General features: G+C 41.9%; 4 protein-coding genes and 1 long non-coding RNA gene across 11 annotated transcripts; 2 read left to right on the forward strand and 3 right to left on the reverse strand.

Moving 5' to 3' along the window:
• The first annotated feature begins 84,991 nt into the window (after positions 1-84,991).
• On the forward strand, positions 84,992-89,970 carry shha (sonic hedgehog signaling molecule a). The gene is made up of 3 exons (XM_015954627.3): positions 84,992-85,436; positions 87,723-87,984; positions 89,152-89,970. Exons 1-3 carry the CDS (start codon positions 85,137-85,139, stop codon positions 89,820-89,822), a joined length of 1,233 nt encoding a protein of 410 aa, XP_015810113.1. The 5' UTR covers positions 84,992-85,136; the 3' UTR covers positions 89,823-89,970.
• An 8,131-nt stretch (positions 89,971-98,101) lies between these two features.
• Positions 98,102-147,419, reverse strand: rbm33a (RNA binding motif protein 33a). 3 transcript variants are annotated; one of them, XM_015954623.3, is made up of 19 exons: positions 147,248-147,419; positions 135,754-135,832; positions 127,579-127,627; positions 127,029-127,102; positions 126,646-126,937; positions 124,824-124,967; positions 124,537-124,702; positions 124,215-124,426; positions 123,333-123,654; positions 122,406-122,467; positions 107,891-108,020; positions 107,125-107,495; positions 106,564-106,812; positions 106,135-106,437; positions 105,258-105,998; positions 99,578-99,754; positions 98,836-99,021; positions 98,473-98,561; positions 98,102-98,348 (listed from the first exon to the last, which is right to left on the reverse strand). In XM_015954623.3, exons 1-19 carry the CDS (start codon positions 147,264-147,266, stop codon positions 98,300-98,302), a joined length of 3,714 nt encoding a protein of 1,237 aa, XP_015810109.3. In that variant the 5' UTR covers positions 147,267-147,419; the 3' UTR covers positions 98,102-98,299. The 3 variants fall into 3 exon arrangements, with proteins under 3 accessions (XP_015810109.3, XP_015810111.3, XP_015810108.3); XM_015954625.3 differs by having other exon boundaries at positions 107,137-107,495; positions 123,333-123,657; XM_015954622.3 differs by having other exon boundaries at positions 123,333-123,657.
• A 5,069-nt stretch (positions 147,420-152,488) lies between these two features.
• Positions 152,489-182,874, forward strand: LOC107382479 (uncharacterized). Of its 4 annotated transcripts, XR_008566030.2 has the most exons (9): positions 152,489-152,784; positions 153,298-153,351; positions 155,547-155,605; positions 171,812-171,856; positions 176,577-176,655; positions 178,513-178,583; positions 178,698-178,874; positions 179,541-179,594; positions 182,368-182,874. It is a non-coding gene; the product is annotated as an uncharacterized lncRNA (long non-coding RNA). The 4 variants fall into 4 exon arrangements; XR_001572616.3 differs by having other exon boundaries at positions 178,698-179,594; XR_001572617.3 differs by lacking the exon at positions 179,541-179,594.
• en2a (engrailed homeobox 2a) lies at positions 182,735-187,408 on the reverse strand. The gene is made up of 2 exons (XM_015954621.3): positions 186,491-187,408; positions 182,735-184,842 (listed from the first exon to the last, which is right to left on the reverse strand). Exons 1-2 carry the CDS (start codon positions 186,981-186,983, stop codon positions 184,523-184,525), a joined length of 813 nt encoding a protein of 270 aa, XP_015810107.3. The 5' UTR covers positions 186,984-187,408; the 3' UTR covers positions 182,735-184,522.
• Positions 187,409-198,502: 11,094 nt separating this feature from the next.
• Positions 198,503-208,851, reverse strand: insig1 (insulin induced gene 1). Of its 2 annotated transcripts, none has more exons than XM_015954620.3 (8): positions 208,737-208,851; positions 207,110-207,262; positions 206,919-207,011; positions 206,490-206,837; positions 204,805-204,929; positions 204,408-204,574; positions 204,218-204,317; positions 198,503-200,667 (listed from the first exon to the last, which is right to left on the reverse strand). In XM_015954620.3, exons 3-8 carry the CDS (start codon positions 206,977-206,979, stop codon positions 200,638-200,640), a joined length of 831 nt encoding a protein of 276 aa, XP_015810106.3. In that variant the 5' UTR covers positions 206,980-207,011; positions 207,110-207,262; positions 208,737-208,851; the 3' UTR covers positions 198,503-200,637. The 2 variants fall into 2 exon arrangements, with proteins under 2 accessions (XP_015810106.3, XP_015810105.3); XM_015954619.3 differs by having other exon boundaries at positions 206,919-207,014.
• Positions 208,852-257,989: the final 49,138 nt, after the last annotated feature.

Below are 257,989 nucleotides of genomic sequence, written 5' to 3' on the forward strand. Positions count from 1 at the left end.
CGTTTGAAAATAAAAAATTATAAATGTTTCATTTTGAGCATTTGCTTGATGAAAAATGTGAAATTGTTGCATCAAATTTGAAACTTGGACAAGCAAATGATGAATGGGACGAAGAATGCTGCCTCTTCCGCGGAGCGCCGGGGTGTTATGAGAACAGGATAGCCCTCGAGACGCTTGCCTTTCACTCCTGAGGTGGTGCGTAAACAGAGCGGGGGCCGACAGATGGGTCTCAGCAAACTGGTCCCGTTGACCTTTCAACCCCACTGTCCGGCCCTCCTCTCATCTGTATAAGAAACAGCAAGACGAATTCCATGGAGATTATCATCCTTTAAGTTCCTCGGTTTGCTAACCACTGCAGGTGGTGGATATACAGAATGCATCGGTAAACACGACACATTCCCAGGATCCCGGAGAAGCAAGACGGCTCAGTCCTGCTAATGTAATCCCATTAAATCAAAGTTACAAGCACATTCAAACCTCATTTCTCTTGCTTTTGTGTGACTCAAAAAGCATATTTTGATTTTAGCTACCATTCACAGAAAATGTGAGACAGCAAACAAGCCACTTTTATAAAATTATGACATAATGAAGCTTAATTTTGATGCTAATTCCGCTGCTGTTTACCTGTTCACATCATGTGCATGCAGATAATGAGAGAGTGTTCTGTCTGAGTGCAGAGGAAAGAGGAGACTTGCAATTTTGAAAATGATCCCCTCTGATTGCCTGAAGGTAAACTTTTTATTTACTCGCTTTTACTTTCTGCTTATTTCTCAGTCTAAAGTGAACCTGCTTCAGGTTTTGAACAGATTTAGAAGCAAATTTGGACCAATTTTAAACACCTGCATTATTTTTTTGATTTCTAACAAATTGGGTTCAGCTACAATATAATTACTTAATTGGCTTAAATATTAAAAAGTTAGCTAATTAAATTCTCAAATTCAGGTTTTTTTTATGCTGAACAAAATCAGGTTTCTCATTATATAACTTTAAATATCTAAATGTGTCCTCAGCTAAAACAAACAATGGAAGATGGCCTTTCTAAAAAGAAATAAAATGCAAAAACCCTTTTACTGTAGGTTGTTAATTCAACCCATTCTAGGTAATTGTGTATTTAAAGGCTGTTAAGTTAAGCAGATCCCTATTTTAGTCGAGATCACAAAGGGTTGATGCAGACACCTGATCAAGTGCAAAAATCACCTTAAAAAGACTAAAAACAGAACAAAAACAAACCTTTTGTTGTGCATTTGACTCTTAGGGTAGAATAAAGGGCACCACTTTACAATAAGTCTCCCCTATACATGGTTCATAAATGGTTTATAGCTATGTTATTATTGAACCTGTAAGTTTTATAGATATTTTTAAGTGTGTATTAGGCATTAACTAATGTCAAAAAGGGGAGAACAGATTTGGATCACTGTTTCGTTAGAAACCAGTCAGTTAACCCTAACCCTAAATTAATGCATAGTAAACATTTATTAATGATTTATAAAATGTTACAGATTCAATAATAACATATAAACGTATTATTAGCCATTCATAAGGGGAGCCTTTTAGTAAAGTGGTACTGACTCATCGTTAAAATGTGAACTATTTTTCCCTGTAAAGGAACATCTTAGGCATCTTTATTATCTGTTCATTTATTACCAATAAAATGTGAAAAATAATATTAAATCATTAAACTGAGCCTGAGTATCTAGGGACATGTTTTACATTCCTCATTGACATTTAATCTTTTTTGTAATTTTTTTCTTCGTGCAAGCGAAGGAAACCTGTTTTAGCTGGTCAGGTCAGAATTAAGGTTATAGTTGCAAAAAATCTTAAAAATGGACCTTTTTGATGTTTTTGCTTGCAGGAGAAACTAGACCGATGTCCCACCCGTGAGATATCCCACATCCCCAACACTGTTCATATCAGCGCTGTGCGTGTATTCATAATTTTCCATCAGAGCCTCGAGGCGAACAGTTTTGAAGGAATACACGCTTACTTATTTAACAATGCTGATTAACAGAACATTTCCCTTTTGTACACAACCACAAAGGGCAACTCTCAGCATCTGCGTGGCTGAGTCACCACATAGCTTGGGTCCCATTCATGTATTTCCCATGTTGCAATTTACTCACTGAATTAGGTTTCGGCCAGAAAAAAGTGGTTTGGTCCCAATTATTATCTGGCGAGGAAGAAGGGACAGGTCTGACAGGGTTTGGGTGAGGAGGGGTGAGATACTTAAGCCTTTTCACCAGCGCTGCCTTGTTTCCCCTATTGCTCTTCTTGAGAGAGTAATGTGTTTCCTCACACAAAAGGAGGATCTCCAGAGATATGCCAAGAGTCTGGAGAGTGTGTTTGCTGGACCTGTGAAGAGACCTCTTTAGGAGGCTTTGAGGACAATGGAGCATGGGCACTGGCACCGGTTTACTTTGTCCACGGCAAGCATTTCACACGCACCCAGGGCAACAGCCGCTCCGAGCGAAGGCACAACATTAGTCCGAGTTATTGAAAGGCCTTTTTTATCTTTGTCACCCAATCAGTGACATGATTGCTCTGAGGGAGCTTGGTTTGACCAACAGGTTATTTTTATTCCTTTTAGGTTCACATTCCCTAGCAAAAACACACTTCCGCAAAGATCGATTTTAATTCTTTATTCCAACACACCATTAACAGGTTTGCCTCAAAAGCAGACTGCAACCTGCAGGATGCATCCAAATTATTTGACTTGTGTTAATTTAATCATAAATATTGAACAAAAGTGGCAGCACTTTTTTACAGAAAATAATGTGCTCTTTCTTTTAGAGGAAATTAAGGTCATGATTATTTCTGCTCATTTTTCTGTCATAGTTGAAGTTCACTCTAACGTTATGTAAAAATGTTGAATTTGATTTCAATCTGAGAAGTTTACAGGAACAAAAATGAAAGCAAAACATCCACCACTGGAGATTTTCCCCCTTCTTTAACAGCCTCCTTCATTTGACCTGCCGCATTGTTCGTATCTGATGGCTGGGCTATTGTTGCTATAGCGATGTGTGAGCGTGACAACCTTGTTACCTGGTAGTTGATGTTTTACGTGGTAGCTGCAGTGTGCTTCAACAAATACAGCAAACAACGGTGTAAAGAGCCCAGTGTCTTTAAATGTCTAGAAACTGCTCAGTAGGATTAAGATAAATTGGTACAAATCAATTAAAATACACTGACAAAACAAGTAGTTGAGTGAACATTAAAAATGTGAGGAAAATTTCATACATTTTTGTAACTTTTTGCCCCGTTATTCAACATATTACACGAGGTTTAAATTTGTACAAAAGCAGTTTTATTTTTGTTTGTATTTTTTATTTTATTAGGTCAAAACAATTTTTGTCAGTGTCGTTTTTTTTATTTTGTTGTATTTCTTTAATTTAATGTAAGCAAGACATTTACAAGAAATAAGTATGAATAAGTACTCTTGGGCATTCTTATGACATAAAGCTAAACAAATCAGAGATAATACCTAATGGTTAATTCAACAAGAAAAGTAACATGTTGAGAACCAACAAATGTATGTTCATTCAAATAGATATTATTGATTCAAACCACATTTTTCCTTCATAATGTCATAAATGCTAAATTCTAAAGGAAGTTCTACTGTTTAAAATAGTTACATTGTTTTTTACATTTTCACTCAACAAGTAACGTTTTAAAGTCAACACACATCCAATGAAAACCATTAATTTCATAAACGTTTTTGAGACTTTTGAGGCATGCATGAAACAAATGCGGACAAACTCGCTGTTTGTTTGGGTCAGAAAATCGTATTTGAAGAACTGAAATGTGCAACGTCAGTAACAGGTTTCATTTTCTACCTAATCCAATGACACGGTGTTCACAGATTAAGTAAGAGGATGCTTCAAATCTGATTTATGTGTGCCGATTCCCCCTCTGAGCCCTACACCCACCTGCAGGGAAGTCATCTGAGACGAGGCGTAAACACTTTATGAAGCAGCACCTGATAACACTGACAGGTGAGCTCTTATGAAACCACAGCCATTCAGATCACAGCTTTTTAAACCTATGTTGTGTTAAATATTAATCTCACGCACTTCGAGAGCAGCATTCCTCAGACATCACAGTCGAGGCAGCTAGTGGAATGCAACATTAAGCCCTGAAACTATACTTCCTGGGTACGGAGAGAGGCATGCTGGGAAAGCCTGCAGATTCTTTTTACGGTCCATCTCTCAACAGGTGGCTCTACTGTCCTGATCCCTAAATTGCTGCTCTTTTCTGAGACCCTCCACAAGGGATGGGTCTGACAAATATGATTGCCCTCGCTGTGTTCACCCTTTGGTTTAAATCAACAAAAGCGCCGTGACAGCTTGCACTGATGTTTGGACTTTGACTCTTTTTTAAAGACCATTAAGTTCATGAAGTGAAGGTGTGACTGTATCTCAAACTAATAATAGACTAAAGCATCACATGCTGCATGTTTTCAGTAAGCGTGTGCAGGCAGATTTCTTCATTTAAGCCTTACTTAGCAGGCCACATCATTAGCTTTTGACCCACTTTTCTCCAAGCACAAGTTAAAGGTCAGTTTTAGTGGAATTGGAATTTAGCGCTTTGGTAAAATCAACTGGCCAACACTAAAATCAAAATATAGACATTTATTCTGAACGTACTGCTGTTTCTGGTGTTCTTGCCTAAAATTCTGCTAAAAGAGTCATTCTGTGTGACTCAGTCTATTATAAATGCTGAAACATAACTTCCTAGATTGAAAACCCTCCTTTGATGGTGTGATGATGTGGGTGGACAAGTCCTTGAATGCTATTCATCTGAATTCAGTTTAGCTCCTGCAGGAGTATCTGTGAAATAATGTTTTCTGTTTTTTTGTGCATCTAAAATCTCAGAAAAAAAGTGGAGACAAATCTTTCGAAATATGAGATGAGATTAAATGATAACATGGCCCTAAAGTGATCCAAGGATCTAAAAAGGCACAATGTACAGCATAATGTTTCACAAGACTGCATGACTTCTGCATTATAGGTTATATTCAACATGGATGCTGACAAACAGCAATACGTTCCCAATAATGTTAGCTGTGTTTCCACTGAGGGGGAAGGTGACAGGGTAAATACGATGGTTCGATCCGCTCTGTTGTAATATCTCCATAATAACTGTCCCTTTCAGGACTTTGCTAAGACGTCAGCATATCGTCACCATTTTGGCAGTGAGTGACATCACTTATCAGTGACAAAAGGCACCCACTCACATTCAAAATGTTAAAATAAATTTGTGCAGTCAAAGTACTTTGTATATTATACCATTAAGGGGATGGAGAGAGCAGCTGTGTGACGTAAATAGCGGCATTTTTATGGCACACTGTAGAAAACCATGTAAATCACGGTGCTGTGGAGGGATTTCCACTGCATTTTCTGTCGTTGGGAGTTTATGTAACGTCCAGCAGTGGTCAGTTTTTAGGTACAGTTTGACCATTCACCATCTGGTCAAAAAGGAGACACAAGACTGCATGTGTTCCCTTTAAATCAGCCTGCCTTCATTCCATCACCTGGAGCTCAGAGCCTCTCTGCAGCTCTGAACACATGATAACGTATTGTCAACAATAAGGTTCTCTCCTCAAGGTCCAGCTTCCCTTGTTGTCCTACATGATTCTTCATGCCTTTGAATAAGTGAACACTCGCAGCTTGGATCAGTTGCTAAATCAAAGAATGATTTCCTAAATTAAATATGAACTTCTAAGACTTATCAGCTGGATAATCGTTAAATAACCGTTTGTTTATTGCTACTTATAGTAATTATAATATAATGAAATGTTTCATTAATCTGTGCTCAATGATTGAAGTTTGAAATGAATGTTATTCTGTGATTACAGTGATTGAAATATGTTTCAGCATGTTTATATGACAAGGTCATCACCATTTGCACTCACACAAGAACAAAGTAAGGTTAAGTTAAACTCATGACACATAGATAGTCCTTTTCCCCAGATCAGAGCATCCGGTATCAAGGAAGGCATGTTTCTGAGTTGTCTTGGTAACCATTCCTCAACTTGTCAACCTCTGGTTGGCTACACATAACATGAGAACATTAAAACTGTTTCACTCTGGTGATTCATTAGTTCAGTTCAGTTCAGCTCAGTGGTTCAGTTCTTGAGAAAAGCTTCAGACCGGCCATCTGAAGCAACACCTCTTTAACCCATCAAAGCTTTTGACACGTCGTCAAAATCTTTTTGCACCTGCAAAGCTGATACAGCAACAGTTCCAGCAGAACAAGCTGATATTGTTTAGACTTCTTAAGAGTCCCAGACGTGCAGTTCCATCCATCTGTCGTGACCCGAGAAATATCTGAACTGAAGAGTCGGTGCCACAGTATTCTACAGCCCATCGGTGCCAGAGGTCATCCGACCTCTCTGACCTTCGGATCCACCAAGAGGGTCTCCGAGAACGGGTGAAGTTGACGCAAAGATAGTGTCTGATGTGCTTTTGATAATAATCAACTTCATAGCTCAACGCAAACCAAATTCTTTTACATCCAGAACTCAGCTCTCCTAGATACGGAAGTTCTGATAACATCGCATTCACACATAGGTTCATACATCACATCTAGTTCCATCCATCACAGTAAATGTTAGTTAACTTGTCATGTTTTAATTGTTGATAAAATAAATTCTTACTTTTATAAACCTGACTCTTTTCTGAATCAAAACGAAGTGTGTACAATCCCTTAATAAATAAAGAATCCTAGAATCTTCTGAATAACACAATAAAGACCACGAAGGGTTGATATTCTATATGTAGATAGAGTATCACAGCTTATTGGTCATAAGTAGAGGTAATATATATATATATATATATATTTATATATATATATGTATATATATATATATATATATATATATATATATATATATATATATATATATATATATATATATATATATATGGAGAGAGAGAGAGAGAGAGAGAGAGAGAGAGAGAGAGAGAGAGAGCTCTTAAAGCACTCAATTTCCTGAACCCTACATATTGGTGTGCCGGCCAGACTTTATGAAAACTGTCCACTTCTTGTTGGTTCTAATTAATTAATTCTTCAAAAAACTATTATTTTCTGTGTCTGGGTGGAAAACGAGGGCGATCTCGTTATTCGCCACCTGGGGACGCTGTTCCTACCTATTTCACAAACGGGGAGACTCCCATCTCCCACCAGGGGCGCTAATCTCCCTTGTCACTCAAAAGTCTATGTGTCAATAGCAAAGCAACAGCTAAACTGCAAGAGATTAACTGTTTGTTGATTGAAAGATAAATACATTTAGGTGTGTGAGTTTGTCAAGTCCTTTGAGTGATTCTGCTATGTTTATTTGTGTGGTTTTGTCACTGCTGATAAAGCTTGTGTTACATGGGACAGGAAACGCTGATCTCCACTTAGCACTTAGCTACCTTAGCCCTTACCTGATCAACTGGTAATATTACCATTCTAACGCCTCATGACGAACGTTTTTCCGATGAGAATTCCGGACATTAATTCTGTACTTATAACGGAATTAACCAGGGGCGCCTGAACATCCACATTGTCTGCGTCGTCTCTGCAGCAGGACCACTTCACCCTGTGGTGTGAAAACCACCTACCCTAGAGGGATTTGGCGGTTGCTGTGACACACCACCTGAGACACCGCACCCTGCAGTGGGAACACCACCTGCCAATGGGGAACTCCGGCTGAAGTCCAGCACCTTGCGGTGGGGACCCCACCTGCCGAAGGACGTACTGATGACATCACTGACCCTACTACACTACAGCTGGCACTGGTGACCTCTAGCCCTGAGGTTGATCACTCACCTACCAAAGGGGAGGTTGAATGGCGCCCCATACCACTACTGGCTGACCCTGATCTCTCTGACTGCACCTGCGCGTCGACCGAGGGCCCTCCAGAGTGCTCACCTGCGCCAAACCATCGCAAGGCCGCGCCAGTCCACAGTCTAAAACGTTCTTGGTTTCCGTTTCCAGGTCTGACAAAATATGTTTTGTTAGTTGCGTGCATCGGTCTAATTTTGACCGCAGCTGAGATTCATTCTCAGCCTCCTCTAACGTGTTTGTACAAACCTGGGCCCTCTTTAGGTATCACGCTCCGAGACCGCCCAGGTCTGTTAATGACCAACTATCGCCTGTTCACACAAAAGATTTTTGTTAAATTTGACCCCGCTATGGCGTGTACTGATAAGATGATGAATGCCTTCGGCAACCTCTCGAAAACTGGAGCTCACTGGACTAGTACCCTGGCGCTGCACTCAGAAGCTGACGTCCATCACATACTAGTCCAGGCGCTTAAATTCACGGTTTTGAACAGTGATCTTTCCGGTACCAGCATTAGACCGAAGCATTTCCTAGAAGGATTTTTCTCAGTAGCTAATACAATTGGCTCTCTTTTAAATGTCGGATTCTCTTCAGTCAACTCGATCGAGATTAACACAGTTCGTCGACACACTGATGAGCTTAACAGAGAATATCTGGCTCTGCGTAAACAGGTACTGCAGCAACAACGTGCTTTGGGACAGCTGGGCACGTCTGAACAACAGACTATGGTGGTACTCAACACTCATAGTGACGTTTTGCGTAAAACAACTTCCGCTGTGAACGAATTGCATTATTTTGTGAATGCTGATTATGCTCATACACAGATGCTGACTACTTGCCTGTCCGACTATGGTCGGGACGTGAGCGCCTCGATTGACACCCTCCTCATGGGGAGGATCCCTCCATACCTCGTGTCTCTGGCCATGGTCCGCTCTGCAATTGCTCGAGTGACCTCGAAGGACCCAATGGCCCTTCAGACTCACTTGATTTTCTCGTTGGGCAGTGCTATCCCGTTAAGTGTCAATCCAGATGCTAGAGAGCTAGCTTTCATCATTAACGTACCTATTGCATCTCCAGATGACATCTATAGACTAAAAGATGTGGTGAATGTAGGTAACTGGGTTGACGACACTCACGTCAAGTTACATACGCCTCCTATCGTCGTGTTCCATGAGGACACGCCGCACGTCCGGTTGGTTCCGGATCTGCACGTGTATTTGCTCACACGTGGCCAACACTTCTTGTACCCAGGCACACCTTTTCTGCGTGGTGGTGCCACTGGTGTGTGTGGCATTGATGAGTTGTCGGGTGATTCTAAATGTCCTATGACTGTGACTCCATGTTCGCATGTTGTTCAAACTACTGCTGTTGTTGTTGGTGACCGTTGGTTAGTTAATACCCCTGCTCGTGAAGTGGATGTTTTCTATGAGCGTCATGGTGTGTCCACACGTGTTGTGCTTCCGTCTCAAACCCTGTGGGTGACAGTTCCATGTAGTGCTGTGGTCCACGTAGGTGAGGTTTCTCTATATTACTTGGAACCTGGTGAGCATAAGTCTGTGTTGGAGTTTTCTCCTTTTTATGATAACATCTCCTTTGGCCACCTGTCTCAAGCTCTCGTGCCGGTTGTTCGTGAAGCCCCGGCTGCCCAGGTGCCTCCACCTGTGCCGGCCGGTCCTGTACCTCTGCCTGCACCTCCAGCGCCTTCTGTTAGGCCTACAACATCAAAAGGGGGGGAACCTATATTGTCCAGACTCGTCAATCCCATAGTTTTCTGTTTCAGGTTACACAATTTTGTTTGTGTTTGTGTGTGTGCATCCTGTCTATACATGACATGCAGACTTGGGGTGACTTGAGATGTGTCATGAGCCGGGGTGAGTACTCCTATCAACTTTCCACCTTTGAGTTGTGTTTTGCGGGAGAGAGAGTTTCCCAGCTGCACCTGGTCAGCAATTAGCAGGTCCAGTGGCGGTTCTACATTGAATTACTCCCCGGGCGAGGCCCCCTTTGAGCGCCCCCCCCCCCCACCACCACCACCACACCACCCCACCTGCATGAACACACGCATGTTTTCTACAAACAGGCATGTTTTATTAGAACGACTATTGAACATTCATTTTTCTAAGTTGCACATATTTACATTAATTACTATGAAGTTGTCAGAATGTAAAGCACTATACATTATATACTGTATCAAAATATATAGAATCAAATATACAAAAACAAACAATAACTAAATATTAAGAATATATGAACATAATAGATAATAAATATTCTAAATAGCAAAAGTATTTCACACATAACAAACTAAAGATAATCACTACAGCATTGCACTTAGAATAGAAAACACAAACTAAAATTAAAACCTAACCTTGATGCAACGTCATCAATAATGTCATCATATGAAATCTGCTCCCCTACTGAGTGATTGATACTAATCAGAGCCAGGTTAGTGAGCCGCCCCTGAAACACAGGTGACCTCAGGTATGACGATCAAGTTTGAAAAGCCCTCTCAGCTTGAGCCACAGTGACTGGCAGAGCAGTCCAAAAGTTGGGGTAGATCTCCAATAGATCTCATGATCCATGATATTTTAGAATTGCCTCTGAAATTGTAATTTAAACTGACATAAAAAACTGTAGACTAACAAAAATGCCAACTTTTACAGAACAAATCATGTAAAATAATCAGTGCAGCCATCTGCAATAAATAAACAGGATAGTTAGTGGTGACTGGGGAGTTTTCTTCTGCTTGTAGAGTTGTTTTATTTATTATTATGTGAACATGGTCAACATGTGTTTGTTGTTGTTCAGGCAGGCCACAGGCTGCAGCGAGCATTTAACAAATCCTAGTTTGAATCAGTAAAAAACGATTCAAGGACTTTTTTCGAACCATTTGAATATTCGTTTCAATATTTCAGCCCTATTAGCTCTGTTAGCAATTAGTTGACCGCATTTAACCGTTAAAATCCCAGTTAACTGGTTCAAAAAATTGAAAACATGCATCATGAGAGCGAACATACCTTTATTTTTCTCCTCTTTTTTCTTTTTTTTCCCCCCTGAATGGGGGCACCTGGTGGTTTTAGCCTTTTTATGTTCATCTCTTCTGTTTGGCTCTTGACTCAGTAAGTTTCCTTTAGTCAGGACTAAACTATTTGACCTTGATGGGGGGGTGACCACAAAATCGTTTTGTTTTTCCTTTTTTTATTCGGCCATTTCACACAATTCAGAGAAACCTGAAAGAATGATAGGCCTGTGTTTGTGATATTATGAATGAAAAATGGAAGAACGTTAAGATGTGATTGACTTTAGCCATGTTAATACAGTTGATTCAGCCCCTGCACGCTCATTTCATTTGGGAAAGACGCAGAGGTGAATTCCCCCGCCGCACCCCTCCCCTTCCTGTTCTTCATAGACACACGGTGCACGTGAACGTTCTCAGTCAGCAGGAGCGCCTGCAACTGCAGGGGGCGCCAACTTGCTGTTTCCAATCCAGACACTGTCATATGACAGATAATAGAAAACCTCGGTGCGGCGCAGATTTCCTTTTTTTTTTTTTTTTTACTCAGCGCTTGTGCGCCCCTTTTGTGTCATGAAAAAATGCCGCCCCGGGCAACTGCCCTGTCTGCCCGTGCCTAAAACCGCTACTGAGCAGGTCCTTCTACATAAGGTGGATGGAGAACACACCACGACGCCGGATGATTGCTACAACTTGGTAGTTTCCATCCCTCATCGTGTTACTTGGTTTTGAGACTCTAGTGTTTTGTGAACTCTTGTGATTTTTGGATTTTTGTGATTACCTGCCTTCAGGTTTTTTCGACGTCGCAGTATCCTGAGACCCAGGATACTTCACTCGTGCTCCATAGGATTCCCGGACTCCTCTCAGATACGTTCTCCATTCACCCTGACCGACTCGCTCTCCTGCTGACCTCACGCTCCCTCTCCTGGACCCCTCCCACCCACTTGGAAACACCCCAGCTCTCAACCTCCTCCTCACTCCAGTGCTTCCCCTAAATTCCCAGTAAGTCTTTTCTCTGCACCTTCCTAGTTAAGACTTACCTCCCAGGACTCACCTGTGTTTGCTCTCCCCTCTCCAGATGCTACACTCCCGTTCCCAATCCCACTGGACTTCCCAGTGCGCCTTCAGTTCCCCTTTTCAATAAATATATATTATTTTCCCATCATTCTGTGTTCAGGTTGTGATTCTGCATGTCTTGGGTTAGACACATTCCCCATATCATGACAAGATAGTCTTGCTGTGGGTTCCTGGAGTTCTGTAATGGTTAAGTCTTAACAGTTAACAGTGAGTAACTCCACTAACTGTTATGTTTGCTCCAAATTCAATTATCTTTTATTTTTCAATTCCTAGTGATTTTGATCCTTTTTGCAAATTTTAAACATTTTGTGACTGATTTAAGTCCATTTTATGCTTCGTTTTATCTACTAATCTCTGATTCCTACTGTGGTATATTCACATATAGGTTTGATTACTAACACCACTGGTTTACATTTTAGTGTTTCTTCCTCTTTATATTACTAGTAATTATATTATTGATTCTTTTAACGATATATTCATAGATATGCATTTCTGCATTATTTCATTGCAGCTGATTTATTTTTGTCATTTCTATTATAATCCATTTTATTTAGATTTTTACCAGTTATGGGCTACAGATTATTTTGCTCTTTTGTTTTGATAACATTGTTGCTCCAAAGCATTGATTTTCCCTTACATGTATTATAGGGTTATGCTAATTTTGTTCTTTTTGCAACACTTTTCCAGTACACGTAGTTTACTACATTCATTTCTTTCACCTGAACTCCGTTCACATAATTTGCCTCACATAGCACATATAGGTACATATAAAATTAGGTTTATTTTTATTTGACATCAGATGCAATCTATGTGTGTCTACATTCAAGTGCCCTGCATGTGTGCTCTTCTCTTCTCCTGAGTTTCGCCTGTGATTCTTGCTTCCTTGGAGGACCTCGGTTCCAAAACTTATTTAGCCACACCCCCCCTTCTATGTCCCGACCATGTCGATGCACCCCCCAGCCCCACATCAGGGCATGGCTCTATATATATATATATATATATATATATATATATATATATATATATATATATATATATATGTGTGTGTGTGTGTGTGTGTGTGTATATCAGACGTCAAGCTAAAGAGTCACTCGACAGACAGGGTTAAAAAAATATGATCGACCTTTTTCCCCATCACTTTCATTTATTAAATAGTAGGCCCTAAATAATAAACATTCAATACCATTACAGTTTCCTTTGATTTAATTTTAAATAAATACTTAGAGTGCCCAGGTAGCACATAAACAATGCAATTTAACGGTTTTCGCATGGAACGTAACCCGTGGCCAGAGCTCTCTCCTTCCTTCTGCTCTGCATAAACCTGAACTGGTCACCTACTTGTGCGTAATCAAATGTCTATAGGGGAAAAGATGGAAAAGCTATAGCCATGAGGTTCACTTCTTGCCTCAGACCGACTTATCGCTGTTTTATGGTGTGGCTGAATCTGCGATCCGCTGCCACGCGGACTGGAATAACAAATAACATGAGTTGTGTTCAGGTTCATGACTGGCTTCACTGGCTGGAGCGGACTCAAATTTCATTTGTCATCCCAAAATTGAAGCTAATATCTTAATTTGACCTTGAATGAAAAATGTTGTTATAAAACCTCTTAAAAGTTTTTTTTTTATCACAAAGGAGGCAGCGCTCATTTCTGCCTTCAGTCTGACGGTGCGGTGCGTGTGCTTATTGAAACTGTGTGTGTGTGTGTGCGGCACAGCTCCATGAGCCGCTCAAGTCACCGCGTCTCGTTATTGGTACTATTTAAACCAATGTTGTAAAATTACTTATGCCCAGCCCAGATTTGCTCACATGTGCACCCGTGAGCCGTGGATCCGCTGGAACGCGTCTGACCTCTGACAGATGCACTCTGAACTTCAGATCTTCAGCTCGCTGTTAGAATGCTGCCCCACAGTCAGTGTGCTAATATAATAATATAATAATGCTAAAATGCTCAGATGGGAATCATTTCTTGATTTATTTTGTTATATCCACAATGTTCTGTGTGTGAGGTTTACAATGTCAGAACACCTGCATGAGACAGGGCGTTTATTACAATCTGCCAGGCTCACCACCTTCAGATTTCTCCAACATCGTTAAAAATTATACGGAACATATCGGCGTGCGCAGGCCAGAGCGCTGAAGCTCGGCGCATTGTTATTGTGAAGCTAGGGCACATGCGGAGGGGACACACACACACACAAGCAAAATATACTGGTTTTCAATTCCATTTATTGTGCCCACTTACTTTTTCTTTGGCCCACCCACAAATGAGTTTCTGGCTACGCTAATGGTGACATATGACAGACTTCTCTGAGCTCCGCAGCCACTACACTTTTCACCTCGCGCACCCCCAGGGGTGCGCGCACCACACTTAGGGAATCCCTGCTACATCATCGCCTGATTCGGTTGCCTGCTGCCTGGGGGTCCGGTTCGCTTGGGTCTGGCCGTCCTGTGGTTCCTGCCGTGGTTGCTGGAGTTCTACGGTTCACCTGGGGCCTGCCCTGGTCCCTACTCATCTGCTTCCTTCCTGAGGATGGTGTTAAGTGAAATTACCTTTTCAAGTTTGGGAGTTACATTGACTATTCTCTGGTGTGGGGGGTTGCTTTCCTCACTCCTGACGCCTTTGCCTGGGAACTAACCTTTGCTTCCTCGACTGAGTCCTTAGGGCCTCTGGGATTGTTCAACGACCCGTGGTTTCCACCAGGACCAGGTCCAGCAATGGTCAGTTTTTAGGTACTGTTTGACCATTCAACATCTGGTCAAAAAGGAGACACGAGACTGCATGTGTTCCCTTTAAATCAGCCTGCCTTCATTTCATTCAGATCAGAGCATCCGGTATCAAGGAAGGCATGTTTCTGAGGTTGTCTTGATAACCATTCCTCAACTTGTCAACCTCCGGTTGGCTACACAAATCATAACATGAGAACATTAAAACTGGATCACTCTGGTGACTCATCAGCTCAGTTCGGTTCAGCTGAGCGGTACAGTTCTTGAGAAAAGCTTCAGAACGGCCATCTGAAGCAAAACCTCTTTAACCCAACAAAGCTTTTGACACTTTGTCAAAATCTATTTGCACCTGCGAAGCTGATACAGCAACAGTTCCTGCAGAACAAGCTGATATTGTTTAGACTCCTTAAGAGTCCCAGACGCGCGGTTCCATCCATCGGTCATGACCCTAGAAATCTCTGGACTGAAGAGTCGGTGCCACGGTATTCTACAGCCCTTCGGTGCCAGAGGTCATCCGACTTCTCTGGCCTTCGGATCCACCAAGAGGGTCTCCGAGAAAGGGTGAAGTAGACACACAGATAGTGTCTGATGTGCTTTTGATAATAATCAACTTCATAGCTGAACGCAAACCAAATTCTTTTACATCCAGAACTCGGCTCTCCTAGATACGGAAGTTCTGATAACACCGCATTTACACATAGGTTCATACATCACATCTAGTTCCATCCACCACAGTAAATGTTAGTTAACTTGCCATGTTTTAATTGTTGGCACAATAAATTCTTATTTTTATAAACCTGACTCTTTTCTGAATCAAAACGAAGTGTGTACAGTCCCTTCATAAACAAAGAATCCTAGAATCTTCTGATTAACACAGTAAAGACCAAGCAGGGTTGATATTCTATATTTAGATAGAGTATCACAGCTTATTAGTCATAAGTAGAGGTAATATATAAATTGAGCTCTTAAAGCACTCGTCGTCGTTGTCGTCGTCCTCCGGTTATCCGGGTCCGGGTCGCGGGGGCAGCATCCCAGCTAGGGAGCTCCAGACTGTTCTCTCCCCAGCCTTCTCCATCAGCTCTTCTGGCAGGACCCCAAGGCGTTCCGGACCAGATTGGAGATGTAACCTCTTCAACGTGTCCTGGGTCGACCCGGGGGCCTCCTGCCGGCAGGACATGCCCAAAACACCTCCCCGGGGAGGCGTCCAGGAGGCATCCTGACCAGATGCCCAAACCACCTCAACTGGGTCCTTTCGATCCAGAGGAGCAGCGGTTCTACTCCGAGTCCCTCCCAAATGTCCGAGCTCCTCACCCTATCTCTAAGGCTGAGCCTGGCCACCCTATGAAGGAAGGCCGCTTGTATCCGTGATTTTGTTCTTTCGGTCATTACCATAGGTGAGGATTGGGACGTAGATCGACCAGTAATTCGAGAGCCTGGCTTTCTGGCTCAGCTCCCTCTTCACCACGACAGATCGGCTCAGCGTTCGCATCACTGCAGATGCTGAACCAATCTGCCTGTCGATCTCCCGATCCCTCCTACCCTCACTCATGAACAAGACCCCCGAGATACTTAAACTCCTCCACTTGAGGTAGGACTTCTCTCCCGACCCGGAGTTGGCAAGCCCTGCATGTGTGCTACCCTTTTCCGGTCGAGAACCATGGTCTCAGATTTGGAGGTGCTGATCCTCATCCCAGCCGCTTCACACTCAGCTGCGTACCTACCCAGCAAGAGCTGAAGGTCAGAGCTGGATGAAGCTAGGAGGACCACATCATCTGCAAAAAGCAGAGACGAGATTCTCCTGCCACACGACACACTCCACACCACGGCTGCGCCTAGAAATTCTGTCCATAAAGGTAATGAACAGAACCGGTGACAAAGGGCAGCCCTGGCAGAGTCCAACCCTCGCCGGGAACAGGTCCAACTTACTACCGGCTATGCGGACAAAACTCACGCTCCTCTGGTAAAGGGACTGAATGGCCCTTAACAGAAAGCCACCCACCCCATACTCCTGGAGCATCCCCCACAGGGTGTCCCTGGGGACACGGTCATAAGCCTTCTCCAAATCCACAAAACACATGTGGATTGGTTGGGCAAACTCCCATGCCCCCTCCATCACCCTTGCAAGGGTATAGAGCTGGTCCATAGTTCCACGGCCAGGACGACAACCTCATTGCTCCTCCTCAATCTGAGATTCAACTATCGATCGGACCCTCCTCTCCAGTACCTTGATGTAGACCTTTCCAGGGAGGCTGAGGAGTGTGATCCCCCTATAGTTGGAACACACTCTCAGGTCACCCTTCTTAATGTTGGGGACCACCACCCCGGTCTGCCACTCCACAAGAACTGCCCCCGATGACCACGCAATGTTGCAGAGACGTGTCAACCATGACAGCCCTACAACATCCATAGCCTTGAGATACCCAGGACGAACCTCATCCGCCCCTGGGGCTCAGCCGCTGTGTAGTTGATTGACTACCTCAGCAACTTCTGCCCCAGAGATTGGACAGTCCATCCCCAGGTCCCCCGGCTCTGGCTCCTCATCTGAATGCACATAGGTGGGATTGAGGAGCTCCTCAAAGTATTCCTTCCACCGTCCGACTATAGCCCCAGTTGATGTCAGCAGCACCCCATCCCCATTGTAAACAGTGTGTGCGAGTTGCTCCGTTCCTCTCCTGAGGTGCCGGACAGTTTGCCAGAACCTCTTAGGTGTCGATCGATAGTCTTTCTCCATGGCCTCACCAAACTCGTCCCACGCCCAACATTTTGCCTCGGCAACTGCCACTGTTGCACCCCACTTGGCTATCCGGTACCTGTCTGCTGCCTCCGGAGACCCACAGACCAGCCACACCCTGTAGGCCTCCTTCTTCAGCCTGACGGCTCCCCGAACCTCTGGTGTCCACCAGCGGGTACAGGGGTTGCCACCACGACTGGCACTGGCCACCTTGTGACCACAGCTAGCAACAGCCGCCTCAACAATTGCAGAGAGGAACAAGGCCCACTCGGAGTCAATGTCCCCCACTGCTCTCGGGACGTGGTCAAAGCTCTGCAGGAGGTGGGAGTTGAAGACCGTCTTAACAGGTTCTTCTGCCAGGTGTTCCAAGCAGACCCTCACTATGCATTTGGATCTGCCAGGTCTACGCGGCATCTTCCCCTGCCATCTGATCCAACTCACCACCAGGTGGTGATCAGTTGACAGCTCCGCTCCTCTCTTCACTCGGTTGTCCAAAACATACGGCCGCTGGTCAGATGATACGTCTATCATCGACCTGCGACCTAGGCTGCCCTGGTACCAAGTGTACCGATGGGCATCCTTACGTTCGAACATGGTGTTCGTTATGGCCAAACTGCGGCTTGCACAGAAGTCCAATAATGAAACACCTCTCGAGTTCAGATCAGGCGGGCCGTTCCTCCCAATCACACCCCTCCAGGTCAAGCTGTCATTGCCCACGTGAGCATTGAAGTCCCCCAGCAGGACAATGGAGTCCCCTGATGGAGCACTATCTAGCACTCGTCCCAGGGACTCCAAAAAGGGTGGGTACTCTAAACTGAACTGATATTTGGCCCATAAGCACAAACAACAGTCAGGACCCGTTCCCCGACTCGGAGGCGCAGGGAAGCTACCCTCTCGTCCCCCTGGGTAAACCCCAACACACAGGCAGAGAGTCTTGGGGCTAACAAAAAGCCAACTCCAGCCCTCCGCCTCTCACCCGGAGCAACTCCGGCAAAGGGGAGTGTCCAACCCCTCTCAAGGACTTTGGTTCCAGAGCCAATGCTATGTGTCGAGGTGAGTCAGACTATATCTAGCTGGTACCGCTCAACTTCTGCCACAAGCTCATGCTCCTTCCCTGCCAGCGAGGTGATGCTCCAAGACCCAACAACCAGTTTTCTTGTCCGGGGATCGGACCACCAAGGCTCCCGCCTTGGTGTGCCACCCGATCCACATTGCACCGGACCCTTCATGTTCCTCCTGCGGGTGGTGGGTCCACAGTTGGATGAGCCCATGCATCCGGGTTGGGCTAGGCCCAGCCGGGCTAGGCGCTCGCCCACGGGCCCCAACCCCAGGCCTGGCTCCAGGGTGGGACCCCGGTAACCCTCCGGGCCGGGTACTCTGACTCTTTGAATTTACATCCAAGAAAGATCCTGTGAACCGTTCTTTGTCTCACCCTTCACCTAAGACCAATTTGTCATGGGAGACCCTGTTAAAGCACTCAATTTCCTAAACCCTACATTTAGAAACAGTGAATCTAAAACATTGCTGCTTATTTTCGTTTCCTTCTTTTTCACAAATCCCGGTTGTTTGGTGATCTCTGATGATATGTTATGTCTGATCTCTGAATTGTGTGTACTGAAACTCAATTTCATTTCTCTGTATGTCTTGCACATGTGGTAGAACTGACAATAAAATGACTTTGACTTTGACTTTCTGCTAACCACAAGTCCTACTGGACCTTTTCCAAGTACATATCCTAGTTCAGGTACTTGGTTGGTCCCTGAAATGTCGTGTAAGTTTACGGCACCTTAGAGCAATGAGGGTTTGAAGGTGGATTCACTGGTTAATTGAGAGCTTTGCCTTTTGGCTCAGCTCTCTCTTCACCACAACAGACTGGTACAATGCCATCACTGCAGACGCAGCTCCCTAAAGGACCCCCCCAAGGGACGCGGTCGAAGAACTTCTCCAAATCCACTTGTAGATAGGCAAACTCAAAGGATATAGAGCTGGTCCAGTGTTCCACGGCCAAAAGTGAAACCACATTACTCCTCCTGAATTTAAGGTTCGACTATCCGACAGACCCTCCTCTCCAGAACCCCTGAATAGACCTTACCAGGGCGGCTCAAGAGTGTGATCTCCCTGTAGTTAGAACACACCCAGCAGTCCCTCTTTTTAAATAGGGGACCACAACCCCAGTCTGACAATCCAGTGGAACTGCCCCTGATGTCCACGCAATATTGCAGAGCCGTGTTAGCCAACACAGCCCTACAGCATCCAGAGTCTTAAGGAACCATCCAGAGAACACTGTCTTCTTATATTATAATGTTAATTCTGTTCAGTTTAGACTAGTTTTTATTATTTAGGGAGATTGGACTTTAATAGAAGTTTTAAGACAATTGTAATAATAGTTATTCATTTTTAGGTAAATGTAAACTTTTGTACTTTTAACTTTTAACAACTAAATATTTTTTAAAACAATATTGTCCAACAAATCCAAATTAGCAAGAATAAATAATTTAAAAAAAACTAGTTACATTGAAGGATTTGGTCGATTTCACATCATCAAAAATAAAAAATAAACTAAATAAGATGTACTTTTGTCTGTTGATATGGTATGCACTAAGAATACTAGACAAGTTTAATTATAAACTAATATTCTTTAAATTAATATGATAGTCAATGATGTAAAGATGAATTTCATTAGCAATATACATCATTTTAAAGCATTTTTATTCTTTTTTAAAGCTGACTTACATTGTTTATTTTTTCATCACTAAGTCACTTATTTATTCTGCAATATTATCTTAAAGTCACAAAATATATTTTTAAAATTTAAAGAATACTTATCTTTAATATGTCTTTATAGATATTTATATATCTTTAGTATGATTTTGGAGAATTCTAATAATGATTAAGAAGTTCTCGTTGACACTAAAATAAATTCACTGATGCACGGTCTTTTCTTTCAACTCGCAGTCCTTTTCTTGCTGGAGAATGCAGACAGTGTGTGTAATCCCAGTTCATGTCTTTGTGCTGAAGAGAAGATGCAGGCCTTGCATCAGCTTAACGCCATGACGATGTGTTCCGCTGCTGATGAGAGCAGGCTCAACAGTGCCTTTATGGGTGCTGGAAGTGCTGGGGTCCTCCAGCACCCCACACCCTGCTCTGAGGGAGCGCGAGGCCACGGGGTGACGTGCGTTGGAGAAGTTGTACTGTTTTTAATGTTCTCACAGTAAAGAAAAAGGATGTGACAAAAGAAAAGACAAAGTAATTCAGCTCTCTTTGAATGAAAATCCTCCCAAGCGTTACTCAGGCCATGATTTCATTACCAGTTGCACTAATCCTCTCAGAGTGGACTTGTTAGACGTCTATGCGTGGGTCTGAAAAAACCCCTGAAGAAGAAAAGGAGTGTCCAATATTCCTTAAGTTTACGTGTGTGTGACTGTGAGATTGTGTCCGTGAATTGTTAAGTGTGTGTGCGTGTGTGTGCGTGCGTGCATGTGGGGGAATGCTGCATGTTTGACATCCTCCCTAGGCGCTCTAGACTGTTTTGATTTCCCACTTAATGGAGGACGTGAGAGTAATCCCCTCAGGATTCCCCCTTCTAGAGGTCTTTAGCTGCCATAAGCCACCATTCAACAGGCAAAACCCAACACGGGCTCAATGCAGCCTGCTGGTATTACTGGATGATCGGGGAGGGGAGAAGGCTTAATCTGCCCTTGTGGCTAACCTGCTGTTGAAAGGAAACCTGCAGGGAAGCCAGCCAGGAGACTGGATTTAATGACAAAGTATGATGTTCATCTTGGAAATGGAAGAAACTTTGTCAGCTGAAGGATGAATGATCAGAAATGTAACTTATCAATTGATTGAGTCTTGAACTAAAGGAAATTAACCCAGATGTGAGGTGGTTTGACATGCATTTATTTAAATGGCCTGTATTTGATATAGTGCCTTCTAGAGTCCTGGAACCCCTCAAGGCGCTTTACAACACAATCAGTCTTTCACCCATTCACACACATAATTAATTCACAATTAATTCAAGGCTACACCACATTTATATCCATAAAAGCCAACAATATATTCATGGTCTGATTTGTTTTAGAGCAGACTGTGAATAACTCTTTAAAGGTGTGGTTCACTCGTGTAATCAATACATTTGCAGTGGCCTCTAGTAGGGTTGTATGCTTTGTAAGTCCTTCTCGGGGTGGGGTGGGGGTGGGGGTGGGGGGCATTTCCAGAAACTAGAAGTGAGCCACATCCCAGCTGACTTTCAGACAGCAGGGCTTGGAGTCCTCTGATTGGATAAAAGGAACACAACTCTACCACTGACTTGCAACATTGATGTTTCATCTCCACAAATAACACAAGCCTGGAAGACTTTCTGCCTTGCAGTGGAGTTGCTAATGCTAGCATTTAGCTTCTGCAAGTCAAGAAGTTCTCTGCTGTTTCCTGGACGCTAAACCAACAACAGCCTTCCCCGTCGTGAGTCAAAGTGAGTGAGTCCATGACAGTGGACTCACTCACGGAGGTCTGTCAGGATTTTCAAATCCTAGAGTTTCAACGTCTATTTTCTATCAGAAACTAATGCAGGAGATAGATGTAGGAGACTATTTTCATGTTCAGCCTGCATGAAAAACTCTGTGTGACTGATTATAATCAGAAAGTATAGATAAATCTGGGTTTTCAGTGTTCCATACCTATTAACAACCTCAGTATTAAGAAAAAAGGTAACATTTTTTTTTCCAGATTGACAAGCTAACAGCTAGTGTGGGGCAGGACTCTAATCTGACTTTTTTTTTCCACATAATTTTATAAACCCATCTGTCACTGCTGGTTTCACATTGTACGGCTGTTTTCATAGAGTTGTAACATCGATTTTGAGCGCAATATTTGGGATCAGTAGCTAGCATCATGTCCACTGTTTTCCCTCTTTCCTTTTCATTTTCTCTCTCCCTTTTCTTACATTTTTATCACAATTATTGTTCTCATTTTAAACAAATTCTTAATCATTTTTGGAAATTTTTTTATACATTAATTTTTTTGTTTTGCATTTGTGACGTACCTTGTGATTTTTATCTTGAGAGACGCTATAAAGAAGATCATTTTCTTTCTTTCTTTAACCATAGCTTGTCATCTGCAGCTTGGGGGCTCTTCTAGCAGGGTTTTGATAATGCTTCTGCAGAAGTAACGGATTTGACACTGATAGTTTATAAAACTGACTGAAGTTGTGGCCCTGCTCAAATTTTAGCTAATAAATCTGGTTACAAATAATCTTTGTGTCTCAAAAAAAGCAAAAACGTGTCATCTACAACAGGTACGATTAATTGACTATAACCATTTCGCAGATTGTAACACAAACTACTTATTTTGTTAGTTGAAATGACAACAACAGTACTTCCTGCAAGATCATCATAACCCGTGTGATGGAAAAATCATTTATAGGTGTGGAAAACTAAATAAACATTTTAAAAACAATTTATAATCAGTCACTGTGAGTTTTTCATACAGGTTCAACATGAAAACAGTCTCCTACACCTTTCTCCTGCATTAGCTTCTGACAGAAAATGGACGATGAAACTCTAGGATTTGAAAATCCTGACAGATCTACGTCACACCGTCACTGAACATTCATGGACTCACCCATCTTGGCCCGCAACGGGAAAAGCTGTTGTTGGTTTAACATCCAGTAAACAGCAGAGAACGTCTCAGCTGGTAGAAGCTAACGGTAAGCATTAGCAACTTCGCCACATGGCGGAACTTTTCAAACTTTTGTTATATGTGGAGATAAAACATCAACGTTGCAAGTCAGTGGTAGAGTCATAATGCTGCTATCCAGTCTGAGGCGAGATGTCCAAATATCAAGAAATAGGACTTCAAATCCTGCCGTCTGAAGCTCAGCTGTGATGTGACTCACTTCTAGTTCCTTGACATGGTGCACCAGTGTTCTTTCTTCTCAAGAATGACTTACAAGGCATTCATTCCTACTAGAGACCACTGATTAAACGAGTGTTCCTCACCTTTTATGCTGTGCTGAGAGCTACTGAAGCTTGATAAAATAACATTTGTCGTTGTCGTCGTCTTCATCCGCTTATCCGGGTCCGGGTCGCGGGGGCAGCATCCCAACTAGGGAGCTCCAGGCCGTCCTCTCCCCGGCCTTGTCCACCAGCTCCTCCGGCAGGACCCCAAGGCGTTCCCGGACCAGATTGGAGATGTAACCTCTCCAACGTGTCCTGGGTCGACCCGGGGGCCTTCTGCCGGCAGGACATGCCCGAAACACCTCCCCGGGGAGGCGTCCAGGAGGCATCCTGACCAGATGCCCAAACCACCTCAACTGGCTCCTTTCGATCCGGAGGAGCAGCGGTTCTACTCCGAGTCCCTCCCGAATGTCCGAGCTCCTCACCCTATCTCTAAGGCTGAGCCCGGCCACCCTACGGAGGAAACTCATTTCGGCCGCTTGTATCCGCGATCTCGTTCTTTCGGTCATTACCCAAAGCTCATGACCATAGGTGAGGATTGGGACGTAGATCGACCGGTAAATCGAGAGCCTGGCTTTCTGGCTCAGCTCCCTCTTCCCCACGACAGATCGGCTCAGCGTCCGCATCACTGCAGACGCCGAACCAATCCGCCTGTCGATCTCCCGATCCCTCCTACCCTCACTCGTGAACAAGACCCCGAGATACTGAAACTCCTCCACTTGAGGTAGGACCTCTCCCCCGACCCGGAGGTGGCAAGCCACCCTTTTCCAGTCGAGAACCATGGTCTCAGATTTGGAGGTGCTGATCCTCATCCCAGCCGCTTCACATTCGGCCGCGAACCTACCCAGCAAGAGCTGAAGGTCAGAGCTGGATGAAGCTAGGAGGACCACATCATCCGCAAAAAGCAGAGACGAGATTCTCCTGCCACCAAACTCGACACACTCCACACCACGGCTGCGTCTAGAAATTCTGTCCATAAAAGTGATGAACAGAACCGGTGACAAAGGGCAGCCCTGGCGGAGTCCAACCCTCACTGGGAACAGGTCCGACTTACTACCGGCTATCCGGACCAAACTCACGCTCCTCTGGTAAAGGGACTGAATGGCCCTTAACAGAAAGCCACCCACCCCATACTCCTGGAGCGTCCCCCACAGGGTGCCCCTGGGGACACGGTCATAAGCCTTCTCCAAATCCACAAAGCACATGTGGATTGGTTGGGCAAACTCCCATGCCCCCTCCATCACCCTTGCAAGGGTATAGAGCTGGTCCACAGTTCCACGGCCAGGACGAAAACCACATTGCTCCTCCTCTATCTGAGATTCAACTATCGATCGGACCCTCCTCTCCAGTATCTTGGAGTAGACCTTTCCAGGGAGGCTGAGGAGTGTGATCCCCCTATAGTTGGAACACACCCTCAGGTCACCCTTCTTAAAGATGGGGACCACCACCCCGGTCTGCCACTCCCTAGGAACTGCCCCCGATGACCACGCAATGTTGTAGAGACGTGTCAACCATGACAGCCCTACAACATCCATAGCCTTGAGATACCCAGGACGAACCTCATCCGCCCCCGGGGCTCCACCGCTGTGTAGTTGTTTGACTACCTCAGCAACTTCTGCCCCCGAGATCGGACAGTCCATCCCCAGGCCTCCCAGCTCTGGTTCCTCCTCGGAATGCACATTGGTGGGATTGAGGAGCTCCTCAAAGTATTCCTTCCACCGTCCGACTATAGCCTCAGTTGACGTCAGCAGCTCCCCATCCCCACTGTAAACAGTGTGAGCAAGTTGCTGCCTTCCTCTCCTGAGGCGCCGGACAGTTTGCCAGAACCTCTTTGGAGCCGATCGATAGTCTTTCTCCATGGCCTCACCAAACTCCTCCCATGCCCGAGATTTTGCCTTGGCAACTGCCACTGCTGCACCCCGCTTGGCTATCCGGTACCTGTCTGCTGCCTCCGGAGACCCACAGACCAGCCACGCCCTGTAGGCCTCCTTCTTCAGCCTGACGGCTCCCCGAACCTCTGGTGTCCACCAGCGGGTACGGGGGTTGCCACCACGACTGGCACCGGCCACCTTACGACCACAGCTAGCAACAGCCGCCTCGACAATCGCAGAGTGGAACAAGGCCCACTCGGACTCAATGTCCCCCACTGCTCTCGGGACGTGGTCAAAGCTCTGCCGGAGGTGGGAGTTGAAGACCGTCTTGACAGGTTCTTCTGCTAGGCGTTCCCAGCAGACCCTCACTATGCGTTTGGGTCTGCCAGGTCTACGCGGCATGTTCCCTTGCCATCTGATCCAACTCACCACCAGGTGGTGATCAGTTGACAGCTCCGCCCCTCTCTTCACTCGGGTGTCCAAAACATATGGCCGCAGGTCAGATGATACGACTACAAAATCTATCATCGACCTGTGACCTAGGCTGCCCTGGTACCAAGTGTACCGGTGGGCATCCTTATGTTCGAACATGGTGTTCGTTATGGCCAAACTGTGGCTTGCACAGAAGTCCAATAACAAAACACCGCTCGAGTTCAGATTAGGTGGGCCGTTCCTCCCAATCACACCCCTCCAGGTCAAGCCGTCATTGCCCACGTGAGCATTGAAGTCCCCCAGCAGGACAATGGAGTCCCCTGATGGAGCACTATCTAGCACTCGTCCCAGGGACTCCAAAAAGGGTGGGTACTCTGAACTGATATTTGGCCCATAAGCACAAACAACAGTCAGGACCCGTTCCCCGACCCGAAGGCGCAAGGAAGCTACCCTCTTGTCCCCCGGGGTAAACCCCAACACACAGGCAGAGAGTCTCGGGGCTAACAAAAAGCCAACCCCAGCCCTCCGCCTCTCACCCGGAGCAACTCCAGCAAAGTAGAGTGTCCAACCCCTGTCCAGGTCTCGGGTTCCAGAGCCAATGCAATGTGTCGAGGTGAGTCCGACTATATCTAGCCGGTACCGCTCAACCTCTGCCACAAGCTCCGGCTCCTTCCCCGCCAGCGAGGTGACGTTCCATGTCCCAAAAACTAGTTTTCTTGTCCGGGGATTGGACCGCCAAGGCTCCCGCCTTGGTCTGCCACCCGATTCGCATTGCACCGGACCCTTCATGTTCCTCCTGCGGGTGGTGGGTCCACAGTTGGACGAGCCCATGTATCCGGTTCGGGCTGGGCCCGGCCGGGCCCCATGGGCGAAAGCCCGGCCACCAGGCGCTCGCTCACGGGCCCCAACCCCAGGCCTGGCTCCAGGGTGGGACCCCGGTAACCCTCCGGGCCGGGTACTCCGACTCTTCGTTTTAACCGCCATGAAAGATCCTTCGAACCGTTCTTTGTCTCACCCTTCACCTAAGACCAATTTGTCATGGGAGACCCTACCAGGGGCACTAAGTGCCCCAGACAACATAGCTCCTAGGATCATTAGGGCACTCAAACTCCTCCACCACGATAAGGTGACGGTTCAAGGAGGAGTAAAGTGAGAAGAAAGGTCAAGGAAAAACATGGCTGCCCGCAGTGTGCTGAGGTCTGTTTGGGCCTCATTTACAGGCTTAAAACTAGGTGCTGGGGTCACAAACACTAATTCGTTTATGAAGGTTAATGTTCCCCAGCTTTCCGCTTTAACCATCCCGAGCAGAGGACTTCGTCAAGTTGTGGAGAAAAGAGAAGGCAACACCACATCTATCAAGGGACAAATCATAGACTTACCAGCTGCACCTCAACCTCCAAATCCCACAGCAAAGTGTCCCATCTACAGATGGAACCTGCAGCACAAGTACACCTACACTGATGTGTTGCTGCTTAGTCAGTTCATCAGGTCAGATGGGGGAATGCTGCCTAAGAGAATCACTGGTCTTTGTCCGGAGGAGCATCGCAAGATAAAATAACATTTGTATAAAGTGTTCTGATTTCCTTTTAGATTAGAATGGTAAGCAGCCTGTATTTGATATAGCGCCATCTAGGGTTCTACAACCCCCCAAGGCGCTTCACAACACTAACAGTGAGTCACCCATTCAAACACAGTGCATGTTTTGAATGTGGTAGCAACCCACTTTTGACATTGGAACCACTCAAACTAGCCGTTAGCATGTCAATTGTGTCACAAAAACATCTAATTATTATCAAGTACAGTTTCATTGATATTTGTTTTAAATGTGCACATGCTTTTGTCGGTGAAAAGAAGTCAGCTGTTAAACTGTTTCCATCATCTTTGTTATTTGTTAAGATCTCACGAAGAAGGAGAACATCGCTGTTTGACATGCTCTCATGCACGGTTTAAGCTCTTACGATTATTGCAAGCATTTGGTTCTAGATTTAATCCAGAAGTTTATTTACTGTAGATTTCATAAACTCAAAAACAGCTGTTAGAAATGTTTGGTGAACATGTTCACATGACACTTGTGAGATTAAACTCTTAACTGGGGATAAAAGTGTGCTTCATGTGTTTGATATAACATCAGTTAAATTCCACATAGTATACTTTTTATGAATCAACTTGCTTCTTGTGAAAATTGTTGACGTTAAACTCAAATGCAAAACTGTCTGACGTCATGATGCAGGAAAAAAAAAGAAATTTGTCACGTTTAAAGTGTTTTTATCCACATATTGCGTGTTGATGTGTTTGCCAAATTCCCCTGCCATTCAAGTAAATCCAGATGATACACTAACCCCCCCTTAAGTGCTTGATCTGAAAGCAAGTATTGTTAAGAATGATTACATGGATGTGGGATGGATAACACTAACAAGGATTTAGGTGACCTGAATGCAATGCAGTAGCATGCCTAGCAGATTCATGTCACAATGCATGTATTGGTGGATTATTGGCTCGTTTAAAGAGCTTAAGATGAGTTTTGCTGCTGTGTGATCAAGTCTGAGCAACATGCCTGATGCAGTGCTGAGAAGAAAAGGTCCCGTCACACCGGCTCTCGGTCTGTCTCAAGGTCTCTCATCATTTGACTGTCTGAATGGTTTTGTAGCGACGTAGCTCTGATTGCAGTCAAGCCACATGTTGTTACCATGGAAATGGCACTCATGTTATTTCTTTTGTGCTATGGTTGTAACAATCTGTAGCACTCTCATCTGCAATAAACATATTCCTGCAGGGCTGCAGATCTGACACAAAATACAGCTTTTACATCCAGTCACCAAGTGTTCACACTGATTGATTTCACACACACACACACACACACACACACACACACACACACACACACACACACACACACACACACACACACACACACACACACACACACACACACACACACACACACACACACACACACACACACACACACACACACACACACACACACACACACACACACAGGCACACGCACGCACCCACACACTCATGCATTGCCACACCTGTGAAGACCTGTCATTGAGTTCCATTCGTTTTAGTGACTGAACTAACCCTAACCCTAACTAAAGTCAAATTACACCACGCCTCTAAAATCAAGTATTACGCCTCCTTCACACTGGAGGCATCAGCGGTGTGGAACAGCAGCAGAAGTGTTTACTCGCGTGATTCTCTGTGCGCCAATCCACACCAGGGGAGTCGGTCCCTCCTCCATTGTTCTCCTCACAGGACCTGCGAGAATTGCAAAATCCCTTGAGACTTCAAAGGGCACGGTTTGTTTATGCCATCCGCCATTAAACCAAAAAAAAAAAAAGACATTATATCTGACATCACTGTTTGATGTCAGATATAATGTTGCTCCTCTCCACGGTCAGGATCAAAGCCATGAAAAACACACTGTTACACTTCTAGAAAGATTCAGGTAGAAAATAAGCCATTCGGTCACTTGTATTGATGTAATCTACATAGATATGAAATTGCATCGCGCAATAGTCTTTTACTTTGAAAATTGCCTGATGTTTTACGCTGAAACTGTGTGTGATTTCCTGTGTAGCCCTATGTTAACTACAGAAAGTGACATGTCCCAGAAATGCCTCGCAGCAAAAATAAAACCCAATCCTATCGTTTGCGGCGCTGCACGGTGAGCCGCTTCTGGGACGCACCCAATAAAGTCTGCGCCGCGGCCGGTTTGGATCAACCCATAGGAGGATTCTCTTTGAAGCAGCGATGTTCCAGTTACGTTCCGTGTCGCTGATGCCTCCAGTGGGAAGTCAGCTTTAGAGAATTTTCCCTATCTTATCCAACCAGTTTAGAAGTCTGAAGGTTTCCTAAACGCCTATACCCAAACAGTTCAGGCGTATAAACTCAACTAAACGGCAGAAAAAAAAATTCTAAATTTAAAATAAATACTGTAGTTAAAAAAATGTAAATGTGACATTTACGTTGGTTTTCTGGTGAACCATCACGATACAACATAATTATACTTTTAACTATACATGCAAACCATACAGCCTTTGGTTTTAGATTTGTTCTTTCTGAAAATGTGTTTTAGAACAGAAATAACTGGTGGTGGTCAACTATGTTACTTTCAAAACAAACATCAGATTATGAGCAATTTGAAAAACTTGAAACCCCTTTTTAGTTAGTTGATATTCAAATGATTTAAGAAATATAGCAAATTTTGAAAACGGGTTTACACAAATCACTGAGTTTCATTCATTTGCATTCCTGACTACATGAATATTTCATTCATCACATTAAACCCTTGAAAAAAATACCACAAACACGTCATCATCAAGCTCCTCAGAGGTCATCACTGTGGCACACGGTCTGGCATAGGTAATGTTTTGTTTGAAGATATTCTGTGAGAGCAAAAAGGCTGAAGGACAATTATCTTGTGTGTCCTCAAGAAGTCTGGTATTGAGGAGGAAAGGCTGAGTGAAAGAGATCAGAGGAGGGGCGTACACACAGAAGTACATCTGAAGGCTTGCTAGATCCCTGGTATTACCAACTGTCTGAATTAACAGGATACACATACTTCACTAGACAGTCAACATGTCACGTCTTAACAGCGTTTGGCTTCATCTAAGAGCCAAAATTCTTATATGAAGCCCTGTGAGCTCTGTGGCGTTTCGCAAGCTTAGATGAGGTCTTAAGCCTCAACAGAAGATGAATGCCGAGTGCTAAATTAATTTGAGGCATTTTCTTTTGTGCGCTGACAAAAGCGACCAGGTTGTTGCTGCTTTCCATAGCTGATGACAGATCATCGGGCTGCAGTGTTTGCCCAGGTGTCGGGCCTCCCCGCTGCAGACAGCAAAGGGTTTGTCCAGGTCTCCGAACTTCGCATTGCTCAAGCTGCCGTGTCTTGATTGTACACATCGCTTCATTCAATGCAAATATGAAAAGAGGCTCTAAAACATAATCAGGACAGGACAACAGCTGCTTGGACATGTGTTTAAACACATTTCAGGCTGCAGGAAACGGGACAAAAGGGACTTCTAAAGGGGCTTTAACACAAAACAACATTTCTTTAATAGTGAGTCTTAGATTGGGTTCTGCACATTCATCAAAAGTACATTATAATTACCCTGCACTGTATATTGCTGCAATAAGGTATTAATTGCTCAGCAGTGTATAAAAAAATCATGCGCTGAGGTGTTTGGCAGATCGCTGCTGGTCAGGAATCTGAGCTTTTTGAAGCGTAAATAACACAATCTGTGTGTTGTTGAGGTTTGCAGCGTTTGGTTAAAGTTTGAACCGTTAGAGGACCGACCAAAAACGTCAATCCACTCACTCAGAGATGTCTGTAGCACCAGGCAGAGCTGACAGAAAACACATCTGGGTTCATAAATGAGGAGCAGCCACATCTTACTGGGAAAAGGTCCAAATTATTATGTTGCATGGGTGTAATTGTGTTTTTAAATCAGTAGGGGTCTGAATCTGCATTCTCGTGTATCACAGGTGCTCTAAATAAATTTGCCTGATTTAAGGTGTGTTGTTTGCACATCTCCAACTGCCTTCTGTGATGTGATCAGTCTTTTGAAAAAGCCTGAACCCAATCATGTGCTCACATGCTCCTCCTGCAAGTTTATATTTGTTCCTCTTTTCACTTTTTGGGAGTTGATATAAGAAGTGGAGAAGAGGAGGGGAAAAAATGACAGAATTACATGACAAATTAGAAAAGAGGCACAAGTTTCTCTGCATTTCTGCAGCTTATCAGACAAAAGAGCGCGGGCATTGGTTTTTCCACAGATTGAGCAGAGAAGAATTAGAAACCTCTGCCACTTAATTTGGCGGCTGAGACTTACCCTGCAAAGTTTTGTTTTTCTAAGCCTCCAACATAACAGAGTGTGTCTTGCCGTCAGCACCTTAAGCAAGTAAAAGCGCTTCCTTTATGAGCTAAACCCGGCAGATATTTGCTTTGTGAAGCCCAGCGAGAAGAAAAGAGGAGGGTTTGCTGTGAATAACTTTTAAAAGACTGAACGAAACGAAAAAAGAAAGCAAAAGACATGAAAGAGCAGGAGAAATGAATCGAATGTTGTTGTTTTTTCTGTGAAAAAAAAGAGGGTGATGGGATCTAAAGGCTTCTTTTCCAAAAGTCGTAGCCAGGTGATTCATCACGGCGCTCTGTCAAAGGAGCTTTCCACAACATGAGGTGAACAATGACACTGTGATTGCAAGGACAGGAGAGCTCCTGATTGAAAGATATCAGCTATATGTTCAGCAGAAAAAAAATGCAAAAAAAGAGGAGGGTGTACTGCTCGCGGATGGAAATGGAAAAATTGTAACTAGAGGACACGGGTGTGAGGAGAGCTCTGCGTAACGTTAGAAATTTACCAAAACAGTTGAACAGATGCTTAACTTCCCAGAGAGGAGCTGCCAGGTTGATGGATAGGGAATGTGACAAAAAAGAAAGAAACCTCTTGTAGTGGTGAGTGACAGATCTTATGATTAAACATTAATTCATTTATTCAAGTTATAAAATCCATCAATCCACTCATCCACTCATCAACCAACCAATCAATCAATCCATCGTTCTCTGGAACGCTTTGAACTGGCGTTAGAGCTGACGTGGCATAGTATTATACTTCGGATGTTATGGTTTATTGTCGAATGAAAATTACCAAACACCATCAGAACCATGCCTCCATCAGATCTGTAAGATTCTGAATGGATCAGTGAAAGGAATGTGTGATGTCTTTTTAACACTACGTGAAATGAGTCCTGTTGGAACACTTAAAGTCATATTACTTATTGCATCCTATAGGATCATAATAAAGTAATTAATATTTTGATTTCACAGGTCAGTCACATCTTATTTATTGACTAACACTTTGATGGATTAGCTTTATTAAAATAGAGTTCTTTGATTAATTAAAAGAAAAGAGTTCATTCTTCATTCTTCTGTTGAGCTGAAAATAAGCAGGTTAGAAGGAATGCATGAGACCTTGAGACTATCGCTCATGCAGACTAGTCCTGAGCAAAGAAGGGAAAATAAGAGTCATTACGTTCCGTTACACCAGGAGTCGGCAACCCAAAATGTTGAAAGAGCCATACTGAACCAAAAAAAACAAAAAACAAAAAAAAATATATATATATGTCTGGAGCCGCAAAAAATTTAAAGCCTTATATAAGCCTTATAATGAAGGTAACACATGCTGTATGTATCTATATTAGCCTACTATCAAAATGACTAAGTTGGCCACAAATACATAATGAGCCTTCATGATTAAATGTTTATTTTCCCTGTAGCGCATCCTGTAGAGAATGACGCACCACGTGACTACTCTGTTGTACGATGCCACCTCAAGTTGAACTTCATTACAGTATTAATGAATCATGTTTCATTGCTTTGATGAAATTAAAGAAATGCAATAAAGAAATCCGATTTTTGATGTCATTTTTATTTTTAGGATTCGAAAAAACAACAAAATGGAACATGCATAACGTGCCCCTCATCGGGGCAACAAACAGTGCAATAAAACGCAGCCTGCATTTATAAAAACGACTCCTTCATGTAGTCACCATGTAGTCCTTCATGTAGTCTTTGAACAGTCTGTGAACGGTTTTCCACGCTTTATTATCACCCGGGTTGCAACAAAACTTGCAGCAGTAGTGGAGTTTGGAGATGCAATACACTTCTTAAATCTATTTTTGCGCTCCTGTAATTTCTCCAGAAGTAATGCAATCACACTTTTTCTCTCACTCCCAACTGGATACTCGGCTGCAAATGTAGCATGCCTTCCCTGGAAATGTCTTTCCACATTACTCTTTTTGTTATCTGACAACTTCTCGTTACAGAGCAAACATTCAGGCAATCCTTCCGCACTGGCAATTAATGCAAATGATTCGGTCCAAGAAACGTTGAATCCTCTGTTCTCAGTTATTTTTCTCTTTTTCCCTTTGGGATCCATGGCCCATCACACAGCCGCCCATTTGTTTACAACGGCCACCTGCCTGGCATCCCGCCCGGCTGATAGAAACGTGTGTCGCAGGCTATGACGCAAATCTTCGTTGACAGAAATGTTGAAATTTAATATTTTTCTACACACTTTTACAGCACTGAAAAATGTTAAGAATGTTTGTGTCATGTTTGTCCTCCTACAGAAACTATATTAAAACAAAAAATGTATTTCCTTCCGCCATCTTTTTCCATTTTCAAACATTTTTGAAAAAGCTCCAGGGAGCTGCAGGTTGCCAACCCCCCGTGTTACACCATTAACCAACCAACCAGTCAACTAATCCATCTATCCATTAACCAAACAACCAACCCACCCACCCATCCACTCACAAACCAATCAATCCATTGATCCATTAACCAACCAACTAACCAGCCAATCCATTCATCAACCAACCAACCAACCCAAACCAGTTAAACCCATCTATCCATTTATCCATTAACCAACCAAATCAATTCTAGAATTTCTGTTACCACTTCAGTAAATATATATATATACCTATATATATTTTTCTTTTTTTAAATAACCTTTCCCAATGTATACAAATTGAAAATAAATTATTTACCAGCAAATTATTTATTTAAACTTCATAAGAAAAGTGATTTAAATAAATATTTTATTATATATTTTATTTTTGTTTGTAATAATTTTTTTCTTTGCCTTTCTATCAACTAGATCCTTGGGCTGCATGGTGGCGCAGTTGTTAGCACTGTTGCCTCGCAGCACGAAGGTTGCAGGTTCGAAACTCGGCAGCGGCCTTTCTGCGTGGAGTTGCGTGTTCTACCCATGCATGCGTGGGTTTCCTCCGGGTACTCCAGTTTTCCCCCACAGATCACAACATGCCCTATAGGTTATAAATTGTAAGTCGCTTTGGATACAAGCGTTTGCCAAATAAAGAAACATAAACATAAACATAGATCCACTCTGGGATTCTCAATGAGACATTTTTTTTCCAATCCAAACCCGCTCACTGCACGGTTTCTCTTTGTCAGACCATTCTCTAAACTCTAGAGGTGTTTATTGGTAGGAAAACCAGTAGATCCCCTAACCCTAACCCTGACCCCAAAGATATAGTTTATGCTTCTGCGTCAGCTCCACAAGGGAGAGACACCCACCCACTGGCAGAGACGTTTTGCTCTCGAACTTCTTGGTCTCCCGGGGATTGTTGCAAAGCAATTCTCCGCTAGGGCAACGGAGGGCATAGCGCTGGTCTGGGGTATCCTGTCATGTGCCCAGTCCAAGATAGTGCATTACGGGGCAGCAGTAGCTCAGGTGGTAGAGCGGGTTGCCTCATGATCGGAGGGTCATGGGTTTGATTCCAGCTCCCGCCAGGGGTATCCTGCTGCTGCGTCCTTGGGCAAGACACTTCACCCAACTTGCCTGTGTTAGTGGTGGTCAGAGGGGCCGACGGTGCCAAATGGCAGCCTCGCCTCTGTCAGACCTCCCCAGGGCGGCTGTGGCTACAAGTAGCTTACCATCACTAGCAGTGTGTGAATGTGAGAGTGTGTGAAAGCGTCTTTGGGTGTCTAGAAAAGCGCTATATAAGTTTAATGCATTATTATTATTATTTACTCTTTGCATGTGTTTATATTATGTTTTTGGTATTTCAGCGACAATTTAACACAGATAAAATCTGTCCCTCATTCTCCTTCACCTCTTCATGTGCTTGCCACCTCTAAACCTGCGTTTCCCATCATTCCCATTCAAGAATGAAACACTTGCTGCATGTCTTTTTACTCCTCCAGTCACGGGTGAATAAAGCGTTCATTTTTAGTTTTTTCAGGAGGTATTCTTCGTGCTGCTCAGTTTCTGCTGCTTTATCTGCAGCCTTCTTCATGTTTTTGAGGGCGCAATGGCGGTGCTGTTGACAAATGCGACGTCCTGACTAATCACAAGCTTGCGTTCTCAGTATCATTCGACAGATGTTTGGAAAAGTGGGCTCAACTCCGTCCGTCATTGCAACCCTGCTGGAGAGGCCTCACAAGGACGGAAAATAGCGTTGTGTGTCTCTGCACTGACCCAGGCGCGCAAGCATAAACTAGGCATAACCCTAACCCATCCCAAATCCAGTCACTAAAACAAGAAAGCAGATTTCACTTTGCTCACTCATCCTCTAAACCACTAGCTGGTGCCCATCTCCAGCAGGCACCAGGTGAAAGACAGAGAGACATCCTGGACATGTCCCCAGTCTATCGCAGGAACAAATAGAGGCAAACAACCAGTCACTCCATCACACCAAGGCACAATTTACAGTTTCTATTTAAGCCAATTATAAGCTAACATACATGTTTTGGATTGTGCACAGGGAAAACATGATAAATCTGAGCAGGAAGGTCACATGTTGGACTTGAACCTGCAACCTTTTTTCTGCAACCATTTAGCCCCAGATCTTTCATTTCTCCACCAGGCTCTTGCTGGGCTCCGTACAGATGAGCCTTTACAACTAAACCAATGACAACATCAAGCTCATGTGAATTTCATGTGCTTTTATTTTCCTTCAAAATACGTCCCTTCGTTTCACGTCTCACACTGGATCTCTGCTTATTCCCCATGTGTGATACAAGTGCAATCACCTTAGACACTATTTACACTCAGGGCTGAGTTCTAACTTTACCCTTCAATCAATATCAGCACTTAAAGTTCATAAATCTTTGAGCCGGCCCTCCAGCCTGTAATTTTCATAGTCCCTAATTTACAGTGAGAAGGGATAATATTACAGGGTTTTCAGCTAAACTGTGATGACATTCACTCATAATTGTGAGAAAAACTGATTGCTTACAGAAGCAAGAATACATTACATATATCATACATGGAAGTGCATGCATCACAGCAATGTAAATGTGAAATATGCTTTGTGGATGGAGGACAATCCCGGTCTTTTATAAACAATGTGGCATCTTCGTTTGAAGCATCTTCCTGTTTGTGCACAAAGACCTGATCCTGCAGACATCGAGTCAGCATTTAACCTCGATTCTACCAAAACATTAAAATGGGTCCAAACGTGTGATTTGGGCAACTTTGAACAGGAAAATGTTGCTTTCAGTCACGTCGGCATCAGGAGGTGTCTGATATTTAAGTGCAGTGACTCAAAGTGGTCCATTTTGGTTCAACAAACAACCAATTAGTGGCAGGTCTTTGCATTAAAGTAAATGATGAGAACAGAAGATGAAGAATGAAACAGTGATAGACTAAAAACCACATTCTCACACACAAAAATAAGACTGAAACAGCAGATGGGATGCACTGTAAAAATAGTATTCCAGATTATGTTATCCTCTTAGTTTCCTTATTTCTGTCAAAGTTGTCTATCTGCTGCTTGATCAAATGAAAACACAGACTTTTACTGTTAATTTGGATTCTGAAGCTCATTAATGCCAGAAATTCATTGATCTAAGATTAAACCAGGTCTTTTTGCTAGCTCAGGGAAACTACACCTTTGTAATAATTTGAGACAGAGGCAAAAATATCGTTTATAAAAATCAACTTGGTACTATATTTCTACTACTGATGATAACACAGAACAAATTATGATGAATGATGGCTGAAACAAGATTACTGAGACGAGGAATGAAATGATGGAACGTAAGCTTAGATGTTACGTAGCAAAACCTTATTAAGTATCTTAGAAACTTGTGGTGTCTGGGTTGTAAAATCAGTCTGACTGTACGATTTGACAAACTTTCAGGTAATAAAAACCATCCACACCAGTTATGCAGCGTCTACGAACCCTTGTGGTGAAGGTGAAGGTGTGATCCAGGGGTCTGTAGAAGTCTGTATAGAAAGGCTGCCGGTGGAGTTGGACTTCTGTGGTATTTGGACCCCGTAATTCTTACCCAAATACAAACCGTCTGGTCTGAGATACCTTCCAGGTGACTGCTGGAATCTGGCAGAACTGTTTAGCATCTGATGCAGTTACAAAGGCCTTGAGGTCAAAAAGAAGGATGGTTCCTTTTGCTTTGCTTACCCAGTCGGCCGAACCGGGCAGCTTGCTAGAACTTAAGTGTTAAGGGAGTGAACTCGCTTTTATTAACTATTGTTTATCAATTTGGACAAATCAGAATTTGATAAGTTAAAGTTATCAAAAGTCCTCAGATACCGCTCCTTTCCCAAACTCATAAGCCCCCTTCAGACAGGCCATGAAAAACGGAAATGTTCCGGAATCTGTCCGTAAGACCTTTCTGTCTGAATACAAGCATCCGGATAAAGTGTTCCGGAATTTATCTGGACAAAGCCCCTAGTAACAGGTCCGGACTTGTTACGGACAGGGTGGCTGCTTCAGACTGGTGAGGTAAAGTTCCGGACAAGGGGGAGGGGGAGGAGGAGGGGACCGGGGGACGCTGTGCGCACCTATATAACTCGCTCCTGTAGCATGCGGCAAACCACGGCAGCTCGCCTCCTACGGTACTGTCTAGACGCGCGACGGAGCGCTTCACACCGCTTCAGTGATTCCTTTAACCATTGAGCTTCATCATCCAGGTCTCTTATGCGTTTTCGTGTGCGCAGAATTATGCTTAAGCGCCTTGTGATTTTTATCTTGAGAGGCGCTATGGAAATGATATTTTCTTCTTCTTCTTCTTCTTAACATAAGTCCGATTCTCCCCCACCCCCCATCCCACCCCCCGCCGCCATCAGACATCTGGAACTTTTCCCTGCTGTGTGAACGCAGCCGAAAGGACAAGTTCCGGTACAAAAGTGGTGTGTCTGAAAACACAGTTCCGGTTAAAAACCGGATTGAATTGTCCGCAAATGTTCCAGAATGTCTGTCTGAAAAGGGCTCTAGAGAGGTTATTTCACCTAATGAGGAGTAAATCTTATTAAAAACATTAATGTGATGTGAACGTGTTAAACATTCATAATAATATTAATGATAAACAAATCATTATTAAATTAAACAAATATTCTAATCTGGGGTAATTTAAGATCTGAAATAAATTATAGGAATAAACATTCATGTTAACTCATCATTCATACTGTAGATTATTCAACATTATTTAAACACTTTAGATTTAAAAACATTGTAGGTACCACAGAACATGATTGTAACAACTTGTAAAGTTAAGACAGTCATTTATGAGCCAGAAAAGATACAGATTCTGGATAAAAAAAGTCGGCCATTTTTAGACTATTATTTATTAGCTTAAAATTAATATTGTTATAATTGTACATTATATATATATATATATATATATATATATATATATATATATATATATATATATATGTGTGTGTGTGTGTGTGTGTGTGTACACAATTTTTTTGTTATTTGCTCCTAATGAATAAATTATGCCAAAAATAGATTTAAAAAACTTGTTGTTTTTGTTGCTTTTTTCTTACTATGTAGGTAGAAAAATGGGTTAAACGAAATTGTTTACAACATTTTTTTCATGTACAATCAAACCCTGGTATATTTCAAACTGGCACAGCAATTGAGAAACTCTAAATTTTGAATGGCAACAAGGCAGCTGAACACCAATGTGGAATGAAAAGCTATATTTTACTGAGACACATTTTATAGAATATTTCAATTCTTGACAAGATGCCATGTGTGTCTTACGAATGGAGAATTTTCAGCGCGTTAGCCACAATGCTATGCTACAACCGTTTTGCTTTATGAACATCGTGCTAGCATGGAAAGCCTTTCTCACATGCAGCTTCATCCATAAGAAAATTAGAAGAGCTGTGCCATGTGTGGGACCCCATTGTGGTGCAGTCATGGGTGTACATGGCAGGGTTGTGAAGGGATTGTTCTATTTGTTTAAACAAGATTGGGACACAAAGCTAAGAGACCCAGGCAAAAACTTCAAATTTCCGTTTCCAGCAGATCCAAAGCAGTACTGAATGATATAAAGATTTATTTTTTGCGATTCAATGGTGCCGTTAAAGGAATTTGACCAATGAAAACATTTAATATCTTCAGTTTTTATACTATACAATAGTGTTTATGCCCTTCCACATGCCTCTGAGGCTGTTGGTAGCAATTTGTTTGTATCCTCAAGCAATTTTCTTGTTGCATTCAGCTTTCTGCCACCTCCTTAACTGAACCATTATGATGCAAGACAGCGCTCCTCACCTCATCTCCAAGACTGATCCCGACCACTCTACAGATGAAGCTCATTTCAGCCTTTTGCATCCAGAATCTCTTTCTTTTGGTCAAGATGCAAATCTTCTACCCATCTGTGAAGGTTTGTGATGCATACATTACTTTTTTTAATGGCAAAAATGGATCAAATCAAACACTGACAATGAATTAGATTTTTCTCCAAAATATTAAAAGATTTCTGTTGATGACTTTTGTTCAGTCACAGACAATGATGTGGAACGCCTTTACCCTTAAAGAGGTTGTATTTTCATTTTCTTAAACATTGGAAATAATCTAATCACACATTCTGTCTCACAGGTTTTTACTGGGAAGAGATGAAAACACTACGGAACATGCTCTAACGGGAATGTTTGACATATCCCAAATACTAATGTGCTAATTAATGACCCCTCAACTTATGCTGACACTGTTTGCAATATCCAGTGATTTATCCAGGCCTGCTGCACTTCAGCAGTTAATTGGAGTGGAAATTTCTTGGCCAAGAGAACATGGATCCAGGCATTTCACACTGTTAGGAAATGTTGTCTGGTGTTTTAGTGAAAGGACAGGTAAAATCACAACTCTGCACCAACACTTCACTACAGTTAAGACATCAAATGTTCAATCTGTAGTATATGTATTTTTTATGTTTGGGAATTTCAAACAAAAAAATGCCATTACAACTTCATTATGGATGTCCTAGAAAGAGTTTTTGTTTTGGAAACTGTTCTTTGAGGCTCAATAAAGTATATGTCAGGAACCGAGTTCTGAACTCAGAAGACCCGTGAAGACGCCAACACAGTAAAAATATATATATAAAAAAAGTCTTTATTTAAAGCAGAGTTACCAGATGGGCGAGGCTGGAGACAGAGTCGGAGACAGGCTAAGGTCCAAATGGCAGGCAGCGAGCAAGGCAGGGGTCAGGCGAAAAAACAAGGTCTGGAGACAAAGATCAGGCAGGGTGGATGGCTGGAGAACTACGGGCAAGGCTGTAATAATCTGGCCTCTGTTGACTGGATGGCTGGTTCTTTTATAGCAGGGGAAGCAGGTGAATGGGATGAGGCTGATTACAGGAGCAAGTGAAGTGGATGAAGCTGATGAGGTGTAGGTCAGGTTGCTGTGGAAACCAAGGCTTGGCTTGAGCTTGGTGAAGGGACCAGGTGAGCTGAATGAAAGTAGAATGAGGAAGTGGAGGAGAGTGAAGGACGGGAGTCATGACAGTATATGAAACTTTTTTGGGGCACACAGTGGCCCAGGAGCCCTGATTAAAGGCCAATCACAAACTAATAATAACAACCTAATACAAAGAGTGGTTTGCCCTGCCCACTCGGCCAGGACATGAATTAGGGTTGTGGAGGAATGTGGACTTTCTGGTAGGGGTTGTATGAACTAGTAGACTAGTCGACTAGTCGACCTCACTGCTCTGTAGTGACTTTTTATGCCTGTCATCGACTAGTCGCTGTCATGTGATGACAAGATGCAGTCCTCGGAAAAGACAGCAGGTGACGAGCCCCTGCGCGTCTGGATCGAGGCGGAGGCGACGCGCTGTGCCAGAGCGTCGGTACTGACACCCGCCGTAAAACGGACATTTAACCAAATTGTGACCTTTTCCCTCTTGCAATTTAACCTTCCCCTCACCCCATCCTAATCTTAACCAGCTTGCACATGCAAAGCTCTGATCGTTGACTCGCTCCAGACATCTGCGTCCTGAGTACGGCCACAGTAACATTATCAAATCAGGTGTTACCACTCAAAAACAAATGTAACGCGATCGTTCATGTCGGCTCATTTCCTTTTATATTTTTTGTCTTTTATTCTTGCCTGATGCACCCCGCTGCTGTGGAGCGGGGCGCATCATCTGTTTTGTCCTCCGGTGATGCACTGCGGCCGGCGAGCAGCTCGCACTCCGCTGTTTTTGCGGCCGGTAGATCTTTTAGAACTGCAGTTCAAAGTTAACTCATAAGGTGAATATATATGAACCCAGGTAGCAGTTTTTCTTTAGTTTTTCTCCTTGAGAGGAGATGTAGGAAGATAATAAACAGACAGGACAGAAAAATAGTCAAATAAAAACAAGTTTGTTTTTGTACCTGGTGGTTGCAACGAACAGACACCATTGAAGGTAATCAGAAGTGAGGAACAGAAAATGAAATAATTATTTTAATGTTTAGAGCAGCAGGAACTCCGAGAGGTTGCAGGCGCATCAGTGAGTTTGCGGCCGCTGCGCGGGGGGGTGGGGGTGGGGAGGGCTGAAGCAGAAACTACCGTTGTTAAAAGAAATGTGTTTAACTCTGAAAATGTGGGCGCAATTTTAATTGTCAAATTTACACCCCACCCCCCCCCCCCCCCCAGTTTCTGGTGTATGACGTCATCAACGACTAGTTGAAGTCGACTCGATTTTCATTACTTGACTGTCGACTTTAAAAAAATTATGTCATGCAACCCCTAGTATCTGGCATTCATTCAAAATCCGAACGTCCTAGCTGTGCTTTGACTATCTTCTTTGTTGATTTCCTCTTGTACAACAAGGTCATTAGCTGTGGTTCAGACTAGCATTAGTAATTGCTCGGGGTAGTTTTAGTAGTTGCTCAGGCTAGCATTAGCGGTAAATCAGGGTAATATGTTTCTCAGTTATTTTTGATTATGACACCCCCCTCCATCGAACATCACTTGTCTGTGCTTTGACCATTTCATCTGTCACATCTACGCTCCCTTGTGTGTTTATACGCTGTTTCTTCTGCTGTGTTAAACAGGCATCCTGTTGATTAGTCTGAGCACTGCTGCTACCTAAGAAATATGGTAAAAATAATGGATTCTCCTACAAGGATGCACAGTCACCAGTCTGGACAGAGATGGATTGGTTGGATAGGTAGGAGCGGAACCATTTACAGTATGTGCCACCACCGTCACCCCAACCCAAGACCCAAGCCGGTCCAGTAAAATATGGTGATCAACCATATCAAAAGCCACTGAAAGGTCCAGCTGGAGCAGCAGTACCCTAGACCCAGAATGTCATTTAGGACCCTAATCAAAACAGACTCAGTGCTATGGTGTGGTCTGAAGGCGGACTGAAACACATCCAACAATGAGTTGCTGTCCATATGAGCAGAAATCTGTCCATGAACAATTTTCTCAAGGACTCCTTGAAGGACTGCTTGAATTCTGTAAAAGCCTGGTTTTAAGGAAGAACATGGTACACCTTCTGGTCGTAGATCTAATTAGGACCAATTTCTTGGAAGTTATAGAGAGTAATTGTACTTTGGCAGGTGTGTTAGCATAGAGGTAAATATTTGCTGTCCTGGACACTGCTATCTGGAAATGCATCCTTATCACTTGTGTAACTAAATTACGTGTGGCAGTGCTCAGGTGCCTCACTTCTTTCTGGTCCAGGAAAGATAAGCGCTATGGAAGAAAATTTGTAATTTGAGAAGTCAGGAGATAAAACTTGACATCAAATAAGCTGTAATTGCAGTCCTGCACTGGCAAGCCTTAACTTAATGCAATGTTTTTAATAGGTTTTGTTTGCAGCTGCAAAATTTCACAGTTAATCTAAGGAATCTTATCACTGACTGATCTTGTCCTGCTGGCTGTCAGGATCGTAAAATAGATGTAAAGGCGTCTGGGTACAAAACCAAAAGTTGATAATCATTTACATGCAACAATTCTTCAGGTCAGTCTGTGAACAGTGGCCAGTGGTTTATTCAGTGATTTTCCAAAGCATGCCATCAATTATTGAAATCTATTTTAGAGAAACTAAAGACACCCCCACTCTCCTTAGATGTCGATATGGAGGATAGACAAAATAGATGTTAGACTATAAAACTGTCAAACAACCCTTCAGAGGATGCAATTAGTTCTTCCTGCACTCTGGTCTTGTCATTCCCACTCTGAGTGGAGACACATTGAAAGCTTCCTGATCCAACCCCACTTTTCCCAAAATCCACCAACTTACCAAACTCCCAGACTATCCTGACACACTCATCCCTCCCCCCAAAGCATTTCACGAGATTGAAAAGCATCTGCTAAATGATAAAAAGCAGCATCGTTGCCAAATTAGCACCACATTCAAAGGCTCTGAAAGGCTGCTGAATGTCAACAATGGAAGCTAAGCAGCAAAACTTAATTATCCAAGATGTGTGTGTGGGTGTATGAATGTGTAGATCATACATGTCTGTGCTCTCTTCCCAGGTTTAATACCGATGATGTAATATCATGTCTCTGGATGAGCATTACATCATTAATACTGACAGCTAGATGAAGACACTCAGGCTATGCTGACATTAGAGGCATGTTTCTTTGCAGTGTGCCACCATTTTTTAAGCATTTTACTGAGGTGTGATCTAAGAAAAACAGAGATAAATGTGTACTTTAAAAAAATATGAGCAGTTTTTTAGGTGTTGTGATGTTTAAAAGTAGAAAATGCAGCTCCACAGCTTTCTGTTTTCCAGGCTTTCAGAAAGGGTGCTGACAATTTATGGGTAGCACAACAAAACCAAAAGCCATGAAGAATGTTTGAAACGGCCTGTGTGCATAGCGCCTTCTAAGTGTTCTACGACCCCCCAAGGCGCTTCATAACACACTCAGTCATTCACCCATTCACACACAATGTAGCCGCAGCTGCCCTGGGGCACACTGATAGAGGCGAAGCCTACCTGCACCAGCCACCGGTCCCTCCGACCACCAACAACAGGCAAGGGGTCTTGCCCAAGGACACAACAGCAGCATTCTCTAGTGGGAGCCAATTTTAAACCTGCAACCTTCCGATTACTGGACAACCTGCTCTACCTCCTGAGGTAAATGATAAATGATAAATGACCCGCACTTGTATAGCGCCTCTCAGAGTAAGGACTCCAAAGCGCTTTACACTACAGTGTATCATTCATCCATTCACTCACTCATTCACACACTGATGGTGATGAGCTACGATGTAGCCACAGATGCCCTGGGGCGCATTGACAGAGGCGAGGCTGTCGAGCACAGGCGCCACTGGTCCCTCCGACCACCATCAGCAGGCAAGGTGGGTTAAGTGTCTTGCCCAAGGACAATTCTCTGTCCGGAACCGGGATCGAACCTGCAACCTTCCGATTACTGGACAACCCGCTCAACCTGTTGAGCTACTGCTGCCCAAGGTACTGCTGTCCCTATAGTCCCAATAGTCTATTTACAGCTGTTCTATTATGCTGTTGTATTTCATGTTCCTCTTTACCTGATTGTTTTTTGCACCAAAAACAAATATGTCACTGGGCTGCAACTCTAGGTTGCAAACTCCTACTTTTGTAGGAGTTTGCAAAATGTTTCAAAACTTTGATGACGTTTAGGATTTCTTTCTGAGATTTGCAGTTTTATTTTCATGGGAATTTTCAACATTTGAAAATTGTTTGCAAGAAATTAGTTAACTTAAAAAAAAACTAATTTATTTATACGTAAATAAAAATAAATGTTACTTTTTAAATCCAAGAACATGGGGTTACAATTTGGTCTGTAGGGTGCATAACTATTGACTTCTATGTATATCTCAGTTTAATAGCTAAATGACAGAAGGGTTTTGCATGCTGAAAAAAGTTTTAACTAATTTTTTCTCTCCTAATTTTTAACAAAATAAAACAACAAAAATATTAATAATGCAACATAATTATCCTCTATTTTCCTGGATTGCTTACTTACAACAAATAGTTTGACAAACTGGTGATGAAAATGCCAGCAAGAAAAATAAACAAAAAATAAAGAAGAAAACGTAGATGTAGGAATATTAATCAAGCCTAAAAATAAAATTGGAGTTGAGGGCTGTAATGTGCCTTTGTAACAGGCCTTTCTCCGCAGTTCGCTCATCTCCATAAGAAATGTGGTTTTCCATCATGAAAAAGGGACATAAAGTGACTCTAACCTGCTGTAGACATGTCAGAAATAAAAACAAACTTGAGAGAAGGGAAAAAAGTCAGTAAAGTAATTGCAGCGTATACTTTTTTACTTTTAGAGTGGTAAAACATGAGTCGCTTGATTCATTTCAGTCACTAAAGCAGTTTGACTTACGTCAATAATAAAAATAATGTACTGGTCATTTTAGGCTAACTGCCAATGCTGATGTCTAGTCTCAGTAAAGTTACTGTTACACAGTGGTGCCCCCAGAAAGTTTTCAAAAGGGGACCAGCAAAAAAAAGTTGGGGTGGCACACCAAATTGGTCCTTGTGGTAACTCTAAGATACATAATACGACATCATACAACTAATTCTCTTCCATTTTGAGAAATACTTACATCTCAGAAAAATGACAACATTTTATTTATTTTCAATATTATTTAAAATTTTATTGTTTAAGAATTTTAAAAAGTTTAATTTGCCTGTTGCTGTTTCAAAAACACATAATCCACAGTAACTATTGGAATTTATACTAGAAAAATTGGTGAACATCAGTGAACTATTTTATGTGTGATTTATTCTTAAAAAATCTTCAAATTTTATTCAAATAAATACATTTATCAGTTTTAGTATTTATATCTTGATTAAATAAGATTAATGTAAGGTGTGAAGATGAATGTGATTTATTAAGGGGAATGGGGAGATTGTCGTCCCTGGAGGGGTCATTGGGGTGGCCAAAACCTTTCCAGTGGGGGCCATGCACCCCCCCCCCCCTCCTCCGGCCACGCCTCGGGGACACCACTGCTGTTACAGAAATAATTTCATCTGAGGATCAGAGAAAATTTGAGGCCTTAACGTTTGTTTTACAGATGATTTAAAGCATTTCATCAGATGGAGCCACCAGGATGTCCATTTATCAAGCACCAACAGTCATGTTTACAACTGAGTTTCATTACAATCCTCAATCAGGGATGAGCCAGTCTGTGATGATTTAATGATCACGGCCATGTTTAATTATTATTCACGGTCACATTTATGACTGGACTGAAGAGAAAGAGCTGTAAACAGACCTGTAGGTAAGTTCACATTCAAATTCAATTCAAATTCAAAAATACTTTATTAATCCCAGAGGGAAATTAGAGTTTCAGTACACACAATTCTGAGATCAGACATGCATACATAGACACATGACAAGAATTGGGGACTGTGGTCATTCGAAACACGAGTTGCGCTACCGTAATAGATCAAGAGGGTTTATATGAGGATAGAGTCGGGGGAGGGGAAAAAGGGCACTTCAGAGTTACCCTCAACAGAGAGGGTAGCTTTGCTATGCAAAAAAACACCTCAGACAGATATGCACACAGACTTCATACATTACACAACATAAGTGTCCACTAGGTGGGGAGGTATGGGTTGGGACTCTCCTCACTTCAGTGCATGCAGCCGCATGGAGCAGCGCTCATCACCTCAGTTTGGACAGGGGAGAGAGATAATGGGCTAGAGGGCACATTGACTCCTAGATACGGTTCCACAGCCTTCACCGGTCGCAGTCCCACCCAGGCTGGGATAGGGAGAAAGAGTTTCCATAGCGACGACAGCATTCCATATTTCTTCTGAGGGGAGTTTACACTTCAGCCTCACAGGCTCCAAGGGCACCAGATTCAGATAAGAATTGTTTTGGGGACAGGCAGAGATAATTTCCTCTCTGCCTTAGTGTTCTGTTGGTCTTCAACCCCTCTAGATCCAATAATGGCGTAATTAATCTGTCCCAATCCGTGCTGATCCGTCAACTCGCTCCTTGATGGAATCCACCTTCTGTGCCAGAGCCTGAATCTCAGTCAAAGTTCCAAGCTTACGACTCATCTCGACAATTATATGAGTTTGTGCGTTCACAGTGCGATGCATTCCATCCCTGAGCTCTGGGATTGAGCCAATATTCCTCAAAAGCTTGTTAATTTTCCGGTAAGCCAGGTAACCGCTCAGGCCAAACAGCAGGAATCCCGACACCAAAACGATGAATATCCAAACATCTTCAGAATCCTCTACAGACAGTTGAGAGAGGCATTTCAGGTTCCACTGTTTCCAGGAGTCCATGATATACCCAGCAGGCTCTGTCCCAGAGGGGCATCCGGGAGCCCCTTCTCCCGTTCTCATCGTTGAAAAAATTTTGTCAATCGCGTTGAGAGAACAACTGACCAGATCCATTTTTAATCATTTCCAGTTTCCAGAAAAAATACAGAAAGCACCGTGCACACAAAGACAGGACAAAGAGCCTTGGGATGAGGAGGGAGGGAGAAGAGAAAAAAAGCGTCCGTACTCTCCAAGAGCCGGAAGAAGAAAAAAAAACTGATTAAACCACTTTGAGACTTCCTGGTTTAACTGAAAGTGATTGATGGACTGTAATTTACATAAAACATTTGGACACCCATGTTTACCTTTTTTCATTTTTATTTGATGTCAATGAGGCTGTCTGCCATACTGTCAAAGAAGACGCAAATACTGTACATCCTTTTTCTAAATAAATTTACCTCTATCTGCTCTCGACTCAAAGAAAAGCCACAGTAAAAACAGTCCAAAGTTGATGCTAAACCAATGGAGTGCTGTGATTGGCCCACCAAACCAATCAGAAGAAAATTTGACCACATTTTTTTTACACTAAAACCAACATGAAATGTTTTACTTTCTTGAAAATCAGTTTTTACAGTGCAGGATCGATCACATCCAAACAAACATTAAATCTTAAACTAGGGGTAAAAGGATTATATTTCTCATTTTATAGATAAATGATCATCTTCCTGTATGTTGCAAATTTATTCTTGAACAGCCTGAGTTCATATCCAACAGGATTGATGAGCTAACTGCCAGGTGAAGTTAGCCAATAACAAAGTGCATTATTGCCGTTTTTTAAAAGTTTCAATTTCCAAAGTTTTACAGCAGTTCAACTTTTTACTTGATGGTTCCTTTATGAATGTACATGACTATCCATATTCAGAGATTGGAGCTGTTTTCAGATGGCAAATACTTTAGTCTTGGTTGTATTTAGCTTAGCCTTTAGCTCATCAGTCCAAACTCAAATTCTTTAAATAGTGGCCATCCGTGAAACTATCTACAATGTGTAAGATAGGAATTCTTTATAACTTTTACACAGAAACTTGCTCCAGAACATCTGATAATCCCCTTAATGAGAGTGTTTAATGGTCATCGCTCCCATCCTCATGACATCAGCATGTCTGCATCTTCATTTCTAACACAAAGGTTCTGTTGTACATAATTGTTAATTGGAGCAAATTAACAAAAATGCAGTTTATCGAACACATGAGACATGAAAACTTGCCCGATGGAAGGAAAATGTGAGCAATATGTTCGTTTTTTTTTTTTGTTCTTTTTAAAAACACGTTTAACCTCGCATCACTGCACAACGGCAAAAACAAACTTTAAATGTTGCATCAACTGACCGTGCAGATTAAAAACTGCCTATCTCTGCAATTTATAATCTTAACACAATCCTCTTTGAAATTGAAGATGGAGTGCTGGCTTCAACAAAAGCGCTTCTGAATTATGAGTGGAGCGAAAAACGGTTTCAGGACTTGGCTCGAATTCAGTTTGCTTTGATGATCTCATTATACATTTTAAGTAATTACTGCAGTTGGTTCTCAAACACATTTAGAATCATGCAAATGGGAGTCTTAATTTAGCAACGTATTGATCCTCCACTTTCCTGCTGGTTGCTTTACATCAAATAGTTTGACAGACTGTGGATGGAAATGGCCGTGCCCCGAGCTAATTGTTCACACTGGAAACACATCCTGTGTTCAAACAGCTGAGAGCAGAGAGCATTTAAAGAAATCATCCACAATCATTTATGTAAAACTTGACTGTGGCCCTTCATCTTCGGCAGCAGCCAGCTCCACTTAGTGAGCCACAAGAAAGTGTGGCTGACGGTTTGCAGGAACCCGCCTGTAATTCTTACTGATGCCTGTGCATTAAACTTCCTCTCTTCTGTGGAGGAACACATCAAAAGATTCAAATTAAAACTTAGAACAAGGTGAGTCTGCAGGTGATAAAGCTGGTGCAGGAAATTAAAAAAAGAAAAGGGTCGGCTGAGGGTGTGCACGGCCCGGTAAACATCAAGCAACCTTTTTGTTTAAATGAAATAAGAGGCAGTATGTGTCTCCTGTGTCAAACCCAAAACCATCAAATCAAAGAAAAACGACGGGATTCAGCAAAAACGTCTAATAGCTTGTGTTATCCCCCTTTGGGAGCCACAGAGAGGGTTATTGTTGTATTGTGAATACATGAATACAAATGGGTGGCTTTCTTGAAAGTTTGTCTTAGACCTTGAATGCATCAGTGCAGACCATAAGCAAGCTCGGTCATGCATCTGAGCTCGAACACACAGGAGCTATGAAGAGCAGAATCTAAAAAGGTGGTGCCACGGCAGATAACCCTAGACATCGTTCAAACCACACGGGCATAATTAATGCTTTATTCCCCCAATGGTCGCCTTCCTGAGGTGCAGATGCAGCAAAGATGACCCAAGATTGGGAAACCACAAGTGAGGAGGCAGCGTGGAAGGGTATATCATGTTTACTTTCATAAATATGGCAACCCCCCTCCATCACCACCCCCACCTATAGCCTCTCTCTACCTAGCAATTAAATTCAGTTAGAGATTACTCTCAGCTGCATCCCTGTCTTCACAGGAGTCTCAGCCTCCAGCCCGGACTGATAATAACTACGGTCGGCGCTGTTTCAGCCGCTCGTTTGATGAAGTGCTTTTCACCTTGCAACAGCTCTCATTATGCACAAGCCAGACAGTGTGAGCACATGCATGGGTGAGTTTATTTACTTGGCTCAGAGCGAGCGGATTAAACAAGTGTCACGTCATTATTCTTTAATCAATTTTTCAATTATGATTAAGAGTCTATGGAAGGTGAACTCTGTAACAGAGCTACGAGGCGATTAGATGCTGCTGGAACTGGGCCAGCAAAATTAAAAAAACTGACTTTTTTTCCTCCTGTGGGTGAGATTGATCCTGTTGACGGAAATGGCCTTGGTTCATAACAGACCATGTCTGCTAGCAACAGCTTAGCTGGTCCACTGAAGTGTCTGTCTGCACGTCTTTTGGGAGGTTATTTAAAGAGGGCGAGTAAAGAAGTTGCTGTGAGAAAAGAGAGGGAGAAAGATGTTTATATTGTGCGGACCCACCTTGACACTGTGAGGCTGCTTCCACCAGAAACGTGCTACTCCAAGGCTAGACTTTCAGACAACCTGTAAGGAAAGACGTGTACAAACATCGTACGGGAGAGCCTTACGCTTTATTTCAACATTTCATTTCACTGATTTAACATGTGACAGAAACAGCTGAGGTGGTGTTCAGATTTGCACGTACACGGGAGTGTTTAATGATGACGTAAAAACACAGATGCAACCTTAAAAAAGTTAAATGCAAAACGAGGCAACAACAAAGGCACGAGAAACGCCAGCGACATCTAGAGCTGCCACAGCGATCATTTTGGTGTGAATTTTTGCTTATAGTCTCAGCATACAGCTACCCTAAAATGACAATCATTATCTTAGGTGTGTTCTTGCTGTGTCGTGGTTCTAATTCCATGCTGTTGTTCTTTTTTAAAACACAGAAACAGTTTCGTTACCTGTTTTCCCGCTACATTTCGTCTGCGGCTGCAGGCTTCCTCAGGCTGACGCTGATGGTGGCGTCACTTCCTTCTCCGTTTATCCGCGGGCTGCAGAGGATGTTGTCGCCCTCTGCTGCCCGCTCTCCCCTCTCCGACGATGCAGTCCCATGCACGGTCCAACGTGTAAACTCCATCGTCCCTGTTCATGGTCCCACATCCACGTCTCCTTATCTTGATTGTTTCTTTTATCCATCTTTTGTATTTTTGTTGTTCGGTGTTTATGATCCTTGTGTTGTCCCAGTCCATTATATAGTTTTCTCTTATGCAGTGATCTGTTACGGCTGACCAATGTAAGATGGTGCTTGTCCATGTAAGGCCCTATAGACCAGAACCAGGATCTTGAAATGAACCCTGAAGTTGACTGGCAGCCAATGATGCTGGAGGAGAAGCGGGGTGATGTGGGTGTGTTTGGAGGACTTGGTCAGAAGCCGAGCACAGGCATTCTGAACCACCTGTAGACGGTTCAGGGAGGTTCTGCTCAGACACGTGAAAAGAGAGTTACAGTAGTCTAAGCGTGAGGAGATGAAGGTGTGGATAACTGTCTCAAGTTCAGAGTGGGACAGAATGAGACTCAGCTTAGCAATGTTCCTGAGATGGAAGAAGGAAGAGCGAACAAGAGAACTGACATGAGAATCCAGGGTGAGAGCTGGGTCAAAGGTCACACCAAGATTCCTGATGGAAGGTTTGGTGTGAGAAGCAAGCTGACCAAGAGAGTCTCTGACTTTGGGAACCAGCTTGTCTGGGGCACAGATGAGGATCTCAGTCTTATCTTCATTCAGCTGTAGAAAGCTCCCAGCCATCCAGGTTTTAATAGAGTCTAAGCAGGTGTGTAACAGCTGCAGCTTAGACATCTCATGGGGTTTAAAGGAGATGTACAGTTGGATGTCATCTGCATAAAGATGGTATGAGATTCCTTTGAAGGAGCTCAGGATGTGCTGAAGAGGAAGCAGATAGAGGAGGAAGAGCAGAGGCCCCAGCACAGAACCTTGTGGGACACCATGGGTAAGGGAGGTGGTGGAGGACTGAAACTTGGAGACGGCCACAGAAAAGGAGCGCTCAGAGAGATAAGAGGAGAACCACTCCAGAGCAGTTCCTGATAGGCCTACCCAGTCTCTCAGCCTCTCCAGTAGCAGGTGATGGTCAACAGTGTCAAAGGCTGCAGTCAGGTCCAGCAGGACCAGAACAGAACAGTCCCCTGCATCACTGTGAGTCAGAAGGTCATTAGAGACCCTAAGAAGAGCTGTTTCAGTAGAATGAGCTCTATGAAAACCTGACTGTAAGCAATCATAGATGTTATATTCAACAAGAGCAGCTGTGAGTTGTTTAGTCACAACCTTTTCCAAGATCTTGGAGATGAACTGAAGTTTAGAGATGGGTCTGAAGCTGCTATGGAGAGAGGCGTGAAGACTCGTTTTTTTAAAAAGTGGGTGGATTACAGCGTTCTTAAAGTAAGCAGGGACCTGACCAGAAACCAGAGAAGCATTAATTATAGAGAGCATGCTGGGACCGATGGACTGAAAAGCACTTTTAAACAAAGATGAGGGTAAGATGCCGAGGGGGCATGCAGAGGTCTTCATAGAGTTAACTAGTTTGGTTAACTCAGGCAAAGAAACAGGAGCAAAGCTATCTAGGATGACGGGCCTGGTTGGAGTCGGGAGAGACAGCAATAAGGATGTGCTGAATGGATGTGCTCTCTGAAGGAGAGATGCTAGATCTAACCTTATTGACTTTGTCCACAAAGAAAGACAGAAAGTTCTCACAGTCTGCAACAGAGTGGATGGAGGCTGTAGGAGAGGCAGGAGAGACGATGCTGCTGATGGTGTTAACAGCACCTTGGGGTTCTCTTTGCTCTGGGACACCAGGTTGGAGAAATAGGAAACCCTAGCGTCTCTGACTGCAGAGTTAAAGGATGTCAGAAGATCCTTTAGGTGCAGCAGATGGACGTGGAGGTGGGTTTTCTTCTACAAGCGCTCAATTTTTCTGCATTGGCGCTTTAGGCTGCGAAGGCTGTCAGTAAACCAGGGAGTAGGGTTCACTGCAGGAACTGATCTGGTTCTGACAGGACAGATGTTGTCCAGAATGGAGAGGCAGTGCTCGTCAAACTGAGAAGTTAAGGAATCTGGGTCGTTATCAGAAGAACAGGGTGGATCGAAAGCAGCAGAAACATTTCTAGCTGTGCTCTCATTAAGAAAACGAGAACTAACCATACGGCGAGCAGGAGGTGGGGATGCAGAAACTGACAAGTTTAAGAAAATGCAATGGTGATCTGAAATATAAACATCCTCAGGACAAACACTGTCAGCATTTGGACTCAGGGTAAAAACAAGGTCTAGAGTGTGCCCCCTGGTGTGTGTGGGGCCAGAAACATGCTGGGTAAAGCTGAAGGAGTCCATAAGGCTGGAGAAATTCATGGCAAAATGATCAGAGGGATCATCAACGTGGATGTTAAAGTCACCAATAATCACCAGTCTGGACACTGAGCCATTGAATCAGGTGTGTTGGAGCAGCGAATAATTCTATTACCTTTAGTATTTACAGCCAGTGATTAGATAGCAGCAGGCAGATATCAGATTAGACAAATACCTTGTAGCACATTATTTATGACACCATCACCCTCCCACGGGCACACACAGACACAGATTCACCCCACATGCATGGTAACCTCCTCCTGGGAAATACTGCTCACTGTGATGGCATGAGTTAGCAAATAATTGCTAGTCTAGGGAAGGAGGTAGCTCTTAATATGCATTGGGAATTTTAATCTTGACTTTTAATAAGCCTTTGACCTTCTTGCGTCTGTAGCCTATAATTAGAAATTGTGGCTGGGCCAGATTGACAGAATACTGTGTCTTAGGGGAGGTAAAACCTTGTGTGACTGCGGTCAGCAGACCTTCTAAATCATGCACCGGTATGAGAGATGTTTAATCTAACAAATTGGTTTCTGTTTCCTCTCTCTCTTTTTTTTTCATTCTTTCATGCAGTTGGTATTCTGACTATGGGGGTGATGTCATCATCTCATCCTTTTAAGAGTGACTGTGGACCATATATTGTGAGGGAGAGGCAGAGAATCAGGACCTAATGGTCTCTCCTCCTTCGGCCAAATCTAATTTTGCCCTTATCTTTTTCCAAGTTTAACAGCTTCATTCAGCTTGTTGCACGTTAACTGTTGACTTGCCCGCGTGCGTTCTTTGCATACGTGTGAGGTTATTTATCAAGCGGAGCGGCAGCGACTCTTATTACTGCTGTTAACAACACACTGGTAACCTAGTTTGAATCTCCTCAAGCAGCTGCGTTTGCAGTCGTCTCCATGAGAATAAAAAGACGGACTCTCTCCTGGTCTTTTTCTGTCAGGCTGCACTAAATTGAGCATTTATTTACATTATGTCCTTGCTGGCGTGTCCTTTCTAAATGAAGGGCAACAGGGCTGCCACCATCCAGAGGACAGCACTGCCCACCTCCTCAGAAGTTGATGGATAGCATGGAGATGTGTGCCCGTCCAGAAACAGCACGTGTGTGCAAACTTTGTGCACTTCAGAGTAATCTACTTAGATCTGGTTGCACAGGAACCAGGGTGCATGAGCAGCCATCACAACGGGTCTGTGTAGCTCAAGTCATACAGGTATTTGAGTTTGCAGCCTGTGAAGGTATTCAAGCCTCTCCACGCTGCATAGTGGTGTTTTGCTGTTTCTGTGTGCCAGTGTTGAGCGCTGCACAGTCCTATGGATCAGTGCCTCTGTATGGATCCCTCAGAGCAGCCTCTTGTTCCTTTAACATTCCAGGTACATCCACACCAGCTCCTTCCTGTCGCTCCCCCCTTGTGTGGCGCTGATTGACAAGCGTCCGCTTCTCTCAGGCGCATAATCAATCTGCTAATTGGTGTCGGAGGGTCGGCTGCTGTTGAAGCGTCCCTTGCTCTTCCTCGGGCTAATTTGTCTTTGTCACCGTCAGCCTCACAAGGTACATTAGTTGGGAAAGTTCAGCCTCTGCAGAGCCTCGTCTCCCTCTTGCTCTCACACACTCCTATGCTTTGTTCGTGTTTTTTTTTCTTCTGAACTGCAATACATCGCACAAAAGAGTAAACGTTAGTCTTGCTCTGTTTCCATTGGTAACCACAGCTCAGTAGGTAGATAAAGGGGGAGCAGGTCATTCTCCCTGTGCAGGATAATTAGTGAAAACAATGTGCTTTATAATGATTCAGCACTGCAAATACAGCGTGCAAGCAGAAAGACTCATAATTAGCAAGAAAGCCTCTTAAAAGTTGTTGATTACGTTGAATGTGATCCCATAATAGGCAGATATTCAAGGAAAGCCCTACGTGTGGAAAAAATGAGCTGTAATAAAAGCATCTGCAACAGGAGCCCTTGAATCTGTACTTCACATCTGATTGATTCACAGGTCGTCTCCACCCAGGGTGCCAATCAAGTCCTGATTAGGCACCACAGACTCGGTGATGATGGTTCAGATGGGAGCGGTCGTGTCCGCCGGCTCACAGAGCGTGCAAGATTGATTGCTGCTTTAACCCACATTAATATCTGCAGACGAGTTAAGTGTGGTGAAGATTGTATCTGCCTTCATTTGCTGCTTTTTAGAGGGAGGATTAAGTGAGGAGTGACGGGGAAATGCCTGCTTTCTCAGATTTGTGGATTAGGCCCCCAGTGCCCCCTGTTGGCCCCCAAATCATCTGTTGATCCTCTCACACACTGATCCCTCACATGTTCGGGGAGAAAGACTCTAAAACCCTTAAAACAGTAAACGTCTAACAAGTTGTTGCCTTAAATCATTCCTTAATAGGAACAGAAGAGTGTAATGCTTTAATTAGTCATTATTACAGTTTTTTTGGAAATAATCTCAGCTTTGTTTCTTTTACTATCTTTATATGTTGATGAGTGTAAATTTTTGAGGGCAGAATTGTTGTTCAGATGGGGGGGGGGGGGGTGTCATGTGGAGCTGTGCATACGGTGGGGGGGGGGGGGGGGGGTATTGTAGTGCCACAAAGTCTCCTATTATGGTGGCAGCAGCAACAGTGCACTTATCACACCCTCATTAAAGTCATTCACTTTCACCCTTTTTGCTCTTGTATTTATGTTTCTTTTTGAAAAGGCTTCAGCGCGCCTGACGTCACGTCAGTAAACGTCTGCTAGCGGTCCCGTTTCAACGGCGGCACAATCAGGAGGCTGTTCGACTAAATCAACCCATGTACATTAAAGCTGCTTTTTATGTGCTTGATGCTTTTATGGTATGATGTTAAAAGGTCCTTTTATTGCATGAAAATGTTTTTTATTATTTTAAAGACAGGGGTAAAGCTTGTTGCATTTTAGAACCAGCACCATTTTAATCCACATTATTTACATCAGTTATTTATTATTTAAAATATGATGAAATTGTGTTAACATCTTGTTTTATTTTAGTTTTTTTTATCATTTTTGTTATACGGATGCCATATTTTTTTGTATTTATGATGTTTATTTTGATCTTGCAGTAGATTATTGTGAGACACATACAGTATATTGTAAAATATTTCATGGATTTTTCCCCCACATGTATTTTAAACACTTACTCGAATACATTTAGAGATTATTTAAACAGAAAAAAATTCTGAACACAAAGTTTTTGATGTTTAGCATTTAGCATTTTTTGCTATAAGCTGTTTGAAGCAAAAATAAATATCAGGAAATAAGACTCCAAATCCTGCCGTGTTAAACTCAGCTTGATGTGGCTCACTTCTAGTTCCTGAAACAGGTACGCTGGTGCTTTTTTCCCAGAAGACATTCATTCCTACTATAGACCACTGCAAATGTATTGATTAAACAAGTGATCCATACTTTTAATATTGTGGCGAAGGAGTTGTTTGAAAAATTTTAAGTGGGTTTTAGTGAAGAGCAGCTTCGGTTTGGAGAAACAACTTACCTCTGATGAGATTGATAGGCTAATGACTAGGTGTAGCACTTCCAGTCAGTCATATTTTAAGCTGAAAACTGTGACTAGTAAAAATTAAGATTATGTTAAGTTTTTTTGGGGTAAATACGCTTTACAATGAAAGTTATTCAGTTAGTCTTTGCCCCACTCGGACTAACCATTAGCACTTATATCCAATCAGAGCTCATCAACTGATCTCATTTTCATCAAACTAAGGTTATTCAAAGAGCTATTTAAAGCAGGTAAGATACTCATGTTGCTCATGAAGGCTGCTGCTTGATGCAGTTTTGTGGATATGTCGTATGAAAAGGTTTAAATATCTTTTTATTGTTACAATTCATAGTTTGTGATTTTTGTTATTTTATACTTAACTCATTCACTGCCACTGACGACTAAAGTCCTCATTTTAGATCCAACCGTTCACTGCCAATGATGACTAAAGTCATCATTTGCATTTTTTTTACTGTTTGAAAATCGGAACGAGCCCCCGCGCTGAGAGAACAAACATCTCAGCCCTGAAGCCGATCTTCATCCGCATATGTCACACGTCACGTGATCAGGAAGCAGAACATCAATTTCAGACTAGCGGGCCAAAGCATGGAGATGACATACCTGGTGCTGCAGTCAGCTCCCAGCACGGTTCCTGCGTGCTTTAGATCATGAACACAGCTGATTTGTTTATTTAGTGATAAATCACTCCTGTAGACACTAAGGAAGGCCGGGAGATGTTTCAGCTGTTAGATTAAGGTGTTAAAAAGAGACAAACGTACAGCAAGGAGATTTTGATTTTGGTTCAACAAACAGACACTAGGGGGTGCTAAAAGCAAGCTAAAACTGCCTCTTTCCCCTTTAAGTTGAACGTTTATTCATTCAAGTGACTATTTGAGCTCCAAGCTTGCACAATTATTTACCTGATCTGCCGTTAATTAAAACAAATGTTAATGTTTCTTCTTAAAGGTTGAAGAATAAATAACTGATATTTATTTTTGTTTGGATTGTCCAGATTTCTGCATTTTAATGAACATTCAGCGGGCATGGATTTCAGATGGGAAGCACATCTACCTGAAAGGACACTGTGCACTCCTCCGACCTGTGGTGTAGCAGCCCACATCTGTGTGTCACGGTGCTTCAACTCTGACCCAGACATGCAACCAGACAAACAAACAGACAGGGACAAGAGTCGCGGACAGTCCCAGTGGCAATCTGTTTTTCCTCGCTTTTGAAGCAGATCTTGTCGTGATTTTCACGTCCTCTGCTGAATCTGAAAACTCCTAACATTTATGACTAAATCTCAGACTTTCTGCATGATTAAAACCTTTTAACACCAATTTGAGACTCAGCGTCTGCCTTTTTAGGGTGCTAACGTCGTCTCTACTCTCTGTTGTGTGTGTATTTCAGGAAAATGCATTCGGGTTAGTAAATTCAGTGCATTTTTGAGTGCTGAGCTGCAGTCTGGTTGGCAGCTCGCTTGACCATGTAGCAAGTGGGTGAGTTTTTGCACACCGTCCTGTAAATTTTCAGGGAGCTCTGCAAGTAGAGGGCGTATTCTCACATTCTCACAGCAAACCTACACTGAAAAAAGTCTAACATGCAGTCATTCATTCAATCTAATAAGTGCCATTCAAAACAGAATAAAATCATTGATTTGATTGTGAAACCCTTTCTTTTTGCATTTTAAATTACCACTTTTCATTTGGATGAAACTAAATCTCTGTACAAAGGACAAAACACAAAGTTTTTGATTTCTCTCAAAACATATATTTCTTTTCATGTTGAACAGATAATATCTTTCATTTGAGTCAAAGTGATTTGCACTTGAACAAGCCCACCAGAAACCGGGACCCATTTTTGTTCTGCATGGTTGCTGGAAACATCGTGTCACATCTTTGATTAATTTCATCTGAAAATAAATGTAAGTAAAGCCAAGTGTGTTACAAAAGCTTTTATAATTTGTATTGCCAAAATTGCAGAAAATAACCACATTTAAGCTAGGTCGACAGCCACCCCCAATTTTTGCATGATTGTAGCTGCTAGCTACAAGCTAGCTAGCTATCCGACACGACGTTAGAACTGGTTACCAGCAACCGACCATCTTAGTAGGGAATGCAAGTTAGGCAAATAGCCTTTTTTTACCAGCCGTTTTTTTTTACTAACTAGCTAGCGTTACCACGATGCATCGGTGGTGGATACAGCTAGCTAGCATAAATTCATAGTTCATAACATTCATAGTATAACTCTGTGCTCCTCTTCATTTGAATTTTTCTGGTGATCTCGCGGTTTCTAGACACAAGCTTGTCTTTGTGCGCCCACGTTTGTCTCTGTCTCTCTTCATATAAATATCTTATAATTATTATTAATGTACATGATTTAGAGACAGAAATAACCCGCCAGCATATAAGATGAATGACATAAGACTAATTCCTTCAAATGACTTTCAGGCGCGGCTCAGAAAAATGTGCATTTTCTGAAGAAATTTTAATTTTAACAGCAAAACATTGACCCTATGCCAAACTTAGTCGCTAATGGCTGGTCTGTAGACTGTTTGGTAAACCTAAATCAAATTATAGTACTAGCTTTTTGTAAGGATGTGTATGTCATGTTACGTATTTCTTGGTTTTTTTCTATGTTATGTGTTTTATAGAGAAGTAACATTATTTTTTTTGTATGCTTTCAAAACCACAGATCGCTCCATCTGAGAGGTGAAAAAAAATCCTTTCATGCAGCATACTATCCATATTGCATAGGAACAATTTTAACTGTTCCTGCAGGATGCTGACATTAGGAGGGAGTGTATACTTAAATCTCTCATAATCTACCTTGGAGAACGTGTTGAGGACTTGATAAAAGAATACATGGTATGTCCATATCTGTTCTGTCTCTACATAAGATGCAGTCTCTTGATGTAAATTTGACAACTCTGCTATTAAATGCAGTGATTAATGTAGAACAGCAACGATTAATCAACTCATCAAGTTAATATCTTAGGGTTCTGTATTGTTTTCTTATTTTTCTTGGGCTTTGTGGAACATTTATGAAAATGTTCCACCATTGATTAAATTTAATAATTATGCAATTCACAATCTGATTAGTCAAATAATTGTTCTAACAGTCTGTGACCAAACAACTATCAAAATAGTAGTTTATTATGGTCAAAGATGTTTCATGTGTGCCAGACTTCAGTTCTTCACTTGTACATTTTGTTCCATATTTTACCTCAAGATATCCCAGAAAGATGAAGCTGAGGAAGAGCTGCAGAGTACCACCATGGCACTCTTCATCTTCAGGGACAACTCAAGCCTCCTACATCAGCCTCGAGACATCGGGATAATCATTGATGGTGTGGAAGTCCTGAATGAGTTGCCTTCTGTGTCAGCTGGAGTGGCAATGGTCTTTGGACTCTGTTATGCTCTTAATATGGAATATCCACGAGGATTCAGGTTCACCTTTGAGGCTCTTCAAAAGATTATGATGGAGCTTGACTTTAAAAAGATGACCTCTAAGATTCGCAAACTTAATTGTGAACTTAACACTGCACAGTAGTGTGTTTGCATGCATGTGTGCATGTGTATGTGCACATGCATGTGCATGTGTGCTTGGTTATTTTGCTTGGTTGGCCTGCAGTGGTATTCTACATTCAAAAATTATAAGAACACCCATTTGAAAGGGAGATTTAAGTTGATTTCATTGATACATGTGTAGATTTTTTTTTACATTGTACAGGCACAGTGCACATATAAACATTTCTGAGTACTTGCAAATTGGTTTAAAAAGAGTTTTGGTTTTATGCCAGTTTTACACAGGTTGCAGGTTTTATACCAGTTCTAAAAAGATTGGAGGTTTTATTCTGGTTTTCAAAAGGTTGCAGGTTTTATAAAACAAACATTTCTCTAATCATTTCTGCCGTAGCACTAAATCTTTATATTACTAATCCTCTCTATTGATTACAGTTAAAATGGCTTGGAACAATAAATAATTTGGAAATAATTGGTTGGCCAACTGTCTTGTTTTTTATAGGAAATGCAGAGCATTTTTGAACTGAAATAAAATGAAATGTAAAAAAAATATAGTTTGAATATATGTAAATCAATTACCTGGCTTCAACACAAACATATTAGTTCATGTTAATTTGGTTCGATGTGAATACATTAGGTTGGTTAAATTTCAATATATTAGCTTGGTTCAATAATTAAAATATGGTTCTATGTAAAAAAATCAATTTCAATCAATGCAAAATTTAAAGTTTCAGTCTAGTCTAGTAATATTGTTTATATCAACATAAAAGTATCAGGTCATATCAAGCGACTCAATTTGGATTCTATGAAGTCAAATATTTTGGATGTGACCATTGGACATCAATTTTTTTAATTTCAATAGGGTTTTTCTTTTTACAGTGTAACCTTCCCCAAAAAAGTCAGATTCTTGAGGTGAGCGAAACCACAGCGGGACAGATGAATAAATTTGATTTTAAAAAGAATTGGCAATGATTATTTTCAATATTGAGGATTTTTTTGAATGCAAAAGGATGTGACGTGAGGGTATTTCAACAAACAAAAGGGGATCTGAAGTGGGGAAACACCTTTCCTGCAACAACACATCATAAACATCAATTTTGAGGAGCCCTAAACAATAATCAATTTGCGTTACTATTAAACAATAAGGGCCCTGAGCATGATAATCTCTGTGAGATTGGCTGTCATCATCTCCAGTGTGAGCAGGTCGGTTTCCTGTGCGTTTGATCTGCAGGTAGAACACGTCCTCACAAAGCTGAAACATAATGTACGATTTGAGATTATGTTCAAATATACACGGCACTAAAACAGCCTTCAGTTCACTCCTCAAACACCTGCGCTGTCTGCTCTGTGATCCCCTCACCTGTGATCTAAGCCTTTTATAAACCTGCAGCAGTGGAAAGAACGCTGCAGCCCGTGGACTCCGCCCGCTGCGCCTGACGGGGCAGCCTCTCTCTGAGGCAGTAAAGATAAAGGATGAGGAGTTTCCCACCTGGAGACAGGAAGTGGGTTTAAGTTCACTTACAACTAGAGCAGACAAACATAAACACTCCTTAGACCTTATTCTGTCCAATTTAGAGGAGAAACCCAAATCCAAAGCAGCACTTAAACTACCAATAAGGTCTACCTGTCTGTTACAAACACAAAGAAAAATGTAGTTTGGGGCTTGTTCAGACATGCCCCAGCAGCCCCTTCTTCTCCATACATCCCAACTAAAGTAATGCTCCAGTTCCTCGTTTGTACTTTGGAAATGTATTTAGTGCTCCGGGTTTTATTTGCGGTGGCAGGACAGGATTAGCCCGGGCTTACTGAGCCGTGCACAGACGGAGCGAGAAAGAGAGGCAGCCTTTAGACTTTGTGAACTTTGTTGGGAGTGTGAAAGAATGTGCCTCACCTCGGCGCGTGAATCAACAGCCATGCTGGAAAACATGAGTGGCATCTGTATTTTTATACACGCACAGGGGTTTGTAGAGAAAGCTCGATAAACGTGGCCGAGGGTGCAAATTTGTCACCATGCAATATGGATGTATTTGTTAAAAAATGTTAGAATTGAAGATTTAAAAAATGTTTTGAATACATACGGTCTCAGTAAGGACATGAGAACTAGACGAAACGTGGAACTGAAGCACCTCATGGTGGCTGGTTGCAGTATGCAATTTAAGTCCCGCCCCCTTCATGAAAATGTTCAAAAACAAAAAATATACTCTGTACAAATAATTGTCCAGGTGTGATAGTTCCTACCTTAGTGCTGTACATTTGTAATTAGTTATTGAGTTTTCAGCCCTAAATTCTGGGTGAGCTTCAAAAATACAAATACAATAAATACATTTAAATTATTTTTAATTCTAGACACTCAAATCATTTCCTGTTTAATCATCATCTGATTACCTTCAGAACTTTGAGATGCAACATTTTGAAAGATTGGAAGGGTGTGTGTATATATATATATATATATGTATATATATATATATATATATATATATATATATATATATATACATATATATACACACACACACACACACACACACACACACACACACACACACTTTTTCACTTCTTCTTGAACCTGATTGAGCAAAATAATCCCAGCCAAGGCTAACACAGCCCCTTGTTCTCATCTGTAGCTAACCTAAAATTATTTTGAATAAAACATTTGAAAGGGATTGTTCTTTAATATACAGGGTGGGCCATTTATATGGATACACCGTAATAAAATGGGAATGGTTGGTGATATTAATGTCCTGTTTGTGGCACATTACCATCTGTGAGGAGGCAATCTTTTCAAGATGGGTGGTGACCATGGTGGCAATTTTGAAGTCAGCCATCTTGGATCCAACTTTTGTTTTTTCAATAGGATGAGGGTCATGTGACACATCAAATTTATTGGGAATTTCACAAGAAAAGCAATGGTGTGCTTGGTTTTAACGTAACTGTATTCTTTCATGAGTTATACACACACACACACACACGCACACACACACACACACACACACACACACACACACACACACACATATATACATGTGTGTGTGTGTGTGTGTGTGTGTGTGTGTGTGTGTATTTTTTTTTATTGTTTTTGTTTTTTCCAGTTTTTTCCATCGGGAAATTTCTTAGACCTTGTTGAGTTATTGTCATGTTCTGCGTCCCCCTTATGTGTCTCCTTGTGTTCTTCTGCCCTCTCTAGGTTCCCCATTTATGTGTCCTCTTGGGTTCCTCATGCTTCTCTGTTCTGCGTCCCTGCGGTCCCCTGCCCCCTGTCTATGTTCAGATTCAGCGTCCCTGTGTTCCTGTCTTGTTCTCTGTCCTCGTGGTCCCCAGTTCCCTTCAGGTGTCCCTCTAGTCTTCTGTGCTCCTTGTGTTCCCTAACCCCTCCGGGTGTCCATCTAGGATTCCCCTCAGGTGTACCCAAGCTTTCTGTGCCCCTTCTTGTATCCAGCTCCCACCAGGTTTCCCAGGTTCACTCATTCTTTAGTTCCTTTTGTATTTATATTATCTAGTTAGTTTTTCCCTGCAGTTTTCATAGGTTCAGGTTTTCTTTTAGTCTCCTTCCTTGTTCCTTCCCCACCGGTTTATTTCTCTTTTTCTCCTCACATCACTAGTTATTTATCTTGTTCTTTTAGTGTTTTGGTTTGGTTATTATTAATAGGTTATGTTTTATTTCCCCTCCTCAGCTTAGATTCCTCTCCCTAATTAGTAAATTGAATTCACCAGGTTCTCCTCGGTTTCTCTCTCCCCCATGCACCTGCAGCTCATCTCCGTATCATCCTGCCCCTGTGTATAAAACCCTGTCTGCGTCCCAATGTGTTGTCGGTCCATTGTTGTTGTCAGCGTTGTTTTGTTTCCCCCATGTAAACCAGAGATTCCTGCTCCTGAGTTTTGTCGTGTTTTGTTGAAACCTGGCTAGGCTTCCTGTCCATGGAATTTTGGATAATCTCCCAAATAAAGGATTCTATCTTTTTTCAATCCTGCCTCATGTCGTCTGGTGCTCTGCATCTTGGGTCCTTCTCTTCCTGCTCTGATTGTGACAGTTATTTTCTGGTAAGTCCTAACTTGGTTGGAGAATATTCCATATTCCTGGAAAGTTTAGATGTACTTTTTTTTTATCTTGAATTTTTTTAACAGTGCTGTGAATGATCAAAATGTATTACCGTATTTTCATGGCTGAATATTGGCTCCTGCTGTTTTAGTGTAAAATCTACGTTATTTCTTTTTTACAGTGAAGAATCACTTTTAACTCTGCAACTGCACCACATTTTTATGTTTAAGCATGCAAAATATTGGTAGGGTCAAAAAGAGCTGCATGTTTTAATGTTAATGAAGAAAATCAACAGCATTAGAAACACTACCTGAAATACTTAAAAACAGAAAGTATGAATTTAGGTGTTTTTTTTTTTTCATTTTATTTTCTTAGTGAAATTTGTAACTAAAATACTGAATATTATATAATCTTTCTAAAAATAAATATCAAGATACTTTTGGTGCTGGTCAGAATTTGTCAACAACGTTGGCTTAATTTAGGATTATTTAATTAAAATTATATTTTCTGTAGTTGAACTGACTTATCTAACATTGTGTAGCAAAATACAGATCATCTAAAGTTTAAATGTTTGTTTTAATTGTAGCTACATTTGTGTCTGTGAGCATTATGTAGTTACATTTTCTCAGATCAAATGAGTTTTAATGTCGACCAGTTTGCTATAAAAATTTTAAAGGGTGACAGAAGCTGCCGCCATAAGACAATTAACCCCGAGCACACAGAACCATGCTGGCTAAACAAATCATAAAAATAGGTATGAGCCCAACTTTTTATGAAGCTGCCATAAAGGGAATTGGTTCTTTCATGATTTCTTTGCTCAGAGAGCTCCTGCTTGTTAAAGAAAATGACTGAAGATGTCTCAAGGTAGATCTTGTCATTCAAGGTGTCAGAATGTGAGGGGGGTATAGACAAGAAGAGTGCTGCATTCTGGGTGCTAATCAAACTCAGTGCAGAGAATGACTTTTTTCCCCTTAAGTATATCTGCATCACTTCTATTCAAAATTTACTCAGAGGAAGTCTTAATTCCTTATGACCTGTTTGTGAAGGTGTGCATGTCAAGATACCACAGCTTTATAATCAAAATAAATATATTATATTTGTTTGTCAGTGGCAGTAGCGACTGGTGATTTATTTTTTGGTGGGATGCGTTTTTGCTGTTTGTTTTTCAGATGTGCTAACCATATTGTCACCAGTAGGGGATGCCAAATTTTGAACCCAACGAATGAGTACTAGGTCCATGAGCAATTCCAGCAACAAAGTTGTTCCAGAAACATGCTTAATATTCACCAATATATGCCAATTGCACATGCATTTAACGGGAAGAGGCTCGTCTAAACGATAGAATCCATGTTTTCTACCTCAACAACACTCAATGACAACTCGTCTCTAAATGAAAAACAAAACAAAGTTAATTTCATTAAGTAAAATGCTCCTCCTTGAACCGTCACCTTATCGCGGTGGAGAAGTTTGAGTGCCCTAAAGATCCTAGGAGCTATGTTGTCTGGGGTACTTTATGGCCCTGGTAGGGTCTCCCATGACAAATTGGTCTTAAGTGAAGGGTGGTACAAAGAACGATTCAGAGGATCTTTCATGGATATACAATCAAAGAGTCGGAGTACCCAGCCCGGAGGGTTACTGGGGTCCCACCCTGGAGCCAGGCCTGGGGTTGGAGCCCGTGAGTGTACGCCTGGTGGCCGGGCTTTCGCCCATGGGGCCCGGCCGGGCTGAGCTTGAACGGATACATGGACTCATCCAACTGTGGACCCACCACTCGCAGGAGGAACATGAAGGGTCTGGTGCAGTGTGGATCAGGTGGCAGACCGAGGCGGGAGCCTTGGTGGTCCGATCCCCGGACAAGGAAACTGGTTTTTGGGGCATGGAACGTCACCTCGCTGGCAGGGAAGGAGCAGGAGCTTGTGGCAGAGTTGAGTGGTATCAGCTACATATAGTCGGACTCACCTCGATACATAGCATTGGCTCTGGAACCCATGACCTTGAGAGGGGTTGGACACTCTCCTTTGCTGGAGTTGCTCCGGGTGAGAGGCGGAGGGCTGGGGTTGGCTTTTTGTTAGCCCCAAGACTCTCTGCCTGTGTGTTGGGGTTTACCCCGGGGGACGAGGGGGTAGCTTCCCTGCGCCTTCGGGTTGGGGAACGGGTCCTGACTGTTGTTTGTGCTTAAGGGCCAAATATCAGTTCAGAGTACCCACCCTTTCTGGAGTCCCTGGGAAAAGTGTTAGATAGTGCTCCATCAGGGGACTTCATTGTCCTGCTGGGGGACTTCAATGCTCACGTGGGCAATGACAGCTTGACCTGGAGGGGTGTGATTGGGAGGAACACCTGATCCGCCTGATGTTTCGTTATTAGACTTCTGTGCAAGCCGCAGTTTGGCCATAAAGAACACCATGTTCAAACATAAGGATGCCCATCGGTACACTTGGTACCAGGGCAGCCTAGGTCGCAGGTCGATGATAGACTTTGTAGTCGTATCATCTGAGTTGCGGCCGTATGTTTTGGACACCCGAGTGAAGAGAGGAGCGGAGCTGTCAACTGATCACCACCTGGTGGTGAGTTGGATCAGATGGCAGGGGAAGATGCCGCGTAAACCTGGCAGACCCAAACGCATAGTGAGGGTCTGCTGGGAACGCCTGGCAGAAGAACCTGTCAAGACCGTCTTCAACTCCCACCTCCGGCAGAGCTTTGACCGTGTCCCGAGAGCAGTGAGGGACATTGACTCCGAATGGGCCTTGTTCCATTCTGCGATTGTTGAGGCGGCTGTTGCTAGCTGTGGTCGCAAGGTGGTCGGTGCCAGTCGTGGTGGCAACCCCCGTACCACTGGTGGACACCAGAGGTTCAGGGAGCTGTCAGGCTGAAGAAGGAGGCCTACAGGGCGTGGCTGGTCTGTGGTTCTCTGGAGGCAGCAGACAGATACTGGATAGCCAAGTGGGGTGCAGCAGTGGCAGTTGCTGAGGCAAAATCTCGGGCGTGGGAAGAGTTTGGTGAGGCCATGGAGAAAGACTATCGATTGACACCTAAGAGGTTCTGGCAAATTGTCCGGTGCCTCAGGAGAGGAAGGCAGCAACTCGCTCACACTGTTTACAGTGGGGATGGGGAGCTGCTGATGTCAACTGGGGCTATAGTTGGATGGTGGAAGGAATACTTGGAGGAGCTCCTCAATCCCACCTACACGCATTCCAAAGAGGAACCAGAGACCTGGGAATGGACTGTCCAATCTTGGGGGCAGAAGTTGCTAAGGTAGTCAAACAACTACACAGCGGCGGAGCCCCGGGGGCGGATGAGATTCGTCCTGGGTATCTCAAGGCTATGGATGTTGCAGGGCTGTTGTGGTTGACATGTCTCTGCAACATTGCGCGGTCATTGGGGGCAGTTCCTGTGGAGTGGCAGACCGGGGTGGTGGTCCCCATCTTTAAGAAGGGTGACCTGAGGGTGTGTTCCAACTATAGGGGGATCACACTCCTCAGCCTCTCTGGAAAGGTCTACTCCAAGGTACTGGAGAGGAGGGTCCGATCGATAGTTGAATCTCAGATTGAGGAGGAGCAATGTGGTTTTCATCCTGGCCGTGGAACTGTGGACCAGCTCTATACCCTTGCAAGGGTGATGGAGGGGGCATGGGAGTTTGCCCAACCAATCCACATGTGTTTTGTGGATTTGGAGAAGGCTTATGACCGTGTCCCCAGGGGCACCCTGTGGGGGATGCTCCAGGAGTATGGGGTGGGTGGCTTTCAGTTAAGGGCCATTCAGTCCCTTTACCAGAGGAGCGTGAGTTTGGTCCGCATAGCCGGAAGTAAGTCAGACCTGTTCCCGGTGAGGGTTGGACTCTGCCAGGGCTGCCATTTGTCACCGGTTCTGTTCATTACCTTTATGGACAGAATTTCTAGGCGCAGCCGTGGTGTGGAGTGTGTCGAGCTCGGTGGCAGGAGAATCTCGTCTCTGCTTTTTGCGGATGATGTGGTCCTCCTATCTTCATCCAGCTCTGACCTTCAGCTCTTGCTAGGTAGGTTCATGGCTGAGTGTGAAGCGGCTGGGATGAGGATCAGCACATCCAAATGAAACCATGGTTCTCAACCTGAAAAGGGTGGCTTGCCAACTCCGGGTCGGGAGAGAGGTCCTACCTCAAGTGGAGGATTTTAAGTATCTTGGGGTCTTGTTCACGTGTGAGGGTAGGAGGGATTGGGAGATCGACAGGCGGATTGGTTCAGCGTCTGCAATGATGCGGACGCTGAGCCAATCTGTCGTGGTGAAGAGGGAGCTGAGCCAGAAAGCCAGGCTCTCGATTTACTGGTCGATCTATGTCCCAATCCTCACCTATGGTCATGAGCTTTGGGTAATGACCGAAACAACGAGATTGCGGATACAAGCGGCCGAAATTAGTTTCCTCAGTAGGGTGGCCTGGCTCAGCCTTAGAGATAGGGTGAGGAGCTCGGACATTCGGGAGGGACTCGGAGTAGAACCACTGCTCCTCTGGATCGAAAGGAGTCAGTTGAGGTGGTTTGGGCATCTGGTCAGGATGTCTCCTGGACGCCTCCCTGGGGAGGTGTTTCGGGCATGTCCTGCCGGCAGGAGGCCCCCGGGTCGACCCAGGACACGTTGGAGAGGTTACATCTCCAATCTGGTCCGGGAACGCCTTGGGGTCCTGCCGGAGGTGCTGGTGGAGAAGGCCAGGGAGAGGACGGTCTGGAGCTCCCTAGTTGGGATGCTGCCCCCGCGACCCAGACCCAGATAAGCGGAGGAAGACGACGACAACGACAAATGCGTAAATTCAATCTTTGCTGGTTTATGGTCATCCATGTTATAGTAGAAAAAAAATCCTCTCGGTTCGTGTAATTCAATGTCCTATTTTTGTTTTGTTTTTTACTTGCTGGAGTGTGTTTACATGTCTCTGACACCACATTCCATCATTTTCCGGTTCTCCGTAATGAAAAACTACAAGGTGCACTGAGCAGCTTGAACACAAACAAAGAACAGAGAGCTAAACAATTTTAAATAAATTTAAAAAAGAAAAGAATGGTGAACTATAAAGAGCTTTTGATTTTAGGAGAACATCCTGATCTGAGACTCCACCGGGTTTCGATCGCAAACCTCTGCGACCAAAGGCTCTCCTTTTCTTTTTATTGGAGGGGGATCCAGCGTGCATTTGCCAGTTATAGCATAGGTCAGTGGTAAAGCTTTTTGCACCTAACAAGAACAGAAAGTCTGTGGGTCGTAGTAAAAGTGTCAAATCACCTTTTTAAACTACACTTTAAATTATTTGATACCAACATAAACCAATACCCATTATGTGTGGAACCTCTGTCATTATAAAAATTTGGTAACTAACATCACATATCTCCTCTGACACAAACGTAAACTTAAAATATTACATTTGCAAAATATGACAACTACTTTAATTTAAGTTATGCTGGTTGTTCCAAATAAACAAAAATATCTCTAATTATACCATGGATCTGTAGTTGAAGAGTTAGATGTGTAATATGTGCATGGTATGTAAAGTTTGTGCCATTAAAAAGTAAAAACTATATCGATACTTCCCGATATTACATTTTAATATCCAATATTGGCCAATAATTCTGGACATCCCTAATATTTAGATACATTTTAATTGTAGGGAGCAGAAAATGATATTTTAATTAAGCGGCTCTTGCCCAAACCATTGACTACATATACAACTGATACTAAATATATTCCAGAGTAAAGTCTCTGCAACACATTTAGCAGAGCAATCTGTTGGGTCTTTATATCGTGACTGGATATCTAGTAGACAAAGATCTATGTCCATTCAAAGCCACTGCACAAAGTCAGATAGGAGACGCTTAACTTCCTTGTTCCTTCTAAGCAAAAACTGAGATCAGAAACTGCAGTTTCCTGGATCCGTAAAGTCAGAATGAACACACACAACCAGAATGATATAGATGCTTACAAAGCTGATTGCTATCCAGTTTTGTGTTGACACAAATCCTCAGTGCATGCCAACACTTCCTCTTTTTGGATAAACCAAGATACCTGTGGCACATCAACATCCGATTGGTTTTGAACTGAAAAGGAGGAGACAACAGTGATGGGTTAAAAATAGAAGTGTTCATTCTGAAGTGAAAAAGAAAAGTGAAATCTATTTTAGGTTGTGTGTCGGTTTGACAACAGACGCCGTGTTTATTCAGTTACCATCAGAAGAAATGAGAAAGAGCTGATTGAGGACAGGAATGCCTGAGCGGTGTTTTAGCATATCTGCAGTGACTCAGACAGACTGGTGGTTAGGCGCGGTCTGGATGAGTAGAGTAGTAGCCTGCTAATGGGGCGTGATTTCAGCTTTCTTGCTGTTTGTTGTGTTTCTGTTCCTCGTTTTTTGTCAGAAGGCGGAATTATTACCGTCGTTTGTGTAGCCCGGGGTGAAATGGCACACACACTCGGAGCACTCAGGGCTCATTAGAGAGATAAAATCAGTGTCCTGACTTTTAATGAAAGCAAACCCTGAGGAGATCATATTGAAGCTCATCTCTAAGAAGTATATTTGTACAGTCAAGTACTTTCAGATCATTAAGAATAAGTTCGGGGCATTAATCATCCATAATAACGTTGTTTCACAACTTGATGTTTTTGAGTCGTTGGTGAGAAATCTGACTTGTCAGAATATTGTTTGACATGAATTATCTCAGAGGTTCATGTAATTCCACCAAGATGTCAAACAACAGTCACAATTATCACTGAGATTTCTAAACGAAGTTCACTGAGAAACTACGTTTTACTTTTCATTTTTTTTAGTTCTTCGGTTTGTTTTTACCTTTGCCGGCACGTTTTGATGTCACTGCCGTCTTCGTCAGGGTAACCTTCGTCAGGGTAACGAAGAACTAAAGAAAACAAAATTAGAAAACAAACTCAGTACGAACGTAACAAAGATGTGTTTTTTTTCTTGTTATTATCTACTTTTATTGTCATTGTTAAAAGAGCCTTGCAACAAGATTATAAACAACAGCAACAATGTTGGTTTATACTAAATACTTAATAAAAACAATAAAGGAAATGGAAACACACAAACCAAAAAGTAGATCTATAAAGTACTAAAATATGGACAATCATGCATTCTTGTAAAATATGAAATAATCACTCTAAGTTTCAAATGCAGACTAAATGTGAAAACAGTCTTCTGCTCCTATTTCCTGGACTAGCCGTCAGTAAAAAATGGGTTAACGCTCAGACAAGAAAAGCCAGTCTGGTCTACATCACTTAGGTGAGTCTATAACTGCTAATTTTCTATCTTGGCCCTTCATTGTGACAGGAAGTGTTGTTGTTGATTTAGCATCCAGCAGAGGTGTGGACTCGAGTCGCATGATTTAGACTCGAGACATTATTTTAATGACTTCTGACTTGGCTTGACAAAATCTATAAAGACTTACGACTTGACTCGGACTTGAACGCCAATGACTTGTGACTTGAACCGACTTGCATCTGTTGACTTGATGATGACTTGAGCATATTTGATATTTTAGCACAAAAGTGGCATGACACGGGAAAAAAATTCATGAATGGATTTGATCTTGTACTGCTAAATGCAGCAGCACTTTGTTTGGAATCAATTTCAGCTGCACTTTCTGCTTGTTTGAGCAAATAAATGAAGCTTTAAGAAGCTTTATTTCTGGAATTTATTCATTATCATCGTCATTAAATTGAATTTGGGCAGATGACTTGATTATGACTTGAAAATTCAAGGTTAAGGACTTGGACTTGACTTAGACTTCCAGATCATTGACTTGGACTTGACTCGAAACTTGACCGGAAAGACTTGTGGCTTACTTGTGACTTGCAAAGCAGTGACTTGGTCACACCTCTGACATCCAGGATAGAAAAGAGCACGTCTTGCCTAGTAGAAGCTGACCATTAGCATTAGCAACTCCACAACATGGCAGAACTCCTTCAGGCTAGTGTTATTTATGGAGATAAAACATCAACATTGCAAAGCAGAGTTAGTGGTAGAGTCATGTTGCTGTTAGCTAATCAAAAGCGGGATGTCAAAATATCAGGGGGAAAAAAACTTCAAAAAGGGAGCCTGAGTCACTTATGGTCATTTCTCAACGAAACAATGCACAGAATCTGTGTTATTGCAAGTTACATCTATGGAATGCCTTCCAGATTATTTAAATTCTGAGTTTGTGATGGTGTGAAGACATCACAAACTTGTATAAATCTGCAGAATGGGAAGTGGGATGTTCTGGTTGCTCTAACAAAGGATGGGTATGATTCAGAAAGTCAAAACTTAGTTTAGTTCCTGAATCACTTCATTATTGATTCATACCAAGCATACCAAGTTTGTTTGGATATGAACTGGACAAATCTAACTCTTTGTTCTCGTGGGAGAAAGCATTTATACGTTTTTTCATCATGAAACAAATCTGCTAAACAAATGTTGTTTTAAAGTTTCAAACTGAATTAAACTTGAAAATAAACTGGTCCAGAAAAGCCAGGAAGTTTTCAGACTGTTCAAAAAAATGAGTGTGAAGAACAGAAGATGCTGCTCTTCACACTAAATACACACTAAATTATATAGTAAATTGTATTGGATAAATAAAAGATTAAAATAAAATTATGTTGATGGAATCACAGAAAGCAAATAAGATTAAAGCACAAGCATAAGAAATCTATTACATAAAAATCTCTCAATATTGAGACTTTTGGCTGGGTGTCCACCATTAGGTAGGGGGACACCAATGGAAATTAGCCTTTTGGACACAATTGGATACATTTACATTGTAAAATGTTTATTAATGCACACTGTCCCTCTAAAACAAATGCAAGTTATTAATTAATTAATTACCCTGTCATGATGTGAGGGTGGAGATGGCGGACCAAGTGTGGTGGAGGGTTCAGGAGGCAGGAAAGCAGGCACGGATGAAAAAATAAAAATGGTTTAATGGTGGAACGGGAGAGACGGGACAAAACACACATGAACAAACAACAGTGATCTGACAAAGACTGGCACAAGGAGACACATGGGGAAAGAAGCAGACAAAGGACACATGAGGGTGCCATGAAATACAAAAGGAGAACCTGGAGTGGGAACTGGAGGGGCTGGGTCCCGTCCAGGTCTTCGAGTCCCTGTCCCGAGTCAAGTCAAGTGTTCCCAGCCTCCTGTGTTGTGTGGCCTTGTGGGCGTCTGGTATCTGCCCATTAAGGGCCTTCCTGACTGTGTTCCTCTCCTGCCTTGATTACCCTTATTGTTCTCACCTGTCCCTCATTAGCCTGCCCATGTGTTCCTCATTTTCCCCGTGTATTTATACCTCCCTCCTTGCTGCTGTCCTTGGTCAGATCATTGTTGTGTTTTCACCGTGTTACGTTTGCTCCCGCTGTACCATCCTACCTGCCATATTAATTAAACCATTTTTATTTTTTCATCCGTTGCCTGCTCTTCTGCCTCCGGAACCCCCACCACACATGGTCCACCATCTCCATCCTTCCATACCCAATCAAAGCTGCAGAAACGCTGAATCTCATAACAGTTATACTTGAAATTAGGCTAACGTGCCATAGGATTTTTTAAAAAGTATTTATTCAGCCAGTTCTCTACTTAAAAATGTCTGATTTTTAAATAATTTACTTGAAAGTTATGGTTGAAAATAAGCATTTGGCCTCCTACAAATAAAAAATATTTCTGGCTCTCAAAAACCTGTAATTCCTTATGGAAGTTACCTGTATTAATAGCACCTGTTGGAACCTGCTATCAATGTATAAAAGACCAGAGGTGTGACCAAGTCACTGATTTGCAAGTAGCAAGTAAGTCACAAGTCTTTCCAGTCAAGTCTTGAGTCAAGTCCAAGTCAAAGACAACCAAGTGCAAGTCGAGTCCAAAGTCAATGATCTGGAAGTCCAAGTCAAGTCTAAGTCCTTAACTTTTAATTTTCAAGTCATAATCAAGTCATCTGTCCAACTTCAATTTAATGACAATGATAATAAGTAAATTCCAGAAATAAAGTTTCTTAAAGCTTCATTTATTTGCTCAAACAAACAGGAAGTGCAGCTGAAACTGATTATAAACAAAGTGCTGCTGCATTTAGCAGAACAAGATCACACCCAGAACGGAGAACGATGTATGATTTTTGTCCATGTCATGACACTTTTGTGCTAAAATATCAAATATGCTCAAGTCATCATCAAGTCAACAGATGCAAGTCTATTCAAGTCACAAGTCATTGGCGTTCAAGTCCAAGACAAGTCATAAGTCTTTGTAGATTTTATCAAGTCAAGTCAGAAGTCATTAAAATAATGTCTCGAGTCTGACTCAAGTCCAAGTCATGTGTCTCGAGTCCACACGTCTGTAAAATACACCTGTCCACAACCTCTAAGTCACACTCCAAACTCCACTATGACCAAGACCAAAGAGCTATCAAAGGACACCAGTAACAAATTGTAGACCTGCACCAGGCTGGGAAAACTGAATTTGCACTAGGTAAGCAGCTTGATGTGAAGAAATCTACTGTGGGAGCAATTATTAGAAAGTGGAAGACATACAAGACCACTGATAATCACAAGAACGTTGAGCAACAATCCCAGAACTAAATGGGGGACCTCGTGAATGACCTGCAGAGATCTAGGGCCAAAGTTACAAAGGCCACCATCAGTTACACACTACACCACCAGGGACTCAAATGCTGCTGTCTCAGACGAGTCGCTCTGCTTAAGCCAGGACATGTGCAGGCCCCTCTGAGGTTTTCTAGAGAGCATTTGGATGATCCAGAAGAGGATTGGGAGAATATGGTCAGATGAAACCAAAACAGAACTTGTTGGTAAAACTCTACTCATCATGTTTGGAGGGGAAATAATGCTGAGCTTTATCCAAAGAACACCACATCTACTGTAAAGCATGGGAGCGGAAACATCATGCTTTGGGACGGTTTTATTGCAAAGGAACCAGGACGACTGATCCATGTAAAGAAAAGAATGAATGGGGCCATGTTTCATCAGAATTTGAGTGAAAACCTCCTTCCATCAGCAAGGACTTTGTAGATGAAACGTGGCTGGGTCTTTCAGCATGACGATGATCGCAAACACACCACCGTAACAAAGGAGTGGCTTCGTAAGAAACATTTCAAGGTTCTGGAGTGGCCTAGCCAGTCTCCAGATTACAACCCCAGAAAATCTTTGAAGGGAGTTGAAAGTCCATGTTGCCCATCGACAGCCCCAAAACATCACTGCTCTAGAGGAGATCTGCCTGGAGGAATGGGCCACAATACCAGCAACTGTGTGTGAAAACCTTTTGAAGACTTACAGAAAACGTTTTTCCTCTGGGGTGTGTTCCAACTACAGGCAAATCACACTCCTGAGCCTTCCTGGTAAAGTCTATTCAGGAATTTCGGAGAGGAGAGTCTGTTGGATAGGTGAACCACGGATCCTGGAAGAGCAATGTGGTTTTCCTCCAGGCCGTGGAACACTGGATCAGCTCTGTACCCTTAGGGGATGCTAAAGGGTGTGTGGGAGTTTGCCCAACCAATCTACATGTGTTTTGTGAAAATTTGCAGAAGGTGTTCAACTGCGTCCCTCGGGGGGCACTGTGGGAGGGTTCTTTGGGCGTAGGGGGTACCAGGCCCTCTGATACGGGCTGTTAGGTCCCTGTATGACCGGTGTCAGAGCTTGGTCCGTATTGCCGGCAATAAGTCAAGCTCGTTCCCAGTGAGAGTTGGACTCTTCCAAGGCTGCCTTTTGTCACCGATTCTGTTCATAACTTTTATGGACAGGATTTCTAGGCGCAGCCACGGTGTTGATGGGATCCGTTTTGGTGACCTAAGGATCAGGTCTCTGCTTTTTGCAGATGATATGGTCCTGTTGGCTTCATCAGAACGTGATCTCCAGCTTTTGCTGGAGCGGTTGGCAGCTGCGTGTGAAACAGCTTGGATGAGAATCAGCTCCTCTAAGAGAGGAACAAAGGGTATATAACAAAATATTGAGATGGAATTTCATTACTGACCAAATACTTATTTCCCACCATATTTTACAAATAAATCCTATAAAAAAAACATTGTTATTTTCTGGATAGTTTATCTCATTTTGTCTCATAGTTGGCGTATATCTGATGAGAATTACAGGCCTCTTATCTTCTTAAGTGTGAGAACTTGCACAATTGGAGGCTGACTAAATACTTTGACTCACTGTTCACATGGTAAAAATATTGTCTTTGTTAATCTAAGCTAAATATCTGATAAAAAGCACCGGGAATTCAGAACAATCATTTTATTCAGGAAAAACTAATCAAAATATGCTAATTTTATGATAAAAGTTCAACATCATCAAACTCACATTCTGTGTAATTTTGTCTCAGTTCATTGAGTTTTTCAGGCTTTTGTTTGTCCTCACATCTACTAAAGCCCTGCTATTACTTGTCAGCTGGGTTGGGTTCTGGACTTTGACTGGACCATTGCAACACCTCGACTCTTTTTCTCTATTTTCCAGACATTCTGCCGTGTTTGGGATCATTGTCCTGTTTTATGGGTAGAGGTTTTAGCTTTTAAACAGGCAGCATCTGCAGGAGTTCAGTCCATTCTGACTGCAAACTAAGCCCAAATCATCATCCCTCCACCACCGTGCATGACATGATGCCCTGATATGCTGGTTTTGTGTTTTAGTGAGTGCAGTCCATCACTGTTCATCTTTTTTTCATGCCAAACCTCATTGTTTTATAAGTCTTGTAGTTCAAATGTCATTTCCTAGATAGGTTCTGTCTTAAAATTCCAGATACTTTGATACAGAGCTTACTCTAAAGTTTTACTGGTGTTTTTCTTCTTTGGTATTGTGTCATCACATACTTTTAGGAGTCCAAATAAGCTGTCAAAAGAGGTGCTGATGATAATTTAATCCAGTGCTTTAGATAATTAGGTAATTTATGGGAGTGTGTGTGTGTGTGGGGGGGGGGGGGGGGTAAATCCTGTTTTGTTTTTACGTGTTGTTGTTTTTTTAGCCAATTTAAAAACCTTTTGAGTACAGGTAATATTTTTATTATAATGAATGTTTAGTAAATCTACATAAAAGTGAGTGATTGGTTCATTTGGTTTAATAATATAATAATTTTCTATCATTATTATTATTATTATTAGGAAGCATGGCGGTGCCCCTCCCTTCGCCATCACCGTTGCCTAAGATTGTGACGGTGTTGCGTTGCAAGGCGGTCAGCCTCTGACTCACCTGGCGTACAAACAGCAGCCCCCCCTTGCTCTGCTCTCCACTCACTCACCTCCTTCCCCTCCCACGGAGTTCACCCTGCCCTGTAGTTCAAAGTGGTTTTGCCTGTCTAGCCTTGGCGTTTAATGTTTAAGTATTGGGAGCGGCTGGAGAGTGCAAATAAAATGCCTTTACAGACTCCGGGGCACGCTGAGGGCTGCGATTCCAGATACTGTATTGTGAAATTTTCATTGTAGCTGACAGAGTAGCTTCAGGGCACCTGTTTCCCTTCATATGAATTCTGACTTCCACTTAATGCTTTATGCGTGCGGCTTAGATAAACCATTTACAGAGACTATTCAGGGTTTACTGCTGTGACAAAGGCGTACACATGTTTGTGGGTTAGCTGGCTACCTGTCTGTGCTACGAGCTGTTTGTTAAAAGTTCAAAACAGGATAAAAGGTCTGAATGCGGACCCCACCTGTGAGACACAAAACCACAAAGAGTTGTGTTTCTGTTTGACTTGAAGAAAGGAAACCCCGTTTGCAGCAAAAGGAAAACAACACAGGAGCCTGACACTTCTTATGTGTTTGTCCGTGATTATTCTGTAGTCCTAATCCGTCTAAAAATGTTACAAAACATTCAGACAGGAGGAGGATTTAAGCAGTAATTGGGGGGGGGGGGGGGGGGGGGGACTTATACCGGTTAAACTCCATCAAACACTTCTAGTTGCACACAGCTTGTGCTTGAAAGAGACTACGAGGAATCAAACGTAGGCATAGCTTCAAATCGTCTGATGTTTTACAGGAAGTCAGGGCAGCGGAGATGAAGACGGATCAGAGGAGGTGAAAATGCATCTGAAGTCGGTCGGGCTTTGGACACAAAAGGAGGCAAAAACTGATGAGTCACTGGCCGTCACACACAACATTCTTGTTCATATGAGTCGTGTAAATCTCTTAAAGGTGAGGTTCACTAGTTAATTTAGAAACACGAGCAGTCACTCTGATTTTGACATGCAGGCTAAATGTGAAAATAGTCTTCTACCCCACTTTCTGCATCAGCCGCTGATAGAAAACAGATGGGGAAGAGCTTCATTCGAAAAAAAAAAATAAACTGTCAAATCCTCGTCATAGTGTAAATTAGCATTTAGGAACTCATCCACCATGGCTCACGACTGGGAAGGCTGTTGATTATTTAGCATCCAGGAGACATAAGAGCCCCTCTTTATTAGTAGAAGCTAACCGTTAGCATTAGCAACTCAACAACATGGCAGAACTCCTTCAGGTTGGGTTTTTTGTGGAGATAAAACATCAATGTTACAAAGCAAACAAAGTCAGTGGTGGAGTTCTGTTGCTGTTAGCCAATCAGAGTCGAGATGTCTGAATATCAGGAAAAGATGAGTAAAACTACAAATCCTGCTGTTTTCTGCCCTCCGCTCCTCCGGCTAATCACTACTTCCTGAAACAGGAGCGCCAGAGCTTTTTGTTCCACTGAGAATGACTCAAAAGCCATTCAGGTAGAAGTAGAGAAAACAGAAAATGCAATGAAATAATGAGTGTTTGCCCACTTTAAGATGTAATTCATGAAAAACCCAATGTTTCTATAAAGCCACGTTTGTGTTTGCTAATATGGATTAGCTGTGGTAGCCATCTTGAATCGAGCCAACTGTGATAGATGTACATCTTGTAAATATTTTCTGAAAGTTTTGTTCATGTTCATCTTGTGGTTCATGAGAAATTACAAAAACGACACACGGCAAACAAACTAAAAATCGGTTTTACCCCGTCGCCTTTCATCCACAGAAGTGAACTGAAACATCATAAAACAACTGGCAATTTTTTGATACAACAATCTCAGACACCATTAAAAAAATAAAACCCTCTTCCAGAGACCAGATTTCTCTTGCCTCGACTGTCTGCAGGGATTTCTCCTTCTTTCAGACTGAAAGCTCCACCTATCTGGCGTTGGCACAGGGCAAAACCAAACACTGAAGTGTAATGTTTGCAAATACTCTGGCTGAGAGATGGTTGGTTTCCTCTGCGGGAGAAACTCAAGTTCAAACCCATCAGCACCATACTTGCTCTTTGGGCTGCATTATTCATTGAACTGCCTGCATTATTCATCCCGGTCGGCATGGCGTTTTGTCACTCGCTTAATTTACAAAGAAGCCATTTCAGCCTCTTAGGTGATATTTTACATAGATTCTTCTTGTTTCTTTCAGGCTGACTGACAGAAGGACTCTTGCACAAAATGTCTTAAACTGTGGGTTTGAGATGTTTTAGTGGTTTGTCAGTTTTTATTTTATCTCAGAGAGATGACACCTGAACCAACAGTCTGACCCGGGGCCAAACGAGGCCTCTGGTGCTCCGCGGGGCACAGTAAGCTGTTAGCTCTGTGTTTGATTAGCTGCTGAGATGTGTCTGAGAATGATGACTCAAAAATCAGACTTTACTGGATCTTCCTAGGGTTATGGACAGTGTACCAGGTGCACAAGTCTTTTACTGGCCATGAGTTGATGCTCAGAAAGCGGTGGGTATAGTCTCACCTCCTCTGGTTGCCACAAGCCTGGCACAGGCTTGAACAACGCCAGACTGGAGGTCAGCCAGTGTGAGCTTTGATGAGACTGAAGCCACACCAAAAGGCTGGCATATCTGTCCTCACCTTTGTGTGATGAGAGCTAAAGTTGCCTCCAAAACAATCCCTCTGTCTGTAATTATTAAGGGCACCAATGCATAAGCACACAAGCACACTTATTACAGTTCCGTCATGATCTTTGTCTGTTTTCACATCCTATTAAACAAGAAAACAGGAAACTTGACGTTGAAATATCATTTTTGCATCTGTGAATCATGTAACGTGGATAAAATTAGAAAAACATCGCAAGAGATTTCAAGATAGCCCCACCCCGTTTGAGCTTTGTAATGCTGTTTAAAGAGGTTGCAAAAAACTTGTTTGTGTATTTTTGCATTTAAAGCAGCAATCTGACGTTTTTCCCGTTTCAGAAATGATGTATGTCTTTTTAAAGAATCTGTAAAAGCGATAAGCCTAATTTAAGCTTTGTTTATTCTTGACACATTTACTTTCCGCTTGGTGATGCGGCTCGCGGATGGAACGCGCTTCATAACTTGCAGCGTTTATGGTTCATGCGGCTTGTCTCTGCGGTGAGCCAATATTCTCCCAAACTGTAGGGGGCAGCATGGAGCTCTATGGCATGCACCCAACACTACACCATAGTAGAAGTAGAAATTACTGTTTACAACATGGCATTCCAGCATTTTTAACAGCGTCCTCGTCTTTTCCGACAGTGCGAGCTATTTCTCTCCAAGAATTATTAACAACATGTTGATCACGGTAATCCTTAAGAGCTGAATCATACAAATGTCTGTATTTACGAACCTCTGCCATACTAGTTCTTGCCAGTCCGCCATGTTTTTCCATGTTCGACCGTCCGCGTGGTTAGAAAATTTCCTAGGTGCACGGTGCGGAAAGTTTGGGCCGTGCGGAGGCCAGGTGAAGGGGCGTGGTTGTTAAAATGATGCAAGTTTGCCGCACGGAGCCGTGCAAACCTCGCGGACGTGTCAAGCATGAACCAACCTTTATACATCTCCGTCAGCTCTGCAAGCAAGAGACACGCACGCATTGATCGAGACGTTTTGCTCTCGAAATTCTCCGTCACCTGGAGAGTGTTGCAATGCAACTCCCTGCCAGGACAACAGAGGGCGTAGCACTTTGTTTCGATGTCCTGCCACCATTACACTCATGTATCTGGTCCATGATAGTGTATTTACTATTGTGTTTATATATTTCAGAGACTTTATTACAAATAAATGTGTCCTTCATTCTCCTCCACGCTCTAAACCCACGTTTTGTCATTTCCGTCCACAAATAAAACGTTTGCTTCATATTTTTGCACTTCTTCAGTCACGGGTGAATAAACATTCCTATTTTTGACTTTTTCTGCGAGGCATTCTTTACTCTGTTCCATGTCTGCCGTTAAATATCATTTTACTTTTTGACGTGTCAAAGGTGATGTTGTTGACAAATTTACAGGAAACGGCGTCCTGACCAATCTCAAGTTTGCAGTCTCCATCACTTTCGACGGATATTTAAAAATTTGGGCATGTCTCTGCCACCCTCTGCGAGCCTGTCAGAGAGCTCTTGCACCGACGCATAATGGCGTTGCGTATCTCCACAACAACACAGATGGAAAATTATAAATTAGGCTTTTGTCTTACCTTGTTCTGATATAATATAGACAATATGTAATTTTTATTTATTTATTTTTGCTAAGCCCGTCCCCATCCTCAGATCCATGCGGAAGTAGCTAGACTGATGCAGATTTGACCACATTTCTTATGGACTGTGTGTGTCTCTGTGTGTGTGTGTGTGTGTGTGTGTGTGTGTGTGTGTGTGTGTGTGTGTGTGTGTGTGTGTGTGTGTGTGTGTGTGTGTGTGTGTGTGTGTGTGTGTAATATACATATGTATGTATGTGGCCAGGAATATATTTGTAATTTAGCCTCACGTTGAAAAGAAAGACAACAATCTTTTATTTGCAGGGACACAGGCTGCGTCTTTGTTCACATACTTGCGTTTGAACCATGTGTAGTACTGGAGTGTTCCACTAGGCGGCAAAGTACAGAACTCAGACCTAATAGAAAGCCTGGTAGGGAGGGCACAACCAAAGAAAACATGGCTTAAATAGAAGAGATCAGTTACTGGTTAATTTTGAGATAACAGCAGAAAAAAAGACAGCAGCGATATTGTAGAGAGTATGAAAGACCTCTCACTTGTGACCGTGATGAGTGCCTCTTTGTTTTGTGAACTACTGGTTACTTGTATATTACAGCTTGCAAACAAGTTGTGTTAATTTCGAGGGGCCGCTCAAACAACGCTTCAAATTAATGCAAGCTATGCGAGGCAGCCATTTTAAACAGGTATATATGTTATTATAAAGCAAGTATAGTCCCAGCCCAAGGTGAAATACATTTTTTGCCTCTAGATGGCGCACTCTGTCGACAAACTCCATATTTCTACCTGAAGTTCAAACCATTGTTGTTGTTTTACCCTTACTGGCCCTTTCCACCAAGCCGTTAGAGTCGCTTAACATCTGCGAAGCATAAGCAGCAATTAGCCGCCGTTATAGTGGATGTGTACGTTTCCACCGGCCACAATGTTGTGGAAGCATCCCAAAAGCGTAGGGATGTATTTCTTACACTTTGAGTTTATATTTTATGCGCTACACTTCCAGAACACGTCAAGCTCAGCAATTCTGATCTGGCAAGACAGGAAGTCAAACACAAAAGCAGTGTAAAACATCTGGAAACACAAAATAAACAAAAGTCACGCTCACATTTCTGATTGCTTTACTTGCAAAGAAAAAAGTACGTAATTTCCTGTAAACCTCGGTAGCTCAGGTAAACACAACAGGAAACAAACCACAGACCTTTTTGGACACATGCTGTCATCTTTCTCCTTGTTATCACGTTAACTGCTGAAATCACGCGTGGTCTTGCAATTCTCCTGTGATTTCGTGACCTTGTGGAACCCACTGCGTGGAACGCTTTCCCTCCAATATTGCTTCTGAAGCACTCCCATAGGAAGGGAACTCAGGGGTTAAACCTGTTTATGATAACTTGCAAGTTGCTTTGGACAAAAGCGTCTGCTAAATACATAAACATAAACATAAACATGTTACATTAGGCTTACACATCCAGACTGGGTTATGGTTTTCTCTAAAGTTTTACTACATTTCATTGCAAAATAAACTCCTCCAGCCTTTTTCACTTGTTAAATTTCCTCCAAAGACACTTTGGAAACATAAAAAGTAATGTGGTGCCATCAGAGCCTCCGGATGCTGACAGTTTAAGATGTTTTCTACACAATGTTTAGATTTCAGCACTTTTGGTTCCCCTAGTTAGGCATCTGGGGACCCTAAAGAGTCATTAGCAGCTTTAACATTTCTATCTTTTATCCATCACAGTTTTTGTTATTGGTGGAATTTATTTTTGAATTTCATCACATATTTTCTCATTATTCTGACAGTTTTAAGCAATTTTATCCCTTAAAGCATTTAAAATATCCCATTTGTGTTTTGAACTGTGCAGAGTTTTATGATTGTGTCAACTCTTAAATAGTCACAGGAACCAAGCAGCATATCTGAATAAAGAAAACAACATTTGATCTGCTGACTGGAATACAATTTTTAAGAATAGGTACAATGGATGAAATGCGTATAGCTTTTCCTTAACCTGAGTCTCTTTCATTCAGTTTTACGCACCAGAATGGCAACGTCCGACTACTTTGAACGTGCAGCACATTAATCTGAAAGAGTTTCTAAAGTTGTATTTTATTTTTTCTGTGCGTTTGCCTCGTTATTGTGATGCGTAAAAGTCGCACACACCCGGAGCGCACAGCGAGCGCACACAGACATTTAGCAGGGTTTAAGTTTGGTGAAGACATGCAAACTCCATTTTCTTTCCGTTCAGTTTTGAAAGATCAAAAATGTTTCTCAAAAAAATGGGAAGTTTTGCGCATTTATTTTCATTTCATTTATCTCATTGAATCTAGGTTAGATGTGGTTATTCTTTGGTGCGCGTGGATTACTGCTAAATCATCCATAGCAGGTATGCGCAGTGCGCGTCCACGAGTGGCTGAATTTCCCCTCGGGAACGCAGTCTGAGCGGAGAGTTGCCCCAGACGCACTGACGTTTACGCACACGCACAGACACTGAAATCACTTCACTCTGCTTCAGACTTGCAGCACCGAGTTGTTCCTCCTCTCCTGTGAAATCTGAGGGTTAAAAAAGAAAAAGAAAGACGGTTTATAATTGATGTTTTCCCATGGAGGAGCCCCTCCTCCACGCAGCGCTGGCTAACCCCAAGGTGGAAGAAATCTTTAAGATTTTTGGGGGGGATAACATCAGGAGGGTTTGTCTAGGCGAGCCAATCAAGTCCCTCCCCTGCTATATAGATCGGTGCTATAATACAAAGCAGTAAAAGCGGTCGGCTCACACACGCAGCTGCAGCTCGGCTTCAGACCCCGTGGCTTTTTTTCATTCCCTCACTACTTTTTTCCTCAGCTTTCTTCGATGCGCCCCGTTAGCGCCGTTTGTCCGAGGCGTTCATTTCCGCACCTGCCGCGATAGAGAGCGAGCCGAGGCGCAGTGGAAGGAGAGACAAGGGCATTGCAAGAGCCTGGGGAGAGCAGGCAGACGGCTGAGACAGCAGCAGTGACTCGTTTAAGATCTTAAAAGGAGGAGGAGGAAAATAAAATCATGCTGCTGTGGACCAGAATAGCTTTGGTCGCTCTCATCTGCGTGTCCTTGGTGTCCTTTGGGATGGGATGCGGACCGGGCAGGGGGTACGGCAGGAGAAGGCACCCGAAGAAGCTGACACCTCTTGCGTACAAGCAGTTCATCCCCAACGTGGCGGAGAAGACCCTCGGGGCGAGCGGCAGATACGAAGGCAAGATCACGAGAAACTCCGAGCGGTTCAAGGAGCTGACTCCCAATTATAACACAGACATCATCTTCAAGGATGAGGAGAAGACCGGTGCCGACAGGATGATGACTCAGGTAAGGAGACTGCTCCTCTCACGCACCATCACTGCGCACCGCAACATCCTTCCTGTCAGACCGATTGCGCACCTTAAGTGAAGTGTGTTTTGCCCGCTGCTGAACTCTTCACACCGAGCCTTTTTTTATGCCGCACGGAAGCCTGCAGCCGCTGCAGGCTGGAACGAGTCATGTGCATGGACAGTCAGGACACTCGGCCTTCATTATTGTGACAGTGCATTTAAAATATTCATGTGGCCCTCTCCTCGCATCTATATTTGTATCTCTATAAGGCTCGCGCAGCCTCATTTGGCTTTGATTTTCCCCATTGAGCTTGCAGATGATGATGCGCACCGCTTCAAACAGCCGGGCTCCCTCAGGCAGGCTGGAGGGATTCGTTCATAGCTGCAGCGTGCAAAGCGCAGTGGCATTTAATTGAAAGAGTGTCCTAATTGTTGGGTGGGACTCACTCCGTTAAGGCGCGCGGCCAGAAGACGTCTGCTCCAAAGCAGAGGGAAGCACTTGGATCCGGTGGATTATGCGCCCCGTTTGGTGATGGAGCCATCACGCAGGCGCGCGCATTGGAGTCCCTGAACCCGTGTCTAGCTCTATGCATGCGCACGAGCTCCGATGAAATATTCACCGTGAGTGCGGTCTCAGCCCTCCCCACAGAGCTGATCTGAAAGGATGTTCTAGGTGATCTGGGAGGTTTTTCTTTCCAGTGATGAAGGAAAGTGGACAAATACAGAGAAAAGTAAAATATTGAACATAAATGAACATCTGCTGAGTGGATATGCAATGCGTAAAAGGAACGTTTGGCATGTTTTGGGGTCCTATTTCCACTTTAACCCGGTTTTGACCTTAAATATGTTCTTCCTCACCAACTGAGGCACATTTTTAAAGTAATATTCCATCCTCGTGAGCTCATACCGCACGGAAAATTTTATTTTTGTTGTTTAGCCGGGATCCAAACAAGATCTTTCAACTCTTTCATCGCATTAGAAGGCAATCCAATCGAAGCAGCTCACTTAGAGCGAGTGTGGCTGCATGTGGCAGAAGCATCACCATATGATTAGCTGTGCCAACGTTGTCGACTCCGTTTCGCGGGTTTGCGCGTTGGGGTTTTACGCACGGATCTTTACGCGCAAACCCAGGATTCTTAATATGTTTTAGGAAAACGGACATTTTACGTGAAGTGAAGCACGTACCTAAGCTCCGTTACATATGCGCATTCAGTGAATTAATGACGTCAGGATAACACCGGTTGGCGATTATTTAAGACTTTCTCAGGATTTTTGCGACATGGAGAAACTTTTAACGGATTAAGTTGCCAGATAAGAAACTTTTCCGAACCTGAAAAAGTAACAAAAGCTAAAAAAGAAAAAGAAAAAACTCTTCTTTATATTGTCATTTCAGCCGATAAATCTGCGCTTACTCTGAACAAATGGCTCCCAGTTTGGAGGTTCTCTCTGGTTCGCACCCTGATTGAGCCGGAGCCGCGTGTTTGCTCTGACAGGTAGCTGATAAGTGTTCCCTCTAACCAAATCATTTGTGAAAAGATTAAGAGGCGGGCTGTTGAACAACTTAAGCGCCCCGCTGCGCTTCATGGTGGCTGAGCAGAATTTGGATTGATTTGCGGCACACGACCTGATGAATTAATGAACAGCTTCACGGCTTTTTGACTCTCGCTGCTTCTAATCCACAAGTGTGTTGCTCATAAAACAGAGGCTGATATATGTAGAGCAGAATTCTGTGTGGAAAGTCACTTTCTGGAGGGAATGCGTCACAGCTAGAAAAACCCTCCAACTTAGGTATCAGGTCACGTTTCCAGGCCTCCAGGAGGATGAAAAGCCTCTTTGGGATGTTTTATTGGACATATTGCACACGGAGTTGTCTTGGAGAAGGCCGAGCATCTCCAGTGAGAGCACAGAGAGGCTGTGGCGCAAGCAAACCCCGTAGATCATCTTCATGTCAGCTGCGTAATCAAGAATTTATTTCAGGAAAACAGCCAACAAAGCACTCCCTCCATAATGCATTACTGTTGTTCTTAAAGCAACACTCCTTTAGTAGAGGGGGGATGCTGCTCGCACCTTCTCGAGACTAAACAGGGCCAGTGAAGCGAATGCAGTGTCTTGTCAATATTTCATGAGCAGCTTTCCTACCCGGGATGTGCCCTCTGACGCTGCTGCTCACTGAGAGATGCAAGCTCAGGACGCAGGTGGAGGCTCGGATGGAAGAACAGGGACACGTTTATTGTAGTTTTTCCCTCTCTGAGAGCTCTCGCTGATCCATTTCCTCCTCCTCCAGAGATGCAAAGACAAGCTGAACTCGCTGGCCATTTCGGTGATGAACCAGTGGCCCGGGGTGAAGCTGCGCGTCACCGAGGGATGGGACGAGGACGGACATCACTCCGAGGAGTCCCTCCACTACGAGGGCAGGGCCGTGGACATCACCACCTCAGACAGGGACAAGAGCAAATACGGGACTCTGTCCAGGCTGGCGGTGGAGGCCGGATTCGACTGGGTGCACTATGAGTCCAAAGCGCACATCCACTGCTCTGTCAAAGCTGGTGAGTCCAAAAAAACGCACCAAACAGCAGGAATCGATATTCAATCAGATGTTTATTGGGTTCAATTTAATAAAACGAATAAATAAGAGTCACAATAAATATTTAGGATGTGTTATTCTAATAAATGCTGAAACATGACGCGTTTTTATCAGAAATAAGCTAATGTTGATGTTCTGGAGTGTGGGCACGTGGAGACGGTGAAGTTCATTCCTTGATCTTACATCGCCCCACACCGTTTCCTTGTGGAAACCACCAGCTCAGTATTTCACAGAACCGTTCAGTGGGACCTGGAAAGGCTGCAAATAATAATAATAATAATAATAATAATAATAATAATAATAATAATAATAATAATAATAATAATAATATAATTTGGTGTTAAATGTGAAAATATGTGGATTAGTACCTCTTAAACCTAAGGATGAAATTTGATTTTTTTTTTTGGGTTATTTTAGGTGAAAATTTCCCAGAATCTCTTAATTCTCATGCCCATCCTTTTTGATCACACCCTGGTGTCATCAGAGGTCACGCGACTTTACAGAAAGGATTTGGGCTCGGACCAAATCTGGTTTGCAGCTTCACCTTATTTCATGCTCGGGAATCTTAAGAGGAGCTTAAACACCCCCTCCCCAGTTTCTTCCTCTCTGAGCGCCGGACAGTGTGGGGCACAGAGGCTGGTATGTGAAGAGTTCCACCAAGGCCAAAATTATGACAACAAAGCTATGGAGAGGTGGTAGACTGGGGGGTGGGGGGCATTGATGTTACACAACAGAAAGAGTCCGGCTCCTCATTTAAATTCAAATCTAGCAGCAGAGAGGCTCGGAGAAGTGGCTCCGCTGGGTAAATAGTGGTTGTGAGTCGCCTGTTTGTGTGAATTGTCACATGGAGGTTTGTGCACCTGAGTAAATATGGGGAGAGAAGCTGGGAAAAGGGCCTAAAGTGTTCTTTAGCTGCTTTAGAATAACAATGCGCGAGTTTTATTGAACTTTCTTTTAATTAAGAATAAATGAGCCCAGAGGCTTTCAGGTTGTTCCACCAATACGCATCAAGGAGCGTCATGGTGCAGAAATGCGCATTGAGAAGGTTCCTAATTAGGCTTGTAACTCGTTTGGTTTAAAAATGTGATTTTATTTTGACAGAGAATTAAATATTATTTGTCTTGAACAGAAAACTCAGTGGCAGCGAAGTCCGGCGGCTGCTTCCCCGGTTCCTCCACCGTCTCCCTCCAGGATGGCACCAAGAAGGCGGTGAGAGACCTCCAGCCCGGTGACCGGGTCCGGGCGGCGGACAGCGAGGGGAACCCAGTGTACACCGACTTCATCATGTTCATAGACCGGGACTCGAGCACAAGGAGGACCTTCTACGTGATCGAGACCGAAACGGGCCAGAAGATCCGCCTAACCGCGGCGCACCTCATATTCACCGGAAGTGAACGGAACTCCACGCGGATGTCGGCGGTGTTCGCGAGCCAGGTGCGACCCGGACAGCAGGTGTTCGCCTGGGACGGAGAGCGCCTCGCAGCAGTGTCCGTGAAACGGATTTACACGCAGGAGCACGTGGGCTCCTTCGCGCCGGTGACGGCGCAGGGGACCGTGATGGTGGACCAGGTGCTCGCGTCCTGCTATGCAGTGATCGAGGACCACCAGCTGGCGCACTGGGCCCTGGCACCCGTCAGGATCACCCACCGGGTGTCCTCGCTGCTCTTCAGCTCCCGGCCTCAGGGCAGCGCACAGAAGGACGGGCTACACTGGTACTCCAAAGTCCTTTATCAGCTGGGGACATGGTTGTTGGACAGCCACTCCATCCATCCACTCGGGATGTCGGTTTATCCAAGTTGAAACGTCGACAGGAGAAGAGACTCTGGTGTAGGACACTCGAACTGTTCAGTAGCTTCAATTATAAAACAATAAAAAACAAACAAACAAAAAAAAAACAGAACAAACGAGACAAAGGCCCCAGCGGAGTCTGGATATTTATTTCAGAGACTTTTCCCTTCAAAGAATGGAGCCTTAAATATTTTTTTCCTCTTTGAATAATTTATTCTCATGTGAACTCTGCTGCTGTCCCAAAAAAAAGGACTCTGAAACGGTGCCAGCAGCAAAATGTGCATAATCTATTTTTGTATATCTCAACTGCAAAAAAGATGAAAAAAAATTAAGAAAAAAATGTTTTAAAAAAAATAAGAAAAATACTGCAAAGAGAACGAAGGTGCGCCAGACTGACGGAAAACTGACTGTTATATTTTGGGGGAAGAACAAACTTCGCGGGGTTCCATAAATTATATTTTTATACACAGAATTGTAAATTAGATTTTGACAGATCGCTACAGAATCACGTTTCGTTATTTGAAATAGTGTAAGATATGAGAATATATTTTAATTTAAAAATAATACAGTAGCTGGGAAAAGTATTGGACTTTTGTTTATCATTAGGAACTTTATAATAATAATAATAATTATTATTATGTAAACTTTTGTCACAGAGGGGCAGGTTTGCCTCATGTCTGCTTTGGTTTGGGAGGGGGGTTGTCTCCATTTTTCTGTTTTCCTTTTGAGAAAAAAAAACATCAAAATGCAGATTTCTGACAGTAACCGCTAAAGTAGAACTGAAGCAGTTTGGTTGAATAAATTAATTAATAAGTAACTCCTGTAAATGTACTAAATGTTATTTTTCTTTTCATATTTTGTTATAATAGGGAACTAGTTTTCTATAGAAGATGACCTGCGGCAGATGCAGTCTTGGATAGTCTACATAGGCGGACGATAACTTTCATAACAGGGCGATGTGTCAACAAATGTCTAGAGTTTATAATTTATATGTTTATTACAAAATGAGATAAAGAAACTCTTCAAAACTTGCAGTTGTCTTTGTTTAAATGAGCCCAAAAACACCATCAGACATTTTCCAATCTTTTTAAACATGAGGAAATTTAATTTTACATCCATTTCAATCTTCATTATGAACTTTTTCCACTTAACGGAGTTATTTTTGGTCTGCTGAGGCGCAAAAATGCGCAAACAGGGTGGCTCCATTTGTTTAAAATGCAGAATTTTGCGCTTTGAACTGCCTTTTGCGTGCTTGTGAAATGTTGAGAGCCCGTGTCAGATTTAACGAGGTCTGCCCTCCGCAAACAGCCTCCAACCCGCAGACTGAATCAACAGGAGCGGGTTTGTCTGCCGCTTCAGGTCAAAAATCCGTACATTTGCGGTCCAAATCTCAGCTCCGTTAGTCCCAACAAATCTCCATAATCCTTCTGCATCCTCATAGTTCAGCGTTTAATATGGAGCTCCCACATGGAGGAGTCGCGAGCCGAGCGCATCTTTCTCAAGTCGATGACAGCATCAGTTTCGCCCGTTTTGAGGTTTATACGCGACGCAATGGCGACATCTTGTGGCCAACAGTTAGTACTGCAGACAAAAATTCTTTTGCACTGAAACTTTTTGTGAAACAAAAATATTGGAAATATTCAGATAATTAGAAATGTGCTAAATTAAAAATACATGATTACCAAAAGGGATTTCAATTTTATATAAAGATTTTTTTTGAGAAACCAAATGCTAATTTTTCCAAGAACCCCCCCCCCCCCCCCCCCCCCCACACACACACACACACACACGCACACATTTCACTTCCAAGTAGTTAGACTTGGTTGTTGTAACTTTTTAAAAACTTATCCTTTATCATTTGAATCTATTCCTTTTTTTGTCCAGTCCTGGACCATTTTCTGTCTCTAAAGCCTCTTAAACACCTGATCAGTGAAGCTTTCAGGTATAAAAAACCTCCTAAACTTCAATGACAACCAGTGTCTACATATAGACACACAACTTCATATTGATTTTAGGCGCTTATACCAGACTTCCTTTAGCTGTATTTCAGCACCAATCAGCGATCTTTTGGCTCAGAAGTGTCCCACTCTGGTCTTGTAGGCCACCATCCTGCACCTGATTTTAATCAGAGGGTGATGAACAGGCGAGCTGCTGCATCAGCTGCGAGTCCTCCACTAGTCTAGTTTCCTCACATGGTCACGACAAGCAGCCAAAGTCCAAATAAAACATCTGAAGAGATTTTACGACCAAACAAGTCTGCCTCCTTGCAAGGACGCCACTTCGAATCAAACGTTTACTCACATGATGTGATTTTGTATTTATGTCATTGTGGCTCAATGAAGCCAGAAGGAGCCGTTTAACCAGAGTTTCGGAGCACTGTTGCAACATGAGCAGGAATTCCATTTTCCTTTCCTACATTGTGTTGTGCTGTTGATATTGTGAGGTGGAAACTTAGAGGAGGAACAAAGCGGCCCATCTCTCCCAGCTCTGTGACCTTGGGTCCCTGTCAGATACAAAAGCGTCCGTGCAGGGCAGCATTCCTCAGAGCAGGTAAACAGAGCCTTCTCTAATCCCTCTGGGGGCCCACAGTCTGCTGCAGCTCAACAACGCTTTTACAAATGTTGACTTTTGCAAACATGAACAGTCTGGCTTTTGGAAAACAAAACTCCCCCGCGTCTAAGAGAGGGCAGCAAATGGCGTGGCGTGGTTTGTCCGTGAGACATCTGACCGTCTCTGATGTCTTCCAAGAACCAGGAGTTTATCACACACATGAAACCTCAGCAGAAGCTGATTACAGGACATTTACGCTTTAGCTTCATGAACCAAAATGAGCTTTACTTTTTCTAACATAACACAACATAAACTACATAGTTTCCCTACTTTTCTGCATATTATAGATGCTTTTAAACAATTTCATGAAACACAAAGTCATCTTCAGCCCTCACGAACCCAAATCATTCATGGAAAACAGATTGGAATAAATTCATCAACATGTAGAAATAAAATAAAGAAGTAAAATAATTTTCAGTATTTGAATGGATAGAATGTCACTTGGGGTTGACAAACTAGAATTAATGACTCAGCAGGCAGATGTTTGAAATGGGCTGACACCAGTGTCACCATGGGTCCTCAAGGGTTCAAAGCCTACAGCTCTTATCTATGATGTAAATTGAGAGAACTTAGGTCAATTTAATTTCTTGTGAGGTTTAGAGCTCTACATAGCATTTAAATTCTGACTCTACTCTTTAGATGATATTATTATCATTAAGAGAAGACTTTATAGATCCCACAGTGGGGAAATGTGTGCGTTACTACAGCTCAAGACAGATAGCAAAACAGTACAAAAGTAACTAAGAATGCAAAAAAAAAAAAAAAAAAAAAAAAGGAGAGAGACACTATACATCAGTAGTTCCTATGTATACACATCACAGTTCAGTCCCTACGCCCCCAGCAGGTCCCTGAGGTCCTGTGATCTACGCCTGGTTGTGCAGCACCAGGCTAAAGACCAAAGGTGACAGATCATTTGCTGCTGTGGCCCCCAGACTCTGCAACTCTCTCCCCCTGAGCCTGAGATCAGTGGACTCTGTGGTCTCCTTTAAAAAGCAGCTGAAAGCTCACCTGATCATGCTGGCTTTGGTGTGACCTTCATCACCCTCTTCTTATTCCGCCTTTCACAGGTTCCACTGATTTCCCTCATTCCTATTTTGAAAATGAGATGACACATCTCAAGCAGCATAAAATATAAAATAAAAAATGTTTAAAAATGTCTTATTTTCATTTTTAAATCACTTATTTTCCAATTTAACCTTTTTTTAAAAAAAAATTATATTTGAAATTTTTGGTTCTTGTGAAGCGCCTCGTGATTTCCATCTTGAGAGACGCTATACAAGATTGTTTTCGTTCTTTCTTTTGCACATACACAGGAAGCATTGTTGATAGATGTGAAAAAATAATACATAAAACATTTATTAAATACTTAAAAATAAAGAAAAAACATTTAGTAAAAATGAGCAAGACAAAAGTTTAAAGTGGTGAAATTTCTAGCTAACTTTTGGCTTCTGCTTCCACTGTCCAGAAGTGCTGCCCTCTAGTGGGCATCTATGATTATTGCAACAGACTTGTTTTGCCCACAGAAAGGAAAAAGATACTTCTGATTTTTGCCCTTTTGACTACAAACAGTAGTTCTGACTTACCATTATTTCAAAATGTAAATTGTGTTTTTTTTACTAAATCAAAAATTGTGTTTTTTTTTTACTAAATCAATATCACTGTTTAAAGAAATTAAAGGTGACTTTAAAAAAATACTTTTTGTTTTCATAAAGAAAACGTTTAATATCAATAACAACCGCAAGAGGGCGCTACAGCGAGCAGTAGCTGATACAAGCTAGGTCAGGGCTTCGTTTTCCATTGTAGATAAACCAAAACACTTTTGTTTATATTTTGATATTAAATGTGAAATATTCTGTTTTCTAGTTTTATTTCATCAGATGGTGCTTAACCAGTTACAGTGATTATTCTTTGTCAACACGTTTTTAATATTGTAAACAACTGCCACCAAAGATAAAAAATACCCAGCCTACTTCTACATTTTGCACTTTTGCCTTTGCCTGATTCAGCTAACCGTTAAATGCCTCCAGTTTGGTTTATTTTGACAATACTTTCTAATTTTAAACCGTGTCTCCATTCATCGATCCACCGGGAGCGACTTAATTTAGCGTTTTTGAAAAACGGGTAACTTTTTCATCTGCTTGCCTTGATAATATAAGTGCACTAATTCCTTAATGTAAATAAGTAATCTTTAAATTTGCTTATTTTTTCTGGCACTTCACATAATAAAGTTATAAAGCTGCTCACACTCTTGATTTGTTTTGTAGGAAAGCAAAATAAGTCTCAACAGAAATGCGGCACATTAAACAATGGTCATAAAACTTTATCGTCATTTACACAACAAATGACAATAAGACATTTGTTGTGTGCATCAATGATTTTTATTTTCCACTTTTTAGATTTGACAAGTTAGAAAATTCACATTTTTGACACCATTGTTGGAATATTTCATAATAAATGTCTTCAGAATTATGCAACACAAAACACAACCAGATCATTGGTGGTAAATGTGAAAAACAGTCAAGAGTTTCAGTTAAAAGTCAACAGGTTGGACTGTTTTACTCTTCATTTAGTGAAACAACAGTTTGACACCAGGAATCCCAAGTCTCATGAAAACCTCGACCCAACAGTGAGTGTGCAGAAGCCCAGACGAGCTGTGGTGCAGAGAAAGCCACAGACGGGTTTAGAGTTTAGATCTGCTCTGTGAACCCGGATGTCGCCACAGAGGTGGAAACCTTCATCCCACTGATCCAGAAAGGCCGCCCTGCTGCTAATCTTTCTGCAGCAGCAGCATTGAGGGAAAGATGAGAAACAGTCAACCTTACAGGTAAGTGGGGAGAAAAACAGGAAGTGATGAAGGAGCAGCTGATCTGGCAGAGAGGTGATTTAAAAAAGTCAAACGCCTTGCTCCAGGCTTGGAGAGCTGCAGGAAAACCTGGAATGTTAAAGATTAAAATGATAAAGCAGCATCTTGGATCCAAGTAGCGACGGCTCCGGTCATCGGTAATCTGTTGGGGAGAAATGGATGAGTTAATCCCAACCCAAGGTGTTCTAGTAAAGGCCATACCAGTGGTTCTGCGTGCTTCATGCAAGATAATTTAAACATATTTTACATTTCACAGGGTGTTTGACACGTTTGCTGTTTTCTTGACAGCTAAATTTAAATTTGCTCATTTGAAGCCAATAAGAGTTAAAAAAAAAACCCACAAGTTTGTGGACAGAAAAGCCTAAAGCTTCATTTAATGCAGCGACTTACAAGAACTAATAACCTGTTGTGTTGGTGAAAGCACACCTAACAGGTCAAATCTGAATTATTCCAGATCTGTGCTTCAATTTTTACATTTCTGTTTTAAAGCTGTCACATTAAAACTCTGGTTTCACACAGAAACCGTCGGTTTACTATAATATCACAAAACTACTGAACAACGATCACATAAGCCGGTTTTCAGCACACGCCAAAATCTTAGTATGGTCTCCAGAGTAACATGTAGGTGTTGCTGCTCCGTTTAGCTGCTTTCAGCTGGAAAATAAGAGATTAATCCAGGAAATGAACCACCTGCTGGGGAAAAAGGGTCAAATTTAAGTTTTTGTTGTCAAATGCGTAAATTAATAAATAATTAACTCCTGGTTTCTATTTCTAACTGGTGAATATAAAAAAAAACTCCATCACCTACTGACATAGAAAAATGGCTGCCAGTTAAACAACCACTGGTTCACTGTTGCATTAGTGAATAACTTCAATATAAAGTACAAAAGATTCAATGTGAATCTGGTTTGCTGCATTATGAAACATAATGTCTTTTCGTTCAATCCACAGGATTTACGTGTCCTGAAAAGCTCAGGAGCATAAAAACAGTCAATAAATAAATAAATAAGGACAGATCAAAGACTGGAAGGGGAGAAGTGGGTGCAGACAGCAGTGAAACATTTAAAATAAACATTTTAAGGGAAGTCCCGCTGAAGCTGAGAGCAGAATGAATCAGATAGGTGAAACTTTGTGAACTTATAAAAGTGAAAAACCAATAAAATAGTGATTCACAAGAAGAGGGATGAACCGACGTAAACATCAACACTGGATGCCATCCAGATCAGCAGCTTTCTATTTCCTCAGAAATATAAAAAACGCACCCCTGTGAAGCCACTAAGCTACAGTTACGGTCTCTTACGGAGTGTTGCTGCAGATCAGGAAGTCATCGCTGTTTCAATTTCAGCCCAGGATGTCAAATTTATCTGATTAATAAGTAAACAAAGCAGCGACACCTCCCCAGCAGCACCGTATCAAGTCTAGAATCTTCTAACCTACAAAGAGCGACTCAAAAGGTTTAAATCTGAATATTTCCAAAGCCGTATTTTTGATATACGAGCTGAAGAACCCACAAACTCAGATTCTGTGAAGTACAAGAGATTAAAACAGATAAAAAAAGCTCCTCTCAGACACACGGACGTCACACAGAACCACACATCTCTGGACTAAACTTGAACCGGTGTTGTTGGTATATCCGCCACAATTTTATTATTTTCTCCTCCTTTTTCTGTTCAATCTTCTATTCTTTTGTCTGATGAACAGAAAAATGGTCCGCTCCAAATAGAAACAGTTGTAAAATGATTTCTGACTGGATACATCAGCATAGCCTCTACATAAAAAAGTGTTTAGCTTGATACAAACGAGACAAAAACAAGTCAACAGGGTGAAATTCTGCTAGATCTTATGTACACGGCCAGCTCCACAGATAATGGTTGCCCCCTCGTCGAGAAGGTGAAATGAAAGCACGTTAGGGCCACTTTTTAAAATTTCAGTTATATGAAGAAACAGCACTGTGACTATTTTTGGTAAACGTGTCTTTAAGCTAACACAGACGTTTGCTAAACGAGGAAAAAGGTGAAAGAAAACACAAAATAAGCCTAAATTAGACAAAATGGTGATTTTTCTGTGATATATTCCAAAAGCAGGAGTAGAATAAGGGCGGGAAAATCAAAAGCGATGTAAAAGAGAATTTCAGCATGTTTAGGATTTATCTTCATAAGTTCTATTTATAAAAAGACTTTTCTTTTTCCAATGACTATAATTTAAACGGTGATACCATCAGCTTATCAGCCTGTATTGGATCAATTACTCCAACCCAAAAAATACAAAAATAATAAAAAATAATAAGTTACAGGAAAAAAATGATCTGATTTCCAAATTTGCTTTAAACCAAAAAATAAATCTGTATCGCATATGAAATGGAAACATAAAGTTCATGTTTACATAACCAAACGAGGAACTAAAAACGGCCTGAAGGTTTACTCTGAGTGCTCCAGTCAAAAGTTAAAAGAGCTGCTGATCTTCTACTAAGAACAACAGAAAAGGAGCCATTATTTAAACTTTTAACCAAAATAAACCAAAAAAATATTTATAAACTACCTAAACTATGTGAAATCCTCCTGCTCTGTCTGACTGTTCCCGACATGTCCACTAGGTGGTGCCACTGGATTAAAAAAAGCAACAAAAGGACCAAAAGTGATTAAATACTGCCACCTACAGCGAGACAGGAGAATCTGCAGGAACAACTCTGCATCCAAACTACAAACCATAATAAAAATAAACACTACTGTAGTGATTTCTGAACAAGTGTTCCTTTTGATCTATTATAAATAAGTCGGTGCCGAGGGAAGCAACCATTATCCTGTGACAGGCTCTAATCAAAGTGTCCACTTAGGATGAAAAGGAAAACAAAAGGAACCACATCAGCATCCAGTGTCTGTTATGTCCCATCTAGTCACGTGGTTTGTATCGTTACACACATGCACACTCAGAGGAACTGTCTTTGTCTTTTAGTTTGTCCACATTAGGACGACGACGACAACGTGCAGGTGTTGAAGGATCCCGTGTGCTGTCCTCCTCATCCGTCAATCAGAGACACCTCAATGTGGGACAAATCAATCATGTGCCTGTGTAGCAATGGTCATAATTACGTCTGAGACACAGTTTAACATCGGCAGGATCAAAATGTGGAACTCTGCGTTCGTCTAACTGTCCTGGGTACATGAATGAAAAGGGGAGAGTGTTGATTACCGATTGAAGCTCGATTGGAAATCAGCTGCATGTTGGGGGTTGGAGAACGTGGCGACAGCTTTCCTCTGCTGGGGCATCATTTTGAACATCTGCAGAGGACAGAGACAGACAGACGACTTGAAAATAGCAAGTCCACTTTTTTTAACCCAACGTCCAAATTAGCTCAACAGAGGGCGCTGTGGTATCACACACATGAAGATTTAATGATTCTACACTAGTAGGTTCAAATAAAATACTAAGATTTTAGCTGAAGGAATGAGTATTAAATATGAAAAGTTGAATATTTAAACAAGTGCCAGGCGTGCTGGAGAAGACAGACAAAAAGAACAACGTTGATGTGGGTTAAATGAGTTTGGCACCAACCTCAATGGGGCCGATGGACTTGAGGAGGTTCTTCAGCTGAATCTCACTGGTAGACGTGGAGAGGCCCTCGATGGAGACGGTACAGCGAGGGGTTTTTGCTCCTCTCAGGTTCTGTTGGACTGACACCGGATGACCCCGACCCATCTGACCACCTCCTCTTCCTTGGCCTCGACCCGTAACGACAACCTGCGCCCGCGCCGAGGGAGATATTGATATGAAACACTCCAGAAAACGTGCATTCAAAACCATTTTCTCCCACGTTTCTCAGACTTTATCACGATTGACTCATCATCTTCCTACAGGGCGATGCACGCCACACAGCATATCTTCATACGATAGAGAGAGAGAGGCGCTTTTTCCCAGCTGCAGAGGTAGATGGGGGAGGAGTGGTAGTGACAGGGATATGATTTTGTGTGTGTGTGTGTGTGTGCGTAAAGGCAGAGCATTCATGCAGGTGTAGCGGTGGCTGGCGTACGTTGTCAGCATCAGCGAGTATGGAGCCCGTGACAAGAGCCTGGCGGTGACACGCGTGCTGAGAGGCCAGGGGGACCCTGTGAAGCCCTGTTGTGTTGTTCCTCCAAATGTTCGCCGTTCTCTTTCCCTGTAACCAACGCCTGATTGGTACATCTACCCAACCAGACGCTTTTGGCTTCTTTTTCAGCCGAGTTTCAACGAAGCGCTCTCTATTAATAAATGCGTTTTAGGTGAAAAGATTGTTGGCGTTGGTTGCTTCATGACATACCCTGCTTTGCTGTGCATTGCCCCTGCCCCCGCGGCTAGCCTGCGGTGCTCCGCCTGGTCCCTGCTGCTGCTGTCCCATCATGGTCACCTTCCTTTGGACGCTCTGGTTGAGCGGAGATGCTTGCCAGGAACTCTGCTGCTGCACTGGGCTGCTGGTCGCCTCAGGCCCCGCTCCACTCTGGTTAATGACAAAACGCCACCAAATTAGCATCTCAAAACGACAGCGTTCATCATAAACTTCACATGAAGGTGAAGTTTTCACAAGAGAGCGGATTTCAATCAGGCGGTCTGCGGAGAACAGATCAACCAAACAAGGTGATGGTCTCATTATCAAATAAAGTCACAGCTCTGCTCTGTTGACACGCGGGGAGGAATTGAAGGTCGTCTTTTCTCCGACTCTGCAGAAAGATGTGACAGATCAATATGTGGGAAGAAAAGCGGCGCTATCTGACCTGTCCCCAGCTGAGAGTAAATGGATTAATCCCTCCTATAGAAATCACAGCTCCTGATTGAGCCCATCAAATGCTAAGCTGCATTACACTGAAACGACAGCAGCTCGATGTGTATCCCATCCCCCCAAACCCCCTTTGTGCTGTGCACTTCTTTGTATTACCCCTGATGAAAATATAATTTGCTTCTTATCTACGTGCCTAAGCTATTCAAATCCAAATCCCTCAAAAGTGGCAACTTTCTTACGCAGGTATTATGAAAGATTAATTACAAGAGCGTCCTTTGTTGCCTTGTATCTGAGCGATGGGTTGATAGAAACAGCAAGTGAAGGATGACAGAGAGGAAAAGAAAAAAAATGAGAGATGACACTGTTGCGCGCTAGTTGTTGACAGCAGAACAATGTGCAAGAATCTTCTTCTCACTCCGATTATTAGCCCCAGCTATTTCCATCCCACTTCCTCTCGTCGTTCCAAGATGCAGGAAATCGGATCGTTCCACACGGGTTTCCATTAACACACTGACACCTAGTGATCTTCATCTTCAGCCAGTCGCCAGTTTTGCTACAGCAGCTTGATCCTCTGAGATGGAAAGCAGCTTAATGCGTCTTTTTGGTATTAATGTTTAACACGCACATCTTTGTGGGTTTTCAATAAAGATTAATGTCCAATTAAGAGCATGAGAGTAGGAAAGAGCCAGCAGTGGTGTTTTTCTCCGGACTTTCCTGGAGAAACTGGTCCTGAAGTAGCAATCTGGAGTTTTCCCCTTTTCAGGAAGGATGTATGATTTTTTTGAAATCGGTAAAAGTGATAGTCTTACACGACACTGTGATATAATGCAGATAGAGGACCCGAGCTTGGAAGGATGGGACCAAACGCCAAGGATGAGATGGGATTTTTTTTATACACATAAACAAATGTGTTTTAGCTCTGTTTGTTGGCTAGAGGTGTGTGTCCACGGTAGGGCTGCACGTTATTAGGAAAATCTGCGATATTCGATAACAGTGCTTAATATTGCGATATCGATATTACTCACGATAAATGAACAAATACTAAAGTATACAGTGTTGATGTCGTCTGGCGTGTGATGTCTGCTCTGGGCTCAAAGCAAACACAAACTAATGCATGAATTCCATTACAACATAACATTTTTATTGCAAAAGTATGCAGCTGCACCTGCTACTGTATTAGCAGCAAAACAACAAACTGCATGCATGCAGTTTCTCAGTGACTTTAAAACATCACCACCACCATAAAACTTTTTCTGATGCTCCAAACACAGAAAAATATCCCTTACCAGGGTTTTTAGAATAAATAAAAAAATCTGAAAATAAGTTTAAATGTTAAATAATAGTTAACATCACTTAAATGCAACAGCAAATTCTCTCATTGCTACTGAGCATTTTCTCCACTTATGTGGTTTTGATATAAGGCTGTTGCTGTAATTGGGAAGTGATCTGTGCTGGGCCAAACTAGGAAAATATTAAGATTTTTTGAGGGAAAAACAATTGTTTACCTTTCAGAAGAGGAACTGGCAAAAAAACTACATGGAAAATATGTGAAAATGTTTGTTTTTAACCCGAAATTGAACAAGTTTACCTAGATCTTAAAAAGCAGCTCAGATGATGAAACTGCAACTATGATTCTGATAACAAGCTAACACATTGAACTAGCTCCTCTTAAGATAACTGGCTAGCAGAGCTTCTGACTGACAGTTTATGTGCAGCAGCAAATCAACTATCCTGAATAACAAGGTTATAAAAGCTCATAAATGAAAAATCACTTTGATGTGTGGGGGAACTTTTCCAGGCCCTCTTTAGCAGGGTGGGAGTGGGAGGAGAGTGCTGTAGCCTTTTATCTGGAAGCTAACCGGAGCCTGGGGCTAACATCACCACCCGGTGGAACACTAGCGACATGAAGGTGGGTTGGTTCACCGGGACGTGTTGGGAGTCAGCCCGGTAAAAATGATTAACGACACCGAGCGGAATCACGTTCACATTTGAAAGCAGCGCTGATTCCAGAAACCTCAGCACAAAGTGCGTTCGTTGCTCTGAGCCAGCATAGCGAACAAGGGAACGGTGCCGCTAACTCAGTTCGAGTGTTGCTTTCCATCCTAAGGGTCTACGTGGGGGGCGGGCGTATTACATGAACGGACCCATCTGATTGGCTGCATATCAAAAGGCCTACATTTGATTGGTCAAATAATACTTCTGCGTAAAAAACAGAGCTGGTTTACAAAAAGTTGATGTATGACACGGATGGAAATGTTGAACCAAACATTTATCGCCATTTTTGGCGTGCTTTGCGATGGGCCTATCGCACGTCCTGTTATCGCGATGACGATAATTTTTCGATATATTGTGCAGTGCTAGTCCACGGTATGTGGCCTGTATTTGTTTAGCGCCTTCTTAGGATTCTACAATTCCCCATGGTGGTTCACAACACAATCAGTCATTCACACGCTGGTGATGAGCTACGATGTAGCCACAGCTGCCCCAGGGCGCCACCGGACCCTCTAACCACCACCAGTAGGCAAGGTGGGTTAAGAGTCTTGCCCAAGTACACAACAGCAGCATTCTCTGGTTGGGGCCAGAATCAAACCTGCAACCTTCCAATTACTGGACAACCCGCTCTGCCATGAACGAAAGGGCATTGCTTCCAGCCGTAATCTAAAAAGTGTGACACATTTTTTCCACCTCTACATTTCGCCCTCTAAGAATATTTTTGGGATTTCTGCTTTAAAGAGAATGTGATGGTTTTGCTGAGTTTGTTGGAAAATTTCTCATAAACCACTGGACGGACTCAGGATGTAATAACGGGATGGCAGACTGGGAGCCTCAAACAGAAGGACCAAACTAAACCAATCACGGAATTTATTCCTAAACAACAGACTAGACTAAGGGTGGGGATCACAAACCAGTTCTTGTTGAGAACCAGTTCCCACTAGAAATCGGTTCCAGTTGGCATGAATGATGTCACCATGCACATTGCATAGATTACGGATTTACTAAGCAAGAAACATGGCGACTAAGCGGCACAAGTGCTCGAAAGTTTGGTTACACTTTACGAGAAAGGATTCAATTAAAATTCTAATTCAAAAATACTTTAATAATCCTAGAGGGAAATTCAATTATTAATCCTAGAGGGATTGCCAAAAGGGCAACTTGCAATACTTGCAAAGTAGATACCAAAGGGAGAAAACACTACGAATACGCTAAAGCATTTACACACAACATATACAACAGCTTAAGATGAATGTTGTGTGTGTGACCCGCTCCGGACTAGTGAATTTCTATGTTAATACTGCAGGTAACTAATCATCTAATGCAGCCTATCATGTTAGTGTCATTGGCCTTATAAACACACACCGCCACACTAGCAGACTCCAGACCTGTGGTGGGATTTTGTTTAGTTTGCATAAGCTACAGCAACACTACTAGAAGATGACTGCCTTCACAAAGAGCATAAAAGGGAACATTTGGAAAGATAATTTCCAATGACACCAGGTGCAATCGATTATTTATCATTAATTAATAGACAGTTTTAATGCAGGAGACTGTGTACTCGTGAAGTGATAAGGAATTGGACTGATAGACAGAATCGACAAAGGCATAATACTGATAAAAACGTACTAACTCCCACCCCCACAAGAGACTACGTTGAGGAATATGTTGACATATAGATGTTATCTGTCATTCCCATAGCAACTTTTACTTCATCACATTTCACAATGAATCCTAACATAACACCCATAAATGCTAGCTAATGTAGCTGGCCCATCTCTGGGTTTGCATCCTGATCAGCTGCTTCAAATAAAAAATACGCCACTCGGGCTAAAAGAGGGGTATGTGCACATGGGAAAGGGCCGGCCGAAGGGCAGTTTGCCAGATGGATCAGGATCCAATCATTAAAGGTATTGTGGAGGATCTTTTTCTTCCAGGTGGATCATCTGAACCATTGGTGCGCATTAACTGTCAATTGTTCTGGTGAAGTTTTTCACGCAAGGCCGTCGTGCGTGCTGTTCCTAGTTTTCACTTCCTGCTATTCTGCATTCTGTTTATGTGTAGAGCGATACGCCTTCATTCCTCGCCGTTTTCAGTCCATGAAAAGAAGAGAAAGACTTCCAAAGTGAGAAATAAGACCAGTGTTTTTAGGAGACTCTTTTCAATGAAGGCTGGGCTCCTCACAGACACCTCCATCGCCGGTTTTCTGCTGGAAGGGTAAGCTAAAGTTAGCGTGCTATTTGGAAAAATTCATGTCAGATTACTGCCAGAAGAAGTGCTGCAAGGCCAGCAGCTACTTGTAAACAGAGCGTGCACGAGGATAATTGGGTGTTGTCCCTCAGGTGCATTTTTTCAAAACGTGGAGAGGGCGGTTATTTCCTGAAATTCAGAAACATCCTTTACCATATCTTGCAGAACAGGACGTCCACAATGATTGGAGGAGGCTGTTGCAGAATTTTAGGTTTCAGCTGCGATTACAATGATTTCTTTTGTTGACAAAACAATTTAACGGTTGCCATCTGTGTGCAAAGTGCATTTCTAGCAGTATATTCTAGAAAAACATTTCCTACCCCACCTTTAAATGAAAAAAGTAGTAGTACTATTCAGTCAATTTACAGAAAATCCATCATACTGTGATCATTACCAGGATGAGATTATCCTATTGCATTGCCATTACTACTGCGACGGATGTAAAATTATGTTTTAGTAACAAAATCTCTCATAATACAAACTCTAAACACTAAGATGGAGGCAAATGCTGTAGAATTACATATTTCCCTCCAAAAAAAAAAAACCAATATCAGTTTAAAACTGTGGTCTTAGAGATGGTGAGTGATGTGTCTTTAGGAGAATGTCCTGAAAAGAGGACATCAACCTTTAAGAGTGGAGACGAGGTGTCCTCAACTATACGGTAAATGTCACACTGCCCTCTGTGATGCCTCCAGCCTTTCTGTGCTACAAACGTATGTAAAGACATTCTTTAAATATCAGTTCCCACCGCTTAAAAGAAGAAACTTAACAGATCAATTTTGCCAAAATGACACAGACATCACTGTGTCATTCTCATAGGTTAGACATCAACGAGAATACAACATAAGACAGGGAGAACCATCGATGGCATTTCCGTTTTAAGCCATGTGGTCGCCCCTGTGGGAGACCACAGTACGGTAAAGGATTAAATGAATGCCAAAGACGAGGACAAAAGGATTTAAAAATGAAACTATATGCTCACCATGCCTGAAAGTTTGACAACTCTGACTTTTTGTGGCACCTGCTGGCTTTCCACTCCAGAAATGCTGACTCGTTGCATTACGGTTCTTTTAGCCGCAGGCCTTGGCCCTTGAGTCTGACCTGGGCCTTGAGTCCTTGATGCGTTCTGAGCGACTTGAACAGCCTCAGCTGGAGCATTGAGTCTGTTTACAATCAGAACAGAATTGTTCCTCTGCTGCTGCTGCTGGGGATCCTTCCACTGCTGTTCAGGTGCGACACCGGGGCTTTGCTGCTCCTGTGTGAAGCCTTTAACCATCTGCAGGCGTGACTTGACATTGGAACGAGGTGCAGGGGTCTGAGCGGTTCCACTAGGAGGCAGGGCATTGTCTTGATTCAGATGCCTCAGTGTGTAGTTTAGCATCTGTGGCATCCTCTGAGGGGCCGGTCTCTGGTGCTGTGCTTGCAGCTGAGGACGTGTTTGTTCCGACAGCGGCGGCGGTTGCGGCAGTAGCGGCTGTTGTTGCTGTGGCTGTATGGGGTGTGGTCTGTGCTGATTAAATTGTAAAGGCTGAGTCTGTGTAGGAGCAGGGCCTTGATTTGGTGTGTTTGTTTGAGAATTAAGTCTTTCCAGAAGCTCCTTCTTTCTGACTCCTGCTTGCATCTGCCGCCGCAACTCCTTCTTTCTGAGGATCTCCTCCCTCAGACGCTTCTGCTCCTCAATCTTCAGACGATACTGCCGCGTCTCCTCATCTTCATCGGGGTCCTGTGGCACAAAATACATAAAAATCCAGGATTATTACCTGTTTTTACTACATAATGGTTAAACGTAATCATTCACTTTATTATTTATCTTTTGTAAGGATAATAGATTTTTTTATCTGATAGAACCAACTGCTGACCTGTGGTTCGGACTGGGATGGTGAGCTCAGGGTTTCCATAGTAACCACTGTCCTGCCCGCCCCTCCATGTTGAGAAAATGTGTTTGGAGCTTGGCCTCTTCCTCTGCCGCCGCCAGACGTCGGCTGCGCATTCTGCCCCGGACGCGTCCCCAACGTTGCCCTGGCAACGGGCCTGATGTTGGCAGCTTGGGAGGCGGGGGTTGGGGTGGGGCGGGTGTTGTTCATGTTTGTGTTAGCAGGTGCTACGGGGAGCTCCCGCAGGTTGCTATTGCGCTGCTGCATTTGCTTGGAAATAGGTGTGTTCTGGAGCCAGAATAAGACGTAAACAATGAACTCAGACTTTATTTACGTGGTCAGATCCAGTTCCATGACAGAACAGCATCAAGAGAAATACAGAAAACAGATAAGTCAAATATGTTAATCTCTTACCATTCGCTGCCTGTTTGACATGTTGCGCTGTTGGGGGTTCTGAGGGCGGGGAGTCATCTGCCTGGGGCTGCCGTGCTGTTGGTGGAATAGATTCTGGCCGTGGTGTGTCATGGGGCGAGACTCGCCGAGATTGATCTGTTGCTGACGGGGTAAGTCTTGCCTGTGGTGGTGTTGCTGCTGGTGCAAGGGAAGGGGAGACATTGTGTCATGATGTGGGAGCTGGGGAACAGGGGGGGCGTGCATCAAACCCTGAAACGTAGAGTAAAAAGGAACAATTATCAAGTGAACCTAATTTACAGATTTATATTGGGTGAACTCTGGTGGATTAACCTTTTAATAGGCATCCCAGTGTAATAATAAAATTGGGATTCAAACGCTAGGGGGCGCTCTCGTCTATGCCCCTGTTTCATCAAAACTTCACATGCTCTGAATATGACAACTAGTCACATCAAAAAACCATTTTTAGCAAAAAAAAAAAAAAACCCGAGAGACAAACGGAGCAGAAGCAGAAAAACAGCATCACAAACACTTCGACATGAATTAGTCATTAAAATCACTTACTCTCAGTCGTACCTGCATCCCAAATTGAACTTGTGGTGGGGGGAAAAGGTTTCCTTGCTGGCCGAAGGGCTGACGAGGGCCCATGAAAGGCCTGGGCTGGTTAGGGGGGCCACCTTGTTGATTCAAGTTCATCATCCCCTGGTGACCTTGGTGGGGAGGGAGGTTGGGTCTTGGGGGTTCTCTCTGAAACAGCCCTAGTGGACCCTGGTTGGGCTGGTTGAAGGGCGGCGCTGGCGGGCCGAAGCCCAAGTGGCCCTGCCCAGGCAGCTGCTGCTGCTGCTGCTGGTGGAGGCTGTTGCTGTTGTTCAAAGAGCCGGGGACCTGGTGATCAAACATGTGCTGCGCTGGAAACCGTGCTGCATCTCCACGATCTGTGTCCACACAAGGAAGACCATTATAAAAAACAAGAGATGTCAATTTGTTTGTTTACTCGAGAGCCAATATCAGTATCGATAATCCCCTCTCCAGATGTGTGGAATTACAGCAGGAAAAAACCAAACAGCTCTATCAACAATCAGGTCATTTTATCATGTCTGCATTAACTATGTGAATGAAAAGTCATAAATACGTATTTTTAATGCTTCTTTTCCAAGGTTCATTCAGATGTATACATATACCTACATGCATTTAACATGAGTTCTGCCAACACTGCAGCACCAGAGGGCTGGCAGCATACCCTCTAGGTATGGCGCTAGAGGTGATGAATGGGGTTAAATATGCTAAGAGGGCTCTGGAACACTCATCAAGGTCTGGGTGTGAGACTCACCTCCCATAAACTGGGGCTCTCTGTCCCTGGGGCCTTGAGGTGGCTGGGTCTTCAAGGGCTCCATGAAATGAGGGGGCCGCTGGGGCGGACCAAAATTACCTGGCATGTGCTGCTGGAACTCTCCCATTCCCTGAGATAAATAAAGCAAAACTCATAAATTATCTGCCATCCTGGAAACCCAATAATCAAAAACAAATTCAACTAATAGAAAATGGAGATCGGTGGTGGAGGGTGCTTGTAATTGAAGCGCTGGGGTCATTACACAAATGTAGAATCCTGAGTGGTAAACATCAATATGTATGCCAATATCAAAGGAACCCTTCAGCATGAATTCTTGAACAAACCTGCATTAATGTTACTCGAGGCTCTATTGATAAATCCTAAAGCCAGCTTCTAACAAGGAGCGGGAATTTCAGGAGGGAATAGGTGCCCTCATCTTTGTTTCACTACTTCTTATGTTTGACAGCTTTCTACTCACGGCGTACACTCTACTCCCAATCAATTTACCCAAGAAAACTAGATAACAACTGTTTAATCCCTCCTTGGAATTTGAATCCCCCTCATAACCGCCTCCTTTATTCTTTTAAACATCCACCTCTGTTGAAAAATTAACCTGCTATTCAACACGTGGCACTTACACAAATGGGCAGCTTGCCTCCTTCAAGCTTATTGTAAATTACTTAAGATGGTATCAAGGCCTAATCCATCTTTATTCCACCGCTGCGTGGAGGTATTTAGAGAGGAGAGGTGTTAGAAAGCAAGGCCAAGAGTCCCAAAACTTGCTTAACATAAAGTTAATCAAAGGGGCTTAGAAAGACGGGGGGATAACAAAGGGGGCACAATCGTGCCTTTTCTAAAAGGTCAGGCAGCCAGGTTTACACAATGAGGGCTCTGGTGTCCATATAATACCTCTCAAATACCACAGCTCATCCTCTCACTTCTAATCCCTGATAAAACAGCGTCAGGAATGCTCAATATTTAACCGATTCCGGTGCAGCTCAAAGCTGAAATGCATACGGGCCAAATGTTAAAGTACTTAATGAATCATGGCAACTTCAGTTAAAAAGATGTTTTGTCTCTTGGTTTTGTGTTGATGTCTTAGCCATCAACGATTTGAGAATTGCAGTTAAAAGATAACACCGGTTTTTCACTGCGAGGAAGCATTGAACTGTGTAATATTTTTGCTAAATGAATAATTAATGTTGTCGTCGTCGTCGTCTTCCTCCGCTTATCCGGGTCCGGGTCGCGGGGCAGCATCCCAACTAGGGAGCTCCAGGCCGTCCTCTCCCCGGCCTTGTCCACCAGCTCCTCCGGCAGGACCCCAAGGCGTTCCCGGACCAGATTGGAGATGTAACCTCTCCAACGTGTCCTGGGTCGACCCGGGGGCCTTCTGCCGGCAGGACATGCCCGAAACACCTCCCCGGGGAGGCGTCCAGGAGGCATCCTGACCAGATGCCCAAACCACCTCAACTGGCTCCTTTCGATCCGGAGGAGCAGCGGTTCTACTCCGAGTCCCTCCCGAATGTCCGAGCTCCTCACCCTATCTCTAAGGCTGAGCCCGGCCACCCTACGGAGGAAACTCATTTCGGCCGCTTGTATCCGCAATCTCGTTCTTTCGGTCATTACCCAAAGCTCATGACCATAGGTGAGGATTGGAACGTAGATCGATCGGTAAATCGAGAGCCTGGCTTTCTGGCTCAGCTCCCTCTTCACCACGACAGATCGGCTCAGCGTCCGCATCACTGCAGACGCCGAACCAATCCGCCTGTCGATCTCCCGATCCCTCCTACCCTCACTCGTGAACAAGACCCCGAGATACTTAAACTCCTCCACTTGAGGTAGGACCTCTCCCCCGACCCGGAGGTGGCAAGCCACCCTTTTCCGGTCGAGAACCATGGTCTCAGATTTGGAGGTGCTGATCCTCATCCCAGCCGCTTCACATTCGGCCGCGAACCTACCCAGCAAGAGCTGAAGGTCAGAGCTGGATGAAGCTAGGAGGACCACATCATCCGCAAAAAGCAGAGACGAGATTCTCCTGCCACCAAACTCGACACACTCCACACCACGGCTGCGTCTAGAAATTCTGTCCATAAAGGTTATGAACAGAACCGGTGACAAAGGGCAGCCCTGGCAGAGTCCAACCCTCACTGGGAACAGGTCCGACTTACTACCGGCTATGCGGACCAAACTCACGCTCCTCTGGTAAAGGGACTGAATGGCCCTTAACAGAAAGCCACCCACCCCATACTCCTGGAGCGTCCCCCACAGGGTGCCCCTGGGGACACGGTCATAAGCCTTCTCCAAATCCACAAAGCACATGTGGATTGGTTGGGCAAACTCCCATGCCCCCTCCATCACCCTTGCAAGGGTATAGAGCTGGTCCACAGTTCCACGGCCAGGACGAAAACCACATTGCTCCTCCTCTATCTGAGATTCAACTATCGATCGGACCCTCCTCTCCAGTACCTTGGAGTAGACCTTTCCAGGGAGGCTGAGGAGTGTGATCCCCCTATAGTTGGGACACACCCTCAGGTCACCCTTCTTAAAGATGGGGACCACCACCCCGGTCTGCCACTCCCTAGGAACTGCCCCCGATGACCACGCAATGTTGTAGAGACGTGTCAACCATGACAGCCCTACAACATCCATAGCCTTGAGATACCCAGGACGAACCTCATCCGCCCCCGGGGCTCCGCCGCTGTGTAGTTGTTTGACTACCTCAGCAACTTCTGCCCCCGAGATCGGACAGTCCATCCCCAGGCCTCCCAGCTCTGGTTCCTCCTCGGAATGCGCATTGGTGGGATTGAGGAGCTCCTCAAAGTATTCCTTCCACCGTCCGACTATAGCCTCAGTTGACGTCAGCAGCTCCCCATCCCCACTGTAAACAGTGTGAGCGAGTTGCTCCTCCTTGAACCGTCACCTTATCGTGGTGGAGGAGTTTGAGTGCCCTAATGATCCTAGGAGCTATGTTGTCTGGGGCACTTAGTGCCCCTGGTAGGGTCTCCCATGACAAATTGGTCTTAGGTGAAGGGTGAGACAAAGAACGGTTCGAAGGATCTTTCATGGCGGTTAAAACGAAGAGTCGGAGTACCCGGCCCGGAGGGTTACCGGGGTCCCACCCTGGAGCCAGGCCTGGGGTTGGGGCCCGTGAGCGAGCGCCTGGTGGCCGGGCTTTCGCCCATGGGGCCCGGCCGGGCCCAGCCCAAACCGGATACATGGGCTCGTCCAACTGTGGACCCACCACCCGCAGGAGGAACATGAAGGGTCCGGTGCAATGCGAATCGGGTGGCAGACCAAGGCGGGAGCCTTGGCGGTCCAATCCCCGGACAAGAATAATTAATGTGTGGTTTTAAACTATAAGAGTAAATGTTTTATACCCTGACTGGCCATCATGTTGTCTTATTTCAGACGAGATAATTAAGCAGAAATTTGGAGTTTTTTTGTCAGAGGTCACCATCTAGAGGCAGAGAAAATATATTGCACTTTACTTCTCTTACTTCTGTGACTACGGCTAGAAGCAACGCCTCTAGTCGGCCAACCGAGCAAAAACACACCGTTTTACAATTGTTCTCACGTTACACGGTCAGACATAAATGTCACACCATACCATACCAAGTTTATTTGTATAGCACATTTAAAAACGGCATGAGAGCCGGCCAAAGTGCTGAACAAAAACACACAATAAAAACAATCAAAAATAAAAACTAAAACCATTAAAATCGAGTAATCCAACTCGAAAAGAAAAGGAGAAAGAGAATAAGTTAGACTGAATTAAAAGCCAACGAATAAAAGTGAGTTTTTAAACTAGACTTAAAAACGGAAAGAGAGGACAGGGTTTCTGCAGAAATCAGCACAACAAATTTAATGCTTTTTAATGCCATTTTAATGCCATTTTTAACCTTTTTAATGCCATAAACAAACACACGTGAGAATCCACGGAAATATATGTACATAAAAAAATCCTCTGAGAACTCATTGTATTATAATGTACCCTGAGATAAACAACAAAAAAATGTATGCCTGGAACATAGTAAATACATAGTTGCATGGAATGTTACATGTTATTGAACATGCTACAGCATTTTTTTCACACACAACAGGATTAATGCATGTGCCTTAGCTCACTAGTTTTTGATTCCAGCTCTGACTCAACATCTGTCAGTTCACTGCATTTGTCCCTGTATCTCTTCCTTAGAGTATTAGATTTTGTTATCATTTGAGCCATGAGCGTGCTCAGTTTGTTTTCTGCCTGTTCAGCTAGTTGATCAGCATCTTTCTGAAGGCTGACACACACCACCCTTAATATCTCCTTTTTCTTTTTCAGCTGTTCTAGCTCATCTTCCAATGCTTTTCTCTTAAGTCCACGCCTGGCACCCTCTCTCTTTAACATACTCTCTTTAAGTTTTGGCCATACTTCAATAGCTCTCTCTCCAACAGGAAGATTTTCCACCCATTTGTGTCCACAGAATGGGAGTGGAAAAAGAGATGAGCCTGTAAGTTTTGTAAAATCTTCTCTTCTTGCAGGGACATTGTGAAAAAGAAAGTTGCTCTTAACAGTTTCTCAATAGCATGTACAGTGGGGCTAAAAAGTATTTAATCAGCCACCGATTGTGCAAGTTCTCCCACTTAAAATGATGACAGAGGTCAGTAATTTACATCATAGGTACACTTCAACTGTGAGAGACAGAATGTGAAAAAAAATCCATGAATTCACATGGCAGGATTTTTAAAGAATTTATTTGTAAATCAGGGTGGAAAATAAGTATTTGGTCACTTCAAACAAGGAAAATCTCTGGCTCTCACAGACCTGTAACGTCTTCTTTAAGAAGCTTTTCTGTCCTCCACTCGTTACCTGTATTAATGGCACCTGTTTGAACTCATTATCTGTATAAAAGCCACCTGTCCACAGCCTCAAACAGTTAGACTCCAAACTCCACTATGGCCAAGACCAAAGAGCAATCGAAGGACACCAGGAAAAGAATTGTAGACCTGCACCAGACTGGGAAGAGTGAATCTACAATAGGCAAGCAGCTTGGTGTGAAAAAATCAACTGTGGGAGCAATTATCAGAAAATGGAAGACATACAAGACCACTGATAATCTCCCTCGATCTGGGGCTCCACGGAAGATCTCATCCCGTGGGGTCAAAATGATCATGAGAACGGTGAGCAAGAATCCCAGAACCACACGGGGGGACCTGGTGAATGACCTGCAGAGAGCTGGGACCACAGTAACAAAGGTCACCATCAGTAACACACTACAACGGCAGGGAATCAAATCCTGCAGTGCCAGACGTGTTCCGCTGCTGAAGCCAGTGCATGTCCAGGCCCATCTAAAGTTTTCCAGAGAGCACATGGATGATACAGCAGAGGATTGGGAGAATGTCATGTGGTCAGATGAAACCAAAGTAGAACTTTTTGGTATAAACTCAACTCGTCTTGTTTGGAGGAAGAAGAATACTGAGTTGCATCCCAAGAACACCATACCTACTGTGAAGCATGGGGGTGGGAACATCATGCTTTGGGGCTGTTTTTCTGCTAATGGGACAGGACGACTGATCCGTGTTGAGGACAGAATGAATGGGGCCATGTATCGTGAGATTCTGAGCCAAAACCTCCTTCCATCAGTGAGAGCTTTGAAGATGAAACGTGGCTGGGTCTTCCAACACGACAATGATCCCAAACACACCGCCCGGGCAACAAAGGAGTGGCTCCGTAAGAAGCATTTGAAAGTCCTGGAGTGGCCTAGCCAGTCTCCAGACCTCAACCCCATAGAAAATCTGTGGAGGGAGATGAAAGTCCGTGTTGCTCGGCGACAGCCCCAAAACATCACTGCTCTCGAGAAGATCTGCATGGAGGAATGGGCCAAAATACCAGCTACTGTGTGTGCAAACCTGGTAAAGACCTATAGTAATCATTTGACCTCTGTTATTGCCAACAAAGGTTGTGTTACAAAGTATTGAGTTGAATTTTTGTTATTGACCAAATACTTATTTTCCACCCTGAATTACAAATAAATTCTTTAAAAATCCTGCCATGTGAATTCATGGATTTTTTTTTTCACAGTCCGTCTCTCACAGTTGAAGTGTACCTATGATGTAAATTACTGACCTCTGTCATCATTTTAAGTGGGAGAACTTGCACAATCGGTGGCTGACTAAATACTTTTTACCCCACTGTAGAGAAGCCAGTCTTGAATGAATTGTGCAGAGTGTGCGGTCCACAGCTTCCAACATTAATTAATTGGCGGCCTCCATGTAGTTCAGCATGCTCTTGCTGGAAATCATTTAAAAACTTCAAGTTCACATTTGGCACATCCATACTGATGGAAAGGAGGTTCTTCATGTCTAGCAGACACACACAATCCTATGAATACAATAAAATAAATTTTATTATTTGATATGAAAAAGAAAACCTGAAAACACCAACACCAACATGTTAGATTTGAAATGTGCTTATAGTAATTTCAAAATAAGCTTATTAAAACTATCTAAAAGCAAAAAACCTCAACAAAATGAACACATCTTGTCTCTTTAATTCATTGGAATACCACTTCATAAACAAAAAGTACAAATATACTCACTTTGAAATGGTGCAGCAAATCTTTAGCCTTTGAATGTCCCATAAACTGAGATCCAAGATAACGTGACTGGACAGCACCAGCCTCCCAAAATCGAATATGGACGTCTAGTTGTTTATTTTTTGTGGACAGGATGAAGCTTTCATCAAACATCAGCATAAATGGTCCAGCGTTGGTAGCTGCAGAAATCAGTTCTTTTTTTATATGTGGGGCGAGTCCAAACTTTAAAACGTAGCTTGTCTTGTCCTTTCCACAGGTGAAAGATTTAGCCATTTCAGAATCCGAAAACATTGCCTGGAACAACTCCGAAACACCTTCATTGGATGCATAGGAGTGGTGCTGCACGGCAGTGTACAGACACCAGAGCACCTCTGCCTGAAGCACCGCAGGCGATCCAAACAATTTTTGAAGCGTGCTTGATGTTCCGACGGCAGGGTTCGCAGCTGCAGTTGTGCTGCTTTTTGTGGTCGTGGTAGTTGCAGAAGATGTTGCGTTGCTAGTTACAGAAAAGTAACTAGTCACGGTTAGCTGCTGTCTGCCTTTTACGGCTGCTTTGTGGTTGTCCGACTGCATGTGCGATTTCACAGCGTTCACACCCATTGTACCAAGTTTAATACAACCAGCTCAGTGGCCTAGTGGTAGAGTGTCCGCCCTGAGACTGGGAGATTAGGGTTCGATTCCTGGTCGGGTCATACCAGACTTTGAAAAAATGGGAGCCAACGCCTCCCTGCTTGACACTCAGCATTAAGGGGTTGGATTGGGGGGTTAAACCACCAAATGGTTCCCGAGCGCGGCCGTGTCTGCAGCTCACCGCTCCCCCAGGGGATGGGTCAAATGCGGGGAACAAATTTCGCACACACATCAGTGTGTGTGACAACTAATGGAACTTTAACTTTAATTTTTTTTTTTTACAAACAGTACAAAATCCTTCTCCATCTTGACCATTAACGGGCTGCAGCCATACCTTGAATTTATCGTTTTCCAACCACTTTTGCTGGAATTTGCATTTACCCATTTTCCAAACGTTTACTCCTCACGATCCAGCTTCTTGTCGAACATCCGGTTTTACGACAATTCAACAAGAAACCGGTTGGAACAGAAGTAATAATCGAAATGGTTCTGCCAGCGTGTTGACTCAAACATACGTTTCATACAATTTCACAACAAATCACAATGAAGACAAAAAAATTAAAATTATTTAAGAATATTTCTTGAAAAAATTTAATGCCACTGACAATCTAATTTAATGCTTTTTAATGCCATTTAAGGCCTTAATTTTAGAAAATTTCATTTAATGACTTTTAATGCTTTTTAATGCCCTGCAGAAACCCTGGAGGAAGAGAGTCTGATCAGGAGGGGCAAGTGGTTCCAGAGCTTCGGTGCACAAACCGAAAAGGCGCGCTCCCCGCGGGATTTACAGCGGGAACTAGGGACATGTAGGAGGTGCTGGTCGGCTGATCGGAGGGATCTTGTAGGGACATCAGGGTGAATGAGCTCAGACAAGTAGCCAGGTGCTAAGTTATTGAGGGATTTAAATACAAAAACCAGGATCTTAAACTATATCCAGAGATGGATGGGGAGCCAATGGAGATTTGCTAAAACCAGGGTGATGTGTTCTCGCTGCCTGGTGCCAGTCAAGAAACGAGCTGATGCGTTCTGCACAAACTGAAGTTGAGCGAGAGCGGAGGAGGAGATACCAAAGAGCACTGAATTAGAATAGTCGAGATGGGAAGTAATAAATGCATGGACAACTGAATGGAGATGACGCCTTTTTAAAATGGGCTTAACTTTAGAGAGACGCCTCAGGTGGTAAAAACAGGTCTTAACTACCTGGTTGACATGAATGTCCATTTTTAGTTTAGCATCCATCACAACCCCTAAGTTTGTGACACGGGTTTTCAACCCACTTGTGATGAGGAAGGGTCAGTTGGGGACTTTGAGAAGTCTTAGGGCTGAAAATGATGGCCTCTGTCTTGGCGTTGTTCAGCAAAAGAAAGTTTTCTGACAGCCAGCTCTTCACATCATTCCAGCATTCAACAAGGGGCTATAAGGAGTCATTAGGCTTCACAGATGCATATAATTGGCAATCGTCTGCATATAAATGGTAGTCAATGTGGTGTTTTTTAAAAATGTCACCCAGGGGCAAAATATATAAATTAAATAAAAGGGGTCCAAGAATAGAACCCTGAGGAACACCTCAAGTCAAAGCTGCAAAGGGGGAGGCAGCACTACCCATCATAACATTAAAGCTGCAGTCACAGAAGTAGGACCTAAACCAATCTAAGGCAGTCCCCTGAATGCCGACCAGCTGGTTCAGCCGAGTCAGCAGAATAGCGTGATCAACCGTGTCGAAAGCAGCCGATAGATCCAACAAAACCAGCAATACATTAGAACCAGAGTCAAGGGTTAATAAAATGTCATTAAAAACACGAAGAAGAGCTGACTCAGTGCTATGGAGGAATCGGAAGCCTGACTGGAAGGGATCCATTAAACCATGATCATCAAGATAAGAAATAATTTGGTTAAAAACAGCACGCTCTAGTAGTTTTGATAGAAATGGAATCTTGGAGATCGGGCGAAAATTACTCATAACAGAGGTGTCAAGGCCAGGCTTCTTCAGAACGGGTTGAACTACTGCATGTTTAAAAGCACGGGGAACAACACCAGTGGATAAGCTGTTGTTAATAATGCTCAGCATAAGGGGGCCAGTGACAGAATATGGCTCTTTAAGGAGGTGTGGAGGGACAGGGTCAACAGGAGAACCTGAAGGCTTCAAGGCAGACAAGAGGTTCTCAAGAGAGGACAAAGAAAGTAAGTCAAAGTTATCAAGAGACCGTTGCAGAATGGGTTCCGGACAACTAGTGACATAGGGAGAACAAATCTGAGCCCGGATGCTAGCAATTTTTCCAAGAAAAAAATTTCATAAATTGAGTGCATTGAGCATCCGAGGTAGTAAGAGAGTGGTGGTCACTGGCTGAAAGAACAGCATTGAGGGTCTGATACAGGACACGCTGGTTGCCAAAGGATGCAGTAATGATATTTGAAAAGAATTTATTACGGGCATCTCTAACTACTTTCTGGTAACGAGCCCAGGTATGTATCATTATTTGGTAGGAAATCTGGAGCTTATCCTTTTTCCATCTACGCTCGGGTCTTCTGCACTCACGCCTGACAGATCTGGTAGTTGCATTGATCCAGGGATCCGACCGAACTTTAGAGTGTCTAGTTCTCATAGGGGCTACCTGATCTAGCACAGTAAGGCAGGAAGTTTGAAAAAAGTGCAACAAATCATCAGTGCTGGAAAACACCGGCAAAGTGGAAACAAGATCAGTGAATAAAGTACAGAATTCTGTTGCAGTAGATGGAGTAAAAGATCGGGCTCTGCGAGCAGGCATTAAATTAATTAAAGAGGCATTGGATCTATGAAGGCGAAACAAAACCGGGAAATGATCTGAAATATGGACAGCATCAACAAACAGGTCAGTGATCTTCAAGCCATGAGTGAGAACCAAGTCCAAAATATGAGAGCGTTCATGTGTTGGCATATTAACCAACTGGGCCAGGCCAAAAGAGTCAATAACATTTAAAAATTCTCCCACAAGAGGCTTCTCAGGGCAGCAAACATGAATATTAAAATCACCTAAAGAACACGGTCATAGTGTGAACAAATAAGATAAAATATCAGAAAACTGGGTTATAAAGTCTTTGCTGTATTTGGGAGGACGGTACAGCAAGGCACAGAGAACGGGAGGTGAAGAACACAGTTCAAAGGCAGTTAACTCAAAGCTGGTAAAACCAGGGAAGGAGTGAGCACCACCTCACCCCTGCCACGTGGACCTCAAGGGATAAACCATCAGTCCTGCTCAATCGTCAACTTTCCTCGTGGGGTCACCCATTAAGACAGTGGGAGGGTTGAATTAAACTGACAAACTTGTCTGAAGACATTTCTTGCCATTAAAGTTCTTTTGGTTTTTCGAGATTGTAACAGAATTTTTATGATGATGCATTTTTTGTTCTATGTTAAAAAAAACCTAATAGAGATTTTCCCCTGAAAACTTGATAAGCCTGGAGGGCCGCCCCATGCGAGGCGGGGGGTTGCATAGCGCACAGATCGCTCCGCTGTTGTTCTTCGTCTGGGAGAGCGGGGGTGGGGCATGGATCGCTCCGCTACCGTTTCTCGTCAGTATACATAATTTTTTTGGTAAGATTAACTCAAACGCACGCACACTCTGTGATTGACATCTGCATGTAGGCGGATCTCTAACACTATTGGCTAATGCCGAGCAGCACTCAATTCAAATTACATGGGGCTCTATGGGACAGGGGCAGGCTTTGCAAAGACAAAATTAAGGTTTTGACAAAATTATATTAAAGTATAGGGGAAGACTATCATTTTTGTGGATTTCTAACAAATCATACATAAATCCTGAGAGAGGGAAAACTCTGGATTGCTGCTTTGATGTCTAATTCTTGGGGCAAAGATGCAACACACATTGGTGTTTTTTGCAACTGCATCATAGTAAAATAAGTGTTATAGAATCAACATGTCATGTCCAAAGTGTATTTGTTTTGCTAAAAAAGCCAACCAGATATTAATCTAATCAGATGGAAGCCGAGGACACAGCTGGCTGTAAACCATCCATCTGAACAGTGATCCAAACGTGCGATTGTAGAGCACACTGAGGGAAAGTGGGTGTTGGTAAATTGCCGCTTTGTGAATCACAGCTTGTTCTTCCGTTGTGTGACCAGCTGCACTCTGCTGCATCTTTATTTAATTTCTCAGCTTCTCTTTTTTCTTAGGCTCATCTGCTGCACTGCTATGGATATAAACAAGCAATAAAAGCATGGAAACATCTTCTACTGACAGGTTTATTTTATATATTTAGAAGAGTTTTTAAGTCATTTTCTCTGTCACTTTAACAACCAGGGTGATGCCAGCATATCCTCACACTAATCGTGTGAGTGAGTGAGTTGTGACATCTCAAACTGCTGCCATCATTACTGACGTTACACAACAGGAATATATTAAAAGGGACATATTACATATTGATGTCATATTTAAGTCACTTGGAGAGAAGATTTGCACAAAAAAAGTCTACATGTTTTTTTTTACATGCTTCTATTCAAAGCCAGACTGTTAATATTCTCCTTAACTCACAATAACTTGACTCAGGAATGTAGTGCAGTTGAAACAAAAACAAAACTAGCACCCCCCAGTGGTTGGCTGCAGCATTAAGTGTGAAGTCCCACTTCCTCAATACAAACAAAGGTAAATTTTGGATGTAATGGGAAAGTCACTCTGTTTGACTGTTCAGCTGTAACAACAGAAGCACTGCCATCCTATATTTTTGTTCTATAGTTGAATCACCTCGATAAAATTAAATGACAAGCAGTTATTAAAATAAACAATAACTGATTTAAAGAAATAAAAAAAGCTTTCAACTAATAATTATCAGAAAACAGGGTAGAAGGGAGATTTGTTTTGCTTATTTGTTTCTGGCTTTAACTCAGGATGTCATGTTTCCTGTTTCAGTGAACTGGTCACTAGTGACGGGAAACCAAGATTACCAATCAGCAGGTCATCATGGGGTTAAATTAGATAATTTTTCAGGGATATTGGCATCAATATCGGCAGATGTTAGTCATTTTTTAACATATCTGTATCGGTCCAATAAGTAAAATTGGGCTGATATTAACAACTGATATTTTTTTGGGATGGACAATATATCGGCATCAATATAGGTATCAACCGATGTTAGTAATTTTTCAATATATCGATATCGGTTCGATAAATAAAACTGGGCCGATATTAACAAGCAATATTTTTTCCATCTCGTCTCCATTTGTTTACCTGTTTCAGAGGGCTAGAGGGGTGATGTGTAATAGTTTAGTCATGTGAACAGTGAATGAAATAATCTCAGAAGCGTAAATGTGTGTGGTGTGTGTACACAATAATGTCAATTCAGCTTCAATAATTTTCATCCTATAGAAAATCTGCTGATTTCAGAAGCGTTAATGTCAGTATATTGGTATCAGCAAACATCGGTTATCGGCCATAACAGTGATCTTTATATTGGAGAAAGAGTTTCTCAAGAGTTTCTCAAGAGACAGAAACTTCTTATATTTAGGGATGTGTATTGCCAAGAATCCGGCGATACAATATGCATTTCGTTACAAGAGAGAGGATGCGATATATTGCGATATTTGTGAGACAATTTTTGCAATTTATTAGACTGAGCTTCATTGGATAACTCTTGTAGAACACATCCAGTGTTATCACCAGATCTGGTCAGAATGAAGGAGGTAAAAACTGCTGCCATCTAGCAGTCAGATTTTGAACTGCTGAACACAAAAGAAATAAAGTAAATTTTCGCATGTAAATCCTCAATAAAAAATCTATACACAGTTTTTTTCCATCGATTCAATATCTGAACACAAAAATTGCGATATTTCAGTGTATTGTTATTTTCCTACTTAATGGAATATCGGTAAATGTCAGTTATCGGACAGAACATTGATTTAAATATCGGATATCGATATTGGCCTAACTTTTCACATCGGTGCATCCCTGCTTATTGCTATATTGTAGTAACTGATTTAAGCACTGCTGAGTAAACAAACGTTTTATAAAGAGGTTTTAGACAATATCCCTTAAAATCTAAAAAGATATGTGGTCAGTTTTTCTTGTTTTGTTGAGTGGATCAATTATTGTCATGAGATTGATTTGGAAACAGAACAACAAAAAGCACAAGCTGATATTTGTGTCTAAAAAAAGCCCATGTGAACAGAATAAATATTCTTAATAATGGCTTTAATTGGTGCTAAGATTAATATTTCAAAACCAGTCTCCACCAGTAAAGATTTAATGCAGCAATACTGGAGGCTATGACCCCCCATTAGCCAAGCCTTTAAACAATTAAATTTGATGGGATGATAATGTATGATAATCAGGAGTAATCAGGTGCCCACTGATAAATGGAAACTTGCTGGCTGGTATGTCACCTGCATTTCAAATCGTGTCCTTGGCAACAACGGTGTAAATGTGATTGACAGCTGGGGAATCCTACACTATGCTGGTGTCTGCGTACCATTCCCATTACGCGCTCCGCTATCCGATAAGAGCCCAAACAGTTTCTTGCTACTTCGCTGTCAATATCTAACACGACCGTGGACTTCAGGGAACAAGAAACGTGCAGCGTTGATGTTGAAGGCTGAAAAGGAGGTAAATATAAAATACAGGGTTTGATTAAGACCGTCACCCGAGAAACAGCCAGGCTCATTTGTGCATTCGCATGAATGCAATTGCACGGAGCTATTTTGTGATAGCCAATTTGCATAAATCCATATAAAATGCACTTTCCAGAAAGATGTCAGTCAGTCCCGGCCCCACCTGATGCCAGGGTGTGATTATGTAAAAAGACGGAGCTACTTAAGGCATAGAGAGCAAGTTTCCCCACATTTCTGTTATTCATTGGATTTATTTATTTGTTTTGTGAGTGTTTATTCACTGAAAACCTAAAAATATAGGCCGAAGAAAATAAGAAATAGGTTTGCTCCAGTCGCATCCTTCCACCACCACGTTTCGCTAATTCAGATACCAATCAGTAAACGTTTCTGTGCCTTCGGGACACAAAATTGGCAGTTTATCCTGTATTCACAATTCCATTACGCGCAAACCCGGATAGTCCAAGCTCCAGCCCATCCATGGAGAGCTGCTAAGTAAGTCCTGTAACTGCGGACGCAGCCTTCTGCCTAAAGCTCCTATCGTGCATTTCCAGACTCGTATCACTGTTTACGGATGTGCTTTAACAGTATTTAACTGGTGCAGACGGTCTAATTGGAGTAATGTTATTGCCCTCGCATAAAGGGACGCTGACCGGTGTGGCGAGTGAGAGAAAGTGAAGCGAAAGGATGGGAGAGGAGCAGCTGCTACTCACAGGAAACCTCTGAGGACCCACAGCAGGTCTGGACTGGCTCTGAGCAGGAGGCATCAAGGGCACTGCAATGAGAAAGAAGAGGGGCAAAAAGGATGAGGGGGAGGGGAGGAAAGGGAAAATGAGAGGCAGAAGGCAGAGAAAGGGTGTGATTGTGCAGAGGAGGAGATATCTCTATGCTGAAGGCTTTTAGCCAGACATAAATGTTACATTTCACCTCCTCATACTTTACACTGATACATACAGACCAAGGAGCTCAAGGCAATTAAAAACATGAGAATAATTCACCAAAAAGCAAAAAAGGCATTTGCTGTTTCACCACATTTGCGTGAAATAATTCAGTAAACTTAATTTTGATGTTTCTAGCATTCTGAAAAATAAAATAAAAGCAGGACTGTAAGGCAAATGGTCAATTTATTGAAATACACGTGTTGAAAAACCCTGTAGATACACATCTGCATGCATGGATGCACACAGACACTCCAATCAGGCAACGCCTGATCTTTCAGGACGTCTTTCTCTTGGGAGCCGAACACAAAATAGACAAGCCAAGACGTTTTGTTAAAAAAATTCAATCTTGGCCCGGACAGATAACCTATCAGAAGCAATGAGGTGGCGAAGGGAAAAAAGAAACCCAGAGCAGACCCCATTACAGGCGAGAACTGTCCGTCTGTCATTCACCCTAACAACAAAATGACATTTTAATCCTGATACTGTGGAAGAATAACTGCCAGTCTCTGTGATTTATTGGTTCTGCCCAATTTTGGCTGAATAAAAAATGAGGATTGTTGATTTTAGAAGGAAAATGAAAGTTTTAAATGTTTTTATTTGATCTCATACAACCAGAGCCACAGTCTTTAGTTTAACGTTTAGTAAATTAAATAAAATGTTTTACATTTGGGGGAATAATTGGAAAAGGCACAAACTCACCTTGCACAGAGGACTGCACAGACCCTCTGAAGTGGGGGTTAATGTGGATGTTTTTGGGCTGTGGGGGCGGCGGTTGTTGCTGCTGCTGGTGATGGGGAGGGAAGGCGGGTGGCGGGGAGCCCATCATTCGTGGTGGTTGTTCCATTTGGGGTCGCAGTGGTGGGGAGCGATGAGCCATGTGTGGGGGGAGGAGGGGCTGCAGGGGCTGCTGGGAAAGAGGGCGCCCATGCTCCTGGAAGGGAGGAAGTGGTCCTCTCGGATGTGAAGGGTGGTGCTGATGGGACTGCATTTGTTGCTGATGGGGATGAGGCATTCTGGAGGACTGCTAGATGGGGAGGGGGTTATTTAGTTAAGTGGTGCTTCAAACTCATCCTTGATAATTGGTCAAACAAACAAACACAAAAACAAACACGCCAGTGACCAAATTAGACAAAAGGTGACACCATGGTACGTTGCCAAAAGCACAACCCTCATTAGCTGCGGTCACCAGAACGTATGTGATGCTGCTGTGTCATCCACGTGTCGTTAATTTTTTCACTTCCAGCCTTGCTGTGTTTTGAATTTTACCGTCTGTTATCATTAATTAATAAAGCCTAAAATAATACAGTAGTGGAGTTAAACATCACACAGCCTTGAGAACTCCTACAACACAGGGGGAGGGGGGGTACTCTCCAGCTCAGAGCGCCAAATAAACACACAGCTGATACTTTGTTTTGGTACCTGCAGCCTTGGGCTAAAAACACTGCAGATCCATATGGGTTTGGCAGCAAAAGGAACAATATTTTAGGAATTTAAAGGTTTATGTTCTTGATGTTTATCAGTGGAATCGCAGCAGCATGTTCCATCATTAGTCGACTACGTAAATGTCAGCAAACAGCTCACCTGCATGATCATGTTTCCCATCAGTGGGGGCATTTGGTCATGCATTTTTCTTCTTTGTCCTCTAAAGTTCGGCATTCCAAACCCCGGAAAACCACCTCTCCCTCGGCCCCCTCGTCCCCCTCCTCTACCTCGACCTCCGTAACGGGTTTGCCTCCTCTGCCGTTCCTGTTCCTCAAACTCCATCAAGTCCCGTTTGGCTTTCTCGGACAGCTCTGACCAAAGGAGGAATCAGGAAGTGCATCCATCACAGTTCAGTTCGGATAAATTACAACTAATTCACACCTGATAATTAAAGTAAAAAAAAAACAGAAGGGACTTGTACCGAGGGTTTCGGGAATGTTCCTCCTTTGACCTGCGTCTGCCAGTCGCACGACAACGCCTTCTTTCCTCTCGGACTTGAACCGTATTCGGCCAGAATCTTCGCCGTCATCTTCTTCTTCATCCGACTCTTCCTTTGTCTTGTCCTCAAGCAAAGTGTCGTTTTCACCCTGAAGATGTTATCCAATAAGAAAAAACTAACCAAATATGATTTTTCTGTATTTTGTTCCACTTTCATCCAGTTTTTTGCACTTTCTAAAATATAAATAAAGACATAAACCGTTAGTTTACCTCCTCTGTGTCATAGACATGAGATTCCTCATTGGTGTCTTCTTCACCTAGCTGCTTTTCTCCTCCCACCTCCTCTGTGTCCTCCTCCAGTGGAGCTTCACCTCCACCACCAGCTTCATCACCATAGCTTTGATAGTCTTCATCCTTTCAGGAAGAAACAAATAAATCAATTTAAAAACAACTTCGCATTTCCATCATTCCTAGAAAACAGTCAGCGGCTACAATCTGTTCAAACACCCTCATTTGATGAGCAAACCAAAGATGCGAATGGGCAAAAGTGCTATTTTTCTAATTTGCATTTTATAAATAGAAATTTAAACATCAAGATGCAAATAAAAAAAAAACATAAAAAAAACACGGACCAAAATGTTTTGGTGAGGATTTGGGGGGGCACCAGGGAGCCCCACCCCTTCCAAAAGCACATTACCATAACAGTGGGAGCAAGGCTTCATTACTATTCCTGACAGCATTTGAAATTCAATGAGATGTAAATGTTTGACATGATATACAGAAATGCAGGCGCAGATAAAAACACTCCTCCCTGCTTCAGTGATGGTGAAAATATCATTGACTGACTCCTCACAAATCACGCCGTTATTGGCTGCACTGTAAGCTCATGACTCCATGGCGAGAATGTGGCATCGAAGCCGACGCTCTGGGATGACAAATCAGGTTTTCTTACCTCAATAACAAGACTTTAGCGTAGTCAGCTGGTATACCATTAAATAAAGCCTCTGCTATTACAGTGAAGGAGCAGCTTCTGAATTCTTATTTAAACCGAGGTCAGAGCAGAGGTCACACTTTAGCATTTTTCTGTTGTACTGCATTAACCTGCAACCCGAAGCACAAATAAATGCAGAAAATAATACACTCTTAGTGAGTCAGGCAAATGGACGGAGTACCCCAAGGGAAGGGAACAGCTTAATCATTGAAACAGTTTCAGATAATCCTCCATGAATGCCACGGTGAGCCAAATGTCAAGGTCAAGCAGTTTAGTGACCTTGTAAACAGCCAGAATACACAACCGTATCCCAAAATTCAAAACAGGCAGCGACTTTGGCTAAAGAAGGTCAATACCGTATCTTTGTTTTGAGGAGGGAGGATAATATATCTCTGTCAGGTGCCAAACACAATCACACTAAGGTAAATGGACCATAACAGACATTTGCACAACGATCCGGCCTTATCTGTGATCCTCTTAGGCCAGGCTAAGAGGAAAGGGAAACCAATGAAAGAGAAACTCACATCAATCATTAGAAAACTGTATGGAGTGTCCTCGGGAAGGTCAATAATCTTTTCACCTGCGTGAGACTTTATCAGATCCAGTCGAGAGCCGGAGAAAAAAGCCCCCCACATTAACCTCCGCCGATTGGCAGCACATCTCCCAAACACAAAAGCAGCTTCTTACTCCTCCAAAGATACAGAGCCCAAGGTCACAATGGCAGCGGGATTCGGAGAGACAGCAGCGCATTGCCTCATGCCAAACAAGCTCTCAACTAAACTTTGTCAGCAAGATGGAGAAATTTGCTGGCAGGAGGTGATAATGATTCTAATCATCCTCTGCCCAAAAACGACGGCCAACATCTCCTTCACCCCAATGGATTTTTAATCCTGACTTCTTCCCAGCGAGACAAGAAAACTGACATTATCTCTGGGACACAATAGAGACGGAGAGAAAGGCTGGATTGGAGAATGTGTGTGTGTGTGTGTGTGTGTGTGTGTGTGTGTGTGTGTGTGTGTGTGTGTGTGTGTGTGTGTGTGTGTGTGTGTGTGTGTGTGTGCTTCTTTTACGTTAAAGGAAAAAAAAATTGTGAGAACTCACTTGAAATTCACCATCTAGGGGCTCTGTGATTTGGATGTCTAGCACTTCATCCTGGTAACCATCATCATCCTCAGCTAGGTCTCCAGCGTAATCTTCAGGCATCTCTGTGTTGTCTTCCTGTCTGAACCCCTCTGTGTACACCACTTCCCCCTCTTGATGGTGCCCGCCCCCCTCCTCCTCCTCATCGCAGCCCTCTGCACCCAGGTTCACGACGTCATCTGGGTAGTCCGCTTCCTGCGAGCTGCCCTGCTGGTCATATGATGCGTCCATGCCGAGGCTCGCATCCTGGCCACTGAAAAACAAACCCAGTAAACAAGAAAAAAAAACATTTAAATAGAGGAAACGAAACAGAAAATCCATTTTAAATGAGGTAGAACCCTTACGTCATGTTTAGGTCTTCATCGTCACTTTGAAGGAGGTCATCGTTTAGTTCCTCATCTGATACCTCTGAAGTGTTCTGAAACATAAATAATATTTGAAAGCTGAGCATTATTTCTCCTGCTGGATTTCTTTTGAGCATGTTAAAACTGTGGGGGCAGGGGGCTGCCTCCAACCCTTAAGGATGCTTTATTCCCATGTGGCGAAGGCAATCTGGGCAGGTCAATACAGAGCATTTTTGTCCACTGTACTTCCTCCTGGTTCACATCAACAACTCCCCCTGTGGAGGAGCCACCTGCTACAAGTCCACTCCTCATGACTATTCTCTAAAATGTTCCAATAACACAGACGCCTAGTGTTTTGGATGTTATTTTCTGCATGTAAGCAGAAAACACACACACACACACACACACGCACGCACGCACGCACACGCGCACGCACACGCACACACACACACACACACACACACACACACACACACACACACACACCTCTGCCGAGCATCAAGGCAGGGAAAACAAACGTGCAATCCAAAAGAGGTTTTGTCTTTCTTACCTTTTTACCAGACAGCCAATCCTCCTCCAACAAATCCTCTTCCAGATCGCTTAAAAATAAACAAGAATGGGGAAGCAGTGTTACATTTTAACACAGAGCTGTTTGTGTTAGAACACACTCTTCTAATTCTGTCTTGCAAAAATAGTTTTGTTTCTTTCCAAATATTTAACCCCATCTTGTAAAGATATTGAGTCCAACATCAGAAGAGTGAAACTAAGCTTAAGTTGGCTAATGGTAGGAAGTTGTTAACCACACTGAAAAGTATAGTTATGTAAATCCAGTTTATCTTACAGCAAATCCAAGCCATGTATGATGGCGTTTCTTTAAACAAGAAATTAACAGATTACCACGAAATAACTATACCTTGGATCTGCTATATTTTGACATTTTGAGTGAGAGAAAAGTAGCGGAAGAGTTTGATGTATGTGTACGGCAGGGTTTCCCTTACATAGGCGTAGCCGTGGCGGCCCGCCACGGCTGAAATCCCACGGCCACGCCTACAAGATCCCAAGTTTTTTTATTTATTTGTTTTTTTTTTTTGCGCTGTTTCCCGAAGAAGCAGCGAGAACTACTATGTTGTCGCTTGTGATCACAGCCGGCGGGCAGCAAGGAGGAGCAGGCAGGGCAAGGTGAAGTTACAGCATAAGTTACTGACTTTAAAATGAGAAAGGTAGCAGTGGATATAATGCTTTTTGGTTTACATGTTTCAATAGCATTAAGATAAACGAGTGTTGACGATCTTGACAGGGTTTTCTCCAGTGCTTATTAGGCCAGGTTCTCCTCCCCCCACCAGGCTAATCATCACTTATTCATGTAAAATTTATTTATTTTTTCATGTCTGACTTTAACCACATCTAATACTGTATTACGGCATGAGCGCAACAGCGACAACTTAAGATCCATGTGTGAGCAGCGTGAGAGGTCGGGTGTTTTCATCTGAACCCTTAAAACCTCCAGCAGGCTACGCTGCACTGTTGACACGTTAGCGCGCGGCGCTAACAACTTAGCGACGTGACGTCTCGGAGAAAGCGTAAAAACACGGATGCTTCTTCTGAAGCGGGAAAATAACACTTCTTCTTAAGCAGAGCACGACGTCGCCTCGGCTCGTTCACGGCCAAGCCGGACTGAGCTCGATAACATTGACCCAGCACAGCCACTGGGTCGTTGGAGCTGCCCCGTGACTGCCTGATGGAAAACCAGAGGGTTTCATCAGACTCGTAAAGTTTCTTGTTTTTGGTGGGGACCCCCTGTATTTTACCGCTCCCTCCTGCAGTCTTCCCCTATTAAAATGTTAAATGATTCTGTAAATTCCGTGTATCAATAGAAAAAATCTCTGCCTCTGCCAGCTGCAGTAAATGTAGTTTCCAAATAATAAATAAGAGGTGCATTCATCTGTGTATCTTCTTTGATCCGCATTAGTGATATTCTCAGCACCAGAACAGTGAAGCAAAGAAAGATTCCTGAGTTTGTTAGTAATTTTATTTATTAGGTGCATCTAACCTGTTCGCCACAGCTGGAAAAATTCCTAAGGGAAACACTGTACGGTACGTAAAAGTTGTGTCAATAAAGGAGTAAAAGAGTTTTATCAAACTCTTTAAGTGGTTTGGATTCAACACATCATAGTGTTTGATTGCTTCACTTATCAAGAACATTTTACTAATCACAGTGTTAACAAATGTTCAAGCTGGTGATCACAGCTGCTTGTTGTCTTGGAAACTAATTTAAGAAGGAAGTGAATTTCAAAATGTCTTTTCTTAATCAATCCATTCATTCATTTTCTTCTGCTTATCTGAGGTCAGGTTGAAGGGGCAGCAACCTAAGTAAAGAGGCCCAGACATCCCTCTCCTCAGCCACTTGGGCCAGCTATTCTGGGAGAATCCCAAGTTGTTCCCTGGCCAGCCGAGCAACCTCCAGCATGTCCGGGGTCTTCACTTGAAAAATCTCCCAGTTGGAAGTGCCCAGAAAACCAAACCCGAGCCACCTCAACTGGCTCTTCTCGATTTGGAGAAGTGGATCTACTCCGTGCCCCTCCTGGTTGACTGAGCTACTCACCCTATCACTTAAGCTGGGTGGACACTGTGCGACTTTTTCACTCGTAGCACTCAGCTTCAGCTCAAACCCTACGACTTCCTCGCAGGGCAGATCTCACGAGTCATGTGCTCACACTGCACGACCCAGTTCTCGGATGCGACCCGACAGCTCACACTGTACGTCTGGTAGCAACACGTCGGACCTAAAAGTATGCTAAAAATAGCAGTTTTTACTCAACACGTCAGACTTTTTTGTCTTGTTTTGCCTGTTGTCCTTCGGGAGTGCTGCAGGAGGACACACAGGGATTTATGGGGGTTGGATGAGGAAAACGAAATAAAGAAAGTAAATCTGTGTTTTGTGATCAGTTTAATTTGACATGAACACGACAAACACACTTTCTTGACAAACTTTGTGAGTAAAAAAAACATGTAGAAATAAAAATGAACAACGTGTGTTATTAGGGAAATAGCAGGCGAGCGGTGTTGATGCATGATTGTGCATGCGCCGTGAGCGGTTCTGGTACTTTTTGGGTCGCAGCTGCTCGCAGCGCCGCTTCAATCCTCACGAGGGACGATCAAAATTTGAAACACGCCAGAAGTTTGTGCGAGCTCACGATTGCTGATCGGTAGCTGGTCACGTGATGTTAATCGCCTCTCGTAACCCCCTGTACACTACAAGACGCTCAGCGCAAAACTCGCCCCGATCTTGTGGATTCTCGCACGAGTGGAAAATCGGCTCAAAAAAGTGAAAAAGTTGCACAGTGTACGCCCGGCTTAAGGGAGAGCCCAAACACCCTGCAGAGAAAACTAATTTAGGCCACTTGCATCTGCGATCTCATTCTTTTGGTCACTACACAAAGCTCGTGACCATAGGTGAGGGTAGGAACTAGGGATGTCCTGATCCGATCACATGATCGGAAATCGGCCCTGATCGTTTCAGACTCGATCGGGACTCGGGCTTTACTTCCCGATCCAAGCCCCGATCCGGACTCGGATACTGGGTTCAAATTACAGGAGAGCAACTTGGTTCTCCTTAAAGGTTGTCAGGCTCCCCTGATGCCCTTAACTTACACACCCAGAAGGAGCACACTTTTGAACAGAGATGCAGAGCGGCAGGCAGACGGTAGATTATTCTTGAACTCCAGCTGCATTCTGCACACGGCCACAGTAACATTTTCTAAGTTTCTAAGTGGCGTCACCAAAAAATATATAATTAACACACAGTCATTCGTGTCCGTTCATTTTCTCTCTGGTAGGTTCTGTCTGTATTTGAGCATGACGTGTGGATGCGCTCGAGCTGCAGCGCTCGTCACTGGCGTAGCCGAGCAGCGCAGCGCACACTCCGCTTTTTTTGCGGTCAATAGATCAGTTTGATCTGCTAGTTAAAGTTACTTGTGAGGTGAAAAAGAAGGAAGCAGGCAGTTTTTCTGGAGGACTGGGAGATGCAGGAAGATCAGAGACAGACAGGACAGGAAGATGGGAAAATAAAAACCAAGAAAACAAAACAAAGTTCTTAAAAAAATAAAATGTAGGTGGATTGATCCCACTACACGTTTGTACCTGTATAAAGCAATAATTTATCAGCATGTAGTATTTATATAGTCGATACAATTCAGACCATCTTCAAAACTCCGTCCCATGCCCAGGGACGTATCTAAGCATTTTGGGGGCCGAGGCAAAATAGCCCCCTGCCAGCTATTTTAAGTTGAAGTTCAATCTGTTTTTATATTAGACTTTTCATGTTTGCAATAAAGTCCAAAAGTGCAGAATTTATGTTATTTATTACTTGATTGTTCAAGCTACCTCGCAGAAGTGATCTGTTGTTAAACATTAAAATAAAAAGGTAATTAAATAAAAAATAAGGAACATTCTGGAACTGTTTCTTGCTTTTCTTTCTTTTTTTTAATGTATCAAAAGTATCGGATCAGGACTCGGTATCGGCAGATTCTCAAATCAAATGACTCGGACTCGAGGGCAAAAAACCCTGATCGGGACATTTTTTGTAGGAACGTAGATCAACCAGTAAATCAAGAGCTTTGCCTTCTGGCTACGCTCTCTCTACACCACAACTGACCGGTGGCATCATTGCAGACTAGGCACCAATTCGTCTAATGATCTCGTACTCCACCTTTCCCTCACTTGTGAACAAGACCTCGAGATACTTAAACCCCCTCCACTTGAGGTAGGACCTCATGCCTGACACCCTCCAGGAACCCCCCAAGGGTTTAGAGCAGATCCTGTGTTCCAAGGCCAGGCGAAAAACCACATTGTTCCTCCTGGATCCGAGGTTCAACTATCCAATGTATCCTGCTGTCAGAAACCCCTGAATAGACTTTACCAGGAAGACTCAGGAGTGTGATCCCTCTGTAAACATACTTTTAATCTTTTTTTTAATCTTTTTTATACTTTTTATTTTATTTTATTTTTTTGTTAAGCTCCTCGTGACTTATCTTGAGAGGTGCTATATAAAAGATCACTTTATTTCTTTATTTTCTTTCTGTAGTCGGAACACACCATGCAGTCCCTCTTTTAAAAACAGGGGGACCACCACCCTGGTCTGCCAATTCAGTGGAACTGCACTCGATATCCACGTCATATTGCAGAGTCACGTCAGCCAACAGCCCCACAACAACCAGAGCCTTGAGGAACTCTCAGCGGATCTCACCTACCCCTGGGGTCTTGTCCACCAAGGAGCATTTTGACCACCTCAGTGACTTCATGACTTCAGCACCAGAAATTGGAGAGCCAACCCAAAGTCCCCAGACTCTTTCTCACTGGAAGATGTGCCAGTGGGATTGTGGAGGTCTTCAAAGTACTCCGCCCACTCGATCCTGAGGCGAGGTCAGGAGCACACAATCTCCACTATGAACAGTGTTGGTAGAGCACTGCTTTCCCCTCCTGAGGTGCCAGATGGTGGACCAGAATCTACTTGAAGCCGTACAGCAGTCTTACTCCATGGTCTCACCAAACTTTTACCTCCGTGACCACTCGAGCCGCATTCCGCTTGGACTGCCGTACCTAAAAGCTGCCTCTGGAATCCCACAGGCCAAAAAGAACCAATAGAACCAATAGAACTTTTCTTCAGCAATGAACCTGCAACCACAGCTTTGATAAGCCGCTTTAACAATGGAAGCATGGAACAAGGCCCATTCGGAATCAATGTCCCCTACCTCCCCTGCGACAAGTTGGAAGTTCTGTCGGAGGTGGGAATTGAAGCTCCTTCTGACCCTCGCAATATGTTTAGGCCTGCCAGGTCTGACCAGCATCCTCTCACAACTAGATAATAGTCAGTTGTAGGGCTGCTATCGAATATTTTTGTAATCGAGTACTCTATCGAATCTTTTATTGATTAATCGAGTACTCTAATAAATTACTCTTTTGCGTTTTTAAACCATTATATCAAATAGCATGTTATAAAATATGAAAGACCTCTTGAAATGAGAAAGCAATTGCCAGTTATTCTTCAAGTTTTATTCAAAATTAGTTTTCAAAACTTCAGCACTTCAACTTTACTTCACAGTAAAAAAAAATGCGAGCGGCTGTGGCCCAAACAGCACCAGAACCGCTCACGACGCATGCGCAAACATGGCTCACCAGCTGTTTCCCTATTAACACACGTTCGTTTTAATTTCTACACTTTTGTCTCACACTAACAAGGATTGTCGAAAGCATGTTTGCCGTGTCAAATTATACAGATCACAAATCATTTATTTACTTTCTTTCACTTTCCTCCGCCACTCTCATAAATGCCTGTGTCCTCCTGCAGCAATGCCGAGGGACAACGGACATAAATAACAACACAGTAAAAAGTTCGACGTGTTGTAAAAACTGCTATTTTTTGCACATTTTAAGTCTGACGTGTTGCTACCAGATGTACGGTGTGAGCTGAAACTAAGTGCTACAAATGAAAAAGTCGCACAGTGTCCGCAGAATATATAGAAATACAGGCTAAAATGCATTATCTTGTAGAGGCTCCGAGTCCGCTTGCAGAAGTGACATTTACAGGTGGATGTTTCCTGGTCAGGTCGCAGCATCGAGGAATGTGGTGTTGTGGTAGGCTAAATCCATTTTACAGTATTTACACTGGAGTACGTTTTCCGCCTTACGACGTGAAAATGGTCCCACACCTTTGACATTTTGTGTCTTTTTCGCACTCCACCGGGGTCCACGTTGTCCGCCACGGCTTAAAAGAAAGTTAAGTTGTGTTCGCTACTCGCGTGTGCGTTCAATGCAGTGTGTATGTGCGTCACTTATTTCGGTCCGGGTGAAACATGACCACGGGCGATTGCAAAGCCATGAATTAATTTAATTAAACATGAATTAAACGAAGCTTCGAGGCAGAGAATTTGACTCGAGGATTTTTTGTACTCGAATTATTCGAGGTAGTCGAGGAATCGTTTCAGCCCTAGTCCGTTGTAGGGTTGTCACGGTGTGAAAATTTAACCTCACGGTTATTGTGACCAAAATTATCACAGTTTTCGGTATTATCGCGGTATTTTTTTAAACATGTTAAATTTTCACACAACTAAAACCCTGTATATCAGGAAAATATTGTCCTCAGTTTGTGTCTAAATTTTGCCTACAATTTGTTATTTTGTTATTATGTTGTTTATTTGTTTACATATTTCCCCTTTAGTCTTTAAAATACCAATATTTGCCCATAACTTCTTTTTTCTTTGTTTGATGTCATCATATAAAAATATTAGATCAGATGATACTCAGTACTCAAGTAGCCTTCTAATTAGATACTTTTTTACCCTTACTTGAGTAATAAACCCTATATCAGGAAAATATTGTCCTCGGTTTGTCTCCTTCCAGTGAGCTTTGCAGATTTGGGAAAATGTCATCAGGCAGTAATCATTGTTAAATTCATAATCAGACCAACTCTTATCTGCCCCTGGGAGCCCCGTAATGCATAGAGTCATTTCAACATGGGGGTGTTCGCGACACGGTTTATATGCAGGTAGCGGGCGCTGCGGCCATTTTATATAGCGACTCGTTGCATTCTCCCTCAACCCAAATCCTCGGATCACGCATTTTAGCTAAAACGCTAACGTTAGCTTGCCTTGCGTTGACTGGAGAGTTGTGGGTGATGGTCACGTAGATGTGTCATGAGATTTGAAGCGTTGCTGCCTTTCACAGACACTTTCTGCACGTGCTGCAAACAGGATAGCCGTCTTCTATCAACTGTTCCTCGGCATTCTTTAAATATCCAAAAAAAATGCCCGTACTTCCCACTTTGTCTTCTTTGAGGGATAATAAATGTCCTCCTGAGCGCTGCCGTCTCCTCCTTTGGCCATTATTTCAGCTTTAGCTTCAAGAAAGTTTTGGTTGTAAACAACAAAGTGCATATGTGCCACCGGCAACTTCAGCAGATGATACGGTGGCTGGTAAGGGCCACCGCGCCTACACCGTAGCCACGGTAATCCACCGAGATAATATAGTTTTTTTTTAAAAACAAGACGGTTATTATTATTGTCAACTTTTTTACCGGGGTTTACCGCTACACCAGTTACTGTAACAACCCTAGTCAGTTGACAGATCTGCACCTCACTCCACTTGAGTGTCCGAGAAATGCTACAGCAGATCAGATGATTGTAGCTTGTTTTGTCAATTATACATTTTGTGCAGCTAATTGTGTATAAATGCAAAATCCTTTTAGTCTACTGGTTGATATGAAATTAAATATTCTGACAAACTAGGGTAAAATACCAGTATATAGCATATATCCCAAGCTTAGGAGACATGTTATTTTTGCTTATCGTTTGCTTGCTACCTTCATAGTCTGGTTTGAACGTAGCATTACTATGATGCATTTATGGTTACCACTTAAAATTATTCTATTTATAAATGTAACCTTGTTGATTAAAATTTATTTTTGTTAACTTTGTTCAAAATAACATTTATCACTTCACTTATCACTGCTGCTTCGCTGTGTATCTGTGTATCTAGCTAAAAACAGCATGAAAAGTTGAGGCTCTGCTCTTTGTGCACATACACAGTATTTTGATTGTAAAAACTTCATGAATTCAGCTCAAAGAATTGGTCTATCATTTTCCCGATTTTCCAGGACGTGTGGAAACCTAACTGAATTAAGTCAATTTATTTTTCTGTAAAGAAAAGAAAGCACAATCCAACATTTTACCTCTCCAGAGCGTCATCCTCCCCTCTCCTCCTGCGGGAACGTTCGATACCGGGTTTGTCATATTCACCAAAGTCAAAATCTGCAACAGAGAAAAAGGTTTTCCTTAAAAGATAAATTCTAGGGATGGACAATGTTTTTAACATATCAGTATCGGTTCGATAAATAAAACCGGGCCGATATTACCAACCGATATTTTTTCCATCTCGTCTCCATTTGTTTGCCTGTTTCAAAGGGTGAGGGAGTAATGTGTAATTGTTTAGTCATGTGAACAGTGGATGAAATCACCTCAGAACCATAAATGTGTGTGTTGTGTGTAGGGCTGCAACAAACGATTATTTGGATAATCGATGAATCGGATGGGGTCTCGACACGATTAATCGGATTACATAGGGACATTTTTAAAAACTGCTAGGGAAACGTTATTTTTCTCCTTCCTTCACTTTATTAAACACAACATTATTAGAAAACAGTTCAATAGCAGAAAAACAACATGCCATCACCTAAATTGTCTGATAAGGTGTATAGACAGAGACCCTAAGCTACACTTATCTGTGACCTAAAATGCTTGGTCCAAGTTAAACAGCTTAAAGAGCAAGTCAAACCCTACCAGAGTCTAACTCCACTCTAGGGTTGTCACGATACTAAAATTTCAAACTCGATTCGATACTTGAATAAAAACTCGGTACTCGATTTCGATACTATTTAAAAACACCAATTTATTGAACAAGTTTATTCAAAAAATAACATTCCTCAATTTATATTGCAAAAATTAAATGTTAAGAATTAAGTGTATAAAGTGCTTAAACCTTTCAAGTATTAGCATTTTTTTAAACGTGCATACAAAAACTGGCAAAAGTTAACACTTTAAATCATGAATTGTCTCACTATATATACATTATTTGCAGAGTGATGTTTTGCTGCTTAAATTCTGTTTAAGTAGCATTTTTGTCATAAGATGTAATGCAATGTTTTGTTCTGTACTTTTGAACAACTCTGTTGGTCAATAAAGGGAGAAAACGAATTTCTCCACAGTAGGACAAAGGTACATCTACCGGTAATCTTAATAAAAACAGATTGGCGCACGGCAGTGACGTCATTAAAAGCGCCGGTTAGTTAGCCGCAGCTAGTCTGTTTACGCCTAGAAATACTGCGGTCAAGTGAATCCCAGACCCGCTCCAAACGAACAGGAGAATCACGTTAATGATTCCTAACAAAACCTTTCGACATGAAGATGTTTTGGTGCAGATAATGTCTTATTTCGAGGCTGCACCATGGGTGCCCGTCCGCACCCGTTATATGGATATACACTGATGGCGATTCGCCGATGGATCTAAATACCCCGGGGAATCCAAGTAGCACCAAAGTTGTCAGCGTGAGTAAACAAACGTACTGCATGCTAGAAATTAAGTCCGGGTTGCAATAAACGGGAGTTTCCTTTAAGCACATAAGCGTGAATATACAACTACGTGTCGGACTTGGTATGCTAATTAAGTTGGGCTGTGAAGCGCCTCCCAAATTCGCAGTTTATGTTTTTGTTTATTTATTTGGCAGACAAAACTTGGATCAGAGACAACTCGCGTGGGAAATTGCAATGTAGCCATGCGGCGTCTTCTTCTTCTGTTTGTCTGGGAGGCGGAGGCTGCTTTACGGCATCTGGCTGTTGTGCGTGTCGGTGTACTTGAAGAAGGCTGTGTATAATAGTCCATAATATCGATACCACAGGGATGGAATATCTTATTTAGATACCACTTTTAGTATCGATTTATATCTAGGTATCGATTTTTTGACAACACTACTCCACTCCCACTTCATGTTTGAAAAATGCAACACATGCTGTTGCCTGGCAGACCGAGAGGGCGGAGCCACTAACAAATACACACACACTCAGGCTCACAACAGCATTGTGACATCATAATGTACCAGTTTACATCATAGCATACTTCTTAGCCAATAGCGGTGGCAGATTTAAATTAAAATACAGTGCAGAGTTTTTACCTGACAACGGCACAACACTGCCAGTTTTAGGAAGAATATTTAAATTTTAACTAAGATGCACTGAAGTGCCAAATTATTGACGACACGTGTCTGCAGCACGATTAGACACTCGTTTATTTAGTTTATCAGCAAAAAAAAGTTTATTTGGGGGTGACTTGCTCTTTAAGGGCAATTCTCATCTGTTTTGTTTGATCTCATCTGTAGACATTTATTATAATTGGGGATGCCAAACAACTAATTTTTAAATGTAATTAAACATAGGCTGTGAATTAATCAAAATTAATCACCATTTCCAAAAATGACTGAAAAAATACCAAATAAAACAAAAGTAAATGAATGCCATCCTCCTTGTGATGATGCCCTGGGCAACTGTCATAAAGTCACATCAAGAAATGCTGCTGATCATTCCAATGATCCCAAATAGACTCACATTAGGCCACATGAAAGCAACTGAACCCAAAAATATATTAACCAGTATATAACTGCACTCACACACAACACGCCTGCAGCAACAGTTAGGACTCCTCCCTCCCTTTTAAAAACGTTTTCGCTTCTGAGGGCATTGTAGTTGTAAAGCCACATGTTAGTAGTCAGACCCCGGTGTGATCAACCAGTTTCTGCGAGAATGTGACGGCGGAACCGGTTCGTAGCCCCCCCCCCCCCCCCCCGTCTATCTAATAGCGTCGCGCTTACAATTTTATAGACTTTTTAAACGAGCTTAGGGCATGTCTAGCCTGTGTAATAATCCGGGGCTTGGGTGAATCACTTTTGAAAAGTTTTTAACTTACCCGGACACAGGGCTCTCTCCTTCCTCGCTGATGATTCTGACATGCTTGCGCTGCATCATCAATGCAGTACTCCCGTGCCATGCTAAGTCTGACCTACAAACGTTGCAGGTAATGAATGTCTTCGCCTGATTTAACTGAAAATGCTCCCAAACTTTAGAAGTTTTTACTTATTTGGGGTCTCGCTGCTTCTGCCATGTTCCTCTTTCCAAACACTTGCCAGCTCTCCGGTCTGCGCGCAACGGCGGGCGGGAGGGGAGGGGGCTTTTGAAAGAGTTGCGCAACACAACGAATCGATGACGCAATTCGTTGCCAACGCTTTTAGTAATCGATTTTCATCGAATTTATCGATTCGTTGTTGCAGCCCTAGTTGTGTGTACATAATAATGTAAACTCTGCTTTAATAGTTTTCATACTATACAAAATCTTCAGATTTTAGAAGCAATAACATAAGTATATTGGTATCGGCAAATATCGGTTATCGGCCATAACAGTGATTTCGATATTGGATATCTGTACCTGCCCAAAAATGTCATATCGGTGCATCACTAATAAATTCTTTATTTGACTAACTATAATAGTACATTAGACCCATTTCTGGTGACTTTTAATCTATGTAGACACCAGAACACCACACATCTCTGTAAGTACTAGTTGTACCCCCAGCTGACGGACTCTATTCAAGCCTGTTTAGGTCATTTAAGAACATAGCAGTAAAACGGCAAACACTGACCTAAACACTCATACGTACCATAGCACTAGATCAAGTTTCAATGTTCAAATTAGTCACGGCACATGGAAACAAGCCTTTATTTTTCCATGCATTCAAAATATTAGTTTTGGATCAATCAATAAATAATAAGCTACTTCTAAGCAAGAGCACATAGAAAATTATTGATTTACAGCTCTCATTCGACTTCAGCTTCTTCTGACATTAAGGATGTAACACATGAAAGGATTACAGGAGACATTGTGTTGGAAAGATGTCAAATAAATTTGTGTCAACATACAGAGCATGGTCTTGAAACGTTTCAAAATCTACAAAGAAGATGTGAGAAATGACAGACCAAAGGTGATTTAAAATGCTGAGCACCATATTTCACAAATCTACAGGGAAATGGTAGCTGAGATATCTAGACCGCCAGATGCCAAAGCAAAATGATTTTGTTCTGCATGCCAGTCTAGCCACGCTCCACTGGAACCTCTGCAGCCCCGGACAGTCTGCTGGCTGGCTGATCACATCTGGCTTGGTGGGCGGGAACAAAGTAGGCGACGGCTCATTTGGAATGGCTTTGACATCAACTTTGTATTATTTAGACCTGGGCTTTGAGTCAAGAGCAGATAGAGGTCCTTATAACATCCTGATGGTGCATAAGGACTTAAAGATGCAATGGAAAACATGTAAAACGAGCTAGTTAAAAACATTTTTACTGACTCTTAATGTATATTGTGGAAATTAAAATGTGTCTTTAAAACTGATAAATAACAATGTGGTTTTTCCACATTCGTCTAAAAACTAGGGATGCACCGAAAACTCGGCCACTGAACATTTTCGGCCAAAAATGATCGAAAAGGGAATTTTTGGTTTTCAGCTGAAACACCCAAATCACCAAAAACACAGCTGAAACAGACCGTCAGGTGAACCTTGTTTTTGTTTCATCTTGCTCCGTAACTTGCTTTTTGTTTCATAAAAATAGTACATTCTGATTTCAAAAGTAACATTTTCCCCCTGGCAGTAATGCTATGTTATTAAGCTTTTACTTATTTAATTAGGCTTTTTTTCCCCTTTCTTTCAATGTTTCGTTTTTTTCTGCCTTGGTTTCCTCATCTTCGATTTTGGTCAAGAATTTTCGTTTCGGTGCATCCCTACTAAAACCCTCCGCCAATAGCACGGCTCAATGATAGGACCACCTGGTTGTCTGTCTTATTGAACTACGAAACTTCCCTGGGTCTTTCATTCATTACACACTTATGTCTTAAGCAACAGAAGACCACTGGTGTGAGAGGTTCTCTGCTTAATAAAATCTGAGACGGAAAAACAGCCGGCTGCTAGCACTTCAAATTTACGACAAACTACCAGGGTCCCAAAAAGAAAAAAAACTGTTTGAAGTAGGGTTGCAAGGATTAACTTAGGGCTGGGCGATATGGACCAAAACTTATATCTCGATATCTTTAAGCTGAATTCCGATATACGATATATATCTCGATATTTTTCCTCCTGTAAACTGTTGACAAGTTAACTCACTTCAAGCTCTTGAGAAATTATATACATAAATCAGTAGGTTAAATGCATAAAAATGTATTGATTCTTGTCAAACTTTAACCATAGTGCCTATTCTCTACCAGTCTGAGCTTTAGTAACACAGGTACAGCTGTCTGCTAATACACACGCACGCACGCACGCACACACACACACACAGTTGAGAGCCAGAGGTGTATCAAATGTCCCACAGGCACTTTTTAATTATATATTTATAATTAATGTAAAATTATTTAAATTTCATCTAGAGGTGGCCCATATTGTATAGGTCTTGTCCAGAGAAAAAAAAATCCATCATGTTAAGCTAAATGTACGATGATGTAATTGCATCTACTGAAGATCACATGGGTCATGCACCATGGAGTTATTAGAAAAACTAGTTATTAACTAGTTGTTAGTTATTAGTTAGCAGTGTTAGCTCATATCAGCGATTATACTGTAATGATTCAGAGTCTCTGGTTGCTCTTTTATGAGTGTTATTTTCGGGCTACTGTCGCCATAACCCACACCTTACAAACTCAACTTTTTCATCAGAATCACTCGTAACGGAGTATTTACTAGCATAGCAAACCAGAGCGGAAAAAAACGGAACCGGAACAACATTTCTCACCCGTTGAGTTCGCCTTCAAAATAAAACGGTAACCCCGTTAGGGTTGTCACGGTAACCGATATAGCGGTAAACCCCGGTAAAAAGGTTGACAATAAAAATAACCGTACAGTTTTTAAAAAACTATATTATCTCGGTGGGTTTACCGTGGCCGCGGTTTTGGCGCGGTGACCCTTACCAGCCACCGTCGCTTCAGCTGAAGTTCCCGCAGCGCGCACACGCACTTTTTAGTTTGCAACGGCACCAAAACTTTGAAGCTGAAATAATGGCCGAAGGAGGAGACGGCAGCGCCCAGGACATCCATCAGCCCTCAAAGAAGACTAAATCGGAAGTATGGGCATATTTTGGATTTCTGAAAAATGCTGAGGGACAGTTAATAGAAGACGGCTATCCCGTTTGCAGAACGTGCAGGAAACAAGTGTCTGCAAAAGGCAGCAACACTTCGAATCTCATGGCACATCTGCGTGACCATCACCCACGTCTCTACAACCAGTGCAAGGTAAGTTAACATTAGCATTTTAGCTTAAATGCATGACGTGAGGACTTTTGATTGAGGGAGAACGCAACGAGTCACTATATACTGCAGCCGCAGCGTCCTCTGCCAGCATTTAAACCGTGTCACGGACACCCTGTTGCTGTATGAAGCATCTTATTTGTTGATGATGAAGAGAAATATACAATTAGTTCCTTGTCATTGATTTGTTTACTTATTCAATGCCATTTATACTTGAACATTTGGATTTGATTACATAGTGTAGTAGTTATTTTAGTAATTTGTTTAAAGTGGCTATTTATTTTAAATACATATTTTTTAAGGTTGACTTGTACAGTGCTCAAGTCAAGTGTGGACTGGAGTTTTAGATTTTCATTTTGATAATGAAGAAAACAAGTATATGAGAAAACAAGTGGTGTTTCTTTGATTTGTTTACATATTGTTTATGTTTCGAATGTTTGGATTTGTATAATTTAAACCTGCACTGACTATTGTAACATGTTCCAGAAAAAGAAGCTATTTGTTCCTTTACTTGTGAAAAGTTGCACTTTTGCTAAGGCTTTGTGTTATTTTAGGTTTAATAAACACTGTTAAACCTTTTCAGAACTATTTCAGTTTGTGTAGAACAGGACTATCAATGCTTTCTGAACATATGCAACACCGTTTAAAAAATACCGTGATAATACCGAAAACCGTGATAATTTTGGTCACAATAACCATGAGGTTAAATTTTCATACCGTGACAACCCTAAACCCCGTAGTTTACTATTCAAACCCTTACAATATGTTTCAGGTCATTTGGCCACTCCGGCTTTCCGTAGCCGTTTCCTCATTACACAGGGGAGGGAGGGGTTTGGCTCGTCTCTCCGCACAAGCAGGATGGAAAACAGAACTCCGTTGGCATTGAACGTCCCCAAATAATTAAAAACCAGGAGGCCAAATGCAAAGTTTAGAGCAGCACATTTACCCAGAGGCTCTCAGACTGAGCAAACTTGTGAGAATACACGTAATAGCCGCTTAGAGACAGAGCAACATGTCGCTAGCATAGCGGCTAATCGCTAGCATAGCGGCTAATCGCTAGCATAGCAGTTTGGCCAGTTATATCGATATTAAGTCATCTTATATCTTGTTTAAAAATTATACCGATATTTAAAGAATATCGATATATCGCCCAGCCCTAGATTAACTGATTTGACTATTAACCAAAGTGTGAAACGCTGCAGTTAACCCACCAGAAAGACATCCCCAACACCGCAAATAAAAGAAAGACATTAGCAGACCAGAGCGAAAGTGAAACTGAACAAACGCAAGCAGCAGAACCAGTGTAAACAACCACCAGGACTGTTCCGTTTCCACCTAGAAAGTGCTTCAAGTCACCTGTGAGGGAATAATTAAGACTCCCAAAGCTGCTAAAAGAGAAATTCAGAACGATGGCTCATCCATCTCATCCCAACTTATCATGTCTGAAACCAACACGCCAACAAATTCGCTCCAACTGAGTCAGATTGCGTTAGTGACTGAATGGATTTAACAGTAATATCAGAACAATTCAGTGAACAATGGTTCAATGTGTTGTTCTACATTTTTATCTGTACAAGCCACTACAGCAAGCCACTTAATATTTAATCAATTACACCTCTCTGTAAATCCTGTTCTATATAGCAATACAATCATTTATCATTGTCCAAATAATATTCTTAATGATGAAATTTGAAAAGACATGAACAAGTAGAAATTACATTTAAGTAATAAGTAATAATCATAACAATAACTGCACTAGTAGGAATTAGCATTTTCATTCATTAAGGTGTCTCCATCCTTCAGTGCTAACCCTGACCAGTTATCAACAACTAAACATTTTTGTCTTTTTACGGAAACTCAAAAAAGGCTTTTAGGCAAATATAATAAAGGTGTGGTTCACTTAAATTTTTTTAATGATTATTACTGACAATCAATAACTCTGGAGTTTTTCATACAGGTTGAACATGAAAATAGTCTCCTACACCCATCTCCTGCATTAGCTTCTGATAGAAAATAGACAGTGAAACTCTAGGATTAGACAATCCTGACAGATCTACGTCACTTAACATTATGGATTCACCCATCTTAACTCATGACAGGGAAGGCTGCTGTCTGTTTAGCATCCAGGAAACAGTAAAGTTAAAGTTAAAGTCCCATTAGTTGTCACACACACTGATGTGTGTGCGAAATTTGTTCTCCGCATTTGACCCATCCCCTGGGGGAGCGGTGAGCTGCAGACACAGCCGCGCTCGGGAACCATTTGGTGGTTTAACCCCCCAATCCAACCTCTTAATGCTGAGTGTCAAGCAGGGAGGCATTGGGTCCCATTTTTTCAAAGTCTTTGGTATGACCCGACCAGGAATCGAACCCTGATCTCCCAGTCTCAGGGCGGTCACTCTACCACTAGGCAACTGAGCAGGTAGTAGAGAATGGCTCGACTAGTAGAAGCTAACTGTTAGCATTAGCATCTCCATCACACAGCAGAAGCCCTCCAGGCTTGAGTTATTTGTGAAGATAAAACATCAACATTGCAAATCTGTAGAAGAGTGAATTTTCTAAGGAAAATCTCAGAAAAGGAACAATAGCTTATTCAGGGGTTCAAAACCTTTATAGAATGTAATCATGCCTTTTATCAATAATTTATAGAATGTGTGTGTGATTTATGTGTGTTATTATAGATGTGAAATCAATTCATGTAAAATCATCATGAAACCATCATTATTTCTCAGACAATAATCATACCAGCTAGGGCTGTCACGGTAACCGCAAAAATGAAATATCGCAATATGAAGAAGCCCACCGCGCTGCATCATGGGCCACTGCGATTACTGAACTTGGTTCAACTCAATGATGCATGTTGAGAAGGATGGCTGCGCTGGTATCAAAACGAAACGTTACTTCGCTCCTTTGGGAGCGCTTTGGTTTTCAGTACGTCAGCTGCTGCGCAGCCAGAGTCCTTGGCCGGGACAAAGCTGCCACCAGCGGCAAAAAATAAATAAATAATAAACGCTCGGAGACCTGCTGAAGTCCCGGACAAGCACTGCTTCTGCAACCGTCCCGAAGAGAGTTTGAGCCGAGCTGGAGCTCACTCGCTACCTACAGGAGGAATGCATCCACCCTAAATAAAACCCCCCTGACATGGTGGAGCAACAACCGGGAGAGATTCCCTTTGCTCGCCAGAGTCGCACGCAAGTTGAGTTCGGAAGCGAGCGGGGCCGGACCGGAGCGGAGGTAGTGGAATTTGGGGTAAGTGCAACGAGCGCACCATCCGAGAGGGTTTTCAGTGTTGCTGGAAATGTTGCCACCCCTCTCAGATCCTCTCTCAAACCGTATATGGTTAACATGCTGGTTTTCCTTGTGGGTAACAAGGACGTGACCGAGCTATAAATCACCGTCATTCGTGTGTGTGAAAGTGAAATGATAGTGCGCCCACCCCCCGGCGCACGCGCGCCCGGTACATGCAATTTTTTATGCATGATTTTAAACAACTAAACAAAATGGGGACTTGTTTCTTATTTGTTAGATGCTGCAGCCAAATTTGCATTTAAAAGTTTAACCTTCTCCTGAATTTTGTTGTTTTTAAGTTCAGTCGGACTCCGACTGTCGGACAAACAAACGTTACTGCGATCTGTGTTGTTACTGCCCTTTGATCTGCATTCAGTAAAGCGTTATAAAAGAAGGCACAGCAATTTTTAACCTTTTTTAAATGTGTAAACATTATGTTTAGATAGTACTGCAATAAAAAAAATGACTGAAGTAATATCGCATACCGCAATATTAAGCCACCCTGAATCACCGCAGGGGGAATTCCTCAACCGCGACAGCCCTAATACCAGCAACATTTGTACTCGTTGCAACCCTAATACGAACTTAATAGTTTAACATATTAGTAGTTTGTCTTAATCCTTCATTTATTTATTATTGCAATTTTAATTTAATTTTACTTTTTCTCTTGAGTAACTATTTCTAATCCAGTTAATCTCACACCTGATGAAATAGTCAATGGAATATGAAATGTCAAAGTGCAAGACAGGAGATACTTATATGTGTCTGTAAGTTACACATGCACACACACACAATGACAAAATTAATATCTTCACATTTAAATATCTTCTTTCTAAGCATAGATGATGTCTATTTTTTAATTTGTCACTTTGAAAGCTACTTAAATTTTCACTTATATATAACAAAGTTAATGTTTCATTTAGTTTCATTGTTTTTTCTCAAATAAACTATATTTAAAACAAGCAGAAAGATTTTGATTATTTTATTTTAAAACATGTTTTATTAATTTGACATCAAAATAAAATATCTCTATTTTCATTTTGTTCTTCTTTAATGCTTGAAGATTTTAGTTTAAAATAAACCTCTTTGATTGATCCAACACAGTGGTATGATGTTTGACAAGTTCAGCTTTTGAAAATAAACCTTCAAAATCAAAAATAAGTTTCTAATATCTTCAAATCTCATTTAAAAGATCAAGAGAACATTGAAGGTTGATAAAACAGTGATTTGTTTTAGATTGTGATTTATACTGACATCAACTCATATGTGGTGAAAGGATTTTTTTCATGTCGTCCAGACCTAATAAAAACACACGCTAATACATCAACACTTCCATCTAAACTACAGATCCTCAAAGTCATTACTTAAAACTAATTTGCATAAATTAAGCTGTTTGATCAATTTTTTTCGACTTCAATTTGCAATAAATGAGCTTTTTGTCATAATTTTTGATCATTTATTTCTAACCAAACTAAACAGCCATGCAAAGAGCAATAACTGGAGAACATGCTAACATAATATAATCATAGTACTTCACATGCCCTCAGACACAATCCATGCTTCTGCAGACTTGGACCATAATTGACACTTTTTAAGACCGCGTAAGAGCCCCGAAACAAAAGCCTGGAACTAATCAATACTTCATTTTGAGACCATCATATTTGAGCTTTTGAATATAACACATGAAAATTGCACCACATGTTAACCAAATAACTACGTCGACTTGAGTTTTCATTGAAATATGAAAGGTTTTTCTTCCCATTTGTGCACCAGAAGGGCTAACGCAGCTAACATGCTAAAGCCTGCGTCTTTGCTTTGCTTGTATTTAGCGTTCAGTACACACACAATGTGATTAGTTTACTTTTTCAAGTTTATAATTTAGCCAAAATATATGCTAACTTCTTATTTTTAACTCTGTTTACACCCTGGTGTCAAACCATGATGGTCGTGTGAACGCGGCCTACGTATAGCAGCTAGCTATAGCTGCGTTAGCTTTATGTAGCTAACAGCTAACTTAACACAGTGGGGGAAAATGGAGCGCTACTCACCCTGAGCGTTGGCTGACATTGTGCAAGGTCCGTCCCGCTTATAGTCCGACTACAAACCCGTTGGCTGCATTTAATCTTTAATAAATCATCGTTGCGTGATCTTTAAAAACAAGAGGCTTCTGTTTAGGATTAATGTGTGTCCACAACAGGAGAGGAAATCGCTAAGGTGGTGATGATGACGACTATGCGTTGTGGGTGGAGAAACAACAGCGGGACCACCGATCGGTTTGCTGCATCACAGCAGCCTGTCAGATGATGTAAACACCCACTGAAGATTAATCTGATGTCTATCTGTATTTACTCTCTTCTACAGATTTTAGGGGAATAACATTTTAGGTGCGCGGTTCATTTGAAATGGCAACTGCCACAGAAAAGGGAGATATGGCATCGATTTTTCGACAATTGATTACGCCATTAACAACTTGTTTACTGTACTCTCTTTGTTTACTAGAATAATATAATATAATATAATATAATATAATATAATATAATATAATATAATATGTTATATTATATTATATTATATTATATTATATTACATTATATTATATATTTTCATATTATATAATTGGATGTAAATATAAGAAAATAAGACGATAAACAGACAGAATGCAATGAAGTACAAAAACTCCATCAATACACCTAAAGGGGACAAATATCTTTTTTTCCTTAAGTTATATTAGTTCTAAAGGGTGATACAAAACATATTTATGAAGTTCTTTGCACTAAATCTCTCTCACATAAGGCAATTTCAGCAGTTTTGTTCTTGGCTTCATTTCAAGATCCTGGTTCTGATCTTTAGGGCCTTACATGGACAAGCAACTTCATACACTGGTGATCTTCTCAGTCCCTACGCCCCCAGGTCCCTGAGGTCCAGTGACCAAAGCCTACTGGTTGTGCAGCACACCAGGCTAAAGACCAATGGTGACAGATAATTTGCTGCTGTGGCCCCCAGACTCTGGAACTCTCCCTGAGCCTGAGATCAGTGGACTCAGTGGTCTCCTTTAAAAAGCAGCTGAAAACTCACCTGTTCAGGCTGGCTTTTGTATGACCTTTGTCACCACCCTTTCTTTGTTCTGTTCTTATTCCGCCTTTCCCCGGATCCATTGATTTCCCCCTTTCCTTACATATTTTTTCTTTTCTCCTTTTAAACATATTTGTATTCATTTTTGAAATCTTTTGTACTTGATTTCACATTCAATGTCAACCAAAAATTGTTTTGCAAAACTTAACCAAATTTTAATAAGGGCCTCAGGCTGCTTCATATGATCTCTGCATGGCCTTTTATGACACATACAAAGCTGGAATGATAATTATTTGATGGCACAATAAAGAATACACAACAATTTAAAAAGAACGAAAATTATTCAATTGTTAATCGGCCACAATCATATGAAACCTTGAAATAAGCTGTTTACTGAGAAGGATAAAAATGTTTTACTAAATCCTCAAAAGTTCAAAAGGTCTGACACATTATAGATAAAACACTAAATAAAGGAAATTCTTCTGTGTGGTCAAAGTTAATGAAATAATCTATTAAATGATCTATTCTTTTGTTTGCAAATGATATTTCTTCATTTTTTATTCTACTTTTTTAGAGGCAAATGATAAATCATTCTCTAAACCTGCATGCTATTGTATGTATGTATTTATATAGCGTCTTCTTAGCCAAACTTTAGAGAGGAGAAAGTATTGTCAAACATCCAGTGAAGCACCGCTTACTGCATTGTAGTAGTTTTAAACATCTAAACTCAAGGTTCTCAAATGGCTCAAATGAAGGCAGCTGGGCTCCTTTTGTTTCTTGAAGTATTTTTGCTTTTCATATGAGAGAGTTGCACTTATAAACTGTAGCTGTCTGTTGTTTCTTAATGAGCTGAAACTACCTATCAATACCCCTCCTTCCTAGCCCCAATGGGTTGTTGATGTTAGGTCCTGTTGTGTTGGAAGAGTTGTTTTGATTAGATGGGTTAGGGTTATGCCCTGCGATGGACTGGCTCTCTGTCCAGGGTGTATCCCGCCTACTTGCCCGTTGACTGCCCCCCCCCCCCCCCCCCCCCCCGCGACCCTGCATGGACAAAGCGGGTTCAGAAGATGGATGGATGGATGGGTTAGGGTTAATTGAAACTGCTTGGGGCTCTATGGTACAAGGGGCAGGCTATGCATAACCAAATTTGCCATATTGCATACTTTGTATCGTAAGACTATCACTTTAACCGATTTCTAAAATAATAATACATAATTTCAGAAAACTTCCTTTAAAATAAGGAAAATTTCAACCTGCAGTCTTCCAAGCTTTTTGAACCTTTCCTGGGAATTGAACAATATTCCCTTTGCAGATTCAGCCATTTCTCCCATTTTTTAAAAAGGTCGTCGCTGAGAAACAGCTCCACAGCAGTCTGAGATTTTATAAAAGCTTGTGAATATTATATTTCCTTCATGGCAGATTGCATATGATGCTATTTTTATTGTAAAGCATTTTTTTTTTGCACAAAGAGAACCAGGTAGCACAAATGCAACCCAAAAAGGACCTATCACTGAAGGCTAAAACTAAAGAAAGTATAAAAACATTTCTAAAACTGAAAAAAGTTGGGTATCTTTGTAAAAAATATTTATGTAACTACCATTATATTATAAAACAACAGTGAAACCACTATTCTATTTATAACAGGTAAATCTTTCAACAATTACATTGTAATAAAATATTTTGGGAATGTAATTGTATATCTTTCATTTTCTTATGTTTGCACTCACACTAACACCAAATTACAGGGAAAATTGATTAATGAATTATGTATGACTACATTTTAATAGTTTGATTTCATGGTTTCATTAAATCTGGTGATTATTAGGTGATGAATATAATAGAGCTTTTAGCGCTAAATTAATCTAATTGTGGGTCATTCCTTTAAAAATGCAAACAAAACAGAAAAAATGTACAACTGATTTAAATTAATTGATATATAAAAGTAATTATGAAAGTGATAGAAACAGGTCAGTTTATGGCATTTGCTGGTTGCATGTTGTCATGAATGGTAGCAAGTGTAGCATTATTTTATTAACCTTTTTAAAGTATATAGACACCTTTTCCCACAAGCTTTACCTCCAGATTCCCTTTTTTCTTTCCTTCTTCTTTGGGATTTAGCCCAAGTTCAAAATGGCACATCTGCCCTTTTCAAATCTTTGATTACTTTGGCTGGAATTTGAAATGTGCCCTGATCTTTATTCAGCTCACTTCTTTGGTTTTCTTTCCCCTGCAAGGTTATAAAGTCTGTTCATCGCTGAGCAAACTTTTTTCCACCTTTGTGCCGAAGTCTGGGAGTCAGAGTCCACTGTTGGGGCTGCTGCAGAAATCTAACCCCCCAAATTCCTCTGGGGCTGACAAATGTCAACAAAGACCCCGAGAGACACCAAAGAGAGGTGAGCAGTGAACTTGAACTGAAGCCTCATTGTATTGGCTCATTATGGGGTCCCGCAGTGAGGAAGAGGCTGTTTTGTAGTGCCACAAGGTTAATATCTGAAAGGCAGGGCGATGAAGAGGATCGGTCATGATGAGACTTTTAATTTAAGAAACTTTTGTGAAAAAAACAACAAAAATGTGTACTTGACTTTGCCGTTGTCATTTTTTGACTGTTACTTCTGGATTAGCATCATCAGTTTCTGCCAAAATTAAAATCACAAGAGCCAAATACCCACGTGTTTAGCCTTGCAAATTCTCCAGGTGCAGTTTGTTACACATCTTATGACACATGTGTTTTCCAAAAGCCCGTGTAAGATGTCCTCTCTGGACTTACTTTCCCAGGAATTTTGATTTCACTTCCAAATAGATTTGAAAGGGCAAGCTGTCACACTCTATTATGGTGACCTCAATGATTCTGTGCTCTATCCAAATCCAGCGGTTTTCCATAACAATGCAAATTAAAGGGCGCAAAGCCGAAGGAGACAAGACTTGTTATTTCCCATCCAAAGGACAGAGGTTCTTTACAACAAACTCGTCTGTACGCCCGGTGTAGACTTTGACAGAGTTTGTACGCCGACTTGGAAGTTGTTTTGTGCGAAACAAAACGTTTGTGATGTCTACTCTTGAGGATCAGCAGCTGTCCTGAGAAAGGGCAACCAGAGCTGTGGAGTGGGACTGTAAAAGGGTGGCGAGGGCTTTATTTGTGAATGAAATAGATTTTCTAAATGAGTGGAAGTCGAGGAAATCGGTTTCCATAGTAAAAAAAAAATATGAACCCACTGAACTTTGGTGGGAAATCAGTGATTGCTAAAGCGGAAAGCTGTCTGGGATCAGTTGAACTTTGAGACTGACTATCTATCTATCTATCTATCTATCTATCTATCTATCATCTATCTATCTATCTATCTATCTATCTATCTATCTATCTATCTATCTATCTATCTATCTATCTATCTATCTATCTATCTATCTATCTATCTATCTATCTATCTATCTATCTATCATCATCTATCTATCTATCTATCTATCTATCTATCTATCTATCTATCTATCTATCTATCTATCTATCTATCTATCTATCTATCTATCTATCTATCTATCTATCTATCTATCTATCTATCATCTATCTATCTATCTATCTATCTATCATCTATCTATCTATCTATCTATCTATCATCTATCTATCTATCTATCTATCTATCTATCTATCTATCTATCTATCTATCTATCTATCTATCTATCTATCTATCTATCTATCTATCTATCTATCTATCTATCTATCTATCTATCTATCTATCTATCTATCTATCTATCTATCTATCATCTATCTATCTATCTATCTATCTATCTATCTATCTATCTATCTATCTATCTATCTATCTATCTATCTATCTATCTATCTATCTATCATCTAAAATCAGCTGCCTTTATTAAAGCAAAACCCATAATATAAATAATTGAAACAGTCCAAATCAAATAAAACAGGAACATCTATTTAAAAAATAAAATGTTAAATAAGATGTGTTTTCTTTGTTATAACATCTTGCGCCTCTGCTGTTTTCCCAGAGTGAATGAGCTGCAGTCAGTGACCCAAATCTCAGCGCAATGAACTGCTTGACTCAGACTGTTGTTTTATTCAGTGCACTCACTGTCAACAGACAGGGGTGAGGAGGAGGATGGGGAGGCGGGACCCTCTCCTGCCTGATGCAGTCACCTGATTGGCTCCGGGGCTTCCCCTCCTCGTCGCTATTGGCCGTGCGCCGCGTCGCTCCGCATCTGTTATCGCCACTTTCCGCGCCATCCGGCGTGCACGCGCGAGCGGGGACCCGGCACGCAACCGCTAGGAGACTGTCTGGAGTCTGTCTCAAATTGATAAAATTGGAAATGGAGTTTTACATCTCTGCGCGCATTTTAGCAACGAAAGCCGCTCGGTGGGGATCTCTGCTGTCCTCCTCAGATGCCGTCGACCGCGACTCGTCACTCGATATATTTATTTATAGGCTACATTTAATTTTATATGAAAAACATTAAAGTTTTTTCCCCTCCTGCAGTCTACCAGCGGGCACCTCTTTATGCACAGGTAGGTAAGACGCGCCAGAGATGCTGCAGCGTCGCGCCGCTATTTGTTCTTGATTTTTATTTATTATTTTACACTTGTGTCGCTTGCAGATCCGGTCTGGGCTGTCAAACTACACGAAGCTCAGCCATTTTATTCAGTTATGTGATTATAAAACATCCCATTAGAATAATTTAGCACAATTCCTTTCCCATAACTCGTTTCAGACAATTTCGTTGTTGCGGAGTTGACCTGATTCACTCCACTTCAGGAACACGCACAGGTGACGCACCTTTGCTGACGCGAGGCTTTTGATCAACTTCGTGCGCGCTTAAGAGATCTGTTTACTCAGCACACACCTGAGGGGGAACACCTGCCTTCATCTCGCTGCTTTTAACCCTTTCAACCATAAAATGAACACACACAACCTGCTAAATGATAACAAAGCACTGGATAATATATATTTTGCAACAACTCCTATTATTTACTCATCAGATGTAAACCCTTAAAAACATTTTTCCCATTTCCTGTCTGCAGGGAATCATCTTTCAAGCCTTGGCGTTCAAGATAAGTTCACAAAGTCAAGGAGAGGTTCGTATAGCTCTGATCATTGTAAACATGCTAATCAATCTTTCATTTAGAAGTTTTAAAAGTTCTCCTCAAATGTCAGCTGATGTAGATTAAAAGTTGCCCCAAAATCATTTACATGAAGTTTAAGCTGTTTAAACAGATTCACCAAACAAAATGGAGATTTGAGCATATTTTTTTCCCACATTCATCCCCTCTGCTCCTAAATAGTTGAATAGATGGAAAATAATCTGGCGTGAAAAACACTTTTCAGGCTGCAAAATTATAAAAACATGCAAATGTTTTTAAGGATTTAACCCAAAGTAAATTGTGGGTATGCAGATGTGACTATAGTCTCTTCTGCCTGTCATTGCAGTCGTCTGCAGACTGAGCAGTCATATGACCTCCTCCTTTCAGCGTCTGCGCTGTTTGGGCAAGATGGCTTCTAAAGCTCTGATACTCATGATGTGTTCTAGAGCAAAAACACTCAAAAGGTGATGATTTATTGTGTTTGAAGCAAATGCCAGCCTGTAAGGAGTAATCAGAAAAAGTTGCAAATGTTTCATAAAGATTTTTCTCACCTGAATGTTTTTACAAATTTCAGTGGAACTATTATTTTTCAGCTTTAATAATCAGCGAATTACCATAATTCATCAGTTTTACTATTTTGGTGAGATCGTAAGGCAGTTGTCATGTTTTCCTCTCATATTTCTCGCTGGCTCTTCTTGGGATGCCTGGTAGCCATTTTGTCTGATTCACGACTGCGACAGGCTTTCAGGGCATCTCCATGACGTCTCTGCAGGCTGTCCACTTATTTCTTCTAACTTGAAGACTTTTTTAAATGAAAAATGTCCACATTTATTTAAAAAAATGATATTTGTTGGAAATTGTAACCATGTTTGGCTGTTTAGTTTACTTTGCAAGGATAAAAACATCTCTGATCCAGTTGTTTATCTTTATTATGAAAAGCATTTTCATATATTGGATGATATTTACAAAATTATATCAGAGATTTTTGTATTTTTCTTGAAACGTAACCTAATGTTCAAGTCTACAAAAATAGGCAAAGTTAAAAATATCATGCTAGGCGTTGTTTTAGATGCTTCTGGTGTTTTGTGTGATAGAGAAATGTTTGGAGTGAGTTTAAAGATAAAATCTTTCTTACGCGTAACTTTTGGAGTTATAAATCGAAACACGTTTCCGTTAAACAATTAAACCGTATATTTGCGTTAAAGTCAGTAAATGTGTGATGCAAAGCACAAGATGTTGAAATGTTTTTGTTTTAGTTTTGCAGCTTCTTCAGAATCCAGTTCACAGGAAGGCAGCAAATCATATTAACTCTGGCTTTCAAAGCGCCCCGAGCTTTTCTCTGACTTTACAAGTTACTTCCACTCTCCTAAGTCTGTGATGTTTATCTGTTTGCCATATCATTGACCAGCCTGGGCAGATCTCTTCATTATCATCTACTTAGTGCATACTCATCGGCGTCAGACAGCTCCTTTAATCTCATCTTTCCTTGATGCTCACTGGTTTTTGAGTTCTGGGTGCTTGGGCTTGTACTGGGACGGGCAGTGCTTCTTCTAAACCTGATGCAGCACCTGAAAAGTAAAAAAAAAATTCTATTTGCATTCAGGAGAAAGCATGAAAATGTGATCAAAGTGGAATTTTAGCACCATAAATGAAGTATTTTGGAAGAAATGAATTGTAAAACAATGCAAAAACACTATTTGGTGGGCAGTGTTTGGGTTGTGGCATAAAGTGTGAAGTAAAACGCCAAAGTTCTTTGTGAGTCATTTAATCATATTAATAATAATAATAAAAACAAATTATTAAATAATAATAATAATTACGTATTCATGTTTGTTTTTAACACAGAATAGAATCTAAAATAATGTATTTCCTTAAAAAAATTATTCCTGGCTAGATTTCCTGATGAAAATTAGCTTGTTTGGCCAAATCTGGCATTTTCACACAATAAGATTACATTACGACTAAATATTTGAGCGAGTCACTGCAACTGAAGCACAATTAAACATTTTATAGAACGTTAGCTAATTCTAAAAACGTAATTGTGGCTGTTTGATTGCTAAAGCAGCTTTACCGGTTTGGCAAAAAGGCAAAACACTTATTTTATGGTTGTTTATTTTTGAAATCTTCTAATATTTGTAGTTTTTTTTTTTTACAGTTTCAGCTAATGTTTTTCTGTTTGATTCTTACAGGTAGACTCTGTGGTTTCTCACTTTCGTTTCTTCAGTCCTCATGTCAGCCCTCTCTAACGGTAAGCTCTGTATTGACCCGTTCATTAAAACACATTTAGGCATGTTCAGAGTTGAAAAAAAAAGCAAGTTCAGGAACGCTTCAAGGTGCTGCTGTGAGTGAATGGGACTGCCTGAAGGAAATATTCCTCTGCTGCACTCAGCAGTGTTTGCAGACCTTGTTACACCATGTGAGACCAAGAACTGGCTCATCAAATTCCAGGTTGCCACTCACTCCTCAGCAGCAATCTTTTTTTTTATATTAGCACTTTTCATAGGGAGGGGGATCTCTTCATGAGATAATCTTGGATATGGAACTCCCAACTTTCTCTTGAGTTGTAAAATGCTGATGCAAGAATCAGGCTGAGTATCTAACCTGTTTTTCTATTGGCTCACTGTCTCCACCCACCATGAGGTCACGAGGTCTAAAGTCGTGACGATGTTTGGTGAAAACAGGCTTTCATCTGGGCTCTAATGCTTCCTGAGCTTGATTCAAATGATTTTCTGGGTCTATTTTCATGCAGAAATGAAGAAGATTTGAGAATGTTTCCATAGAAACAGCAGAAGGTGTTGCTGTATAAATGCAGGGTTGTTTATCTTGACAGTTGCGTGATGGCGCAGTTTTCCTGGCTTTGGTTTGAGATGTTTTAATGAATTCCTTCAGTGTTTGTTTTTAAGACATTTTCTGGCAGGCTGCCAAAACGTGGGTCCATTTTGCTTTTATTTTTTCCTCCAAAAAGTACAACTTCACAGCGGTGACCTTTAGCTTGTTTTAGCCGTCGTCTCAAAGCCACTACCGTCCATTTTAGGTTTTGGTGAAAGAAGTGACTTGGTCTCTAGCGCTAAGAAAAATCAGAACTCGCCTAAGAAAATTATGCAAATTTTATCGTGTAAATAAACTTTTCGTCCAAAAACTTTAAGATAAATGCAGTTTGAAGTGAAATTTTTTATTATTAGGTTCAATATTTTTCCCCACATTTTGCATAATGCATTTATTTATTTATAGAATTTTACTGTAACGTTTATCTTCAGATTTTTATAGACGTGTTTTCTAAACGTTAAATGTCCTTAATTCAATTTTCATAAACAGAAAAAATAATCAAATGTTTCAAATCGTAATAGAATCCAAACATCCACGTTAATAACATAATATTATAATGTGTGCAAAAAAATACTGCAGATTTTTGTTTATAAATTAGTCGTTACATAAAGAACCCATTTTACAATTTTAATAATTACCAGGCAATAAATACGCACTTAATATTAAACATTCCTATAGAAATAAAAAATTTAAACAAGTTTAGTTTTGTATTTACTTAAATAAAATGTAAGTTTTTTTAAAGTCTAAATCTTGCTAGATTATGATGATCTATATAAAACGGACATTAAAAAAATATTTTTCACAATGAACGTAAAAAATATATTTAGTTGCAGTAAGTAATTTGCCGTCAAATAAATGTTGCATTATCTTTTATTTTGGCTATATTTTTATATTTGATTTCCTGTTTTAGATTTGTGTGATGGTATTTAATTTTCCTAAAAAACAAATCGTTAATTTTCCAAGACAAATTTTTGAAAACATACATAAAACAGTTAAAAATGTTACGTATTTTATACATTTAATGTGAATCAGAGGACAAAGCGGAAGAACTCTGTATTTTTGTTGCGCTAATTAAAAATTACAATTCGATCGTTAATGAAGTAGCATTTTCTGGATATTTATTTAGAATTCAAGACCACCCAATGCCGTATTTATTTGAAAGTGGTGTTTTTTGTGATGTTCGAAGGTCGGTTTGTCTCACGTAAAGGTTTAGGTGACCTTCACCCTCCTTGCTGCTTGTTTTCGTCTGCTGTTAAGACCTCACGTGAAAGCCGGACAGTGTTCTGATGCCACATAAACACAACAGTGGCTGTCAGTAACTTTAAGCTGGGTTTTTCTGTTTTCACAGAAAGAAAAAAGGACATGCTACCTTTTGGTTCATGCATGTGTTTTGGTCTCACAAGGGAAGGAGGCAGGTCAGAGTTGCCAAACCTATAGATTCATGTGGAACTAAGTGGATGTTTTAGAAACTTCTTATAAACAAGAAAAAGAAAAAATTTGCTGTAATTTGGTTTGTTTGATCCGTCTGATTTAAAATAAGTTTTGGGATTTCTTAAGGAGGGCAAACATCTACCAATCATGCATCTGTTTAACTGTGTTTTTTTGCCTGCTAACTGGTTTTATTTGGTAGCTTTATGAATTTTCCCTTTTAGTTCAGCATCGGACTCTTTGCTTGGATATGGCAGACCTTTGTTGTTTCGTTTTTAGCATTCGAATTTATGCTGAAACCACGATAAACATTCTGTCTTCATTAATATCATCTTTGACTGTGATGAAAATGCTATTTCTGATTAAAAGTGCGAGGTTATTTATTGACAGTGTTGTGTTGCCTCCCTGTTTTGTGATCCTGCCAACCTTCTCATGTGCACATGTTGCATGTCCATTCCCAGTCAGCACCGTGTAGCAGTGACAGCTTCAGCAGGACTTCCTGTTTCCATTCGACTGCGAACCCACCGCTGACTTTTACACAGAGTGTGCCCATCTATAAAACCTTCCTAAATGGCACGAAAACGGCTGTGGGTCAGGGTGACCGCTGTTTAACTGCAGCTTAAGGCTACATGCCTGCTTGAACAAGTACTTTTAGAAAGAAACTTCAGCGCTTGAGACAGACTTTTGCTCATCAATAAAACTCAGTAGTCTTGAGTTTTATTACAAAATAAAAGCATGTTGCTGAATTCAAGACCAACAATTAAAAAAAGGAAAGTGGAAAATGATTGTGTGTTATAATTTGGTCTAATAAGAGGATGCACAATAAATATGAAATTCCTTGTCTATAATTGTGTTTCTTATTGCATTGCACAAAAACGTACAATAATCAACTCCCAATGAAGCGACATGAACAATCATAGAAATGAAAGGCACAAGGTAAACAACATTGTGTCTTCACTGTACAGCAGCCGTGATGATAATGTTAAGAAAAACATACGGAAACATTCCAAACACGTAACAATAATTGTAAAAAAAAAACAAGCACCAGTGGTAAGCCAGAGCTGGTGCTAAAGTTTTTCCCTGACTGGTTCAATAAAAACTTATTTAAGTACTAGTTGGTCGCCATCATTGAACTGCGTCATTAATAAACACCAAATATCTCTTTCAGTAAATTGTTGTTTTTGTGTAAATTCAGAGTTCAAGATGACCCAACGTCACTCGACTAGTTCCTTAACAACAGTCGCCTGTTGTTTGACCAACATTTTGACCTCGGGTTAGTTAATAAAAATGACCTTGCAAACAGGAGTATTGCTGTTGTTCTCAGCACACGTGCTTTAGCGTGTTTGCCACTAAAGTAAAAGACTTTGAGACCATGCGTAGCCGGGTTTCCCACAAAACAAAGATGTTTTCTACGGTTTGGCCTGTCAGCAAGAAAGTGAAGATACACGACACCTGAAATCATTATTTTAAAAACTTGAACCAAAGGGTAGATTTGTGAATTCTCCATTGTCAGCATTTGCTTGTGGACGTTAATAACCAGAGTTTTAGGTTTTGCAAAGTCAATAACAAGGGACGATGTTAAGGATTGTCGCAGAGGAGTTCAGTTCCTGGCCCATAACCAAAGAGTTGCAGGTTCAAGCCCCATCTGTATTGTTGTGTCCTTGGGCAAGACACTCAACTCGCCTTGCCTGCTGGTGGTGGTTGGAGGAACTGGTGGCGCCAGTGCTTGGCATTGTCAACGCTTCTGTCAATGTTCCCCAGAGCAGCTGTGGCTACACCGTAGTTTATCACCACCAGTGTGTGAATGTGCGTGTGCTTGGGTGGATGATTGTGTTGTAAAGCACCTTGGGGGGTTGTAGAACCCTAGAATGAACTATGTCAAATACAGGACGCTTGTTGCTGGCCACCCAGTTATTCAACATCCAAGGAGTATTTTTTGGCAAAGATGCCAAAGATTTGGGGAACTACCCCCACCTACAGGCTTGGCATGCCTATGCACGGGCTTCACAATGCACATGATATTTTTGCTGACAACACGGTGGTGTAGACCACAGTTGACCTTAGATGAGTGAGGGAAAATGTTTTGCAAAAACCTAGCTGTGTGTGCATATATCGACATTGTGCACATCATTACTCTTTATTAACAACATTTTGATGTGCCAAAGAAAGAATCTTACCATGTTTTAAATGTTTGGTGAAAATAACATTTATACACTGTTAAAAAGGACACTTCTGAGTGCAGCTCTATGTGAGCACTGACTAGCATTTAGAACAACTTTTATTAATGGTTTAGATTACACAGACTTGCCACTCATTCTGGTTTGTCATTGGCCTCCATAATCCTGCCTCCAATGGTAGGTGTAAGCAGTTATTATAATTTTGCCCCAGCCCAGTTGGTGCTACTTTAGCACCACTCTAGGCCCAGTACTGGCGCTTCTGCAATCGAAATTAAAAAAGGATGCTAAGTAAAAGAACTGGATCAACACATAAAGAATTGTCCTAACATGACCTCTAACTCCTATTAAATCCTGCAACACTATGCCGATTCGTCTCAAACTCTTATCTCTTTGTCATTCAAAATCTTTTCGTATCTAAAATAAAAATGTTTTTAAAAAGTCAAAACATGAAGCTGCAAATTTTCCCAGTTCAGGGGATTTGCAAAAAACACCATCAAAGTCAGACTTGACAGTGTGCTTGCATTTTTCCTTAATTGGGGCTTACTCTTAACACACCTTGAATACCTGCTTTCACTTTGCCATTTGACCTTTAGTGAATTAAGACAGCAAGGTAGCGGTACATCATAGCGAGGGGAGGCTGCACCATGACTAATTAGTAAATCTCACTTCTCTCTGAGGTGAAAAAGAAAATCATTTCCTTTGCACGGGAGTGTGAAGGTTGATGAGTAAATACCCACCTGCACCAAGCTGTGGCAACCTAATAAGTCTCTCTGGACTCTGAAAGTGAATATTTCATATTTCACTGATCTCAAACAGCTTTTCTGCGTGTCTCATTTTGACTTCCCTACAAGCCTTCTAAGGTGGCTAAGTCTGCACTCACAAACTGCAGGGTCTCTCCCGCCACACAATGGTGTGGAAAGGTCAGGCCTAATGAAGTCGGGGGTGCGACCCCTAGTATTCAGTGACTTTGCATGGGCTCCCATCCCACCGCTGCAGCCATGCCGGTTAATCCCTTTTTGATCCTAATTGATAGGCATTAACATGATCCTTATCCAGGAGCTGTGTTTTGTCTTCCACAGTCCTTCTCTTTTTGGTGTCGGTGACACAAAGTGTGAAAGCGTTAAGCCAAATGTGAAATTGATATTTTTCATGTTTGTGTGCTTAAACTCTGACTGTGTTTCCAAGCAGTTGCACGCAAGTGCTCAGCGTTGAGCGTTTTCGCCCTTTGAGGCTCTTAACAGGACTTAGCTTCTAACCTCTGGAATCCGACTGTGATGTGAATGGAACCAGCCCCATTTCCAGATTGTTTTCCTTTGAGCCCTTTTATCTTCATCACTAGATGATCTCTGCCTTTAACTGTTGACTAATTACCCCCTTTAAAATGTTTGCTCAGACTTTTAAGTCAGGGCAAAACATGTCACTAATAAGAAAAGCGAAGTTGTCGAAAAGCGAAGTTGTCGCCTGATTTGCAAAAGTGCAGCAGGTGTTACACCACTTCCTGAAGGCTTTGACATTTATTATCTTTATTCACAACAAACTTTTAAACATCCTACATTCACGATACCTCATAAGACCTTGCATTTCCTTTGCCTTACTCGCATACTTGTCTCAGTCGTGATTTCACTTCCTTAACCAATCATGGAAATACAACAGTTTTATATTTTTTTAATTAAAAAAGAAATTAGACTTTGTTTTTGGTTTTAATTTGATTTCATGTCACAAGTCCAACATTTCTTTCATTGATGTAAACATAAAAAGCCATCCAATATGGGTTTCCCAGTGGCCGATGCAAATTTTTCGACATCACGGATGGTAAACAATGACTAATATGTATCTTAAAAATGTATAAGACAATTAGCAGTAGCAATCTAAAGCATCTGTATTTATATTTATACTATTATATACTTCTACTAACATAGTAGAAGAGCATTATCACATCACAGAAGTAAATAGTGGACTGCAGTGAACTTGCCTGCTGCTGTTGATTTTTTAATTGGAAATCAGCCAAAGATGCACATGTCTGATAATTGATTATTTAAAAAACGTTTTTGCAAATATTTACTGATTTAGAACTAAGACCAATGAATCCATTACTTCTCAAATGCATCATCAGTAACAAATACAAGCATTATGGAAATTACGACTCCATGAGCAGCAGTTCAAAAAATATAACAAAACATGGGGAAAATTGAGCAACTGTAAAGTTTGAGGGGGTTTGCAATGATGGAGAAATGATGTGATAGTAACTAATGTTTTATCATCTCAATCAAAAGCACGATACTTCAGCGTTTGTATTTTTGGTTTAATTTTACTGGTTTTATTTCAAAGGTTATTTATTTTTAAAATTCAGTGTCAGTTATATATGCTAGTATGAGCTGAAGGAGTGACTGTATTTTGTCTTCACATTGTTATAACGTGCATCAGCATGCCTAAATCCAGCTGCTCTCGTAAGATGTGTAAAGTCATGATAAAAAATGAGCTGTTTGATTTAGTTATTCGTATTCCAGTGCCAAATTCTGAGCCAAAGCAGGAGGTCAGGCCCTATAAACTGGTGCTACATTAGCATGAACCCGTTGTTTAAGAAGTGTGTAGTCTTGGGTTATGGAGACTTACCAGGCCATCTATCTCCTCACTCATTTTTTAAGTTTTCTTTGTTTTTTTTTTCTTGGTTGTAAAAAGTTCTCTGCTGTATTTGCTTCTTCACTCCAAATGCAAACTGATTTAGAATAATTTTTTTTAATTATTCACAAAGTATTGATTTTTAAAAACTTGGTAATATTGGGTCTCTTAGATTTCACTAATTGGCTTGCCATAAAGCTTCGGTCATGTGCAGAATTTACATTTGCTTGATTACAGAAAATGAATCTAATCAATTATTTTATTAATACTAAAACAACTAAATAATAATTACTAAATAATGGCTAATGAAGCCTGGGTGTTCAAGCAGTGCTCATGACAAGTGCTTTTACAGAAGCACCTATGCTTGGAAATAGAACAGTAGGGGGAAGAAATCTCTGGATGCCGCACAACAGAACATTTTTATTTTATCCTCATACTGCCAGTTTTACTACTCAGACAATTGTGAGTTTGGTAAAGGTGAAACATGAATGCATGTTATTCAGACAAAATCAGAACATGCTTTAAAAGTGTAGAAAATAATTAAAGCGGGCCTACACTAGATTGCCTTGTGAGTCGTTCGCTGTGGAAAAAAGTAAGTAGAAGTTAAGTAAGTAAAAGTTAGCTGGAGGGGTGGGCGGCAAAAATGGCAGGATTTGAAGTCTTACTCATGCCAGAGGTGAGAACAGCATAACTCTTACTCATTGGGCTGCATGGTGGCGCAGTTGTTAGCACTGTTGCCTTGCAGCACGAAGGTTGCAGGTTCGAAACTCGGCTGCGGCCTTTCTGCGTGGAGTTGCGTGTTCTCCCCATGCATGCGTGGGTTTCCTCCGGGTACTCTGGTTTCCCCCACAGATCACAACATGCTCTATAGTGCTCCGGACGTCATGTGACTCTCAGAGAGTATACGCCATGTCGGCAGGCAACAAAGGTAAACAAAATGAATGGGATCGGCTTGGATTTTACTTCGTCAGAGTTTACTTCACACTTTAAAACCAAATAAATCGTTTTAGTCAGAAATTAAATAGATTAAACATCTCCGACACTTACCGTGCCCCTGGGATACTTTTTAAAAACGCCAGAAGCTGTCGGAGCGGACCTGGCCAGGGAACGCCTTGGGATTCCCCCGAAGGAGCTGGCCCAAGTGGCTGGGGAGAGGGAAGTTTGGGCCTCTCGACTTAGGCTACTGCCCCCGCGACCCGACTCCGGATAAGCGGATGAAAATGGATGGATGGACAAATAACATAGATTTACATGTAAGAAGTTTAAATAGAGTGCTGTGCTGTTTGAATGTATAAACTGAACGCCAAGAGAAATCACTAGTCTGATTTGTTTTTCTGTGAATAAAATAAATATGTCAGGCAGGAGCGTCTCAGGATCTGTCTGAGATCTGTCTCGGTGAGACCGATAATAGCAATCCAAAGTGCTTTTTATGTGTGATCTGACAATTGATCAACCATTGCTTAAAAATTAAATACAGCCTAGCCGGTTAATTGCTGTGATCATAAGACACGTAAACGGCAGCACGCAGAACTCACAAGGCAACGTTTTACGTGATGCTTACTTGCTGCTATGAGTAATAAGACAGAAAAAGCCACGCCAAAATAAGTTTAGGAAGCCCACTAAGAATCATAATAAAAGCATTTAAAATAAATACCATACACAGTTGAGGAAACGTTGGTTTAAGTACCTGATATGAAGTGGTCGCTGCATAAGTGAAAACCTTTACTCTTGGTACCCCACAGTTTCATTTTAGCCCAGTCACTAGCACGTTTTATTACGATGATCCAACGTTTGCGGCGCTCCGGATCTTGGGGAATCCTGTAGATGGCTCATCCCTTATGTTGCCCGCGTCTGTTCTGCATCCTGGGGCACAACAGGAATCTACCATATTTCCCGTTTGATTGAGTTTTCTGAAAATAACAAATGTTCCAGCTGCGGGCTTCTGCCTGCCAAGATGGCGCCGTTTTGATTTGAACTGTTGCATGCCGGGAGAAGTGACGTCAACTCCCGGAGCTCAATAGGTTATAAATTGTAAGTCGCTTTGGATAAAAGCGTCTGCCAAATAAATAAACATAAACATAGTATTCATGATATTTGAACATCTTGCTTTGGATTAGCTAAAAGCAAACAGACTCTTCCGCTACCCCCATTTGCCCTGCCACATTAATGCGTTATCTCCACAAATCGCCTGAAGGTATTCTGCCATGTTGTGGAATTGCTAATGCTAATGGTTAGCTTCTAATAGCTGATACATGCTCTACTCTCTCCTGGTTGTAGATTAGCATATATTGACTCACTCACCTTGGCTTGTGATAATTTCTATGTTGATTTTTGCAGCAAGTAGAGGCTAACCATTAGCATTAGCAGCTCCGCAATGTTGTGGAACACCTTCGGGCATATGTTATTTGTGGAGCTAGCACATCACTGTTGCATTTTTTATCCAAGAAAATATGTTTTACAATATTACAAATTAGCATATCGTGAATATTAATGAGCAAGATGTTGTTTTCTGCTGACCTACTCTGACAGAGAATAGTGTGTTTTTGAAGTGCTGTGGTTTATAAACATAAACAGAGGTTGTGTTGCTGAGTCTCAGCAGTCATTTAAAGTTATGGGAATAATGAATAAATACACACATTGGTGCATTCATCTTCTGGATCAGGAATGGTGATTCACTTTAAAATAAAGAACCAAATTAAGCCCTTCATCACCATAAAAAGCCACAACAAAAGCTGTTTCAGTGTTTGTTTTTTAGCACATTGCTTGCTCAAACATTTCTTTACAATTCTTTATTTTTTTACCTTGGTCATGAGATCTTAGCGGGACACCTGGCAGTCTTTATTTTACATGAGTGTCTTTAGATTTGGCTACTCCAAGCAACTCTTTCCTGTTTGTCAGTAAGAACAGGCCAATGTTTAGACCTCACTTGTCTAAATATGGATGAATTTGATTAACAGACATACGTCGATGCGAACGTTATAATTAGCTTCGGTGCAGCCTGGGATATTTTTTTGTGAAAACTCTTGAAACATGTTTCAGTTCGTCATCCTCACAAAGTTCTGTCATCTCCAACTGGGAAGCTTCATCTGTCACCAAATGGACCTTTGAAGCTTTTGAGTCTGCAGTAAACGGGATGATGAGGAAAGTGATCAGAGGTTGTTTTTTTCGTTTTGGGTCATAAAACCTTTCTGCAGATTTTCAACCAGCATTGCATAGCATGCTGTTCTCACCTCTGGTGCTCCAGTTGCCTTTAACAAGGACGACAACGGTATCAGGTTCCCCTTTTGAATAAGGTCCAAGAAGAGCTATAGTTTGTTGACAAATGTAAAAATACTTATTACTAGGTGAGGCAGAATTTTAAACTTTTCTTTCAGTTGGACTTTGACCAGATGCCCTAAATCAGATTTCCTCAGTGGATCACAAAACTAAGGATAGTCCTTCTCTTTCTCCGCAAGGGACCATGTTACTGTTTTAAAAAGTTCTAAACTGACAAAGGACTGTTTCTGCACAGACCATTTTTGGTGTGACACACTCTGAGCCTGAAAGCTTTAGGCCCAGTCCCAATACTTGGAGTACTAGAAGGAATGAGCTCGACACACAGGAAGTGACATCGCCTCTCCTCCATACGTTTTCAATGAGACATGAGTGACAAAGTGATAATCGCGGGTCTCCCTCCTGCTATGCGACACGCAAAAAACGAGCATGTGAAATTTTGGACTCGTGCATGTGTCGTGCACAAACGAGCCAGCGATGCGATCCCAGAAAATAGAACATTTTAAACTTTTCGTCACTGTTGCTCGGACAAGGACCAATCAGCAGAGGTTTTATTGACTGACCAATGAGCGGCCAGGATGCTTCGCATTACATCTCTGGGCAAACATGAAGGAAAAGTTACTTGCTTTACAACATTTCTACAAAAGAATATAGTGATCTTCACAAAAAGGCAGTAGATTGAGAAATAGTTGCTGAGATGGTTGTTGGTATGGTCTCATATTCACCATTTCTTTTTGTGTTTGGGAAGAACTCATTTACGTATTTGTGTTTTTTTATATAGTAAAGTCAGAAGTAAGACTTCACTTAACACTAGCAAAACCTTGTGAAACTTCATATCTACCGCTTTTTAAACTCTGAACTGCTTTAATAACCCAACATTCCCTCTAATCTGACGGCCAATTAAAACAACAGAGGACTGGAACAGAGTGCGTCGCTGGCTTTTACTGCTGCTGCTGCTGGCCGCTGCCGCATGTCACCTCCTGTGTGTGAGATTATCAAAACGACAGCTATCACTGATCGTAGTCGTTTGTTGCCTCCTGTATGTCAAGCCCATAAGGCTTCGAGTACGTAGTACACAAGTGTGCAAACATTTCTGAATTGGGACAGTGAGCATTAAATCATTGACCATGACATATGCCGGGATGCCAGTCGCTGTTTGTGCTACTTTAAAAGAAAAATCTTTGTTAACAACTTTCAAACAAACAAATAATAATTTGACAAAATTGACATTGATTGTTGTCCACATTCAGTTTTAGTCTTAAAACATTCAGAGCATGAATTAATATCATTAATCATCTTTCTAATCATCATTTCTTTCCTTTTAAAACACATTTTTTCTTGTGGGTAATTGTAGGAATTCCCTTTGCCAAAGACTGCATTGATGCAGACTTTGGCAAAGTGCTGATCAAGTGTGCAAAAGGGGTGTGGTGAACTTCTGCTCTTGAGAATCGAGACATCCAGGTACTGGTAGCTTTGGCACTGTGTGCAGGTGCAAGGTCCTGTTGGAAAATGAAATCTGCATCTCCGTGAAGTTGGTCAGCAGCAGGAAGCATGAATTGGTAAATGGCCTGTATTTGATCTAGCACCTTCTACAGTCCTGGAACCACTAAACAAATAGAGCGCTGTAACTAGACCGCTACCAGTGTCACTTAACGAGGAAGTTGTCACGATGTAAGCCAGGAGGAGGTTAGGACCCAAGATGCAAAACCAGGATGACACAAGGCAGGAGTAGTAAAAAACGTAAAATCCTTTATTAGGAATAATTGTCCAAAGTAAAATCCAAAAAGGGCAGGTAGCCAAAAACCTAAATCCAAAAATCCTAATGCGCAAACCTGGAGACCAAGAGAGGAAGAGCTCCTTTAAAGAGCAATACCTAGAGACCAAGAGACCAGGAGAGGGAAACGAGACAACGCTGACACAAAACAATGGACCGACAACACACTGAGACGCAGACAGGGTTATATACACAGGGGCTGGGTGATTAAGGGAATTGGACACAGGTGAGACTAAAAACAGAGAGGAGGAGCAGAACGGAGCAGGGGAGGAAACCAGACCTAACTGGGGAAGGAAGCAAAAATGAACCAAAGGGAGATACTGACCACATGATCCAAACATGACGGAAACCTAATGATAAGTGGGGTGACTACGGGAAACGAGGGAAACCTTGAGAGAACCTGGAGGGGGCTGGGGACCACAGGGACAAGGGGAACACCTAAGGAGAAAACCTGGAGTGGGCTGGGGAACACAAGGAGACACATAAGGGGAGCCGAGAGAGGGATGGGGAACACAAGGGGACACATGAGGGGGACACTGAACATGACAGAAGTCTGCCATACATCGTGGAAGAAGCAGGGAAAAGATGAAAATACATGTTTTTTTTCTAAATAAATGTGCTGTGATTGGTCAGCCACAATACTGGCCAGAGCTGTGGAAGTTCTGATAGAACATTACAAAACTTACATGCAAAGCAAAAATAATTTTGCTTCGTCAAATGATGGTCTAGATTCTAGGCTAAGTGATTAACACAGTGTGGATAATTTCCAGCTGTTATAATACTTAATGTTACTAGCATGTTAGCATGAGGCAGCTAACTTTTTATATAAAACACCTGAAGGTAAAAATGAACAATTGAACATAAACAATAGAGCAGCATTATTGTGCTCAGCAGTGTGCAACATCCCAGTTTGGCTGTGAAATGCCAGGTGTCATGTTTGTTCTTGTTGGTTCCACACAGCGGTTTGAGTCCCTCCCTGGATTTTGGTGTCTCCGTAGGATTGAGATCTATTTCCAGTTTGTTTGTTACGCAGAATAATGAGAACACGCTATAAGGTCTGATGACATAATTTGAAGATCGCCAAAAGGAAAAGAACTAATTATTCAGTTGAGACTCCAACAGATTGGGACTTCACTTGACTGGCACCACCTGCCCTCCATATATGTCACACTGACTTCACATATACCCGTAATGTGCAACCCCCAGCAGACATATGCGCTGCAGCTCTGCTGAGTTACTTTTTGTTGTTCTTCTTATTTAGATTTAACTGTAAACACATAATTAAAAACAGCATGCATGACAGGTTTGGAAGACTTAGTGGCAGCTAAAGTAAGGAAACTCTTCATTGTTACTTTCCGTAGGGCACTGGTGGAAGAAATTGTGAAAATACTGTCTTTATTCTGTAGAATATGTTCCACACGTATGATTAACTGGAAGATATATCATTTTGATCTGCAAGTAGAAGAACTTTTGGTTTTTTTGCATTTCTTGGAGGATGGGAGTAGACAGCAGACGTATGATCATGTGCATACAGTATGAGGAGTTTGCTTCACTACTGACTGTGGCTGCGCTGAATATGTTTTCACTGCCAGCTTCTTCCTCGAAAAGAAGAAAAACATGCAAAGTGGTTCATGAATATAACAACAGTTAAGTCACCTGAGTGTGTAGAAAACAAAGTTCTAACACTGATTGTTGCACCAGAGCAGAAAGTTCAAACACATTTAGCCATTTTTAAATTTAATCTTTTTTATGTTTCATTGATTCAACAATGAATGCGCTTCCTAAAAGCCACACATAATCTAACTACTCTGTATTTAGCCGTTGGCTAATTTATCAGTAATTTTTAGGCCAAAAAGTACTTTTGAAATAAACAAAGAACAAATAAAATCAAGTCAAACGCTTGAGTTTGTGTATAAATTTTGCAGTTTTAATATTTACCCACTTAAGGAGCAAGCTTTGTTATTCTGTTTTGTTTTGTTTTTGCTACTGTCTAGCTGCTCAGTTTGGATCATTTTGGTTTTCGTTAAGAACATAACACTTAAATTGGAAATCACTAGAGTTCACGTTTTAAGGAGCCTGCAGCCAGGTACTGATTTCCATCAGAGAACGGCTGAGTGGTGCTGCGATGATGTTTTGGTAATTATTGAAATGATCTAACTTTACTCATTAAGTCGGGAAGAACAATGCATTATTTCTCATCTTCAGACAAAACACTGTAGTGCTGTTTGTCAAAATTAGTATCAAAGGATCAGGCTTGTCTTGTCCAAGGTGCGGTCCATGGGCCACTTGAGGCCCTCAGAAAGATTTTCCGTGGCCCCCAGTGTGGTAGAGTTTATGTTCATTTTCTCCCCAATATGAAGCCTGTTTTTGAGAAGTAAAATAATTCCTGCATTAAAAAAATGTTACTTTTTTCTGGTCCATGAAGACTTTCACCTTGATCTTGGCCTTCACCTTGACAAGTTTGGATACCCATAGATGGTTAATTATAACAGTTAATTATAACATATGTTCACTCTGACAGTTTTCTGTCTTTATGTAGTGATTTATTTTGAACAAATTCCCTCATGAATTTGTACTTTTACCACCAATAGTCACTGTCTTTAAAGCACAAGTTTTCTGATTATGCAGAGTTCACATTTTAAAGCTGCAATGGCAAATTTGGAAAACAAATGAGCTTAAAACATATTTTTAATGCCTCTTAGGAATGTTCTAACATACTATAGCTGTAAATATATTGTGGAGATTAAAAAAAACTAAAGTTGTTCTTTTGTATTTGTCCAAAAACCTCCGCCAATTTTTTTTTAATTAGCATTGAACTTATATAGCGCTTTTCAAGATCCCCAAAGACACTTTCACACACTCTCACATTCACACACTGCTAGTGATGGTAAGCTACTTGTAGCCACAGCTGCCCTGGGGAGGTCTGACAGAGGCGAGGCTGCCATTTGGCGCCGTCGGCCCCTCTGACCACCACTAAAACAGGCAAGTTGGGTGAAGTGTCTTGCCCAAGGACACAACAGCAGGATACCCCTGGCGAGAGCTGGAATCGAACCCATGACCCTCCGATCATGAGGTAACCCGCTCTACCACCTGAGCTACTGCTGCCCCGATGAAATGTCAGACACGAAAACAACCATTGGTTGTCGGTCTTGGGTCCTCCGCTTATAACACACTTGCGTATTTTGCAACAGAACACCACTGGTGTGAGAGGTTCTGCACAGACGTCTCTGCATTAAGGGCCAGTGGACCCAGGCCCCACAAGATGGCGCTGTGGAGCTCTATGCTTGTTTAGAATAATCAGTGGAACAGAATAATTGGTTTTACAGTAGCATTGTATAAAATTCCATTCTGGCACCAAGATGATTCTCTGAAAAACATTTGTGTGTTTATATCTACGTTTTTGCCAGGACATTGACAAGCTCTGGGGATTACATTCTCTTGAAAAATGTCTCAGCGTCCATTTTATACGAGGAAGATTTTAGTGCGCATGCTCAGCTCATTCTCAGTGGTAAGCCATAGGGCCCAGAGACTCCGGGCCCCAAGCTCAGATCATCCAATCAATAGGTTAGAAAAACACATGAGAGCTTTTCTTTCTGTTCTGTGGACAGCTGGAGCCATGTTGGTTATGCTTGTTAGCTAACAAGAAGCAACAGAAATAATGAAGAGGACTTTGCCACTTGAACAAAAGTTAGAGATTAAACTAGATGTCTTTAACTAGTATTATCAAAGGGAATTGCTGGCACTGAAAATAGGGAGATGAGGCTGTTGTGGTTCGACTGGGGGTGGAGGAGGGGTGAGGAGAGCACCCGAGCGTTAGGGATCGCTGAATTAAACTTCTGATGACTGGACTTTAACTGAGGAGTTATTTAAAGTGACAGTGTGTATTTTTCCTAGCAATAGGGGACAGTAGATACCTAAATTGTTGCAAGCAAGCAGTATTCTTCTGTTGGAGAAAGACCTAACCAACGGATGCCATTAGGGTCAAAAAGCCCTGGGGAGTACAAACTTGAGCAAAATAACAAGCACATCAGACTCCCTTTCATCACTGGCAACAAGTGAAGAGGTAAATGTGTAAAACAACATTTAAGAATGATGAATGTTTTGTAACCGCTTGTTTCAAATTAGTAAATGCATTTTGTCCTCATGGGCTCCTGTAGAAGCAAACATGGCATTTAATATGGTGTCGCCCAGAGGCTTAGACCTGCTCCCATGTATTTTATACCTGATTTTTATGGTCATATGTTACAAAGCCGCCAATATTTTTCAACAACTGGGCATTATTTCATTCATTTTCAACAATATTTTGATGGATGTTTCCAGAAACTAATGGTAAAAACTACACATTGTATCTTTAAAGGTTTTTGAAGATGAAAGATCAACATTCAAGAACCGAACAACAATGGTGAGTGACACTTTAAATGTAAAAGTGTTTGCTCGCTTTTGCTACTTTTTGTGGCTCATTTAACACACACACACACACACACACACACACACACACACACACACACACACACACACGTGTGCATGCTGTTGAGTTGGTTTGCCCTACCTAACCTATCATGCAAGAGATCTCACTGTCAGAGAAGGAGAAACAAACTACCAGAGTCCCAAAAACACTTCTTGAAGTCACAAATAACAAGAGATGTTTGGACCAAGAAAATGGTGACCGATGTTTAGCACTGTCTCGTTTTGTTCGGAACTGGGGTGTCTGGTTCCAGCAGAAGCATCTCAGGGACGATACCCGAGGGGAGGGGTGAGTGTTTTGTGACCGTGTTTTTGTTCAAAACCTAGCTTGTTCTGTAGATTTGTTATAACAGCTTTAAGAAGACTGCAGTTATGGGCTTACATCAACAGGTGGCAGAAATTATCTTTTTGGTAGTGAATCAAAGATGGACAGACAGAAATGCAGCTAGATAAAACAGAAAAAAGCTGCTATGGATGCTTGGGAGGGAGTACACATCTAAATTCTTTTTCAAAAGGGTCAAGTTGAAAATAAAAATGAAGTTTGAAGAATGTAAATTAAAGGGACTTTTTGGACTTTTGAATTTTTATACTCGCGATTGCCCCCTCAGGCCAAAAGCGTAACGGCAGCTTCAATAGTAGGCTCGTGCACGTGGCGCACATGCTGTACGTGCACACTCCTTAATGAAAATAACAGCTGAGACAGTCCCGTGTGTGTGGCCCGGAGGACAGAAGAACACAGCAAATTAATAAAAATAATGTGCCTCTGTCTCTGCAGCTGCACTTTCTCGTCGGCCAGCCGAACGTGCAGTGTGTGTGTGTGTGTGTGTGTGTGTGTGTGTGTGTCCCAGAGGACAGGAGAATACGCATCTAATTAGTTAAATAATTTGGTTCTGTACCTTTCTCTTCAGCACAGCCGACAAAGGTTTAAGATGAGTCAGTGATCCTGCATGCTCAAATCATTCCCTTCTCTTACTTGAAAAATTGTTCCAAAATGAAAGTTGGACCCACACCTTTTTATCTGTGAATTCAATGCCGTTCGGCGAGTCTCAAATAAAAACTTGGGCATCTTATTAATGTAAAAAAAATCATTAATGTAAAAAAGAAACTCCAAATAACAAACTATGTTCACACCCGGAATCAAACCCAGGTCTTTAGCATGAGAGTCAAACATCTTACTAGGTGAGCTAAAGCGCCAGTGATGTTCACTGTATCTGTAATATTTATATCCGTGATCACAGCTGAAACAACGTCAATCCACAGAACGGTTTGGAGCGAAAATGGCTATTTTGTTGCTAATTTGCAGGAAATATCTAGAAGAAAGTAGCTAAGGGTCCTCAGAAATGTAGCTAGGTTCATCACTAGACGTTAGGAACAGCGACACAGTAGCTGAGTTGGCACTACGTCTCTCTCTGCTGCTAAAGCTACGGATAGCAAATGCTACGGGCGATGCCTGAGCGTGAACGCGCATGAAGCAGCCTGCTTGACCCGAGCAGCTCTCTTTTTCTGTGATTTTACAGAAAAACAGGCAATCACAGTAAAAATGCCAGGGCTCATTCTACAGGACCAGGGCATTGCAGGAGAATGTATGAAGAAGAAATGTATTATTTCTATACGTGTTTTGGCTGTCAAACTTCCTTATAGTCCCTTTAAAATAATCGACGCATTATTACCTTTGTTACTTAAGCATTTGGAAAGGCGTCAGTTTTGGCCATGGGAATTGCCGAATTTGCCAGTCACAATACTTTTGTGATCGTTTGGAGCCGAAATGGAAATTGAAATTAAAATTCTATTAATCGCCTAGCTCTATGACATGTTGAAGTGACGACAGCAGAATCCAGACCAAGACCTCACCGCTCTTTGGTTTTCCTCCCACATGAGCTGCATCCTCTGGAAACCACACAGATGAACACATCAGGGTGTTTCTGCAGGGATGAGAGGAGCTCCTTGTCATCTGTTGAAGTAGATCTTTTAAATACTCTGATGGAAACTTCTGCTCTCAGCATACAGCTGTCAGGAATCCCACCGGGAGAAAGTTGCTCATATTTTTTAAAAACAAACAGCGACTTGTGGATTTTAGTAGTATGAACATTTTGGAAGGGATTTTTAAAGTTTTTTATTTTTATTTATTTGATGATTTGCAGCAGTCAAATCGAGTTTAGAGCTACAATTCTAATAGATTTAATTTTTACAAAACAATAATCTACCAAAATGGTGGAAATTAATAAACTTGACCAAAACAACATCAATTTCTTGCTGTTTAGCCTCTTTTTGTAAAAATGTCATCTGTTTTTTCCTTAAATGTAGTGATGCAAGGCTGCACAGTGGAGCAGTGGTTAGAGCTGTTGCCTTGCAGCAAGAAGGTCCTGGGTTCGCTTCTTTCTGCGTGGAGTTTGCATTTTCTCCCTGTGCGAGCGTGGGTTCTCTCCGGGTACTCCGGCTTCCTCCCACCGTCCAAAAACATGACTGTTAGGTTGACTGGTTGTCCAAACTGTCCTTAGGTATGAGTGTGTGTGTGATTGTTTGTCATGTGTGTCTCTGTGTTGCCCTGCAATAGACTGGCTCTCTGTCCAGGGTGTACCCCCCGCCGATTGCCCGTTGACCGCTGGAGATAGGCACCAGCCCCCCGGCGGCCCTACGTGGACATGCGGGTTCAGAAAATGGATGGATGGATGTAGTGATGCAACTTAAAGTCATCCTCAATGAGGAGCCCAAATTACACAAAGATGAAAATTTCTGGCAAACTACTGTGTATATATTTATTTGTGCTGCTTTTTAAAGCTCTGGTCTAGGGAGTGCCTGGGATATATAGTCACTCTTAAATAACTTTTAGCCCCTGAAACTGCAGTTAGATTTCTTTCACCCTCCTGCCCATTCAGTTTTTAAAAAATGAAATTCTTCTCTTGGGCTGTCCTGCAGGAGTTGGAAAGAGATGATAGATTACTCTAAAATCAACCATTTGTCACTGGTTTGTCTGGACAGTTCAACACTTTTTTACTCTACGGGAGCAATTTTTAGAGTTTTGCATAAAGAAAAATGACTCAGTTTATTGCATAGGTTGCATGTTTTGCTTTTGTCTTGTTCCATATGAATAGAAACCTTTAATTCTGCACGCTCTCCAGCAACAAAACTACTCAGCAACAAGGGCAGCATCACCTCTTCTACTAATGAGGCTGTTTACTTACCAAATTTTCTTGCAAGCTTAAAAACAGGCCATGCATAGCAGAGCACGTAATCAGCATTAGCCAAACGGAGCCTCAGAAATCCCAGGTTAGAGAGCGCGTGACAGTCTAACACAGGCCATCTCACCTGCAGTGTCTGAACACGAGCAGCTCTCAGGGAGGTTACTGAAGTGAGCCAGCCACATTATTACACCCTGAACAAAGATGTGCTGCCTTCTTTTTAATTATTAATCTTCTAAATGAAGGCCAAGAAAATACAGCTAAATAATGTTAGAGCGGGTTTTTACAAACTTAACTGGATACATTATTAGAAAATTTTTGTATACTGTCATTTAAACAAGAAAAATGCCAACATCTGTTTTTAATTTGACTGAAATGTTCCAGTTTGTTGCATTTCTCTACCCTGAATGTTGTATTTGAGGTTCACAATGTGTTAAAAATCCCCGCTTGCAGCCATAGTTAGATTCTAACTTATTAATTAGCTTTAGAATTGTTTTTTTTTTTTCAGAAAAGCACAGAAACTTTATTAATTTTACTGATTTGAAGCTGGTTTCTATCAAATCCTTGAAGAATTTCCTGGAAGATGCAGGTTCCAGTGATAAAGAAGCTTTAGCGTTCGATTGTTTTCAATAATAATGGATAAAGGGAAGATTTTTCTGCCCGCTGCTTTATTTGCAGATGCAGATTGGGTAAACGTGGAGGCTTTACTGTATGTTTGCTTATCTGTCCTACCGTCCCATCCATTCAAACGGCGTTTCTTTCATTTAAAGCTGTGTGCTTGCTGGGCTTTTCTTTTTTCTTTTCCCTTTTACTTCCCTGGGACCTTTTCTGTTATTTTGGGACCAGATGGCGGGGAGCACGGAAGCGTCTCTTTTGTCTGGGTGCCCCTGTGTTAAAGAAAAAAAAAGAAAGAAAGGAGGAAAAAAAAGGTTGTCCTCTCTAATGTAATCACCGGAAGGGTCCGTTTTGGGCCATGAAAGAAGACAATCCGGTCTGGACACGTCTAGATTACAGAAACGCGGGGTTCATCTCCCGACCTGACCCCCTTTGACCGAGGTCCTGGCATGGAGGATCCCCCATCTTTGATCAGTGGAGGGTGGAGGTGCTGATGCGACCCCATGCGGGCCAAAGGCCACCCCTCTCCTCGACCCTGCCCTGTTTACCCTGTACTTGGATGCTGCTGACACCTCCTTCCGGAAGGAGCCGGGGTGGGGAGGTAGGATGGCACTGATGAGGAAACGGGGCAAGGGGGGGTACCATGACCTGTCTAGACACTGCTGTTGCTTGTTGCCGTGGTGTTGCTAAGGAGATAAAGTGAACTTTGACCTCGAACGTAGTTGGTTAGGAGCCACTCTGGTCATTCATGGATAACTTGTTAATTTTCCGAGTTAGAGGGGAGGAATAGGAGTTTGGACGTGAGCCACGTTAAACACCACAGCATGACTTTACCTCATTTTTATTAAAATTATTGTGTTTCAGTTGAGGAGCAGAAAAAAGGAGCGGTTTTATTTGTGTTCCAACTGGATTCTTGTTTGGAATTCTTCATTCCCCATTTGCAGTAAGTAACTTCACTGGTAATCTCCTTTTAAAGCAACTTAATTAAAAAAAAATAATTGTTTTGTTGTTTTTCTTCTGAATCTGGAAGAAAACACTCATTAGCTTTTCTGAGTTTGGCTTTCTAGAATTCTGTCATCAACTAATTGTGATTTTCTGTGTCGGCTGATGAAATATTATCATCTTCCTGCGCTTGTGAAGCCGGGGCTGAATGTAAAATTAGTGTTTTCAATTAAAAATGAAAAATAATCTTCATTTAGACGAGTCAGGGTTCTTTTTTAAAAGAGAAATCCGCACAAAAGCAGATAAAACGTTTGCTTTTTTAATAGAGATGCATAACAAGAACGTTTATTCTCTAACCAACGTGTCGGAGTGAGACCACACGACCCGAACCGTGATGCAGGCCGGTGTAGAACCTGACGTTGCTCCTCAGGAGTGTCTGGGGTGATTCCACCATCATGGCCGACGCCAAACAACAACAAAAAAAAAAAAAAAAAAACAACACCCTCTCGCCTGCCACTCAGGAGCGGTTTAAAATGGCAGCATGCAGCAAAAATGAGTGAGAGGGAGAAAGAGGGAGACACCCACCTCTGCAAGCTAAGGCACGGTTGACTGAGCTGTAGCTCCCCTCCAACTCAGACACCCTAAAAAAAAAGAAACGCCATGATTTTATTCTGGGTTTATTTCAGCCGCGTGAGCACGGGCTTCAATGTAAACGATAAAGTATTGAAATTATTGGAGATCTGGTCTTTTCTTTGGCTGAATTTTGGTGGTTTTGGTGTCGTTAGTCATTCATTGGCACAAAAACACCAAACCTGCATTAAATCTTCTTCTTTATGGTCAAACATGATGGAATAACGATAAAAACACTCTGTTATCGTTTGCCAGAGCTGCTGATTCAACAGTACGGCCATTCTGGAACGATAGTTAAGAGTCACACCCAATCCTGAAGCTGAGCTGAACAACAGGAACACCTTACTGCCCATTCAGCTTCCCGTCTCACTTCAACAAACCATGTCTTTTTGTGCATTTGAACATTTTTGGTTCAAAAGTTTCTCCTTAAATTCAAAATTGTAGGAAAGTTAGAACAAGAGAAATGTGAAAAACAAGTGAGTAAATATTCATTCTGAGGCTGGTATGTACTTATGAAGTACTTGTGCATATCCAAACACATTTGTGTATATATTTATAGAAACTAATGAAATATTCTAACCTTATAGTGGTGTTTTCTTAGTGTTCAGATGCGTGTGTTTTTGTGTTTGTTTTTCTCAAAGAATGCAGATTAGAAGGTCAGACAATGAGATTTTCCATTCTGGATGCAGTCGATCAAGCACACGGATAAGAATATATCCATTTTGTTGTCCTGTCTTCCTCATATTAATCAAACCATCTTGTTTTTTATGTGTCCCTCTGTTTATCAAACGTGACTGTGTTTAATGAATTATTGCATGCTGCTTACTGATAATCACAAAAATGTTGCTTTAAATCATGAAAAAATAAAAAAATATTAAGTTATTTGTGTTTTTCAAATATATTTGGTCGTTTTGGGGGTTTCGTGCATTCGCCGTAGCGTCATTTCTTTCCTAAATTGATGCATTACAGTTTTTCTGCATTCCATTTTTCTTTAAAGAGCTTGAAAGTACAACGTGCCATGATTCAGTGAACATTAAAACGCTTTGCTCATAGGAAAGCATCTCCGCGTGTGTACTTATTATGTCATCTCGCTAATTAAAAACTATATGCTACACCAACCTGATGCTATTTCACAGCTTGGGATCACTGTAAAGGAGCTCCAAGGCTAAACGTGTTTATATCCAGTCCTAAATTAGCTTTTAAACCTTGTCGTTTTCTGTCTTTGTAGAACTGTCTTCCACTTCCTAACAGCTCTATTAAGACTGCCTATATCCAGACTGCACTGTGCAGAATTTAAAGGTAAATGTCTACTTTTTTTTCCTTTATTTTTAGCTCTTCCTCTTCTCCCTGAATGACACTTTATTACCGGTTTCCCGGGGTGTGAATGTGTGTTTTCTTCCATTTTTTCCACAGAGCAGAGAGCTGGTGGTGGACTCGGAGGAAGATGTCATGCTAAGGATGGATTTTTGGTGATGATGATGTTGGTGCTGTTGATGCAGCATCGAGCTCTTACTTTGTGCCTCTGTCAGCTATGATCCGTAACCACACGGTGAGTGACAGGCCAGTCTCCGGGGAAAGCAGAGGTCTGAGGTGAGTCAGATGTATCCTTGACCCTGTCTGAATGTGTGTCAGCAGGCTACGGAAACTCAGGAAGAAAGGCCAGAACTGGCATGACTGTACATTGTACATCTTTATTTTACTTTATGTTAGAAGAAAGTTGCAATCCTACTCAGATACCCTGACTTCATGAGATGATAATGTAGCTCATATCCCTAAAAGTTATATATTTGATCCATTTTTGTCAATTTCTGTCCCACGTGAGATATAAATACTTTGCTTTGTGATGTTTTTAGATACTAGTGTGACATATGAGCTGAGATTTGGTGGTTTCTCTGCATCAATTCCAGGGTGTTGAAAAATATACATTTTTAGGTAAAACGTTGATTTGATGGAAAAACATTTTCTAGGTCCACATAATAAAATCATTCTGTTTTCATATTTATGCTGAATATTAAGAATATGGGCTAATATCTAAAGCGGTTCTGGTTTAAGTGAGGAGAATATTCAAGCATTGTCTGTTGGAATCGTAAAACCTTAGGTTCAATAAAAAGTTTTAACATATTCATTTAAAGGTGCAATATGTAAGAATGAAGTAAGCATGACATCATGTGGTTAAATCTTGGTTCTGCAGTCCATTTTTCTAAAATAAAAGTAACTGTCTCACTGCTGTTTCATGAGTTTCCTGGGTTTTGCCAGTCATAGCTCAGCGCCAGAAGATTGTGGATGACAAGTAAAGGCAAGTAATACACAGTAAGTAGATAAGTACATTTGCATATCTGGCGGTAGCACTTTTGGGTGTTTGACGGCAGGGGGCACTCACTTATTATGGCAGCATGCCTCTGGCATTAGAGGAGTTTGCTGTCTTGCTGGTATTTTTCTGAACAACTTATTAAAGGAAGCAAAACGGCCAATTTACTCATGATTCACTTTACACATACCTTTCACTGTAACATTGAGTGTTGGTAATTGAAAAAGTTCCTAGAATTTTTTTGAGCTGTTTGCTTTATATTGACCATTAGCATTGTTAGCTCAACACAAGCCTCTAGCCTGCTTCACCCGATATTAGAGTGGCTTCTTAGGGGTACGAGAAATAACTTCTGGGTTGCTCCTGTTTACTGGCTTCAATTCTTTAAACAACTCTGGAACGTTTTGCTGACTGGTGTCAAATTACAAATGTTGGCACTACTACGTTAGATCTGCACAGACTCTGCAACCCCGCGGGATTGCAGATTATAAACAGTGATACGTCCCTCTTTAGTTTTTTAAAATGAGAAAAACTGACAACCCCCCAGCCGGCTGAGAATGAAATCTGTTTCACTGTAACCTTCCATCTATCATGATTGAGACATTAGACCGGTTAGGGATTAGTTCTTTGTTAAATTCTTACATATTGCTCCTTTAATTATTTCATTTGTTACCGTTATTGTGTTGATTAACAAATAAATCATGAACAAAATAAAGTTTTAGATTATATTGTCCTATCTTTATATCGTTAAGCCTTTGGATCAAAAAGGTGTTTTTCCAAAATTGGACGTATTAGTCATACATTATTATTACAACTGTATAAATATTTTATACACTAAATGTAAATCTAAGAAATAACTATTTCAGTCAGGTTGCCATGTCAAAAGTAGTTGTTAACTTTCTTGGCAATTAATGTTGCTATTATTGAAAATGTTTTGTTGTTGTTTTAAATCAGTTTTCAGCTATTTTGTTTAAAACGTTCACCAGATGTTTGCAAAACAAAAGAAATATTCTGACGAATCTTAAATGTGTTTGAAACAAAATGGATCTTGGAGGCAATTTTCTCTGCAGCAGGCACTCAAAACACCAAAAAGGGAATATTTCTACTATAATAAAAACATGGTTGCAACTCAAAAAAATATGCACTGATGCTTTTTCTCTTCTTTTTTTTCCAAGTGAATGAAAAGAATTAGTGCTTAAAAAGTCCTGCATCCTTTTTTCAAGGGTCACTCAAACACAGTGTGTGAAATGAGAGTTGCCTGGGTGTGACTTTACCAGAATGCACCCACTTGCTATTGTCTGCCTACTCAACTTCTGCAGGCCCCAGTGCCCTGACTTCCATACATGAGAGATCAAGGGTTACCAAGGTGCTTTTGAGAAAAGAGGGCTCAATGTGAGAGGGGACAAACTGACCGCTCCACAAAATACTCATTTCCTTTGCATGTTCGATACCCTAGTGGGGATTCAGATGAGGTCACTGACACCACCGCCCTTTTTCTTCTTCGTCCAGCCGTTGTTGCTACTGAAAACTGTTGCTCACCGTCTTTCAGTGGCTCCCCATCTCCCTCGATAGCACACTTGAGTTTGGCCCAAAAGAAAGTTTGTTCAGACTCTGGTTGTTATCAAACCTGTAGAAAAGGTAAAAGCACCTCTTATTCTTGCCAGAAAAGTTCAACCACTGAGCCACGGCATTAACTTGTATTCTAACAAGATTAAAATATATTCGTCCTGGGGATTAGCATAGTTAGGTATCCTTTTGCCTCCGTATTATTTTTTCTCCCAGCGCTGGTGCGTTGACGTCGGGCTTTGATCTGTGTTGCGAGGCAAGAGTCCTGGCTTGGACCTAGCCATTCGAGTGCCAAGTGTGAAATTGGCCTGATGTCATCCCTATTCTTCACCTTTTACATCTTTCACCACTTTAATTATGTTTCCGCCACAAAGCCCAGGCACCTCTGAGCAGATTCCACTCCAGCCGTAGGAAACATTTTAGAAACTGTGGGTAAATGACACAGTGGGGGGGGGGGGGGGGGGGAGGTCAGAGCAGGATGGGGCCCTTTTGTGTTCACAGATAGACATCGATGCTTTCCTGAATCTTCTTCTCTCTCTTTTTTAATCCCCACCATAAAAAAATATCTATTAAAAACGTGAGATTTTAAACTTTTTTAGCATTTGTTTTATGTTTACCAATAAATCTTCATGATAGTTTGCTGTTTTAAAAAGATGTAGGTCCCCAGCATCTGGTTGCTGAGTTTTTTGTTTTCATTTTTTTCTTTTGGGAAGGGGGTGCTATGCTCATGTAGCGTTAGCTTTAGCTTTAGCATTGGTGTCCCCATCTGAACTCCAGGCTGCTCCTCTTCTTCTCCCTGTGAATATTCTAGCAACGAGTCCTTTTGATGCACTGAATGAGGGATCGAAACAACAGGAGTGTGTGCATGGAACATGAGAATGAAATAAAATATTTGTGTGTGCGTGTGTGTGTGTGTGTGTGTGTGTGTGTGTGTGTGTGTGTGTGTGTGTGTGTGTGTGTGTGTGTGTGTATGTGTGTGTGTGTGTGTGTGTGAGAGAGAGAGAGAGAGAGAGAGAGAGTTTAGAGATTGAGAAAGCTGTGTGGAGAATGGGTTACTGCGGGGCGGAGGAGATGGGAGGAAGGGGGAACCAGCCACCTGCAGCCATGGCGGGCTTTGACCTTCATTGCTCCCTCTCTCTCCCTCTCTCACTCTCTTCCCCTCCCCTTCCCCTCTCTCTCCCTCTTTCTGCTCCCATTTCTGCCTTGTGATAGAAGCTCTTTTCAGAGGCGGCGAAGAAGACTGACCGTCTCGAAGACAGCAGCAGCCCTATCTGGTGTAATGCCTAGTCACTGGCCGTTAGACATGGCGCTCCAAGACTAGCGGTGCAAGCATGGAAATGCAGATAAGGCATTGTTGAGGAAACATGCCTGGGAATTGTTCAAGGCTTTCACTTGCAGAATGTTTGGATGCTTATGATGGAATTGATTGTTGTGCACTGCATATTACCGATGCTGTTGATAAAATATGTGAATACTGGATGTGTTTTGATGTGTTTCTTGATGTTTGCGGCTAAAAACAAAGACTTTCTGATCTGTTGCACCTTGTTTGTGTTTCAAGGAGCACAGAAAGCATTTTTGTATAATCTTCAAGGTTTATTTATTCTTCTTTTGCAGTTTTCAAGAGGCAGTTAATTACACAATTAATACATGATACAAATTATGTACATTATACCAAAGAATACTTCCAACTTAAAATAAAAATAGCATTGTTTTCTACAACTCTGTGTTGTAATTTCATTTAGACATGTTCATATATAGATAGATATACGCTGATGAGTAAATTCATAATGTCGTACCAGCAGTTTTTCATAAAAGGCAATAAACTTGAGTAGTCTGCATTTGAAGTAATACTGCTTCTCTGATTCGGCACAGTTCTGTTTCACAAAAAGTTCCCACTTGAACTTTTAAGGCAAGGTGTGTTTTGTTCTGTTTGGTGGATTTCTCTTTTTTTACTTTTTAATTCACACACATTTATTTTTGCAGATACACAAAAAAAAAAGAAAAAGAAAAGAAAGAAAAACACTCAGAAAGGCAAAAAAGTCCACAATTTGGTATGGATGCAGTCTGAAAACCAAAGAAAACTCATACTTTTTTCTCTGTAAGGTTTATAAACACAGTTATTTGCCCCAAGTACAACAAATTGCAGCTTTCATGCACAAAAGGCCCCATGACAATATGTCATTCACAAAAAATAATAATAAAAGGAAACAAAAACAAAAAAACTAAAAAAAATGAAGTTATTGCAAGATAAACAAGCAGTGTAAACACCTCAGAAGTCTACTCTAAAGCAACACCGGTCATTGGATAGATTTTTTATCTCAATATAATCTATATAAATACACATATGAAGTCCTTTCAACACCAATAAGAGATTTCCAACATTTGTAATACAGTCACTGATGGATTTCCCTTCTTTTCAATGATATATGAATATGTAATAAAAATGTATATAGAGAAAGATTTACCAAGAACATCCAAAAACCTGCACGTGTGGTCTAGAGAGTGGTCATCATTGTCTTTTATGCTACAGAGTTGTTTCTGTGACCCAAAAGGCAGCATCATAGCCTTCAGTTAGCTTCAAACACCAACAAAAACAAATCATATTGCTACTTAAAACAACAATAGCTGCACTGATGCATTGGCATACGTTTGTTTAAAGAATAGAAGTTTTAGTTAAATGTTAGCTAGAAAAAAACTGAAACAAATGCCCAATTAGCTCAGAAAACGTCATTTTGACCAGTTTACACCAAGAAAACCAGCAGCATGGCGACATTTAGTTAGATTCACAGTAGCCTGGATGCAGCAGAAAAATACTATTCTTTGGACTTCAGTTTTTATTTTTTAATTTAATTTTATTTTTTATTTCCACTTGACTGACAAATCGAAGGTGCCAGTTAGTTAAAATGCAAAATGATGACAATCATGTATAGCTGTGTATAAAAACGGAGAGATCTGAAGCTCCTGGAAAGGGGCGGAGACAAGAAAAACAAGGAAAACTCTATACATCATCTTCTTTTATAGACGTGATATTGCAGAAATATCTCTATTTTTTAAACAATTTATGCTGGTATACGCTGGCCCTTTGTTCGGTCATATTATTGCATTGAAGGCTTGATTAAACCTCCCATAAAACGAAAAAAAATACCACTATAATATTCCCATAGGAGCCTATGGAATGGGGTGTAGGAATTCTGGGTGACCTTTGTTGTGTTGTGGAGCCATTGTACATCCGGGTAATTAAAGTATCTGCTGTGGAAATATTAAATATTCCTGTAAGTAGAGTTTTTAATCTTTATTAAAGAAAATCTATCATAGGATTACTATAGGTTCTTTTTCGTCAGGAGGCTGTTTTTTTTTCTTCTGGAAATCAATCGCTGTCTGATTTTTCGTCTTTCGACGTGACGGTGGCGTGATTGTACAGTCCCTGCGCCATCAGGTGCAAAGCCAGACTGTTTTTAGTGCCGCTGGCCTTCTTGATTTTTGCTCTTTTGTTCTGAAACCAGATCTTGATCTGGGATTCGTTCAGGCCCAGCTCCTGCGCCAGGTTCTGTCGCCTCTGCTCCGTCAGATACCGATTTGTCTGAAACTCTGATTTGAGTCTTTGCAGCTGCTCTGCTGTGAAGGCCGTGCGTGGTCGCTTGTCCTCTTTGCTGGTCGACTTCTTCTTTGGTTTGCGGGATCTTGGCCCTGTTGGTCACAGGACACACGTGCAGTGTCTTGTTAGTGTCAAAATCACCAACCAACTGAAAATTAAACTAGAGAGGTGTACAGCAGTGATAGAGGTGGGAAATCGTAGAAATATCCCTTTAGTTTTTTATTAGTAAACTACTCCGTCTTCGCATTCTTTATTTTATCATTTTGCATTAAGCTTTCCAACCCAAAAGCACGTGCGTAAAGTTAACTTTTACGCAAAAGCGTCATTCAGTTTTAAAGCGTATTCCAGTCTTCCCAAATTACGTCCAAACAAAGAACTGAAAATGCAAAGTAAGAGTAGCTTTTTAATTATTTATGTTGTCAGCTTAAAGATATTTTAAAAAATAACGGATATAAATGTGTTTTCTCTTCATGACGTGCAGAAAAACGAGACGAACGGTGCCAAAAATTCGAGTTTCACTAAAGAAACGAACCATGAAGCTGAAGTACCTCCCTGTTGCTACTCTCCTTCCTCTCTGACACACACACACACACACACACACAGACACACACACACACACACACACACACACACACACACACACACACACACACACACACACACACACACACACACACACTGAACTGAAAGTGTATGAGAATTAAATAAATAATTTTCCGCTCAGTTTTTGTTTTTTATTTTAAAATCAGGATGAATTCCATCCTTTTAAGTTTTCCTTTTCTTTTAAAAGTTTATTTTTTGGGTCCAGATTTATCCTACAGCTCCTAATCTGACCAACGTGCCAGAATCTGAGCAACACACATCAATATTCCTCCTGGAAGGATGCTCGTTTGGAGAGTTTGTCTCCTCCTCCGAATTGTGCGTAAAAACATTCATGAATCAACACAAGACGGCTCGAGTTCCACGGATCAGCGCGCGCGTGTGTCACAATTATTTATTTCTTTACCTCTCCTCAATCAGTGTGAGAACGGCAGCTCAGCAACTCGTAGTAGTCGCCCACGCCACTCTATATGGCGTTACATAATGCATGAGAACAAGTTGTACTCCACTTTTTTTGATAGACGCAAAGGAAATTTCAGTCTCTAACTTGCAACAGGATGACAAACTTTAGAGTTGCACCAGAAAAACAGCAGCTTTAGGCTCACTAGCGGCCTGATTAGCCTCCAAACGCATCAGATGGAGCTTAAATGTTCCTTTTTAAAATGTTACACACTCTCTTGAATGTTTTTGTTTACATATTTTAATGACTATTGTTGGATTTACGCTTGAAATAATTAACTTTACGTATTAGAGAATAAAGACTATTTTCGTGACGAGAAATTGACGTGACGTTATAGTTCCACACATGAGCCGTTTTTTATTCTTTTGTTGAGTAAGTTTTAAATGTTTTGCTCCTTATAATAAAAATGTCCATTATTTGTTTGCATACTAAATCAAGCCTACTTTCACCAAAATAAAATTAAACATTTATGCACTTTAATATTTTTACTCTATTCCAAACGCGCGTCCTGGTTTAACCTCTTTACATTTATTTTTTATTTTAAGGATTGTAATTTCTGTTCAGCACCGCTCTGCTCTACTCTGCAAGTGAGAAGTCGGTCAAGCCATCTGGGGTCAGTGTTACGGGGTATTTCAGGTTACCGACAGGAGCGGGGATAGTAGAAAATGCACGCCACCAACCTGAAGAAGGCCTGTCCGAGTATCTGGTGCAGTAAACCCAGGCTGGCCACAGCATGGGCTTAGACATGGACGGGTTTGAGCTGGCTTGGGAACTGTCCGAGTCCGAGCTCAGGCACTGGTCTCCATTCTCCCCGCGGGTATTTAGGGGCTCCTCTGCGGTTTTGGGGGGCTTCTTTGCTCCTGTGACCGTGTGCGGAGTGGAGGTCCCCTCCGCCGGCACCGTACTCCCCACCGGCTCGGTCTGATGAGGGGCGGCGGGGCTGTTGTGGTTCTCCCGCGACGCGAAGCTGCCGCTCTCCTCGCGGTTTCCCCCCGCGTCCTTTTTCCTCCCGAAGTCCGGCCGCAGGATGTTGTCGATGAAGAAATTGGTGACCCGATGAGGAATCTGCAGGTTCCCCGGCGCCTGCAGGAGGGGGAGTATGGCTCTGTTGGACTCGTCCGCTGACTCCCGCCGCTCCACCTCATCTCCTTTGCCGTGCTCATTTTCTTCCATAGTGATTCACTTTCGCCGCTTTACTCTAGTTTAACCCCTTTATCGCTCTCCCGCTGCAGGAACAAAAAATCGCGGACAACTTTGCAGGAATTTTAAAAAGAACTGCACGAGTAAAAAACAAATAAAAAACTCTCAGATAGTGGGAGCCTCGAACACCATGCAAAGCCTTGCGGTAGCGTCCTTTGCGAAAAGCATGTATTTTTTTTCTTTTCACATAAATCCCATCAAACTCGGGTTACAGCTCAGCTATCACTTGCCATTTGCGCACCATCCAATTTGGTGCTATCCGATTTGCGCGTCCACTGCGTATCTACACCTAAACTAAACTAAAAGGGGGTAAATAAAGAGGCTCCTAACTGATGCTCTAATACTCTCACTCCGGAGTTTTGTTCTTATTTTCAATGCGAGCACCCCCGAGTGACGTTCTCTCATCGTCCTCCCCGACACGTGCCTCGGACCAATCGGATTGCAGAAACCGGGCCACGTGACGCACACTCCAGTGCAGTATACAACCGCCCATCCTCTCCTCGGTAAAAGAGGAAGAGTCCCGGACTTAACAGAGAGGAAGCCTCATTTAAATCCACTGCATGTTCCCAGTTACTCCCAATATATCATTTCCCTCTAAAACCCGTTTTACTTTATGTAATTTACTTTTAAGTACATTTTGGATACGGGACAGTTTGTGCGTAAAACCAGAGTGTGCGTAAAAACCTGTTTGTGCGTATAACAAGACTGGTTGGCAAAGTGAGCGGCAAAGACCCCATGGGTCTCCTAGTTGCAGGGCAAACATTCCTAATTATGCCAAGGAGTATAGCACCATTCCACTTTAATTCAATATCTTAATAAAAACTGGAATTCTTGACTGTTTTTGGAGATCTTGGATGGCACCGTTTCACGCAGTTGGAAAATGTGCACAACAACCACGATCGGTGCCTATTTAAGAAAAACAATCAGAGTTTTGTCTAAATTAACGCATTTTCTTTTAAAATTTGAATCGAATTCAAATGTTTTAATTAATGATTTGCTTTTAAAATAAAAAATGGTTCGAATCTACTCGAGCTGGAAGAGGATGTGTGCGCACACGCTGTATCTCTTGACACATTAATCTTTTTGAGGCTTTTTAAATGTAATGTAACTCCAGCGCGCGCATCCTTCCTCACATAGCAACAGCACGCGTATGTTTACTGTCCAGAGTCCTTCAGCTGAGCGCATTCTACCCAAAAGCCAAAACAGGGGGTGAGTATTTCCCTGTGCTCGCGCTCATCTCGCGCCACCGCGGTCCACACCAGAACTGGGTCCATATCCCTTTAAAAGAAATCAGTGATGCAAACAAACTGTTTAGTGCGCGCTACTCGGCATCCAGAGCCGCGCCAAAGACAAAAGTTTGGGTAACTACTGACCCAAGTTTCTGGGGCGTCAGTGAGGCGGACCGCGGCTCGAACGGCTCTGTTCGGTCCGGTTCTGGAGTTTCAGCAGCGGCACAGAAGGAAGGAGACCCGGGGAACAGACGGAGGCTTGAGTGAGAAAAGAATATTGTTTTGTTTTTGGGTGTTTTTGTCCAATATATTAGCGTCTCTTGTTTTGCAATTTCTGTAAATTGTTGAAAGTAGAGCCAATATTTTAAAAGATGCGACGTTTAACATACAAATGTATTCGTTTATTTATCATTTTCTTTTAATGGAAGAGATTTTGTTCACAAAACTCAAAAATCTAATCAGTGACACTTTTAACCATTTCGCTTGTTTGTTTTGGAGACTTTAAAACAAACTTTTTACTCCGCATTTTCTTAACTTTCATTTCTTCTTTGCAAACTAACGTGAGAATAAAGTGAAAAACGTCAATAAATAATCCGGATTATAGCTGAATGTCACATCATTTCACAAAATGTATGCCTGCACCTGGAAAACGCGCACAGACCCTGCCGTGCATGCGCCCATCACAAGTCTAAACGGTGAAAGTTGAGAGTGAAAGATGTAATTAGACAGGCCACTCTCACGCTGCGATTGTTTCTCGCTTGTCGAAGGGAAGCGCAGATTAAACGTTGAGGCGCTAAATAAGCAGCAGACAATGGAGCCACAGACGGGCCGCTACCGCCTGGGCTTGGCCTCTAACCTCCCAGCAAAAACAGGGATGTCTGGAGGAAATGACACCGTTTTCAGAGTCTGAATTCTAATCAGAGCCTTTGTGCGCAGCGAAAACGAGACAAAAACCAACCCAAAGCCATCCACCAACCAGAGCCTCTAAAAATATACATACATTCTATTAATTGCATCTTGTAAAACGTGTCTGATTGGAGCATTTTCTCATTTTGACCAAATGCTTTGAGGTGAAACAGCAGAAATCCTCCTTCTGACGCAGCTTTTACACAAAACAAGCGTGCGTATTTTTGCAGCGTGCAGACCCGCTACTATTGTCTTCTTAGATGTTTTGGCTTTTTCACCCATGCAAGGAAAACGAATCATAATCTCTGCGTGTAAAGACCACCTCATGCTTTATCTTCATTACAATTTCTTTATTTCCCGATGGGCTCTGCGTGTTGTGACGTTCGGATTTGACCGATTATGGCAGAAAAAAAATTATAGGAGATTTTTCTGACTGAGTAAAGGTTATAATGTTTCTGTGGCTCATTTAAATTATTTGTAAATTACAACATTGTTATTTTTTATTACCAAACGGTTTATGATCTAATAATCCGACCTGCTTGTTTTTAATCATAACTCGTTTCTGCTGAAGCCGGTTCACATGAATGAGTTTTACTGTTCCACTGATTTCTATTAGAAAAACTATAATTTTATAAATAATCATAGCTTGTCTTTTCTTTTTATCCTAGTTTCTGTCATATAGGTGTGGTCAAATGTGCAATATGGGTCAAAGTGCAGTTGCCGTGATGACTTTAGAGACGTGTGTGTGTGTGTGTGTGTGTGTGTGTGTGTGTGTGTGTGTGTGTGTGTGTGAGAGAGAGAGAGAGAGAGAGAGAGAGAGAGAGAGAGAGAGAGAGAGAGAGAGAGAGCCATGCAGCTGTTGCAGCATATTCAGAAACCTGCAGTAGTCTGAGGATTGAAGCAAATGCAAGCACGACATCCTCTTATTGGCTGTTACTTGGCTCCAGAAGGCAAACTTGGGATGCTCGTTACTATTTTTCTTTTTCTTTTTTAAACAAGGTGTGTTTGATCCTCTGGAAGCCCACAAGGACGTTTGAGGTCAAATAGCAAAATCTGATCTGCTTTTAAAAGATCTGTGTAGATTTTATGTTAATATTTATAGTTTAGAATTAAGAAAACTTCTCAATATTATTTTATTTCAGAATATTTTAGTTATAAAGGGTGATTTTTAAAAATTTTGTTTAAAATCACAAAAACATCCTATGTTTAATGTCTCTATATTTACATGTTGCTATAGCTCCCCTCCCTCTCCCTCACGCACGCGCTCTCACACGCAGCACTCCTGGTGCGTTGTGCGCATGTGCCCGGTCCTTGAGTCCCCCCCCCCCCCCCCCCCCCCCCCCCATTCCTCTTCGTAGGATTGTCTCATACGTCACCATGCGCGGAGTACTATGGAGTACTACAAAAGGTGACGCGCAGGAGAAGGATTTGTGAATGGACGCCGTGATGTGTGCCAGCTCACAGATCAGAGGGCGGTGGGACCTCTGCAGATGCACCCACTACTCCCCCCCACCCCCCCTTCCTCACCACCCCACCCGTCACCATCCTCTGCCTCCACATGAATGGGGCTCTCTACATATCAGGTCTGTCACCGTTGCAGGGGTCGCAGCAAATCCTCCTGCTTCCTGCGCCTTTCACAAACCTGAAAGCATGCCTCTCTTCTATTTGATGATCCGCTATGATTTTTTTTCTTTTTCTTCCTTTTTCTTTGCGCCCTTCCCTTCCCTTGTTTTTTTTTTTTTTAGCGGGTCAGGCCGGCCAAGAGCAAAGGCAATAGAATAAACTACTGGAACTAATTGCAACCAAACAAGGGTCAAACACTCCAGATAAAATGAGGAGATTCATGTCTGGATGTAAAAGTTAAGATCTGGAATTTGATTTAGACTCATGATGCAAATAAAACAACCCATCGTTTCTTTTATTAAATAGATGATGTCTTTATAACTTTAACAGTTTTGCAGAGAAATCCCCAGGTGTTGCCACGCAGCGCACTTTTTAGTTCTCCAGAATCTTCCAGGCCCTTTTTCTGGGGTTTAATAACTCTTAATCCTCCTGATCGGTGTGGCGTAGATAAGTCTCGTTTGAATTGGGATTGTTCTTTAGGAGAGGCTTGTTTTTCATTCTTTCTTTTTTTCCCTCAAAACGGAGCTTAGCGCTAAACAACAACCCACCCTGAGCGCGCAATTAAGGCCGCGGCTAAATTAGAGGGAGTCTAATTGAATGCAGCTGAGTTCCCATCAGCAACTCTTGAAATCTGCACTAATGTGAAGAAAATAAGCGTTTGACGATCAATTATTGTTACTTTTTAGAAAAAAGGAGACATTTTTATTTGGTAAAGGGCAAGAAAATTAATAAAATCACGAAAAGTGCCAGATATAGAAAAGTATCAGCCTGTGGTAATTTTATTTATTTATTTTTGTAGCTGCAACTCAGTAAAATAAAATAAAAATAAAAAGTTTGAGAAACACTGGTTGGACGTAAAAAGTTCAATAACTCCAGTGCACATTTTTGGGGTTTGTATGAACAAATTAAAGCGAAAAGTGATCAGAATTAGAATGCTATGAATCTTCTTGATCATAATTAAAAATCGAATAAAAATAGAAGAATATGCTTCAAAATGAGTAAAATGAGTAAAATCATTACATTACATTTGACATGATTAAAGTTTTAAACTGTTATTTGGGTCAAAAATAAATTCAAACATGATTCAAACCAACAAAAACAACTTGTGGATCTTTACCTCACAAAAATAAATTGTGAAACACATTTTTACTGATTTTAAACTCATTTGTTATAGTTTTCAAAAAGAAATAATTATATACGTGGTGTTAAAGAGGAGTAAAAGTCACAATATTGTAAAAAAACGAATTTGTATTACTGAGTCATAAGTTTTGTGTTTTTTAAGGAAACAAACTCAAAAAGTGCATTAAAAGTGTGTTTTTGAAATGCGACCATATCCAAGCTGATGGGCTTGCTGTTTAAAAAATTAAATCTTTTTTGCAGCTCTGCAGGACATTTTACATGTCAGGAGGTTTTTACCTCCAACACCAAAGGATAAGCTGCACATGCAGCTATTTCTGTAACTTTAATGACTTTTTCTCGTTCTGCAGGAAAACAGAAAAAAAGCCGTGCGTCGTGAGAAGTGACAGTTTTTGGAATTTATAAAACTTTAAAGAAAAGCAAGACATTGAAAGATCTCCGCTCCACGCTCCCTTCAGCATAAAAAGTTCCTCCGTTCTCATGTGCGGGCCTGTCCAGGATGCTTTGCGGGGTTTAGATTGTCCGCATTTCTTAGTGCACCTGTCTGGCGCACAGGAAAGCAGGAACAAGTGGGAACCAGACAGGTGGAACGCACTTGCTGCAGAATAAACACACATTTATTGGTGCGAGAGCAGCTTCACCAGCATCAGATAGCGCCTGGGTGTCAGGCCGAGTCACTCACTGCGATGATGCGATCAGATTTTGATGCAAGGAGGTTTATCTGCGCTGTTTTTGTTTAGATTTATGCTGTGTAAAAAAAACAAACAAAGCCACTCGGTTATTCTAACAGATGTATCTTCTAAAACAAACAAAAACTATCAAACCACATAGACGTTTAGGCAACTTTGCTGTCCGTGCATTTGAGAAACAATTCCGACCATGTCTGTGCGCACATCTCTGCGTTAATTATAGCGCGCGGAGGTCAGTGAGCAGAGCCCTCTCCCTGTGTGGCATCGCGCCCTTTGCTGTTCAACTTGCCAAAATAGAGCTGGACTCCCCTGAAAGCGCCATGTGCCACCCCTCCCCCTCCCTCCACCCTTCCCCTGCGCACCTGAGTTGTTTTTACCCCCCAGGTAGCGGATATGCGGTGGTGATTTAGTCACTCACATGCAGGGAGCTGGTCGAACTTTTTACTTATTGTTATTATTTATATTATTATTATTATTGTTATTGTTTTGGAGTTTGCGTGTCTGCAGCTGCAGGCGAAACGCACGTCTCTTCATATAAACACGAATAAATATGAATGAAAACATGACAAACTTTGACCTTCAGCGCTTCCAAAGCGCTTTTGCAAACTTTTATTATTATAAAGTATATGTTCTGTTATATTTGTGGCTATTTTACTGATTAAATCTTAGTTTGTTTTTCCTTAAATGATTCATAAATCTTTTTAAGTGCATATACAGGTCCTCACATCTGGAACTTTCTGAGAATCAATGGTTTATAAGGCAACTTCTCATCTGTTGCACAAATGTATGCTTTAATTTTTTTATTGAATTTTCATGACATGTTTTAATGTAAATTGGTCTATTTTAAGGCACATTAGTCTTAAAGCCCTCAATGCAGGGAAAAAGACTATTTTTTTACCAATATTTTAGTTAAAAATTTTAAATAAGTACTTTTTAAATTTTTTGTTTCATTTCTTCCCATCAAACTAAAAAAAGCATACTATTTGACATTTGATGTATTTAAATGTCTTTCTTTATGAATGTTCAACATTTAGAGGACTTGCACCTCTAAGTCCCCATTAATCCTCACCTGCTTGTCTTATTACTATGGTTATTAATCAATTTCCAGATCTAAGCTGTCAGATGCACTGTTGTGTTTATGCATTGTTTCCATGAGCTTCATGCTGTCATTTTGTCCTGCAGAGGAAGAAGCAAATGGCTCTTCATGGTTTAAGCTTCATGCAAGTTGTTTATATTAGTTAATTAATTAATGTATTTATTTATTTTTACCCAGGGATTCACTGAACCCAGAGCACAAGACGAGCAATCAGCAGAAAAGCATGAATTAGAACGTGACCATTCTGCCCTGCAGACAGAGAGCAGCCTCACACTGCCATTTGAATAGGATCGGAGAGGTAATTTGAGCTAAAATGGAGTCCACCTTTGAGCCCCCCCCCCCCCCCCCCCCACCACCACCACCACCACACACACACACACACCCATGGCATCACTGTAATCCATTATTCCTGCCCAGTGCTGGGAGAGGCAGTGAATGAGGGCAAAAGAGGAGTGGACCCTGCTCTGGTGTAATGAAGACTCAGTAGACCTAAACGACACACACGCACGCACACGCGCACGCACACGCGCACGCACACACACACACACACACACACACACACACACAATCTTTCATTATCTATCTGGGAGAGCAGGACATTAATGCTGCTCAAGACCTTTTGGCTGAGGAATAAGGGAGCTGTGCTTTTCTCCACACTCGGTCCATTTCATTGACCTTATCATGCATGTTCGCTGCAGTGTAAGATAAATATTCCAAGAACAATATTCTGGCTCGCTGCTTAATAAAAGTATTTTTTTTTTGCATCTAAATGTGTTTTCTTAGACTGCAGTTTTATGATTCCCTCACTTATACATGCAACTTTAACACAAATACCTTGTTTCTTCAGATGAGTGTTTGATTTAAACTTACCCAGTGTAATTTTTTCATTAAAAAGGTGACATCCTCCACCTTGTAGGATTAAGACATGTGTGTTCCCTGTCCCTCCACTAGGGGTCTGTAGATGTCATGTCCAGACAAGCTGGGAGGATAAACACTGTCATCTGGTGGTAAAACAGGACAGTTTCCTAATTGTATTAAAATATGATTTACTCCACTTCTCAACAAAACCAGCTCCATCCAGTCCAGAGATTTGAAAATAGTCCAAACTGAAGCACCTTTAAAGTTAGGCTAAGTTTAAAAAGGGCTAAAAAATTTTTTAGTTTTTTTTTTGGTGAAATGTGGGGGAAACCCTAAAAAATGGGATTGAATCAATGAATACAACCATTCCCTTTGTGTAAGTGACCTATTTATAGAATGTAGTACTTATACTGATGCTTACATAGAAGCCGCATATATTTGATTTTAGTTGCAGGGTCAGGGTTAGGGTAGGGTTAGCCAGTGGCTTCATCTGCTTAAATAAAATAATAATAATAATAAATAATAAATTAAAAATTAAAACAAGGTCAAACTGAATCTTAAATGAGAAAAACAAAGTTATGCTGCTAATTTAGAAATAATCAAGTCAAAAAGAGCTCTAAGCAACATATAAGGAAAAGTTAAATTTGTATTTTTTTATGTGTTACAGGTGATTATTTAGAAAATATGCGCACTGCTATAACCAGTAGTGCTTTTAAAAAATAAAACTAATTGCAAAAGTGCAGGCTGTCAGCGAAATGTAGGTTAAAGTCAAGTCAAAGCTTTTTTTTTAGATAACATTGTTGTGTAACACAACCAATTAGGGACAAAAATATGACCGTAGAACACATAAATATACAAATTCACACAATAGAAAAATTTGAGAATTTTCAATACGTGCAAATGCAAATATTAAAGAGCAAGTAACCCCCAAATCAACCTTTTTTGGCTGATAAACTATATAAATGAGTGTCTAATCGTGCTGGAGACACGTGTAGTCAATAATTTTGCACTTTAGTGCATCTTAGTTCAAATAAAAATTTCCTGCCTAAAACTGTCAGTGATGCGCCTTTGTTAGATAAAAACTCTACACTGCATTTGAATTTAAATCTGCCATCACTATTGGCCAACAGGTTCACTATGACTTTAGCTGGTACATTATGATGTCACAAGGTCATTGTGAGTCTGTGTTTGTGTGTATTTGTTAGCGGCTCCGCCCTCTCGGTCTGCCAGGCAACAGCATTTGTTGCATTTTTCAAACAGGAAGTGGGAGTGGGGTAAGACTCTGGTAGGGGGTGACTTGCTCTTTAAAGAGACAAAAAAAGGATTAGGATTGTAAATATTCAAACAAAAACAATTAGGTCATTGCATCAGAGTGAGAGGTTGTCTCTCTTTCAAAGGAAATATGTTTCCCTAACTTTATTTTGCTTACCAATAGTTTCAAATAATTTATGTTTATTGAGTCCAATAGCTCCTAACTAGCTGGAGGAAACTAGAAATGCACCCAAAACAAAAACCCAGGACTCAGGAGGGCTCAATGTGTAATTTTGCTGGTCAATGCATTTCAATTCTACGAGATTTTTAACCCTCTGGAGGCAGGCGTTGCAGATTTGCGACGTTAAAACCTACCTACCTGGTTACTCCACATACGTATTTCATTAGCATTTTTTAACTCAGAAGTACCCCTGAAGGACTTAGTTATTCGTCCTTTTATCAAAACTTATTTTGAGCCTGAGAGGGTTAAAAGTGGAATAAGGTCTCTAATTATGTGGAGCTGTGGGGAGCTCAGCTCCCCCGAAAGGTTGATGGGCTCCCCTGGAAGCCCTCAGCTGACACAACCAGGGGGAGCCTGATAAGTGATCCAGCCCCCCCTTTCCCGCTCTGATGACGATGATTGGGTGGATGACCCCTCACCCCTCCCCACGCTCTTGCGTCACTCTAACGGGGCTTCCCCAGAAGACTGTCTAATTCAAACCATGGAATTGACTGTAGTATGAATTTTGAAGATAAATGTTTACTCAACTCCTTTTTCATGCAAAAGTTTGATTATGAATTCCTTCCGCATCACAGAAATTTATAAACCAACAGCTTTCACACACAATTACTGTTATCGCTCCAAAACAATGTTAATATGTGTGTGTGTGTGTGTGTGTGTGTGTGTAAGGTTGCGTTTAAACTTTTCTGTTCGAAATTCTTTTCCTTTAACTTTTTCTGTATCTACCATTTAGTTGCTGCGGTAATAAAAATCGATAAAAACCTGATCTCGTGTGCTGCTGTGTCTTTCACTGAGAATCATCCACCAAACAGAAACAATTTCTCACGGATTTTAAACAAATATGAGGTTCACGGACGATAAAGTGGGATAATAAAAGCCTAACCTGTGCGCGGAGTGGTTAAACTTTCATGTTTTCTGGCTTGACTGCATCAAATTAGAGGCCAACAGACTATTTCAAAGTCAAAGAGCTGTCTGCTTGTGCAAACCTATAGATGGCGCAAATCAATACATTATGTGACCCTTGCTTTGGCTTGTCTGGTTGCCTTAAAGGGAGGATGGAGAGACTAAGAAAGAAGGGGTGGGAGGAAAAATGGGGCTGCTTCTGGCAGCGAGGAGATGCTCTAATGGAGTCTTTCAGTTGTAAATGAAAGGAGGCTGAAGCTGAGGCCAATTATTCTTCCTGAGAAGAGAAACGAGGAGGGAAGAAGGTGGCGTGTGGCGCTGGATCGCTGCCCCGGCAAAGACATGGAGGAAGATAGATGGATGGAAAGATAGTGGTATAGAAGGAATTAAATGGCAGAAATTGGCTGCACTCCCAGAAATTTCCCCCAGTGCAAAAGGTTAACTGTCAGTCCCCTGCTAGGTATAAATAGAAGCCTGCCCTCCAGAAAGGGGTGCTGGGGGGGGGGGGGGGGGGGGGGGGGTTCCTCGTGATCCCTGTGACACAGAGGGGAGGGCTGGTCTTATACACACAAGAGGAAAGAGGATGGATGATGATGCCAAGAACATTACTGTGGCTTTGGAGACTGACAGAGACCAGAGACAAAGACCGTCCTCATCAGGACCACAGACAGCTCAATTTTACCTCATTAACCATAAATCAAACATTTGGTCTCCCGGTGAAGCTTGTGCCCTGGGTTACGTTTAATTAGTGGAGATTGGACTTCCCGGATAGGCGTAAGAAGACTAGACGAGATAGAACTTCCTGTTTTAAAAACAAAGAAAAGAAATTGGGAGTTTTGGGATGGAATTCATCAACCGGTTAAAGCTTCTGGGAGAGCAGCCCAATGAAAAAGTGACCGGCTTTGTAGTAAATACTGAGCAGAAGGGCACGTCCAGTGGTGAGTCAAGGGTGAAATCAGCCATCTTTACTGAACCAACAAGATGGGTACATTTTCACACAACTCTTTAGCTATGGCAGCTTTGAGGACCTCCTGGCACAATTTTGATTAATATATATATTTACATTATATTCAGAAGGCGAAGCTCTCGATTTACCGGTCGATCTATGTTCCTACCCTCACCTATGGTCATGAGCTTTGGGTAGTGACCGAAAGAATGAGATCTCAGGTACAAGCGGCCGAAATGAGTTTTCTCCACAGGGTGTCTGGGCTCTCCCTCAGTCATCTGGGAGGGGCTTGGAGTAGACCTGCTGCTCCTCCACATCGAGAGGAGCCAGTTGAGGTGATTCGGGCATCTGATTAGGATGTGAACACGTGGTAAAAAAGTAACTTTTCTGGTAACAATTTGTGATTAAAGGACAAATTCTTCTTCTCCAAGGAACCAAAAAAATAGAACATTTTCAAATATTTTTTACCCGTTGTTTGTAAAACGTTTGCATGACATGCTAAGAAATCAGCAAAGCAGCAAGATGCTTTGATTAGTTTTTAAGACTAACTCAGATTTCTATATTAAACACGTTTCCATGTTTTAAGTATCCAAGTCAACTATAAACACAGAAATTCATGTCTAGTGTTTTTTATTTATTTTTCACTTAAATTCAAGGTAGCAAAAATCATACACAGCTCAGACTGAAAACTAATACAACAAAAGGTGCTTCACCACCTCAGAAAGACAAAACAACAAAAAGCGTAAAATAAATAAAGTTTCCTCTTTTGTCAGCATACCTGAATGAAAGCAGATGAAGTTTTTAAAAAAATAAATCAGGTTTCCTCTAACAATGCTACGAAATGAGACTTTCTCTGAGGGTCATTGCTGTTGACTCCAATAATGTAATCTGACTGAATCGGGTTCACAAAAACAAAATAGCGTGATTTAACAACTCACACTGCATTTACAAACTTTTTTTTAGTCTTTGTCAGAAATAATAAATAAAAAAGGAGAATCAGGAGATGTATAATTTGATTGCACTTGATCTTTAAGACCCCCTTAAACACAAACATGCTGCAGGTCTTAGTGTGGTAAAGAACAGCGGTCCGATTGCAGAAAGCTATTTTACATTTGAGCATCCATGACATCATACACATGAGAAAAAACTAGTGACAAAAGCACTAAATTCTATAAAACAGGCAATCACAGATTGCAAATCTTGACGTAATATGCCCTACCCTCCTGAATACTTTACTGTGTGTAAAATGATTGGAAATCAAAGGGGTCGACGACATTTAGATCAGATCAATGAAAAATGGATACTTGTGGTACATTCTTTGCACCTTAGTGGCTTTAAATAAATCTCTGCACGTTTACATTTAATGGACATTTCAGCCCCAGCTAATGCTGCATAATAGCACCGCACCTGAACCAAGTTTTTATTTCTTCCAAAAAAAATTGGTCTTTTTTTCTTATCTGGAATTAAAAGAGACAAATCTAATGGAGTAATCACTTGTCTCGCTCTGGAACTAAATACGATACTTGACCTGTTGGTAAATACAGATTTTTCTGTTGTAATTGATGCAGTGTGCTTTGTTTTATTTATTTATTTTTTTTACAGCCACCCCATTTTTACTTTACTCCACTTATCAAAATCTACAGAAACATTTTGAGAAACAATTTGCTTTCTTCCCCCCCCCAAAATCCCTGATTATGCAGCTACTCAGCCAACAATGTGTTACTTCTGCTTTTTAAACCCTCCAAAAAAGGCCAGTTTTATCATCTGCAGCTGAGCCAAATCGCAGTTAAAGCTGCCGTTCTGCATTAAGAACTTTAAGAGGGGCCCAGCTGCAGGTTGCTCTCCTCGGGGGCCAACTTCTGTGAGCATATATGGTCTGATGCAAGAAACCAGCAATATAGCATCAGTATTTACTCACAGTCGACCGACGAGGGCTCAAATGAAATTCAGTTTCAACTTTGTTACAGAACGGGAAACTACAGCACTTTTGTGTGTTTTTGTATTGATCTTAAAAATAGCTAGAATTTTTTTTAAAAAAAAAGGAGATTTTTAAGTCTAAATATATTCACTGAAATAATCTTTTGACTTAAAAAAATATCTATACCTACAAAGTACCTAGAAATGTTCAGAATTTTTACAGTACTGTCACTTTTTGTTTAATTATTGTCCACCTCATTTTAAATTTATATATAAAAAAGGATAATTTAAAGAAAGCAACATAATTCTCAAAATGTTTACACACACACACACACACACATGCTTTAGGTTTATGAAAACTTACAAAAAATACTTTGTTTTGGTTTAAATGGGAACGTAGCACTCCCCGGTGATGCCACTAAATACGACTCCACGTAAGAGTGATGAGGTTTTTTGTACCAGCAGACATTTCCCTTTTATGATTCTAAGTCTAACAAGAGAAAAATTTAAATACATCAGTCTCATCACATCTTCCAGCCAAGACCAAAAACAGTCACTGAAAATCAAAACACTCAAAGAAAAGGCGAACCCCGTCTTCTTGTCTCGTGTGAAGGAAGTCTTAATGCCGACAGAGATAAATGAGGAGTTGTTTGGCCACAAACAGGTTCAGAGGACATGGCACGTTAGACGATGGACTTTGAGGATCCAAAAGGATGTAGTCGAAACTATGAGTCTCTTCTTTTCTCAGGTCATCATACCCCTCTCTCCGAAAACCAAACCGTCTCTATTTTCATCCGTTTTTTACCTCGTTGTACGTCTTTCTGCTAGAGTTCAGTCCATGTGGGGTTTCTCACACCCACCCTGAGGAGAAACAAACACATCCAGCATCAGAAATCACATCTTTGGGTCTATTGCTTACATTTGAATATTTAATGTCAACAGGCCCATTTTCACTGTCGGAACTAATTTTACCAGACCTTAATGGCATGCCCGTGTCACCAGTTCATCCGGCGTTGGCGCCGTTTTAACATAGTCAGAAAAGCCAGAATTCTTGCAGCTTTGTGATCTTCTATAGAGCGCCGTAAAACCTGATCATTGAACGCCACTTTTTACACAACAAAGCTGCTCTTCACATCCCCGAATGAATTAAATAACGGCATACTTTGATCGAATAAAACATTTAATGTCAATAATGTCCGTGGATGCCTTTTGGAGCTGATCTGTGACGTCACCCACGGCTGAAACTTTTGCAATATTCAGACGTTTTGGCAAAATCCTGAAAGAAACGATTTTTTGAGGAGAAACAGCTGAAAGGACGGAGCCATCGTTTTGTCCCCATCGCTTTCCTTTGCCAGAAATTTCCCAGAACCTCTACGGTGGTGACACAGGTAAAAATTTTTCCTTTGACGAGATTATGTTCCTCCATTGAAACAGTTAAAATATTAATATTTTAAAAAGTTTTTGTCAATTATCCTGCTTCTAAATGGTTCTATTAAGTTCTAATAAAGCTGTTTTAGTGTAACAGTAAAGAACCAGGTACACTGGAAAACTAAAAATACAAGCGGATTTTCTCTCCGATACTTCTAAACACGATCAAATGGAGCAAAAAGGGGGGATAAAATCTAAAGAAAGCTTCGAGTTCAAACTTGTGCCAACATTCCTTGGGCCTCTTCACAAAAAACAAAACAAAACAAAAACAAGTAGCTAATGACCCTCTGGTCAGCAGAGTCTGGACTGGCTCGGAGTCTCGCCACGACTGTGAAAAACAACAGCTCCTAATCTGCTTTCACGCTTTCCCTCAGTCAAACCGAGAACTCGTACTTCACAGGCGGAATGAGGTGGGGCTTCCAGACAGACGCTCAATAAAGACATCAAAGCCCACTTCATGGGATAATTATGAAGGAAGAGAAAATGCTCTTTGCTCACATGTAAACCATTCCACAATCTTATCTGCTGTGGCGGCTCAGCTGGATAATTATTAATAAAGCAAGTGTGATGAACAGGAGGCGTTTGAAGTCATTATTTGTTGTCGAGGAACGCAGAAACTCATAGAGATAAACGCTGAGGGGTCTTTTCAGCAAAGATGTCTGGGGGAAAACTTTCCAAAGTATCACAGAGATTCAGTGTTTACTCTGGAATTTTGACTTGGCAGATGGGGAAAAGGTGCTGGACTGAGATCAAGAGAACGGAGAGCTGTTCTGTTAAAACCAAAGATCTGGCAGATCTGCAAATGGTGACATATGCGGCCTCGGATTGGTCGGTATTAAGCTGTCTTTTCTGAAGGTGGATGGCATTGTTGCTAAGGCAGGAAGAGGAGGGTCCCATTTTAAATCTGACCTTATAGGAAGCAGTAAGGGTGTACTGGCAATAATCTGGTTTGTAGCCTCCTGGTGGTTGTTGCATTGTTATGTATTGCCTTGTAAATGTTAATAAAGGCTTTGTAAAATAAAAATTGGCAAGAATCTTGCAATACGATATAGATCACAATGACAGGTGAGACGATCCAGTTTATCTCGAAACTAAAAGCCAAACAACGTTTGTGATTTTTAGGACCGAGTTTAATTGGGGAACTCAGGTCAGGCACTTCCAAGACACTCCAGTATTTTGCCATAAACCAGGAGCGTGTCCAGGGGGTGGCCTGGGGTAGCACATGCCAACCTTGGAATCTGATTGGCCACCCCACTGAATTTCCTTTAAACAGACTTGTCCACCTTGTCCTTGATTCGGAAAAGGGTAGAATGCCTTCTCCGGGTCAGGGGTGAGGTCCTGCCCCAAGTGGAGGAGTATCTCGGGGTCTTGTTCACGAGTGAGGGAAAACTGGAGCGTGAGATCGATAGGCGGATTGGTGCTGCATCTGCAGTGATGCGGGCGTTGTACCGGTCTGTCGTGGTGAAGAGAGCTGAGCCAGAAGGCGAAGCTCTCGATTTACCGGTCGATCTATGTTCCTGCCCTCACCTATGGTTATGAGCTTTGGGTAGTGACCGAAAGAACGAGATCGCGGATACAAGCGACCAAAATGAGTATTCTCAGAAGAGTGGCTGGGCTCTCCCTTAGAGATAGGGTGAGAAGCTCGGTCATCCGGGGGGCTCGGAGTAGACCCGCTGCTTCTCCACATTGAGAGGAGCCAGTTGAGGTGGCTCGGGCATCTGGTCAGGATGCCTCCTGGACGCCTCCCTGGTGAGGTTTTCCAGGCACATCTAACTGGGAGGAGACCTGAAGGTAGACCCAGGACACGGCAGAGGGACTATGCCTCTCACCTGGCCAGGGAACGCCTTGGGATTCCCCCAGAGGAGCTGGCCCAAGTGGTTGGGGAGAGGGAAGTCTGGGCCTCTCGCCTTAGGCTACTGCCCCTGCGACCCGACTCCGGATAAGCGGATGAAAATGGATGGATGGAGACTTGTCCACAAAAAGCTTGGGGTAAAAAAGAAAAAGCATAACCATTGGTGCCACTTACCTGGGCCACCCCATTTTAAAAGATCTGGCCACGCCACTGCCATAAACTTGAATATATAAATACCTCAGTGGGGGCTGGAGAGCGTCGCTATATTAGGTGGATTTCTCACTCTCCAAACCCAACTGGAGTCAATACAGGTTGAGCAAATATGCCTGTCTTTTGTGCAGCCTACTGTTGCAGCAACAGGCGCATTATTGAAAAGAGATCATCTGGGATTTCTACTGACTTTTCTGGCTACCCGTTGGGATTTTACATTTGAATTTATTTTCTATCCATCCATCCATTTTTGGCCGATTATCCAGGGTCAGGTCGCAGGGGCAGTAGCCTAAGTCGAGAGGCCCAGACTTCCCTTTCCCCATGCGCTTGGGCCAGCTCCTGCGGGGGAATCTCAAGGAGTTTCCTGGCCAGCCAAGAGACATATTCCCTCCATCGTGTCCTGGGTCTTCCTTTAGGTCTTCGCCCAGTTGGACGTGCCCGGAAAACCTCACTAGGGAGGCGTCCAGGAGGCATCCCAACTAGCTGCCTGAGACAATTTATTTTATTTTATTATATTTATATTTTAACTATGATGCCATACCATATGTGTGTCTTTGTGAAAAAGGATAATAAAATGTGTGATTTAGTTGGGTAAACGTCTTCCTCGGTAAAAAAATGCCATTGGGGGCGAAAGAATAGAGATTCATCCAAGATGGCAGCCCGCTGCTACACCAGCACCAATAGGCAGCGCTAATCCACAGAGTGTCTATGTATATGATGAAGGCAGTAAAAAATCCTGCCCCCTAGCAGTTGAAGTTTGAATAGCAACACATATACAATAAATACTTGCATTTAAATACTCAATAAAATTGATACTGCCTTTGAATATTGATTCAGAATAATAAAATATTGCGATATTTCAGTGCAGCAACATTTTTATACATCACTGGGAAGCAGTTAAAAAATGGCAGAAAATGTTACCATGGCAAGTTGGCGTCCGATGTTTCCCACAGTAACGCCGCCTGAGAAGAAAATACACGGGAGCCAGGAACGCACGTACAAAAAGTCTGGAGATGTGTACCTGAAAATAGAACAAAAAAAGAAAAGCTTTTTACTTTACTTCTCCAAATGAAGACATTTCTGGTTCTGCATAATTAAGCAAAGACCTTACTGAAAAACTCCATTGTAGACCAGCAGCTGTGAGATGATGGTAGCTAAGAAGGCCGTGGTGATGCCCAGACCAAACCCACTTCTGGAGCGGTCAAATGTCCACCAGAGGCCCAAAGACAAGGCCGCCAGTGTGAGGGACAGCTGCACGTTGTTGGCAAAGTCTAGTTTCTGTGTTACTGTGGGTTAAGGGCAAAGTTAAACAAGATGATGATGATGTGCTTTTGTTCAAATATTGTTTCGACCGCCTGGTTTCAAGTTCAACCATTAGTGTCAAAAGTTATTGTGTTACTCTCATCCAAACAGGAGGTGGAATATTTTTCCACTTTTCTCCAATTTTCTGGGACAAAAAACTAGCATTAAAATAAGGATTACTTAGGGAAAACATCACAAAAGGATACAACACTAGCATGGTTGATGCCAACAAACACTGCAATGCATCTCATGACGCTTGCCCACTCCCTCTTGAACTTGTGCGGTTCCCCCAAATGGCTGTCGAGGCAGGGATAGAGCAGGCCAACAACAGCTGGAAATAGAAAAAAATGGAACAAAAAGTCAGGAATTATGCAAGATAAGCACAAATTCTCTGAACTAAACAGGACACATCCTGTCAGAGCTGGTTATATGCTGACCAAGTGTTGTTTTACTTTGTGACACATCCATTCACATAGATATCATTAAGTGTTTAAAGAAAAAAGCAAAGAAATGTTCTATTATTTATTGAATTTTTTTTGTTTGATTGTGTATTTGATGAAGTGGAATACAGATACATTTTTTGATTGTGACTTTTTATTACTTTACCACATTTAAATGAAAAAAAAGAAACTAATACAGACTTTCACAGCAAAATAAAATACTTGTAGTCAACCTTTTTTTAAAATAGCTGTAATAATTTAAAAAAATACCAAAGACCAAAAAATATGTTTAAGTCAAAGACGTTGTCCAGCCTCTAGAAATGATGTCCTTTTTATATTTAAATTTTAAAAAAGTACTTTGGGCATTTAACAAAAACTAAGGTAACTTTAAATGAGGACAAATTGTATTCTAAATCACAGCTCTTCATTAAACCTAGTGTTACAATAATTAGCTATAACTTCTACAGTGAAAATTAGACACAGTCATTTTGTTTCACTTTTTTTAACGGATTAAAAGTCAAGACTGGTGAAACATTTTAAATCTGCCAGGAAATAATGTGGTAATTTCTTTATAAATGCCTTTAAAACCTAAAAATGTAACTGGTCTGAAATATCTAGCGAGGGAAGTTCTGATTTTTTCCAATTTTTGGCATAACTGAACAGACACAATTTAACCAATGATCATGCTTGACTGGTGATTTAAAAGTACCAGGACTAACCTAATCTGTTTGTTGTGCACAAAAATGAAGTGGAAAACAGCTATTTAATTAAACTAAAGTTTAACAAGCTGGAGTAAATTAAACATGCTGAAAGACAAAAAGCTAAAAGTTTTCTGCTCAGCAGCACATGGAAGGAGGAGCAAAACGCGTTTTTTCTACCTCCTCTCATTTCCGGGTTCCTGGCCTTAAAGGGGGCGGCCCTTATCTCACCCGTTATGACACCAGCTAATGAGCGAACAGCTCACGTAGACTCTGACCAATCAGAAGCCAAGAAGCTCTACCGTCTGCAACTAGTCGTGTCTTTTGATACTAGACTGCCACTCAACCATAAAAAGTCTTCCCCGACGGAAGAAAAACAGCGTTACAACAACAACAGCGTTACAACAACAACATAGTAAAGCCGAATGACAACGTATCGCAGTAGGACACGATAGAAAACGACAAATTAGAAGATTTTCAAAATGTGTTGTTATAAAGCCGCGTTTGATTTATTAAATGACATAAATGGGTGCTTACTTTAGCGTGCAAGTGCAAATAAGAATAAAATATGATTTTCCAGACTCTTAATGCCTACAAATGAATTATAAATTAAATGTATCCTCCTCGTTAGCATTTTTAAATTAAATAAATAATGCTCCACGGTAACCCCTCCCCTCTTTGCTTGTCTTTGTCCCCAAATTAGCTGTAAACTAATACAGTTATGAAGTTCACCTCCGTTTATGGTCCACTTACCTGCTCCTGTACCGCAGCATGGCGGGATCCACCAGGCAGACGAAAACAAAGTTGTCATCACCTCCTCTGGAAAAAGGGTGACATTTCTTTGTATCTGCAGCAAGTTGAGCACCAGGGCGAGGAAGACCCCAACCGTGAAGAGGACGAGACCCCTTCGGATCAGGTTGGTGGTCCTGCCGTGGTGGAGGGAGCCGTAGGCAGTGCTGAGCACCTTGGTGGTGATGGACATCATTTCTTCAGCTTTAGATGCGAACCAGCTGGCGCCAAATGAATCTTTAGTTTTAGCTTTTGGTGAACAAGGGCAGCTCCAGTAGTGGTCCTCCAGTCTGGGCATTTGGCACTTCTGAGCTGTTTGAAAGCAGATTCATTCAATTATCTCACATAAAAAAGACACGTTGAGGCAAGGATGACGCGATTCTTGGTCCTTACCTTGTTGATCTCCAGATGAATTAAGTGTCTGGTCCAAAACGAAACCTGCACTCCAGCTCATTCGAGTTAAGCCACGATCCCCGTTTTGCTTTCCTGCTGTTTCCGACAAGGACAGCCGTCACGTCGTTTGTTCACATCATATTTAGTAAACACACAGCGTTGCTTCATTCTACAGCTAAAAGAGCTCGTACCCCAAAAAGAACCAGGACTTCCACTGCAGAAAACAATCTCAGCTGTGTCTGGTGAGAGGCGGCAGCCAATCAGAGCGCGGCAGCTGATATGACGTGACACCAACGCCCCGCCCCGTCGTCCGGTTCAGACAGACTGATCAGGAGGCTGCAGGGCTGAAACGAAAGTAGAAATACTTTAAATAGCGGGAAACATGTAACTCTGGTTTTACATAACATTTAAAATGGGGTGATTAAATATATGAGGACACATTTAAAGGGACACAGTCAAACATTAACATTGATCATGAACGTTAATTCATAATCTACAAAATCAGTTTTGCAAAGTATATGGCAAAAAGTAGATTACATCTGATCAGAACAGACTAAAACCTGATAACATTTAAACGTCTTACAAAAGTACAATGAATAGAATCAAATTTTCAGGTTTTATTCTAGTCAAATGCCAGTGCTGGAGGTTTTCCATATTACATATAGTTTTCTCAAATTATCACATGAGTTTTGCATTCACTCCAACACCCATATTGGATTGGAACCCATTGAATTTTCAGCCCAGGCTAATGTTTTACACTGTGGGGTGGCAGCTGCAAAGGCGTGATCACCTACTACTCTTCACCCTAGGGACATCTTAGGTTGTTTGATCTTAATGTCCTGTCAGTCAGACCAATAAAAGTTTTGAAAACCAACAACAGGAAAAAGAAAAACTCTACTGGTCATAGAGCTAAGAAATAAAGCTGGCTATAGTGATGGTGGTCCATCCATGCATGACGTTATGGTGTAATGTAGACCAATGGTTCCCACATTTTTTACCTTCAGATAAAAAAAATGACAGATATTAAGACTTACAATATATCTTATTGAACTATACATACTTTACTAAAAGCAAGGGCATAATGAAAATTTACAAAGACAATGTACTAGGAATATATATATATATATATATATATATATATATATATATATATATATATATATATATATATATATATATATATTAGGGACACACAAAAAATCAATAAACTTGAACATTGCTACATTTTGTATGCTGGATTGATAGTTAAAAACAATATATTGATTTTAATTGAGAATTTATGTACAAACATTTACTGTATTTCTTTTGTGTGGTAAAAAAATCTCTGACTGCTAGTCATCTGTTTTTTTACTGCCTTTATGACGGAACAGTGACATCTCGCAGTAACACCAGATGTGTCTTGGAAGCATCTCGCCTGAATTTTTCAATGAACTTCAGTCCTAAAAATTGCAAATATTGTCACCCCTGTATTGTGAAATATATTGTTTTGCCGTATTTTTGTCAATACACACTCCTAACCCCATGTTAAACTCAGATTATAAATTTTAGTTTTACCTTTATACCATTTACAATAAAATATTACAGGAATAAAAAATTTTAAAGTCATGTTAGAATTCAGGAAAACATTTTAAGACCCCAGCCTTAAAGCTTTGTGACCCAAACTCTAGAAAGTCTAACAGAGGCTTTAGAGAGTTTTTCCGTTTTTTCTTTTATGGGTAAAAAATTCGTAACAACATCTCTAAAGTGCTTGTACCGGTTATCAAAAGCAGTTTTAATAACAACGATGACTTTTCAAAATGAAAATAGTTTGTCTTTTACCAGTCAGAACAGGATTCCTCTAAGATGGAGACTGTGAGTGTCTTCTTTTCTCAATAAATCTGTAGCATCTTCCAACTCAACTAATCTCTCATCACAGGAGCTCTTATATAGACATGCGTCGAAAACGGGGTTAGTAGCACATGCGTTTGTTTTTCTGATGTTGGTAACAGGTTATTGACCTCTGGGTCAGTCTACTGGAGGTGTGTCTCTTGGGGCAAGTTGTGGCGCTCCTGCATATCAGTCAGACAACATATAACTGGATAAAAGGTCAGTATTCATTTTTCAAGGACCAATAACAACATGGGTTAGATTAGGTAACATAATCTGGAGAGCACAATAACAGATACTGCATGCATGTGTTGAATACATTTGTATCCACAAAGAAATAAACTGGAAATAAAAAGCTAATTTGCTGATGAAAATGTTATTTAACCCTCCCACTGTCTTTATGGGTGACCCCGCAAGAAAAGTTGACCATTGAGCAGGATTGATGGTTTATCCCATTAGGTCCACATAGCAGGGGTGAGGTGGTGCTCACACCTCACCCCTGCCACATGGACCCAAGGGATAAACCATCAACCCTGCTCAATGGTCAACTTTCCTCGCGGGGTCACACCCATTAGGACAGCGGGAGGGTTTAACAGATATGTCATATTTCCTGCAAAACCATGAGCACCAATGACATGGATGACTGACTTCATTCAAACTGATTCACAGGTTAAATGCATGACCTGCAGCAAATTTAGTAAACAAATTCAGATAGCTGGGGAAAAAAATCTGTTTTGGGGATTATCAAACTGAGCTGCTGAAATCCCATATTGTTGCATTTATTACTTCATTATACAAAGATGCAGAGCTGAGATTGAGTTTAGCATTATGGTTGTTAGAACTGGTTTTTGGCTATCACCCAATGTTGAAGTGTACTTGGACTAAACACAGAGCCCCACGTAGCTTCAGATCCTTGTGTCATCAGTGCATGATTGGAGAGAAAAAGTGCTCCACTAACAGGTTGCACAATGACTGCCTGTAAATAGGGGATTGGGAAACTCTGCAAAGAATTTAGCGAAATTAAAAAACTTAAAAAGGCACCCACCATGCATATTAGTGTGGATCATTTATGGTTTTATGAACTAGCTATACTGGTAGTTTAGGGTTAGCATCTTGTTTAGATGATAAAACTTTTAAAATATTTTGATAACTCTAGTGTTTTAGTTGTTAATAGTCGTAGAAGTCATTCAAACAGACAACAGTAAAGCTGCTAAATGGACTTTAGAACATGTGACTTACTTATAACTACATGATATGAGTGGCTTCAAATGCAGAAGAATTGTAGCAGGTGAAAGTAATTTACACTTTGTATTTATTGGGGTTGTTTTATCTTAAACTTAAGAATTGTTATGGATACATACATTTAAATCATATTATGTCTCCATATAGGTAGCCTAAGTCATGCCCATCTACTTCCGGACCAGTGATCCCCTGAAGAATGAAAAAATGAATGCAAGTCAATGGGGCTAAAAATATTTTCTAATCCTGTTTGTTATGTGCGATGGATTTCACATATGATGTCCCTGAATTTTAAAGGTACATTCTGATCCCAAGAAAGCACTTATTTTCAAACGGGGCAAAAGTAATTTTAGGCTTTGTGTGAAAATCTATCCAGGACTACAAATGCGCGATACCAAATTGATGTCATCAAACCAGACACAAAGAAAAGCAGTGGGAAATGGCTGTAGGTTCAGCAAACTTTTCCTCACTGTCATTTGCTTCTTGCTAGACCAGCTAGGACAGTTTCACATGACTACACAAAGTCTCATGACTCTACCTCATTCAGTTTGCTGCACAGCATCTCAAATGAGTCATCACCTGTTGCTACCGTAGATATCTACATCATAGTCTTTTAGGCTCTAAAATTATTTGTATAAAAAAAAATAAAAACTGCTTTTCTGACCCTTTTTTTGTAAAGAACCATTTTCTCGCGACAGCATGCGCGATATCTGCCGGGCAGACATTATAATATTGCAAATGAGGGGCATGTTGATTGGTGGAAGGAAGCAGGGGTGTTGACACTGTAGGTTTTGCTTCAGTATCTCTCTCCAAAATAGCATCCCTGTGATGGACAACGTCCCGGCATGCATACACAGTAGTCTAACTTAGCCTTACTGTTTGAATTTCAGGCAAGTATCTCAGTGTTGAAATGGCCTCTCTTTCTAGACAAATCCTTGATGCCATCTTCGCCTGATATTGCCCCAAATTTATAAAGCATTCTGGCTTAAAATAGTTAGCATAGACGCTGAGACTAGTGGGGAGAGTTTCGGGAACAGCACTGTTAAAAATAAAATTAATCCACTGGTCCCTGGCAGCTTGGTTCAATTTTGGTAAAACAAACACATGTGTGGAGTTTGGCAGTCAACAGCCACCATGGTAGTCAGCAGCTCACATGTGAAACTCCCTTAGACATTTTTCCTTTTCTCAATTTCAGTAATGGAATTACTGCAACTAAATTTGAGGGAAGCGTAGCTGTGCGTGGTATAGTGACATTGCTCTGTGCTGTCCACATATGGTACTGTACATCCTGCCTTAGTGACAACATCGAGGCCAGAACTCAAGATCTCGTTTTGGGCAGGGGCGCCTCCAGAAAATGTTGATGGAGTGGCCGGATGGGGCCAAAGAAATCTTTGGGGTGGCACACCAAATTGGTCCTTATGGTAACGCTGGGAGAATTTAGCTTGTGGCGATGTACTGCATTGCTCCTTTATTCATTTTAATTAAAATAACTACGTATCCAAAACAGTTAACTTAAATTTTACAAACACAAACATTTCAGAAAAATACATTTCAGTTATTTAAAATGTTATCCATAATTTAAATGAAAAATTTATATTTTTGTAGGTTAATTCACCTGTTGCTGTGTTAAAAAATAAACTATAGAGATAAAAAAAAGTTAAAATGGTGAGCATGAGAAACATATGTAATTATTTAATTCTGATTATTTCTTTACTCATTAATTGTAATATTTTAATTTTGTTTTACAATATGTCTTAAATAAACAAGATCAATTTATTGTTTGACTGAACATTAACGTTATTTGTTAACACTGGCTTTTCCTGGGGGGGGGGCATGGCCTCCCCTGACTACCCCTTGGGGGCGCCCATGGCTTTGAGGTGCACGTGAGTTGGTTGATGAAGCCAACAGTAAAAAACGATCCAAAGTTAAATATCGGCTTCCCAACCAGTGAACAATCATTAGGATGCCATTACATAATAGGAACATTGGCAACCTACACACACCTTTTCATTATTTTTTTTAAATTCGTAATATATTTGCACTGGTAAAATTAAGTCAGTAATAGACACACTTCTATGGTGTCTGTAAACGTTCGCCCACCTCTACTTTGAACACTTAAAGAAGGTTTACCAAACATCTACACAGTAAAGGAAATGAAAATGTCATAATATTGAAGGCCTATCACTTGACACAAAAGTGAAGATAGATGACACTAAAAAGAATCTTTTAAAAAACTTTGACCAAGGTTGGGATTTGTGGCTTCTCTATTGTTAGCATTTGCTTGTGGAAAAAGAGGAGGGTTTTAGGCTTTGCAACATCACTGCCCGAGACAAAAATGGGTTAGGGTTAGGGTTATTTTCACTTGCTAGTTTTTACAAGCTCAGTTACTCCCCTATGTAGAAGACCACAGGTGAAGGACATTGTCTAGCTATTCCACATCCAAGCAATGGTTTTTCTGCAAAGACACTGACAATTTGGGGAACTACTGCCACCTATAGGATTAGAATGCATATGAATGTGCTTCACAATAGATTAAAAATGCTTAAAATAAGGTGGTGTGGACCCAAGGAGGATATTCAGTTTTACAAAAACGTGGCTACGTGTACGCTACCTAAAAGTTTCATTGTAGTCATTCGTTTACAGATAAATTAATACACACAAAAACATTATCAACCACCAGGTAGTGTTATCAAACCCTTGTCAGGGCAGCCTTTCTCATGCCTTTTTAATTGTCTCTCTGCCCAATGAAGGAATTAGTGAAACCATGACACATGAAGATGATAAAAAATGTAAAAAAGAAGCGACTCGCTACAAAACAGACTTCCTGTAAGGTTACAACAGCAGGCTGGGGACCAGTGTTGCTGTTGACAAGCCTGCAAATGAAGTGGTGGCAAATCCATACGAAAAGGAGCTTCCTGCGATCAGTTCTAACCATGTCATGACACAATTTGAAAGATAAAGCAGCCTTTTCAGCCTCACTGGAGCAGCTACAGAAGGACATTTTGAAAGTATTACGTCTGCAGACTGCACATTCAAACTGACCGATTTTAAATTGGTTTCACTTGGAGTGAATGAGAAAAGTCATCTCTAAAATGGCAGCGATAACGGGGTGGTTAAATATAAATGTCACAGCTGCACTCCACTAGAGCTTTTTTCACTTTTTAAGCAAAGAAATAAAGCATGAAAGAACGTTGAGGGCTGAAAAGTTAGCGTTTGTCTCCCCAGTTTCATTTCTTAGAGCTCGAATAAATAAACCATGTCTTACGGGATGACGACGATGATGAAAGAAGGAATGTATTTTTAAGCCAAAACAGGTTTCTTGTGGCATTTTTTTTCTTTCAAAAAGATGCTTGGACACAACATCGTTGATCTGTAGGCTGGAGACGACAAAAGCTGCAGTCCATAGATAATGACATCAGTCATATTCACTCCATTCTAATTTCAGAGAGCCATGTGGTTTACAAAGATAAATCAGCAAAGCCTCTCGTGTTTTTAAAAAGGCAAGAAAAAGGAGGTCAGGAAAGGAGATGGAGAAGGGTGCACCAGAGTTGTGAAAGTGCAGAAGCAATTCAACAATGTCAATTTCATCTCAGCGTAGAGTCTCAGTTTCCCAAAATGAATGAGTTCTTAACGATCCAGAGGCCTCAGGATAAAAGCCTACAGCAGTGACTGTGTGTGGGTGTCGAGAGCGCCAGTCTTTATCGTCAACAGGAAGATGAAATCTTGGAATAATTTACTATAAATCTAGATTATCTCACAGAAATTAATGGAAAACAGGCCAGAATCAGAAGGTTAGCTTACAAGGATAACCATGAAAATGCCTCAACATAACGCAAACAGCTCTTAGCAACCATCAATGTTGGGGAGGTCTTCGCCACATCAGCAGATAAAACAGGAAGCGACGACACTTCAAATGAAAAGCAGATCAAGCGTGTCATAGATGACGCTGTTAGACTCAGAGGGATTTTTGCTGTGGGAACGAAGAGGGAAAAGCCCGCTGGAAGAGTACGCAAATTGATCCATCAAACTCAAGCCTGACAACCCCCTCCACCTCAAGCCTGTGTGAAATTATGAAAGGAAACATCCTAATCCACCCTCGACGGATAGTTGATTAAATTGAAAAAGGTTTAGGCTTTTTTCTGCTTATTCCCTCTTCATCATGTGTCATGAAGCATGGCATTTATTCCTGTCCAAAGAGCTGAGATACACATTTGAAATGAATTTAAGCCATCAATGATATTTTCATGTCATTTCCAGCATCAATTGAAATTTTATTGCAAAATTTGCTTTATTTCTCCACAACAACACTGCCTCCCTGCACTGAGTAGAATTCTGAGGAACAAAGGTCGCCTTAAAAGTGCTGTTTCTGCAGCCTGAGGGTGTGGCACCAGGTTTCCATCATGGTATCTCTTTGTTCTTTGCCACTCGGCTCTGAAATTGTTTCAGAGCTGCTCAAACACAAATACTTACTATCCCGTAAAGTGTAAGCTGTAGACCAAAACAGGGTTTCATTCTCAGTGATCTGCATTTAAAGTGAAAAATTTAAGGGAATCGTACCAAATCGAATTTATTTTTTTAAAGTTTCATTGACTTTCATGTAATTTTTAAGTTTTTTTGTTGTTTTTGTTATATTCTGAAATTTGATTTTTGTTTGTCTTGCCCAAATGTTGATTTATTTAAAAAATATATATTTTACTTAGCTAAGTCATAATAATGAGATACTATATTGTAATTATGACTGAGCTATAATGAGATACTATCTCATAATAATGAAATACTATTTCAATATTATGAGATACTATTTCATAATAACGAGATACTATCTTTGGAAATGGGCTTCCAAAGTATGGGATGTTTCCTGAGTTTTTCGTGTGTTTTGGGAGGTGATTTATGAGCTTGGTGTTGTGTTTTCTGAAGAGTAGTTTATGTTGCCCTAATATTCTCTGAAACTCTTGTTTATTGTTGTTTTCCCAAACATTGTTTTGTGTGTTTTGTTAAGTGCTTGGTGTACAATCAGATGTCAAATTTGTGTCTCCCCAAAGGGTGAATAAGTGTTGTAGCTTTTTCTCAAATGTGTTTAGAAATATGGGTTTCACCGTTGCCATTCTCTTTCTTTGCCATCTTTGTTCTAATTTCTTTTAAATACATATACATCATCATGTCTTTAGATCTATTTTATTCTATAATTTTTAAACATTCAGATATTTTGTACAGCAGTTCATTATTTTTCTAACTAAAATAGGTTTTACAGAGCTAACAAATGCAACAATGACATTTTTGTTGCAGGGCTTTTGTGTCAAACTGCTGCAGGTAGAGTTTGTGATTTTCCTGCTGTGTTTGTGTCCTGTTTACATAAAGCTCCATTCATGCCAGCTATGCCAGAAGTGCTCATGAACAGCACAGCCCCAGCAGCCAATGAGCTTCCTAAATGACCCCCAGCTGTCAACTCAGATGTCATTTTCAACCAATCACAGCAGCTCCCTCGGTGGGTGCGTTTGTGTGCCTTTGGGAGGGTGGAGAGAGGTAGTACGTGCTGTAGAGTGAGTTAGTTAGACGTTGGACAGTGATCCTAAATTATTCGTCACATGTTTGTCCTGAAGCAAAGCAGTACAGAGACAGAAATGAGTCACAATGCTGACGACAGACTGATCTCAGAGCTGCTTTATAGGCGGTGAATAACAGGACAACTCAACATGAGCGCACCCATGGGTGGCTGTGGCGAGCAGATTGCATGACTAATAATTTATTTAAGTCTTTGGTTTGACTTGTCCTGCTGAGAAAGGCTGCCTGGCCTTGGTGATGAGAGACAAGCGCTGTTACAAGAAGAAAAGAGAAAAAAGTTACTTTTCTTTATCTCATTTCTATAGTTAAGATGGAGATCATCACACCATGTCATTCATCCATCCATCCATCCATCCATCTGTAACGTGAGGAAATATGGGTTTTCTATCACAAAGGTGGTGTTGGACTCAGCTGTGTCAAAGCTGGGTCGCTGAGAACTTTCACCCACAGATTAAGACCTGAACGCCAGCGAGTCTGGGAGGAAACCATAACATCAACCACCTGCAGTCTACCAGAAGATGTGTTTACATGAGTTGTACCCAGACCAAGTCAAAACATAAAGTTTAAACTTCTTTTTCTTGATTTTAATGTTAAAATAACCATTATCATTTTGCTCATTATAAATGTGTTTAATCAAATGAATGGTTCTTATGCTTTGGGGTAATTATAATGGATTAATGAATCCACACTTAAGTAGATAATGTTGAATGTGTGGTACTGACCTTCACACTCAAGCACACAAACATTCACACACACCCACACACATCTTGCCCACAGTAAACTCCAGACACATTTGATGACGCACATGTTTTGCTTTGAGAAGAGAAAGGTTTTTGGTAAGTTTCAGTCTTTTGTAGTCAGTTCGTGTTGGACAACGAGAGAGAACAGACCTGAAAACCAAAGGGGGGGCAGAGCCTGTTGGCTCGTTCTTCCCCCCTTTCACGCTGTTTCTGCCACGCCAGGCAGAATAGCTGAATCGCAACTTCTAACGCAGACTCATTACCGAGTCTTTTGATTTCTGAGTGAATTAACTTAAGAAAGCGCGTCGACAAAACGCTTTACCATCAACGTGTACCGAGGACAACTCTGGACCGGGTCGCAGCGCATCTTTGTCTTTTCTGCCAGCCAAGGTGCCCTGGATGAAACATCCTAAGGTGACGCCCCGGATCCGAAAGAGGGTCCAAAAGAATTCGGTGAGACAGAACACGGTGTTTAGCGTTTTGATGCATCTTTTCCAACTAAGAGCCTAAGTTTATTCAAACCATCACTTTTCACTCAGACACCTGGTTCTTCCTGAAGCAAAATCAGATGCACTCACGCACCCATCCCAGCTCATATCACTCTCACCATCACAACATTCTCAATCTTCATAAATTCATCAGAAGGTCTATTTGAGCCAGAACAGCATATCAACTGTTAAAGAGATTGTCCCACAAAGTTACTAATGTTGATTGTATTTCCTGTTTGTCAATTTCAAAATCATTAGTTTAATTTGAAGAATTAAAACTTTTAAACGTCAAACTGGTTTCCTCATTGAACTGAAACACAGACACTCAGATATTATCGGCAGTTTATGGATGAAAACAACCTTTGAGTCTTCTGAACAATATAAAATTTGGTTATTGATTTATTAAAATTAATATTCCGAATTAATACGTAGCATGGTTCCTCTTTCATAAAAGAGCATATATCCATAACGCTACATCAATGGCGAGCCAGCCAGGAGGACTTCTATATCTGCGATTTATCTGATTTCTTACATCTAAAAGCTGCAAACAACGCTTTTCTCTGTGTTTCACTTTGATGTCTTATTTTGAAATTAACCGGAAATTGTTCCGTTGAAGTCACTCTTCCGCGAGGCGTCGTCCTGGTGGAAACTTGGCCGGGAAGATCTCCGATCTCAAATTGACCGCAAATTACAGACCTAACTTTGATTTATCCCATCTTCGCCTTCGGAGCGAACGTGTGAGTTGTGCTTTTGACTAAATTCTGTCCATTTTGACGCGCCGCCGCGTCTCCAATCTAACCTCAGGTCGGAACGCTCCGTTTCCGCTCTGATCATCGCTGGGTGGGCTACCGTGCAGCTTATCCTCAGTTCCTAAAATTATCACTATATTCTCCGAACCTCAGAACCGTGACTGAATTCTCGGACACCTTTCGTCTCAGTGTGTTGACACTGTGGGCGAGCTATTGTGAAAGAAGTTTCTACTGCATTCAGATTGCGTGCGCTTTTTGAACGGAATGCTCGGTGACACCTGCCGGAGCTTGACTGCTCGGTAAACGTCGTAAAGCGAGGCACAGCCGTTACGCGTTACTGCATTCAGATTGCGTACGTTTTTTTTAAAGTCCGTATTAAAAGTGGAGCGAGATGCCTACTTGTTAATCGGGAAAATTTAAGTCTGGTCGCTACAGACAAAGAACGCTAGAACTAGCCGGAGAGCTAAGCTAGCGCCACAGTTAGACAAATAGGGCACGCGTCCCGTTAAATTGTCATCATTTCTGGCACAGTCAGTCTGTGTCCTCACAAAACCCGCATTGGCGGTGATTCTTGTAAATCGCTACGGTGTGTAGAATCTACATTTTGCTACGTTTGTCCGTCTGACACCAACACGGCAGCGTAGGGTTTGTTATTTTTTTTTATTATTTTTTATTTTGGACCGGTGAACGGGTCGGCTTTCACAGCCTCCGTTGCTCGGTTCCATGCCTTTTTCTTCCATCTTGTGAAGTTGTGTGTATTCATTTCTCTATCAACAATTCCTTGTTTTACCCTGTGTCATAAAGTTAAGTAAGCTACGGACAGTCCTTGTTTGTGTGAGACATATTAAGGAATCTGCCCGGAGTTTTACGTCGGCTCAGAAGGTAAAAACGCGAGTTGCTCTGAACTTAATGGGAGATGGACGAGACACGACAAAATCTTTCTTGCACTGTTACACCTGATGTAAGGTTCTCTGACGTTCTGCTTCCAGAACATGCCAAGACGCAGGAAATTCACCGGCCGAGCATCGCTGGTCCCTCCGCCCGCCCGAACGGGCCCGTTTTAGGCGGGTGCCGCCGGTCGGGAACAGTGGGGACCAGTGGCTGCGGTTCGGTGCCAGCTGCACTGGGTCGGAGGTGGTTCTGGTCTGCACTTCATGTCGTGAATTCAAGCAACATGCTGTTTACAGTCATAACGCTTTTTCTTTACTTTTATTTCTTCCAGGGGGTAAAAAACCCACCATCAACATCAAGGTTTGAAATAAACAACACTTTCTCTGCTGCTTTTAAGCTGAATAAATCTCTTGAACCTATGGTTAACCTCTCTGACAAACAGGTTGTGCTTAACCCTTTGGTTCCTAATGCTTCTCCTCTGTCATCCATGTTAAAGGCTGAACATCTCTCCAGCATGGGTGTGAAATCTTCAGGCTGTGACCCACCGCTTCAGTCAGAGGTCTGTTTTAATCGTCAGTCCGTCTCATGCACAAACCAGCTTCTTTATCGGGGCGTGATGGGAACGTCAGCCGCCGTGAAACGCTTGTGGTCTCCGGACGGAGCTGCCATGCCATTTAAGGGGTTTGTGCCCGGACATCTTGACCTTTATGTGAATGACCTTGTCACTTTTCAAGTTGTGACCTCTGCTAATACGGCGGCCAATTCCTTTCTCCTTTCACAGGGGTGTGACTTAGTCTCGGGCCTCTGTGCCCTCTTTCCTGTGATTTCTCTTACAGGTGACCACGACGACGCAGAAAACCCTGCGGTTTCCAGCAGTCCTGTGGTCAGTGGCGATATTAAAGGTGGCTCGGTGGTTGCTGCGCACACCTCTCTCACGGGCTCGGGAAGGCAACCCGGCCCGGGAGGTGTAGGTGCGTGCAGTGATGCTCTGCTCGGGGCCCCTCCTGACAAAGGGGGGGTGCTGAGTGGCTCTGAGTTTTCCGTTGCGGACTTCAACCGGTTCGGGGGAACGCCTCCTCCGAGCGGGCGGGTCATTGCAGAAATCGACACTGACCTTGCACCAATTCAGCTGACAACATTGACCTCCGACCCGGAGTTAGGTGCTGCACCTTCTACGGGGCGGAGTTCTAGTCAGTCTGTAAATAATCTGGTTAAACCAGGTTTTTCTGATTCTGTGTGGGAACCTCCATCATTCTTGGGAATAAAGTATTCTTGGTTTCAGTTTTCAGGACAGACCATGTTCCTAAAGCTAGCGACATGTCTGTATCTGATTCTAAACATGGCTAGGTTTGCTTTGACACCCGTGACACAACCATCCTTGGATCACTCCTTTTCAGAACCTCCAAGTCCAACACCTCCAGGTCTTTGGACATCTGAACACCTACTCTTTCAGCACGATTCAGGTGACAATGTGCATCTTCTTGGTAATAGCGCTTTTAAGAGCTTAAGAACTGTTCTTTGTTATGCTTCTCCTGTCTCACAGACACGGCATACGTTTGAGAAACAAAAAGGGGGTGGGGAGCTTCCTCCCGCTTTGCGAGCATCATTTTCGCATTTCCAGTTCACTACCATTTCTGATCACAACAAAGTCGCCTCCGTTAAGCTGCAACCCAACTTTGAGCAGGTAAAATCAGGTTCTGATTTAACAGCTAAACCATCAGCTTCGCTCCAGTTCCAAACGGGACCCTCAGGTAAATTCAAACAAGTTTCCCTGTGGGTTCGTAACACCAGATACAAACAGTTTGATAACCAAATCGCTTATGAGCCTGCTCCCACAGATACGTCCAAACTCGTGTCTCTGTGGGTCCGCAATACCAGATTCAAAACTCTATTCTGACCGACTCTATTCTGACCGGATTCTTTTCCACTGACTGGTGGACCGTTACAAATTCTCTCGTTGTGGGATGAATTTTTAACAAATGTGATATCCTTTGAGTTTTTTTTTTCAGGTTACCTGCCTCCAGCCAGGGTCCTGTTACTAACTCACACCTTTAGGGATTACTAACCTACTGATTTACATTTTTAGAACTGATTTACATCTCTATCTTTTTATTAGTGCTTTGTGTAGCATGATTATATTTGATTACAAATTTAATTTTATTTTGTTGCTATTTCCCTTAAAGGGCCACAAGCCAATTTGCCCTTCATTTTCATGATTATTATTTCTTTTATATACATGCCTTTAATTAGTGCAGCCTGCTGAGTTTCACATATCAGTTAGGATTTACTTTCTTTTATTTGTGTTTTCACTGCATCACGTTTTTACATGACACGTAGAACAGGGTGCAGAACATTTCTTCTTTAGATAATTCACAAAAGGCACCCACATTTTCCCAGAGGCACCCATAGATAGGTTTTGATTGATTTCTTTGTTTTGCATCAAATGCTATCTGTCGTGTGGGCTGTCTCACTTTGTCTCCTTCTCCGAGCTCGTATGGACTACATCCCATCAGAGGGGCCGTCTACACCATCCTTCAACTGGTTTTCTGTCGCATGGGGCTTCGGTCGTGATTCGAGATGGGTCGAGGTCGTCACTGGACTTCGCCTGGACTACGCCTGAGGAATACTTCATCTGCCCAGCTCCGTGTGGCACACGAGCTGCTTATCCTTTGCATACCTTTGCATTATTGCTGATGAAATTAACTGCTATTGAAATAGCTCTGCTTTCAAGATTTCCTAAGTGGATTACTTTACAATAATTGCAACAGTTTTGGCCTTAATCATCTGATCAGGATAGACTCCCTTCTACACGAGACCTGTGGAGACGCTTCATCGTTCCTGCCTTCATCTGGGATGTCTACCTTCACGAGTACATCACGTTATTGTGTTTGTAACGGCAGGTGGCCTGTGCTTGACCACCATGTCGTCACAAAAAGGGGGGGGGTATGTAACGTGAGGAAATATGGGTTTTCTATCACAAAGGTGGTGTTGGACTCAGCTGTGTCAAAGCTGGGTCGCTGAGAACTTTCACCCACAGATTAAGACCTGAACGCCAGCGAGTCTGGGAGGAAACCATAACATCAACCACCTGCAGTCTACCAGAAGATGTGTTTACATGAGTTGTACCCAGACCAAGTCAAAACATAAAGTTTAAACTTCTTTTTCTTGATTTTAATGTTAAAATAACCATTATCATTTTGCTCATTATAAATGTGTTTAATCAAATGAATGGTTCTTATGCTTTGGGGTAATTATAATGGATTAATGAATCCACACTTAAGTAGATAATGTTGAATGTGTGGTACTGACCTTCACACTCAAGCACACAAACATTCACACACACCCACACACATCTTGCCCACAGTAAACTCCAGACACATTTGATGACGCACATGTTTTGCTTTGAGAAGAGAAAGGTTTTTGGTAAGTTTCAGTCTTTTGTAGTCAGTTCGTGTTGGACAACGAGAGAGAACAGACCTGAAAACCAAAGGGGGGGCAGAGCCTGTTGGCTCGTTCTTCCCCCCTTTCACGCTGTTTCTGCCACGCCAGGCAGAATAGCTGAATCGCAACTTCTAACGCAGACTCATTACCGAGTCTTTTGATTTCTGAGTGAATTAACTTAAGAAAGCGCGTCGACAAAACGCTTTACCATCAACGTGTACCGAGGACAACTCTGGACCGGGTCGCAGCGCATCTTTGTCTTTTCTGCCAGCCAAGGTGCCCTGGATGAAACATCCTAAGGTGACGCCCCGGATCCGAAAGAGGGTCCAAAAGAATTCGGTGAGACAGAACACGGTGTTTAGCGTTTTGATGCATCTTTTCCAACTAAGAGCCTAAGTTTATTCAAACCATCACTTTTCACTCAGACACCTGGTTCTTCCTGAAGCAAAATCAGATGCACTCACGCACCCATCCCAGCTCATATCACTCTCACCATCACAACATTCTCAATCTTCATAAATTCATCAGAAGGTCTATTTGAGCCAGAACAGCATATCAACTGTTAAAGAGATTGTCCCACAAAGTTACTAATGTTGATTGTATTTCCTGTTTGTCAATTTCAAAATCATTAGTTTAATTTGAAGAATTAAAACTTTTAAACGTCAAACTGGTTTCCTCATTGAACTGAAACACAGACACTCAGATATTATCGGCAGTTTATGGATGAAAACAACCTTTGAGTCTTCTGAACAATATAAAATTTGGTTATTGATTTATTAAAATTAATATTCCGAATTAATACGTAGCATGGTTCCTCTTTCATAAAAGAGCATATATCCATAACGCTACACATCCATCCATCCATCCATCTTCATCCACTTATCCAGAGTGTGGTCGCGGGGGCAGTAGCCTAAGGCGAGAGGCCCATACTTCCCTCTCCCCAGCAAACTTGGGCCAGCTCCTCTGGGGGAATCCCAAGGCGTTCCCTGGCCAGGTGAGAGACATAGTCCCTCCACCGTGTCCTGGGTCTACCCTTAGATCTCCTCCCGGTTGGACGTGCCTGGAAAACCTCACCAGGGAGGCGTCCAGGAGGCATCCTGACCAGATGCCCGAGCCACCTCAACTGGCTCCTCTCGATGTGGAGGAGCAGCGGGTCTACTCCGAGCCCCTCCAGAATGACTGAGCTTCTCACCCTATCTCTAAGGGAGAGCCCAGCCACTCTTCGGAGAAAACTCGTTTCGGCCGCTTGTATCCGCAATCTTGTTCTTTCGGTCACTACCCAAAGCCCATGACCATAGGTGAGGGCAGGAACATAGATCGACCGGTAAATCGAGAGCTTCACCTTCTGACTCAGCTCTCTCTTCACCACGACAGACCGGTACAATGCCTATCTATCTCGCACTTCAGTTTCCCCTCACTCGTGAACAAGACCCCGAGATACTTAAACTCCTCCACTTGGGGCAGGACCTCATCCCTGACCCGGAGAAGGTATTCTACCCTTTTCCGAATCAAGACCATGGTCTCAGATTTAGAGGAGCTGATTCTCATCCCAGCTGCTTCACACTCGGCTGCGAACCGCTCCAGTGAAAGCTGAAGATCACGTTCTGATGAAGCCACCAGGACCACATCATCTGCAAAAAGCAGAGATCTGATCCTCAGGCCACCAAAACGAATGCCCTCCACACCTTGGCTGTGCCTAGAAATCCTGTCCATAAAGGTTATGAACAGAATCGGTGACAAAGGGAAGCCTTGGCGGAGTCCAACTCTCACTGGGAACGAGCTCGACTTACTGCCGGCAATGAGGACCAAGCTCTGACACCAGTCATACAGGGACCTAACAGCCCGTATCAGAGGGCCTGGTAACCCATACTCCCAGAGTACCCCCACAGGGCCCCCCGAGGGAAGCGGTCAAACGCCTTCACCAAATCCACAAAACACAAGTTGACTGGTTGGGCAAATTCCCACGCACCCTCCCCCTAAGGGTATAGAGCTGGTCCAGTGTTCCACGGCCAGGACGAAAACCACATTGCTCCTCCTGAATATGAGGTTCAATTATCCAACGGACCCTCCTCTCCAGAACCCCTTAATAGACTTTACCAGGAAGGCTCAGGAGTGTGATCCCCCTGTAATTGGAACATACCCTGCGGTCCCCCTTTTTAAATAAGGGGACCACCACCCCAGTCTGCCAGTCCAGTGGGACTGCCCCCGATGTCCACGCGATATTGCAGAGCCGCGTCAGCCAACACAGCCCCACAACATCCAGAGCCTTAAGGAACTCCGGGCGGATCTCATCCACCCCTGGAGCCTTGCCACAGAAGAGCTTTTTAACCACCTCAGTGACCTCAGCACCAGAGATCTGAGAGGCCAGCCCAAAGTCCCCAGACTCTGCTTCCTCACTGGAAGACGTGCTGGTGGGATTGAGGAGGTCTTCGAAGTATTCTGCCCACCGATCCACAACATCCTGAATAGAGGTCAGCAGCACACGTCCCCACTGTACATAGTGTTGGTAGCACACTGCTTTCCCCCCCTGAGGCGCCGGATGGTGGACCAGAATCTCCTCGAAGCTGTACTGAAGTCTTGCTCCATGGTCTCATCGAACTCCTCCCATGCCCGGGTTTTGGCCTTGATGACCACCTGAGCCACATTCCGCTTGGACTGCCGGTACCCGTCAGCTGCCTCTGGAGTCCCACAGGCCAAAAAGACCTGATAGGACTCTTTCTTCATCTTGACAGCATCCCTAACCGCCGGTGTCCACCAGCGGGTTCGGGAGTTGCCACCACGACAGACACTGACGATCCTGCGACCGCAGCTCCGGTCGGCCGCCTCAACAATGGAGGCCCGGAACAGGGTCCATTCAGACTCAATGTCCCCCGCCTCCCCCTGAACATTTTGGAAGTTCTGTCGGAGGTGGGAATTGAAGCTCCTTCTGACAGGAGAATCTGCCAGATGTTCCCAGCAGACCCTCGCAATACGTTTGGGCCTGCCTGGTCTGACTGGCATCCTCCCGTATTATCTGAGCCAACTCACCACCAGGTAGTGGTCAGTTGACAGCTCCGCCCCTCTCTTCACCTGAGTGTCCAAGACATGCGGCCGCAGGTCAGATGAAACAACAAAGTCTATCATCGAGCTGCGGCCTAAGGTATCCTGGTGCCAAGACCACATATGGACACCTTTATGTCTGAACATGGTGTTCATTATGGACAATCCATGACTGGCACAGAAGTCCAACAACAAAACACCACTCGAATTCAGATCAGGGGGGTCGTTCCTCCCAACCACACCTCTCCAGGTCTCACTGTCGTTGCCCACATGAGCGTTTAAGTCCCCTAGCAGAACGAGGGAGTCACTGGAAGGAGCACTTTACAGCACCCCCTCCAAGGTCTCCAAAAAGGGTGGGTAGTCTGAACTGTAGTTTGGTGCATAAGCACAGACCACAGTCAGAACCCGTCCCCCCACACGTAGGCAGAGGGAGGCTACCCTCTCATTCACTGGGGTAAACCCCAATGTACAGGCACCAAGATGAGGGGCAACTAGTATGCCCACCCCAGCTCGGCGCCTCTCAGTGGGAGCAACTCCCGAGTGTTAGAAAGTCCAACCCCTCTCAAGGAAACTGGTTCCAGAGCCAGAGCCATGCGTTGAGGTGAGTTCGATTACATCTAGTCGGAACCTCTCAACCTCACACACCAACTCAGGCTCCTTCCCCACCAGAGAGTTGACATTCCATGTGCCAAGAGCCAGCTTCTGTAGCCAAGGATCAGACCGCCAAGGTCCCCGTCCTCGACTACCACCCATCACACACTGCACCCGACCCCTTTGGCCTCTCCCACGAGTGGTGAGCCCATGGGAAGGGGGACCCACGTTTCCCGAGCTCCATGGGTGAAAGCCCGGCCACCAGGCGCTCGCCAACATGCCCCATCTCCAGGCTTGGCTCCCAGAGGGGGCCCCGGTGACCCACATCCAGGCGAGGGAACATGGTTTCCATTTATATAATTCATCATAAGAGGTCTTCGGGCTGCTCTTTTTCTGATCCCTCACCTAGGACCTGTTTGCCATGGGTGACCCCACCAGAGGCAGAAAGCCTCAGACAACTTAGCTCCTAGGATCACTGAGACACTCAAACCCCTCCACCACAGTAAGGTGGCAGCCCATCCATCCATATGTCAATCTGTCCATCCATCCATCCATCCATCCATCCATCCATCCATCCATCGAAGAAAGTGAAAACAACACATATTGAATCCCAAAAAGCTTTTAGATTCATGTCTTAAGCCACTTCATGCGGAGAGAATGGTTGGTGAATAGCCACCATTTTTAAATATTTACCTGAAGCCAACAAGGAAGGGGCAAAAATTGCAGTTCCACCCTCAGCTCCACCTGTTTCCCCATTCTGGATTGTCTGGGCATGACGACGCATGTGACACGATCACTATGGCGGTGGTGGGAACCTCCCATTTGAAATCAAAAACTCATAATTCGGACCTATGGACATTATTTGCCCAGTATACATGCTGATGGTCATTCCCCTTAGATAGAGGAACTACATGCATTCTCTCCGGTGAGGGAACACATTGTGATTCCCCTGGAGGAGCTGGAAAGTGCCTCTGCGGAAAAGTAGGTCTGGGGTTCCCTGCTGAATGCGTCACCTTGGCAAAAATGGATGAATGCAACTATATTAATTTGGTTTTAGATATAAAACAGAACAACTAAATATACATTAGTTCACCACAACAACATGATATACAACTTTCTTGATTATATGTAATAATTGTTTTAGCTGCAGTCACAAAATTATGGACAGTTCAGTTGCTTCTCTTTTGAGAATATTTGACCAAAAATGTAGCTGCAGTTAGTAGAAATGTAACAAGTGCACCACCTTCACTGGAAGACTCTACTCTCTGTCACCTGCTTTAATGTTTGACTGACTCATATCAGGTGAGGTGCTAAACACTTGTCTGGGAAAAATAAAAAACACCCAATAAAAGTTAAAAAGTAAACTGGCCTGTGTTAATGTTCTAAGAGAACTTCCACATGAGCTCATGAAAAACACTAGAGCTCAAAAAACATAAAAAAATGAAATCGTTTGAATTTTTAAAATACTTTTTGCTGTTTAGGACTTTGATAAAATCATGTTTAATTGATTAATAACATTTGTTACAATTTATAATGATGCCAGTATAATAATTAATCTTATAAGAATTAAGGAAAATATATTAAAATTTAAGACCTATAAATCCCTGATAGTTAATTTCCTGTATAATTTTAACCTTTTGAGACCTCAAATCTTCATATGAGAACATTAGTTTTTTTTGCATTATTACTATTTCCCATGTGAAATTAATTGCAAATTTTAAATGGAAAATATTTTTTATTTCATTTCTTGAGATATAATAGTTCTATGGTTGAAACAAAATATGCTAATGAAGTTCTTTGCATCAAATCTCTCTAACATACAGCAATTTCAGCAGTTTTATTCGTGACATTTTCAGTACCTTCCAGAATAAGTTGTTTCAGAAAAACAAGCTGGAGCTGGCCACGCCCACTCTGCGATCAGCTGAGAAGCACAAGTATCCAGGAGGGGCAGCCGAGAAGTGATGCACAGTGCTGCTTCTGCTGCTTGTGCCACTAAATTTAGGATCAGGTTCTGTTTTTGCACAAGCCACTCCTGTGACACGTCAATTTCCCTCAAACTCTAATTTCCCTCTGGGATTAATAAAGTATCTTTGATTTGATTTCTGCAGTTAACATAGAGCTAGACAGGAAATCACATACAGTTTCAGTGTAAAATGTCTGGTCATTTTCAAAATAAAAGACTATTGCAGTGATACAATTTCATATCTACGCAGATTACATCAATACAAGTAATCTAACGGCTTATTTACTCCCAGCATTTTTTGAGAACTGCAGCAGTGTGTTTTTCATGGCTTCAATCCTGGCAGTATTCAATTCAATTTCAATTCAAGTTTATTTATACAGCGCCAAATCACAACAAGAGTCGTCTCAAGGCACTTCGCATAGTAAACATTCCAATACAGGTCAGTTCATTAAGCAATTCAGTAAAAAGTTTCCTATATAAGGAACCTAGCTAATTGCATCAAGTTTACAGCAATCTTTACAGCAACCCTCATAGTAAGCAAGCATTTAGCAACAGTGGAGAGGAAAACTCTCTTTTAACAAGAAACCTCCAGAGAATCCTGGCTCAGTATAAGCAGCCATCCACCATGACTCACTGAGGATCAAGAAGACAGAGCAGACACACACATACACCAACAGCACACATCTGGGCTGCATGGTGGCGCAGTTGTTAGCACTGTTGCCTCGCAGCACGAAGGTCGCAGGTTCGAAACTCGGCAGCGGCCTTTCTGCGTGGAATTGCGTGTTCTCCCCACGTGGGTTTCCTCCGGGTACTCCGGTTTCCCCCACAGATCATAACATGCTCTGTAGGTTATAAATTGTAAGTCGCTTTGGATAAAAGCGTCTGCCAAATAAATAAACATAAACACCAGCCCACACACACACACACACAACATACATACCAAGTAATGTTTCTATGGTTACATTGTGATTTCTTAGTAAATATTCTATTTGGTGAGGTAAACTTTAAAGTATTTATCCTAGTGAATCTATAATTAAACAGGTAAACTAGTAGTAGCACATTCAATGTCAAAGAAAGTAAAATGTTATTATCTGGAGAGGGAGAATGTTTAAATGGTTAGCAACAGTGTTCAAGACGATGGCCCCTTCCATGAGGCTACCACAGCTCAGCAGAACACCATTGTAGCTTCCTCTGGGGAGAAAAACAGTCAGAGAAAAAATAAAGTTAACAGCTGAAATGGCAGGAAATAACAGAGTTAAAGAGCAAATTGTAGAAGAAAGTAGTAGAGTGTGGAAAGTGGTCAGTATGTCCTCCAGCAGTCTAAGCCTATAGCAGCAAAACTACAGATAACTCTGTACAGAGGAACTACATCATATATGACTTAAAACGTCAAGATCAAATGTGATTTCCTTCTTCTTTTTGTTTGAGTGGTGGATGGCATAAATAAACTCTGATCATTGAAGTCTCGAGGGATTTTGTGATCTCATGACTCCAGCGAGGAGGATGGCGGAGAAGCCGCGGTGCAGCTGAGACTCCTGGTGTGCAGCAGCTCTCTCTTGCACGTGAGAGGTTGTTCTATGCTAGTGTCCCCATTTGTGACATCACAAACTGGCACATTTTAAAATGATTTGTTTCAGGCTTTTAATTCCTAAAACCACTCACTGACACAAAACAGATGATCTTTTTCAGTCGGTAGAAGCCAGCACGGCAGCACAAATTGATGCAAAAGGGGCACTTTGCATTATATGTCCCCTTTAATCATCTTTAGATGTTCATCTGATGGGAACTTTCTGAGAACTTCATAAAGTTTTTCTCTGCTGTTCTTTTTGCAAAAACACACAAATGCAGGCAAAAACACACGGAGCACAAGGGCTAATTCAACAGCATGAATCAACATTTAAACGACTAGTTCAAACAGATTGTCTGCTAGCCCAGAGATCAGGACCTTGGTGTCAGTTTTTGATTAGCCCACCCCTTATTGACTCTTCTACCACTCGTGTGATTATTTTTGCAGTCACAGCATTTGAACAGTAACGTCTTTTACAGTACGACTGTCCTTGTGGACCTGTCACAGCGCAGGCTTTGGTAGGTGGCTTTCTTTGCTTTTAAATTGTCTATTCAGCCTTGAGTTAGAGCTCTGCTGTTCAACTTTAAGGCCAGAGGCACAAACTGATTCCAGAGTGCAAAGATTTACAAGTCATCACCACCCTACAACTGCTGCCAAGCCACACGCCAAACTTCAACCATGCACTCAAACACATTTCTAGTTGTGTTCCAAAACAGAAAGATTTATCAGAGATAAAATGAAGATTAAAGGCACTCTCTAAACAAAACCTCTTAAATAAACCACTTTTCTTCGGATGTTTTCATTATTGCACATGGTTGCAATTATTTATTTACCTTTTTGATGAATGATTAACCTATTTAAAGGAAGATTACTCTGCACTTTGACTAATTAATGCATGTTATCACTCAGATTTGTGAGTCATATCCTTTCTTGTTCTGATAAAGTGTTGCTGTTATTGCAGGGTCATCGTGAGGACAGGAACAGGCTGTTTGTGTTGCTGTATGATCTGTCTGATGGTTTTATCAGTCAGATAACAGAAAAAAAAACACTCATCAGGAGGAGCACGTGGTTTTTACTGTTGCCTGTCTAAGCTCATGCTGTAGCCAAGTGTCCTCCTAGTGGTAGACTCAGAAATGAGTTTTTGCACATCAAAAACCAGCAGATGGCGCTCACATCACTGTTAAAAACCTCAACTGAGCATCTTTCTGTCCCTTTTATTGTTTTAATCAAACAACTGAATTTCATTCTGTAAAAATAGACTTCACACCTGTTCCAGACTGAAAGAGCTCAGGTGTTTTTAGACTCAGTTCACCATCTCTTCCCCATTATGCCTGAAATTGTTGTGAAACTGTTTGACAAAGAAAAAGAAAATTAAAAAAAGCATATCCACCAACTGTAGCCTGTCTGACAAAATAATGAAAGACAATTTTGATGCTAATTTGATTCTTGACTACCTGGCGCAACCCCTCAGAGACTCGCAGGTATCTGATACACAAGTTAATTAAAGATTCTGTTTGCTCGCTGCATGCAGCTCCTGCATAAATTAAAAATCGGAAAAGCTGACAGAGCCACAGTCGATCTTATTATTTTTTTAAATAAATGCAGGAAGGCACTTTCGATCTCACGCTAAGCTACATCTCTGCTGGTTTGAAGGACCTCATCGAGACGACGTGTTTGTCAACAGCAGCTCGGAAGGGTCAGAGGAAAGTGGCTCTCCATTCCACAGAAATTACCTGGAAATTAATTGTATGAAGCTAATCTTCACAATTTCCCCTCTAAAGTGTTTTTATGAATTCAAGGTTCTGTTTCACAATATTAAACTCAGATTTGCCCTGTTTTGTCCTGAAGCTACGAAGCTCCAATTGTCTTGTTGAGCAGCTAAATTGTTCACCATGAAGACCCTTTTAAATATAATTGCCCCTGTTACAATTGCAGGACAATTTGAATCCTGAAACAAGCAAAATGCTAATTGGGCGCCGTCTATCCAAATAATTGATGGCAATTACTGCTAAAGTTCTCTTGTCGTTTAATTGCAGATGATGAAATCGTGAGACAGCGAGGCAAGGACGATGATTCTAGTGAATATGCATATGAAAAACCTACTTGGACCAATGAGTGGTTCTGCTTTATGAAACAAGAGTCTCCAACTCAAATACTGAAATAATCAGAAAGGTTTCAAGAACTTTCTTTTCACATTTCATGATCTTTAGATTGCGAGAAAATACAATTGCTTAATAATTTGATTGGTCGATTCAGACCTCACTTGAACGAATTTTTAAAGGTCACGACTTTAGTCAATGCTTGAGTGCCTGTGAGTCAAACCGTGCAGAATCTAAAAGGTCGGGGGAGAAAAGAAGTAAAAACTCAAGCAAAGGCTCTGTTTTGATTCATTTAATGCCCTCTAGAAGGATCTGAATGTACAGGACTGTGCACTCGGTGTGTGCAATGTAATCATCCTAAGCAAACAGGGAAAAAATGAGCTGAAGTGTCACCAAGCACACCAGTCCTTTAAAGTTAAAGGAATTTATGCTTCCATAGATTAAAAAAGGGTATAAAGAGGATTGTGTCCTTTAATCAAATCAGAAGTTATTAACAGATTGGGGAGATTCAATGAAAATTGAAATTAAATCCCAGTGGGACTCCGGTTCTCTGCTATTTAAAAATGGAGCCTTCCCATCGAGATTTGACATTAACATTTCACAGGAATTTTTGCTCATCGTGTTATGACGGCCTATCAAATCTGCTGTTCTGAAGATTTTTTGAACGCAAGGTCAGCTCCTACAGGTTGTCAACAGATGTGCTAAACTTTAATGAGTTCTCACTAAAGATTACTCGTATTCTCTTGTGTGTTTATATATGATGTTCAGATGAAATAAGACCAGCAAGGCTGCTTCATTGTCACCTCACTCTGGCCTCACACTCACATCATCACAGCTTTTTTATTTAAACTGCACATTGGAACATCGTGCCACCATTACAAATTGGTCATTGGAGGGTGTCTCATGGCAGGCAAATGCTCGACAGGTGCCAACATTTATCATAATGTGTTTTTGAACTAGCGACAGTCCCAGCGATTTGGTGTAAAACTACCCTGAAATGTATGTGTGTTCTTCTATCGCCAGGAAAGTACACACTCTCTTTAAAATGTAGTTTGTGCACAGTGTTATGGTCGGCCGTTGTACCAGGAAGTAGCACATATTTAACCTGCGTCACATGTAGCAGTCAAGCATCCATCTTGGGTGTTTCTTAATGCAAAGTAACATCGTCTTGATGTCTTAGCCCCGCCCTGGTTGCCTAGGAGATACATCATCAGGAACCACCAAGGCGTGTTCCATTGTTCTTGTTCTACCAAGGAGCCTGTTCTCCGTTCGTTAGCCGTTTAGCTAGCTGAGCAAGGATACACGGGAGGTGTCTTATAGCCTGGCCTTGGTCAAAATTTCCCAGAATGCACTGCTGTATTTTCAAAAGGATGGCAGATCAGAAGCCGGCAGCTACTTCGGGGCAAATTTCAAGTTCAAATGTAAGTCAATTAACTGTAGCTATTGGGCTGATATCTGAAATGTTTTTCTTTTAATATCCAAAGCAGTTAGCTATGGTTGGTTAGTTACTCAGTAGTTGTAGCAAGTGGCTAGCGGGTATTAACTTCCTTACATATTTAATTTAACCAATATATACACAATTTAAAAAGTAAAAGGCTTGTTATATATTTATATTGAAACTTATATGTATAAATTATCTCCCGTGTCACGTGATGTTATGTGACCGCCATGTCACGTGATGGCAGTCTGTTCCATTTAACCATTTTCTTTGATCAAAGAAGGACAGTGTCCTCGTAAGCAAGGCACCTGGCCTCGCAAGACATCGCCTTGCGAGGCCAGGCATTGATAAACACCCCTTCACTTCTCACTTCTTCTCCTCCTCTCTCACATACTTCTCTGATCCTATACTGCCTCCTAGGGGTAGACACAGCACATAGCATGTTCCAAAATGAATTATTAATCTTGCATCAGTGACATGCAAAGTATTCCCAATAAATAACTGGACAGATATCAGGGTTTTGTGTCATTTATGTAACTTTGATTCTTTTTTCTTTTTGCACAAAAATCCAATGATGATTTGAGGTTAAAAAGAGGTGGAAATACAAAAGACTTCTTAGTCGTCGTCTCTGTATCTAGAATCCAGCAAAGTCTTAGCAGGGCTCCACCGAGTGTTTGACAGCTTCTCGCTGTACCGTATACGCACAGCAGACAGCAGCAGAATAATAAGAGTAGCTCTTTTGTAAATAATAGCACAAACAACTGGTTTGTTCCATTAACCTGTTTCAGTGAAGCATGACAATAAGCACCGAGGCACCAGGGATCTTTAACATCACAGCGTCTATACATCCATTTCCCGCCCACACTTCCTTTTCCATGTGATACACAACTTTTTATCATCTGTTTTGGCACAGGTTCAACGCTCACATATCAATGTTTGTACGCATAACAGATGGGGTTTTAAATTGCAAAAAGTGTTAAATAACTTAATTATACCCTTTAGCTATGTTTGTGTGCTGTATTTAAATGACTGTGGGTCCTGAGGTTGAAAAGAGGCAGGTGTTGCGCTGGTCTGTCTCAGACCAGAGAGAGTTAAAGCCAAAAGGCAAACGTATCTGTTTATCCTCATTTAAACCAACGACAGGTCATGAAGAATACGCAGTGACTTAAAAACTGGTTTAACCCAGCCAAAGGGAGCTTTAGTTTAAGGGTGAGGTGCCCTTTTATATTGGTTTGTTTGGGACTCTTAAAGTGGATATGCACTTGTTATTTCATTAGGTTTGCTGTAGTCTGTAGTATGAATAAATGCCTGTGGAAAAAAACATGCTTGTTTATTTTTATTTATTTGGCAGACGCTTTTATCCAAAGCGACTTACAATTTATAACCTATAGGGCATGTTGTGATCTGTGGGGGAAACCGGAGTACCCGGAGGAAACCCACGCATGCATGGGGAGAACACGCAACTTCACGCAGAAAGGTCGCAACCGAGTTTTGAACCTGCAACCTTAGTGCTGCAAGGCAACAGTGCTAACAACTGCGCCACCATGCAGCCCTGGCATGCAACACGACACTCCTAATTAAAGATGGACAAGTTAGTTGGGAGAGTGAGGGCAGACAATACCAGGAATTTGTGTCTTACTCATTATCAGTGATGGGCAAGTTACTTGAAAAAAGATAGTTAGTTATAGTTCCTAATTAGATCTTCAAAAAGTAACAGAGTTAGTAACTGAGTTACCAAAAACAGTAACTAATTACTAGGGAAAGTAACTATTGCGTTGCTTTTTAAATTAAAGTAACACTAGATGTTTTTAAATTGTGTGTCATGAAGCTTGGCGGAGGACCATAAGGACACCAAAGCACAGTAGGCAGTAGAAAACCGCCTACATCTTAGCCTGAAGCTAAGAGGAGATGTTACCAGAGCAGAGTTCAGGAAAAGGCAGAGTCGAGGGCAGCCGTGGGTCGGAACCAGGATGATTCGAAGCAGGTTCGAGGAGCAGGCGAGAGACGTGGTCGTAGAACAGGCGTGGATCAGAGCCAGGCTGAGACGAAGCAGATATGAGAAGCAGGCGAGAGACGTGGTCAAAGACAGGCGTGGATCAGAACAAGGTAGGTTCAGGACGTGGTCGTGGTCAGGCATTGGTTGTGGAGGCAGGCAGAGTTCTTGGCAAGGGTCAGGCGTGAAACGAGGTCGGTAGGCGATGATCAGGCAGGATGAAAAGGCTGGAAGATCTACTAGTAGGCACGTTCAATAATCTAGCAGAATGCTGGTGGTTGACTGTGGAATATATAGCTGGTGAGGCAGGTGTGTGGCATGAGCTTGATGAGGGGACCAGGTGTGATGCATGAAGGCTGATGAGGTGGATGGTGGTAGCATGGAGATCAGGACATGGCAGGATCATGACATTGTAAGCAAGAGCTTTGATCTCAGTGATTGTTGAGTTAGAAACTTGACCAATTTCATATTTGACATCACTTTGCAACCCTCTGCAAAAACCATGCTAGTTTGTGACGCAAGTAGGTGTTCTAGGGGTGCTCTTTACCTGCTATACAGCTGTTAGCTGTAATGCTAGCTTTTAGCATTTTAAGTTTGCCAACCATCAATAAATAACACAAGAAGAAAAATAACACATTTTCTGTGTGCATCATGACGGAGCATGGAAGTAAAAGTAAGAAATGTCTTTGGAGGCCTACATTAGCTTGAGGACGCTAAAGGAGGCTACAAAATCGCAGACTGATGGTGACCTTGCTTTGTTGCTACTAGACTTATATGTAACAATATATTTTGTCCAACAGTGTAAATCTCTTTACAGGCCATTAACCACATCTGTGTGGCTTTTAATGAAATGGTAAATGGCCTGTATTTGATATAGCACCTTCTAGAGTCCTGGAACCCCCAAGGTGCTTAACAACACAATCAGTTATTCACTCATTCACACACACGTTCACACCCTGGTGGAGAAGAGCCACATTGTAGCCACAGCTGCCCTGGGGCACTCTGACAGAGGTGAGTTTGCTGTATACAAGCGCCACCGGTCCCTCCAAACAGCGCCAGCAGGCAAGGTGGGTTTAGTGTCTTGCCCAAGGACACAATGACAGCAACAGACTGAGTGGGGCTTGAACCTGCAACCTTCCGATTAAGGGGTGAGCACCGCCGCCTGCCCTTAATGACTCTGAGCGTTTCCTTGAAAATGATCATTCGGCTAATGGAAGAAATAAGCTTTCAGCTTGCATGTAAAATTCAGCTTGACCAATCGTACGTATCTCAAAATGAACAAATATTAAACGTTTCTCAGTGAACTTCCGCTTTAAGATTGTTGCCTTGCTGAGGAGCTTTAGACACAATCGGATTGCATATAAGGACTCAGCGCAGGAAAAAAACTTCCTGGCTTCCTTAGAATCCCAAATTGAGAGGTGGGTGTGGCATCTGAGTAGAGGGAACTCCAACAAAATCTGCCTACAACCCATAGCTGTAGCTTGAAAACGTGAAAATGGATGGAAGGATTTATTTATTTATTTCACAAGCAAACACTCATTCCAGTAGTCGTCAGAACCGCTCCTATTCATCCACAATCACATTTTGCCGTAGAGACCCTCAAAGTGAAACCAGTCCCTCCCTTTCTAACCCTTTGTTACAGCTGGAAACAATCATGGACATGTCAAATCAATAACACACAAGCAATAATGACCAAGGATGTGACATTTGTGCTACAAATGAAAGAACACGTTCCCTCTTGCAATTTGCACTCATGCGGTTGTGTGCTGAAAGTGTAGACATCAATCGTCCTGATCAGAACACTGCCTACACATCTCAGCAAATCATCCATGTTTTTATTCCCAGTTGCTGCCACTGCAGGAGTCTAAACCTTAAAGAACAAGTTACTTATGAATCAAACTTGACAAACAAGCCCTGATGTGGGCGCAGAGTGAGCAGTCTTGTGGCGCGTGTGAGTTAAGACCCCTCTATGACAGAAGAACTTCAGATCTTTTCTCCACAGAGAGCTGACACACATCACACAATTGCTGACAGGTGTGCACATCCTCCACTTTTGATCTCTACATGGAGTGCCTTTCTATGATTATCCCAAGCTCACTACCTTTGATTCATTTGCCGATGTGGAATCCATCTATTCAAGGATTTCTTTGTTTTTCTTTGTCGAACAGGGACAGTGTTCCAGCGTTAAAAAAGGGCTACACCTACTGTTTCATACAGACATACGCTGAGAGAATATAAAATAACCACTTGTGTAGGCATTTGTGAGCCACGTTGTGCTTCAGTCAGACATAAAAACTATTCCTGGTAACCTCCTCCTCGTTGTAACTAAACCGTTAAATCTAAAATGTTTACTGTTCAAAAAAATTGGTTCAGTTGGCCAATCGGAATCAAAGATGGTCTTCTCTTTGTATCTGTTCTCTCTTCTGCTTATTGCTGTTGTGATAGGACAGTGTGGGTGCCTGTGTGTGCAAAACGTGTGTGTGTCTTCAAAATCCAATTAGAAACAAGTAATTCTGTTATACACGAGATATCCTTGTCCTGAGGGTGTTTGGATGTTATGTACACAGTTATATAAATCACCACCAGATTATGGTAAAAATGTCGTTGGACATTTTTATGCAAAATAACTAAAAAAGATTGCTATGAAATATGGGTTTGGGTTTAATCTGAGTTTGATTTGCTAGAAATAAGTGTGTCACTTCAGGGGGTGGACTCCACCACACTGATGCCAGATACCAAGCCTTCCTGCTCCAGGGGTCTGGTGTTATTACATGCCAGAGTACAAGGTGCCTTTGGAGCCCTTGCAAATCTAGATCCACATGCCTGTTGAGATCATGCATTTCCAATCCTCGAGTTCTGCAAAAGCATCAAAACATCTTTAATTTTTACTAATGCATGATTACAAACTAAATAAAATAAAAAAAACAGCTATTCTAGTTTCAACGTGCTTCTCACAATACGCAGAAAAACGTCGTAAATTAGAACTTCTTGGAATTATTGACAAAGAGACACAATTTTTTAGCACAAAGACTACAAATAGAAAACTTTGAACATAGTAATAAATCAGATAAATTTTTAGCTAGCCAATTAAAAATTAATAAAGAGAAAACTAACATATCTGCTGTTAAAGACTCAACCGGGAATATAGTTTATGACCCTGAAAGAATAAACAACACTTTCAGAGACTTTTACCAAACTTTGTACTCACCACAGATAAACCCATCAGATAACGAGATCAATGAGTTCCTTGACAGGATAACACTTCCTAAATTATCAGACAGCGAAGCTACAGTCCTGGACTCGCCACTAACATCAGCGGAGCTCCAGGAAGCCCTTAAATCCATGACTAATAGGAAAGCTCCAGGTCCAGACAGGTTTCCAGCAGAGTTCTACAAAGAATTCTGGGTCATTCTGGCTCCAACATTTTTCAGAATGGTGATGGAAATCGAAGAGAGCAGCAGATTACAGCCAAAATGAATTCAGCCAATATTAGTCTCTTGTTAAAACCAGGCAAAGACCGTGCATTTCCTACCAACTATCGCCCAATTTCCCTTATTAATGTTGATCTCAAAATAATTTGTAAAGCCCTGGCAAAAAGATTAGAGAAGGTAACCCCCTTCATAATACACCCTGACCAAACTGGTTTCATTAAGGGTAGACAGTCATCCACTAACTCACGTAGATTACTTAATTTGATAGATTTCTCTTACAGTAGAAACATAGAAACTAGTATATTATCTCTAGATGCAGAAAAGGCTTTTGATTGAGTTAACTGGAAGTTCTTATTTGCAACTTTACATAAATTTGGTTTTGGGAACTTCTTCATAAACTGGCTACAAACATCATACAGTTCACCAACAGCACGTGTCAGGACAAACGACCAAATATCAGCTAGCTTCTGTCTTCTGTGGGGGACCAGGCAGGCATGCCAACTCTCCCCCTCACTGTTTGCTATTTTTATCGAACCACTAGCAGCAGCAATTAGGCAAACAACAGACATTAAAGGGATAGAGTGTAAGAAAATAGAACATGAGATCAGTTTTTATGCAGATGATGTGTTACTCTTTCTCCAGAATTCTCAATCCTCTCTCTCCCATTCAATAGAACTGATAAAACTCTTTTTCAAGAGTTTCAGATTACTCTATAAACTGGTTAAAATCCACAGTTCTACCAATTAATTTCTCTTTTTTCAATTTGCTTAATACACAATTGGAGTCAGGGAATATCACATACCTGGGAATTAATGTCTCTCCCAAGCTGGCAGATCTAACCAAACTAAACTACACCCCACTTTTAAAGAAAGTGGAAGATGATCTTGCAAGATGGAAATCCTTACCGATATCACTCATGGGGAGAGTTGCTACAATTAAAATGATGGTCTTACCCAGAATAAATTACTTATTCTCGATGATCCCAACCAAACCACCTGCTGACTGGTTTAGATCTCTGGACTCCTCAATTACTAAATTCCTTTGGCAGGATAAACCTCCATCAATTAGCTTAAAAACGCTTCAGAAGATTAAAGACAGAGGAGGACTGGATTTACCCAATTTTATTATTATTTCTTAGCCAACAGGCTGCAATATATACCAAGATGGTTGCAAGATAACCCACTAGATGAGTCCTGGTCAGACATAGAACAGACACTTTGCAATACGATAGAGCTTTCAGACTTACCATTTATTAGCTTAAGCATAAGAAAACATGAAAGCTTCAAAAGTATTAGTATCAGCACCTCTCTGACAGCATGGTGGGAGTATCTAGAAATGACTGAGTCTTCACTAGTACCATGCAGACGCACACCTATCTGGAATAATCCTGACATTTTGCAAAATAACCAAATGATGAACCTTCCGGACTGGAAAAATAAAGGAATCCTATACCTGGAACACATATATGAAGGAGTGGACTTCATCCCATTTAATTGAACAGTCTCCCAATTTGGAATGGATAAGAATAGCTTTTTAGAATATCACCAAATTAAATCTGTAGTCAAACAAAAATTTAAGCTCAATAAAATAGAATTACAAACACCACCAAGGGTATTAGACTTCTATAATCTCAACCCCCCCAAACTACTGTCTAAAGTATATAAGACACTGTCCAAAATAGACGATAGAATAGCAATCCCTATTGAAAAATGGGAGGTGGATCTATCAGTCAGCTTTGGCCAGAACTTCTGGTCCCAAACTTGTTTAAAAACTTTTAAAATGATCAGACACTCCAATTTACAATTAATTCAGTACAAAATTCTACACAGAGTACACTATACAGGTGATCGGATGTTCAAGATGGGGTTTGTGTCATCTGACACATGTACACACTGCACAAAAAACATTCCTGACAATTACATTCACGCACTGTGGTCCTGTCCACCTGTCCAGGAATTTTGGGGTAGAGTATGTGAGGATCTGACAAAATGTCTGAAATGTCATATCCCAACTTCCCCCTCTCTTTGTTTACTGGGGAACCTGGACGATGTCCCGATTGAAACATCTTTGGTTCACGTGGTTCTGACTGCCATATGCATCGCTAAGAAAACTATCCTCTTGAATTGGAAAAATATAGAAACTCTCTACATTAACCAGTATAGAAATCTTTTGTTAGATCATATTACACTTGATTTAGCCTCTGCTTCCACCTCATATCAATCTCTCTGGGCTCTTTTGATAGGTTCCATCACATAGCGATGACAGGGGACCATTGATATTGTCCTGTGGGATGAGGTGGGTGGGGGGGTGGAGGGTCTGAGTTTGGAGTATCCGGATGTTCCCTGGAGGTGGGTTCACTGGGGGTGTCTGGGACTGGGGGGCCATTGACCCCTCTGGAGGTGCTTGGGTTGCCTCGGGGGGGTGGACTACTGGCGGTTGAGAGTGGGGCCCCTTGGAGGTCTTGGCGGCGGCCATGGGTCACTGCCTGGCAGCTGCATTGCCCCTGGGCGGGTCTGGGTGGGGGCCTGGGGGCTCGGGTGTGGGGGTGGGGGTGCCCGGCCCTGTGTGGTGATCTGGGCGGGGCCTTGGGGGTCGGGTCCTGACATGTATGCTGCTGGGAAGAAGGCAGGAACATGCAGCAGTGCCTGGCCCGGGTTCAGGGCCTCGGGTAGACCTTGGCTCCTCTGCTGTCCCATCACAGGGGAGGGAGAGGTCCAGGAGGGGGAGGACCCAACCTTACCTGGATGTCCTATGTCTTATATATTCTAGAAGTTGTGCAAATGCAGGGATGGGCATAGATATTCTGCTGGGGTGGGACTGGGTTGGTGCCCTCGGACTCCATGAGGCTCTGCAATGCTGCTGCTTTGGGCCCTGGCAGGATGGGCTGGAGTCTCCATGCCCTGGGTGGCATTTTAACAACAGAGGTGCCTATTGGGGCCAGTGGGGGAGCTGGCTCCCTGGAGGGCTAAGCCCAACCAGCCATTCCTCCCCATCCCCGCATATTTTTCTCCTCCTGCTCCCTCACATCATCACACAAACATGCACATAGGACCTTGGGGGGTGGACAAGTCAGGGAATGCGGGTATGGACTCCATTTCCGCATTCCTGTGGCAACCTGCCCCCCAATATTATTTGCACCTTATACACTTCCACCGACGACATTCCACGCAAACACACACTTAGGGCCTTGGGAGTGAGCACATTCAATGGCCCTTGGCAAGGGGATTTCTCAGCCTCCTCTCAAGTGCCGGTGCCCACTTCCAATTTTAAACTGCACTTAGACACCGAGGACTGTGGGTGCAAGTGGAGTGGTGCGGTGGCATCAGCTGGCATAGGCCAGACAATGCCCGCACTGCCCGCTCACCACAGCCATGGAATACACCTCATGAACACACAACACTACACTGCGTGTCTGGTCGGAATTACAAAGCATTCAAAAACAATAACAATTAAAGCTGCAAGCAGCGTCGTTCGGCCCTCGCAGCTCCGCGCCGCTCCGGCCTGGCCGGCAGCCCGGGGCACCAGGGCACGTCCGCAGAACACAAACGTCGACCACCCCAACACCAGAAACTGCTAACGGCCACCTTGTCCGCAACTCACCCTGACTCAGCATCCCCTTTGAGCCCACCATTATATTTTATGTCTCACCACTAGGGAATCCTCTATCTTTACCACACTGGTATGTGTGATGACAGTGACCAACTTTAATGCTATTCTGACCATGTTTTTTAAAGTTATCGAAGGATAACGTTATCTAGGTGGCGCTGTGACCAACTACAGAAAAGTCCCATTGAGGTCAGCTTTGGTGACATTATATAACATTCACCAACCGTTTGTGCCTCATTGGCTAAAGGGCATGATTGTTCATTGCCATATTCAGTTTCGGGCAAATCGGAGGCCGTTTGTGGAAGTTACAGTCAAATGTAAGGTCATGGCGTCACGCCAGCATTCACCATGGCATCAAAGCCCCTCCCTTTCTGGAAAGCTATCAGATCTGAATGGTCTTTAAAACATCATGAAGACACTGTATGACCTGAGTGTCATTTTCATTAAATTAGAGGGGACAAATAGGGGCATTTCACCATAAAACAATAGACTTCCTGTTGTCAGGGGGCGGGGCTTAGGTGATGTCAGCTGTCCACATTGTCGTTGTCTTGAGATGTGGTCAGTGATCACACAGACAAAGTTTGAATTAGATCTGATCATGCACATGGGAGTTATTAAGTCAAGTAATGTCATGGCGAAAGGTCAAAGTTTGAGGCTTAGCCACGCCCACACCTTTATACTTATTTAAAATCCGACGGTTGAATTTTTTCCCCTTTGACTTAAAAGTACATAGCATAAGTTTGAAGGTGATCGGTGTAAAGGGCAACGGGCCATCAATGTCCAAACAACGTGTGCGAAAACCACTAAATCGAGTACTTGGACCAAAATGGCCGACCTCCTGTGCGAAATTGCGCTTGGCTCCAAGAGACTTTTTTGTAGGGCCAGAGACCCTACATGAGTGTACCAATTTTCGTAATCCTCAGTCAAACCTTGTCTTGGGGCTGACAGTTTTAATGGTCCTAGGGGGCGCTATTTCAGAATATAGGCCACGCCCACAAATCTCAGATGCCCATTTCTATTGGGGGTCAGACTAGGATCACTCACCAGACATTTTGTGGCGATGTCACGATAATTGAAGAAATGAGAGGCAAACGTATTGCCATGGCGTGATGGCGAATTTCGCCATGCTCCCAAAGCCCCGCCGTTTTTCAAAACCTGCCAGTACTGTAGACCAAGTGACCTCAACTTGTCAGCTGCTATTTACCAGAGATTCCAGGTGATTGGGTAAAAGGAGTCCAATAGGGAGCTGTGAAAAAAAGAGTGGCGTGGCGAAAGGTCAAAGTTTGAGGCTTAGCCACGCCCACACCTTTATACTTATTTAAAATCCGACGGTTGAATTTTTTCCTCTATGTCTTAAGAGTATATAGCAGAAGCTCGAAGGCGATTGGTGAAAAGGGCGACGGAGCATCACTCTCCAAACAACGTGTGTGAAAACCACTAAATCGCGCACTTGGACCAAAATGGCCGACTTCCTGTGCGACTTTGCACTTGGCTCCAAGAGACTTTTTTGTAGGTCCTGAGACACCACATTAGTGTACCAAATTTCGTAATCCTCAGTCAAAGCATGGCTTGGGGCTGACAGTTTTAATGGTCCTAGGGGGCGCTAATACAGAAAATAGGCCACGCCCACAAACTTAAGCTGACCTTTTCTATTGGGGGTCAGACTAGGATCACTCACAACAATGGTCGAGGTGATATCACGATAAATGAAGAAATGAGAGGCAAACGTATTTCCATGGCGTGATGGCGAATTTCGCCATGCTCCCAAAGCCCCGCCTTTTTGCAAAACCTTCCAGTACTGGAGACCAAGTGACCTCAACTTGCCTGCTGCTATTTACCAGAGATTCCTGGTGATTGGGTAAAAGGAGTCCAATAAGGAGCTGTGAAAAAAAGAGTGGCGTGGCGAAAGGTCAAAGTTTGAGGCTTAGCCACGCCCACACCTTTATACTTATTTAAAATCCGACGGTTGAAATTTTTCCTCTATGTCTTAAGACTATATAGCAGAAGTTTGAAAGTGATTGGTGAAAAGGGCGACGGAGTATCACTCTCCAAACAACGTGTGTGAAAACCACTAAATCGCGCACTTGGACCAAAATGGCCGACTTCCTGTGCGACTTTGCACTTGGCTTCAAGAGACTTTTTTGTAGGTCCTGAGACACCACATTAGTGTACCAAATTTCGTAATCCTCAGTCAAAGCATGGCTTGGGGCTGACAGTTTTAATGGTCCTAGGGGGCGCTATTTCAGAAAATAGGCCACGCCCACCAGATGTTCACATCAGATCTTTTGGGGGGCCGGACTAGGATCACTCACAAGAAGTTTCGTGACGATATCTTTGGAAATGACGAAATGGGAGGCAAACGTAAGGCCAAGGCGGTACGCCTGAATTCGCCGCGCCGCCACAGCCCCGCCCTCTGCCGAAAACTCCCATAAAGTGACGCCAAGCAACCCCCACTTGTCTTGAGTTACCAGCTACAAATTTGTGGTGATTAAGTGAAATGGGGCAATTTGGGACCTTTCACAGTAAAACTTGATCTTTTTGGTCCTGAGGGGGCGGGGCTTGTGTGATGTCATCATCCGACCATTCAATTTACTTTGTGGGTGGATGACGAATGACCACAGAAAGTTTGGTAACTCTATTCCATTCAGTTATGAAGTTATAGCAATTTAAATATTTTTGGCGAGTAGTCAAACTTCGAGGCCTGGCTCCGCCCCTTCAACATATACGAAAACTCAGAATCCTTATCTCATTTTGTTCGCCCATCCCTTCTGAGCAATTTTACACAATTTTTGAGACAATCGTGCGAAAAATGATCGAGCAATCCAATCAGAAACGGACCCTAAAAACGGCAAAAACGGCAAAAAATCGCCATTTCAACCCAAAATGGCCGACTTCCTGTTTGATATTGACCATGGTTGCAAGAGACTTTTCTGTGCGGACTGTTGAGTACTACAAGTGTACCAAATTTCATAACTGTACGATAAACTAAGCTTTATGGAGAGGGTTTTTTTTCACTTTGTAGGGGGCGCTGTTCAGCCATTTTCTTTGCGATTTTTTTGGGACCTTTAAAATATCAAATTTTTCACCAGGCCTGACAAGTGTGCAAAATATTGTGAGTTTTGGGGTATGTTAAGGTCCCCAAAAAGCTGTTCAAAGGGGGCACGGAATAACAAAAAATAATAATAATCAGAGCAAAAACAAGAGGCCTTCGCAGCGCTTTCGCTGCTCGGGCCTAATAAAGTTTTAAGTATCAGGCGTGACATTAAAAGCAGACGGTTTAATGCTCCACCTGAGAGTAAATCACCAGCATTCAGACTTCAATTCTGTTTGCTTCACAGCCAGACAGGACACGGTAAAAAAGAAAAAAAAGAAGAAATCAGAAACCACCAATTTTGAGTAACACTAGATATTTTTTTTAAACTTTAAGAACTTTAAAATTCAACTCAGTGATTGTTGAGTTAGAAACTTAACCAGTTTCATATCTGACACCGTTGTGCAACCCTCTGCTGACCAAAAACCACACTAGATAGTTTTATGGAGCGGGTAGGTGTTCTATAGGGGGCGCTCTTTCCTTTCTTCATGGCTGTTAGCTGTAATGCTAGCGGCTGCATTTTCATTTCTCCAATTGTCAATAAAAAGCACAAGAAGTAGAAAAAAAAGAAGTTTGCTTTTTCTGTTGGCATCATGGTGGAGCCGGGAAGTAAGAGTAATGACTTTGGAGGTGAAGCAAAGAGCTAAAACCAGAGGGAACATTGGCATGAGAGAGCTAAAGGAGGCAACAAAGTCCCAGACTGATGGTGACCTGGCTTTGTTACTACAGAACTTGTAAGTAATATGTTTTGTCCAACAGTGTGGATCTTTTTACTTTATGGTTTATTTTAGTATTAGCTGGCCAATGTTAATGTTAGCTCATTGTTAGCATTAGCTGCATTAGGGTGGTTTATTACAGTTGTAATTCCACTTTCAACCAGTAGGGCAGAGGATCAGGAAACCGCCCACTGTTACTTCAAAGTTGACAAATTACGCAAAACTCACCTTTGGCATTTTTTTGTGTTGCAATTTGGGTTTTTACTGCCTCTATAAACAATATAAACTACAAACTATAATCTGTCAGTGTCTGGTTTTAGGAACTATATGTCTACAACAAGCCATTTTAAAAGTTCCCATTTGTGATGTCACAAATGAAGACATTTGCATAAAACCCCTCTCCAGGATGTTGGAGCAGCAGCTCCAACTAGATCCCTTTCCGGATACCGTAGCTTGTTAGCTAATAGCAGCCAGAGCAGGGCATGGATGGGTGTGTCGAGCTCCAGCTGTTTTGTTAAAGTTACAATGCCCAGAAATGGCTCATTCTGGAAGGAACTAAAATGTCTCTTGTAAATAACTTCATAAACATAATTTGAATATACTATAGGACTGTAATATCTTCAAAAATCAACATCTGTTCTTTCCTCTGTGGTCAGCAGGAACAAGGATAAATTCTCACTCAAGGCCTTATAGACAAATGGAGTAAATAGTTTACAGAAAATTTGACAAGAGTTATAGCCATTTTGTTTTGGATATTAACTGTGAAAAGTCTCCAAAATCTACTCAGTTGGAGATGTTTTTCTTTCTAAGCTTCATGACATTTTTTGCTAAAAGACACCAAAGATTTACCTCATGTCACATTGAGGGGAAGGTTAGGACCCAAAATGCAGATTACCCAGACGACAAGAGGCAGGAGTTGGTAAAAGGTAAAAATCCTTTTATTTGGCAGGATGAAACAAAATAAATCCACAAGGCAGCGAGCCCAAAATCCAAAAATACAAAAGTCCCGGAACACAGGACACCGAAAGCTCACTTAGAGCACCAAAGTCAGGAGACATAAAGCGCACAAAGAGCACGAAAACCTGGAGACGAAAAGCTCAAACAGAGCACGAACAAACGCTGACAACAATACAATGGACCGACAACAACGCAGTGACAAGACAGGGTTTATATAGACTGGGAAGATGAGAGGGAGATGAATTGCAGGTGTGTGAGGAGAGGGACCAGGTGAACACAATTACTAAATCAGGGAGGAGGAAGAAAACACTGGAGGGAAAAAAACATACTAAATAATGAAAGGCTATAAAAAAAAGGAAAATGACCTAAGAGAAAAACAAAAGACCAGAAGGCATGAAGGTCATGTAACTAACATTCTGAGGGGAAGCTGACACTAAAGGAAAACACTACAGAAAGAAACTACAGGGGCATGGCTAAGAGGGGGCCAAGAGAGCACAGGACCTGGGAGAGGGATGTCTGAGGAGGGAAACCTAGAGGGCAAATGGGGAACACCAGGAGACACATGAGGAAGATGCAGACATGACACATGAGGGCGCTATAAGACAAAAAAGGAGCACCTAGAGACGAATGAGGACAAAAGGAGACACATGAGGGGAGACGCAGACACAGACAATGACACCTCAATGACAAAGTTTAGAGCTAAAATGTCTCACAATCTTTTTGCACTGCTACCGACAGCCTCAAGTCATAGCTTAATATCTTTAAAACACTTTTTATCTCTTTTGACCTCATAAACTAGCTTTTATCCAAGGGCCGCTGCCATTAAATCTAATAAATTGCTGTGGCTCCAACAAAGCCAGCAATTCATGCTAATTCATCTCACTGCATGTGCTAAGTTGCCCAAGAAAACCATCCATTTCTGCAAATTTGTACCTTTGAACATTCTCACATGATTGCAGGCTGTGACACGTTGTGAGGTGTGACAGATGAGGCAGGGCAATTGGCTGGAACACGGAGAATTAGAATGTTATTTAAGATTGCCGTCATCTGAAGAAGGAAGCAACGTGAGAGCAATCATCCATAAGTGAAGTGGAACGACCTATTCAAACAAATCGTCTCATTATCTATTAATATCAGTGTCTCTATCTGTCCGCTTGTCTGTTTGTACCTGTCCTACAGCTAAATCGTGAGCTCACTCACACACACACACACACACACACACACACACACACACACACACACACATGCGCACACACACACACACACACACGCACGCTCGCACACACAGACACACACACACACACACTTACGCACGCTCGCACGCACGCACACACAGACACACACACACACACACACACACACACACATGCACGCTCGCATGCATGCACACACACACACACACACACACACACACACACACACACACACACACACACACACACACACACACACAGTCGTGGCTGATTGATCTGGATTCTCTGGAGACACACATGCTGTTTTAAATTCCACCATGAATCTCAATTAAAGTGCACAGCTGTCATTTATTTTTAAATTTACCGACGTACGACACCAGGCTGAGCTTTTGAAACTTTAATGGGGGTGTTGGAACTGAACCTGGTAAACCTGAGAAAAGACAAGAAATCTTTTCTATCACAGCTGCAGATTAAGAGCAAACGGTCAGTTGGGTTGAATCTTTCCCAGCAGTAGGTAACGCTGAAAGATGGCCGACGAGGGAGCATTTGAAGTTTCTTGCTTTCATGTTTTCCTGTGAGGACCACTGAGATTTCAGCAACAGTTAAAATACAGATTTCTCTGTGAAGTATTTCTTTTTAAATTTACAACCGACTTTTAATTTTTTAAACCAACACGGGAGATGTCCAATTATTTCTGTTACATCTTAATCAGTGTTACCATTGGTTACTGCCATCAAAGAGAGCTGAGAATTTAAAAAAGAGCCAAGGAGGATAAAACTCTGCTTTTTAAAACTTTTAGTCAATTTAATTTGTCCATGTACTGTTAGAATAAAACACCAACTGGTTTTAAAGGGGAACTGGGCAGTTTTAGCTTGCTTTTAGCACCCCCTAGTGTCTGTTTGTAGAACCGAAAGCAAAACCTATCTCCTTGCTGTACGGTCATCTTTTTAACACCGTAATAGACAGCAGTAGGTCAAGAGATAGTGCAGGTTATCCAGTAATCGGAAGGTTGCAGGTTCGATCCTGGCTCCGACCAAAGAATGCTGCTGTTGTGTTCTTGAGCAAGATACTTAACCCACCTTGCCAGCTGGTGGTGCACAGAGGGACCGGTGGTGCCAGTGTTTGGCAGGCCTCACCTCTGTTAGTGCACCCCAGGGCAGCTGTAGCTACACTGTAGCTCATCCCCACCAACGGGTGAATGTATATGTGAATGGGTGAATGACCGATTGTATTGTAAAGTGCCTTGGCGGGGTTGTAGAATCCTAAGAAGGTGCTATACAAATACAGGCCATTTAATATAAATGCTGAGACGTCTCCCCAGCCTTCATTAGTGTCTACAGACGTGATTCATCGCTAAATTAAACAAATCAGTTGTGTTCATAATCTAAAACATGCAGGAAATGTGCTGGATCCAGACTTCAGCATCAGGTAAGTCCCAGCAGAGCGACTCGCCAGTCTGAAGTTGCAAGTGGAATATTTTGGCCACAGAGGGCGATAGGGGCTGGGTGACCTTTCATAAACCCTGTAAAGGGTCATTTTAACACTTACTGGCTCAAGAAAATAATTTAAAAATATGAACAAGTTGCTAAGTATGGCTCTGAGGACTTCATCAGTGCCATTTTCATCATACTAGAGTCCTTGCATGTAGCCTGGTTTTACATATCTCTCACAGAAGATAAAGCAATCACACCGATGATGACGCTTTGAAGACTACGCGTGCTTGTTCATGCTTTGTTTCCTCGTGCATACATTTCCTGGTAATCGGAGCGCTGTGATGAAGCCCCGATGTGTCCCTGACTGTCAGCCCCTTCCTGTCCTGATGATGACAAATGATTTGCAATCTACACCATTAAACACACCAACACCAAACACCTGGTGCTTTCATTGATTCTTCAGTGCCACAGGCAACATTATTTATTTCAATGTCTCTATGAATGCAGCAAATTGGCAAAGATTTAATTAAATATTTCTTTTGAAGGAGTATTTCTGCTATTTTGAAGTGTTTTGTTTTGCACCTTTGTCGAGAAAAATAACATTTATGTGCGTTGGGATGAATGAAACTCACAGATGTACACTGTAATAAAGAAAATGTTGAATTTACTTAACCGAGTCAAGTCAACTGGTTTCACTACGAAAACACAAAAATTTGTCTTGCACTCGTTTCCCTAAAATTTACTAGAAACCACAGCTTTTTGTGTTCATTTTAAGATTTTCAACAATTTTGTTTTTATTCACGTTCATCTGAGTTGATGTTTATTTGATTTTCTGTGGTTTGTTTTTGCTTCCATCTTTCTGGCTTTCTTTTTTATTTCCTGTTATCTATAGTAGAGCTACATGTGTCTGATCTGTGGTCGCTGGTGGAAACAATTTGCAGACCAAAGTGCTCTAAAATAGCTTTTCTGAATTTGCCTTACTTATAACCTTGATCCGAACAAATCCCTCAGAAAGTGCTTTCTCAAAGACAACCATAGATGGTCTTTTATTCTGTATCAGTGCACACATCCAAAGTGTTGGTCGTCCCAAATATTAGCGTTGGAATTTGTCCAGATTCTAAATCTATTGGCTAAGAGAAAAATATATTTTGTTAAATATTGGAATCACTGTTAAAACAAAATGTGATTGATGTGGTTAACATCAGCTTCTCAGAGATTCTGAGCTCATGTCCTCGCACATTTATGAGGCGCTTTAGTAAGACGGCTTCTGTCTGTGTTCATCCAAGGTTTCCGTCTAAATGTAAAGAAGGGTAACAAGCGTGAGGTTTCCGTTTAGAAAAAGCTTATCTCTGGAATCAAAGCCATATACATTGCTGTCTGTGTAATACTTCACCTGATGGTGGAGTGAGATGGAGTCAGCCAATTACTAAGCTAAGATTGGTTTTAAAAAGGGAAACTAAAGTAAAATCATTGTTTATTGAGGAAACTGGGGAAACCAGTATCACGAAGCTAGGTGACGTCTTACCTGGTTTGTTGCTATGGTAACAAATTCTGCAAACCTAATCTGAGAGACATCCAACAGATGTTGATTTACTAGGAAGCCTAAATCAACTGATTTGTCCTGAGGTCTAACTGTTTCCGATCAGGAGTTAATGGTAATTATTTTATTTTATTGAATGAACTGAATTATGAACCAGTTCCCTGGTGTTCATTTGTAAAGGACGCATCTTCTGAATAAGTGTCTTTTTGTATGTTGATGTTTATTTCCACATAGATGGTGTAAAATGTCTGAAAAACATAAACAAAAATACTCTGAAGTTGCAAATGTGTTATTCTGGCCACAGAGCGTGGGGGTCTGACACTTCATTAACCCTGTAAAGGGTCATTTTAGCACATACTGGCTCAATTAAATAATTAAAAAATATAAAAAAGTTGCACAGTATGCCTTTAACTCTGAAGTTGTAATGCGACAATGTGATTTCTTCATAACAGAATCATTCTAAATATTGCAATTATCTCTCTCTATACATCAGAGATTATATTTGAAAGAATAAAGTTACAATTTAACCGCTTTGCCAGATTAATTTACATTATAAAAACCATGTTGGATTTTTCCATCTTGTTCAACCTTGTTACCCAAGAATCCTGAATGAAAGCCACATGCCTCCTGGTCTGCATCCTGGCTCCATTTTATGGTGAGTACTTTTTCAATGTTTCCCTTATCAAGACAATATAAATCATCTCACTTGTGCATTCTTCTGACTTTTAATATCTAGCTGTAAGCATGCTTCTGTTTAGGATTTAAAAATGTGACACCGTGGACATCTGTGTGCAGCTATTTCTGCTGAGTATGCTGAGTCACTTACTTCCTCCAAACTGAAGTGTTACTGTCTTGTTTTCTGCTTTTGTGTTATTCTTTTGTGAAATTCAAAGGATCCATCCAAAACGGGTTTGAAGCAGGTTTTAAAAACAGCTGGGTCTGGTGACTCATTAGCTGAGTTGCTCACAGGAAACCATAATGGGTAATGTCCCCTCAAGTCTAATTAAGACCAAAGCAGTTAATGATTTTCAGGTTAACCACAGAATCTTTATTTCATGACATGAGAAGCATCTGATTTTACTTTAACACACCGATCAGAGCAACACTCGCCCACACGACCCTCAACAATCACAGTCAACACTGTTTGGCTAACGGGGGCCGCTTGCTCCTCTTCATTGTGCTCGCTCAGCACATCGTGATCCACACAATTAAATAATCAATAGGAGCTAATGGGAACTCTAGGACTCCATTTGGAAACAGGCGGCAGGAACAACGTGGCTATGAGTGATTAGATCCAGAGCAATCTGTAGCGGCCAAAGGCATCCATTATGATATATAACATCATGACACTCTACCAGGAGTCATTCACCATCTCATTTTCTCCGTTTCAGTTTTTAAAAACACTTCATTTCTGACCCCTCCGGCTGGGAGACTGTCAAATCCTTTAGTGATGATTAAATGTAACCGAACAGCGGATGAACTTGATGTTTCCTTTGCAGAATGTGAAATTCCTTTTGTAAGCTTCGATTTGAGCGAGCTGGCAGGGAGAACATGTTGAGAAGCGCTGCAGCCCAGTGGTCCATTTTAAGTGAGAAGTGGGCTGAGCAGCGTGGACCAACTGTGGCAAAAAAAAAAAAATCAAATGAAAATACAAGGCAGAGATATTCAATGGAAACACAGCTGGGCTGTAAATTGCATGCATCAAATGGTCTTCATGCTGTCAACGCTCTGAATAATCAATGCAGTATTAAAAGGGTAAAACAATTAGTTAAGTAAAGGTGGGAAAATCCAAGAAGTTTTTTTTTACTTAAAGGTGCAATAAGTAAGACTTTTACAGCAAAATCATCACAAGTCTAATGTCTCAATCGTGTTGGAAGGTTACATTAACCAATTTCCTTCTCAACCAGCTGTGGTGGTTGTCTGGTTTTCTCCTTTTAAAATGACAAAGATGGTCATTGTTTACAATCACTCCTGCCTCCATACAATCACTCCTGCCTCCATACTTCCTGGTTCAAGAGCCAGTCATATAAGAGTCTGTGGGATTGCCAAGTCTGCGTCGCCATTAAACTGGCCAGCAAAAAGCAGCAGTGTTGTAGATAAAATGGAAGCCAGTAGTACGGTGACATAAAAGCAAAAGAAAGTAAAATTATTTTTGTTTTCTTTAATATCAGGTAAAGAAGTCTAGAGGCTAATGTTGAGCTAACAATTACTGTTGTTGGTTTAGCAACCGGTAATCAGCAGAGGATGTCTTGGCTAGTTTAAGCTAACCATTAGCATCAGCAACTTCACCTCACGGCAGAAGCTACTCCAGGCCTGTGTTATTTGTGGAGATAAAACATCTACATTGAGAGTCAGTGGTAGAGTCGTGCTGCTGTTATCCAATCCGGGGCAAGATGCCCAAACATCAGGAAATAAGACTCAAAATCCTGTCATCTGAAGCTCAGTTGTGATGCCGCAGACTTTGCTGAGCCAGAATTTTGAGGGCTTTTTTGCCCTGAGTACTGCCTATAAGGTATTCATTCCTGCTACAGACCACTGAAAATGTATTGATTAAAGGAGTAATCCAAACCATTTAAGTGTGCATTTTAAATGCAATTCAAAGTAAAAAAAAGTAAAAGTATTCAACTAAGATTTAAATAAGTGTGTGTGTAGAAGTGTGCTGTCAGACCAGGGGACTGAACAAAATGTAAATTCAAATACTTCTACTTTTGAAACTTTTAGAAAATGTAGAGGGAGTAAAAGTAAAAAGTTGGTGTCAGGAGAATTACTTCAATGAAGTACAGATATAGAAACATTTTACTTGTTTATATTCCACCACTGAAAAAGTAACATTTACATGTTGCAGTGTTAAAAATAAATTTAGAATAATCTTTACATTCAAGCAACTATTTTGTTAAGTCACTTAAACATTTCATTTCTTAGAGTGTGCCTTTTAACTTTCTTCCAAACAGCATCAATATGCAAGTAAAAAACTTCAGAGTGCTTTCTTTCTGTCTTTCGAAAAACAGCAGAAGGCAGGCAATCAGCTTCCCTGTAAAGGTTCATGTTTCAAGGATTTGCACAATTTGTCAAGGACCTTAGAAGAAAATGCTGCAGTGCCACGGAGAAATCAAATTTTCCCAAATAGAATCTTAATGATGTGTTCAGCCTTGATGTGCATGCAGAGACAATAAATTAATCAAATTGGGATTAGTTAAAAAAAATTGTAATTAAACATGAAACATGCAAAAGCCCGAAAACAAGTAGAATGTTTGGATTTGTTTGAAAAGTGAGTTTACTGATGTTTAAAGCTGCTATGATAACAAATTGCTCAAGTTAAGCTTGGACAGATGCAGTGCTGTTATGGAAAGCAGAGAATTTCAAGCTAAAGGAGTACAGCCAGGTCAGGAGAATGGCTGGGCTGGTTACAAATAGTTTTTCCCCACTTATCTAACTCAGGGAAGTATGTCCAACAGACAAAAACTCTCTTTTGAGTGAAATATCCCTTTAAAAAGCAATTCACCCCCAAATCTACTTTATTTTGCTGATAAACTAAATAAACGAGTGTCTAATTGTGCTGAAGACATGTGTAGTCAACAACTAGCACTTCAGTGCATCTTACTTAAACTTTTAATATTCTACCAAAAACTGTCGGTGTTGCACCCTCTTCAGGTAAAAACTCTTCACTGCAGTTGAATGTAAATCTACCATTACTATTGGCTAAGAGATACCCTATGATGTCAGCTGGTACCATATGATGTCACAATGCCGTTGTGAGCCTGCGTTTGTGTGTGTGTGTGTGTGTGTGTGTGTGTGTGTGTGTGTGTGTGTGTGTATTTGTTAGTGGCTCCGCCCTCTCGGTCTGCCAGGCAACAGTATTTGCTGCATTTTTCAAACAGGAAGTGGGAGTGGAGTAAGACTCTGGTAGGGGGTGACTTGCTCTTTAAGAAACGTTAAACTGTCATGCTTGATCCTACATAATGTAGCAGGAGCTTTGAGGACTTGCTTTCAATAATGTAGAAAATAAGATTAAAGTTGTGTTTGGTTTCTTTTGTGCTGCGTCTCCAAATGTTCAGGGTTGTGTTTCTCAGTGCAGAAGGAATCACTCGAGGAGGAATTCAATCAAACAAAAGGAATGCAAAAACAAAGCCTGTTTTCCCCGCGGTGCCTGGGTGTGTTAGAGCAAGAGCCCTGCTGCTGGCTCTTCTTCCAGCAGCAGAGATTGGTCGACATAAGGCAGCCAAGTCTTTGTGAACAACAACACCAGCTCTGCACATGGCACAGACAAATAAATAAAAAGCCAGAACAGCTCATCTGCACACTGTTATCACCAACTGATCAACAGGGAGGGCAATCAACCACACTCTGTTCCCACGCGATGGATCTCATTCATATTCGGATATTTCTTAAAGGAAGCAGAAGAGAAGCAGAAGAGATCCACGGCACCGACACACATCATCAGATATCAAAGTGGGGCCTTCAAGCCGGCTCTTCCACGGCTGATTGAGGTGGAGAGCAGACAATGCTCATCCACATCAACACACTTGTGGCAGATATTACATCACCATCTCCTTGATACCAGCTCCAGAGGGACTCTCGTACCCAAACAAGTACCTTTTCAGCCACTTTCCCCCTCAACTCTTCAGTCAAACCGTATCCATCACCTCTAACAGACAAAACAAACTCTGGGAAGTGTTACGTTTTGACCAGAGTGTGGCAGAGAGTGATTAAATTGGCACCAATTGCGAGGGATTAAGAAAGGTGAGCCGGAGATGTTTGAGGACTTTCTGGGTTATTGTGAGGCATCCTTTCTTCGACTTCCCAGTTCTGTTTTTAACATGTACAACTGAGATTCTTCAGATATAAATACTGCAGTTTGGTTCACTGTGTTGATGCCATAGCAACGGAGCTCAGTCGGTTTGTGGGTTATCTTTACTGGTGAATTAGCCGAGAATCGGAGTACCCCAACACACATTTTCCTGAATGGCTCAGTCTGTGTTGCATTGCATCTTGCTGAGTGTGTGTGAAATGTTGCTACATCAATCAGCTTGTGATCTCCGTCGATCCCACGATTACAGAAATAAATAAATAAATAATCTGTCTAATCTCAGCAGGAGGCTGTCTTCTGGTGGCAGTATTTACAGTGACGTCTTTCTCAAATGTCTTCTCTGCGTTTCCATGTCAGCAAGAGTTTCACGGAAAATCTCAGTGCTTTGTGAAATAAAATCGAACACAGATTGATTTGTTTTCTTCAAATCCAACGCAACACAATAAAAAAGGATATTTAAGATGCTTTTTACAAGTTGTTTCTTGAGAAAACTGATGCAAATTCCAGGAAGCTGCAAAGGTTCCATTAAAATGTTTTTGAAAAGGACTTTGAAAGGATGATGGAGGTATTTAAGAGTCCTTCCACTTGCCACAAGATTCACATCAACAGCATTATAGCCCAGCAGCATCTCCTGAGTATTTGAGATGCTTTTCACATATACACTCTATTAACTATTCATGCCATGCGGGACAGAGTTATTACAGTGAACGAGCACTGGGTCAAAAGAGAGACAGAAAAATGACTCAAACATGACCACTAGGTCCATTTGTAGAACAAGCTGACTGATTTATTGTGTTTTACAATTTTAGCACAAAAGACATTTGACTTGGGAATGAAACATGATCTGGATTCAAATTATTTGCCTCTGAGATGAAAATTAATCGTTTCTTGAAACGTGTTTTATTCTGCTGATATTAAAAAGAAGAATGATATGGATTGAATTTAAAAAAGAGCTCTGCAGATAGAGTTAGCTTGGAGAAACAGAGACGAATTCTGACAAGACTGATAAGCTAAAGGCTAGAACAAGCAAAGTTAAGGTTCAAAGCAGAATTTTTTTTCTATTTAAAATATCTGTAAAAAACATTAGTCCATTCAGATGATACTAAAACATTAAAGAGGAGGTTCTTTGAGCAACTTATAAAACTGGTTTCTTTTGATATACGATTGGTCGCTTTGAGTTTCACATGCATGCTGATTGTAAAAATATTCCCTTGTTATGACACCTAGGTTTTACAATCGTTGGTCGCATTATTGTTACTGTTTAGTCAGAATTTTCCCCCTGTTTTGGTAGTTTTCTTCCCATTGTTTTGTTTTCTTTTGGAGTGACAACACCAGACCCAGATACAAGATGGCTGCCTCCATGCTGTTGTCCAGTAACCATGGAAACCACAATGAGCACCGGCAGCCTCATCACCAGTGGATCCCTCCACAGTTCTTCAGGTGGAAGCAATTGGACTAATCGTTTTCTCTGGATCTGGAAAGGATAAAAGGCTGGAAGAACTTTCATTTTAGGAGCTACTTGTAACCAAGTAGACTCCCTTTGGGCTGGTTTCAGGGTTTTAGAAGTTTAAACATCTTGAAAGAAAAATAATTCCTCAGCTTTTATTAAGTCTCTCTTTGGGTTTAGTAATTACTCTTGGTAAAAGAACTACAGTGGTCACTGTTAGTTTGAGAGTCTTTTGTGGTTAATTTGCTGAATTATGTAGAAGGTGAAAGCTTCTTTAGGTGTGTGGAAATAACCCTGAGTCTTTTAGTTAATCCATCCCACATTTTTCTTTCTTTTGTACCATCCTGTTGGACACTTCGGTATGAATGGTTTTCTTTTGGTGCTGCCAGTTAAAATATCTGAGCCTTAGTCTCCTATTTTATTTTATACCAACATTGGACTCTCTGAGTTTTATGGGCTGTGTTAGTGAATTGCTGTTAGGATTTCCAGCCCTTGGTTTTGTGTTATCCTCTAATGTTTTAATAAATTTGTTTTTCTTTACACAAGTTCCTTCTTGCCTCCCTGGTTTCCCCTCCCTGAAGAAGGTAAAACGTAACACCTATTTCCTGTATTAGCTGCAAAGAGAAACTAGACAGGGAAACACTCACGGACTCACCCACTTTGGCTCGTGACCGCAGAACACTTGCCTCTTTTAGAAAACAATGCTACCATTTTGCTGCAACGATGAGCCGGCATCAGGGAGCCTTAGGTCGTTTATAAGTGGTCAGACCGTGGCAGTAATGTGGCGCAGTCATGTCCTTTTTCCAAAAGATAACGCAATGGCGGTATAAAGGGGGTATGGGGGCGGTCTCTGCGCTTATCTTGGACATAACTTGCTTTTTATTGCGATTAAAGCCGCGCCCATTAAGTTTTCTTTAACGAGCCGCTCCTAAATGTGTCTGTCTCCATCAGTTCCTGTGCAGTCTCTGGTGATCTGAGCTCCAGCTCTAACGGAGAGAAGCTCCTGGAATGTGGCATTGCTCCAGTTTATCCTCTCAGCTAGTTCTGTTAGAATAGTGAAACTTACTTACATTTACTTTCATTTTAAGTTGCCAACTGGAGCTTGGCAGTAACTCCCCACGAGATCATGACACCACCCTCTGTTGCACCAAGACATAATATGCATTCAGAAGTCCGACATTATG

The sequence above is a fragment of the Nothobranchius furzeri genome, chromosome 7 (genome assembly GCF_043380555.1).
Source record: "Nothobranchius furzeri strain GRZ-AD chromosome 7, NfurGRZ-RIMD1, whole genome shotgun sequence".
Classification (NCBI taxonomy): Eukaryota; Metazoa; Chordata; class Actinopteri; order Cyprinodontiformes; family Nothobranchiidae; genus Nothobranchius; species Nothobranchius furzeri.

Excerpts from the sequence above, each read along its gene's own strand:
- shha (XM_015954627.3), top strand. The coding sequence starts at position 85,137 with ATGCTGCTGTGGACCAGAATAGCTTTGGTCGCTCTCATCTGCGTGTCC. Across the intron at positions 85,437-87,722 it reads CCGACAGGATGATGACTCAG|AGATGCAAAGACAAGCTGAA; the intron begins GTAAGGAGACTG and ends CTCCTCCTCCAG. Across the intron at positions 87,985-89,151 it reads CCACTGCTCTGTCAAAGCTG|AAAACTCAGTGGCAGCGAAG; the intron begins GTGAGTCCAAAA and ends TGTCTTGAACAG.
- rbm33a (XM_015954622.3), bottom strand. Across the intron at positions 123,658-124,214 it reads TGGGAAACATGATCATGCAG|CAGTCCTCCAGAATGCCTCA; the intron begins GTGAGCTGTTTG and ends CTCCCCATCTAG. Across the intron at positions 99,755-105,257 it reads TTGTCAAACTTTCAGGCATG|AGTGGAGCGGGGCCTGAGGC; the intron begins GTGAGCATATAG and ends GTCATTAACCAG.
- en2a (XM_015954621.3), bottom strand. The coding sequence starts at position 186,983 with ATGGAAGAAAATGAGCACGGCAAAGGAGATGAGGTGGAGCGGCGGGAG. Across the intron at positions 184,843-186,490 it reads CTCGGACAGGCCTTCTTCAG|GGCCAAGATCCCGCAAACCA; the intron begins GTTGGTGGCGTG and ends TGTGACCAACAG.
- insig1 (XM_015954620.3), bottom strand. The coding sequence starts at position 206,979 with ATGAGCTGGAGTGCAGGTTTCGTTTTGGACCAGACACTTAATTCATCT. Across the intron at positions 204,318-204,407 it reads GTCTACAATGGAGTTTTTCA|GTACACATCTCCAGACTTTT; the intron begins GTAAGGTCTTTG and ends TTCTATTTTCAG. Across the intron at positions 200,668-204,217 it reads TCGGACGCCAACTTGCCATG|GGTGGGTGTGAGAAACCCCA; the intron begins GTAACATTTTCT and ends GTTTCTCCTCAG.